Source organism: Podarcis liolepis (assembly GCF_965112155.1).
Source record: "Podarcis liolepis genome assembly, chromosome: 5".
Taxonomy (NCBI): Eukaryota; Metazoa; Chordata; class Lepidosauria; order Squamata; family Lacertidae; genus Podarcis; species Podarcis liolepis.
Window position 1 is genome coordinate 34,280,338 of NC_139556.1, and position 274,515 is coordinate 34,554,852.

Consider the following 274,515-nt stretch of genomic DNA (forward strand, 5'->3'; position numbering starts at 1 on the left):
AGACTGGCGGGGCGAGGTCCCCACCTGCCCGCCTGGGAGGTTTGAAGCTGCTGCCTTGGTCCAAGCCAAGCTGGTTGCAGCCCCTCAGAAATGGGATCGGTCACCGTTTTCATAAACGGGCAGGGCGTTCCAAGGTTTCTACCAGCCTGGGGATGCTAGGACTTCCTGCAAAAGTTCCCGAAGCCCTTTCAAGAGGGAGGGGTGTTACAGTCATTTACGTCTCTTGAGTTCCTTCAGTGCGTTTCTGTACATGTGCTATTCAGAAATAAGCACCGTTTGAGTCCCAGGAAAAGATTTGTTTATGGCAGTTTCTGCTTCTAAAAAATCCATCAGGTGGCTTAAAATATAACAAACCTTTGGTGTTGTTGTTGTTGTTTTTTAAAAAGCCAGTATGAGTCCACATAGGGTAGCGTCAGAAGTAATCGCTCCTCACAATTGTTGGATCACTGCAGTCTGCTCTCCCTCTAGGATGCAAAGTATTTGGTGTGAGAATTCTCCTTGGGCTCATCCTCATCATGGCTAAAGTGGTTGGTAGCCATCTCAAACTTAATGGCCTTTTGAGCAAAGTATATACAGTGGTACCTCAGGTTACATACGCTTCAGGTTACATACGCTTCGGGTTACAAACTCCGCTAACCCAGAAATATTACCTCAAGTTAAGAACTTTGCATTAGGATGAGAACAGAAATCATGCTCTGGCGGCGCAGCGGCAGCGGGAGGCCCCATTAGCTAAAGTGGTGCTTCAGGTTAAGAACAGTTCCAGGTTAAGAACGGACCTCCGGAACGAATTAAGTACTTAACCTGAGGTACCACTGTATGTCAGGGGTGTCAAGATCCGGCACATTGAGCGGACAAGACCAATAGCGGGTCTGGTTTTGGAATGGGGTGGGTTCGGTAACCCTGCTGGACGATCTTTGCTTAGAGATGGATGGATGGAATGTTATTTCTGCTGCTCTTACTGTACTTCTAACCAACTTCTGACACTGTGGATCACAAAACACTCTTAAACAGTGTACTCTATTACATCCAGTTGTTGGTGCTTGGATCACAGCATGCAACGAATCTTGGAAAGACCATCTAACCTAATTTGCTGCTGATGCAGAAAACCCAGCGCTCAAACGGAAGTGATTGAAGGGAAAGTGAAATTACTGAAGGCCGCATATAGCATACTATTAGAATGGGAGATGAAATATGAAGAGGTAAAATCAGTTATGATTAAATGGGCACAAGATGTAGGTCACAATATTATGATGGAGGATTGGGTTAAATTATGGAAAACTGACTTAAAATTTACAGATTGTTCAGTACTGAAGGAGAACTACATGAAGATGATGTACAGATGGTATACAACACCAGTGCAGCTAGGGAAAATGTACAAAACTAGCTCAAACATATGTTGGAAGTGTAAGGAAAAGGAGGGAACATTTTATCATATGTGGTGGGATTGTAAAGTAATTAAAAAAAATTGGGAAATGATATACAATGAACTGAAGAAAATGTTCCATTTAATATTTGTTAAAAAACCCGAGGCATTTTTATTGGGGATTGTAGGGAAAGACCTGCCAAAAAATTTGAAAAACATCTTCATGTATGCGACAACGGCCGCGAGAGTTCTGGTAGCACAAGGATGGAAGACTGAAGAAATCCCAACTAAAGAATCATGGCAAGAAAAATTGATGGATTATGCAGAACTGGCAAAATTGACACATAAGCTATGGGACAAGGATAACTGTGACTTTAAGGATGAATGGGAACCTTTCACAAAGTATTTGAAGATGCAACAAAGTGAACTAGACTCCTTGGCAGGTTTTGAATAAACATCCACAATTTTTTACTGATAATAAGTAGCTAAACAGTTGGAGGATCTGTACAACTCTGTAACATGCAGAAAATAGCATTATTGGAGAAACCAAAGACTGGAACTGAGGGAAGTCGGGGGTGGGGTGGGGGATGGGTTTTGTCGGGGGTGGGGAGAGGAAAAAATGGGGAATAAGGATATGTTTTTGGAAAATATGTTTTGTTATAACTTTGAATAAAAAAAATAGAAAAAAGAAAACCCAGCGCTAAAGCATCCCTAACATCCAGTCTTGCATGCCTCCTGCTGAAAACAGCAGCCATGCCTCTAGCTCTAACCCTTCTAATAGGTCTGTGCTGTGATATCAGGCACTCGGCATTGCACACACAGCAGCCTGCAGCAGCCACTGCCAATGGTGTGCACAGGCAGGAAAACGCATACCCATACGACATCAGAACAGATAGAATTACTACTAGACATTGCAGAAGGGAAGCTTAAAAGCACAGAGTTGCCATTTTCAGCAGCTTCTGGTCCAAATTGAGATTCTGAAAATGTATGCCGACTTCTGCTTCCCTGCCATTTATTTTCAGTTTGAAACATATAAGAACAAAGGGAGTGACAGCACCAAAAAAAGACCAGTGGCTTTTCGTTTGCAGGAAACTCACCCTTCCGAAGGCTGCACTGAACTTCCTATGACTTGGGAAAGAGGAATCAAAACACTTCTCTAAACTTGCCCTGGAGCAACATTGGCTTCCACAATGAACCCCGGATTTATTTATTTTTTTAAAAGAAACTTCCTCAAAATTGCTTTTAAACATCCTTTTTCTTTTATATGATGAAATCAATCTGCTGCCGATAAAAAAATAAACAAATGCATGCCCACACAAAATTCTGTATCCAATATGGAATGAGGCACTTTGTTGTACTTGTAAGTTACAGTGTATCTCAAGGTGCTAACCAGGCTTGCGAAACTATGGTAGTTAAGGTTGCAATCCTCTGCAAGCACATGAACCTGGGAATTTCAAGAGGGTGGGGTCCTAAGCATACTTACTAGGGAAAAAACCCCACCAAACTCAACAGGCAACTTAAGTGTTTCATGCAGGAATTTTTTTGTATTGAATCCTACCGGAATCTTTTGCATATGCCAATAAAGGTCTGAGAATCTGAAGTCAGCTTAGCATTATGCTGTAGTGCACATGCATGTTCGGTTGGGCTGCATCTTGGCTTCCTGCATTTTGCCCTCTCCCTGTGTGTTTGGATAGTTGCAAGGAAGGGAAATCCCCTCCCCTCTGCCTCAGTATGACAGAGATCTTCATTTTCATGTACAATACCGTGATGAGACTTTACAGCATCTGTTCTGCATGATAAGAATCACGAGCAGTAAAGCACAACCGCCATATGATCTTAAGTGCAAACAGCTGTCTGCACAGGAATCTCCAGGGGGGTCCCTGAAATCGCAGCAGGAATCTCACAGCGATTACTGAAACAAACACTAAAAAAAGGGGGTGGAGAGTGATATGGAACCCGGATGATCTGATATAAGGCTCATTGAGCACTCGAAATATCTGACCCACCCAGAGGGCATCTGTTCTTCAAAACTGAAGACTTTTAAGTGGCTGAGGTAGTTCCACAAGGCCTGGAGAGATGAAATTCTGTACACATCTTGTTCCAGACCACCTAGAAAGCTACAGAACAACAGTGTTACTAACCAACATGGTAACAACTGAATGCTGCCCAGTTGGCTTTGACCTGCAGCAGGGCCTTATTGGTGGTGTTTCCCTGTTTACAGAATGCCCTCCATGGTGAGGTGTGTGTGTCTTTCTCAGTACTAATGTTGAGGATGAAATTTTTAAACGTTCCTGTTCAGCCAGGCATTAGGTGGCTGAAAGATGCTGTTCCTGGCAAGCCTGAGATTGTTTCCTCTTGTGCCAGCAGAGAGGAAACAGAAACACACAGGGGCTGTGGAAGTCTTGTTGCCTTCCACACACTTGGATCAGTCTGGAGAGAATTTCCAGGCGTGTCCCGGAATGTGAATCTTTGTCTGCAGAACACAGACTTCCCCACACATATTTTGGTACACGCCCGTTTTAAGCACTGCTGCCATTCTCCAGGCTTACATATGCCTTTTGTCCTCAGCCCTTGACTCTGTTTATAGAAATATTGTTCTATAAATATTAAGCCCTTTCTCACCGAAATTTCTACAGATCACATGTTACGGCATTGCAGGAAGGTCTTGAAATTGGGACATCTGAACAAATGCATATCCCAAATGTCTGCTGTAATGCATTCTGCACATGCCACATTAAAAAACCTAAGACCTATTTCAGAAATGTTGGCGAGAGTTCTAAAATAATTTTAATTGGTGCTTTTTTCAGCACCCTCATCTGTAAAATCCATGAGCTTGAAGCTCTGCAAGACCAGCTGTGCACGCCTGAAAGAGCGAATTACAGAAGCCTTTCTAGCAAGGACAAAAATAGATTTTTGACCCGGAATCATCTCATGAATATGAGCCAATATATTGAGACCTCCAAGGTGAGAAATGGAAAGTCATGCTTCCATCTGGTGTGACCTGTGAATCTCTCATTGGTGAACATGATAAAATAATGGTGCCCAACTGCTGAAGCACAGCTGTGTGTCTCACAAAGTTATCTGTGTACTACAAAATGGATTAATTGTAGTTGATCAAATTCTGCTAACTGATATGTCACAATCAACACAGACCCAGGCAAGCTTTAAGTTCATTGGTTTCAGTGAACTTAAGCCTACCTAATTATGTCAGATTGTGCCCATTTCTCTACATTGGCCCCAACAGAAGTGGAAAATGGCAGACACTCTTCTCCCTTTTGCCTTGACAGCGTCTTTTCTACGCTGAACCCTCTCTAGTTAGCTGTTTGGTCCAATTTATATATTGAGCTTGTGGCAGCCAAGCATCTGATACTGTTTAACAAAGCTGGCGTGGCAGCAAAGGAAGCTCAGTTGTTGAGGGAAGTAAACTGGAGTCCAGCTTCTGAGAGGGAGGGGAAACATCAGTTTGGCTGGGATCAAAATCTCATACAGTGGCAGGTTGATGGTTGGGAAATGTTCTGGGACATAGGGAAGATACGAGGCAGGAATTCCAGTGGCAAGGAAGCTGAAAATAGTTATAACAGCCAATGGTCTGAGAAAGAGGAATCTGAAGGGTCCATGGAGGGCTTGGGGAAAAGGGAGAGATGTAAGACAAGAGGGGCAGCTACAGAGCAGTTAAGAAGTGTGGGGTTTAGGCAGAAAGCAAAGTGGCATAGGGAAGCTGATAGGGCGTCTAGAAAAAGTAGCCGGTGTCCTGGGACACTCTACAATCCAAAGAGTGCTCACTAGTGGTTCCTCAACATCCTGGGGGGAAAGGGGCAAGTGGGGTGCCACAGGGTTCTGTCCCATTGTTGTTCAATGTCGTTATAAATGACTTGGATGAATGAATTGGGGGGATGCTCATCAAATTTGCAGATGACACCAAACTGGGAGGGGTAGCCAATGCAGCCGAAAACATATTCAGGATTCAATATGATCTTAAAAGATTGGAGAACTGGGCCAAAACTAGCAAAACGAATTTCAACAGGGACAAATGTAAGATTCTACATTTAGGCAAGAAGAACCAGCTGCACCAGTATAAGATGGATTGCCAGTAGCACATGTGAAAAGGATCTAGTGGTTTTAGTAGACCACAAGCTGCACATGAGTCAGCAGTGTGATGCAGCAGCACAAAAAGCTAATGCTATTCTAGGCTGCATCAACAGAGGTATGTGTATTGCCCTGATCAACGGAAGAAAGAGTACTGCTTTATTCTGCCTTGGTTAGACCACACCTATGGTGTCCAGTTCTGGGCAACACAATTAAAGAAGGATATTGAAAAGCTGGAGTGTGTGCGGCTATCTTAAGGCTGGCTGAAGATTTAGGGTGGGGTGTCCACAGTACAGTACCAAAGGAAGTGTCCCAGCCCATCTGCAATGAAAAAAGTTTGGAGGCTATGGTTGCTGAAGGTAACACAACTATTGGATCTAAGACAGAGGAACATGTTCCAAAAAAGATCCAGCAGACAAGGACCATACTCTTCTACATCCTTATGAGGAACGGTTGAAGGAGTTGGGTAAGTTTAGTCTGGTACAGAGGAGACTGAGAGGAGGTATAAAAGCCATCTTCAAATATCCAATGGATTCAAGCTACAAGAAAGGAGATTCCTACTAAATAAACATCAGGAAGAACTTTCTGGCAGTAGGAGGTGTTCAGCAATGGAGCAGTCTCCCTCCGGAGGTTGTAGATTCTTGGATGGCCATCTGTCATGGATGCTTCAGTTGAGTTTCTTGCATTTCAGGGGCTTGGACTCGATGGCCCTCAGGGGGGACCCTTCCAAATCCACAGTTCTATGATGCTAAGAGGAGAGCATGATATTTTGGAGGTTGCTAGCAAGAAGCAGCCCTGTGGAGCCGCAAGTGTGTGCCTGTTTCTTTGGCAGGAACTGATAACTGCAAGACTTGTGTATCACTTATCCAGGTGCTTGCTTGCTTGCTTCCACCAGCTCAGCCTGTATGCCATTACAGACACATTACAGGTTCCCTCCTCTCAGTGAACTGGACCCCATAAAATGAGTGCAAAGCAAATAGGCGAGGCTTTAACACTAATGGGTAAGATTATCTTTGCTTGTCGAATTCTCTTGTGGAAATTATCCGCGTGGTAGCACCAGCTTGTTGGGGTTACGTTCAACTTCTCTGCCTCTTACTGATTTCTCTCTCCGGTGCTTGTGGTCCCTTGACAAGCCTAGTGCCGTGTCCCTCCCGAAGGGACTAAAGCGAAGCTGCCAGCAGTATCCCCGTGAATGGGGATGATCTCATCTCCCAGACGTGCAGAGCTAGGATTATATGAGAACAGAAAATATTTACTGCTGCACCAACTGGGTCCCATATAAAAAAATGTATGTGTGCAAAAAAAAGGGGGGGAAAGGAGGGGGAATTAAGTGCATGCTAGTCATTTAGGGTGGAATTTCCATGCATTGATCACTCACCTTTTAGGGATCCCACACATCAACCAACCATTGTCATCCTATTATTTTCCCTGCAGTCTTTGCATGGGCTCCTGTAGATTCCTTGTTTATTGAGCATTCATTCATTCATTCATTCATTCTGATTTGCTTGCAGGCAGGTTATACGACGATGACAAATCATATATAAATTGTAGATATCTTCCTCTTCACTGGTCATTTATCCCACACATTTTTACTGCATTTCCCCATCACGTCCCACAAAAGGTCTGGGTTTTTTCCCCTTTAAAAGTTGATTTGTTACAGCAAAGCAACAGAAGGCTCTAATCTGCTTTAATTGCACGAACCTAAATTTCCGGATGCAATTGAATCCCTCCAGCAAAATACTGACAGTCTGGAGATGGCAAAAAAAAAAGTCTGACTTTCCTCCTAGCACAATCTCCGCAGGTGTAGATATTATACTTCCATGTTTTTTAAAAAGGGCAGGGTTTGGACTTCCAGACTGCCAAACTTTTGCACGGATCTCTTGCCCAGTCAAGTCAGCGTATGACTGTTTACCTTCCTAACCCACCGCAAAGAATGTGATAAATAGCAATGGTGCCATAGCACTCTTGGGCAACAAAATAACTTAATTTTTAAAAAAAGTAAGGCCTTTTACTATAACAAGTGGCCGAAAACTAAAGAGGAAATCACAAGACAACAACTTTTACACAAATTCTGTGAAAATAAGCCAGGATGATTGCTCAATATCCACTTCATCAAAAAGCAGTTGCAGTCAGCGGCATAATGAGCAGATGAACCTATCACAGATCTTTATAACCTTAGCAGTGGGCACAGTTTTATTATCCAGGTTGCTTTCTTTTGATCAAACTTTTAATTGGTGCTGTGCTAAAACACTTTTCTGGCTTGCCTCATCCAGTTACGACCATCAACCAAGTTGCTGAAATGCTGCTGACCAGAGAAGACACCAAATACTTCTTTCTTTCATAAAGCTATTTTATAAAAAATAATCATACTGTGTTCATATGAGTTTTAACTGGCATTCAGCAGGGATTAAGCTGTTCCCTTGTTTTAAATGGCATTGGGTTGGGTTGATAATGTACCGCTGTGGTTGATATATTTTAGTGTTATGGTTGATATGATTTATTATGTAATGATGATTTTTTTGCAATATATTTTGCATGTCACTTGATTCACAGTTGTATTTTAATGTCTTACAAAAGCTGCCTTGTGAAGGGATTTACTCCAGAAAAGCATCCGATAAATATTGTAGGTCTTCATTTATATATTTTCTGTATTCAGGGTTGCTGTTCTCAACATATTGAAACAATCTGTGACATATAAGATGACAGAAACATAATCTAAAACACAATGCTGCATCTATAAAAAAGGGGAAAGTTACATCACCTTATCCACTATTTAGCAACAGCAACACGGTTTTATCCACAAGTTGTCACCTGAGCCTAAAAAAGTGCACCTAAATAAAGTTTATGTGTCTGTGGGCTTTACTTTTTTCCACCAATGTTGGATGTTATGCTGGGGCAGCTGATGGGCAGGAGGTGGAGACTGTGACCACAGTGGGAGGCCTGGGAAGTTGTGATGAGGCCATGGGTTGACTGTTCTGATCAGTCCATAAAAGATGCCAGCAAGGCAGCACCATGGAGAGCTCCTAGTGAGCCACTTACTCCAGGGTGGACTGGGGCCTTATGATCCCCTCTACTCTTCCCAAGCTCCTCCTTCCTGGCTGGAGAATATGAATTCTTAATGGACCATCCATCTGACCTGAAGCAAGCACTTTCCTACCTGTGGCCTCCCACCTGACATGTTCCTTGCAATGTTTGGGCAGGCATAGTAGTGCAAGAGATACCTGACCCCTGAAGGGAATCAGGTCTGGGAGGAAGGTGTCCACAAAGGTCCTGGCTCGGGTCCCACAAGTTCCTGAACCACCAGCCTGAAGTTCAGAATCAGGAACATCAGAAAGCCAGTATGGTGTAGCAGTTAGAGTGCTGGAGTAGGGACCTGGGAGACCAGGGTTCAAATCCCCCCTTCAGCCATGAAGCTGAAGGTGACCTTGGGCCAGTGGTGGACCTGAAGCTTGAACTGATATGGGGCCCCCTTTGCAACCAGCAATGAGGTCTGGGCAACCACTGTTGTCTTCTTCAGTGGGTTTGTTCCATGACAGATCACCATAATTATTATTTTTTAAAAATTAGCTACTGCATCTCAGATTTTGATTAAAATTGCTATACTCGATTATCTCACATGTCAAAGGTGCAGGTGTGAATTTAAAAAATCCTGTGCCTTATAGTTTGAGTTATAGCTCAGTTGGTAGAATATGAGACTCTTAATCTCAGGGTCAGGGATTCAAGCACCATGTGGGACGAAATATTGGACGAGGTGGTCCTTGTGGTTCCTTCTGACTATTCTATGGTTCTATGGGGGAATGGAAATTAGGGAAATGTTATATGCATGCACGGTGCTCTTTTTAAAGCTTCTGCTTCAAGATCTCCAGCAAGGGAGAACTCACCACCCCTCTGAGTGTCTGATTCCATTACCAGGTTCCTCTTCTCATCAAGAAGTTTCTCTGAATCTTCAGCCAAACTCTGGCCTCTTGTAACTTAAGCCTATTAGAGAAAGTCCTATTAGAGATAGTTCCCCTCCAGGGAAGTGGAAAACAAAGATTTGCCTTCTTCTGTGTGGCAACCCTCTGGGGACTTGAAGAGTCCTCTCATGCCCCTCTTCAGTCATCTCTCCTGCAGACTAAGCAAGCCCAGCTCCTTCCATTGTTCCTCAGAGGACTCAGAAGCTACGGTGACGCCTAAAATAACATTTGGCTTGTTTGCTGGGCAGCTTCTCCTGAAGAGCTTGCTACAGTGGTGCCTCGCAAGACGAAATTAATCCGTTCCACGAGTCTCTCCGTCTTGCGGTTTTTTCGTCTTGCGAAGCACGGCTATTAGCGGCTTAGCAGCTATTAACGGCTTAGCGGCTTTAAGAAAAAGGAAACAAACTCGCAAGAACTCGCAAGACGTTTCGTCTTGCAAAGCAAGCCCATAGGGAAATTCGTCTTGCGGAACGACTCAAAAAACGGAAAACTCTTTCGTCTTGCGCGTTTTTCGTCTTGCGAGGCATTCGTCTTGTGAGGTACCACTGTATTTCTTCCCAGCGAATCTGTTCCTAGAAGGAAAGTAAGTCTCCCTCTTCTCTGCACAACTCCTGGGCTCTCTCATTAGCTGTTTACAGTAGAGCTTGGAAAACGTCCCAGCTTATCAGTCTAATTCCCAGTGACCTCATTTCAGGATGCCTCCCTCTGCAACCAAGTTTCTGATTAGTTAGGGTTTGTTTCCACACTTCCTTGCATTACATGCCCCATGCCTCACATCACCAAGAAGACCTCCTGTCTTTTGTGCTCCAGTCCCTCTTCAAGTGTTTTTGTTCATGGCTATGTCCCTTGAACCCGGAAAGGCAAATTGAAATCATGGTTACCTGTTGATCAAGGGCTACCTCACAGAGATAAGTGGATTCAGAATCGTTAACCTCTCTGAATTGTTAGCGAGTTTGGCTGCTAAAGTCCACCTGAGCAAGGCCCTGACTCTTACCTGCTACGTGCATGTAGTTTGCTGGTTATATTTGTTTGCCCAGGACCCTTTGCAACATTCACCAAGGCAAGCATCTGCAAAAGACCGCACTTTGCTGTGAGCTGCTAGTTGCATGCCCTTTATAGAGGGAACAAAGCTGGGAATGAGTTAGGGTGGGAGTTGGGGAGTGGGGCTTGGCTGGAAATTAAAAACAGCAACGATGACAACAAAACGAACCAAGCCTCAACTCTCTAGTTAGCTCAAAACGAAGGAAGGACACCATTAAATTACGACGTGCAAGGCAACCTCAGGCTAACTAATAAATTCAGAGAGGTTTTATTGTAAGTTTTAATTCATGTTGCGTTAAACAAACCAGCAATGGTAGGTGAGCATTTCAAATTACAAAGAGAAAAAGGAATGGAGCCATGACAGATTTATCTAGTTTTCAGTCTCATCACTTGAGGCTAGGCATATTTATTCAGAAGTAAACCTCATTAAGTTCAATGGAGCATACTCCTAAATAAGTGTGCATTGAATGTCGCTGAAAAGATCTAGAAGACTTATTAAATATGGGACTTATGACTAAGCAAATGTGCTTAGGATTCTGCTGCTACAGAAATAACTTTGCTCATCCTGTGGCTCTTTTCTTTTGCTGAGAAATAAGTGATGGTCCAATTGCTTAAGGGTTATTGCATTCAATTTCCCCTCCTATTTTTGGTAAGAAATTCCAACTACCTTTTTAAACGGTCAAGCAAACCATTTTTCCGACAATATGGATTGAAAGATTCTTAGGTAGTCTCAAGATGAAGGATATATAGCTTATCTCAACAGAGCTCGGAGGAGAAGGGCGAGTTGACTCCCTGAATTACAAGCTCAAAAGGCATTTCCAGGCCAAACATTAATAAAGTTGTTGCAGATATAATACAGAATGTGAAATCCCTCTGAACCCATGCATGCATACACTGAAATAATGAAACTTCCAAGTAAGAGCGTTAGGATTGTAAGCAACTTGACTTGGCAGCAAAATTCCAATTTGGAGTCGCAGCTCCACAAATTCATTTCCTGGATCATGGCACCTGCGTTTGTGGTTTTGAGTCCATTTTGCTTTTCTGCTTCGGTGACCTCCTGGTTCTTGATTTCAATTGACGATGTCATCTGAGGAGTGTGAATGCTTGTAACCAATTTACCTTACTGTAAAAGAAGGAGGAGAACTATTCTGGTTGTGCTCTTTCTTTTTGTATTTGTAATACCATTAACCAGAACTAAGCAGGGCAGAATAATGATTTCACTGATTACATGCCTTGGTTTGTTTGTTTTTTGTAAATCCAGCGTTATGCCTGACCAGGGAGCATTTTGACTGTGGCCTCATAGCACTGATTCATGTCCAATGCATCCCCCATCATGAGCTAAAATTATTCTGTTGCCCTTCTCTCTTTGACTCTCCTGCCCCACTGCTGTGTTCCCCTCACCAATCCAGTATTTGTGCCCGTTGCTTGCAGTTCAGCCCCCATGCGAACCTCTTACATGAGTCGTGATTTATTTATATTGACCCACTTTTTCTCATTTATGAAAAGGTATTTATGCTAGGGGTTTTAATCCTGCTGTTATCTTCTCAAGAATCCAAGATCCCTCTTAGGTTTGTACCAGCCACAAATTTGATCAGCCCAATCTCCAGTCTACATTCCTTGACACTAATGAATAAGGATATTGAACAGCAGCGGACCAGTAAATGAACTTCTGCGGAGACCTGGTGCAGGAACCAACCTCCAGCTGGGCTCGTTTTGCTGTTGGTTGCTGAGGAGCAGGAGCAAAGCAGCAATGGGGATGCTGAGTCACCCTTGAGTCATCAGCTCCTAAAACCATAGGTCAACCAAGGGACAAAGACTTAACAGCACTGCAAAGTTGAGCAGAGTGTTTGGTACATTTCAACAGCTGGGGATTTTGTGCTATATACCAGCCCTATTCAAGTCTGTATTTCTTAGGGGAGAAATAAGGAATGTGCCTGTAGCAGCTAACATGGGAGCAATATGGAGCTGTTGCTAAAGGTAAAGTAAAGGTACCCCTGACCATTAGGTCCAGTTGTGGCCAACTCTGGGGTTGCGGCGCTCATCTCGCTTTACTGGCCGAGGGAGCCGGCGTACAGCTTCTGGGTCATGTGGCCAGCATGATTAAGCCGCATCTGGCGAGCCAGAGAAGCACACGGAAACGCCATTTACCTTCCCGCCGGAGTGGTACCTATTTATCTACTTGCACTTTGATGTGCTTTCCAACTGCTAGGTTGGCAGTAGCAGGGACCGAGCAACAGGAGCTCACCCCGTAGCGGGGATTCAAACCGCCGACCTTCTGATCGGCAAGCCCTAGGCTCTGTGGTTTAACCCACAGCGCCACCCGCTACCCATTTACAAATCAGTTCTATCATGCAGCACATAGTTAAGCCGTGGAAGTTACTCAGGTAGGAGGCAGTGATGACCACTCACTTGGATAGCTCAGTCAGTAGAACAGGAGACTCTTAATCTCAGAGTCATGTGTTCGAGCCCCATGTTGGGCAAAAGATTCCTGCAGGAGCTTCCCCCAGGGTCCTTTCCAACTCGACAGATCTATGAAGATTCCACAAATAAATCAGAACAAATGTTCAATAAGGACCAGGCATAGTCTTAGCTTCGAGCAAGCAGTTCAAGACAAATATCGCTCAATAGGTTGTCTGGAGAAGCCCACAGCAGCCTACACTCAATTTGTAACAATTATAACGATAATTGCAGGGAATTCCTTGCTTTGCCAAAATGGTGGGCTCAAAACAGGCCTCCTTATGAGACTCCAGCGGTGCTTTCCGGCATCTGTTTGAATACCTCCCAAAAAATGTTCTGGGTACAGATGGCCATCGACATCTTCCATTTGACAACGAACTTACCATGTGCATATAACCATCTGCTGATGTGGCGAAATCTTCTTTACCACTTGGCAGGATGAGAGAGATGACTCAGCGCCCCAGGGAGAGAGCAAACACCCCAAGGTCATTAGGTCACTTCAGCTCCGTCCTGCCAAATAGGAAAGCACAGCGCCAAACAGATGACCAAGCTGCTACCCCAAGGAGAGGGAGTTCCCTCTTGCATCTTTGCTGTGCTGCCTAGGTGGTGATGGGCTGGATATGGGCCAGTAAACTGGGGGGGGGGGGAGACCCTCATAAAATACAGAGGTTTTATGTGTCCCAGGTCCTCATGTCTGAGAGGTGGGGAGATGGCCTGCAATGGATAGGATTACTATCCCCTGGAAGCAGCAGGTCTGCAGTGTTGGAGTGCTCCTATCACTGACTGGAGGTTCAAGTGACTTGCAATGCCTTTTTCCCAGTTACAGCTGGTTCTCCAGCTACAGCCCCTGTTGGACGGAGGTGACTTGGCCCCTGTGCTCCATGCTCTGGCAACTTCCAGGTTAGGTTTTTATAATGTGTTCTACAGGAGGCTGTCCTTGAAGATGACTCACTTGGTCCAAAATGCAGCAGCTAGATTACTGGCTGGGGTTCTTTTCAGATCTCATGGAACTCCTGTTTTAAAGCAGCTGTACTGGTTGCCAGTTCGTTTCCCGGCCTAGTTCAAGGTTTAAAGCCCCAAACAACTCGGGTCTCAAATCCGGGAAAGGCCTTGCCCTCTCCTACAGACCCTCTCAGGTGCTATGATTGGTGGAGGGTGCCTACCTGGTTGCTCCACCACCCTCAGAAGCTCAGGTGGGAGTGGGCAAGAGAGGTCATTCTTGGTGTCACCCCCTAAGTTGTGAAACTTTCCACAGAGGTAGGCGTGTCTGTCCCCTTCATTATACAGCCTCCTACGGACTCAGCCCCTTGGCCCATCTAGCTCAATACTGTAGACACTGGCAGGCAGCTGCTCTCAAGGATTTTGGACAAGGAGTCTCTCCTAGCCCTAACCGGAGAGGCCAGGAATTGAGCCAGATTGGTTGCTCTTCCACTGAGCTATGACCCTTCCTGTAAAGAAGCTTGCACAAAGTAGCTCAGAGTTGTCCTCCCATTCTTGTCCTCCATTTTGGCCTCTCATGGCTGCTGCGCTGCTTACTGAAGTAGATGAGTTCTTTCACAGGGCAAGGCCCGGATACACTCATATTTTCCTTCCTTGAATGCATGGTAATCTGCTTTTTAAAAAATGCTTGGGGTACTGTCTAGATGTTGTAGAAACCTTGTGTTGATCACAACCACTATGGGATAGAGATATCATCTGAAAACATCCATCACTGAAACACTCTCTCTCTCTCTCTCTCTCTCTCTCTCTCTCTCTCTCTCTCTCTCTTTCTCAGTGAAGAAATGATTGAGGGCTCTGTGAATTGCAGATGTTGGGGCACTAACATAAATTTCCTCCGTTTGCTTGTCAAGCCTTTTGGTTAGCTCATTAGGTTGTCAGGACTCCGCATCTTTCCTGAGATATGAAAATAAAACAGACATTGGCATGCGAAAGCCTTTTTGGTGGTTGAGCTGACTCCAGCCTCCAGAGTTTGAGATGACTCAGAAGTTTGCGGGGGGGGCGGGGAGTGTGAGCACATTGTGGTTAAAAAACAAAGATCGGTCCAGACATAGACGTCTCCCCCCCCCACCAACCCCCCACAAAACCTAATGGCGTATTTGCAGATTGCTGTTTTCCCTTCTTGTGGTTATTGCTTATCAGAGAGGGATGCAGTGCACAGAGGGGTGACTAAGCTGAGAGCTGAGAGCAGCTTAGCATGGCTCCTGCCGGCTTGTGCAAGGCTTTCTTCTATCCATTTAGGATCTAGGTCTGGGAAGATATTTAACTGCATAGTAGACACATTGACTTTCAGAAAACTGTTGACAGAGAAACATGACTTGAAATGGCCATGAGATCACTAGAGAAATATGTCATATTTGGGAAGGTGGAGATTATTTTGACCGTATTGTTTGATCACAAGCCTTCACACACTATGGTATCAAAATCACCATAGTCATAACAAAGATTATCAATGCCCCACATCTGCCCGCCTGTTCCCTCCTTGCAAACTGCTTTGTCAGCAGGAGCAGAAGAGGAACCCAGCAGTTATCACAGAATAAGAGGAAGGTAATAGACTGCAGTTACAGATCATGCAACCCTCCATCTATGAAACAGCCCTCACCTTGTGGGTACAAATTACTGCTCCAAGAAGCCATCGGAACCTATGTGGTAGCTGCAGCCATTGTACCAATCCTCCCTCTCATCTCACACCTATTTGCATGTGTAGCAACCAAGACTACTGTGCCTGACAGATTCAGAAGCAGAATTCAGAATTCAGGTAGGAATATGGGCATGCAGAGGAGAGCCTCTCACTAGCCCTCTCATTCAACTCCAGCCTATGTCTGCTGCCAAATATCCATCTGTATCACTACCATTGTGTGGATATCTCATTAGAAATCATCATTATTCATTCACAGGCAAACTTTGGAGGAACTTCTGCAAGAGACGGTTCCTTCAGCCCACAGATCCTTGAGCAAATCTCAGCATGTATTCATCCAGAACTGAGGGTCACACTATTAGCTTGGATAATTACCCGGGAAAACCAGGGCCCTGCACCCCTCCTCCCCAAGATGATCAGCACCATCAACTGATGGGAAGGTGAGAAAGAAGCGCTTTGCCAACCCTATGCCCAGTTCTTCCTAAAGGACTGGGCATAGATCTGGCAACACCCACTTGTGCTGTGGTTCCGAAGTTCCAGCCAGCTGGTTTTCAGGCGCTTGGGAACCCCATGCACAGGATTTTGATGGGTCAAAGTCAATCCACAGGGTAGCCAAAAAAGGTACCCCAGCCGTGTTAAAAGCTGTGTGCTGCCCCCCATACCTGATCCAGCACAGCCCAGGCAGTGGCTGTTGGATTTCTTAAATTCTTGTGAGCTGTGTGTCTAAAAGCTAATCCAGAGGGCAATCTGAGGGGGTCTTCATTCCATTCATTGATCAGCCATGCCGGATAAGGGCAGAAGCTCTTGCATCTACCCCAGGGCTCCCTTTTGGCAAGGCCAAACATTAACATCTTTATTCTCCCAGCCATCGCATCTCTTCATTTTCTATTGCAGGAGAGGCCACGACTCTAGGAGGAGACTGCAAACGCTAAGCGCCTTAGACAGAAACAGACCGTCATCTTTTTCAGCTAAGTGGTGTTCCCGCACTCCCTGGGTCTGGTGAGCAGATAACATCTCAAGAGTGTCTGCTTTTCCATGCAGAGGCTCATCTGTGCAGGAGGCAAATTTCTTCAGCTGTCCCACTTTTTCTTTTTCATTTTCAGGGAGGAGAATCAAGCACATCGTACCCCTCTGGATAAGGCTGCCTATGCAAATCCCTCGGCTTGCATGTGATGTTATCTGCATGATGCAAGAAAGGAGCTCTCCGCTTTTGGCATCCATGAAAAACTCGAATACTCTGGGCCAGAAAACACTGAAGTTTTCAGGGTGGGTTCCAGGTTTCAGGGGCAAAGTGAGAGTCAGTGCAAGGACTCCTGGGTTTAACTAACCACTGGTGAAGTTTCCCACTGTGGTTTAACATCCAACCTCTCTTCCCAGGGAACCCTGGGAATTGTTAATCCGTGAGGGGAAGTGGGGGGGGGGGAGGTCTCCTATCAACTCCCAGCACCCTTAACAAACTACAGCTCCCAGCATTCTTTGGGGAAAAAGTCATGACTGGTTAAAGTGGTAGCGTAGCACTTCCAATGCATGGCGTGAATGTGGCCATTGTGTCTTTTTAAAAGCGTACCTGCTTTCTGACCCAGGGCAGTCTCCGGATTTTACTCCCCATACACTGTGAAATGGAAAAAAAATAAACTGTTTAATTTGGCAGAGATTAATTATTGTGGGAAGGGCATAAAGCAGGCTGTTGTGGGCGGGGGAGATGCTGGAGGGGGCACATGGCTGGCAAATTGGGGGCTGGGGGAGAGAAGTAGTGAATGAAGCTCGGAGGTACAATGTCTCATGCAGAAATTGGTTTTATTTTTAGCCTCCCAAGCCCTGGCTCCACCACGGTTTCTTAATTACCATATTATTTCGCTGCTCAATGAAACCCAGATGGCTGTTCTGTGCTGTGGGCCAAGAATTTAATAGGGCTTCGTGTATGGTGGTACATCACAGAAATAAAAACATGGAAATTATTTTTTAAAGAACAGCAGCCCTGCTGGAACGATACTGAGTGGCCCGGGGCCAATGGGTGCATTCTGGGCAATGATGGAACGTTTTCGCACTGAGCAGGCTTCTTAATGGCAGAGATGTACATTGGAGGAGCTGCTGGGAGCCTAAACATAATGTTTAGAGTCCCCCTTGGCGCTGTGACAGGCTCCTTGGCCAGGAGCCACCTCATCAAAGCTATCAAAAAGGGTGGGGGAGGAAGTTGGAAAGTCCCCAGGGAGACACCCAAAGCAGTTTCCAAAATGGCAGGGTGCTGGTTCGGGGACCTAAAGGTTGCCATGTGGTGCAGCAGTTAGAAAAGGTGTGAGGAACCTTTTGCCTTCCAGATGTTGCTGAACTACAACTTCCATCAACCCTCGACACGGGCTTACAGGGGCTGATAGGAGTTCAGTGGCATCCAGAGAATCACACTTTCCCCACTCTTGAACATTGGACTTGGCAGAACCTGGCTCAAATTCCCACTCAGTCATATGAAACCCACTTGATCTAGCATGTTCTGGGTGAGCAGACATAACCCACCTTCGAGTTAGTATGCTATAATGTTGTTATGGCAAAATAAGTTTCTGCTGGTTCTCACCCATTTTCTCAGATGCCCACAAACAGCTGAATTAGTCCGGGGGGGGGGGGGGCGGACAGACAGACAACTGAACTCTCTAGTAGAGCTGTCAGCCAATTGCAGCATTTTTGCCAATTAACTGCTTTCGAAGAGTTGCAATAAATGACTGTGGAAAACCTTAATTGGCGGGATTAATTTAAGCTAATTGCAGAGCGCAAGCGAGTGGGGCAGATGTCCCTGACAACAGGTTAGTGTGGAAAACATTGTTGTAAACAACAAAACAGAAACAGAGCCTGGGCCAGCTCAGTTCCACTTCCTCCCTGCCTCTGGAAAGCTCTGGGAAGGAATTCTAAGATGAATTCGACAACACCAGCAGGAATCCTGAGCAAGACCTTCACACCTGTAGAGTCACACCGTTGTCACTCTGCAGGTGGAGGCTGCCAGGAGACCAGCAGGGCTGGGCAGTGGAACACACATACGTACACACACCATCCCAGCACAAAAGGGGTTTTGTTATTCCCTAATGTGTCACAAGAATGTCGGTTCTTTTTGCTGAGATGGACAAACAAGGCCACCCCTTTGGAAACCCTTGCAAACAATTTAACCAAGAGCACCTCTTAATTTGGTCAATCGCCAACTAACCAGTAGGGACGGGGGGGGGGGGATGCAGGAGAAACAGGTGTCTGCAGTTATTTTCTTCTGCTCACCAGAGCTTTTATGTGTTCAGGGGTTTGGCAGCCATTACATACAACAACCCTGAGTGTGAAACCATACGTTCAATCCTTGGCTGCCTCCTGAGTTGTCCCTGCATGATGCATGTTTCCCCCCACAAGTTTTTGTCTCTTTCAGCCACATTTTTAAGCGTTTGCTTCAAGAATCTTAGAGGTGGTCCACCAGGTGTAATGGATGAAGATGTGAGAGAGAGCCAGTGTGGTGTAGTGGTACACTCATAATCTGGTGAACCGGGTTCGCATCTCTGCTCCTCCACATGCAGCTGCTGGGTGACCTTGGGCTAGGCACACTTCTTTGAAGTCTCTCAGCCCCACTCACCTCACAGAGTTTTTGTTGTGGGGAAGGAAGGGAAAGGAGAATGTGAGCTGCTTTGAGACTCCTTCAGGTAGTGATAAGGCGGGATATCAAATCCAAACTCCTCCTCCTCCTCCTCCTCCTCCTCCTTTGTATCCCCTAGCAATAGGGATTCCATGAGCAGGGAGGGACATCCTTCCTTCCTTCCTTCGCTTGAGAAAGATTTCCACCACCACCACCCTCCATCTAAGGTCCAACTCTACATGAGAGGTTTTGGAACTGGCAGGTAATGCATCCAAGGATCTCAAGGTAAAACATATCACTCCTCGTCATTTGCAGCTTGCTATTCGTAGTGATGCGGAATTGGATTTCCTTATTAAAGCTACTATTGCCGGGGGAGGTGTAATTCCTCACATTCACAAGTCTCTGATTGGAAAGAAGGGGCAGCAGAAAGCTGCACAGAGAGGAGTTCTAAACAGCCCTCTTCCTCCCTGTCATTGTACTGTAACTGGGACAGAAGAAATATGGGGATATGCCAATATTTATTTTTTTAAATAGTTAAATGGAAGAGCATAGACAAATGATTGTAGACTTAAAACATTTGTATGTTCTTTAGATTCAAAGTTTGACACAAAAGTACCTTGTTATGCGGCAGCAATTTATGTGTTGATTGGCTAGGTTTCTCACATGTGTTTTATATAAAAATGGAACTGATAAAACCAATTTTCTTTTTTTTACAAAAAGGGGAAAAAAGAAAAGTGAAAATGCAACCATCTATTCCTGTGCTGAAAATGCTTGACAACAATTCTAAATATAAAAGGGGAAACCAAACAAAAGGGTCTATTTCTCAAAGGAAAGCTGGTGACATCATGAAGGCACATAAAAGAACAAAAAGCAGTCCAGAAAATTACACATCACCCTTTCAGTCCCCCTCCCACAAGAGCTTAATTTAACCATTGTTATTATAATTCAAGCATGAGCTCAACTGCTGTCATTTTACGGTCGAGGCTCAAGCATCCACTGATGTTAAAGACAGGGAGGAAGAGCACAAATATCACAGCCGGTCAGAAACCAAGTAGAACTCATGAGTCTAGACAGACCACAAGCATCCCAAACAATGCACAGCAAGCGCACTGGACCCACCCCAGATCACCCGCCTGTCTTTGCTGTGCTCTATTTAGGCATGGCACCACCTAGATAACACATTTTAAAATAACGCTACATTTCAGAAAGCTCCTCCTCCCGTTCCGTAGACATGTGTATGATTTGTGTCGGTGTATAATTGTATGGGGTAGGATCCAAAGAACCACACAGCTGTGCTCCAAATGCTCAGGGGTGCTCTGGAGTCATGCACTGTGCATGCCACAGACACAGCCAACCATTTTGGAAAATGAACACATGGTACAAAGGAAGCTGCCTTACACCAAAATAGACTATTGGCCCATCAAGCTCAGGGGTGCCTAGGGTTTCAGGTAGGGATCTTTCCCAGCCCTTTCGGGAGATGCCAGGATCAAGCCTGCAAGCAAAGACCTTCCCGCCCTCCCACAGTGTACGTGGGAAGGCAAGAGACTGTTGCAGTCATAAAGAAAAGTCAGAGATTCCACCAGGTATGCAGAAATCCTTGGGCACACCAATGGTAGCCATTTGCCTCTTGGCTGTAATGGCTAAGTGGTGGAAGGAAAGAAGGAAGGAAGGAATCTATCCAAACATAGATCAATAAATTGCACCATATCAATGTGACAATACATTCAAGTAATCATGATAGGTAATAAATATATTCAGAATAAGTGTCCGATAGGACAAGTAGTTCCAAGGCCATTTTCCTGAAACACAAACCGGCCCATGAGCACAAAACCAACTGCTTGAACCAGACTGCTTCAAGCATCAGGATTTGTAGTATCCTTTGAGAATCAACTCTTATCTTCCCAGACCTGCTTGCAAACCCAACATGGAAGCACCTGTTTCAAAAGGGAAAGAATGGGGGACCATGGACCTCCATGTGATAAAAGGCCAGGTGTTGCACCTAGTTCCTGGTGGTTACGCTGATCACCTGGGTGAGTAGCTCCTGCCCTCAGGAAAATCCATGAACCAACCTTCTGCCCAAGATTCCATACTCTCTTGTAGATCCTTGGCTGAAGTGACAGCAGGCCTAGAAAGAGAACACCATAGAAGGCAAGGCTCCAGGGCAGAATGTGGACCTCTTGAAGACCTAGTCACATCCCACTGAGGAGAGGGGCTAGGAAAGCTAATCAGGGCCTTTTGCTCTCTGTGGCTCAGGGATTACCAAGCTTTTTGAGTCAGTGGCCATATTTGGAATTTTGAGAAGGTGCCAGGTGTGCCTGTCACAAAATGGCTGCCATGGAGCTGCGGCATAACACAAAATGGTAGCCACATCTGAAAGATCAGAGAAAGAGGCAAAATGACGGGGCATGCCTGCCGCCAGTGGGGGGGGGGGAGTCACATACATTAGCTACTACCACACTTGTTCTTTGAGAGAATCTTGCACACATTTCCTCTGTTCGGTCCTGGAATCCAGCAAAACATAGGCATGTTTAAGAGGGGTGTTCAATGTGGGAGAGATTGAGGCAGGGCAAACAGTAATTGAACAGGAAGAGGAAACTGATTTTTGAGGTAATGATTACAGAGACCTTCCATGGGCACTATAGGATGCACTCCCACAGGTGCCACATCGCCATGGCAGTTTGTGGGCAAGCAATTGTCTGCTGCCCCTTAGAGAGTTCAGGGTCTGACATATCCGACGTCTGACTTAAGTCTCTTCCCTCATTATCTACCTTCTTCCTGCTTCCTTTGCTGACCATTAGCAGCAACTGCTGTTAACTCCCAGCAGCCAAAATAGGCCTGGCAGCCTCCAGCCAGTACCTGCAGGTCCCAGTCAACCAAAACTTGGACCAGCTAAACAAATAAATCTCTCACATACATTGGAAGGAACAAATCATACCAAAATTAGACCAGTCTGCTGCTGAAAAGTAAATACAGTTATAGCACATTAAAATTATATAGAATATGGCTGTGCGTCTGTTTTTTAATGTCTTCTACTTTTTCTAGAAGTTGCCAAGGCAGCCCCTACAATTTTATCCCTTCGCAGTCATTTCTGTATTTAATATTCTTCAGATTCCTTCAAACACATGTGCCTGATTCTGTATTTATTAAATTCAGTGGTGATGGAGAGAGAAAGAGAGAGTCATAGGATCATAGACCTGTAGAGTTGGAAGGGTTCCCTAGGGTCATCTAGTCCAACCCCCTGAAATGAAGGAATATTTTTATTGCAATCAAGGTAATCTTCACACACACACACACACACCAGTTAATGCTATGACATAGAATATGGCTTTCTTTACAAACAGGGGAAGCCGTTTTCATTTCTTAGGGAACTGTGATGATTAGGTTCAGAGATCTGCTATGACCCAGTCCCCCATTACAATATGGTTCTCATTAGTTGACCTCCTGAGGAGAAGTGAGTGGAAATTACTGCTAAGAAAGTCAGTTAAATAGCAACCTGAACACACAGTGCAGCAATCAGATAACAGCTTTGTTTAGTGCTCATATTTCTTGCCTGTACGTTTCCTTTTACGTCTCCAAAGCCACACATTGGTTCTGTGAATGGCCAGGAGGAACTTTTGCAGATTTTGGTAGGACGCAAAAAGACTTCATCGGTGGTACAGGAGAAGATTATTGGTGAGATCTGAAGACCCACTTTTGCATATAAGTTTTAAACTGCAAGTGCATTGCAAGAACTTTCTTAATACCTTGAAATGATTATTGACCCAGTCACTCTTTTCAAAGCAAAGTTGGTTTTAAGGGAAAGTTTGTGCATCTGGAGATTACGCCAAGTATACAGGTCTGTATAATTGTTCCTAATTTCCAGATCCAGAAAGCTGTCCTGAAATGCAGGTGCTCCCGAATGTTGATCACATGAGGTCTGAATCACAGGAAGGGGTCAGTTTGGTGGGGAAGCTGACCTTATCATCTTTCTAGTATTCCAGCAAGTTAAGGTCAATTTCATTTGGTCCACCGCAAGCTGTGTCCCTGACTGGTGTGCAGGAATTGAATGTCTCCCTTCAAAGACCGAAATGCCATTTCACAGCGTTAAGTGCCAAGCTCTGCTTCGGCCTTAAACATGCCGTGCTGCATATTTCTGAAACAAGAGTTTCTGTCTCTTTGCTGTTAGGAAACCTCCTCTTCTCCCCCACCATGCTTCAACTGTTCCTTCTGGTAACAACCTCTCCTTGGCAAGGTCCCAAATGCCACGTCAAGGATTGAGAACTAAGACAGATGAACGGATGGAACTTCGAAAAGCCAGTTTACTAATGCTGCGACAATGAGAACTATTCCTTTTGCTCCAGGTCTCCTGTTCAGCTCCAAGGGCACACTTTGGATACAAGGCCTTCTCCATTCTACCTGAGCTAAGCACTGGAATATCCAAAACAAAGGAGGGAGCTATTTGGAGGCAAAGCTTTTTGTGGCACCACTGAGAAACCAGAACTAGTTTCGGCATACCTTTAATTAATCGTTTTTTTAAACCCACCTTCGAAGCTGTGGGTTGTTCATTAAATCTAAGAGCCAGTGAAAGGCAACATTACCTTGTAACAGAATTGAGTAAATCAACTTGCCCCTGTAATCTGAAATGGATTTGGGCATAGTTCTTTCTTTCCAGCATTTCTTGGGTCTGAAATGGCAGAAACTGACCTGGAAGGAAAATATGGAAGTCATTCATGCTGGATGAAAATTTTGACCTAGTGTGCAGCACCTGAAAAAAAGACAAATTGCACGCTAGGGAACATTAGAAGAGGGATTTAAAATAAAACTGCTGATACTATAATGCCTTCTACAAATCTATGGTGCGACCACACTTGGAATACAGTGGACAGCACTGGTCAACTCAGAAAGGGTATTGCAGAGCTGGAAAGGGTTCAGAAGAGGACAACCAAAACAATGAAGAGAGTGGAGCAACTGCTTATGAAAAATGGTTACGATGTTTGGATCTTTTTCGTTCAGGCCAAAGGACCGTAAGTGCTGGTGGTAGAGACATGATAGAGGCATATAAGATTATGCAATTCTGGAGAACATGGATGAATCAAAGTTCCTCTTTCATAATATTAGAACTTGGGGGACATCCAATGTTGGAAGGTTCAGGATAATCCTTCACACAGCCCATACTAAAACTCACGGTGGCAAAAACCATCCATGGCTACTAGTCACAATATGTTCTACTTCTTCCACTTTTGAAGGCCGTGTGTTTCTGGAAACCACAGGGGGAAGAAGAGTCCTCTTGCACTCAAGTCCTGCTTGTGTGCTTCTCAGAGGCATCTGGCTGGGCACTGCGAGAAGAGGATGGTGTAAGAACAGCATGGCCCCGATCCAGCAGGGCTCTTCTCAGGTTCTTATAGGGAAAGCCAACTGATCAAAACTGTTTTTCTTATAGGGAAAGTCAACGGATCAACTATATCAAAGTCAACTGATTAGGTACATACATATATACTTGATTATGAGCTCTTACCTACACTTATTGCCCTGCTACTTGCCCCCGGAAAAACTCAAATATTTATCGCTGAATTGGAACAAACGACAATCAGGTTTTCTCCAGATGGATGTTTGCTCCAATTTAGCACCAAAGAGTGGGTTTCCTGGGGAAATGAGGGTGCAAAGACAACACCATTCAGACGCTTGCCTCTCACACTCGTGCCATCTATGCATGGAACAAGCAGAAGTGTGGACGAGCCCTAAGTGTTTCTCCGCCAAGGGAACTTTCAACACGCATCCTGACCCTCCATTTCATCTGCATAGATGCAGATCTCTTCTCCATCTTCCACAGGGCTCTGTAGGTACACCACTTTCCCAGTCACTCTGGCAAAAGGCATTTTCCATTGTTAGCAGAGAAGCTGCTGGCACACACGAGATTGTCGTCCACCACCACCACAGAGGAGGGGATATTGCTGGAGCATTTTCACCCCAAGTTCCACTGCGGATGAAAAAGATTTGGTAAGAAGGGATCAGGGATGCCCTCCTCCCCCTCCCCCCCTGGAGTAATTGGAGCTTGCAGATTTTATGAGCTCTTGCCTGGGTGTGGGACATTTGGCAGGAGCGGAAGTTGCTTCCTGGCAGTTATTTGCGATGCAAGTGATAAGCAATTCCCCAAAGAACTTGGAGGCTGTCCGATAGGCAAGCTGCTAATCTAGTGAGTGAGATCACGTTATTCCACTTGGAGGTTATTTTTAAAATGGATTTCGTTCAGCCAACATGCGGCTATATATAAACATTTTGGTGTTACGGGGGGAAAGCAAGTGAGAAAGCTAGCGGCATTTTCACTTTACACAAACATTTCAGTGGAGTTTAGGTGCTCTCTCTCTCTCTCTCTCTTTACTCCATCCATTTACTTCCTAAAACTCCCTGTATCACTTCTCCTGAACTAACTGGTTTCACTTATACTCCTTTTCGCCCCAGATCCAAAGAATTGGCTGTTTGAAATTACAGTGGTACCTCGGGTTAAGTACTTAATTCATTCTGGAGGTCCGTTCTTAACCTGAAACTGTTCTTAACCTGAAGCACCACTTTAGCTAATGGGGCCTCCTCCTGCTGCCGAAGCACGATTTCTGTTCTCATACTGAAGCAAAGTTCTTAATCTGAAGCACTATTTCTGGGTTAGCAGAGTCTGTAACCTGAAGAGTCTGTAACCTGAAGCGTATGTAACCTGAGTTACCACTGTAGTAACATAGCAAGCTGCCTTCTCCAGAGTCGGAACATTGCTCCATTTAGCTCAATTCTGCCTACACTGGCTGGCAGCAGCTTTCCAGGGTTCCAGACCAGAGTCTGCCCTAGCCCGACTTGGAGATGTCATGGATTGAACTTGGGACCTTTTGCGAGCCAAACAGATTCTTTCCCACTGAGCTACAGCTCCTCCGCTTTGTCTCATTAAACTGCGTTTTAATGGTATAAATAAAGTACCCTGGAGGGAGAGGGAAGTTGAAAGCTCAAGAAAGGAGGCTTATCAAAGCCACCTAATGCTGTGGGTCTGGTGAATGAAGAGGAAGCCTCCAGGTGATGTCATCCCAGCTTTCCATTTACACCGATAAGATCAAAAGCGTGGACTTCCGAAGCAATTACGGCTTAATTAATTGCACAGGGAGGCTAGAGCAAGGCTTCCAAAGATCTCTGCTGAGTGACAGGGGCATGGCTGGAGGGGAAGTGGGTAGTTATTTCACAAAAGGCCCATTGTTGGAAAAGTTTATAATCTGCTCTTTTGTTTAATTCAATCCTCATGCATCATCGCCATCCTCCTTGGCCTCCTCCCCCCCCCCCCCCACGAAACAAAAGATCTCAAGGCAAGCTGCAGGCTTGGGAGGTTTTTATTCATATCCTTAACCTCACTATGGTCCGATTCTAGCATATGATCCGCGGCTGAGGCTGGGATTTTGCTGCTGTTTTTGCTTCACAAGTTATCACCATAGCACAGTGGCCCAGACGCAGCGAGGCCATTTTCGGGAAGTGATTGAGATGCCTTGACACAGGCTGACTGCAAAGTAGTAGTAGCATCTGCAGGAATGGGTCCAGACCACCCAGTGCTTGTGAGAGGGAAAACCTTTAAAGTAGGGGTGGCTGACAACCACAGTTCAGGAGTCTGATCTTGCCTCTTAAGCACTGTTTTCTGCTCCCCTCCCCTTCCGCTCCAAGGGCTCACTGACTTTGACAGTGGCAAGAAAAAATCATAGCACCTGAACTTGGAGACAGCCAATGAAGCTGAATGTGGTTGGAAGGTTCACAGCAAAAGAAAGTACAGTGGTACCTCAGGTTACATACACTTCAGGTTACAGACTCCGCTAACCCAGAAATAGTGCTTCAGGTTAAGAACTTTGCTTCAGGATGAAAACAGAAATTGTGCTCCGGCAGTGCGGCGACAGCAGGAGGCCCCATTAGCTAAAGTGGTGCTTCAGGTTAAGAACAGTTTCAAGTTAAGTACGGACCTCCGGAACGAATTAAGTACTTAACCTGAGGTAACACTGTACTTCTTCACATAAGGGAAAGTAAAAGGTAAAGGAACCCTGGATGGTTAAGTTCAGTCAAAGGCAACTATGGGGTTGCGGCACTCATCTCACTTTTCAGGCCAAGGGAGCCAGCATTTGTCCACAGAGTTTTCCAGGTCATGTGGCCAGCATGACTAAACCGCTACTGGTGCATGGAGGACTGTGATGAGTGCTAGAGCGCATGTTTACCTTCCCGCAGCTGCAGTACCTATTTATTTACTTGCACTGGTATGCTTTCAAACTGCTAAGCTGGGACAGAGCAACGGGAGCTCACCCCATCGCACGTATTCGAACCACCAACCTTCCGATCAGCAAGCCCAAGAGGCTCAGTGGTTTAGACCACAGCGCCACCTATGTCTTCACATAGCACGTAGTTAAAGTAATACAGTATATAACAGTTGCCTTGCAAAGAAATGCAGCCTCAGTACCACATTCCAGATGGTGACTGGAGAAGCAGGATAAGCGGATTTTGCAATACAAACCAGAACTGTGTGCACGCAAGCACACACATGTACAGTGCACCTCCGTAAATATGATACAGCAGCTTCCTTTTATTCCTGAATTACAATATATCTTCTGACAGTTCACAAGTGTCTACGGGAGTAAGATTCTAGCTTTTGGACAGTTGCATTAGAAACAGCTAATAGAAACGGTCTGCTACATATTGTACCAAGTCCATTATTCAGTGACATCACCTGTAAATTATTCAAATGCTAAAAAACAAATATTTAAAAATCCCACTGGAACAATAAAATTCTACATCAGATGTTTCACATTTGAGAAGGAGAGCCACGCTGCTTCCTTCCCAGAAGCAAGATACTTGGCACAAGGCTTTCAGAGTTTGTAGTTGTGGCAGAGCTTACTCCAAAGTGGGGCGGGAACCCCAATACGATTTACACCATTGGTTGTGGGTATGCTGATTGACATCCCTTCTGTTTCCCATTATTCTAACCCAAGCTTTTGATCCTTCCTTTCCATTCATGCATTGTTTGAAAAGTTGTATGCATTGTCTTTTTTCATTACCATCCTCATAAAATTGTAACCCTTTGGATTCATAAGGCAGGGTTGTTGTTGTTGTTTTGCAAGTACCTGGTTTCCTTTTTCTGATGGACCTCACCTAATTTCCAACACAGCTGGCACTACTTGTTTAGGTAAATGCTGTGGAGCCTGTGATCCTCCACATTTAAAGCTGCAACACCTTCAGCTTGAGCCAGCAAGTCTAAAGGACAGAGATGATGGGAGGTGCATTGAACCAACACCTGAAGAGTCACAGCTTTTCTGTGCCCGATACAGGCGTTAAAAAGCAAGAGGATTAAAAGAGAGAGAGAGAGCCACACATAAGCGATAAACACAGAACAGAATTCAGCTTCTTGGGAATCTCCGCTTTTTATTTTTTTTTAAGGCATCTTTCTAGTTCTCATGGGTGCAAAAGTATGCTTGGGAGCATCCTGCTGGGCTTCTAGCAAAGCCAAAATAAAGCATGCAAACACTGGAGAAATGATGCAAATCTGATCACCAAGTTGCACACGTCAGACTACCTGGGAAAAGAAATTTCTTTTCTTTTCTTTTCTTTTAAAAAAAACATGCTCTTTGCCATGCAATGGGTTTAAAGCTTTGAAAGAAGGGAGCTCTGTTACATTCTAAGGCAGGAATGGGAAACCTGTGGCTCAACAGATGTTGCTGAACCACAACTCCCATAATTCCTTTCCACTGGATAAGTTGGCAGGAGCTGGTGGGAGTTGGTGCCCATTGACATCTAGAGGACCAAAGCTTCACCCACTTCTCTGTTCTGTGAAGACCCCTGGTTTTAGGAAAGTGGGCGTTCTCTGCATCTCTCCATGAGGACCATTTGAGCATCACAGGAGCATCCTTGCAGACTCTGTGCTGCCACATCTGCAACAGCCCCTCAGTTCAACATGAGGCTCAGTCATTGAAACAGGAAATCTTTAGTGCACCAGAATGCACAGAAATGGGCCCAGCTGTGCACAGGGCTCTTTACATTTAGACCTTTCAGTTGCTGCAAATTTCTTCTCCCCGTATTTGAGAGACGCTCTTGCTTCTTCTTTTTATGTCAGATGGACTGTTGCTCAGTGGCAGAGCACTGGCTTCATATGCAAGAAGGTCCCAGGTCAACTGCAGCTGGGATGGAGAGAGCCTTCTGCCCAATACCTCATAGAGCCGCTGCCAATCAGTGTGGACAATATTGAGCTAGATGGACCAGTGACCTGCTTCATTATCTGTGTCTCCTACTACATTTCCTGAAATCGGATTCTTTATTTCCAGCCCCCCCCCATAAAACAATTTTTAATGGCCAAAAGGATGGAGTGTTTACAACAATTTGACACACTTATTCACTTCTGGCTGCTCAGACATGCCTTTCTGCAAATCAGGGTCTTTCTACTCACTGCCCCAACCAGTCCTCAACCAGGTTCACCAGGATGGTGTCACTTTACTTACCCTGGTCCTCAGAACCACAAGCAGAACCTGCACATACATTGTTCTTCCTTCCAACAGGGCAAGTGTGTCAAGAGTGCTTCTTCTGTTATGCAGAACAGTTCCCTCTCTCTAGTGCCCTGCATTTGCTTGTGAACAGAAAGATGTTCCCTTAATGGCCAGTCTAGTCTTTACTTAAACCAGGGTGGCCCTCCAGCTGTGGTTGGACTCCACCAGCTCCCATTGGGTCCAGCCAGCATGGCTTAATGGACAGGGATGGTGCGAGTTCTGTTCTGGCATTATATGGAGGGCCATAGGTTACCATAGCATGATCTAGACCGAGATTAGAAAGCATGTGTGCCCAGCAGCCTTCCGCTGCACTCAATGGCCAGATGAAGAAAGCACCACACATGCACAACCATCCTATGTTTTCTCCATCCTGTGTTCCATGGGAGAGATATGCAGAAGGACACCCCTGTGGACCTCTCCCATTCTTTGTCGAGCCAAACTCTCTAACAGCAGTAGCTTCTTGCACAATCAAAAAAGGGTACCATACAAATTAAAATCCTCATCATAAAAAATATCAGGAGATTCACGTGGAAGACAGAACGAAACGATCCCAAACTGTCCACTTCCAAACGCAGCAATGCCACGTATGTTTTTCCTGCACATGCATATTATTTAGCACATTAAGTATACAACAGACCTGTAGGGGATAAAAGTCTTTGGGGGTGGGGGTAAAAATAAGGCAGGACAGCTCCCATTTGGGAGGGACTTTGGGGGGAGGGAGAGGGAAGGACACACCACTTGCCTCGACACTCGTCTGCAGTTATCTTAATTTATTTTTATTGTGTCTGAACGAACCCTATGAAAACGTCTTCAAGGCAGTTTAATGTCTTCTTCAATTCACAGTCCTCCCTTAAGACGTATTTCTCCACATTATATTTATATATAAAAAAAAGTCTTTAAAAAAATCCACCTGGAAAAGCAAAGAGAGTGATGCGGCCGCGTGGGGAGAAGCGCTGCGATCCTCACTGTGCTTTGGAAAAGGCCAGGTCCTAAACAAACTCTCCCCGGAACGGCAGGGAACTTTGGCTCTGCTCCTGCCAGCGGTAGCGAAGCTGGGAGAGCGGCTTGTCCTCCAGCTTCTCAAATTCGGCAAAACCCAGCTGGTTCAGGATCTCATAGACGCCAGCCTTGGCCGCCACCTGGAAGCAGGGAGGGGAAAGAAAAGGAGGGAGGGAAATATACGCTTAAATTCCTCCATGTATACAGGTGAGCAAGTGTCCACATTGCAGAAGTGGCATGCCACATTATGTCCACGTTTTGCAGCGTGGGGGGGACGGGGGATGGGATGAGACGACATCCTAAATAAATGACCAGCATATGGGGGGTGGGGGGTGGCAAGGAACAGCAAGGCAACTCTGGTTCTCTGGGGAGCAACAGCAAAGTCATTTGCAGAGGGCAGGAAAGGAGGAATGGTCTAAAATGTCCTTTGCAGCTCTTGCAAGAACTGCTTGTATGCATCGTTAGCGGCATGTTGAGGAACACTGCCGTATTTTCCTTCCATTTCAGACGTGTCTGCAGACAGGTAAGTACTGATTGTGTGCACACCTAGACCCTGCTCCAATTCAACACGGCTAGTGTTCGCAGGCGCTTCCTGCAAGCATCACTTCTGCACTCTGCAGCACTTCATCTTGGGTTTTGTCCTAAAGAGGAGGGGCTCCCTAGCCTAGGGGGTGGGGCTTCATACAAAATGAGCAATTCATAGGTTATTCTGAAATCCTTTCCCTTCTGGCTATTAAGACTTCCCCCTGCACCTCTATGCTATCATTTATTCATTTAAAGTATTTCTATCTCCCTTCTGCCACATCACCTTTAAGCGCATATATATATATATATATATATATATATATATATATATATATATATATATATATAATCCATCCCATAGTGGCTTCTTGTCCCCACTTTTATGTCTTCTTGCTGTTGTTCCTTGTCCCCTTCCCACATCAAGCTTGGACAACCACCCTAATCGGTTCTATTTTTCTAGAAAAAAATGTGCTGGAACTAATGGCCAGAAAACCTCAAATTGGCTTTACACTTAGAGAGAAAACACGAATGCATCTGTTTCCTTTTCTTGTGTTCACATGAGATTCAGATTGTGGGAAATGTATGCTCTTGCCTTTATGAAGTTATTTCACAACAACAATGCATAGGAGTCAGTATTAAGGAGGCTGCAAGGAAGGGGGGACTGATGGGTTATAAAACCTAAGGAAATGCTGTTCCTGGAACATCTGGGATGTCTCCCTGACCCACTTCAGATACATGCAAGAGGAGAGCCCAGAGACTCGTTCAGAGTATGTTTCATCTACTTCTGCTGCAGCAGCGGATTAGGCAAACATCTGCTTTGTTTGTGTTCCTCTCCATGCTTGTTCTTAAGCCAGAACTTCCTACCCAAGCACTCCAGAAAGGCATAATCCACACTATTTCCCTGAAACTTTCATTCATAACCCCCACCCCAACTGCCCATCCATTCATAACCTTCAGTTGCCAGAGAATGACTCCAAGCAGTACAAAATGTATTAAAGAAATGCTATCTATCTCGGTGGTATGAAAATAGATTTAGTTAAAAAATAAAACCACACACACACACAGAGAGAGAGAGAGAGAGAGACAGAGAGAGAGAGAGAGAGAGAGAGAGACTATTCCATTATTTTCCTCCCTAAGAATTAACAAATTATACTGCACCTTTCAGATGACCAATCAACTGGGATTCACCGCAGAATCTATTTTCACCATTATCCATGCTTGGTAAAGGTAAAGGGACCCCTGACCATTAGGTCCAGTCATGGCCAACTCTGGGGTTGTGGCGCTCATCGCGCTCTATAAGCCGAGGGAGCCGGTGTACAGCTTCCGGGTCATGTGGCCAACATGACTAAGCTGCTTCTGGCAAACCAGAGCAGTGCATGGAAACGCCGTTTACCTTCCTGCCGGAGCAGTACCTAATTATCTACTTGCACTTTGACGTGCTTTCGAACTGCTAGGTTGGCAGGAGCAGGGACCGAGCAATGGGAGCTCACCCCGTCACGAAGATTCGAACCGCCGACCTTCTGATCGGCAAACCCTAGGTTTAGACCACAGCGCCACCCGTGTCCCTTATCCATGCTTACCTATTAGAATAGTTCATCTAAGGCTACAAATCTTGCTCCATTAGCGTTTGACTTTCCCATTTGCAAGCCTGTTTGCTTTCGAAATGTAAGAGATTACATACGAGACCTGGATACAGGATGGAGTCTTGGAAATACATTCCTCATGTTAATGCAACCTTAGTCAAAATGGGGAATAGGAATGTCGAAAGAAGGACAAGGCCTAGAGTCAAACAATGCATGCATGGCTGCTCGCTTTCTTTGGAGCAGCCTTTGCCAGCCAAGTGCTGTCCAGATGTTTTGAACTACAACTCCCATCAGCCCCAGGCAGCGCAGCCATGCCACAGCTGCCCCGATGGGAACTGTAGCTGAAAGTATCTGGAGGGTTGCAGCTTGGCAAAGGCTGCTTTTGGTGACGTCAACATGTTTGCTGCTGGGGTTAGCGGAAATTTCTAAGCATTATCAAATCAAATGTGGCTTAAATAACTTTTGGTCCATCTATTTGGGACCGTTTGCTCATAGCCAGAAGCTCTTCCTTCCTTCAGGAGGGCCTTCCTGTTAAGGTAGTGTGGTGAAAAAACTTTTAACCGTCTGGCCCACTAAGATTGACTCATAACCTCATGTTAACCCCTGTGTCTAGTGATAATGGAGAAATTGGCCAAGCAAATAACAAAGAGGCCGTGGTCCTAGAAAGGAAGGTGTATTTCATGAGAACTGGCTTTGCTTTATAAAATTTGCGGCTAACAAAGAACATGATTGGGCTTCTCCTTTGACTCATACCTCTCTGTGGAGAGATGTTTGGAGACGGTTTGTCATTCTTTCATTGTATAACAAATTTATAGAAAAACTATTTTTCAGCCTGACTACTATTAGATAAACATTGTGATGTAACACATATAGAAACATCTTTTTTAATCAATTTCTTTAGAAGCAGGACAACGTATGTATTTTATAGGGAACACTTACATAAATTTGCTCCATGTGCATTCATTTTTCCTGGATTTTTTTTGTTATGTAATGTGCATACATTATTAATTTTTAATAGAATATTTTTTATAAAACCCTCTGTATTAATTAGAACAAACGAATCCTTTTTCTTAAAAAAGAAATAAGTTTAACTTATCTTTTGATTTAATCGTTGAGAAGTTCTTAATTTAGCAGTCTGTAGGTTTCTTCATGCGGGTGTTCTTTATTTTACGGAAGAAACTGCAGCTTTTAGAAATTTGACTCTTGCAAACATCTAGTGACTGGTGTTTGAAATGATGGGCAAAGGCTTAAAAAACCAACCAACCAGGAATTGCATTTTGTAAGTCAACATGTTTGTTTCTTTTTTTAAAAAAAGTCACCTTTCCTAGGCTTCAAGGTGGACCATGTGGTGAGTTACTGATGAATCAGGAAGCACCAAGCAGGGCTTAGAACTCCCAGTGCTTATCATTGTTCTCAGTATTCCTAGAAGTCTAAACATTATTCGATCAGTTTCCTGGTGCAACAAACTCCCTTGGATGGTATGGGATCTACAAGATGGAGCAATGGAGCCTTCCTGATTCAAGGAAACTTGCTCAAGGCAGGAGTAAAGAGTGAAGCTGAGCCTTCTTCCCTAGGGGAATGAAATAAACAAGGGCCACCATCTTTGACTTATCTCAGTTCAGCAACAGAGCACATTCCAGCTCCATTCTGCTTTCTAACCAAGCACGAAGTGAACTCGTGCAGATAATATTCCTTCCTTCTCTCCTGCTCTGCTTCATGCTGTACATCGATGGGATGCCAGCAACGTCCCCCCCCTTTCATTTCCCCTCCAGCGCTTCCTCCCCACCCCCCGCCCCAGACATGCATGTGGGGTGAATGTCGTTTTCCAGCAAGTCCCTTCAACCAAGAATGGCCGGGGCTCTGATTGTAACCGCATTTGGCAGGTGCCCCTTTCATCTCTCACCAAAGAGATCAAACATGCCAATATGAATTAGCAAAGCTAATTGAGACGGAGAGGAGCCGAGGCTTTCCCATCACACACCAGTCAGCGACTCCCCACTTAGAGTTGACACAAACAGGAGAGGGAGAGAGGCTTGTCTCAAGGACACCGATAAAATGAGCCCGTTCCGACACCCACACCGCTTTCCTCCGTCTGCACAGTTTTCACCTTCTCCCGTCACCGAACGGTTATTTTGAATCGCGGCACTTATGTTGTGCAATTCCACTCATTTTTTAATTTTATTTTTTACCACTGGAGCTACATTTGCAGTGCAGTTGCCCATGCTAGGGGTGTTTCGAAACATGCAAACACCCTTTCTTTTGAAGTAGGAGGTGGCTCTTTGGGGACTATTCAGTGAATGACATATTGGTCTGAACACAGGCTACGCTCCTCTCCCCGACCCCCCCCCCAAAAAAATCTGGCTTGTAAAAGAACCCGAGTGTGGCCTATAACCACACTCCTCTAGGATAGAGAAGCTGTGATCTCATTTCAGAGGGTGGCCTATATTCCAAGCAATACAACATTTGAAATTCAATGGAAGGTTGCATTCTGCAACCGCAGCTTACCAAATCAACCTGCAGCTACTTTTTTTAAAAAATCAGACCTTCTACTCCATCTTCTGCACCTACCCTTTCTCCAAAAGGAGCCGGGGGGTGGGGAGTACATGCTTTGTATGCAAAATATATTTGGTTCAATTCCTGGGATCTCCAGTGACAATGATCTCAGGCAGGTGGCGATGGGAAAGACCCCACTACCTATTAGAAGACAATATTGGACTAGGTGCACTAATAATCTCGCAAAGTCTAAAGCAGCTTCTTAGTTTCTTTTTCACAAGGCTGCAGCCGCCGCCGCTCCTTCCACACACCCTTCTTTTACTTCTCGGAAACTGGCGTACAGGCCAGATTTGGCCTAGGAGCTGCCAATCATTGATCCAAAGATCAGCAGACTTGGTAACAGTAACTGGAATCCTCTTTTTTATTTTGACTTTGCCTCGCTTGAGTTTTAAAACATGCAGTCAAAGAGACAGGACACACGCCGGCTTTTCCAATAAGAAATTTGTATCTTTCTCCATACGCAGACAGATTTAGAGTTCCAGAATTATTCTTTTAACAAGCCTCCTGGCACCTGAAAAGGCTTAAGAAATGATTACAGCACAAGCCTTTGCAGAGCAGAGACCACTTCATCTGATGCAAGGTGTACTCCTAAACTGGCAAGCATATGTACACCTTCTGAAATCGCTTGGAGGTTCTCAGCTGTGATCCACAGACCCCTTCTGCTCCACAACCTCCCCTCATATAGGGCTCTTCTTAGTGGCCTGGCTTAGGACACCCATGATTTTCATAACATGCTGATGGTTTGATCACAATGCTGGCATGGAAGGCAAACAAGGGAAGACCCCCAACTATTTCAGAGTGGTTGGGGTGGAAGGGAAAACGTTTGAGAACTGCTGCCTGATCATGGTTTCCAACTGGTTTCCAGGTGCATGTTTATGGGTATCTGCAAACATGGGAGATGTCACCCACATTCTCCATACTGGTTTCAGGAAACTCTGGCGCTGCACCAGCACACCTGCATAATCATGCCTGTCACGTAAAACATGGAGCTGTCATTTGCGTCTCTTACCCAAGAGGCTAATTGGAGGGTTAATTTGTTGCAGAGGGATGCCTCGGAAGGTTCCTTTTTGCGGGAGCAAAAGAGAGAGATGGTGCTCTATCGGCCAACAGTTCTCCAGCCCTCTCCCATTCTCATGCACACAAAAAGCTCTCATTTCCAAACGGAGAGAGGGCGAGAGATGGATGAGGGGACCACCCTGGCTCAATCAACATTGCTGGCTGCCTCTACAAAGCCTTTCAAGTTGCAGTGCTGGGGCAACCACAGCACAGGCAGAGGTCTGATAAAAAAACGAGAGAGGGAAGGCCAAAGGTCCAATGAAATGAAAGGCCTCGAAAACCCTTTTGTGCCTGGGAATAATAGGGTGAAGGAGGGTGCTTTTCAAGGGACAGCTTTGATACCTTATGAATGAAAACAGGGGGACTCTGTGCCTTGGTGGCAAACACTGCAATGGATTGCAGTTGATCTCCCTCACTTCCTCAACATGACCTCATCCCCTGGGAAGAGCAACTCAGCCAAGCTTTGAATATAGTGACATGGCTCCCTATTCTGCTTCTTCGGAGATGTACAGAACCACCATGCCACCTCACACCAAAATAATTCAGTCTCTGGAGAAGAGTGGGCATGAGAAGGGGGTCAACTTTCTTTGCAATGGACTTGTTTTGTGGATAAGGAAGCAGCGTGGCTTCTTTGAAGTAGAACGATGTACCTGCAAAGATCCATTACCTAAGCAGAAGGCAGACACAAAGGAGGAGAAATATTCCCCTAGGTGGAAACCTACTTCTAAGACAAATGGCAAGACTACATCCTCTTGAGATGGAAGTCTGTATGCCATGCTTTAAACATGCATGAGTTTTTCAGATACATGTGGAATCTGGGGAGTGTTAATGGATATTTCTTGTTCTCTATTACTGTACCAGAGAAACACTCTGTTGTGCACAACTGTCCCATGCAAAAAGAAGTAAAATAGATTACAAAACCTGTCAAGAAAACAGTACTCTTCACAGTGCAATCTTGTACGTATTAATTCAAAAGCCAGTCCCCCCTGTGTACAGGGATGCAGCCTAGGAAAACTTGAAAGGTGTGTTCACACTTTGGTCTCTCGGCACAAGCTGCCAAAAAAAAAATGCAGGCATTACTGTAGGTAGGGGAGTCTGGGAGAGAGTTTAACGTCTCCTCTTGCAATCCTCACCAGCACCCCAGGTTTATCCAGCAACAACATTCCCCTCTTGCTGTCACTAAGCTCTCTTCAGCAAAGAGAGAAGAGCAAAATAGTGCATCGAAGTGGCGAGAGCTGATGAATCAGCTGTAATCTGTGAAGAATGCACATGAATTCCATTCCCTTCTGTGTATGTCCATCTGACCAAACCGCATGGAGATTAATTCGCCAAGCCACAGACACTACGAAACCTCACTTGTGGAAAGAGCAGAGCTGGAAACAATAGGGAGCCATGACATGCCAGTACATACATACATACACACATACATTCTTACAACAAGGGCAGAACAGCCTTTTCCTCTGTGTCTTCAGCCCTGACCCCTTCCCATGCACCACAAACAAAAAGTAGGACATGGTTGAAAGTTTGGTAGGAAGTGGCAAGGAAGAGGTAGAATGATGAAGAGGTAGGAAGATTCAAAGGGGGGCAAGAAGGAGAAAATATGGGAAAGGAAAGCAGACTGAGATCTAGTCCTGGGATATGGTACACAGGCTCTTAACTGAAACGGCAAATGCCCAAAAGTCAAAAGTGCCTATTTTCCCCCTTTTTGAGAGTCTCTCAGCAAGTGACAATGAAGCTGTATTATTTTGGAGAAGTGTAGAGGTAGATGCACACTTCTGTGCTAGAAAAGACGCAGTGCAGATTTCACTCCCCTTCCCCCATTCTTTCCATCCCTGCCCCCCCCCCATGCTGCAAGTGGACAATATTAATTTGACTTCTGCTATTCGAAGCAGGAGAAATTGACAAGGCTTTTTCACAGCATGACACATTTGCAGCACAAATTAAAGTAAGGATTAAAAGCTTCTAGAGCAGCCTTTCTCAACCTCAGGTCCCCAGATGTTGTTGGATTATGACTCCCATCATTCCTAGCTAGCAGGACAAGCGGTCAGGGATGATAGGAACTGTAGTCCAACAACATCTGGGAACCCAATGTTGAGAAAGTTTGTTCTAGAGGGCATCATAGCTGCATGCCAAGAATAGGGGGTCCAATCCTACAGACTGATTTTTTACAGAGGTCCAGACGATGTCCAGGAAATTAAACCATCCTAATTTCTGAAGTGTATTTTATGAGCCTTTTGTTGCTCTTGTTGATGTTCAGAAAGGGACTTCTGAAGATGCCTATGATTTGGAGTCCCTCCAGACATCCTTCTTATTATGCATTCATGATGATTTGTGCTCAGGAGGATACTGCAGAGGTTATATGTGATCCCACTTTTTACACTGTGTCTGCAAGTTTTGGCGCGGACAAACCATTTCATTTCCAGTCAGTGTATGTCCTCATAACTTCCTGACACCATAACACCATGAACGCTTCGGTTTATTTTTTGTTCCACCTTTGCTGCACTATAGCACAAGACTGCCCCTCCAGTAGGACCAAGGAAGCAACGCAGAACAACTAAGAAAGCAGAATGAGGTGTGGACGGTCCAGTATAAATCCACCACTAATACTCTCTAATTTCATCGATGAGATGTTGCAGAATACACTTGCAAGAAAACCAGCAGCCTGGAGGAGCAGAGAGAGAGACAGAGACGAACAAGAATCACTCAAAACACACCTATCTTCTTTAGCTGCTAAGTGTAGCAGGTTAGCCCTGACAGGTTAACACAACGATATTCCATCTTCTCTAAGCTGCTTGCGTGAAAGAGTGGGAGAGCAAAACAGAGAAATAGCAGGGAGTTCATCTACGGACAAACCACAATTCTTTCTCTCCAGGACAAAATTAGATCTTGGATGTGTGAAACTGAGGTGCCTCTCAAAGACTGGCAGGAGAAAAAACATAATAGTATTTGTGGGAGTTCTGGATAAACCAGGAAAGGACAACCATGTGGGAGGCACAAACACACAACACACTCACACACACAGAGAGAGAGAGAGAGCAACAGAGAACGGAACTGGGAGTGCAGTCAAGGAGGAAGCACTAAACAAGACCAATATTTGGAGGGGAGAACATGACAGGGTAGCAGCATGAGACAGAGAGGGCAAAATGCCTAGATGTATTTGCGTGGCTTCTTTCAACCCCAAATTTTTCTATTTAAGCACAAAATGGGTGGCTTTAAACATAACAAAAAGGTCAATGAGGCCCCTCAGTCTCCTGTCTGAATGACTCACTCTAAGGCAGCAGCACTATGGAGATTCTGGGAAGGTTTCTCCTAACATGCCTCATCCTGTGCAAGGACTTCCACCTGTGCACTGGGGCTTCCCTCCCCTCCCTTGTGTGCCCCCCACCATTGACCCTGTGGGGTCAGGAGGAGCCCAGAACAGCAAAAGGAGGGAAAGAAGGGCAATCATTCCACTTGGCAAGCAGCAATGCAGAATTCCACCCTCTGCCGCAATGCAACTTAAGAGCAACCATCTTGCAGCTATTCTGGATGGTGTCTGATATTCAGATCTCCTTTTTGTTCAGCTCCTCAAATATTTAATGCATTCTTCAACCTGCAGAGAAGAAATTCTTCTGGGTTGCCAGCTGTCCTGATAGTCACAGGACTATCTGATCTAATCCTGCCACCGTCCAGCACTCAAATACTAGGCTACTATTCTGTACTCTGTCCTCCCTAGAAAATCCCCAGTCCACTTTGTTTTGGAAAGCTGCCCCCACCAAAGCATGAGGCTACCAGTTCCCCTTTCCAGTGAACACTTAAGTATCAGTGGGGAAACCCAAAACTTTACTGCTTCCCAGATTCTAATGAGGTATGAGCATGTGATAATGCACTCCTCACCACTCAGCAGGATGATACAGACAAGCGGTTGCATGCAGTCCTCACTAAGCTGTTTGTTAATACCTGCTCATTTGTATTTACCGGTGGAATCAGTCGAACTGGAGAAAAAGAAATGTCCCCCCCCCCCCCGCTCCTCCACTGCATGCCAGGCAAAGTTCGCTGGATACAGTGGGGAATTTAGATGAGGCGGCTTAGTATGTGAACTGGCCCTTAGCTATTTTATTTCATTTGGGTCACACATGGCAGAGGCACAGCATCTAAATATCTGGAGGGTCGGGGAAAGCTCAGATGAAGCATTTCCACGGGTGATTTAAAAACTGGGTGCTTTCCGTGTCAGTACACTGATTGAAACATCCATATTGACCAGGACATATAGCTGCTTTTAAAACGCCTCCCTTCCACTTACTCCTCTGCACTGACAGCATTCCAAAATGACACACTGGGGACAGAAAGGCATACCTGTCATCATGTGGGGCAATATATTTGGCTTCTATTTTCCATGCAGTGCTTGGTGAAGCTAAACTGTTTGATCCGCTGATTAATCTATCTTCCCCTGCTTTCTGCACCTTCCTTTCCTGGCATTACAACACTCCCCGCTACCGCACTATAGGATTGCAGTATCCCTTTTTCATGTATTACCGTACTTTTCCATGTATAAGACTATGGTTTTTCCCCCCCTTCAAAAATCATGCTAAAAAGTGGGGGCATCTTATACATGGATAGTGCATAGGGTGGACGTTTGATTGGCTGCTGCCACAGCTGTCAGCAGCTATTGTGTGTGTTATTGGTTGCTGCATCAATGGCAGGTGTTGATTGTCTGACGCTGCAGCAGTTGGGCGGGAGATTGGCAGCTTCTGCCGGTGATGGTACAGACAGCAGACGGGAGGCAGATTTTGCGACACATGCGGGTGAGCAATTTTTGGCACCCCCCCCCCATTTTCTTAAATTTGAGTCCCACCAAATAGGGGGTGTCTTATACACAGAAAAGTATGGTATATTTTTTATGGTGAAGTTTTTTGATCTGATTCTTAACACATTTTTAAAATTTGTGTTGTGATGTTGTCTGACCACAACTCCCATCATCTCCACCAAGCTTAGTCAATGGTCAGGGAAGATGGGAGCTGCAGGACAACAACTTTTGAGGTTGAAGAACACTGGTCTTGAAGACTCGAAGACTAAGTTAGCAGGTAACTAAAGGTAAAGGTAAAGGGACCATTAGGTCCAGTCGCGGATGACTCTGCGGTTGCGGCACTCACCTTGCTTTATTGGCCGAGGGAGCCGGCGTACAGCTTCCAGGTCATGTGGCCAGCATGACTAAGCCGCTTCTGGCGAACCAGAGCAGCGCACGGAAATGCCATTTACCTTTCCGCTGGAGCGGTACCTATTTATCTACTTGCACTTTGACGTGCTTTCAAACTGCTAGGTTGGCAGGAGCAGGGACCGAGCAACGGGAGCTCACCCCATCGCGGGGATTCGAACCGCAGACCTTCTGATCGGCAAGTCCTAGGCTCTGTAGTTTAACCCACAGCGCCACCCGCGTCCCAGGTAACTAATGACATGTAAATAATAACCTATGTAATGGATGAAGTTGCCTCTTGGTTTCTGTTGGAATAGGTCTGGATAGCACACACCCTGATCTATGGAAACAGGAGCCAGGTGTGCATCCCTACCTACTGAAGTCAAGAACCCTGTTTATGCATCCATGAATAGCTTGCCTCCATCCTTTTAGCTGGAGCGGCCAAGAGCAGAACTGTGGCTGCTCCCAAGAGGGGCCCAAAGCATGTGGACTCCAGGGAGAGGAAGATGGGGCTGTAGGTTCCTTCAGCAACTCTCCCCTCAAAGTGGTGCTCTCACAGAGCTACTGGCCGACCAAGAGCTAGGTCCTGCTGAAGCTGTGAGCCTGCTGCCAGAGCATTTCGACGGCTCCTGGTCAACTGAAGAGACTTGCTCTCTGCCAAATATGCTTACTAAATAAAAAGATACTCCGAGGACAATGAACCAAAAATAATAATAAAATACAAAAACAGCTGTTTTCCATGGGAATCAATCCAGAAGGAATGCAACGGCAGCAGGCTGTGTTTGCTGTGCTTTTATTTTTTTTCCAGGGCATGGTGTGATGATGGGTGGGGTGGAAGGCTGAGAAAGCTCTCTGCGACAGCTGGGTGAACCGCTAGCAGCAGCTATGAGCAACTGGTGAAACTGAGAGGGCAGAAATGTGGGCTTGGGAAACAAAACCCAAAGACCCTAAAATGCTGTTCCCATATAGATCACCATCCACTGCACCATTACTGAACAGACATACAATGTAGACATTTAAGGTAATGGGTCTCCCGACAGCCTAATAACCATCTCATCATGCCGATCCTACAGCAGTCGAGATCACTGCAGTCAATCCAGCTGAGCAAAGATATTGCGCTTTGGACTTAAATAAGAGTGCGTGGGATATACAACAGAAACAATATTTCCACAGCACTTTCATGCAACTTATGATTTTGTTAGAATCTAGCTCTCTCCGGCGGTCATTTTTTTTACATACTGAAAAGCATGGCTGCAATTTTTTTTTTTTTAAATAAGGATGACAATTAAGCAGCAGGGGCTGGGAAAACACCCAGCAAGTTCAAAACGTAATAAAACAAATCAGCGACCTTTACAAATCTCAACATCTGTTAAATGGCTAGTGTTAGTGCTTAGCATTTGGAGTTAGCAACTCAGTGGTTTGTCTATAACAGAATAGATGACCAATGTCGCATCGCAGGCAAACGGCAGTATAATGACAATAATGACTTTGCAATTGTTTGAATGGCGAGCTGCTCACCAGACAAAAGCATACATGTCGGCATGCTTCCTTCCAAGTTAATATCTGGGCTTTTTCAGGGCATTGTTTGGCACAGCCAGAAGCGAATGGTGTTGGAAAAGGGCTTACCTCACGCATCCAAACACTGAAAGGCCTCTGCCAGGAGTCCTTTTTCCCCAAATGCAGGTATGCATTGAACAAGATGAGATAGATATAGCGTTCCAAGTACTGGAGGCTCCTCAGCTGCAATGTCCGCATCTCCTTCTCCTCCTTAGCTGTTTTCCCCTGAAAATAATAGTAATAATAATAATAAATAGTAATAATAATAATACAATTGCTTAAGGGCCAACACTAGACAGCAGAACTGCCCTGCAAGTCCCAAAACTAGGACAGGCCATCTTGCATTTTATCAAAGGAAATGCTGCTTCTGACATGACCGTGGTGGAATGAGAGCTGCAGTGGCATGGCTCCTCCTTCCTGTGCTAGGAGGTTGAGCTCTGAAGCTGCCCGTCGGATGGGAGGAGTGCCATAGAAAGGTTGCGAAGGGCTCTTTGGTGGAGCTCATGCTTTGCATTCAGGAGGTCGTAGACTGAATCCCAGGGCAGGGCTGGGAAAGACCCTAGGGCCTTAAATACTTTTGCACCTGAAGCCCAACTTCAACACCATAGACTGGGGAGCTTTGGTTTTCTTTGGGGGACGGGAGTGGACTTTGCTTTTGAAGACCACAAATGGAAGGAAATTAAGAGTCACCCACCCTAGGACCTGCCACCCAAAGCGGGGTACTTTGTGGCATTTCAATGAAAGGCTGGGCCTGCCGCTATGTAGTTGTTTTCAACCCTAGTTCCTCTTTGAGATTTAAGATCACCGTGGGATGCTTCAGTCACGGGAGCCCATCTATGGAAGCAGCTCACAAACTGATTCAGACAGCGGTGTGCCAAGCATGGAAAACAACCTTGCCAGCAGTGGCCTGATGGTCTGGAGAACCTCCGGGCCAGGGCTGCACATTATCCAAAGGCTACTAAAGGGACAATGGGGCTGGTGTGGGAAGAGACTTGCAAAACGTTACAAATCGATGCATACGCGTACCCAACACACACACACGGCAATTTCTGCAACCATGTGGTGTGGGGACTGTATTGTGGGAAACTTCCCTTGAAGACTCTGGCTGCGGTCAACTTAGAATGAACCTGCTTCTTATGCCAGTGTTTGGAAGGTGGCTAAAACAGGGTGGCATTTAAACTTGGCAGCCCAGGCTCTCATTAAGGCAAACGCTTTCCTCTTTTAAACACAAAGACCCCTCCGAAATAAGTGTGGTGTTTTTTTAAAGCAGTATTGTATGCATCTACTTTCACGTACACATGTGCATTAAAAAAAAAAAAATCAAACACACACCAAGCTATAAACGGTGCCATTATTTTATATAGTGCTTCTATTCCTGAAAGGCTGTGGTGACCAAGAATTAGTCCCCTCCTATCATCTGTCCCTGCCTTGACCTCAACTGAGTCATGACCACACAACAGCAGGCCGACCGAGGTAGAAGCCTGAGGTGTGTTAGGGGTTTTATTCATAGTTTCTGGCCAAACACGGAGACCAGCCATCTTCCAGTTCAAAACGACCTCTTAAGCAACTACTTTGCTATAAGTAGAAAACACCAATTAAAGCTTCATAGAATAGAAACACCACAAAACTGGAAAGGAAGAACCCGAGGCCTTGAGAAAACAGGGCCATTAACTAACACCCTATAGCTGCAATCCTACACATCTTTCTCAAGGATTAAGTCCCCACTGGGCTCAGTGGGGCATCCTTCTGTGTAGATGTGCATAGGACTGTCAGCTACAACAGTTTAGAAAAGTCAGCTACTCCTCTTTTAACACTTCGTTCATTCAGGGTTTAGACGCAACTTAACTTGCTTTTAACTGCATCCAAAGCATCCCAGTAAATAAACGACAGCAAACAGCGGCAAACGCTGCCGTTATTTCCTTGTTTTGATTTGGCAGAATTTCACAACACGCCACTATTTTCAGTTTTAAACATCGCTTTGTTTAGATTGCAAATATTAATTGGAGAGGCGAGCAGGCGGGAACGCAGCCGATGGAAGTTGCAGTATTCCAAATGCTAACAAACTGACCAAATTTTGGACTCAGACTCGGCACAGCTGGAAAGCAGGCTCCACTGACAGCTACCCAAACTGGCAATAACCCAGACACTCAAGAGACATTTCGTTCTAATTAAACACACGTGCAACATACATACATACACACACACACACACACACACATATATATATATATACACACACACACACACACACACACACACACACACACACACACATATATTCCAACTGCAGCACTGCAATGCAACAACTTTTAAGAATCCAAAACAGAACTGTTACTCTGTGATCTCTTGTCTTGAAAAATTAATGGACCCGCGGGATAGCTGCCAGAATATTATCATAAAGAATCAGAGAAAGAGGACATGAAGCTCATTATTAGTAGCAACCTGATCTTACTGTGACTTTCCCCGTTTCAAACGGCTGCCAGGTCCTTCTTCCACTACAGTGTCTATCTGCCCCGAGTTCTTCCTGGCTTTTAAATCATTATATTTCAGCAATCTTGTAAACAGCCACTCGTTTGTGGTGAGTAAGAATTGTATTCAGGCAACCAAGCAGAACATTTTTATAAAATAGTTCTTTTTCTTTCTTCCTGACTACAGATTGATTAACCTTTGTGTGAGAGAAGCGGAGCTGGTAATTATTTTATTTGGGCTGGTACTTTTGATCCATTTGGACTAATTCCTTGTGTTTCATCTGTCTCCAGCACAACATTATTCACTGGCTGCTATTCCTCATTTTCCACTTTTATTGCCAATTTCCTTTTTTGGTAAATTCATCTATTTATTACATACACATATATAGATGTATATCCTGGCAATATATAAATATATATCCTGGCTTTTCTCCGCAGAGCTGAAGGCGGGGTACATGATTCTCCACTCCCAATGCTTTTAACCTCACGACAAAACAAGCAGAAGCTGCCCTTGGAAAAAATGCAGGAAGTATGCAACCATTCCATTGCAGAATTTCAAATAAACTGCAGAAAGATGGTTCATGCCAGAGCTTCCTACACATATTGAGTGTGTTACAGATGGGTAGCCGTGTTGGTCTGCCATAGTCAAAATAAAAAATTCCTTCCAGTAGCACCTTAAAGACCAACTAAGTTAGTTCTTGGTATGAGCTTTCGTGTGCATGCACACTTCTTCAGATACACACTGTATCTGAAGAAGTGTGCATGCACACGAAAGCTCATACCAAGAACTAACTTAGTTGGTCTTTAAGGTGCTACTGGAAGGAATTTTTTATATTGAGTGTGAAATAGGTTCTGGTGAAAATTGGTGAGCTTCTGAAGTGGTTCATTCTTGGACTTACATCCCTTGAATCATCTGCAGCTGATTACCAGCAGCCAATCATGTGTGAATGCCATTGGGAAAAACATAAGCTTTGAGTACAAAAATCAGTGGTGGCCACTGCAAAATCTGTGAAGGCCATCTGCATGTGCATATTTAGTCTAGAGTTGAGGCATAAAGTGATCCCAGGTAAACCACCTGGGTCACCCAAAGGCACATGGGATGGCACTGGCAGAAGGCCTTTTTCAGTAGTAGTGCCCTCCTTGTGGGATACCCTCTCTTCAGATGTCAAGGAGATAAAGAACTACATAACTTTTAGAAGACATCTGAAGGTAGCCCTGTATCGGGAAGTTTTTTTTATCTCTGATGTTTTATTATGTTTCATATATGCTGTAAGCCACCCAGAGTGGCTGGGGAAACCCAGCCAGATGTGTGGGGTATAAATAAAAAATATTATTATTATTATTATTATTAACTGCCAATTTAGAATTCAAATTTGGCTTCGCTAACATCAAAGTGAAGATCTGCTTGCTCTTTCTCTGCCCTGTTCCTTACAGTTCACTGCCCCAATGACTCTGAAAAATGCACAGCTTTTATGATGAGCTAAATGATCTAAACAATCCATGAGACAAAACTAAATGATTAAGTAGAGTGATACTAAACTCTGTATTGTCATGAGATAAAATGTGCCAGTACCAAAAGGAGAAAACCATTAGATCAATTTTAAGGCAGAGTTAAGGGACTTTGGAAGGCAATTTATATGACAGTTCACAGCATTCCAAAGCTGCTCTAATTACACGTGGCGAGACCTCAGAAATGCGATCTGCCAAAGAGGTATCTCTAGAGAACATCCCAGTCAGGTTGGTGGTCTTAAAAGGCTGATGGTTTCTGGCATATGATGGGTTGGCATTTGGAATATGGTTTCTCACTATTGCTGCAAGTCCCTTCTTCCCAAAATAACCAGCACATAAAAATATTCCCATTTCCCTTCAGAAGTCACACTTACTTCATTTAATGTTATTCATTCTCAGCAAAGAGAAAAGCTTATCAACCGGAGTCCAAAAAGAAATCCAAAGTTCTCATCAAAAATACAAGGAATGTGTGGACAGTCCATTCAATTTTTTTCCTAGGCATAACATTTGTGAGCTGCTAATCACAGTGGTATACAGCCTAGAACATGTCACAATTAACTCATTTGATTTTGATTTCATCCTGCTTATGATTCGGACATTCTTCTTTGGCTATATCCAAGCAAAAAAAATAAAGTTGAAAATGTGCAGCCTCAAGTTCTCTTTTTTTATTAAACTTCATCATAAACCTTTAACATTAGCTGCTTCTCAGCACTTGAAAGAACGGAACAGTATGCGTTCAGATTTAAAGTATTTCCATGGACACAAAGATATGCTTTGCTTCCTTCCAAGCAATACTTACTACTCCTTATGTCTCTATGGTAGTATGCTCTGTGTAGCTGTGTAGGTAACCCATCTTCCCGCCCCCAAAAACCCAATTCCTGACCCAAATATCCTATCAGCTATGTATTTTAATATGCCCTTTGGGGATCTGCATGGTTAAACGCACACTATTGCTTCAAAAGGGTCTAGTGATAAAGGTTCGATTTCACACACACAAAAATGCCAAGAAGAAAATCCATTGAAAAAAATATGGTTTCTGTGCTAAGCAAAAGCACAGTTCTGACATGCAAAGCATCAGACTTTAGGGACACAGATGCAAGTATTAAATTTCCCTTCCATCTGTAACATCATTTAAAAAATAATAATAATGAAGGGATATTTCAAAAAGAGGGAATGGTTGAGGAAACCATCGTTCTTAAGTTTGTTTGTGGGTTTGTTCAGGATAGAAGGAAGGAACTTGCAAGGACACTCAGTATGCTTCACTGTTAAGAAGATTTGAACTTGAGAGTCCATATTCCATCCAAACCCAAAGGTTCCCCCTTCTGAAATTAACCAATATTCATTTAAATAGCCAGCCGCATTTAAACAGTGTGAAATGAAATTAACTTGGGGGACACAATTCCAATCTACAATGGGGGATTTACTTATGTGTATACTATTACTTTCCTTCTCTTCAACCAACCTTCCCTAAGTGGCGGGTGTAAAAACCAGAGAGACAATTTGCACCATAAAAGCAACAAATGAAAACAACAAACAATGAGAACAGAAGGACGAGGAAGCGAAATCCTGCATTGAAGTAATCTTCTCTATAAATAATAAACAGGGAACTGTGTGTGTGTGTGTGTGTGTGTGTGTAGCTGCATAGTTAAAACCAATCTTGATCCACAGTCATAAAACTACGGCATTTGAGCGTAAAACATGTTAATAGAACTTGGATCAAAGTAAACGGAAGTTCAGTTTGGTGTTGATTTTCTGTGCTTAGCTGATTTTTCTTGCCCAGGGGAAAAGATCTACCCAAAGAAGATTCTTACAACTTAATTATAAATAGAAAAGTTAGAGGATTTATTTAAAGAATCCAAAAAAGGGGGGCAAGTCAGACAGAGAAAATTTAGGGCCTGTACTTAGTGTCTTACTATTATTTCTGTCTGCTAAAGCCATTTGTTTCTCTTACCAGACAATCTGTCTGCTACATACTAAAGTTATATATCTCCCTCTCTCTACTCAAAAGGGCTGGAAGCCATTACAGTCCAGTAAGGGCCTTACTTCTCCCCCTACCAATGAGGCCCTCCAATCTATCACTCTAAAAGTACTTTAGGGAAAGTGTAGCTTTTTATGCCTTATCCACTAGCAAGATAAAGATGCTTGGTAAAAACTTCTCCAGGGAACAGTATATTTTCCATGTAAGCTTCACACTTGATGCTGCTGAAAGCTCCTACTTGAGTTAGAGCTTATTCAATACTTCGGCCTGTTTTCTCAAAAAGCACTCTCCCTGGCCCAGAAATATTAGGGGAGGGGAGGAGAGAACAAAGGAATAAAATGTGATGATCTCAGCCAAGCTGCGGTATGTGCCAGTAGCTCAGATGCAGCTAGACAGGCTCCAGATGCTGGTTGAAGATTAATGCCCAAGTTCTATTTGGGTTTCAGTGTAATCGAGGCAATAGGTTTCACCAGCAGTGTTTCTGCAGGGCAATGTGGTGTCTGTGGCTGGATTAGCTCTGGCGTGTTGATTTTGCACAAAATTCTCCGCTCTTCAAATAGGAATGCTTAGCTTTACATAACAGGGCTTATTCTCTTCACTCTGCAGGGCCAGAGGTGGTCACTCGCAGCCAAAGAAATCAGTGTGGAGTTAGCAGACAGCAGACCCCTAAAGAGACAACAGCCACCTTCATATTGCCAGCCTGGATAGCTCTGCTGGTTAGACTATGGTGCTGATAACACCAAGGTTGCAGGTTTGATTCCCATATAGGACATCTGTATATCCCTGCATTGCAGGGGGTTGGATCGAATGATCCTTAGGGTCCCCTTCCAACTCTGCAATTCTATTCTGTATGCCACATAAGCTGGACACCAAGGTTTGCATCCTCCATGGTACCTAGGGCCAATGAAGTCATCTAAACAACTGGCACCATCTGTCTTGCAGCAGCATCCTGTGTCACTCCCCAAAATGCTTACTGTCCTCTCATCTTAGATGGGCATTCTCAGAAACTTGCAGCAGGTCAATGATGAATGAAAGCCCTGAGTTGTTGGGATGTGCCAAGAAGTTCCAAGACCTTTGATTTGTGGAAGCTTCTCATTGGCTCTCTTCTTCCAATGGGTGATATCTGTCATGTAACTTGGTTTGCTATGCAGGTGTGTGTTTTTGGTGTGCTACATTCATTTTGATGTATCCTTATAGCACCAAAGAATTTATAAAACTCAAAGAGTTTTATCCGTCGACAGCTGGGCTGGGGGCTGCTCCATCTTCGGATGAAGTTTGGATTGGCTGGGGTTCTAACTTGATCCTCTGCTATTTCTTCCTCTCCCAGCAACCACCTTGCCTCATCCCTACACTGGTCAAGACTGCAGCCCCACCCACAAATGGGAGGCTTTTGGGGGGGCACTGATAAACACAGAGGGAAGGTCAGGACAGGAAAATTGACTCCCATGAGCTTCCTTCAGGTAACCTATATTCATATCCAAGCAAGGCATTTCCATCACTTTTGCAAGTTTGGCTTGCCTATAGCCATCAGATAGGAAGCAACCCCCAAGAAAAATGGCACACAGCCACCATCTGCTATGCTTTTAGCCAGTGCATTTTCAGCACTGCAATGGCTGGGGGTTCCTTGCCTGGCAGAAGGCCAATGCAGAGTTTACATTCGGGGATTAAAATTGGTATCGGTAAGACATTCCCCTGAGAAGCGCTTTAAAGTGAAAACAAAGCAAAAAGATGTACCTACAGCTGTATGAGGGGACTGTGTTTTCTACGACCTGGGGACCTAGTCTCAAAGTCCTGCTGGCGTTAGGGGCATGGCCATTTCCAGCTGCAGGTGCCACACAGTACAGGTGTATGGAAGCAGACAGCATGCACAGAATTTGGCTCAGATTTGCAAGTGGGGAAGGAGGATGCCACAGCGAAAGTGGGCCTGGCGGGTGTCCACAGCACCACGCTAGACGCCAAACTGTGCCAGGTTTCGCAGAACCATTACGAGGCACCTGGAGGTGGGAGTCACCTCTCATCGCTGGGTTGTAGATAGGGAGCCGAAGTGTGAATCCTGGGAGGATTAGAACTAGAGATGGCCACATTGTTGGGATAGATTCATAGTTAAGTCAGCTGCAGTCTAGGCTCCAAGTCAAGAATCTGCCGTGGCCTTGGCCTCAGAGGAGGAGGAAACAGCCACGTCTGGGTGGACTTGGACCACATTCCTGATGCTGGCGTTTCAGAGCCAAAGGTTGGTGCTCACAGAACCGAAGGCTGGTGGTCTGGAGCCTGCAGAGCCTGAGCCAGCACAGATGCTGTTCCATGATCTTGACTTATCGGAAGAATCAAGCACCTGATGAAAGTTGCAGGGAGCATGCCAGAAGGGAGGCCACAGAAGGTGCTTGTATGAAGACCAAGAGGTTGGGCTCTTTAACAGCCACCATCTCTTTAGGTTCAGGGGCTGGACCTCAGGAAACGGGGGCTGGAGGAAGTGACTTAACAAAGCCTCCATTCTCTTCTAGCCTTCACCAGGGCAAGTTGCTTGTTTGGAGCTATCCGTGGTGCTGCAACCAGTAAGTCTGCCTTGTTCTCATGAGTACCTGGTACATATAGACCGAAAGAGTGGGGCTGGAACATGACCACAGGTACCCAGGCAACAGCACAAGGAAGTGCCCTGATGCTGGCAGACCAGGAAAGCAGCAGGCAGGCAGGAGCAATACTACTGTGCTACCTGAACAAGGGCACAGTCAGTCTGTTGCCCACACAGTACCTCAGGTCTCATCTGGAAGTTCTCTCTCTCTCTCTCTCTCTCTCTCTCTCTCTCTCTCTCTCTCTAATTTAATTTATATCTCTCAGCTTCAAGGAGCCCAAGGTGACATACATAGTTCTCCTCATCCCCCTCTTTACCCTCACATCAACCCTTTGAGGGAGGTTGGGCTGAGAGTGAATGACCAGCCAAAGTGAGCTTCACTCCTGGTAGGAGGATTTGAACCCTGGCCTCCCATGTCTTAGCCCAACCCTATAACTACTATGCCACACTAGCTCTTTATAGGTCAGGTTAGAAATGTTGGGGTGCCTGGAGTGGTGAAGCTATGCTGGAACCTGGGAGAACATTAATGTGCCACTGGTCTGTTTGACTATGTATCTTTGACTATGTACCTGTATGCACAGGCCAAGGAGTCACGGGCACATGATGCGGCTACTGCAGTCTAAGAATATGGTCTAAAAGGCTCAGCAAACATATTTATTATGGAGCTCAGATGGACACAGCTGAGAAAGAGTTGCTTGCAAGGGGAAGAAACAAGGGCACCACCAAGCTTTCTGGATCTGAACAGCAGCTGGGGATAACTTAAGTCCAGCACAAGTGTGGGGAGACTTTAGGTCTGCACGATCTACTTTACGCTTACTACAAAAACCCTAAGGTCTATTAACCAGAGCCAAGTGGCAAGGGCTGCAGCCAAAACCCACCATGCCATGAGATGAGAGGAGCTGTAAATAAACATGTAGAAATCAGCACCTTAAGCTACATCAGGGAGTCTACAACTTAATTTGCGGGGCAGAAGGAAGACTGTTCATTTGCTGAGAATCATAAACTCTTGCAGATTAACTATAAATCTACCAGTACTTCCTGACCTGCCTTCATCTCACCATTAAACTAGTTTAAGCCTATCAAAAGCACAAGGTTTCACCAGCTAGCCTGCCAGTTCTCTTTTGAGCTTTACAATTCCAGAGCAGAGATTCTCGAAAGGATAAGGCAGCCCCCTGTGTAGACAATTCCTAGGTGAGGTGGGTATGAACAAACCCCCTCCACAGCCCAAATTTCGCCTGTGGCTTGACTGAAATGTGGGTGGTTACGTTAACCCAACCTTTCTTGCATCAAAATAGAACCAAATTAAATAAAAGCCACATGGGCTTTATATGTACTTCTCACTTATATCAGCTCCCCATTTTATAAAATGTGAGCGAATTTTAAAGAAGTTACATAAATAAAGCATATCCTGTATTCAAAGAGCTCATGTCCAATTTGTCATTTTTTTGAACGGAAAAGTCAGAGGACTACATATAAATTGAGATCCAAGCTGACAGGAAGCAGATGACATTAATGTACAAATTATGTTTCAGGTTCATCCTCCCAGAAAGTTATACACAGATGTCAATGAGAAACTCTCATTTAATTATGCCTGTCTGTCCTGGTGTGTGGCAGAAGGTTTTTTTTGGGGGGGAGGGTGGATGAATCCCTCCTAGTTAGAACTTAGGAAACTTGCCTGCTGTGGAAGTCCAACTCAGCAGGGATTAAAGGGGGGCACTGAAAAAATGACATTGCAACCTAATCTACAGGCATGCACAATAGGAGGCATTCAAAATATGATGCTGATCAATTGCTCAATCAAACCCGGCAGGAGGTTTGCCATCAATAGCAATTTAAGATCAGGATTGTGTTGCAGAGCACTGCCACAGACACCAGTTATTCAGCTCTGTCCTATGTAACTGAATAGAGCATGCAGAAAGCCGTTAGAGCTTTATTTTTAGGACACTACTTTTAAAAACCCCAAAGAAACCCACATCCTAAAAAAATATCCTAGAAGCCACCGCAAATCCACTTCTCTGTGTAAATCTACCACTTAAGTTATTATCCAGCTACACATTATAAGCTCTGTGACAGCCCAGTTTCCCTGCATAGTGCTCGGAATAAATACAACTGCTAAAATCCGTTGCCCGGTTCACAGAGGAATCCATGAATGAGCCCATGCACATTGAGAAGCCTCCAGGTGGCTGCAATAGCTACCAAATATGACAGCTGCCACAGTCAGTTGACGATGCCCCCTGCTAACTCTTTGCCAGTGCCACTGGTTGCTCAGCCTCCCCTCCAGCTTCTTGGATCGCAAAGAAGACAATAGCTGCAACATCCTTATTCTCCTCTGCTGATCCAAGTCAAAGAAACCACCAGGTGTTGACTCGGAAAGTGAATTGACAGATGGGTTACTGAGAAAACATTAGCCATCTGCACAGAGCTATGTGGCTTACAAGAGGCTTGAATGCTCATTTGTAGATTCTGTGTAAACTTGTCCTTAAGTTGAGTTTCTTCTCTTCACCTACTGTACCTGAGTATTCCAATACTATTACAACATTTTCTTGCTGGGGCAGTGGGATTAAAGAAAGAAAGAAATCTATTTAATATGTTTCTTTTAGAAACACATATGACACACTTTCCCTCCTCCAATACCCCCACTGGAGCCAGCATGGTGTAGTGGTTAAGAGCGGTGGACTTGTAATCTGGTGAACCGGGTTCGCTTCCCCGCTCCTCCACATGCAGCTGCTGGGTGACCTTGGGCTAGTCACACTTCTCTGAAGTCTCTCAGCCCCACTCACCTCACAGAGCGTTTGTTGTGGGGGAGGAAGCGAAAGGAGAATGTTAGCCACTTTGAGACTCCTTGGGGTAGTGATAAAGCGGGATATCAAATCCAAACTCTTCTTCCCATTGAGTCCCCTGGGTTTTAAAACACGTATAGGCACTACCAGTCAACCTTGAGGAAACTGCTCACAATGTGATGAACAAAAACAAAGAAAAAAACAAACTTGTTAACAGTAATATATAAAAACAAAAGAAGCAGTAGACACAAAATTACTGAGATTTAGCCTCTAGCGCAACAGTAGGAAACAAACCCACCAACTCAGCCCTCTCCTTCAAGAAAAAGCCTGTGCAGAAAGTTAAGACTTCCAGCTGTTTCCGGAAAGCCTGCAGGGTACAGCACTGGCAGGTAAGATGTGCCATTTAGGATCTGCAGGGAGGAACATGTCGTAACCCACCTGTGTGGGGTAACTTTTAATGCCTTCATTCAAATGCTAGGGATTGGAGTAAAGCTGCTGGACAAAAAGACAGCAGTTCCATTACCCTGGCAATAACAAAAACAATCCGGACAAGATGAAGTAAGCTAATCCAAATTCACACGCAACCTGGAAATCGTGCTCATCTGATGAGGAGCCTATTCAACAGCAAGCTGCTCTCCTGCCAAAGACACACCTAGTGCCTAACCAAACACCTCTTGCAACTCTGTGTGGCAAATATTGCTCTTGCCACACAAAAGCAGGCAATATGAACCTCATATGGGTGGAAGTAATAGCCTGCATTTTATTGCAAAGTTTCCTTACTAGCAGCTTCTTGGAAGGCTCGTTCCACAATAAAAACCCACCGTTCACATAGATGCAACAAGATGATCCGTGTGGCAATTTATTTCTCTCCCTCCCTTTGCAAGTTTTGATGGCGTGGGCAATGCCTGCAAAAAGTCACCCAACCGCCGTTTAGGCATCGTGGCATGTGAACCATGAGGTTTACTTGGAAGAAATGAACAAGCATGCATTAAAAGAAAGAAAGAAATGGACATGGAGACTTGCAAACAGGTTATGACGAACCGGGAATATTCTCCAAGGAAATCTGCAGCAGTTTACACGAGTCAAGAAAAGAGGAGGGGTAAAGCGTCATTGTTTCTAATGTGGCTGGCAAGGTTGAAGGGGCCACATCTGGCTGTGATCAGGTCGCTGGTACAAGGGGCAAAGAAAGCTGGGAGGACCTTGATGGAGACTGAACCTTTGAGCAAGAGCCGATTTTAGCAAGAGAATGGTAGAGATAACAACTGCACCCACCTATTACTGCTTTGGATGAATATTTGAAAGCAAGTTAGCGGCCAAAGGCCCATTTCCCTGCTGACCTTTTGCTGACCTCACTGGGCTGGAGAAAGGGAGCTTTGTGCCAATACCGTGGCAAGGCTCGAAGGCTGCCGTTTTGGAATTTTGGCACGTGGTTTTAAAAGGCACCTGAACTTGCGTTAAAAACAAAGTGGGGTGGGGAGACCTTTAAAATCCACCAGTGTTTTAGGAGACAGCCAGGGGCACGGCATTCTCCTCTGTCACCTGGAAACCATTTAGTACAGAAAAGAAAAACCACTGCTGTGCTAAAAAAACACACAACAACCCCACACATTCCAGGCCCCAGAGTCAGCTTTGCTTGATCCTTGGGGTGAAAACAGCAGCAGTTGAAGAGTGCAAAGACAACTGATTGGAGCAACGCCTCCCCTGATTTAGTACTGGGCAGATGTTAAACATTTCCACATTTGTACATAATAAACCACATTAAGTCTCAAAGGACCACATCGCTTCTTGTCATGTTAAGTATCGAACGGCGGCTTAAAATGCAGACAGAAACATACAAAGCAGGGCTGAACTGAGAGCACTTACTCTATTTCAGAAACCTTTTCCACCAAAAAGCACACAGCTCTCAACTATTTCCCAGCAACAGTTGTAAAAAAGGTTCACCTGGTTCATTTACATTGGGGAAGTCCAACTTCAGACCCAGGGGCCAAATGCGCCCCCCAAGCCTCTCCACCTGGCCCTTGGGACACTCCAAAAGCCACCCCCCCCTCCTGACCCTGCTTTGCATCGTCCTTGAGTGATTTTGTCTGGCTGGAATGTTATCTTTGAATCCTGCTTCCCGGGATGAAGGACGTGTGTAGAAACTACCCTTCTGTATAAACCTAAATTTTACATTCATTCCTTATGCCCACTTTTGCCTCTGGTAATTTCTACCGCTTGCATCTGGCCCCCAGAAGGTTACTCAGAAAGCAATGTGGCCCTCTGAAAGTAAAACCACCACTGATTTACACTGTCTTTTCTTCCTTGACTGGCTTTACTTCAGTGATATCATCAAAGTTAACTCCAATTGAGCAGTAACAGGTCTGTGATGCCCTCACATGTCACTCCATCGTGACATGGTCTCTTCTGTGTTAAACTCAGAAGGAGAAAGAATCAGTATCTAGAGAGAGAGAGAAAATGCTATAGCATCAGTGAACAGGATGAGAATAAATGGTGAATATTCTCTAATGCAAAAATTTGTTTTCCCTGGGAAATATTTCTGCACACAGTGCCACCCAGAAGCAGTATTTTTGGACTGAAAATGACAACAGGAGAATATTTAGAGCAGCCCTACATACAAGTCCCCCTCTACTAGAACAATTGCGGATTCACTGGGAGACCAATCTTGTCTATTACACATATGATGTGGAATTTAAAAATTCCCTGACCTTGGAATACTGTCATCACAGCTGTGGCCTAAAAATGGACTACTGGATGCAGCCAAGAGCAGCAATCTATAAATTTTGGGATGGAGGCTACACATGAGGTTGAATCCTTAGCGCTGGATTCATAACATCCCAGTTAATATTCATTTTGATTTCTAGCCCGTACTAATCTTAAGGTAACCAGTAAAAGTTGCCTTATTGCTTCCGTTCTTCACTCACCAGAAGGTGCATCAAGGGCTTTCCATGTGACAGAAGCAATTCCAAAAAGATACACCCCCCCCCAAGAAAATGAGCATTGGTGTAGCATATGAACTTCCAAGGGAGCCCTTGTTAAGTGACATTTCCCTTATACTTAGCCACACACCTCGGCTGTGAAGCAGTAAATTTAATTTTGATAACAAAACCATTTTATCCATAGAGTTCCTTCCTGAAAAGAAGAGTCAATTTTCTCCACTGTTTAATCAGAGTACCAAATTCCATATAAAGTGATTCATAATCATTTGCATATAGACTGTCCATTTTATTTGATATTTCAATTTCAAAATATCGTATTGGCCATGATTTCCAATTATAGCAGAAAATCAACTTTGTCTTTCTTTAATTTGTTGTTACACTAATGCCTTTTAAAAAATATAAAATTTTTGCTTCCTTATTCACTTTATAGCCTGCCAATAACCCTTATTCTACTAGCAGCAATTCTGCCGTTGCCAAGATAGTTCATGGCTCACTGGCCAAATTCCTGGTGAATTGCTTAGTGCCGGCTGGTTGCTGACCTAGATTGGCCTTGATCTGATCCAGCAAAGCAAAAAAAGTGCATACTCAGGATCACTTAGCGCAGATTAGCTATGCATTAAGAGAGTCCAAATACACACCCTTAATTTGTAAATTAAAAAACAAAGCAAAACATCAGCACATCTTGACATTTTAGTCCTAAGAAAAGCCTAAGAATAAAAATCTTTCTTCCCTATTATCAGGGGTGGGGAACCTACTGAGTCTCACTAGATGTTGCTTGAGACAACACACGCATCATCCCTGACCATTGGCATGCTGGCTGGGGCTGATGTTGGAGTCCAACAACATCTGGAGGGCCATAGATTCCCAACCCATATAAATAATGCTACCAGTACCTCTAACAGAACAGAAGTCAGGCCATGTCACAGCCACACTGGAAAATCTAGGAGAGACAAATTTCTGATAACACAGTCAGTAACTGAACAGTTACAGGAGCTGGGGAAGGAGATAATTTCCCGTTTCCCGTTGCAGGCTGCAACCGCTGCTGAAACTCTCAGCATGAGGTGTTCTCTGCAATCCTGACCAGGATTTCTTTAATTTTTAAGTACCGTATTTTTTGCACCATAACACTCACTTTTTTCCTCCTAGAAAGTAAGGGGAAATGTCTGTGCGTGTTATGGAGCGAATGCCTACAGATGGCGGGGGGATCTGCTGCAGTCGTGAGCAGAGGATCCATGGTTCCCCTTCCTTCCCTCCTCCGTGGCTTGCTTTGAAACAGCAAAGCGGGAGAAGAGCCGCTGAGTGGGGGGGGGGGAGGAGAGGGACAGAGAGCCTGCTTCTTTAAAGGAGCAAAGCGGGAGAGGAGAGGAGCCTTCTCCTCTTATACCCCTCTTCTGCATTATTAACAGCATCCTTCTCCACCCACCCTATGCGTGTTCCTTGTCCCTTGAGTGCTTTTCCTTCCCTCCCCACTTAAAACGTGGTTACAAAGCACAGATCCACATGGATCCTCAGGATTTTTGCACTGGGTCACCCCAAATTCATCATCAGATCACATAGCATGTCCATGGCTACAGCTTGCACCAAAAAAATCACGCACCCACTGTTGCCCGGGGCCACAGTGGTGCAAAAATGTGGTTACAAAGCATGGATCCACATGGATCCTCAGGATTTTTGCATTGGGCTACCCCAAACTCACTGTCAGATAACATGTCTGTGGCCACAGCATGAACCACAAAAAACATACATCCACTGTTTCGTTTAGAATATTTTTTTTTCTTGTTTTCCTCCTCTAAAAACTATATGCGTGTTATGGTCGGGTGCGTGTTATAGAGCGAAAAATACGGTAACTTCAAGGTGAAGTTTCCCTCCAGAACAACTCTTTTTATTTATTTATTGTTAGTCCATACCGACACCAATCCCGAATACTGAGCCCAGGCTGACATTTTCCCCCTTGCAAAGGCCCTGGGAGGTATATGCTTGTTATTTCTGAAATATTTCTGCTTTCCTTTTCTCCAAAAACACCACGTGGTGCAGGGTTGATTCGAGGTCACTGGAAAGAGGACTCTTTTCACGAGGCGCAGGAGAAGACTACCTGCTTATGTCCCACGGCTCTGTATTTATATTTTATACCGACCAGGAAAACCTGAAAAACTTAAAAGGCACCAGTGCTCCCAGCATCAGTGCAGCAGCAAAGAAGAAAAACCTGGGTCTAAAAAAGTGTGTATTGAAAGATATGCCCTCATGAAGATTATAAATCCGAGAGGGAGGAGGAAGGCTGTTTTAAAACAACTGTTAAGTGTTACTAACCATACTAGAGACGTTCATATCTAAAAAAAGACTCTGTCCTCCTGGTGCCCTGTTCCCTTTGTATTCTAGGGGATAATGCCTTAGCTGGATCCAGCCTATCTACTTCATCGGTAGGGGTAATTCTGGGAGCTCACAAACAGCACTGGAAGGTGACAGCCACCCCATTATTCTTCCTGCCCATCGGCTATTCATGAGTATGCCTTTTAACGTGAAGGTTTCTTTTCGTTGCCATGGCTGATTTATCTGTAAATCTGTGGAACTGCCCTTCCTACGATGGTGCTGACCTTTAAAGACCTAAACGGCCTCGGTCCTGTATACCTGAAGGAGCGTCTCCACCTCCATCAACCAGCCCGGACACTGAGGTCCAGCTCCGAGGGCCTTCTGGCAGTTCCCTCCCTGTGAGAAGCAAAGTTACAGGGAACCAGGCAGAGGGCCTTCTCGGCAGTGGCACCTGCCCTGTGGAACACCCTCCCAGCAGATGTCAAGGCAATAAACAACTATTTAACTTTTAAAAGACAACTGTTTAGGTAAGTTTTTAATGTCTGATGATGTACTGTTTTTAATATTCGGTTGGAAGCCGCCCAGAGTAGCTGGGGAAACCCAGCCAGATGGGCAGGGTATAAATAAATAAATGATGATGATGATTATGTGCATTCAGAGTGTCACACTGTAATGGCATTATTGCCAGGAATGGTTAACAGACATGGTGTTGTTGTTTTTTTCCTAGCAAAAAATAAAATAAAAAAATTTAAAGCTATTGTTGCATCTTTGTGGCCTTTCCACCTATTTCACATGTTAATTATGTGTTACAGACCTTTAGTGCTTTTGGCCACAGAGATCATTGATAAAATATTAGCCATGCATGAATTAAATTAGCCCCAATTCCACAAGCGCAATTCGGGAGTTGAGACACGACTACACGTATTGCCCTCCAAACCGGACTCTGTGCAAGTCAGAAAGTAGAGGCCATAGTTCGGGGAAAATCCTCTGCATACAGAGTCCTCTGCATAACCAGGACTGCCCAATACATATCCTAATTTAGGGGATGTGTGCTACCCACACATTAGTAGACTATTGGCTGCTGCTGCCAGCTCTGACAATACTAAATACTTGCTCAGGATTAGGCAACGAGAAGTCTATTTCAGCCACCTTTTCCCTGCTTTCCAACAGTTGATTAGAAATCAAAGTACAAACCATTTGCCAGGTGAGGAAATGCCTGCACACAGCCTAGCACATGCAAGGATCAGATTCCCTGCTAGTTTTAGTAAGTCTTGCATGGACTGTGCTACCAAATGGGGAAATCCTCCACCAGCTCTCTATGAACAAATGTGTTGTTGTTGGTTTTTTTAAAAAAATGTTCACAATCCAGAATATGGAGATATTAAAACAGTTCGTTTGCTTTTTAAAGAAAAGCACACACACACACAAGATTGACAGTGAGATTTTAAAACACACCTCGATAATGCGGTTTAAAAATTAAGGTTTTGTTGTTTTCACTATGTCATGCAATAATGCTGTGTTCTTAGCCTTTGAGAGTGCTTGGCTGTTGAAAACTGCCATCTAGTGGGATTTTCCACTCACTAAGAACACCCAAAAGCTTCACATGATGACAAAGGCCCACAGCTGTAAAAGGGAGAAGAGCTGTATTCAGGGATAAATATTAGTTAGGATGCTGGATTTCATTTTTATTAACTGAAGGAAAGAGAGAGGGTAAGTATCAAAGCAACAAGGTCTTCAACAGGACCAAGATCACACACCTCCACATTTAAGGCCCTTTCCATCCCCCCGCCAGGTATAGGCTCTTGCTTCTCATAAACCTTAGGCACACTAGCGGAGGTCAATGTGATCTCTAAACTAGCCCACATCTGTCAAGAACCACAGTTCCCCTAGAGCTTTGCGGCTGAGGCAGGAAAGCCAAATTTCATTCATCTTGAACTGCTGGGCTTTTGATAGCAGGGAAGTCAAACAGGTTTTTCCAGACAGGGTAATGGGGAAAAAGACAAGCCAGTGAAAAAGAAAAAAAAGACACACAGGCTGGCTCAGTTCTGTGTCTGCAATACTGCACAAGGTCTCTTTTAATGACTAGCAGAAACCACCCTATATGCAAACAGCTTGAAGCTGTGTGTTGGGTCTGGGCATTGAATGCTCTGAACATTGGCTTCCTAAGCTAGATCTTGGATCCGATTCCTATATGCATGTACGTTTATTTCACTACAGGAGGCAGAATAACCACGAAGCCTGTTGGGAAAAAAGGGCTGTGTTTGGGATTGCGTTCTGAGATGACATGAAATTTCCCTCTGCGGTGTTTACATATATGAAGTAAGTAATAATGGAGTAAAATAAAAATAATTTCATGCACGATGGGTCATTCACACATGCAGGGCATCAAGGAGCAAACACATAGATGTGAGCCATCTCTAAATTGGAAGGAAAATGACTGTCACACTGACTCAGTATCCTGAGCTTTCTAAAGTAGTATGCGATTCCTCCTATTATTTTTGTTTGGATTTTTGCAGATTTCAGAAAAGCATCTATACATATTATCAGAAAATCCAAAGGCACTCGGCTGCCCTCTGTTGGCTTTGGGTAAATAATGAACTCTGACCTGAAGGCTAGTTATTCGGCTAATATATACTACTGTTGCTCAGTATATCAACAATTGCAAACAGCTTCCATGCAGGTTAGGCTGTCATGGGACTGGTGTCATGTTTGCAGACAGTGACCCACATTGTTCAGCATTCTGTAACTGGTGTCAGAGTGCCTTAGGCTTCAATGACTCCAGGGAGGCAGTGGTGCTGGAATCAGTGATCTTTATACATTAGCACAGAATCACGATACAGTTACGTATGTGATAGCATGTTTTTGTTTTGTTTTTAAAGAAGCCCCTTTGCAATCCATGAAATATCATGCAAAGAAAGCCTCACAAAAACTTGTACGCAAGAAGTGCCTTTCCAGATATATTGTTGCAGAGGACGTGCAAATGTCTGTGGGTGGGTGGGTGTTTGATAGCAGTATAATGGTGAGCACTAACGCTGGTGCACAGGATTGCTGTAACCAACCAGCAGCTCTGGTAGAAACTGGCAGGCTTTGATGTCCTTTTTATAGACAGTGCAAATCAGGGCATGTATCTTACAAGGAAGGATAGCTTCTGGGTAGTTAAGAGAGCTCCTTGCCCCCTTTCCCATGACTACAAAAGCCAAGAGAGGCAAAGCAAAGCATCACTTGGAGAATATACTAAGCTAAATATGAGAAATTATGTAAGCTTGCTTAATGCTTATAACTGATAAAGGCCACATAATTTTGATTCTCTAGGTGTGGAATTTCTTACAGTCCCTGAACACAAGCCTGGCAGAAGGTTCTGCAGCAGGCGGCCAGACCCTCCCTGCCCCAGCTATAACAACATGTGGATCAGTCAAAGACGAGCTCCCTGAAACTGCAGGCAAACCATTTCCAGCCCGTTCTCCATTGACTTGTGCACTCAGCTCCTGAGATCAGCAGTTGATCTCTATCTAATCTGAACAGACAGCAAACACCCCTTGCTTCTTGATGTCTCTGTCCTCTCCCTGTTGAACTCCTCCCGCCATCTCATTTGCACATCCAGCCCTGCCCATTGAAACTAATCACCAAGTATAAACAGATCTATGTCTGTCTTAACAGCAGAGTGAAACGGCAAAGAACAGAGGGAGCCACCAAAGGCGTGGTACCAGTTTGCTAGGCTTACCTGTCTGTAGGTGCATATGATGATTTCCCTCAAGTGATAGTGCATGGGTGTCATCGTCTCACTCACGGTATCCAGTGCCATATCTACCTCCTTCTTCATTCGGTGTCCCTCCGGCAACATCTGAACCACCTTCATGACCACCTGGCAGACAAAAGCAAGGACCCAGCTTAACATGAAACCTTCCCACCTGGAATGTTCTCTTTCACAAAGAGCAAATGTTAAGCCGCTGAAATTTTCTTCTGGGGGAAGTAAAGAGGGAAATAGTTTGCCCCCCGTTTCTGGCATTCCGTTACCTACTAGTTTTGCAAAAACATCACATAAGGGACACAAAAGTACCTTCTGACAAGTGCAAATGCCAGTCTCAAGAATGTTCACAGGAATCAACACGTCACACTTAGTTCCGACTCTTTAGATCCCTTTAAAGCAGCCTTGTAAATAAGCCCACAAAAGTTACCAGCCTGCAAAAATATCTTACTGACCTGCTGGGTATGGTGGTACAAACCCACCCAACAGCATGGAAGATGTGGATCATGCCAGATTCACATCAGCACTGACAAAAGATTCTGTTCCTCAATATTTTGTTTTTGTCCCTTTCTTTTCTGAGCTGCAAACTAAGGCATCAGTGCCGAGTTGCACCCAATATTGGGGGGGGGGTGCACACATGCATAATGTCACGTGTGACGCCCCCCACCCAATCCAGCCAGGCCAACTTGGCCCACCATCCCATACCCATCTACTGCCAGCCACCTTACTTTTTTGAAAAGGATGTGCAGGCGAAGATGCTTTACCCTGCACGTCCCTGGCAAAGATCGCCTGCGCGCCTTCTGGGAAGGTGCTCTGGTGATCATCAAAAGGACACATGGGTTGAAGATGCTTCACATTGCCAGGTTCCTGGCAATACTCAAAAGGATATGGCAGGGCTAAACATCTTTGTCCTGCTGTGTCCTTTTGAGGTTCACCACATTTGGGAAACCCTTCTTGAAAACATGGGGGGAGGGGTCCCCAAAATTCAGTTACTGCAGAGGCAGCGGGAGAGATGTGGAAGAAACTGATGTCAGCAGCAACCAAGTAAGATGGAAGATCACCTGTGCACTCAGATGTGTTTGTGGTGATAGTACTAATTTATTTATTTGTGGTGGTTAAGGCTGCCCTTTCAGAAACATTACCTTAAGAATATTCTGTCACCTAATTTTAAAAGTGGAAGATACGCACCTCAAACTCTCCTTTGGTGTACTTGGCATCAGGCACGCTCACAATTTCATCTTCAACCATCTCAGGGATTCCCTGAAGCACCAAGAAGAGGAGTCTTAGGTTTGATTATTGAACAACACAGGAGATAAACAACAGTATCACAGAATTACTAACTGCAATATATGGCTGCTTATGAAGTTAGTAATATGCCATGTAAGACACAAGGAACTGTGAACATTGTAGAATTCTGGTACTTTTCACTTTCTGTGTTTTAGAAAAGGTATCATTCTTTTAAAAATGTATCCTTTATCCATTATTTCTATTTATGTATCTTGCCTAGGTTAAGAAAATTCCTTAAAATCCCAATCAAAAAATATTAAAGTGGTTTATGTATGTAACAGCAGCAGCTAGGATTCTTTATGCACAGAAGTGGAAGCAAGAAGTTCCCACGAAAGAAGAATGGATAAGCAAGATAATGGACTATGAAAAACTGGGGGAAATTAACAGCAAAATTAAGAGAATCTAATGATGAGTGTTTTATGGAAGAATGGATGCCTTTTTCGGACTACTTAAAGAAATATTATAGTATGATGAACTCATGAACAGGATTTGAGCTGTGAGCAACAGGTGTAATTAGATTATAAAATTGTAGTTTTGATTTAATAGTTAGAAAATAGGGTGCAGCGGAAGGGGAGAAACAACAACTCCATGAAAAACGGGGTGGGAAGTCAACAAAAATAAGAGAAAATATATTATTGTGTCTTGATTGTATATGTTAAAAAAGTTGAAACTTAAGACTAGTCCTTAAAATTGTTCTGCAGAAGCCAAGAGACTTTTAACACCAAGAAGATTTAAACCCTTGGCGCTGCACACATTTCAGGAAGGATTTTGCCCATAATATCAGGTACCCCTCCCTGCAGAATCCCAGACCCCTCACAAAGTGGGACACAGGTCTCCAAATTAATACATACGTTGAAATGCCAGAGGGTGAGGACAGCAATGACCATGGCTGTGGTGGTTCTTCCTCTGCCACTGTGGCAATTGAACACAAAGGCTGTGCGGGAGTCTTCAGCCAGAGCACCCTTCATGGCTTCCAGCAGCTGGTCAAAGTCCTAAAGGTGGCACACAAAGGGCATTTGTGAGCAGCCTAGTCTTTCTCAGGTGTATGTGTGTGTGTGTGTGTGTGTGTGTGTGTGATTTTCACACGTGCTCAGTACTGTACTCACGGCATGTGCCAACTGTATGTTCTGTCCCTCATAAGGCCTTTAGGTGGCAGCAATGCCCTGATGAGGCAAATCCACTACAAACAGACCAGATTTTAATCACACTAAGTTGCTGCAAAGGGATTTTAAATAGCACCTAACTAACAGTTCGAAAGTGCAAGTAGATAAATAGGTACCACTCTGGCAGGAAGGTAAATGGCGTTTCCGTGCGCTGCTCTGGTTCGCCAGAAGCAGCTTAGTCATGCTGGCCACATGACCTGGAAGCTGTACGCCGGCTCCCTCAGCCAATAAAGCGAGATAAGCACCCCAACCCCAGAGTCCACCACAACTGGACCTGATGGTCAGGGGTCCCTTTACCTTTTTTAATGCATATTCCAATGCCTCTTTTAAGGAAGCGTACACAGGGTTTATTGTGGGGGACAGGCTCGCCCCCATCCAGGGGCTGAGCAGCCTCAGACTTTAGCTGAGTCATGTGGACTGTGTCACATAATTTGGAGAAGTGCAAAAAAACCACAGGACAACTGCATTTGATGAAGCACAAATCAGGTCTGTTTACTTAAAAACACGAAGACTAGACAAAATCCCTGGGGGCATCCCTATTGCAAAATCAAGTGGATGGGGCAAAGGGGGGTGGGAAAAAATAATGGCTCCTGGTTTTTGTCTAGCTGAACAAATGGTTTTAGGATAAAACATTATGTGCAGCTGTGCAATTTTTTTCCCACAAGAGGCTTCACTTCCCTGCCCCCCATCCACCCACTCCAAAAAGAAAGGCACCCACAAAAGGCTGGACTACAGTGGTACCTCAGGTTACATACGCTTCAGGTTACAGACTCCGCTAACCCAGAAATAGTACCTTGGGTTAAGAACTTTGCTTCAGGATGAGAACAGAAATTGTGTTCCGGCGGCGCGGCAGTAGCGGGAGGCCCCTTAGCTAAAGTGGTACCTCAGGTTAATAATAGTTTCAGGTTAAGAACGGACCTCCGGAACTAACGAAGTACTTAACCCGAGGTACCACTGTATTCAGTAGAAGACTAGCAAGCGGAGAAAAGGGTTGCTTAAGTATCAGCCATCTTAAAATTCTCCATGTGGAAAAAGGTGGGGGGTAGATATGGGGTCCCTGTGTGGTGCTTACCTTTTCCTTAGGAGCACAGAAGTCTGGGATTGGAACCCGTTTATACACCAACCCCTGGCAGGTGCTTTTGTGCTGGTTGAAGACTTCCTGCACTGTCAGGCATGTCTTTAACATTTTCATCTGCTTCTCCTGTTCCAGATAGACCTCGAGCCATTTCTGGGATTTCAGCAAGTCATTCTTCACAACAGATTCGAGTTTCTGAAGGAGGGAAGCAATGAGGCCAAACCAACAAACAAAAAGGCTCATGAGGAATTACCACAGTTAACTATGTAATTATCACTTTTCGTTTCCCTCTGGCCTCACTTACTTACGATTCCCCTCCCCACAATCCTTGCGTGCCTACTTTTCGTAACTGCATGCATCTGACAAAAAGGAATGAGGTCTATGAAAGCAGGTGCCATTAATAATAATGGATTTTTAAAGTTGTTTAAATTGGTGCTCCCCCCCAAAAAAAACCCAAAGCCTTGTTGCTAGGGGTAATTGGGATGGAGGCTCTGAAGAAGCTGACTAATCTTTTTATGTATGCAACAACCGCAACCAGAATTCTATATGCGCAGAAATGGAAAAAAAGAAAGAGATTTCAACACAAGAAGAATGGCTTATAAAAGTAATAGATTATGCTGAAATGGCAAAACTGACTGCAAAACTAAGAGACCCAAATGATAAACTGTTTATGGAAAACTGGAGGTCTTTTTATACTGTTGAAGTTTTATATTAAATCGTGAGCAGGATTTGAGATATGAGTGGGGGGGGGGAAATATAAGATGGAGTTAGGGGGAGTTGATAATAAGCATAATGCAGCAACTAAGGACAAGAACAAAAACACCAGGGTGGGAAGTCAAAAAGAAATATATTGTATGCGAAGTAAATTTGTTTAAATCTTTGAGAAACAATAAAAATCAATTAGAAAAAAAGAAAGCTGATCAATTTAAGGCTTCAAGGTGCTCCAAAGTGGAATTAAAAAAATTAATGGTGTGAACCAATAATACTTTCAAACTTAGTTTGTCTGATAAATAATGCAAGGGGAGAACAAGAAAGGCTGGCATCTATTATTTCTAAGAAAGAGGATCGATCAGCTCCATATGGAGACGCAAAGGTTAAATCTGGAAAAGACAACAGGCTGAAAAATGTCCTTTCTGATGAGCACACATTATTTACTTGGATGCATCAAAATGTCACCATGGATGAGTCCCCCTTGTTCACTCCTGCATCACAACAGTTTAAAAACCAGGGCTTGGGGTGGGGTGGGGGGCGCAACAGTTAGCCTGTCACACCAATAAAACAACAGCCACAATGAAAGATGCAACGTGCCTTCCAGTGTAAACAGATAGTAAGAATCTCCTTGTTGGATACTTTTTAACTGCATAGCATCCTTAGAAGCCAGCCTAGAGGAACACTATCATTTTTCCCCAATTCCTGCAGAGTGGCTGCCTGTTGTGAAATGCTAACTGTCGCAGATCAAGCCAAAAGTTTCCCAATACTTGCCTGGCGAAGGAAAAAAGAGAAGTTAAAAGCGCCTGAGCTCTCACCTCCAGCTGTTCAGGTGACGTTGCAGGCACTGTAATCTGCTGCTCCAGGTTGCCAACCTCCCGGACGGTGTAGGTTTGCTCGTTCCCTTCTAGGACCACATCTTCGCGAAGATTGACCCACAAGATGTGGGAATACTTCCTCTTCGCATCTGTCAGGTAGCTCAAGACATTCCCGATAGCCTGAAGAAAATGAGTAATAGTGGTCTTGTAGTAAGGTTAACACTTACTGTGGTACCTCGGGTTACATACGCTTCAGGTTACAGACTCCGCTAACCCAGAAATAGTGCTTCAGGTTAAGAACTTTGCTTCAGGATGAGAACAGAAATCGTGCTCTGGCGGCACGGCAGCAGGAGGAGGCCCCATTAGCTAAAGTGGTGCTAAAGGTTAAGAACAGTTTCAGGTTAAGTACGGACCTCCGGAACAAATTAAGTATTTAACCCGAGGTACCACTGTACTGGGAAATGATATATAATGAATTGAAAAGGATGTTTAAAATAATGTTTGTAAAAATAAAAAAAACACCAGAAGCTTTTCTTTTGGGAATTATAGGGACAGAACTACCAAAACTGTATAGAAACTTATTCATGCTACTACAGCTGCAAGAATGCTACTACAGCTGCAAGAATGCTACTCGCTGAAAAATAAAAAGAAGCAGAAGTCCCAGCAAAGGAAGAATGGATACAAAAACTTATGGAATATGCAGAAACGGTGAAACTTACTGGAAGAATAAGAAAGCAAGATAACAAACTCTTTATAAAAGAATGGAAGTGGTTTATTGAATATTTACAGATAAATTGTAAGCAGGTAAGAACATTGGCAGGGTTGTTGTAATGACCTCCAGTTTTATAAGAGTATGCATTTAAAGTAAGATGAATAAATGAGCAAATTAAGTTAATTTGTATATGCACAAGATATTAAAAATAAGTTTAAGGTAATGCAGAAAGAAGGGGAAGGAAGTCAAGTTCTGAAATGTTAAAATGATTTCAAAATTAGTGAAATGTATAAACCTGAAAAGAAATCAATCAATCAATACAACCCTACAACTGGTTAGTTGTGTGACTTTCTCAAGGGCTCTCAGTCAGCTTCCTTTTGTTTCCACAACTTCACTGGGTTTCACAGGTGTGGGAAATCTGGAAACTCCACTGTCTTTTTATTTTATTCTTTTAAGGGTCAAATTCCTGTTTCGATTTTTATAAAAATAATAATAATAATAATAATAATAATAATAATAATAATAATAATGCCTGTTTTTAACCCGAGAGCTCTCTGGCCCTATCTCAGACTCTCTTCCCAGAAACTACACAGCATTGTTCGATTACCTTGGCGTTCGGCTGTGCCATCCCATACACAGGCATCTTGGGGACTCTCCGGAAGTTGGCCACGCTCATCTCCTTGACTGTGCTGAGCACATCTGGAGAAAACCTTTCATCCACCACCTATGGCAGAAGCAGAAGAACTCTGAAGGCCGCGGCAACCAACTAGGAAAAGCTGGACATTCATTTTGCTCATGCGGTTCCCAGAGACACTTCCTCAAGCACTTCCTGCCTCGGCAAGATCATACCGGGAAGGACAGCAGCTCTTACACCAACAACCTCCTTCCAAATCCCACTTAAACTAAAAACCTAATGTGGTGCCTTTCCAGATGAAGCCCGTCAGCCGCAGCCAATGTGGCCGGTGGTCAGGGATGAGAAGCACCGCAGCCCAACAGCATCTGGGGGTGGGCACCAGGTTGGGGAAGGGTGGCCTACAGAAAGAGCAACAATAGTCCCCAAATCACATGAATGCGATGCAGATCTGAAATCACCCAAAGCATACGCAGGTACAGAGGGTAATCCGCCCAATGGGTGGCATTCAACTATATCCCACCACTGAAATTAACGAACCTAACTTAGCCACGTCTACCAACTTAATGGGGCTACTCTGAGTAGGGCTAGCACTGAATGCCACCCAACGTCCGCTGGTGCTCAGGCATGCCTGCACACACTCAGTTTAACAGAATCCCTGGAAGAACGTGCTGCTACGTTTCAGAAAACCTGACTGCGTCCTCAGAAGAAGGCTGAGCATGTAGGGGTGGGGGAGAAAGGGGATAGAATATAGTCCAACCCTTTAACAAGGAGATCAATTACATCCACAAGTGGGCGCCAGTGTGGCACAGTGGTTAGAGTGTTGGACCTGGGAAACCAGGGTTCGAATCCCCACTCAGCCTCAGCCTACCCTACCTTACAGGGTTGTTGTGAGGCTAAAATGGGGAGGAGAACTGTGTACGACACCTTGAGCTCCTCGGAGGAAAAGTGGGATATAAATGTAGTTGTGATAGTAATAAATAATAATAATAATAATTCTTACAGAAATGTAATAAAATGCAGAGCTGCTGTCCAAGATGGCTCCAAAGAAGGGTGTTCAAGAGTCAGGCAGTGTAGGCAGGCTGATCAGAGTAAATATATTTAATAATAATAATAACAACAACTCAAAATAGTTGACTCACCAGCACCCGTGCCCCCTTAGTTATCTGCTCCCCTGTGACCACAAGCTCTGACAGGTTCATGCTGGCCTGAAGCCTGTATAGTTCAGAGTGCCTGCACATCCATCGGCTGAAATCTAGGGCAAAAGCAAGGGGGTACTTCCAGTCCAGGAAGGGAGACAAGACAGACAGGGACACTGTCAGAAGCAAATCAACATACTACACACATCACAAGTAATCATTAGAAAACATGGCATCCTGTTGGCACAAAAAAACGCTATCTTCTCCTTATGGAATAACACACATTGGCTGAAGGTGCTGCTAGTTGAGGCCATGATCTTAGCAGCAGAGAGAATTATGTAAACGTTTTGTTGGGAATGGAAGACACAAGGCATGGTGGCCAAATCTGCTGTCGCAGTACAGGATATAAGGTTGTCCTTTTCTCCCTTTCCTTTCCTGTAAACCAGTGTTTCTCAACCTGACCGCTGGTGTTGCTAACTAAGGATGATGGGATTTGTAGTCCAAAAACAGCTGGAGACCCAGGTTTGGGAAACACTTGCTGTACACCAACATCACAAATTATCAAGGGGTTTTTTGCTTGATTTGACTGAGCTGAAGGTTTCTTTTATTACAGGGCTCGTAATGTTTTCATCATAGTGGCCACTGAGTGAACGGTAAAGAGCAGTGGGAATGACAGTGATACTGACAACAGCCAACTGGATGCCATGGCCTTTGGCTAGCGCAATAAAAGTTTATCTAACACAAGCCATTTCCCTTTACAATTTGATCTGACCACAAACTCCCAAGAGCAGGCATAGGCAAACTCGGCCCTCCAGATGTTTTGGGACTACAGCTCCCATCATCCCTGACCACTGGTCCTGTTAGCTAGGGATGATGGGAGTTGTAGTCCCAAAACATCTGGAGGGCCGAGTTTGCCTATGCCTACCCAAGAGCTTGCCAGCAGAGAAACTTTCGATGACTGGTTGGGTTCAACATTCACTTCAGTCTCTCTGGGGTTCACGTTCAGTTTCCATTGTGTGCAAGTGAAATGTTTATAAGGGTGGAACTAAACAATGTGGATTCAGCATTTCGCATGGACCCCCACTTTCCATGTGGGTCTGCTCAGGCTTCCGCTACAGCTGTGGTGCCTAGGCTGTGGAACACCCTTCCCAACAGAGACCCTGTCTGCCTCATTACTTTTTGCTGTAAAGTGAAAATGGGGCTTTTTAAGAGAAGTTTTGGCCTGATTTAAAAGCTTTTTTGTTTTGTTTTTTGCCTCTTGCAGCTTTTAAGGATATTTTTGTTTCATTTTCAAGCTTGCCTTCCCCTCTTCCCTCCCATTTCATTTTCCTCCTGTGTTTAGACGGCAAGTCTTAGGGGGCAAGGGACCATATTGGAACTGGCTTTCGTAAGCTGCTCTGAGAGCCTTTTTTTGGCTCTGAAGAAAGAGGCTTGGTGTCCGGTTCCTACCCCCCCTTGGCATTGCAACATCTAGTTCCACTTTCCCTGACATATGTAAGATGTCTGCACCCCATCGCTGGGTACACCTGGCAAGGGTGGAAAAATGCACAGCATCATTTAGGAGCACAGGGAAGAATACTCACCTGTTCGTGAAGGTAATAGTTGAAAGCTATCAAGTAGAAGTAGCGCTCAAGGCTCTGCAACGTCCTCTGAAGGAAATACTCTTTGGTGCTGTTCCCCTACAATGCAAACACACAAATAGTAATATTAATAAGAGGCACTTGCCATTGTTGTAGTTGTAGTTGCTATTAAATTTGCATCTCACCCTTCCTCCCAAAGGAGCCCTGGGCAGCAAACACCAAGAGATAAAACAATAAAAACATCTTAAAAGCAATTCCAATACAGACACAGACTGGGACAGATCTCAGCTTAAAAGTTTTGTTGAAGTTGGACTGTATTTGGTAGGCACCAAGAAGACAGAAGCTGTGTTAACATTCATGGGGCAGGGATTCCAAAGCGTAGGTGCTACTGCACTAAAAGCCCGACGGTGCAGAATGAACATCCTAATAAGAGGGTATCTCCAGGAGGCCCTCAGCTGCAGAGTAGGGCTAGGCGATATCTGGTTTTCAACACTTTGAAATATCTCCCAGGGAGTTCCATGGTTGAGTGAGGATTTGACTGATTTCCCCTGTCCAACTACAAAACTAAACCATACTGGCTCTCCATATGGAAAATGTAGAACTTTAACATTTGACTCTATTTATAAAGGGACTACATTCTGTTTTGGGGAGGTGTGGCGGGGGGAGAGAAAGAATTTGGCAAGCGGTCCACTGGAAATCTGCGACATTACATAATTGTCTTTCGTTAATATTTACTTGTTATCCCCCCTTAAGAGAAATCCGGCCACAAGTCATTTATCAAAAAGATTAAGGAACATGCTTAGGACTGAACTGAACATTCTCCTGCATGGAAAATATGCAGCTATGTGTTAAAGGGGAAGAGAGAAGTCTTCTTAATTATCTGTGGGGTGAAGGTGAGGCAAGAGTTTAAAATTGTGACACACTTTATGGGTGCCCTCTAACATTCATTTGTCGAGTGAGCGATACCATGTTTTTTGTTAGCGTAAACTTATATACGAGCCTGTTAAACAAAACAGTCCCTTCTTGCCTTTTCTCAGTGAAAGAAGACTGAAAGGTGCAGATATCAGATTTATATGTGATTTATCAAGACAAATGTAGCCTGCCCACCCGCTGTGGCCTGCCAGGTACCCGTCAACCTCTCCCATTTTTGCAGTTCCAGATTGGGGATGAGGGGAGGTGAAGAGAGGGATATTTAGCCACTCTATAGCAGGCAGCCATTAGCGGCTTTTGAGATGGAATCAAGAGATTTACAAGCTGGAAAGGCATGGTATACACTATAAACATAGATTTACAGAGACACACATCGCTCTTCCTCCATGATGCATTTTGTCCAATGAGAACATAACCCTAGGAAATTTTTCCATTGTTTTAAGAAGAGCTGTTGCTGTGTTTGAACTTCAAATAAACAGTCCCTGTGTTTGAAATGTAGAGCGGGGTCCAAAGGCTTATTTCTCAGAGCCGCTGGAAACATACGCCAGCCGCATCCTGCAAAGGCCAAACTGAAATTCACCCTGACAGGAAATCCAGGGCTGCATTCACAAAATGGCTGCTCCAGAGCTCCATTCGCAAAATGGAGTGGTTCTTCCCCATCCTTTTTCCCCTTATGAGGTAGATAAGGTTGTGATGAGACAGCATCTGGCCCAAGGTCACCCAGTGATCTTCAAACCTGAGTTTCAGAGCCGGGCCCTATCAAGAGGCACAGTAAGGTAGCTGCCTCAAGCAGTGGGTCAGTGCTTGGCACACCAGCCAGCTTGCTCCTCTGCCACCTTTTCAAAGAATTCAAAGGACGTGCTTAAATCACACTCCTGATTCTTCCTTTAAAGTGGTATCACCTGACACCATAGGATGCCACATTCCTGACAGGTGGGTAGTCCTGCCTACCAGTCACAAGCAGTCTGCAGAGGGTGGATTAGAGCAGTGATGGAGAACTTCAGGCCTGAGAGGTGAACGTGGCCTCTCTGCCTGCTCCTTGGGATTCCCACCAGACCACATCCCCTTTCCCCACCGTGCCCCTCCTTTGCGTGTTTCTGATGGGCAAGAATGCATCTGTGAACTCCCATAATGCTTTGAAGCATTATGTCAGGTGACAGGATGTCAGGTGATTCAGTTGGATGGAGGACAGAGGGGGCTGTGTGAGTGTGGCCCCCAGAACGATGACTAGAAGGGAATTAAGACTTTCAGGCTATAAAAAAGGGGGTTCTCAACCCCTTGATTAAAGTACTAAGCAACAGTTTTTCAGTATGCACCAACAGAATGAACTTTGTATTTAACTGAATAATGTTCTAAAAATTCATTTATATGCTAACTAATTAATTGTATCGTGCCTACTAATGCACCTTCCTATAAAGGCAAATATCAAAGGAGTTGGGGCTTTGGAACGCTGCAGGAAGAAGACGACGAAGAGGAAGAGGAAGAAGATGTTATTTATATGCCTCCAGTCACTCTAGGCAGCTTCCAACAAATTAAAACATTAATAAGCACAGTAAACATTGATGAAACATTAAAAATTGAAGTGCTGTTACTTCAGTCTTCTTTTCCGAGGTGCAGCTGCCACATCTTCCTTGCACAAATTAAAAACCAAGAGTTGCTTACCCAGCCTTGCATACAGCGCTTTTTTCACAGGAGACTAACTGCAGCTAACAGAGCTGGATTAAGGCAGGGATGAGGAACCTCAGGGCGGGAGCCAAATGTGGCCCTCCAGACACTTGTATCTGGCCCTCAAGATTCTCCTCATTCCACACCCCTTCCCCAGCCAAGCCCCTTCCCCACCCCCCAGGCCACATCCTCACCAGCCCTGCCTTGCACCTTCCATGCCTGTTAAACCCAGCCCTTGCTAAAGAAGGAAGAGAAGGAAAAGAGACAAAGGCATTGAACAGCTGGCAAGAGAAAAAGACCCTCAGGTATGGGAGGGAAAGAGCTTTTATGAGAGTTCAGCCCTACCACCACACACACATTGCCCTAGCGGTGTAAGACAGTTTCCTTGCAAGTGCAGCTAAGTCTCCTTCAGCCAAGCAGGAGGTGGCGCAGAAGATAAATCCCTTCTGGTGTGAGCCCTGCCACCACCCAAAGCCTGGATCCTCCTTTACAAATGTGATGATAAAAAACAAATAATAGCAAGTGCTTTTATCTTCAATGGCAAGTGTTCTCTTGAAAAAACAATATATCCTTCCGGTTTCCTGAATAAACATTTGGAAACCTTTCTGGCTTTCAGTACAAACCGTCCTTGTTTATAGCCATAATTTACACCTGAAGAATTTTATAGTCTATCCTGTTTATATCTTTTAGGCACGGGGGGGGGGGGGGGGCAGGGAGGGCAGGGGAGAGAGGCACCCAAAAGGAAAATTGAAGCAGTGTGTCCCCTGTGCTCATATTTCCTTTTTCACATTTCTTGTCAACTTTTAGGAAAAAGCTGCATGTCAGGAACGGAGAGTGCATTTTCTGAAAAAGCGAAACAAAAAATCTAAGAAGCAGCAAGGACAGATGGAGCCGAGTCCCGGAACTATTAAGAACTGTACACACTAATTAACAACAGTGGGTCCAATAAGAGGCAACACATAACACTGACAATGATCTGGTATGCAAAAGGAGAAAATGTCTAATGAAGCTTGGGAGAACTAATGAGCAAGTACAATTTCTATAAAACGTGTTATGCTGAATGGGGCTACTGAATGCTACTCTATGGCCCTTGGAAGATTTTTAATGCACTACATAAAATGCTAAGTATAATATTTATTTTTAATGATTCTAGGGAAGCAAGATGCTAAGATATTCTGCAGAGGCAAGGTCACATGTTCATGTATACCAATGTATATTCCTAGCTAGAATGATTTGCAGCAACACAACCAAGCCAATGCCCCAAAGCTCCTGAAAGTTTTTAGGAGACCCCTAAAAAAAGTAAAGGTAAAGGACCCCTGGACGGTGAAGTCCAGTCAAAGGTGACTATGGGGTTGCGGCGCTCATCTTGCTTTCAGGACGAGGGAGCCGGCGTTTGTCCACAGACAGCTTTCTGGGTCATGTGGCCAGCATGACTAAACAGCTTCTGGCGCAACGGGACACCATGACGGAAATCAGAGCGCATGGAAATGCCATTTACCTTCCTGCCACAGTGGTGCCTATTTATCTACTTGCACTGGCATGCTTTCGAACTGCTAGGTTGGCAGGAGCTGGGACATAGCAATGAGAGCTCACCACTGTCGTGCAGATTCAAACCACCAACCTTCTGATCAGCAAGCCCAAGAGGCTCAGTGGTTTAGACCACAGTGCCACCTGCGTCCCTAGGAGACCCCTAGTCCCCTCACAGAGCTACAATCCCCAGAGTGGTTTAACAACCAATCCCTCTTCCCAGGAAACTCTGGGAACTATAGTGCTGTGAGAGGAATAGGGGTTTCCTAACAACTCTTGGCACTTTTAACAAACTACAGTTCCCAGGATTCTTTTGAGGGAGCCATGACTGTTTAAAGTGGTATGAGATGGCTTTAATGTATAACACACATGGAGCCCAAGTCAAATTTTAAAAGGTGGGCTTTCTTCCAAGGAAGCATCAATTGTGAGCTGAGGTAGACGTACATTAAATATCCCAATGTCCCGTAGAAAGGCATAATCATAACATGGGTCAAACCTAGCTGTGGACACCACTTTAGGAAACTTAATAATGCCATAAGCTTAGGTCAAGATTTTAAGTAGTAAACTAATTCAATCATTAAATTAAACACTTTAAAATTTAAGAAGGAGCCTCAGCCCGACCAATACCTGAATCCGATAATCTTCTCCAATCCCTTCCAGCTTCTTCTTATTCTCGTAGATGGCTTCCTTCATGTCATGCATTTCTGAACACAAGGAAATGGCGGAATCCACCTGAGAAAGCCAAAAGGCAAATGTCAATCTACGCAAGAGAGAGAGGATGCTGTACGTTTCAATCTCTTGCATGCTACATTTGCGCAGGCCCCCATTGATCTTATCGCCTGGAAAGGCACTCCCCAGTTTAATGGCACAGTTCAAAATTGCGACCACTTTCTGGACAACCTTCAAACTTATCAAGTTCACGGGTAATCAAAAAGTTTCCAGCATCGATGCATTCCCTTTCTTCATTGGGGGGTTGAGAACAACTGGGGAGAATAAACAGCTTTGGTTTTGACTGTGCTGTTCTCTTAACCAGGTTTTATTAAATTTGTTTCACTATTCCATGCATTTGTATAGAACCCCCCAAAACGGTGCTGGTAGGTACAACCTAATTAAAAGAAAGAAAGTCCATCATCAACCTCCAACATTAACCATTATGCAAATAATGCTAAAGGAGCACTGCAACCAGTGTGTGCTCCCCAAACATTTCATGTTGGTAACAGACTTTTTGGACATGCATCATTTTGCAGCACAATAATTCAGCTTTACTAGCAACCTGGAGGTTAAGCTAACCCCTTTCCAGTCCCAGGAGCTTGGGGAGTGTTCGCGCGACACACAGTTTGGAAAGCTCTGTTCTACACCCTTGACTAGCTGTTGTGAAGAGAGCTTTGACAATCACTTCTGAACAAGTGGTGCCCGATAACACCATCTTAGCCTTAAAGAGATATGGCGTGCTTGGTTCTACATCAGTAGCTGCCACGGGCAAGGACTTCAGACAGCAGAAATGGGGGGGGGGGGGAGAGAAAGGGAGTCAAGAGAAGGACAAGGGCAGCAGGGGATGGGTGTCGTGGACTTTATTGCCAAGGCTCCATCTGCAAATCAATGCAAATTTGCTTACCTCCTCAACTATCTGCTGGCCTTTCGGTACTATGTCAATAAAGGTCTGAATAATTCGAAATCGATCCCTTGGCAAAGACTTAGTGGGCTGTGGAAGGCTGTAATTGGAAAAGGTCAAAATATTATTTCTTTAATGTGAAGTGAACTCTCTCTCTCTCTCTCTCTCTCTCTCTCTCTCTCTCTCTCACACACACACACACACACACAGCTATGCCAACTTGAGAGCACAATTCCACCCATTCAAAAATATCCATCAGATGTAATCCCCTGCTTCATATACCAACACCCTCATATAGACACACACAAGCCATGGTGTTTATTACATCCACACTCAATGAAGTATCCTTCCGCTTCAAGAGCTGGCCACTTATATACTACAGTGGTGCCTCGCAAGACGAAAAGAATCCGTTCTGTGATTCTCTTCGTCTAGCGGTTTTTTCGTCTTGCGAAGCAAGCCCATTGACGGATTAGCGGATTAGCGCTATTAGCGCTATTAGCGGCTTTTAGCGGCTTATCGGATCAGCTGATAAGCGGCTTAGCGGCTTAGAAAAAGGGGGGGAAAGGGAAAAAACCCCACAGGAACTCGCAAGACATTTTCGTCTTGTGAAGCAAGCCCATAGGAGATTCGTTTTGCGAAGCACCTCCAAAACGGAAAACTCTTTCGTCTAGCGAGTTTCCCGTCTTGTGAGGCAAGGGAAGGGACCCAAATAGTCCTCTAGTCCAACTCCCTGCAATGTAGGAAGGTAAGCAGTGCATGCTTTGTTTTCCCAGGATAATAACCCTAGAGCAGCCTTTCTCAACCTTGGGTCCCCAGCTGTTGTTGGGCTACAATTCCCATCATCCCTGACCATTGGTCCTGATAGCTAGGGATGATGGAAGTTGTAGTCCAACAGCAGCTGGGGACCTAAGATTGAGAAAGGCTGCCCTAGAACGTCTAGGGTTCCCACAAATGCTTCCCCTGTAGTTTATGGCGTGGCTTAGTTACTTGAGACACAACTATTTGCACTGTCATACTTGCTCCCACCAATCCGAGTTATAGCAGCAATGGAAAGTGAGACACTGTGGACCAGGGTACAAAGACTGATCCGCAAGGGAGAGTGGTGTATGGAGGTGAAACCTAAAAGAGTCTTCTGTCCCCTTGAAACTATATAGTTCCAAATGGAGTGCAGCCCCAACATTTGGATGCAAGGGAAGCCAGAATCTCCAATGCCAGTCAAACCCACACTCCTCCCTCTCAGCTTCATTTCCATTATGCTAGCTCAGGATGAAAAGGCATACTTACTCTTGTTTCTGCAGCCCACCCTTGCGGTGATAAAGCACCAGAGTGCCCAAAACCATGGCTAGGTTGGTCCTTCCGACTCCTGTTTGGCAGCTGAAGAGCAGGGCGGGAGGAGGCCTGCTGGGGTCTTGGAGAAGGAGCACATTGGGACTTTCCTGCAGGACAAAAATACAGTGCAAGGACATTTCTTGGGCTGCCATTCCCTCAGATTGACAGCTGATGGGGCCAGAGGAGAGGCCTCTCTTATAATCTGGGAAATAACAGGCTTGTATTGCTGAAGCACAGGAGGGAGAGAAGGAAAAGGACATGGCAGAAAGAGGGAAGCGGCATTTCTCCCAAACTAGTCTGCCATCTTGTTCGTTCTGCTATCAGGGGTTGATAGTTATGTTGATAGTCATGTCACATATGTTTTAATTCAGGGATGCTGAACCTGTAGCGCTCCAAATGTTGCTGGGACTCCAATTCCCAGCATCCCTGACCTTTGGTTGTGCTCCCTGGGGCTGATGGGAATTGCAGTCCCATGCCATCTGGAAGGACATAGGGTTCTGTATCCCACCAAGCACACAGGACATGCAATTGATACCTCAGGCTAGATTGCAAGCTTTGGGGGGAAAGAAACTACTGATTTAAAACAGAGTCCAACCCGCAAACTTATTTGGGGCTTACATAAAACGTACAACTTCAGTCATCTAATCAATCTCTAAAGTGAATCTGGAAAACCAGAATGCCTCAACTCCCAACTTACACTGGAGTGGTATAGAGGATACAGTTGACCGGGTGCCTTAATAAATAAACAGAAGAGTTGGCAAGAAGACAAAAAGTGATTGATTTTTACATGCTGTTGCTGTTTCTTTTACTACTGTTTGATTTCTTTTTTATGATGTACCATTAGTTTGTTTTTAAAATGAGCTGCCTTGAGTGCTCTTTTATGGAGTATAGGATATAAAAATGAACAACAAAAAAGAGAAACACATTCCAAAATGGCTTACTGTCCCCAAAAGCCAGGAAGATCTTCTTATCCCCCCCCCAAAAAAAAACCTTTCTCAAATTAGTTTCATATATTGAACATGGTTGAAAACTCCTTGGGAGGCAGAAATATTGAAAAACACATTTCTATTTCTTGTTATCAACGGAACAATATCTCATTTCTAAAACAATCTTATGCTTGCAGTTTCAAGCCCCACTGATTTCAAATGAAATCAATGATACTTTTTGAAAAGTGTTTTAAACTTCTGGCTGGGTCACACACCTTTTTTTAAAAAAAACAAACCTGTGTGGGTAGACATTTGGGTTTTCACATCAGGCATCCAAACATGGTCGCGAAACTCCAGACGAGCTCCCAAAGCGAATATAGGTTTGCCAGTAAAAATGCATGTATTCAGCTACAAGCTCCAGGGTGCCAAAAAATAGCCACCGCTTTTAGCTTTATGTGCATGGCAGCAGCAGGCAAAAGGAAGGAAAGATAAATCTTTCACCAACCAATGGCATCCAGCTTGCGCTACCTTGAACAACAACAGCTTTGCATGTTGCCGCCTGTTTAAAACAGAGGGTGCTACAACTCAAGGTAGCTTGTAGACCTTAACATTCTTTGGCAGCCCTTACCCTGAGGAAACTGATGAAAGCATCAAGTTGCGCTTCCAAGGGGGCTCCATCCATAGGCAAAGGCAGCCGGTGGTACCTGCCAAGAAAGAAGGCCCACGCAGGGGGTGTTACTGGGAGCAGAGAGACAAAAGCAGCCAGGATCAAAACTGTAGGCGATTTAAAAATAAAATAAAATACTGCATTGTCAATTCCACGCACCCAGAAGTTAGGTTAATTCAATGTGCCAGCATGGAAAGAAGGAGGAACCCACATACGATGCCTGTGGCAACCTGCTATATTCACTCCACTTGTCCCCCAACTCTTTCTTTTGTCAGTTGTTCAGTTATAAGCCTCTGTAGTAGGACCGTGTTTGGTTCTTGCCATTGTTGTGTACCTCAGCAGTGTAACAGCCTGCTTGCTTTCTGAACTTACAGGCTGTGTGCAAGGCTTCCCCTCTCAACAAAAATACTTTTATTCTTTAAACACCACTACCATTATTATTACAGTGGTACCTTGGTTCTCAAACGACTTAGTTGTTGAACAAATCGGCTCCCAAACGCTGAAAACCCGAAAGTAAGTGTTCCAGTTCGTGAACATTTTTCGGAAGCTGAACATCTGGTGCGGCTTCCGCTTGAGTGCAGGAAGCTCCTGCAGCCAATCGGAAGCTGCGCCTTGGTTTTTGAATGGTTTCGGGAGTCAAACAGACTCCCGGAATGAATTAAGTTCGAGAACCAAGGTTCCACTGTATTATTGTTATTATTACCGGTCCTGACAACAATTTGAAATTTAGAATTAAAAACAGTTAAAACAAATTACAGTCCCAGGAATATGATGGATAGCCCCGAGAACACACATCTCAAGTGTCAAAGGCCAGGCTGTATCTAATACCAGACACACCTCTGTGGGGTGTTCCATAACTTAGGGCGGGGGGCTGCCACAGAAAAGGCCTCTTCCAGGCTGCCACCACTTCTGAAAGCAGAGGAATACCAAGGGGGACACTACTGCTAATCTAATCTATTTACAGGTAAAATGTTTGTCCTTGAGGAAAGTACAATATGTTTTTACAGTTCTATTACCTTACGGGGGTGGGGGGTGGGACAGAACCCTTAGTAATACAGTGGTACCTCGGGTTAAGTTTGTTCCGGAGGTCCGTTCTTAACCTGAAACTGTTCTTAACCTGAAGCACCACTTTAGCTAATGGGACCTCCTGCTGCTGCTGCGCCACCACTGCACGATTTCTGTTCTCATCCTGAAGCAAAGTTGTTAACCTGAGGTACTATTTCTGGGTTAGCAGAGTCTGTAAGCTGAAGCGTATGTAACCCGAGGTACCACTGAACACACACACACACACACACACTGCGGAAAAGGAAGATGAAGATGGGCAAAGAACATTTGAAAAGAAGAGATAGCCAAGTTAACACAAATGATATACTCAAGCAGGGACTATCTTCTTCTCTCATGGAAAAGTTACCTGTAAGATGGCAGCAGAAAGACAGGCCTCTTATACACTTCTTCTGTCACATGGATGTCTTCTTCATAGCGGATTCTCACTGAATGGGGCTCGTCTTTGAAATGCTCGATATCATTGTAGACGTAATACGTGTTCTCCTTCAGCTGGGCGAAGTCGTGTATCTTCAACAGATAAATCCAATAAACCAACCTGAGAAGAGCCTTGCTTTATAAAACACGCCTTCACAACTTCCCTACACACACACACACCTGTGCCACTGAACCGAGAGGCACCATGGCAGATATCTGTGTATCCCGCTGAAACCTTTGGCAGTGATGGCCAAACTTGGCCCTCCAGCTGTTTTGGGACTACAATTCCCATCATCCCTGACCACTGGTCCTGTTAGCTAGGGATGATGGGAGTTGTAGTGCCAAAACAGCTGGAGGGCCGAGTTTGGCCACGGATAGTGTTGGGATATTTCCGTTCCACCTTAAGAGGGAGCAGGCTTTGAGAGTCACAGAGTCTGCGCATGTCCTGTTCACAGGATGTTTATGTTCTGATGTTTCCTTTCGTTTTCTCAGTTGGCCAGAGATGCTGACACAGAACGGTCATGTTTTGTTTTGTTCTGTTCTACACTAAATAAAGTCTGTAAATTATGCTCTTCTGCTCTTCTGCGGTGCAAGCTTTTGGCTGTGTTTCTGCTGATAAACAGTGTGCACAAGCCTGGAATGTGGCTAGGAATTTCTAAGGCTTCGTGCCGCTAACTGCTGGATCTGCCTGTCTACGGGAGATCGATGGACGCCCAGAACTCCGGCTTGGGCCATGATGGACTATATCTCCCTGGCAGTTTCCCAACAGATAGGTCACCATGGCAACCTGGGAACCATTTCCTATCCCTAGTCCAGTCCTATCCAGTAAGGCAGATGCTACTGAAACAACACTGGACTACACTATGACAAAGGAGCTCACAGAATGCCATGCTAATTAATATACCCATTTGTCCTCTCAGCAGAATATGAAGTTGTCTAATATGGCTTCCCAGTTCTACAACACAGAATTATCAGTGAATGTACACACACATACTGACTTCCCATGAATAAACTACATGACCAGCTCAATAATTTAACTGCATACCTACCATCTAGCTATATTTTTAAAAAACACCCCCAAAATAAGCCAGAAGATCTGGAATAAAGGTCACACATTACGTGCAAGGGGACTCCAGTGCTGCCAGTCCTGAGCTAGATAGATCAGTGGTCTGACTTTAAGAAGATAAGGCCCAACTAGCCCAGCATCCTGTTCTCGCAGTTGCTAGCCAGATGCCTGTTGGAAGCTCTCAGAGCAAGATCCGAGCACCACAGACACTCTCCCCACTTCCAGTTCCAGGAACAGGTACATGGAACAGCTTCCTATGTCTGCTGTAGTGAAATTAAGTGGCAAGGCACTGAGACAAGGAATGAACGGACTATCCCATCTCTAGCAGGTCCCACCGTACCGTGCAACCTCCCTGGACACTCAAAAAAAATCACCTCTTTCCGAATAGAGAGCTCCAGGTTTTCGACTTTGACACCCTTGTGTAGGTTGTGCAGGTTTTCGTGCAGGTTCTCCTTTCCCCTGGGAGTGTAGGGCATGAAGTCATTGTCCACGTGCAGAAAAAGCACGGGTTCCTCGCGCACACAGAATACGATGCACTCCTGCTGCAACAGAGAGGAAAGTGTTGGCTAAACCGTGTCGGTAAGCTAAGCTGCAAGCCGATATCAGGTAAGAGCCCATTTGATGCATTGACACTTTCCTATGGGTCACCTCTTTTCTTTTTAACCTCTAGAATTTTTTTCTTGGCTCTAGTGACCCTGACTAACTATATGGACTATGTGCTACATGCACAACAGCTCAAGGCAAAGCTCCCAGGTGCTGTTCCGAGAAGAATAAAAGATTGTCGCTACATCACGGTCTTCATGTACATATTAAAGTGGAATCTTTTTGTTCTGTTCCCACTCAACAGCTATATTTGGATTCATCAAACACATGCACACATGGGGGAGTGGGAGTATAAGAACACCACGCACATATTCGTATAGTTATAGGGACACAGAAACATGAGGCTAACGGCACATCATAGCTGAAAGCAGATAGGAACTTATGACATAATCAGAAGCACACAAAGGCACACACAAAATGCTTTGCTAACATCTCAAATGTAGAAACGGATGGGCAACGAATTTCAGTAGCGCCTGTGCCCTCAATCTGATAAAACTGACAGGATTTACTTGGACTTTGTTATTTTGACTCCGGTGCAACTGCTCATCCTACTATTTCATAGTTTGTTCACCTTGTAATTTTTGTAGGTTGTTATAATTGCACTCCCTGTTTTATATGCATTACAAAATGAAATAATAATAAGTAAAAGTTTAGAAAAATGGGGGGGGGTCATCGTGCCTGTGCCCGATGATTTATTTATTCTTCGTTTCATTAACATGTATACACCCCATGGTTGTTAAAAACAACAACCTCAAAGCGAAAAGCAAATAGGATTTTTAAAAGTAAAATGGTCAGCAGGGGCTTCACATGAACCGCCCTTATGCGTTGAAAGAACGTGTGGAGGGTTGTGGGAGTAGTGAACTGTTGTTCCCGTTCGCATTCTGAGTTGTGCATTAGCTTGACTTCCATGCCCGCACAGACCTTGTGGCCGTCGCTTTGCAGTTTCTGCAGGACCTGCTTGAATCCGTTTAAGCTGGGCTGGCCCATCCCAAACACAGAATATCCCCCTTTTGCCTGCCGAAAGTTCGGAGCACCGCAGCTGCTGGCAGTGTTGAGGACATCTAGCTTGCTGTATACGTCACGGACCATAAAGTATTTCCCCTGTAATAGGGAAGGGGAAAAGAAAGTAGAAAAAGTATAATGCATATTTCAACATGGGAAAGAAGGCAGGATGCTATGGGCCAGATTCCGCTGATAAGTCCTGCTAGCAGAAGACAGTGCAAGGTTTTCTGCTAGTGCAATGAGCCCTTTTGCCCCTACTGGGCACCCAAACCCCACAAACTTGACTTTGGGAAGGTCAGGGGAACCTCCAAAACAGTGTCCAGGGGAAGGAAAGGGGAGATCATTCCAACCAAGAAGCCGAAACGCTCACACTGGTGGAACCATCTCCAACCAACTTTTTCATACAACACATAAATCGGTCACAGAATTTGCTGCCACAAGATGCAGTAACGGCCACTAGCTTAAATGACTTTAAAAGGGGATTGACACAGATTCATGGAAGATACGGCTATTTGCTGTATTGGCTGGAGGGAACCTCCTACTCAGAGGCCATTTGCCAGATGGGACAACAGCAGGAGGGGGCAACTAGCTTCATGCTCCGCTTTCTCCAGCAGCATCTGGCTGGTCACAGTAGGGGGGAGGGGGGAGGGGGATGAGCTCTTCTTACATCCTTATGCCTCAGTCCCTGCATGCTGGATGCCCCAAGCCAAGTCTACGGCGCTCACCTGTACAAGGTAATGCTCCGGAGTAGACTCTGTAATCCGCCCCACAGTATAGCTGGCCTTCAATAAGTCATCATGAATCTGAAACTCTTCTTTGCAATTGTAGCTGTAAGAAGCACATGGAAGAAATTCATAGCGGGGTTTTCTGCAATTAAATAGGGCTTTAAATATGTGCTTTTCTTTTTTTAGCAGTGTAACAAATACTGCAAATCACCCAAAGATCTGGCAGTAGATCCCAGTCTACTTTCTTTCCACCCCTAGTTAGTTTGGACCACTGAGAAGAGATGAAAAGAGGTGTTAAGATGTTAGAAGTCTGTGCAAACTGCCTCTTCTACCAAACTGCACAGGCAGAATTACAGAGGAGGCTGCCCTATACAGAGTTCAGATAGCTCAGAATTGTCCACACTGGTTGGCAGCAGCTCTCCAAGGTTCTGGGACGCTGGGAATTGAACCTGGCGCCCTCTGCCTGAAAGCAGATGCTCTACCACTGAGCGATGCCTCTTCTGCCAACAGTCTGGTCTGCATTCCTTTGACAGGGGGAAGCAGCCACATGCATTTCAGAAGAGCATGGTTAGAGAATGGTGCTGGTAATGCCAAGGTTGCAGGTTCGATCCCTGTATAGGACAGCTGCATATTGGAGGGGGCTGGACTTAGATGATCCTCAGGGTGGGTCCCTTCCCACTCTATGATTCCATGATCTGCGATTCTAAGACAACGGTTCTCTAAGCTACCAGCACAGAGGTTCAAGGAATTTCAGGAACATCACTGGTTGGGGGGCAACTCACGTGATGACTACAGGTGCCACCTTATTGGTAATAATCGACTTGGCCTTGTTGTTGTGGAGGCCGACCGTCTGGAAGGAGTGGATGCTGAGGGAATGGCGGTCTTCCATCGTTCCGCTGCTGCCGTGGATATTCTCAAATGTTGCCGTCGTCGTCTGCTGAGCTGTGCTGGCAGTTGTACCCATAATCCACAGGCAACTGTGCAAAATCAGAAGGTGAAGAAGAGATACACGGAAAGATCAAAAGACTGCTTTTTCTGGAGTGAGGAGGAAGGAATACAAATATATCCAGGAAGAGGAAATTTGGATTTGACACAAACATACATAATCCTTTTAGAACGGCAGTGTTTTCAGGGAAACCCTGGACCTCCACGTAAGTTTACCATTACCTCCTCAACAGAAAGGTAAGCAATGACTGACAAGCTTGTCCACCACCACTGATCTTCCTCTACGGTAGGTATGCAATTGTGATAGAGAATGTTGCATACTCGGTTCAGGAAAGGAAGATCAGACAGGCCTGGCCTGCGCCCTTCAGAAATGAGTGATTGTGCATCTCCCAAAAAAGCCACTCTGCAGTGCTGGAGTTCTGTGGCAAATGTGCCAAGCATCCTTAGCAGATGAGCTGGTGCTGAAAGCAGTAAGTCTGAAAGCCACCCATTTATAGTTCCACCAGTTATGCTTATCTTGACATTTATAGATGGGTTTTGTTGGCTTCTAAGCATTAGTGGAGTACAGGACTAGTTTGAGGAAGTGGCCATATCCTCCGAGGAATATGCAGGATATTTTTGCACCGCCTACTGCAGTGGCTGGATTCCACTACAGATTTCCCCCCTCCCCAAACTAATCCCAGATATATGGGCCTTCTTTCATTACTGGGAAAACACAGAGAGATACATCCTGAGTGCTACCTTCTAGGTTCCAAGGCTAAGCTGTGACTCAATAAATATTCGATTTCATTAAAACTCTTGGAAACTAAGTCAGGTTAAGCTGCAAAACACAGGACACACACCACACACAGACTCCAGCACCGAAGTACGAAGTTGAGCCCTGTTTCTTCCTAATCCTATTCATAAATAGCTTAAAAACATTCCAACTCTCACAGGAACTTGGACACCCTTTGTATCTAGAGAGCTTGTGACAAAGACAATATTTGAACTGGAAGCTTGTGGCTACAATAGTGTGAGCCAGTATCCCATTTTTAATTAACGGCCTGTTCTTCACCCTTTCCTCCCCACAGCATCAAATCCACATAGGCCTTGGAGGCTTCTCTTTATCTGTCACCGTAATCTATTTCCCCATCTTTCTCCAAGTTCACATACAGCTATACAGAGAGCATCAGGAGTGCCACTGCCTTCGTGTCTCATCCCATGCAGAACCACGTAAATATTTGGAACATGACACTCCTAACCGTGTCTCTAGCATGCCACAAAGGCAATACAGTGGTGCCCCGCAAGACGAAATTAATTCGTTCCGCAATTTTTGTCGTCTAGCGAATTTTTCATCTTGCGAATCACGAAATCCCATAGGAATGCATTGAAAATCAATTAATGCGTTCCTATGGTCAAAAAAAGTCCAAACAAAGCCAAATTTGGTACAACAACAGTTTATTAACTGCTCTTTAAAGTCACACATACTGTAAAGAGCAGTTCAAAAATTTAAGGGAAAATAAATTAACTTTATAAACAAAACATGTCTTTGTTTTTAGTCAAAGAAAAAAAAGTCGCGAGACGTTTTTGTCTTGCGAAGCAAGCCCATAGGGGAAATTCGTCTTGCGAGGCAAATCGAAAACGGAAAAACCTTTCGTCTAGCGAGTTTTTTGTCTTGCGAGGCATTCGTCTTGCGAGGTACCACTGTACTTGGAAGAGTCATATTTCTTGTCAGGAGTACGTGCAAGAGCCAGGCCCCGTGACCAATAGGACTTTGCAGGACTGGGGCCTTCCTAAGTGTGTTCTGAAGAGGCAAGGTGCGGCCCCAGAGGTGAGGCCGATTGGTAACTCACAGCACCTGGTGGCAAGAGCTGGGAAGGGATATAAGGTCAGCATTTCCCTTCAGCTTTTTGCCACAGCAACACGCTCCCTGCCTTGCAGCGTTTGGCTTCTTGCTTCCTGATCCTTGAACCTCGGCTTCTTGACTTCTTGCTTCCTGACCCTCGGACCCTTGGCTTTTGGACTCCCGGATCTTGGCCTCTGGACCCCCATTCCTGCTCCCACCCTGCCATCTTGCTCCCGGTCCTGAGGTCCCCCTGCCAGGACTTTGATCGCCTGTGAACTGGACCGTGACATTTATCCGGCAACCTCTGGGGATCACAGCACTCGCGGGCCTCCACATTTTGCACCCACCAATGTCATCTACCCCTTTCAACTTTTCAAATAAAATACTTTTGATGATCGTTTGGTTGGGGGGGGCTGTCTGTTCCTTTGGGGGGGTGACTTCCCCTTTGTTTTGAGAGTGGGAGGGGGGTTGTCTGTTGTTTTGGGGACCCAAACATTACCAGTTTTGTTTGAGTTGGTTTATTTATTTATTGTATTTTGAGGGGGCTGTGAGCATGTGCAAAATGTTCAGCGGCCCCCCCACCCCCGATACGCCCCACCTATTTTTTACTTGGGCAATTCCTAAGGCCACGCTCTCTTGCCACCTTGTAAAGGCAATTTAACAAACAGTTGTAGCTCACAGCAAGGGTATTGTGAAGCAGAAATGGAGCTTGCTGTATTGCTGCAGCCGAAAGGTGCACACCGCAAGCCACTTAAAGGGTAAAGGGACCCCTGACCATTAGTTCCAGTCGTGGCAGACTCTGGGGTTGCAGCGCTCATCTCGCTTTCTTGGCCGAGGGAGCCAGCGTACAGCTTCCGGGTCATGTGGCCAGCATGACTAAGCCGCTTCTGGTGAACCAGAGCAGCGCACGAAAACGCCGTTTATTTTCCCGCCAGAGTGGTACCTATTTGTCTACTTGCACTTTGACATGCTTTCGAACTGCTAGGATGGCAGGAGCAGGGACCAAGCAACGGGAGCTCACCCTGTCGCGGGGATTCGAACTGCCGACCTTCTGATCGGCAAGCCCTAGGCTCTGTGGTTTAACCCACAGCACCACCCACGTCCTGCAAACCACTTAACTATGTGTATATTCCTCTATGTAGTAAGACTTGTGGACTAGAAAGATGAAGAGGAATGACCGTTGCCTGAGAAAGCAGCTTATGCCACTATCAATGCCTTAAGTCTTTGAAATGTATCTGAAGAAGTGTGCATGCATACAAAAGCTTATACCAAGAACAAACTTAGTTGGTCTCTAAGGTGCTACTGGACAATATATAGAGAGAGGGGGGGGGAGCAAATTCAAGTTTCACAGTTAAATTGATTTGGAACCTTTGTGCCACAAACCTACTCTCCCCCCCCCCCCAAATATATATATATATATATATATATTGTGATAAGAAAAGTATTAGGAAAACTCACCAGAAAGCATAGAGTAACATTTGCTTGGGGTAGCATGTATACAGTACGTAATGAATTAAATTTGGAATTGAATTAAAAATCACCCAAGGAACTTAATTCATGTTCAGTTCACCTAGAAATTATATGAACTACTTTCAGGTGCAGTTCGGAGATTTTTTTAAAAAATTAATACAGTGAGTTGGTTAATCCGAATCAGGTCATTCCAAGCATTGCTCAAAACCCACCTCTTCAATGAAACTTTTAGTTTACCCCTACTCCCACCCTAAACAAAGCCCAAGCATGTGTAACTTCAATTGCCTATCTTCCTCTCCTGCAACCCTTGCCTCCAGTCCTGCCACTCATGGTTAAAATTTTGCAAGCACCTTGGGGCAGAGACCAGGCTTTTTTTTTTTTTTTTTTTTTTGCTAATAAGACCTGACTCCAGTCTTCCCCCATTTAAATAGAACTTAACCAGAAGCACCCACAACAACAGACCCACAGGTATTAAATTAATATTCAATTAGATATTCTATAGCAGACTATATTAACACCTGGCCCAGCACAACTGGTAATTAAGACTCGGGAGATGCTAGGCCTAGTAAGCGTTTTTGTGACTATATTCAGACGTTACTGAAACGTTTTAAACAAGACTTGGCCTCTGTTTGTATAGCTGGCAAAGTCTACTTTGTCAGACTAGTTTATAAAGAGTTGTTGCCTTCCGTAGGAATGTGCTGTCTGCAACATTGGGGGAAAGCCTCAATACATCCCTTATAAAGCACTATTACATGCATGCTCAATGACATTTCCTTCTTCCTTCAGGCTGTACACAGCGTGGCATCTTTGCCCAGTTGGGCTCTATAGCGCTCCTCCAACCTTGTGAACTGCAACAACAGACCTCTGAAAAGCCTGCTCATATTGTTCAGCACATTGTCCCCCTCGTGTGTAGCCCACAGGATTACTGTTCCTTAATCCCAGTAGCCCCTCCACATTATTGCAAGGCTGAGGAAATCAATGGTCTTCCAGATGCTAGACTCCAACCACCACCACCCCTGACTACTAGCCCCCAGGGGGAATCATGGGCTGCAAGTTCGCCATCCTTACCTGTGACAAAGCACTTGAAGGATTTAGACTGGAGGTAAAATGCTGGATTGAGTTCTGCACAGGTTCACACACCAGTTTGCTCCAGCTCAGATATAGCATGGGTGGGGTTCTCTCCCTGACTTCCTGTTTCCTTACTGGGTCCTGATTCTCTACCACTTAGGTCTATTGCTCATGATCAACCCTGTAACTAACCCAAGTGCATGCAATTGAAGCAATCCCGTTTTCTGCCCATGCTTCCATTTCCTCTCTTGTTCCCCTGTGCCTATTTCAGATTGTAAGCCTCTTGGGATAGGGACAAGCCCTACCTCTTTTTGACAAGTGCCACAAAACAGATGGTGTTATACGAATGGTCTATAATAAGACAGCTAGAGGGGGGGGGGGGAAGAACATCAGAGCTTCGTTTCCTTGCCTGCTTGGATCTTTCATTAACAAAATGCAAACCTGGCTGCATTCCCGTATCCCTAATTAGTCTGTGTTTAGCAGAGGAGCAGACCAAGAACTTCAATTAAGCCAAGAAAGCCTTTATCTTGATCAATAGCCTTACCTCCATTCCTACCCCACCCAAACTCTTAAAAAAACCATGGGTCAAAAGGTTATGAGTGGGTTACAACATGCTTCTGTTGTGTTCTAGAGGTTTTTTTAATGAGAATGTTAGGACGCAACATATCGAAGAAAGCCTTATCATGGGTTACCCAGCGGTAACTTGCACACAGCCATTTGATTTTGCAGCATCCTGCCAACTGGTAAAGAGAATTTTACTGTTTCCCCAGACTTCTAATCAGGTGGCTTCATTGTATGATGTAATTTTTCTTGCCATCAAGCAGGATGCTGCAGCCTAACCAAGTGGTCACATCCACACTGTATATTTATCCCGCAGTGGAGTGGTTCTTTGCATCATTAGAGCAATGGAGGGATGTGCTTTCGTTACCAAGAACAGCAAAAATGAAATTGCTGTCACACTGAAAACTGTGTGCCACCTTAGAGGAGGAAAATAATTCTAGGAATCAGAGAAGCAGAGACTCTGTTCCTGGAAATCAAGAATTCTGCTAGCAATTTCAGACACACCAAATATAGACCCACCCAGTCAACACATCCTGACTATATTAGCATGGGAGTGGGCACGGTTGAACCATGAAATGTTTTCCTGCTAAACAGCCTTGGCCACAAAATTACTTTTCCGAAGCTCACTTTTAGGTGAAAGTTTTAGCTGCTTTATTTGTTTATTCCCAGAACTGGTGACTTTTGAGTGAAGGAGGCAACATTTCCTTTGAGCTCTCTCAGTTCCCAAGAACAACACGCTCGTGGTGACGTGTTCCAGCTGCTCAAAGCAGCTGGCTGCCTTCTAAGCAGCAGAGACTGATGTTTACAGCTGAAAGTTCGGAAAGCCAGTCACACGAAACTCCAATGGTGAAGTCTCCAACCCCCTGGCTTACACTTGCTGCTGTAACTCAGCCAGTCGAGAACAACATACTTGGTAGAATCAATTTTCTTCCCTACCCTGTTCACTGTTCACTTTTGAGTTCTAGTGGAATGGTGTGCAAATGCTCCCATAAACAACAGCCCCATCTCTCATGCGCCTCTTTTGTTGGGTCACCCAAGACACACGACATACCGTCGTCATTATTCTGCAGGTTTCCCCAATTTGAATCTGCTTTGTTAGTTGCTTCTTGAGCGGGAGAGAGAAACACGCAGTAAAATGACACCACATGTTCCATATTGGTAGGAGTAATCAAGGAGGATGATACACATGTATTCCCGTGGCACCTTTACAACTGCCTTAATGTCTAACTCCAACCTGAACTTCCTTCACACCCCAGGATCAATTGCAGCAGAAGCTAATCTGGTCCAGGCCAATTGTGATGCACTGATTCACAAGGCTTCTGAAGCAAAACATGGCAATAAATATCACCCTGCTTTCCTATCTCTGTGTTGGCGGCAGCCAAAAGCATCTTGCAACATGTAGTTCATGAAGGACAATACACAGACTGTCAGCATCAGGGCGCTGCAAGCTCTCTTTCTCAGTGGGTTAAATTTTAAAGGCTATGAACTGATGAGAAAGGCATATAGGAAATACCATAGCAAGAAGCACAGTAGAGGAAGATTAAAGGCAAAGGCACTGAAATTAAAGAGGAATCCTAGAATGAATTGTTTAAAAGCAATGGTGGTGGTGGCTTTAAAAAAATTACATATAACTATAGAAATAACCGTCCTGCCCACCTAGCAGTTCAAAAGCACGTCAAAGTGCAAGTAGATAAATAGGTACCGCTCCGGCGGGAAGGTAAACAACGTTTCCGTGTGCTGCTCTGGTTCGCCAGGAGCGGCTTAGTCATGCTGGCCACATGACCCGGAAGCTGTCTGAGGACAAACGGCGGCTCCCTCAGCCTATAGAGTGAGATGAGCACGCAACCCCAGAGTTGGTCACAACTGGACCTAATGGTCAGGGGTCCCTTTACCTTTATAGAAATAACCGTATCACAAATATTAATATGAGAAGGTCCCAAAGTATTCGATCTTCCTAAATGATCATTTAGGACTTTACTGACCGGAGAGACAATCTACTTCAAAAGGCTGGTGCAAGATTTAACCATTCATATTGCACTGCACAGATGCGAATATGGTAAATGCAGAAGTAACTTGACCAGATTGTATCTCAGCAAATCAATCAAGGTGAATGAGTGGCATAAACTTTCTTGCTACTATGCAGGGTTATTGTGGAAATTAACCAAAGGACAAGCGTATAGCACTTTCAAACAGGACTGAACAGCAGGCTATAATAGTGAATTGCAAGTTGGTGTACTGTTGTGGCAGTAATTTCCCCAAGAGCAAACCGAAGTTCAACATCCGTACCGTAATCTTCTGAATGGCACCAATGTCTATGGGAAACTGTTACCATCTTAGACCCAGTATATTAAAAACAGCCCACAGGAGAAACTGGGCATACCATATTCATCATCCAGCCAGAAATTGCTATACACTTAAAGGAAAAAAGCCAGTGTGGGAGGATAACTTCCTACACAGCTAGGTTTCAATAAAGTTAATCTGTAAATCTTTGATCTTAAAAACGCTGCCATTTGTGATAGCATTTAGTCGTGTTTTAATATTCCTGGCCGCAACCACACAGAAGAAGAAATGCAGCACAAGGGCAATTGGCACATCATTAAAAAGAAATGGCTTTTTAGAAGGCAAAACAACCCTTCGGCCACAAAAACCTCAAATTCTCTCTTTTAAAAGGAGTTAACTCCAGATGTTGCAAGAAATGGAAGAGTTGTTGGCCTGTATGGGGCAGTTTCTCTCCATTCTTTTTAAACTGCATCCTATTTCTATGAAGAAGGGCATTATTTTCCTGTTGTTTGAACCAGGCAGAAGAGGCAGTTACTGGTCTCTAAAATGCTGTCGCACTAAGTAGCAAACAACATGCATTGAGATGCAGTTGCTAATCCCAACCTTTCTGTTATTTTGTTTAACAAGTTTTACAGACTGCTTAACCAGGGAAAAAAACATCTACAGAGTTTACATAAAATAGTAGCAAATATGTGTAAGAAAATGACGATATCAACAGACTTTAATCACAAGTCGACATAGCAGAATTATCAAAATATGGATAAAATCAACAGAGTTTAAGAATAAACGTAATAGAAGAACGCGTCTGGGTAGGATTCCAAAACCTGCTTCATCCTTTTCAATCTTCTTCTTCAATAGGTCTAAATACTTTTCGCTCCATTTCCGTTCAGAGGATCAAGCAGAAGGCGTGTTTCCGAGAAAACATACATCCCATTCTCTCTTGGTTGAGAGGGGCTTTGCAGGCACAGACATTTAGAGGTGCACAAACATTTGGATGGGATGTTCCTCGCTCCTAGCTGGGCAAGTCTCATACTACTGCCCCACCTATATGGTTGCTTTGTTCACATTCATGCTCACCACACTTCATGGGAATTTCACTACACGGAAGGAAGTCCCAAGCAGTTGCGGTGACATGGGAAGGGGGCAATTTGTGACCTAGTAATTGGAGTCGGAGTGCAATCTTTTTTTTTAAGTGCAAACAAGAGAAGAATCACACAGAAAGTGTATGGGCCAGTGAGCTCATTGGTTTCCCATTGCTGTTCTTCACATTTTGTTTTTTGCACATAGCTATGACCCCCTTTGAATACAGAACTGGGGCAAGGGGAGAGGAGGGTTGAAGGGGTTCTGGTCAAGGTGTATAGCAAGGTCGATGTATGTTCCACACCTGAGACAGGAAACCCCACAAGCGCCTCTTTCCTTCCTTCCCTCACACAGCCTCAGAAAGGGCAATTAAAGATATCAACAGGCCTCAAGCTGCATTAAGCCTGGCCCTCGGGCCTCACCAGCTCTATCCAGTTCACCATGTGCAGAAGCTATGCGTATTCAGATAACGGCCCTGTTCTTGCGAAGGAATAATGGCCAGACTAGTTGCTACTGGCTTGGCAGTCATAGCTTCATTATTTTCTATGTTCCGAAAGAAGAGCAGGACGGGGCAAGGGGGATGGGAAGCAGGGGTTCCAAGGGGCAAGTAAGCCCCTCCCCCACATAACTGATCGCAAGGTGTGGTGCCCACACACCATCGGCCCCTAGGAGTTGGCTCCTATGGTAGGAAGCATCACTCCTGACTGGCAAACGCTATGCAGTGCTTCAAGGGAAGACTCCATATCCAATCAGCAAATTTTGATAAAGCCTTTTTCCGCTGGGAAAGCAAGTGTCATCACTCCACTAATAGTCCTCCTCGGTTAGCCGCATTTACTTTCCAAAGAAGAAAATAAGATTTCTTTTCTGCTGCCAAACATTTCACCACAACAGTCTCAAAGAGACGTAGGAAAGCTTGGAGGAGACAGATGGAAACGGCGCTCTCAGAGACGGCAGCTATATTGTCAGGATCTGAAACATGAAGGAGTTTGTAAGGGCTCCTTCCCACAGAAACACAATGTCCTTAAAACGACAGCTGACACTTCAGAGAAAGCGGCAAAAAATGCTCTTCAGAGGCAGTTCTGCTTCTCCCTTCCCCTCATTTGTTACTATAATGGGAGTATTTTTATTTTTTAAAAAAGAAATGCTGATACACATGACAGAAGGAGAATGTTTATTTGAAAGATCTGGTTTAACTTTTCCTGTCAAATATGCTTTTGAGTCAGCACAGTGTTGTAAAACCTGGATTCAAACCCACACACAACCCTGAAGGAGATTTTCGTGGCTTATTTCTATTTCTCAGCCTAGTAGACCTCAAAAGTACTTGAAATGGGTTAATAGCCCCTTGTATGCCACCCCAGGGCCCTTGCAGATTTTTATCTCCAAACCAATAAATACAAACAGAAACCAGGAGTCATGAGGCTGTTCAGTGTTGGACTCCCAACTTTTCCCTCTACACCAGTGCTTGTCCAACTTGGGTCCATAGCTGTTGTTGGACTACAGCTCCCATCACCCCTGACCACTGACCCTGCTAACCAAGGGTGATAGGAGTTGTAGTCCAACAACAGCTGGGGACCCAAGTTGGAGAAACATTGGTGTAGAGGGAAAGTGGGACCACATTTCCAGGCCCTACCCCAACACTGCATACCCCATAGCCTCCGCCATACTCCCTGGCATCTGGTATCTGTGCACATACAGATGCACCCATGTTGGAGCTCCTTCACATGAACAGGAACCCCAGTTAATCACAATAGTCTCCTTTGTGGAGTCAGCCTTTCTGGCACTAATCTGCTGCCTACTCCTGGGCTGAGGAGTCCAGGGCAAAAGTCACTGCATATGTTCCATATGCTTCACAAAAGCAAGGCTGTCCCCTGTTTTGGCCTTGACTTCTGCCGCACATGCCAAAGAGCCTCACCAACCCTATCTGACTAAGTTAGCAATCTTGAAACACACACACACACACTTCCTAGAAAGCAAGCCTCTATCAAGTTCATTCGGAATTATTTCTAGGTAAACTTGCTTTGGGTTGTCTTGCAAGTTGTGTTTGGAATTGCAAAATTATATTGAATTCACAAGCTTTTTCATAATTCCCCTCAACAACGTTCCAGACCCTCTGTGTCTCTATTTTCCAGGGCATCCCTGACTTAGAGAAGCCGTCCCGGTTTCTGATTTGATCCTGGAATGTCCCACTTTTCCTTAGGATGTCCCTATTTTCATTGGAGAAATGTTGGAGGGTATGGAGTTATCTGACTCCCAAGATGTCTGAAGGCAAACCTGTACAGTGGTACCTCCGGTTGCGAATGGGATCCGTTCTGGAGTTCCGGCCGCATCCCGAGGAATTCGCAACTGGGGGTGCCGCTTCTGTGCACGGCGCATTTTAGCGCTTCTGCGCATGCGTGCACGGCATAACCCAGAAAGATACTTCTAGGTTTGCCGTGTACATATCCCAAAGGATACGTAACCAGAGGTGAACGCAACTAGAGGTACCACTGTATAAGGAAGTTTTTTTGAAAAATGTTTAATGTTTTTTATGTGTTGGAAGCTGCCCAGAGTGGCCGGGGCAACCAGGTAAGATGTGTGAGGTATAAATAGTAAAATTATCATTATGGAATGGGATGTCCCTAATTTCGTCGGAGAAATGTTGGAAAGTATGATGTTCTTTTATATAGGAAAACAGAAGCCAACATCAACCACCAATGCAATGCCCAAATAATGTACAAGAATGCTCTTCCAGTAATAAAATCTAGCATTCATCCATCTACAATTTTTCAGAAGCATGCAAAATTGAACACTAAGACATTAGTTTTTGCTAAGATTGACTGTGCATACATTTGCTGATAATGTGCATGAAATTACCTCCACACACACACAATAAACATCATGCTGTAATCATGCAAAACAACTGGGAGGGGTGCATGTAGAAAAACCAGCGGAGTTTTTGCACAATTCATCTGTGTCCACATCCACAGAAGGAAGATTAATAAGCATTTGAGCCAGCCAAACATACACCAGCCTCTCTCTCTCACGGCATCACCAGGAAATCAGCTGGTTTTAAGCATCAGTACTCTGGCCTGGAGAAAATGGACCTTTAGCCGGCCTCATTTGCTACAGAATGCTGTTTCATTCAGTGAAGCTCCCAAACAGCCAATCCAAACTGACAGGCTAGAATTATGCCGCAGTGCCTGGACCCAGTTCCAGTGAAGATGGCAAATTGGCACACAGAGCATGCCTCAAACAGTCCTCCAGTCAAGACAAGAGAATGAATGCATCCCATTTACATGTGTATAGGAGAAGGGACAGCTATTCCCCAAGCCTCTCTCTGTAAAGAAACAAGAGACATTCTCTTCCCAGCTCTCTGTCTCTGTCTCTTTTACTCTCACTCCTTCAGAGTATGCAGGAGTTTCACTGGAGGCAAAGGTAGTGGGATAATATTATAGAACAACATCTCAAGTGTGTGTGGTGATGGTGGGGTCAAGCAAAGAAATGGGGCAGGGGACAGCAAACTTTTTCAGCAGGGGGCCAGTCTACTGGCCCTCAGACCTTGTGGGGGGCCGGACTATATTTGGGGGGGGGGGGATTGAACGAATTCCTATGCCCCACAAATAACCCAGAGATGCATTTTAAATAAAAGCACACATTCTACTCATGTAAAAACATGCTGATTCCTGGACCGTCTGTGGGCTGGATTGAGAAGGTGATTGACCCCCAGGCCTTAGTTTGCCTACCCATGAAATGGGGGGGGGTGGGAGAAGAATTTCAGGCTGATTCTTACCTCTCAATGCTATATAACACCAGGCAGGCCTGCACAGCTTAGGGCCAAGGCTAAAAGTAGCTTGCTAGCCAAATGTCGGGAGCAGAACCAATAAAAAACAGTGACAACTCTAGTCTACCTGGAGGAAGTGATGGAAGGGGTAGGTCTTTTGGAGACCATATTATCAGTGCGGGGCAAGGCTAGAGACAAAAACGGGCAGTTCAATGGATGTGGCACTTACCTTTGTACATTACAAAGTGGCAGGGGTCTCCCAACAACTCTGCACCCTTAAACTACATTTCCCAGGATGCTTTGGGGGGAGGAAACCATGACTGAAGAGGCACGATACTGTTTCAAATGTATTGTGCTGACAGGGGTTAAATGTTTCTTTATTTCTTAAAAATAGAATTAGATGACGATGTGGAGGAAGGATGTAACTAAGAGCCATGGTAGTCACCTATGTAACCTCCACTTTTCTTTTAGAGATCTCCAGCTATCAGGTGCTGGGGGATTTACAACCAGAAATGGACATTTAACCAGGTGAACTATTGATCTACAATAACAAAGGAAATGTGCTAAGTACAAAAAACATTGTGTTTACAGCCTTTACAACTTTACTGTATGCTTATGAAACATGGACCACTTATAAATGCCATCTCCAACTCCTCGAAAGATCCCATCAACTGTGTTTCCAGAAATTTTTACACGTCACTTGGGAAGACAGGTGAACTAATGTCATTGTACTGGAAGAAGCAAAGATCACCAGTGTCAAAGCAATGATTCTTCAACATCAACTTCGTTGGACTGGTCATGTTGTGTGGATGCCTGATTATCGTCTTCCAAAGCAACTACTCTATGCTGAACTTAAAAATGGAAAGTGTAATGCTGGTAGTCAGCAAAAGAGGTTTAAAGACTCTCTCAAGGCAAATCTAAAAAAATGTAGTATAAACACCCACCCAGAAACCTATGCACCCACTGTGGAAGGATGTGTGGATCCAGAATTGGCCTCCACAGTCACCTACGGACTCACTGTTAACACCGTGTTTATGGAAGACAACCTTACTTGGCTACCAATGATTGCCAAAGATAGAAGAGCCTTCAGGAAAGTTAGTACATCGTCGCTTGTTGTCGGCTCGTTTCAGCAGAGGACCATAGTAAACTGTCAAATATAAAGAGTACTTTTAAAGGAGACCAAAAAAAATCTGTGTCTTAAAATCAAATTCTGCAGCCAAGGAAAAAAACTGAAACTCTGTGGACTGTACATTATTTTATTTATTTTTTAAAAAATTGTATTCTGCTAATCCTTAAGGAAACTATCAAAGTGGTTCACAACGGCTGTACATAAAACCATGCATTAAAAGCTATATAAAACAGTTAAAATCAGAAAACTGTTGTGGAAAGATGCAATTCTTAATATGCCAGATGGACTAGAGAAGTCTTCAGCAGGCATTTAAAAGTTGAAACAAACACACCTGATGAATTTCCATTGGCAGAGTATTCCACAGGACTGGGCCAATGACACTAATGGCTCGGTTCCTTGCTGTCGTCGAATACACCTCAACAATTTGGGCTCCCCAAATACTGATTTGCCTATGTGCTTAAATTTACCTGTTTGGCTAAACATACTTTTAAACTACCTCATCGGCAAGTTATTTCAAAGTTGGCCAAGCAAAGTCAGAAAGCTATGTAGGGAAATGAATCTTATGTATTGTAGAAATCTGAATCTAAAGCCTCTCTCTTAAAGGGTGGAAACTTGCTCAATTTTTTACAGAAAGAAATATCAGGGACTGTGCAGGATTCCTGATCAAACGCAGAGAGAACCTATGGCCATACAATCTGATGCAATTTTGTGACTGGTGCAATTCTGTGGAAAGTCGTTGGGGAGCGAAAATCACCCTGCTTGCTTTTCTATCTAATGCTTGAAATTCCTACATGTCTTGTACCTCGTTTCCACAGAAAGCAGCACCCCTCAAAACCAACAGAGTCTGGCAGAAGACCAAACCTTCAGCTCTTCCAGAAGAATGTTGGGGGCAGCAAATTAAAAAAAGGGGGGACAGAGGCAAAGGGGAATGAAAGGAGTTGAAACAAAGGGCAAAGAGAATAGGGACTTCACAACTGAGTGAACAAACACAGAGTTTCTTTCCAGAATGGCCAAACAACTATCCAAAGAAATAACCATCTGCCTTTTTCTCCCCAAATAAAAAAACAACACCTTTTTTTTAAAAAAAGGACTCATAGGCTTCCAAGTGGTTTTTTGTAATGGATTAAGTCTGCTTCCTCTCTGCGCCAAACATCTCAAGGAAAGTGCTCTCAGATTGCAAAGCAGCTGCAGCCTCAACTGCTGAGTCAGCGTTTGCTTTTCATTTTGTTCACTAGAAAGCTTACACGTTTGCCCGTCCCCTCAGTTGCATTAAACATGAAAACCCGCTTTCAAAATCCACAAAGGACACCAAATCTAGGCTAACCCCAATCACTACCAGATCAGGTGGCAAGGCTGCTGCAGGAACTTGTTGTCTCTCTCTTTACAATAGGTGACTCAGGAGTTAGTAACATGCAGGTACCTCACATGTACAGTGGTACCTCTGGTTAAGTACTTAATTCGTTCCGGAGGTCCATTCTTAACCTGAAACTGTTCTATAATTCCCAAAAGAAAAGCTTTTGGTGTGTTTTTTTATTTTTACAAACATTATTTTAAACATCCTTTTTAATTCATTATATATCATTTCCCAGTACAGTGGTACCTCGGGTTAAATACTTAATTCGTTCTGGAGGTCCGTACTTAACCTGAAACTGTTCTTAACCTTTAGCACCACTTTAGCTAATGGGGCCTCCTCCTGCTGCTGTGCCGCCAGAGCACGATTTCTGTTCTCATCCTGAAGCAAAGTTCTTAACCTGAAGCACTATTTCTGGGTTAGCGGAGTCTGTAACCTGAAGCATATGTAAACTGAGGTACCATTGTACTCCCAAGGAAGATAGCTCTCCAGGTTCATTGGAATTTACAGTATACATCTTTTCTTTGAGCTCTCATGGCTCCAGATTAAAGAGGTGTGCTTGAAAAACGCTGCAATGACCGAGCGCTGAAGACACCGGTTCTGTCAGGCAAGTGTTTCTTTTGAGCAGTGGTCCCCAATTAGGGGTCCAAGGACCCCAGAACGCACCCAGGGGGCCGCAGCCCCATCCGTGCCTCCCACCAACTACATTTTTTGTCATTTTTGTATGGTAATATCACAAATTTTATGGTCTGTTTTTGCACTGTGCGAATATTCGATATGTTGGCCAAAATCAGTTTTGAAATGGCACCGCGATAACGATTTTGACCCAGCAATACGCAGCAGCCGATTAGGGCAGCCGATTACAAGGAACTGCCAATATCGTGCCATGATCTCAGCCAATAACGCTGCTGATCTGAGCTGCCTTCCCACACGCTGAAGGAGACTAGGGTAGCCAATTATGAGGTGCTGCCTTCCCCTCACACTGAGGGAGAACAAGGCAGCTGATCGCCCTCACATCAAGGCACCGTGGAAAAACCTCCCCCTGGCACTGAGGCAGATCAGCTTTTCGAGGTCAGGAGGAAAGCAGCAGCAGCCACAGTGGATGTGCATCTTCGCTGGTTGCCACTGCTGGCTGCCCCATCCCCGCAAGCCACACGATCTCTGTGCTCCTTCCCTCATTCCCAAACCTGATCTGCACACACACACCCCACCTGCCAGATCTCCTTGACTGCTCCTTCCCTCACCCCCACACCTGATCTCCAATTTCAGACATTGCGATATATCGGAACACAGTGGTGCCTCGCAAGACGAAATTAATTCGTTCCGCAAGTTTTTTCTTCTTGCGAGTTTTCCGTTTTGCGAAGCACGGTTTCCCATAGGAATGCATTGAAAATCAATCAATGCGTTCCTATGGAGACCGTCCGGGGACAGAGGGGAAGCGCCACGGGCCTTCCCCTCTGTCCCCGGACCTGTTTTAAACCAAGGGAAGGGGCAGCGGGGAGAATCGCTTCTCCCCATTACCGCCCCTTGGTTCAAAAGGGGTCCGGGGAGAGAGGGGAAGGCACACGCGCCTTCCCCTCTGTCCCCTCTTTTGAAGCAAGGGGCAGAGGGGAGAAGATCGCTTCTCCCCGTTGCCGCCCCTTGATTCAAAAGGGGTCCGGGGAGAGATGGGGAGGCGCGCGCGCCTTCCCCTCTGTCCCCGGAGATTGCAGGGCTGGCAACAGGGAGAAGCGATCTTCTCCCCGCCGCCCCTTGCTTCAAAAGAGGTCCGGGGACAGCGGGGAAGAAGTGCTGCGCTTCCCCGCTATCCCCGGAACTTGCGGGGCAAGCTTCGTTTTGCGAAGCAAGCCCATAGGGAAATGCGTCTTGCGAAGCGGCTAAGAAAATGAAAAACTCCTTCGTCTAGCGAGTTTTTCGTCTTCCGAGGCGTTCGTCTTGCGGGGCACCACTGTATCCTGATATTTAGCTGCTGACATATCACAATGTTGAAAACCAGATATCGCTCAGCCCTAGTCTGGTTGTTGTTGTTTTTTAGTATATCTAAAAATCCTTTGCTTATTAGGGGCTGCTCCACATTTTGTTCAAAAATTTGCTTTGCAGAGTTAACTACCATAGAAATATCAAAATCCTGCACCAGCCCCTCGCATGGGAGCCTCGTTCCTTTCCCTGGGTTGTCCAGCGCCACAATTATTCACACATCTTGAATTTACATTCCACCAAAGCAGCGAGCTTGGCAAGGAATCAGAGAGACAAACATAACAATGGAACTAAATATAGACAGTGTGTCTATCGGGGAGGAGAAAAGAGGCCCACAGCTGCAGGATACATCTGTCCAGGACTGGGCTCATTCAATGGATGTATCTCTTTACATACCTTTCTTTCTTTCTCTTTCTTTCTTTCTTTCTTTCTCTCTCTCTCTCTCTCTTTCTTTCTTTCTTTCTTTCTGAGCAGAGAGAATCGATGCAAAGAAAAAGGGAGGGGGAAAGTCTGAAATTTACGGCGTGTAATGCCTTAAGAGAAAATATCATGAAAATGGCTTACAGGTGGTACATGACACCAGTCAAGCTTGCAAAAATCTATCATTTGCCTGATAATAAATGTTGGAAATGTAAAGAAACTGAAGGAACATTCTTTCACCTTTGGTGGACGTGCCCAAGGATTAAGGCGTTCTGGGAAATGATCTATAATGAACTGAAAAAGGTATTTAAGTATACTTTTTTGAAGAAACCAGAGGCCTTTCTCCTGGGCATAGTCGGCCAATTGGTGCCAAAGAAGGATAGAACTTTTTTCATGTATGCTACAGCAGCAGCAAGAATACTTATTGCAAAGCATTGGAAGACGCAAGATCTACCCACCTTGGAAGAGTGGCAGACACAAGTGATAGACTATATGGAACTGGCAGAGATGACCGGCAGAATCCGAGATCAAGGAGAGGAGCAGATGGAAGAGGACTGGAAGAAGTTTAAAGTCTATCTACAAAAATATTGTAAAATTTATGAATGTTGAAGGCTCTGAAAATGAAATGAAGGGGTTCTAGCGGCTAAGATAAATAAGATTGAAAAGGGAGGGATAAAGGTTTAAAACGAATAATGAACGATCTTGCTGATCAAACTTTTTAAAGTAGAATACAAGAAGGGAAGGCGGGTGGAAGTAAAGAGAATAAGGTTTTGAAAGTTATTAATATTAAAAAAGTGTTTTTTTATGCTCTTTTATCTTTGTTTTGTTGTTGTTGTTGTTGTTGTCGTTGTTGTTGTTCTTATTGCTTATTTGTTTGGATTTCTGTTTATTTTTGTTGATGTTAAATTTTTGAAAAATTCTAATAAAATATTATTATATATAAAAAAAAGAAAGAAAGTCTGGACTCACGACCTCAAATGCCCAAACATGCAGGCACTCATCTTTAACCCCAAAAGGCTCTGTCCAAGTCACAGCCAGTGTGGCACAATGGTTAGAGTGTTGGAGTATGGTCTGGGAGACCAGGGTGCGAATCCCCACGAAGTTCGCGCAATGACCTTGGGCCAGTCACTGTCTCTCAGCCTAACCTATCTCACAGGTTTGTTGCGGGGGTAAAATGGGGAAGGGAGAAACCATGTCAAACAACCTTGAGCTCCTTGGAGCCAATCAGCTCCTGCAGCCAATCAGAAGCCACACTTTGGTTTTTGAACGGTTCCGGGAGTCAAGCAGAACACATTCTGTTTGAAAACCAAGGTAGTAGTAGTAGTAGTAGTAATAATAATAATAATAATAATAATAATAATAATAATAATTTATTGTTTATACCCCGCCCATCTGGCTGAGTTTCCCCAGCCACTCTGGGCAGCTCCCAATCAAGTGTTAAAAACAGTACAGCATTAAATATTAAAAACTTCCCTAAACAGGGATGCCTTCAGATGTCTTTTAAAGATAGGTAAAGATAGCTGCTTATTTCCTTCACATCTGAAGGGAGGGCGTTCCACAGGGTTGGTGCCACTACCGAGAAGGCCCTCTGTCTGGTTCTCTGTAACCTCACTTCTCGCAATGAGGTTGTTGTTTAGTCATTCAGTCCGACTCTTCATGACCCCATGGACCACTGTGATAAATGTGATAAATAAAAAACCTTGAAAGGCCAGTGAGCTAGACAGCAGCGCCATGAAAATTCTTCTTTTTCCACCCATCCCTCATCCCATTGCATCCCAAATACTGGCACTTAAATGCCTTCTAGCACACCTAAGCAGAGAAGACACTCACAACACAAGTGGATTTCTACAGACTCATGACCTTCTTTGAAAGCCAGTGAAATATTGGTGGCTGGAGTGTTGGACTTGGTCAAATACTTCCATCAGCCTCAGAACCATAGTGGTCTCAGCAAATCACCGTTTTTTAACCTCTACTTTCTTGTTCAATAGACTACTGCTCAATAACAGAACTTAAAGCTAGATGCACATTAGCAGCTTAAAACACAGCAAGTTCCCTTCCACTCCAGCTGCATTTCAAGCTGCGTTCACACACTGTTGTACACAGAGGAGATGGGGATGCCTTAATGCTCATTACCTGCTTGGTTTCCCCACACTTACAACCCCCTTAGCTCTTGTTCATGAAGCTGTCATCTGCACATGCACAACAGCTAGTCTCAGATATGTACACCTCAGCTCAACTACGAAGTAAATGTGGCTTAAGCTTTCAATTTGGGTTGAAGGTGGTTTGAGAGAGGGAACGCATTGAACAGCACTATTTCTCAAGGAACAGCAGGGCAGCTCTGCATTGTGGGTAATGCAGTGTGTACATGGATTCAAAAGCCAGTTGAGGAAGCACCCTGGAACCACAGAAAACCATAATGCACACAAACAGCCCAAGAGTGTTGCAGACTTGCAAAGCAAGTTGAGCCACATGATCAGCTAAATTATTGCAATGAAGCTCTATTTCAGCCTGCAGGTAGGAAATGTGTAAATGTTGCAACAGCATTCGTTTTCAATATTTAGCCAGGCATCATTTCTTTGTTTGTTTTTGTTCCTTTTAAAATAATGTTGGTTTTAAGTTTCGTAAGCCCTGCTGGGAATTTACTGAAGGCTAAGGTATGACTCCGTCATGTAAACAAACAGTAAGCATACAAAACAACATCTGACGCCTAAAATAGTATATAGTCCAGAAAGAGCTGATCCTGTAGATTAGAAGGAGGGGTGGATGCATCTGTCGATTTCAGTTTCTCCTTTTTCGATATTAAGTTCAGTTCTCCACATCAGATTGCATTTTTTAAAAAAGAGTCCACATGAAAATGAATCAGCGATTTTCTTCAAATATACATGTCTGTATGTAATGTTTGAATCCCTGCGATGGGTTGAGCTTCCGTTGCTCGGTCCCTGCTCCTGCCAACCTAGCAGTTCGAAAGTACGTCAAAGTGCAAGTAGATAAATAGGTATCTCTCCAGCGGGAAGGTAAACGGTGTTTCCATGCGCTGCTCTGGTTCGCCAGAAGCAGCTTAGTCATGCTGGCTCCCTCCGCAGAGAGATGAGCGCCGCAACCCCAGAGTCGGTCACGACTGGACCTAAAACTCAGAGAAGTGTTGATTTTCATAGAATCATAGAGTTGGAAGAGACCACAAGGGCCATCGAGTCCAACCCCCTGCCAAGCAGGAAACACCATCAGAGCACTCCTGACATATGGTTGTCAAGCCTCTGCTTAAAGACCTCCAAAGAAGGAGACTCCACCACACTCCTTGGCAGCAAATTCCACTGTTGAACAGCTCTTACTGTCAGGAAGTTCTTCCTAATGTTTAGGTGGAAATTTTGAAGAATGGCTCTGTATCATTTCGTGTATAGTTTGGAAAGTGCACATCAGGTAGGTTTGCCGTTAAATGTCAACTGAACAGAATTGCTCCCCCATCCCTACCTAGCAGTCAAGCGTACATTCACCCAAACAGGGACAGAATGCAACACACTCAGAGCCACCTCTTTGTCAGAGGGGATGCCTACCAGGAGAACTAACCTTGGCCATCAGTAAGACATGGGCTATTGCTGAATAACCATGCATCATGCTGGTCCATGATTCTCTTCCACCCCTGTATGTACAGCAGGAACATGGGAGTTGGGAATAAAGGGATCTCAAGCAACTAGTTTTGCATGGCATCTCCCCATATCCTCCTTCCCCAGAAAGGAAGAGGATGCTGAAAAAGTCTATGTCATAACCTTTGGGAACCAGAGCTCAGAACATTAATAAAAGCCTACCTCCAGGAATAGAGGGCCCATCTAGACCATTGCTAGGTAAAGGTAAAGGGACCCCTGACCATTAGGTCCAGTCGTGGCCGACTCTGGGGTTGCAGCACTCATCTCACTTTACTGGCCGAGGGAGCCGGCGTGCAGCTTCCGGGTCATGTGGCCAGCATGACTAAGCTGCTTTTGGCAAACCAGAGCAGCACACGGAAACACCGTTTACCTTCCCGCCAGAGCTGTACCTATTTATCTACTTGCGCTTTGCCATGCTTTCAAACTGCTAGGTTGGCAGGAGCAGGGACCGAGCAACGGGAGCTCACACCGTCACGGGGATTCGAACCGCCGACCTTTTTATTGGCAAGTCCTAGGCTCTGTGGTTTAACCCACAGCGCCACCCGCATCCCTTAGACCATTGCTAACCCTTAGCAAAAGTAGCGTTCTAGTTTTATCTCCACTTTATTGGTGTTTCTTTTTAAAAAAAAAGAACTTGTTTTTTAAAAAGAATTGCACCTTTGCTGACACAGTCTGTTCTGAAAGGGCCTCATTTGACAGGAAAGAGAGATCATTCAAGGAAGACAAAGGTATTTCCGTTTCAAAGCTCAGCGTGCAAATTCAGAATCACATCTGCCGATGACCTGAACCACGGGAGGAAAATGGGACAACAGCAACAGGCAGTAAAAGTGGAAATGTTATTGTGGAAGAAAGCAGCAGCTAGCGCTCTGGAGAACAAGGAAGGAAATGACTTCATTGAGCAGGTTGTCTTCTGGCATTTCCCAGTGAACATTCGGCACATCCCATGTGTTTCTTTTCAAGTCCTCTGTCAAAAAGTTAACAGCATTTTTAAAGTCAATGGTGCGTCCTCTTTCCAACAGAGATGGTTTTGATGAGACCTTATCTCTGTAACTGCAGCCACCAGCTTGCACTCCTTGTTTTGAGCGACCTTAAAAGCAGCAAACAGTACTGGATAAGGCTTGTTGATGAAATTCAGACAGAACAAAGGGGTGGAGAGGCAAAGGGCATTTTAAAAGGATTATGTTTTGCTTGCAGAGGTGGACAGCACTGAGCAGAAATGGGAAATTTCTGGGAATTTTGAAGCCAGGGAGGGAGTGGGAAGAAGAAAGTAAATAGGCTCTCTAGGGTTGTCACTTTTTTATAAAAAGGGAAAAAAACAACCTCAAACTTTGTGGAGAATTGAACCACACCCGAAGGTATTCAAATGTCTTAGTTTTGGCCTTTGGGAAAATTTAGGGAGGGAAATACAGTGGTACCTCAGGTTACATACGCTTCAGGTTACATACGCTTCAGGTTACAGACTCCGCTAACCCAGAAATAGTGCTTCAGGTTAAGAACTTTGCTTCAGGATGAGAACAGAAATCGTGCTCTGGCAGCACAGCAGCAGCAGGAAGCCCCATTAGCTAAAGTGGTGCTTCAGGTTAAGAACAGTTTCAGGTTAAGAACAAACCTCCAGAACGAATTAAGTACTTAACCCGAGGTACCATTGTAGTTGAAAGCAATCAAGTTTATCGAAGCTCAGAAACTGTATACAGATAGCAGTGTCATAGTGAAGAAACGGAGCAAACTCATAGGTCTGGTTTACATATAATGCTAAGCCATGGTTTTTCGTAAGCCATGAGTTAACTATGAGTTGTCCTACAGACAATCAAACAGACCCTGTTTGTCCAACATTTGTCTTGTTCTCCAGCAGCTCTTCCCCCATGGTTTTGTAGTTTAGTGAGCATCTGGCGTGGGGTGGCCGAACACACTATGGTTAAGGAAGGGTGCTGGGTTCACACATAGCACCAAGCCATAGCTGAAACAAAGATTATTTAGCCAACAATCAACTGTGGCTTCAGTTCGTGGTTTGCTGGTAGCAATCAAACCACAGTTAGGTTTCTGGGCAGGGTTCACACATAACACTTAGTTATGGCTTAATAAATCTGGTGTGCGAACCAGGTCATACTTTTAGGAGGGAGGAGGCTATATAATGCAAAAAAACATTTTTTGCTATATAAAGTAGCAAAAAAACAGAACAAAAAAAATCAGTTAAACTTTAGAACGTTGAACTCTTCAGCAGCATGGAACCACTTTAAAACAGAAATCCTATGCACACTCAGCTGTGAATAAGTGCACTCATTGGATTTGGATCTGAGTGAACATGCATAGGATCTGGTGACATGTATCATAGTTGACTAGGTAAAATGAGTTATCCTGAATCCCTGTTTATTTATATCCTACTCAATCTAAGTAAATCTTGCTGAAACTAAGAAATTTGCAAAAAGTATGACATGGATGCTACAACATTTTAAAGCACTGCTCTGCCTGAAAGTAGAATTTTGTGCACATTCATTCCGATGGAAGGGATGTGTGCCCCTCCCAACCCCATTTTAAGGCCTCCTTTGGGTAAAAGAAAGGTGAGGAATAAAGTCCCATGGACCGCAATGGGACTTACTTCAAAGTAAGCATGCACAGAATTGGACTGCAAGTGGGTGGGGAGAGGGTCCCACTAAGTTTTATGTAAGTTCGTCTGCTTTTGCTTGTTATGGAGGAGAGCAAGGAGCACTGGAAACTTATTCAGCCCCAATCAATTTGCAAGTCTCCACCAGGGACTCAGCTACACTGGCAAAGAAAAAACGCTTTACATGCGCTGTTTATGCATTCTAACACTGTAACATCAGATGGCGCTGTGGAGTTTGGTTTTTGCTTACCCAAGTTTTCATACAAAGTATGCAACGCGTTCAACAGAAACGCTTCTTTGATGTGTCTAGATCCAGCCTAGATTTGTTACCTGCCATGCATTTGCAAGCCTCTTTCCTCCAGCCTTAAAGTCTATCTCTTTTTCCGTGCATGAGGAATAAATGGCAGGCATCTTTAGCTGAGAAGCTAACCCAGTTTGGTTGAAGCAGTCAGAAATAACACAAGCAGTGCTGTTTCTGAGACAACTTGGCATAGCTTCGCTGAATATATAAACAGAGGTAGTCCTGGTCAGCAGCCCCACCCCCAACCCATGACCATGTATGGTATTATATATTTCAGCAATGAGTAACAGCCAGTCATCTTCTGTTTGGCTTCAGATGTCAGCTTTTCTTTTCTTTTTTAAGGTTTTCGGCAGGTAGGTGCAATTTTATGTGCCAGCTTGTCTTATATGTTCTAAGTCTAAGATGATCCTGTATTCTTGTAGAAAGTTCTGTTTTACTTTTTAGATATTTTCTGCTATTGTTACAATAAATAAATAATAATAATAATAATAATAATAATAATAATAATAATAATAATAATACTTTATTTAAAAGACTCTGGGTTTTATTCAACAAAATGCACCACCAAAAAAAATAATTTTTGGGAGGCACACAAATGGAAGAGGAGGGGAATTTCTGTTGTACAAGCAGAAGTCCTTGTGAAAACAGGACATCTTTATTGGGCACAGCCTGTTTTATTTGCCCAGGCATTTAAAGCTGATTACAGTGGTACCTCGGAAGTTGAACAGAATCCGTTCTGGGAATCCGTTCAACTTCCAAAACGTTCGGAAACCAAGGGGCAGCTTCCGATTCTCCTGCAGCCAATTGGAAGCTACAGCAGCCAATCGGAAGCTGCGGAAGCCCCATCTGACGTCCAGGTTCCAAAGAACGTCCACAAACCGGAATACTCACTTCCGGATTTGCGCCGTTCAGGAGCCAAAACATTCGACTTGGAAGGCGTTTGGGATCCAAGGTACAACTGTATTGTTTAAGCTGCACTACTGTTTTCAGCTGCTGTATTTATTTGATTATATACAGTGGTGCCTCCGGTTGCAGACGGGATCTGTTGTTTCAGAGGTCCGGTCAGATCCCAAGTTTTCCACAACCTGAGGACCGCTTCTGCACATGCACAGACCACACGGAGAAACCCAGTAAAATGCTTCCGGGTTTGCCGCACGCGCATCCCAAAGTTTACGTAACCAGAGGGTTACATAAACGGAGGTTTGACTGCACTTTATTTAATACATATTGTTATTTAATACGTATTCTGCATCCCACCCCTAGCACCTGTACTGAAGAAAAGCTAGTAATGAATATATTCAACAAACAAAACAGTAAGGCTGTCCCAATGAATTACACAGGATCTCCTAATTACGCCGTGGTTTACAGCACCTTGCTTCTTCAAGGCTTCAAAACAGAGGTCAGTCAAAAGCCAAAGGGTCAACAGTGACAGAAGGAGAGATACGTGAATTGCAAAAAGTAGCCCACTTTTTGCAGAGGGGGCAAACTTCGCCAGGTTCCTTTCAGCACAAGGGGTTCCTTTGCAAACCAACTGAAACCAAAACCTCTTGGAAAAAGGAAGAAAGGGACTGGAAGCAAAAGCAGCCTGCCCCCTTATAATTGCCGGAAAGAACATTAGGCACGCAGTTCTAGGAGGGGAGGAAAAGGTTCCTGTTTTCCCCACTCAAGCCAGGGCAGCAGCTTTTGCGGGCTGTTTAATTAAGCTCAATCCAAGCCAAGAGACACTTCCTGTGCAGCAGGAGAGGCCTTTTTTATAATCGGCAACACCTCTTCATCTGATCTCACCCTGCTCCTAGAACATTTGTGGCCCTGTCGCTCCGTGGCACATCAACAAGCCCTGCGACCCGGGCTCCAGCATGGAGACAATTCAAATTCAGAGTTCCCTTGCAGGGCTTATTAAGAGTCTTCAAACCATTCATTTTCAAAGTGTGTTGCTAGTTTCAGTGGGACTGTAACCTAGAGTGATTGTGCTGAAGGCTGCAGCCATGAGGACCTATACAAAGCAGGCAAAAGCTGTCATCATCTTGCTAACAAACAGGCTATCCCCAAAAAAAGGCCTAGGAGTTTTAATTCTTTATACCTCTTTGCCAGCACAGTTAACACTGAGAGGAGCAACCTTGCCGAGTGGATATCGGCAGCCCTTGGCTCTGCGGGGCAGAGTTGCTCCATTTCATTCCCACATTAATCTGTAGGCCTGTCTGTTTTTTAAATCATCTCAAAATATTTACATGTGCACTTTCTGTCAACATACGCATTTAAACGCGTACTTGTAGAGCTCAGCTAACAAAAGCTATGGTGCCACAGCTGGAGAAATGGAAAATAAGCATGCTGCTGTTAGGAAATATCCTAACATTCTCCCCCTTTCCATGTAACCTGTAGTACCTGTGGTTCAACCCAATTGCAACCTCTGTACTTAAGTTGTTCTCTGTTAACAACCTTAGACAACAGATCAGCAGGAATTTCATTTCCTGGCATGTAGGACACCTGAATGAGTCCTTTTTGAATACACTCTCTTGCACAATGTAGCGTAATCTGCAAGTACTTGGTTCTTTGCTTGCAACTCTGAGTTCAACAAAGCCAAACAGGATCTATTGTCTTGATACACTTGTATAGGACATTTCACAGACACTCTGATGTCCTGAAACAGTTGCATCAACCATTCACAATCCATGAGTGAAAATGACAGAGCATTGAGTTCTGCTTCACAGGAACTTAGGCTTACTGTCGTCTGCTTCTTGCACAGCCAGTCAAACAGACAGTGGGTGTACATGTAGCATACGCCAGAAGCGCTTGTACCATCTGCGGTGTCACTTCCAAAATGAGCATCTGCAAAGATTTCAAGACCACCAGTCTTCTGACTGGTGAACCTCAGCCTGTAATGCAAAGTCCCTTTCAAATAGCGGGCTATGCGCTTCAGAGCTTTCCAATCCTGTAACAGCTGCTTCATTGCCTAGCTACACTTTAGAACATGGTCCCAACAGCTATGTTCCGACCCGTGTGTTATAGTCTGAGAAGAGCAGATCAGGTCTTTTTGCAAAGCAATTTGCAAAGACCAAATTCCTAGAGTCTCCCTAGAGCTCACAATTGAGCAGGTGCTGTTTTGCACATGAGGTGCTCTGTGACAAAGCAGGGTCTCCCACACAGAGGCCCTGCTCCATCCTACTACTGCACTACGCTTAAGTCATGAAACTCTCACATATAGCAGCTGCACCATAATCCAATCTTGCAAACAGAGAATAGAATAAGTGAAGAAGAAAGTAGTCAACAGCAGCCAAGACCTCAAACTGGGCACTAAGGGGCTTTCAGACTGTGCAGCACAGAAGCAGAGTCTGCCTGATAGATGAGCTGAGTGCTTTTGACAACAGCAAATCAGGCAGTAATGAGACTGAAATGCCTTACAATAATCCTTTGTCTTTGGTAAAGCAGTAACACATTAAGTATCCTCCTTGTACATAGGCTCGCAGCCCAGTAGGTCATACGTTAAACCTTAGAAAATTCATTTCACTGAGCCATAAATTAATTGAGAATTACCTTGACTGCACAGCAAAGGAAATTTTGCACGGCTGCAAGATAGTAGAGGTTTGTTTAGGTGTTACTCATTAGACCAATACAGTGGTACCTCAGGTTAAGTACTTAATTCGTTCCGGAGGTCTGTACTTAACCTGAAACTGTTCTTAACCTGAAGCACCATTTTAGCTAATGGGGTCTCCCACTGCTGCCGCGTCACCGGATCACAATTTCTGTTCTCATCCTGAAGCAAAGTTCTTAACCCGAGGTACTAGTTCTGGGTTAGCAGAGTCTGTAACCTGAAGCGTATGTAACCCGAGGTACCACTGTATTTATATCCCTGAAAACCCTCCAGCCTATATACAGGGCTGAATTCACCAAATAAAATCTGCAACGGAGGCTGTCAAGCAAAGCTCTGCAATTGCTGGGCTGAAATAAACAAAACACACCCCATGCTGTTTTAGTTGCCTTAAAGATAAACATTAGGGTAAAACTTGGGAGTTATTTTTTCATGTTTAAAATGACAATAGGGTGCATGCAGATATTTCATACTATGTATAATAATATGTCAATGGGAAGAGGGACTATCTTATGGGGCAAGTCTCTCTGGAGGTGTGGGTTTGAATCCCACCGCTGCCAAGTGTTCTTGTGGCTGGTATAGCTCGGCTGGTACAGAATGAGACTCTTAGTGTCAGGGTCGTGGATTCGAGCCCCAAGTTGGGCAAATGATACCTGCATTGCAGGGGGTTGGACTAGATTATCCTCATGGTGCCAGTGGTGGTCAACTTGGCCCTCCAGCTGTTTTTGGACTACAACTCCCATCACCCCTAGCTAATAGGGCCAGTGGTCAGGGATGATGGGAATTGTAGTCCCAAAACAGCTGGAGGGCCAAATTTGGCCACCACTGTTATCCCTTCCGACTCTACAAATTATGTGCTTCTAAATTACTCTAAACTAAACTATATCTACCAGTATAACTGTACTGGGCAACTTAACTGAAGCAGCTATTGCTTCAAGAAGATAGAAGGGATATCGTACAATGATAACTGGAATCGTGGTATGAAGAACAAGAACTAACTTAACAGAGGCATGCACTGCTGAGGAAATATTATTAACAACATCTGTTTTCAGTGTAAGGAGAAATGGTGGAAACCTAGACATAACAGATATAATTTTCATCAAATATGTGCAAAGGAAGAAGCTGCTTGCCAAAAACCAAGGAATCTAGATGGCTTATTAGAACCTCAGTGTGTTTACGTGAAGAGGGAGATTAAATTTCTTTTCCCCAAATTTATTACTGTTATGCACAGTGAAACGTGAGTACTTAAGCCAAATGGAGTTTTAAAGCCTCAATTTCCAGTAGCTTCTCCAAGCATCCCTTAAAATATTGTTCTGAAGCAGGCTATTGCCCACATTTTTAAAAGGAACTTATGGTCTATTCCTAAAACTTGCTTGGGGCCAATTTCAGGGGTTGCGATAGGGATCCTATAGCCCAGAATTCAGTTTTATCTGAGAAGCATCTGAAGCCATGCAATTAACAGCAAAATTTGAACAGAGTAGTGGGTAGGTGTGAACAGCTTGAATATTCTGCGATAAATTTAAAAATGGAGATTCCCCCCCCCCCCAAAGTGGAGACAGCCACTAGAGTTTTTGGACCATAAGTATCCTTTTAATAGCAGAGAAATACATGTTAAAAATTGACTTGGGCCCCTCTAGATAGGTGGGTTTTTTAAGGTAAATTCTGCAGCATGCCACTGATGCAACTGCAATAATTCGTGGTGGTTTCATACTGTATTATCCACACATCATTCCATTTCATTATTTGTTCTGCTATGCTCTCCCCCCAGTGTTATCACATTATTAAGGTCTGGAGGGGCACTCTTGTGCAAGAAAAGCAAGACAAAAAACAACAACCTGGGGACGTTTGCAGTATGAAAAATTACAGGATTTCAGCAGGAAGCCACAGGGCATGCACTGGTTAGAAATGAAGCAGAGCGTCTGCTCCCAAAGCTTTTGCAAAAGCAAACAATTTTGAAAGCAGGATCATGTATAACCTACCCAATACTATTACATGCACAAATCATCATGAATGCACAAATACAAGGAAAATCTGGAGAGGCCCCTAATTATGGTGTCATAACACAATAAATAGCGGGTTGCCATTTCTTTTGTATCTCACTGTTCCTCTAAAGAGCTATGGATGGCATGCATCTTATCGCCCCACAATCTTGTGATGTACTTTGGGTCAAGAAAGAAAGGGTGTATGTGAAACCACAAAACTGGGTTTGGTGTGTTCTTACTCATGTTGATTCTACAGGTACCACATCTATTGATGCCTCTGCATAAAAGAAGAATAAAGTGGTTATCTATATCTGCAAAGAACTGCTCTTCATGGTGACCAGAAATCTCTTCGTACAGAAGCCAAGAGAAGGAAAAGAACCTAAGGATCAGTATGAGGTTTTTGACCCAGTATAAGAGGAAACACCCAGGCAAAACCCAAATGCTACATAGCACTTAAGATAACAAGAAACACTCATGCGTAAGCTTTGGCCTGGGGAAGAGCACACAGCACACAAAAGGATGTATATTTGGAAACTCAAGACTATGATTTTGTTCTATTCGTAGCAAAAACCACCATTCCTCCTGCCAATTTAGAGAATCCTGAAAACAGCAACGACCATGTTTACAAGACACTCATAATATTTCTACACTGAAAGAATTAAGACACCTGAGAGCACAGTCTGTAAGTGGGGGGGGGGGGAGTGCCCTGCAAAGTATGTTTCTTAAAAGCAAAACAAAAACCATTGCCTCCACCAGCCTGCTCATTCCCCTGTATGGGATTCTTGATCGTCTATGGCGATGGGGCAAGTTATTAAATGCAGTACACGGCCATTCTAAATACATGAATACAATACTTTACAAAATAGAATTAAGCCCCTGATCCACCTCTGGTTGTGTTTTATCCTATGTGACTAGTAGCACTAGACCAGTTAATGGGGACCAGATGAACACCACAAAGCAGATCAGCAAAAATCTCCCTCCCTGTTTTAGGGCAGGGGACCCTGGCGCTCTCCAGCTTTGCTTGGAGCCGCTGCAGTGCAATCTGAGGTTAGCCCAGAAAGGCAATATGCTTATTATCGGAAGGCTCTCGTCAACTCATAGAAGTTGTTCTTACCCATGGCCAGATTATACACATGCAGCCTAGCAACCACCCAAATAAAACTTGCTTCGGAACCATCTACCTGCTAGTAACTGGAAAGGGAGCAGCACGGAGAGAAATTTGGGGGTGGGGAGCCTGACCAGTTCTATTGCAGTTCCACTGTATTTGGGAGGTGCGAAGAGACAAAGGGAGGGGGCTTCTGCCTTTCCTTGTGACACACAGCTTTTCTGTCACCTACAGCCAATCGTTCCTCCAGCAGCCGTAGGGGTACAGTTGCTCTCCAAATATGGTACACCACAGCCTCAATCTAGGTGTGTCACAGGCAGGAGGGGATGTGTTGATGGTCTGGCCTTAAAACAGAAGACGAGGCGATCTATGCCCCTTTCACTACAGTTTTTTTATTCCAATACCTAACTTTGGATTTACAGCTGTACCTTGGAAGCCGAAAGGAAGCCGTTCCGGAAGTCCCTTTGACTTCCAAAATGTTCAACTTCCAAGGCGCGGCTTCCGATCGGCCGCAGGAGCCCCGCCGGATGTTTGGTTTCCAAAAGAACGTTTACAAACCAGAACACTCACTTCTGGGTTTGCAGCTTTCAGGAGTCAAAACGTTCAACTGCTAAGGCATTCGTCAACCAAGGTACAACTGTATTTTTGTCAGATTAACAGCCTTTACAGGAGAGATGGGGAATCTGTGGTCCTCAAAATGTTGTTGGACTGCAACTCCCATCAGGACAGCCAATGTGGTATAGTGGTTAAAGTGTCAGGTTAGGACCCAAGAGGTCAAGAGTTCAAATCCCCATTCTGCTACAAAGCTGGCTGTGTGACTTTGGGACATTTGCCCAAAGTCTCTCAGCCTTTTGAGGACAAAATGGAGATACAAAGAACCATGCGTGTGTACCCCCTTGAAGTTCTTGGAGGAAAGTTAGAATATACCGTAAATGTCAATACGGTTTCTAGGAGCTATGAGCATGAAAGAAGGTGAGTGAGGTGGAAGAAGGCCAAGACTTGCAATGGAAAATACGAGCTGGCCAGCAGCATGTAACTGCAGGAGACAACAACTGAAGTCCTTGTGAGCTTCCCAAACACCACTTCTCATTATGCATCTCTCTGGGAGTTGCCAAAGCACAAGGGCTCTTTAACCCTGCACACCACCCTGCCCAGTGCAAACAAAGGTTTTAGCAGACGTCCCACTTTACACTCCACAACTGTTTATGCTCATCTCAAAAAGACAACAGAGATGTTTAGGTGCCACCACAGAAAATATACAATTCCTACCTTGCACAGAAGAGATATCCTAATGGGTATTACTGGCAGGAAGGAGGCCCTCCCTTGCAAAGCGCAGTGATCCGTTTGGTATACAAAACACTGAAATGGCATTTCCAACAATTGCTATCCAATTGCTTTTGGGAAGATGACAAGCAGGGTCCGCCTGTGATGATGGAGGCTTCTATTTAGCTATCAAGGCTAATAGCAGCCAATCCTCCATCATCTGCCTCATTATTATTATTATTATTATTATTATTTTAAACTATCTATCCTAGCAGACAATTCCACATTTTGCGACACTGAATGCCATAAAAATGTCAATCTCCTTAAGTTGAGCATGCATCTAATGCAATCCCATACATGTCTACTCAGAAGTAAGCTCCACTAATTTCAAGGGATCTTGAGGGAGGTTGCAATCCTGCACTGTGCTGTCTTATATGCAGGTAAGATTTCGTTGAATGCAACGGGGCACATATGCATAAGGTCGGGAATTTATGTAACTAGCATGATTTTACATGTATTGTTTTCATTGGGTTGTACCTATTCTGCGATTCTGGGAGACGAGGTTGCTTGAACCAGCAGGAGAACAAACAGAAGAGCAGAGATTATCTTAGCTGATCCATCCCCATCGCCACAGTCTCTGCCAAAGCAGAGCGGGAACTGGCAAAACAGAGAACCAAGTCGATTCCTCCCAATATTTATTTTTCCTGGTTAAATAACATTCAGGTCACATACCCGATTCAAAATCATGAATTACAAACACTTCTTTAACGTTACATAATAGATTGGAAACATCATGGTTTCCAAAGTCAAACATCCATTGAGATCATATTTGTAAATAAACTGGAGATCATATTGGTAAATAAAAGAGAAACACCATCAATTGTTTGCTTTAGGAGTCTTGTAAAGGCATATGCACAAAGGCTTCCTCTGATCCATAAGACTGGACCCTGTACTTCTGTTTTTCCTCTCAGCTTTTAATACATTGTTTTAGTGTTTTCGTTTTGCAAATGTTTAAAATGATATGAAGCTTAGAAATACATTTGTATGTAAACAAAGTCTGAATTTTTAAAAAATGCAACCTATGCCACAATCCTCAGTCTGCTTGTTTCAGTAATAGCAGTTTTCAAAATGACAGCAAAAGTAAATAAGTGGATTTGCCAGTCCCACCTTGTATTAATTTCTGTACAGTGGTACCTCGGGTTACAGACACTTCAGCTTACAGACTCCACTAACCCAGAAATAGTACCTCGGGTTAAGAACTTTGCTTCAGGATGAGAACAGAAATCGCACAGCAGTGGGAGGCCCCATTAGCTAAAGTGGTACCTCAGGTTAAGAACAGTTTCAGTTTAAGAATGGACCTCCAGAATGAATTAAGTTCTTAACCCGAGGTACCACTGTACAGTGAATTAGGGCTGTGGCTGAATGTTTGAACATTCTCAGGACAAAAAGAAAGTTGTGATTTTGGAGGGGGCAAATGATGCCCCCCCCCATCCTCTCTTTGCCCAGCTGTATACTCTGCAGTATACATTTCTCAACTTTGCTGCCATTCTATATACCTCCTTGAGTAATCCCACCCAATCCAGGATCAGGCAGGGAGCAAGATGAAGTCATGCTTGATATCATATTTGGCCATGTGGGGTAATACTGCCCCATACATTTTGTGAGAAAGTGATCTTTCACAGGACACTACAAAAAGGCCAGCAAGACATGACCCCACTCCTCCCCACTCCTTCAGCAAGAATATCTAGGTTCTTTTTAGCACATGTCCTAGATTTAGATAACAATCTTAATTTTTTAAAGGCCAATTACTTTTCTGGCGCATGCGAGCTTAAGATTGCTTCACTACTCTACCAAATTACTGAAAACAAGACAGAAAGACATCCCGAGGCAGACAGACAGACTGCCTTATAGCTCCTTATAAGGCCTCTTAACAATAGTTCTGTGACAAGGCATGGTTTAGAACAAAAAGGCTGATCCCGTCAGACAGCTGGCAGCACACCCTCCATAATAGACACGTCTCAGTGCCTGCAGAAGTGTAATTTTAGAGTCCAGGGCTTAATTTGAGCCAGACCTCAGTCCTGATACCCATTACCAACGTCAAGACTCAGCCGAGCCATGCATGAACCAACCTAAGGGTTTCTGAAGATGCAGGCTGCATTCCCACCTCACAAATCTAGGGCTTGCAGATCAGGCAGAGGGAGGGCCATAAAAGCCCAAATCCCAGCACTCCTCTTTTCAAAAATTAGACCTGCCAAACACAAACAAAAGAAAACAGCAGCCCCATAGACATCGTTCAGGAAACCTCAGTTCCCCAGTTACCTCATCCTTTTTTTCTACCAGATATTGCTGCACTCCAGCTCCCGTCAGTCCCATCCAGCATGGCCGACGGTCAGGGATGATAGAACTTGTAGTCCAGCAAGATCCTGAGGGCACCAGTTAGGGGAAGTCTGAGTTCCTAGGCACCATTCTTGGCTGCCTGGTTAAGGAAGCCAAAAAAACAACATAGGGACCAGAGCTTCCTCTTGTTAGCTGTGACTTCATTGTTACAGTTTGCCGACAGCAAGAGTAGGAAGAGTCTATTTGCTCAAGGTGAAAGCATCCCGTAACGGAACCCCAGTGTAAAAAGGTAAAAGGTAAAGGACTGCTGTATGGTTAAGTCCAGTCAGAGGTGACTACAGTGGTACCTCGGGTTACAGACTCTGCTAAACTAGAAATATTACCTTCAGGTTAAGAAATTTTCTTTAGGGCAAGTACAGAAATCACGCAGCAGCTGCACGGCGGCAGCGGGAGGCCCCATTAGCTAAGGTGGTGCTTCAGGTTAAGAACAGTTTCAGGTTAAGAACGGACCTCCAGAACGAATTAAGTTCTTAACCCGAGGTACCACAGTATAGGGTTGCAGCACTCATCTAGCTTTCAGGCCAAGGGAGCTGGCATTTGTCCACAGACAGTTTTCCAGGTCATGTGGCCAACATGACTAAACTGCTTCTGGTGCAACAGAACACCATGATGGAAGCCAGAGCGCATGGAAACTCAGTTTCCCTTCCCGCCATAGTGGTACCTATTTATCTACTTGCACTGGTGTGCTTTCAAACTGCTAGGTGGGCAGGAACTGGGACAGAGCAACAGGAGCTCACTCTGTTGCAGGGATTCAAACCGCCGACCTTCTGATCGGCAAGCCCAGGAGGCTCAGTGGTTTAGACCACAGTGAAACCCGCATACCAGTGTAAATGGCTTCCACAAGGAAGCCACAGAAAGAATGTAGCTTGTCAAGAAAGACGTGGACTCGAAAAGGATGAAAACCACTATCCTACTATATCACACACATCAAGAGTTTGCTGGGGTAGGTCCATTGTCCTACATACATAGTTGGTTTTTTTCTCCATACAAGAGGTAAGCCAATGGTTTGAGCAATACAAGAGAGAGTAGAAACAAAACTACTTCAAACATCTTTGATGAAGATGGGGCAAGTTTCTAGCCCACAAAAACCTTGGGGTCACATCCGTACCACACATGTGAAGCACGTTGCTTCCCCCAAAGAATCCTGGGATCTGTGGTTTACCCCCTCAGAGAACTACAATCCCCAGCACTCTTCATAAACTGCAGTTCCCAGGATTCCTTGGGGGAAGCCATGGTGTGGATATGATTTGTATATAACACAGTAGATCAGCTGCAGCTATAAGGTTGCTTTTGCTACAGCAGACCAATGAAGCCACTCCCAGGACACAAATCCGTTTCAAACCTTCCCGTACCCTCATTCTGAAGGTTTCAAACAGGCTCATGGGCAGCGCATGGCTGTGCAAAATGTTCTGATGCCCTCCGAGCTAACTAACAGCACAATCCTATAACAACATATTCAGGTATAAGCTCCATTGAGTTCAATGGGGGCTTACTCCTGGGATTGCAGCCTAATAATAATAATATTTTTTTATTTATACACCGCCCTTCCTGGTTCAGAAAACCAGGCTCAGGGTGGCTAACAACAAATTTAAAACACTTAATTGTAATACAACATAGAAGCAGCATAAAATACAGTATAAAAGCATGAATGGCAATCAAATTCAAAGTTCAAAAATCAATTTGGGGAAAATCCATCCAATAAACATTAGATAGTCACCAGGGCTAGCTGGCTGAATTAGTCCTACTTGGGCCAGCGAGGAGGCCAGGGGAGAATTAGCTGTGGGGTCCCAGAGTGGGAATCTTCATAAAAGGGGAGGAGGAGGGAAGAAAGGGGAAATAAAAGATCAGGCTGAATTCAAATTAAAGGCCAGGTGGAATAGCTCTGTCTTACAGGCCCGTAGGGCCCTAGTCTCATGGGACAGAGCATTCCACCAGGTTGGAGCCATTACTGAAAAGGCCCTGGCCCTAAGTCCATCTCTTAAAACATTTGGCATATAAAAGGGAGAAAACAGATTTATATATGTATGGAAATTATTGTTTCATGAGTAATATATTGAGGCAATAGGTTTATTAGAGTGGAAAAAATGGGAAAGGACAGGAAGTCAAACTTATGTACTAAATATATTTTAGGAGGACTTATATTCTTTTGTTGGGTTTTCATTTTGACAAAACTGACTTGTGTAAAATAAAGAAGAGATGTCTTTGATGTACAGATGCAAGTATGAACAATAAAGCATTTAAAAAACAAACAAACCATTCAGCATAACATCACACAAGGCCTTTCCTTCCCATTCCTTTCTCCACAAAGTGCCTTTTGCCTCTGCCGGGGAAACAATGGGTTCCCCACCCCCATGTGCTATAGTATACAGTCTTGAAAACCGTTAGGCTTACAAACAAGCCATGGGAGGCACAAATAGACTTGGGAGACTGCCAAAGAAACTTGCTGCATGGGAGTTTTCCAAATCTGGCACGAGAAGAAATCAAACTATGGCTTTAATTCTAAGCGCACTTGGAAATTCATTCCACTGTCAGCAGCATTCACTTCCAGATCAGCATGCTAGTCCTTAAGAAAAAAGAAAAGAAAAACAGAGATGCACCACATACTGCCCACCTAGGGTCTCACTGACATTTTTTTTATTGTCCACAGGTTCCAAATTAGAATTCTCAGAATCCTAGCTTTAAAAACAATAACGGAAAAGTGGGGGGGGGGAGAGTAGTCCCTCCTTGATTACAGAGAGAATAATTTTCCATTTCACAGATAAGCCCAACATTCATAACTTCCTGCCGGTCATATATCAAGGTTTTTATCTAGATAACACAATGAACGACCTAAAGCTGTATATAAACGTTACGCATTGATCTGCTTTCTTTCTTTCTTTTTTCAAAGTCAATCTCCAGTTTGTGAAAGATTACTTTTGTTTCATATAGCTAAAAAAAGGGCACTTGGTGCGGAAAGGTAGCAATGTGCTCCTCAATGCTCAAAGCAAATTACATTTCAACAGCATCAAGACAACATGCAACACCCAAGAATGTAAGGCACCTTCCACAAACCTGAGAATTAAAATAGAAGATCCAAGGGCTAAGCACCTGACATTTCTGATTTGCTTTTATAGATATATAAACAAACAAACCTACTAAATAGCCACAGAAATCAGTAAGTGAAGAGCTGAGATGAAGAGGGACCTGTTTAAACAAGGCAAGCAAAACAGGTATCAAAGATTTTACATGCAGGGAAGAACTGACCCTTTTTCCACGCCAGAGTGCGGGAGGAATGGGTTTCGAACCATAAGAGAACAGCAGCGAGGAGAAAATTCCGAAGGTACCTGACTTGAGGAATCAGGGGAGCGCATCCAGTATCCTTTTCCTGGTGCACTGAAGAACAACAATAAATAAATACATAAACTTCGGCGATTCAAACGATGCCACCCAACTTTCTCGGGAGCGATTTAAAAGGGAGCTTCTTCCCTCCTTTCTCTCTGCAAATTCTCAGGACGTTCCATCAAAGGCTTTGCTGCTGCTGCTGTCGCCGCTGCTACTTCGGTGGCTAGGCAGTTAAAACCATCTCTGGGGGTGGGGGGGGCAAAACAATTGCTGCCGCAGAGTCTTCTCAGCCGAAGCCGAGAGACTGTAGCACTTTTGTTTTCGAGAGATCAAAAATCCTATCCCGTTTGCCAATGAAAACAGGGGCCGGCAGAGCCCCGGGAATCTGCACACTCTGAGCAGAACAGCCTCGGCTGTCTGTGAGCTGGAGGGTGTGGGGGGGGGTGGGCTTTATATAAAAAGAGGGCCAGCTCAGTGGGCTTCTCTGCCAATGAAAAGCTTGGGATTCCTGGCAACCAAAGCCACAAGGCACTAGGAGACCACAGGCCATAGAGACTGCCAAGGCAGGACAAGGTTTCGTACAGACGATGAGGAAAGCGCAGATTTCTCGGCTCAGGAATCGAACCGCTGGACGGGCTTCTTCTGCACCTTTTGAGAAACATCACCATCTCTCCTGACAGGGATGCTTTTCTAGATGTAGCTTTCTGCCATCATTTGCTTTTCGCGTTTATTCTCCTTTTCAGGAGATGTCTCAGCAACCACCAATCCAGGAAGAAAAGCAGAATCCGTAAAACAAGGAAACGACTGCTGGTTGTTCTTTCCTTGAAATGCTCCAACACTTTCAAGGTAATTACTAAAATATTTTATTCCCACCCAACTATCAGTATGTAAAATTAAACAGGCAGGGACTGGTATACAATCACATAAGAATGTGTCATTATCTACTTCGACTGGCTGGCTTTACAGGGGCTGCGTACTGATGTCTATGGTTTTCATCGTGTTTTTCAAAAGCATAGGCAGCCTTGAGTATTTGGAGAAGTGAGGAGAATTAATAAAAGCTTCACTCTTTGAAAAGCGAGATGCTAATGGAAAATAGCCTACGTGCAACTGCACTTGATTGCATTCATTCTATTTCATCCTAGCTGATAACTTTTCTACATATCCCTTATCACTTCCGCTACTGTTTAAAAATCTAAATTATAATCTGCTTGGAGCAAAAACTCAAGACTCATTTCTTACTGTGTAGGTCGGTGGAAGCACCAGAAATTGCTCAATTTAGTATTAACCACTCTCCGGGCAGGTAATGTGAGGTCCATTAGTTTTAACATGCAACAATACTTCCAGTCAATTTTTTAAATGTATCCATCTTATTGCACTGAACTGCTAATCATTTCCGCAGTGAACCAGGTCCTGAGATGGCTGGCACAATGTTGACTCAGCAGTTTCATAAGGAACTGTTAGCTCCTCTCTGGCAAGATGTCAGTGTTCCAAATGTGCATCACTTTGCAGGAGAGATGCACCCATTCTCCTTTCGCGATACCTGGAAGCACAATTCAGTCGCGCATCCCTTTCCCACTATTTCGCCGAATGCACGGAGCAGCCCCAAGCTTATTTACTCCTCGTGTCTCATCCACCATCCATTTTCACCTGCAGTCTGCAGTTTTGCCCCGCCCCCAAAAAACTAAAACAGAGAGCAGCACCATAGCACAAGGGAAGAAAAGCAAAAGCTTCCAGGTCCAACTAATATAAATATATAAGTTCAGTTTCAGGTTTCTCTTCAGATTCAGCTGCAGACATCAGAACAGAGACAGAGAGAAGGTACACACACACACACACCAGACCCAGCAAAACAGATCTTGCCCTGCCTAAGGAGACCCACCACGCATCCAAATCCTCCCAATCTCAGCCTTTTGCTGTGATGTTTCTTTTACAGAGTCAGCCCAATACATTTTCCTACCTGAGGCAGAAATTCCTAGTGCCCTCCCCCAGTTAAGGTGTGCAGTACTCACATTCTGGCCCCCAAAATGTGGGGTGGACTCACAAGCATCTCACCTTGGGAGTGAAACTATAACAACAATCAAAACAGTAATTTGCTATTATTTCATGACACCCAAAATCAGCTTCACGAGGCAATGGCCTCACTCTGCCAGCTCTGCTAGTAAACGGTTGTGACCCTTTTCACCATTGGCTTCTAAAACTTTTCTGTAGAAAACTGTTTAACGTCTGCAGCTAGCACAGTTGTAGAGTTGATTATTTGTAAGCAGGTGATCGCAGGTTCAATCCCTGGCAACTCCAGGTACGGCTATGAAATATCTTCGCCCACCCTAACATTATCACATCCCTCACCTTTTGGAGTCTCTCTCTACAGTCAGTAAGTTTCATCTGAGAAAGCATTGGATTAAGTGGCAACCATGCATAAAGGAGACACGCTCTTTAAATATTATGCTTCCTCCTCCTACGAGGCTGCCAACCTGCACTGCAGCTGCCAAGCAGAAGCCAAATATTTATAGGAGGCCACGGAGCCAAAGGAAAAGTAGTGAAAAGGCCTTCAGCCCAATAAACATCAGGAGGAATGTAAAGGGAACCCAGGCAGTGCCCGAAAATGGTAACGCTTGAAGGCCTGGAAGGCTGTTAATACAATGCTCATGCTATGGGCTGTTAAGATACTAGCCAAACTACACTGGCTCCTTACAAGCTGGCATGAGGAATTCATTTTACTTTGGCTTGGCCCAGGAGCTCCTTGCTGGCCAGGCTGCTAAGGCTGCTGTGGCCTGGGTTTGCTTTCCATAGGCTTAAGCATATGTCAGTCTGAGCACCAAGATAAGAAAACTAAAAGGCATGGCATAAGAAATCAGAAAATTTCCCCTGTAAGGAATGTGCGGTGGAGATTTACAGTGGTCCTTTCAAACAGATAAAATGGGCAAGACACAGCAGGCCAAGAAAGGAAGAGAGCTAAAAGTTCACATGATATTGCCTTTTTTTTTTAAAGGCAAAATTCAAAGCTAAGCAGAATTTTGCAACAATCGGGGGGGTACTTTTCTGTTGTTGCTAATTGTTGCAAAGCTGCCCAGAGAATGGATTTACAGTATTTTCATTTTATTTTCTCTTCTCTCCCCCCCCCCCACTTCTTCAAATGAGGACTGTTGCCAAGCTGTTTCCAAGTGGTGGAGATTTCCTTTCACAGATCTTTGTTATTAACTCTTGCTGCCACAATGCTATTTGTGAAACCGGAGAGCTCAAGAGGAAAGGGGGAAACAGCTCAGCATTAACTTTCCTAAGGAAAGGAAGCTTGCAAGAGTTCTGTTCTGTGGTGAGAGAGACGCTTATGCTCTGAAAAACAATGTTTGTAGGGAAACCGTGCAAATTTGCTGTACAGGCACCAACAGCAACCCAATATGGGACAATCCTCTGCATTAGTAACCATTTTAACTTCAGTAAAGGTCAAGTAGCCCCAGGCCTCCATTAAGTCCCCCGAGTGAATGGGTTTTGGGATTTTAAAAAGCCTGCTTGTTTTAGAAGATGGTTGGAAAAGATAATGCAAATGGGGGAGTGGGGGTACTGCCAAAATCTCTGCCACCGGCCTTTCTCCTTCAAGCAGCGCAAGTTGTTTGATGTTGTCATAAATGTGCCATCTTCCAGAGAAGTAACTGTTGTTAGTTGTTTGCCACAAAAAATAAAACAACTTGTGGCACCTTAACACATTTATTGTAGCATATGCTTTCATGCACCAAGGGCCAAGTGCACCCTGATGCACAAATGCTTATGCCGTAATAAATCTGCTCCATCTTTAAGATGCCACAAGCCTCTTTGTTGACATAAATGTGGAAAGTTATGATCAGAAACACTATTTTTACTTTCAGGTGCCTCTGGCATGGCACATGCCATTAAGTTTTCTTTGAATTATTGGGATGCAAGCTGATATATGAATGAGCACATCTAAGAATGGTTGGTAGAGGGACGCGGGTGGCGCTGTGGGTTAAACCACAGAGCCTAGGGCTTGCCGATCAGAAGGTCGGCGGTTCGAATCCCCGCAACAGGGTGAGCTCCCGTTGTTCGGTCCCAGCTCCTGCCAACCTAGCAGTTTGAAAGCACATCAAAGTGCAAGGAGATAAATAGGTACTGCTCCGGCGGGAAGGTAAACGGCGTTTCCATGCCTTGCTCTGGTTCGCCAGAAGTGGCTTAGTCATGCTGGCCACATGACCCGGAAGCTGTACGCTGGCTCCCTCGGCCAGTAAAGCGAGATGAGTGCCACAACCCCAGAGTCGTCCTCGACTGGACCTAATGGTCAGGGGTCCCTTTACCTTTACCTAACAATGGTTGGTAGTTCTTAATGACTTTCAGATCTCTCCCAGCATTGAGATCCCAAAAAGAGACAGTTACATGGAAACACGATAGTACTACTTCCTTTATCCCACATGCGGGGAACCTTTGGCCCTTCAGGTGATGCTGAGTGACAATTTCCATCATCGCTTGCTACGGTGGCGTAGCATGTGCAGGGGGGGCCGGCCGCACCGGGAGCAACATCTGGGGGGGGCGCGCTCGCACTTGCAGCTCTCTGCCCCTACCTGGCTCACTCACTCTCTCTCACTGCAGTGCTGGCTGTGCGAATCCGATCCGAGCAGCTGGGTCGCTGCCCACTGTGGAGGGGGTGGGTGCCAGGCGTGCGGTGCGGAGAGAGAACGAGGGACTATCTGGGGGAGGGACAGTGCAGCGGCTGCCCAGCGCAGCGCTGAGCGCGGAAGAGAACCACACCAGACCAGACCAGGCAGCAGCAAGAAGAAGCTGGCAGCGGCGGCAGGTTAGGGGTTAGGGGGCGCAAATTACTTGCCTTGCCCCGGGTTAGGGGGCGCAAATTACTTGCCTTGCCCCGGGTGCTGACAACCCATGCTACGCTGCTGGCTTGCTATTGGCCATGCTTGCTGGGGCTGATGGGAGTTGTAGTTCAGCAACATCTAGAAGGTCAGTGGGTTCCCACCACTTTTCATCCACAATCAGTTGCTGTTTTCCTTCCACACCTAAAGCTCATTTCTAAACCACTTCATATTTTAAAAATCTCTAAATGGTGCACAGCAAAGCCATCAATATGAACCACAAAAGTCAACAGCTATTTTAATACTAGATCTATACCTTTTATTCATTGCTGTATTCTTTTATTCATTACCATCACATTTAACACGAGGACAGCTCGGTTCTATTTTTATTTATACCATATCAAAAACTTCAATAAGTTGTCAAATGGGGACCTCTTCTGGCAAAGTAAGGCATTCCCACACAAACTGCTTCCTTTAAACCAGAGCTTACCAAACCTCTCTCACTACCAAAGGAACACAAGCGAACAGCAAAGAACCTGCACAAGCAACGCTGACACCAAACCCTACATCATAGCTGTCAACTTACAGATTTGAAAATAAGGGACCAGCAGCCTTGAAAATAAGGGACCAGCAGCCAAAATAAGGGACCTGCAGCCTCACCTGTTCCAGGCACTCCAGTCTTCCTGTCCTCCTGCAGTCTGGTCAAACTCATGCTGGTAGCTTCGAGAACACTGTCCAACCAACTTTGTAACCAGAGGTTCAACTGAATAGAATCTGAATCACATGCACCACAAGGCCTATGCAGCCTCAGCTTAAGATGGCTCCCCGGCCTGGCTTTGCACTGCAAAGTTTGCAGCAGCACGTGCAACAAAATGACGTCCAGCATTCAAAAAACCCCTCAGCTTGCATTAACTAGCCACACACAAGGCATGCAAGCTCCACCCCCACTCATTCTTAGACTTCTTATTGGGTGAGCAACACAGCCAAGCAACACAGCTGGAGCCTCCCTCCTCCCTGGCTGGCAGGGAGAGAGGGAGAGGAGCTGCTTCCTTTGAAATTTAAGGGACATCATTTAAGGGACATATATCAATAAGGGACAGCAGCGGGACATGGTGCTGGAATAAGGGACTGTCCCTTCAAATAAGGGACACTTGACAGCTATGCCCTACATATAGTAAGTAAAATAGAAACATCGCCACCCGACCCCACCCCCAGTCATCTTTCCCCCCTTTCTTCCTAATGTCTCAACAAATGAAACTGATTTGTAAAAATGTTACATGGGAAGAAAAAACACGAGAGAGAAATATTGCACACTTTTGTAAATCAACAAAATCTTTAACGAAACAAAAAACCAGAGCTTGCTCCTACCAGGGCTGGAAAGGGTTAGTTTAGCCTCCTGTTTCCTAGGAAAACTTAATTACTGTTTCACAAAATGATGCAAGTTTTAAAAGAGTACTGTATCACCAACATGAAAAGTTCAGAAAGCTCTGTTTGAAACTACTGTACTGGGAAAGGTTTTACAGAAATTTTACCCATTTACACGTGGTGGACAGCTCAACAACTGAAGGCAAACTTACAAATGACATATTCCTAAGATCTGGAACGTGGAGCAGGGCTCAGGTACTACTTCACACCACTGACGCACATCAAACACTTTTCAAAACATGTGTAAGCACTACACGTTGTGGGGTGTTCCCCCCCTATCAGGCTATCAGCTGATTAACTACCTCCTCTTGCTTGGATACATCTGCATATTATTAAAACTACAGGAGAGGTGCCCTTTTGAGAATGTGAAGGAAGTGCAAGAAAGCTTTAGTTTATAAAATTGCAAGTTGCCATTCACAATCCTCCTCTTCTATAACCTAAATGCATGCAATTGCACTTGTTCATTTTCAGACTCTTTGAAACCCTTTGCCTCTGTCTCTACATTGCATGCAACCCCTCCCCCCCTTTTTGCTTAAGTTTATCTGTAAAGAATGTAATGTATGTACAGCAATTTTATATAAAGCAACTATAGTATGTCATTAGAGGGAAATGCTTATCATCAAATTCTTAATTTGTATCCCCATTGAAGTTGGTCCTCAGCAAACAGCTATAAAAGCTTTCAGCCTTAACAACACAGGTCTTGTGTTTGTTTACTGAGCCCTTTTGCAACGTGAGGTATGCAGCCTGGAAATTAATTCTCTTCTCTAGACTTTGAAACTATGTGCAAAATGCCTGCCACTAGACAATGCTCCGTGAAGATCATATATAGATATACCTGTTTCAGGCACCAGTCTTAATGCCTTGTGCATTTTAATTTGCTTCCAGGACATTTGCTTATGCTTTCAGATTTATACCTCAGATATGCATCCACAATGAATGGGAGGGAGAGCTGGACTCTCCCTACAGATGTGCCTGTCTAACCCCCTTCCTTGGATAAACCTTGCAGGTTGCAGACCCATCAGATGCCAGCGTGAATGACTGAAAGAACAAAATAATTGCAACCTATACTTTTCTACTAGAGAAAAAAAGGGTTCTGGTACTGCGTACTCTTGAGTACCCCCAGAGAGAGAGAGAAAAGCAGTGGTTGTAACTGTATAATAAGAACACAAGATTTTAAAAGATGCATGGATAAGAATTGTACATAACAATTGGTGACGGGGTTCTGTGGCTTTTTTTGTGAAAAAGCAACAAATAAAGGAAGTCTAATGATCCACTCTGGACCATTCTGGATTTGTTTGCAGAGCACAAACGCTCAAGAAGAAACCCTAGTGATTCTCTATCAACAAAAACAAATTTCTAGAACAAAACTGTCATCAACAGGGCAATCCTATACATGCCTATTCAAAAGTAAGCCTACACTGAAATTTAAGGAGAATTATTCTCTGGTAACTGTTATAGGTCTAAAGTCTAAGCAAGGGCAAGACATTAGTAGCTCCACATTTGGAGAGCCAAAACACCAGAAGCCCAGCTGCTCTCTAGGATACCTTTGCAAGCTTGTGACTGCTGTCTTTTATGCACAGGTGTAGCTAAGCACACAAGGATTTCTGCTTCAGAAAGCAATGAGTAGAACAAACAACAGACAGTTTGCCAGACCAGCCGAGAGCACCCACTTGATTATGCCACTGATGCACTATCCGCATGACAAGAGAGGCACTCTTAGGTGGGGATAATGCTGAATTTTAACACCCACAGATGCAAGGACAGTAAAATATAAGCTGTATGCTACAACAACAACAACAACAACAACAACAACAACAACAACAACAAGAAGACGACACATTCCAACCACAGCCCAAAAATAGGAGAAGCTTTGAGAGGATTGTGAAGGGGTGACATTACAGCCTCTTTAAGAAGAACGTAATAAGCAATCTTCTATCAAAGCCAGTGCAGTATTGTCTAATATTCTGATTGGCAGTGGCTCGCCAAGGACAGAAAAGGCCTCTTATCAAATGTCTTTCAAAGTATGTGTTCTGCCTGAGATCTAAGTCCTTCCCTTTCAACAGATAAAATTAACACAGAGGCATAGGTCACCGGGCACACAGCAGCAACAATGTGCGTTCATCAAAAATATGTTGTTGTTGTTTTAAAAAAGTCTATTATAATAAAAGACAAGTGTTTGCACATTACACTAAGCCATTCAGTATGGTTTAGTAAGCTAACCTGTGCACACAGTCCAAGCACCGCCGCTTTGCTCCTCCACCTTGCACAAGCAAGTAAACAAACCACAATGGAGATAGTTTAGCTGCACAGCCCGGTTTTCAAATCCAGAATCTTGGTTTGTTTCACCCTATTAAACCACAATCAAGCACAACCATGATCCTGGGCTTGGACATCATGCTAAGCCATAGGTAGGCAAACTAAGACCCAGGGGCCGGATCTGGCCCAATCACCTTCTAAATCAGGCCCGCGAACGGTCCGGGAATCAGCGTGCTTTTACATGAGTAGAATGTCTGCTTTTATTTAAAATGAATCTCTAGGTTATTTGTGGGGCATAGGAATTCGTTCATCCCCCCAAAAAAATATAGTCTGGCCCCCCACAAGGTCTGAGAGACAGTGGACCGGCCCCCTGCTGAAAAAGGTTGCTGATCCCTGTGGTAAGCTATCCCCATCATGGTTTGTATACGCATTTGTGCAAAGACAGGAGCAAAGCAGGAGTGCTCAGGACACAGCTCATGCACATTATGGCTTACTAAACCATATTTATGGGGTCCCCAACATGATGCCCTTGGGCACAATGGCACCCTTGAAGACTTTCCCTGGTGCACACAAAGCTACTGCACACACTCCAATGCTCGTCCTCCGCATTTCCTGGTGAAGGGGCAATGGTTACCTTTCTTCTTGTGAGATGAAGAGATGAAGGCAAGCATGGGAAGAGTGGCGCTCTTTCCCACTTCCTCTTTCAGCTCTATATGCTTCTCAAGGCCCAGAGCGGCACCTGAGCAGAAATTGGAGCAACTAAGAAGGGCAGGAGAGAAAGGGTTTGAGCGGCTGGGGGGGGGGAGGAAAACAGTAATCGGAGGGGAGGCAAAGAAGACAAAGCTGGGTGTTGCAGGAGTCAAGAGGGAGACAGTGCAGGGGGGGGGGAGAGGGAATGCCAGAGAACAAAGGCAGGTGCAATTTACACATGAATAATATTGAAATGGAATAATCTCCCCATGGATCCTGCCTCCCCTCCATCCCCACCAAACCATCCTGAAATCACATCTCCATGGAATGACCTGCAAAAACATGGCCCTGATACATGAATCCTTTTGATCCTCATAACTTTTTTTTTTAACAAGGGATCCACTCAAAACCTCTGTTAAATCATAGGTCTCTTCTATTGTTTACAGGTGACTTCTGTGATTTGTTGATGGTGTCGCTGCCATCTTATGTCATGAATATCCAGGAGGACCAATGTTTTTCCCCCTGTTAATAGCAGGCACAGGATCTACAACGCCTTACTACCTTTGTAAACTTTCATTTTGTAGTGTGCTTTTTGGAGTCTCCTTGTCAAGTTATGCGAATTCAAGTGGATTTGTTTTTAATTCCATGGGATCCTACTTTTACCTGGACCCCAGTTGTGCCCACACCTTCTCCTACCTATGCAAAGCCCATCACACTCTTTCAAAACTCCAAAGGTGCCCACAGGCTCCAAAAGGCTGGCGGATGCTGGCATTATGTGCAAATACTGCCAGTGGCTGGGAAGAGGGGAAGTGTTCAGAAAGACTGGTCCACAGCATTTGCAGTAGGAGATCTATAAGGAGAAGCAGGTGCTGTTGTGAGAAAATTCACTTGGAAAAGAGCAACAGTGACATGTCAAGGGATGGAGGGTGGGCAATACATCACAGGTCTGGATGCACCCATTTATACTGTATTTAAGTAAAAGCAGAAGCCATGCCATGGAAACCAACAGCAGCCTGTGCTGACTCAGTAAGGGTTTTCTGTTATGATTGTGTCCATTTGTATCTTGCAGCATAGCAAGTGAGGTGAAGCAAAGAAATTACAGTTGCATTTGGAGAAGACTCATGCAGTAAGCACACAATGTGGTTTGGTACATGGCCAAGTCTAGAAAGGAAAGCCTCGAAAATGCTAAATATCGCTCCCAGTCAGTGCAGGCCTTGTAACTCCCAAGGCAAAGCAAACCTATTTCCTTCCTAATGGAAGGAACTGCCTCCTCTGGTTGCAAGGCTTTTGTGCTAGACTACAGAGTACTGATTCCATCAGGGATCCCATGGGGAGATGTGGAATGTTTTCTTCTTTTTTCCCTGAGGGTATTTTTGGGAAGATATACTGTATATATTTTTAGGGTAAAGGCTGAAGAGTCAAAAGGAAAGCAGATGAAGCAGAGAAAGCTCAATTTCCTAGGAAGGTGGGTTCCCCGCCCCCCAATTAGCAACATTGTGGATTATCAGGCTATTGCAGAGAAATAAGACAGCCCCATTGACTATGTGAACAAAAAAGTGCTTAAAACAGTAGGCATGAGACAAGAGATCAGAACAGAACAGGGTGGCATTCCACTAAGTTTCACTAAGAGTAGACCCACTGAAATAAATGAACACGGCTAAGTTAGGCTGATTAATTTCAATAGGTCTACTCTGAGTAAAAACACCAACAATAATACACGTGTGAATTCTTTTAGCCACGCACTAACCACCACTTACCTCACTTTAAAACTGATCCTAAACACACATACAAAAAAACCCCAGATCCTACTGAGATTCACATTACCGGTGGTTATTTCTAGATGGCCACAAACTAACACAAGAGGGCTGTTTACCATTGTATGTAAGAGAGTGCCTAGGTTTTGAACACAGGACCTTTCGCTCTGTGTCTCTTCCAAAGTGAGGCTCATACCCTCTACAAAGCCTTTCTCAACCTGGTGCCCTCCAGATGTTCTGGACCAAAAGTCCCATCACCCCTGACCACTAGCCAGACTGGCTGTGGCTGATGGGAATTGGTACTCCAAGGTATCTGGAGAAGTCAGGATGGAGATGACTGCCTTAGAGACCCACACAGAGAATTGCACCCACATCTTCCCCTACCTATGCAAAGGATGCCTTTTAACAATGCCTTTTGGTCTCTGACCAGGAATGAGGTGTTTCTTTTTTTTCAAGGAAAAATGTTGGATCGCACACATGCTGCCCATTCAGAGTATGCATGCATGCAATAGGATACGAACCCAATTCAGTGCCACTGAATGAAACTTACTTCCGAGTAAACATGTATGGACCGGCCTGCTGTGAGGCTGCAACCCTAAGCACCCCTTCCTGGGAAGCCAGCTGCAATGAGCCCCGTGGGGTTTACTTACGAGTAGGCATGAAGCGCGCCGGGATGCCAACGCGAGGTTCCCTTGGCCAAGCCAGCGAGCGTCTCGCATCCAAGAAAGTCTGCAGGGGCGACGGCTGAGATCTTGCCCTTCAGCCTCGACAGCTGCCCTCGGCAGGGCAGGCCTCCGATCCCCGGCGGGCTGCGGGAGTCACGAGGGCTGGGGAACTCAAGGCGGCCCCTGATGCCTCTACTCCTTCCCGGTGGCTCTTAGCGGTAAACCGGTGCATGGAGACGAGACTCATGCGGCGGCGGCAGCAGCTGCAGCAGCACTTCCTGCCAGCTCGCCAGGAGACGCGGGGAGCGAGGGCGGCGGGACGGACCCAAAAGGCGGAGCACCAAAGGAGGGGACTCACTCACCGGAGGGACGGCATCCCCTGCCGGCTCTGGAGAGAGGAGCTGCGCAGAGGGGCGCCGCCTGGGCCAGCCTTTTGTTCCTCCTCCTCCTCCCCAGCGCCCGGGGCGCATCCACTGCCGCGCGCGCCTCTCGGGGCTGCCCGCCCTCCCCAAAACAAGGAGCCGGGCGGAGTTCCTGCCTCTTGCCGAAGCTCCAGGTTCCGATCGCCGCTTCTTCTCCAGCGGACGGAACCCCCTCAGTCTCACCGGCCGCCCTCGCTTGGCTACAAATGTGCGCACAAAAGCGCCGGCGGCGGAGGGAGGGACATGCGCAGCCGGCTGCGCTTTCCCAGCTGCTGCAGCTGTTTCCCGGCGCAGACAGATGGCTCTTTTCAGCTACTGCTCTTGCGCCCGTCCCAGGAAAAAGCAGCACTCGGCCCCGCCCCTCCTTTCCTCTTTTCTTTCTTTCTTTGCACACACCTCATTATGCAGAACTTAAACCTAAAGCTCAGTGCATGTTTTGAACCGCCGAAGGATGGGCGTGTGGCTTCAGAAACTTGGGTGTGCAGATTTACTCGTTTGCCAGAAAGCATGTTGTTGTTTGTTGTTGTTTAGTCGTGTCCGACTCTTCGTGACCCCATGGACCAGAGCACGCCAGGCACTCCTGTCTTCCACTGCCTCCCGCAGTTTGGTCAAACTCATGCTGGTAGCTTCGAGAACACTGTCCAACCATCTCGTCCTCTGTCGTCCCCTTCTCCTTGTGCCCTCCATCTTTCCCAACATCAGGGTCTTTTCCAGGGAGTCTTCTCTTCTCATGAGGTGGCCAAAGTATTGGAGCCTCTGCTTCAGGATCTGTCCTTCCAGTGAGCACTCAGGGCTGATTTCCTCAAGAATGGATAGGTTTGATCTTCTTGCAGTCCAAGGGACTCTCAAGAGTCTCCTCCAACACCATAATTCAAAAGCATCAGTTCTTCGGTGATCAGTCTTCTTTATAGTCCAGCTCTCACTTCCATACATCACTACTGGGAAAACCATGGCTTTAACTATACGGACCTTTGTTGGCAAGTTGATGTCTCTGCTTTTTAAGAAGCTGTCTAGGTTTGTCATTGCTTTCCTCCCAAGAAGCAGGCGTCTTTTAATTTCGTGACTGCTGTCACCATCTGCAGTGATCATGGAGCCCAAGAAAGTAAAATCTCTCACTGCCTCCATTTCTTCCCCTTCTATTTGCCAGGAGGTGATGGGACCAGTGGCCATGATCTTCGTTTTTTTGATGTTGAGCTTCAGACCATATTTTGCGCTCTCCTCTTTCACCCTCATTAAAAGGTTCTTTCATTCCTCCTCACTTTCTGCCATCAAGGTTGTGTCATCTGCATATCTGAGGTTGTTGATATTTCTTCCGGCGATCTTAATTCCAGCTTGGGATTCATTCAGCCCAGCCTTTCGCATGATGAATTCTCAATATAGGTTAAATAAGCAGGGAGACAATATACAGCCTTGCCGTACTCCTTTCCCAATTTTGAACCAATCACTTGTTCCATATCCAGTTCTAACTGTAGCTTCTTGTCCCACATAGAGATTGCTCAGGAGACAGATGAGGTGATCAGGCACTTAGCCTTAGTTTGCTGTGGTCAACACAGTCATGGAAACTGATAATTGTAACCATCAAGCAACATCTGGAGGGCCAGAGGTTCCGCACCTTGCTTCAAATGTTTTGATCTGGGCAGCTGAAGGATTGCCTACTGTCACGCCCCGCCTGCCTGTGAACTGAGGTCATCCTCAGAGATCCTCTTTGTGTGTCCCTGCCATCTAAAGTGAGGCAGGTGTCTGTTGAAGAGACATATCAGTGGTGAACCCCTGCATGTGGGACGCTTTCCCTAGGGCAGACATCCCACCCAATTTTCACTATTTCTGACACCCCAGCAAACCCCTTGTTATTTTCCCAGGCTTTGCTTTTTTAAAAATTCAGATTGCTTTAATTCTACAATTTTCTCTTTTTGTTATATCTGTTTGTTGTTTTATTGCTTTTATTAAGAAGTGTTTGAAGCCCCAGAAATACTTATATTAAAGGGTGTTATTATATAATAATTAATAATGTAAAGTTGCATCCTGAAAAAAAATGCAAAGCTACGGAGGGTGTGAGGGTATAAAGTGAATCAGAGAACCATGGAGGCTGCGAGGATGAGTCAGGAAGGTATTACGGAAGACAACACAGGGAGTTTATTGCTAAAAAGTTGAGAAATGTAGGCCTGTGGCACAATTGTGAAAGATCCAAGGTGAAGGGAGTTTTGAATCCGTAAGAGTGGATGAGGCAATTCTTGAACATAAAACTACATACAATGATTTTCACCTGGAGTTCAGGTGGGAAAGCAGCAATAGAAGTTTATGAGCTCAGGATTTATGAAGGTGCAATATTGTGAGGAGAGGGGTTATGGAGGAGGCATTCTGAGGGCATCGAAGGAGGGTGCTAGGGAACAGAGGATTTGTTGCAGGAGGAGACAGTGGTGATAAATCCAGGGATGCTGAAGAAGGAAAGTAGGGCCTAAATAAGGATCTCAGCCAAACTCCTTACTTCTCATTCCCTGCCCCCAGGTGGACTTTGGTAATATGGCACCCTGAGCAAAGACAAAATTTGGTACACCCTATAAATAGAGGAGGAGGAGGATGTGCCCCCTGGGCTTGTCCTGCACGGCCCTAAATCCAGCGCTATTCCTCAGTCAGCTCACATTAGCTCAGTCCTCATTGGGATGACTAAAAGGACTCTCTACATTTTTTGTCTTTACCAAATGGGTCCCGACAACTGTTTGGTTCCCTCAGACATGGTTGGTGCCATAGGTTTTTATAATGCATGTGCCTTTTCTTTGCTAAAATAAGGAATAATTACGCCGGGACTGAGGCAGCAAATGACGCGAGCGATATTCGCGAGGGAGGCGGGAGGGCTGTCTGCCTCTCCGCCTAGGAAGAAGTCGAAGAGTCCAAGAGCAAGTTGATGATATTTTCAGAAACTGATAGGTGGGACAAAAATGTACTAGTCGTCTCAGTTTTGCTCTCCCCCTTTCACTGTTTTGCTGCACCCCACCCTCCCCCCAAAGCCTGCAGACCTCCAATCCTCCCCGCTTTCCCCTGCGCGCGCGCTTTCTCCCTTTTCAGTTTTGGCATCTTTTCCCCGGAGCCCGCATGGCCGGCAAAACAGAAGCCGCAAGTCAGGGCAGGGGAGGCGCCGCCGCCGCTGGCCAGCACGACCCTGGCAATCCTTGCTGCTGCGGAGGAAGAGGAGGAGGAAGCGGTGGCGGCTGCACCTTCTTCTCGGCGGGACTGGCGCAAAACGTGGCCGGAGGAGGAGCCCTCAGAGCCCCGTGAGGCTGCCGGCCAAGCAGGGAAGGGAAGGGCGCTTCTCCTTTTCTTCCTCCTCAGCTGTGCCATCTTATAGGCGCCGAGGTTCCTTCAAATATTTGAGGGGGATAGAGCCCCCCAAAGTTGATGGGCATCGCCATTCAAATAGTGTGCATGCATCATGTAATCAATTACACAGGGCGGGGCTCACCTCCCCCCCACTTTATTCAAGTTGTGTCCCCCCCATGGTGAGCCTGTAGTGGGGCACCCTTCCCCAAAAGTGCCACCATATAGTAAGCAAATGCCATCATCTTGACTGGGCGTAAGTCCTTGGGAAGGAGTTGGACAAGGCAGGTGATGGTGCCCACCTGGCCAGGTGAAGGGCAGGGGTGAATTAAGGTGAGGATGGGTCTCTCTCTTTCACCTCTCCTTTTATCTCCCCCCCCCCACACTCCACAAGCACCTGTTCCTGTTGTATTTTACTTAAGAGAGTAAGCAGTATAACTAAAGCAGGAGCTGCTACACTGAGTTTGGCAAGGGCACGCTCAAGTTGAGACCACACAGGATGTGCTCTCAGTTCAGTGCAGTAGAAAACATGCCAAAGCACAGGAAGCATCATTTGAAGGGCTTTTTCTCCTCTGACAACATGCCAAATGTGGAAGTTCACTGTTAGCCACGCAGACACTTTCCTTGAAAGTTTCCTAGTTAATAGCTGGGGACTGAGGTGCAAAATCAGCATAGGTGATATCATCCTGCTGATGCCCACATCCAAGTCCCAAAATAAGCAGCGTTCCAACTTTCATCTGTCAACACAGGACATCAAGATTTCTCATATACTGTACATGGGTGGGGGTTTGAGCCAATTGCTGCTGCTCGCTGCATTTTGCCTTATTCCTTCGATTGTGATTCATGTGACCAAGAGCAGGCAAACCTTTCACCCATCCAGTCTATGGAACTGCCCACTAACAGTGGCTCAGTCTTTATCTGGTTTGAGCTTCAGTTTGTTGGATCTAATCCAGTCCCATTACCAAGGCAAGATAACGGCCCAGCATACCCACTGCCAATATGTTATGCAGGAGACCCCAAAAGTCACCAAGAGGCAAAGGCACAACAATAAACTCTGGAACTCTCGGTTACTGAACTTGAAATAACTGGAGTTCCATGAAAGAGTGGACTTCAATGTGAATTTTGAGATAGGCAGGAGCTCCTCAGTTGTATACCCCCAAGCAATACTATGCCTTCTACCATGAGGGCCTGTTCTCCCCCATTGAAAGAGGAATTCCAGCCAACAAAAAATACCGTACCTACATGCTGGCAAGTAAGTCAAAAGAAGCACCCACCGATTTTGGAAGAAACTGGATGAAGCTCAGTTTAATACAGTGGTACCTCGAGTTACATATGCTTCAGGTTACAGACTCCACTAACCCAGAAATAGTACCTCGGGTTAAGAACTTTGCTTCAGGATGAGAGCAGAAATCGTGCTCCGGCAGCATGGCGGCCGTGGGAGGCCCCGTTAGCTAAAGTGGTGCTTCAGGTTAAAAACAGAATGGACCTTCGGAACAAATTATGTACTTAACCTGAGGTACCACTGTACTTCACTGTGCTACATTTATACCTTCTCTAAGGAGTTCAGAGTAGCTTACATATCATTCCCATCAAGGGGAGGCCTGGAGGAAGCGAATGAAAAAGGACACAGTCCCTTTTTGCAGAAACCTCCCCACTATGCTCGCCACTATTTGGCAATAAGCAGCTTGGGCTCAGAGCTAGCAATATGTAGCACTACAGTGGAAGGTTTGCGCAGAGTAGGGAAGTGAAGAAAGGGAATACTGTCCTTATGCTTTCCAGAGAACTTTCTCACCACTTCTCAGAGCCCTCAGCTCAACATGACTATCAAGTTCTTGCTCCAGGGTGGTTAAAGCCCAAGAGAAAAGCCCACCTGCACTAGGTGGGGGATGCATTGCAACATTCTGTTGCAGGTGGAATGGAGCTAAACTGAAAACAAGTTCCCAAAACGTACATAAAGCAAACCACCCTGTGTCCTCTCTAGAAGACAGCTCTGTGAACCACACCCTTCTCCTCTTCCCAACCTGGACATCCCACCCCAGCACCACTGGTTTCCTTGCATCTCCTTCCCAATCCCAGTCAGGCAACAGCAGGACTTTTGCACTGCATTCCCCACTTCCTCAGAATCCCAGGGCTTCATGAAGCTAAATTTGAGGGTGTCAGTATTGAGAGGCAGCCAGCTGCTGTTCATTAGTCCGCTAGTTTTTGCAAGACTCATACTTTTGAGGCAGGTATCACACTTCTCTAATTGAAAGGCTGGCCCTGGGTAACACTTTTCATTGGAAAGTTTCTGCTTATGAATGGCTGTAGCCAAGTAAGAGCATCACTCCAATGCCATATGTTTAACATTCAGTAGACTGTAAATATTGTAACTGGGAGCTGGTGTATGGACTGTGGGTACCAGAAGTTATTACATTCTGAAGCTAATAGAGTGTGGGCCTGACCACTAATTTGAGAGACCACTGGGAACTCCATGTAAGAGCAGGGTGTCTTGTTCAATAAATCAGCATTAAAATTTATCTATATTGTTACTCTTGATAGGTAAAAATTATGCAGGAAATCACCCTCATGTTCCTGAAAGAAGAAACGGGAATAAAGGAGCAAACTTTTATGGCAACAATGATGGAGATGTCTTTGTTTTGGTGAATAGGGATGGACTTCCTCCTAAAACAAGATCTAAATGTTCTGATCCAGATGTAGGTTCACAAGAAAATACAAGCCATTGATTACTGGTATTCTTCTCCCATCAGTTGGGGAAAAAACAGGTTCTCAAAGTGAATGGCATATTTCATTATTCAGTACTACCAGTTGTAACACAATAGTTACAGGTAACGTCAGCCTATCTAGCGAGGTCTTTATGATGATCAACAAAATGATGGATGTTGAAGGTCTCTTGGTAATTATTATATGCTATATAATAATTCACTACAAATCCAGCTATTGTCCATTATTCTGTATTTCTATCGAGTTTTATTTCTTCAAGGAGAAATGTGCTCAGCTCTGGCTTTTGCTATCCTCAACCCCACGTTTTCTTACTGATTCAATATGGAAAAATACGCAACACTGCAGCTTGATATAATCAAGATCTTTATTGATCTCATGGTAACAGCAACCATTGGTGAGAGTGTTTTCCCTAAACACCTGTTTCAGTAAAAACCAGATTTGTACAGAAGTAGCCGAAAGATTGTTCAGACGACTTCTGTTTTCTTTTAAACCAGGATTACATTTAGACAAAGACAGAATATGGAGGGTGAGGAAGGACGTGTTCAGTAAACAGGAAGGAGATAGGTATAACCAATTTTTTTTTAAAAAAAAAATGTGTCAGAGACATTCAGTAATTTTATTGGCAGCAGCCTCCACACTTTTCCCGAGGAGGCCACAAAAACCCAGAAAACAAGCTGCCCCACAAATGTTAATAATTCTTCTCCTGTCCAAGGTGAAGAAAGGCACACTGGATTACCATCCTGCAGAGATGCAGATTGACATGAGAGAGGGAGATTGCAAGAGGAGGAAGGGAAGTCCTGTTGTGTTCTTGATGTAAACACAGACCAAGATGCTGATGAAATCTTTCACATCTTATTTGACTCGCACACATATTTTTATACCTGGTTCCTGCTGCATTTCCATTTTGGGATCAAGATAAATTATCCTTGGATGTTGTAAAGCTGGTTTTGTGAAATGTATGCTCTGCTAAACCAGATATTCCCTATGATCAGCCCTAAGTAAAATTTCTCCCTGCATTAAAAGCATCAACACAGTTCATTATTTCTCTAAAAATTCATATATATATCTATATATATATTTATATATATTTGTGTGTGTGTATAAGCATCCACCCACATACATATACATATTTATTTTTTGCACTCACCCTTTCTCCACACAATAGATTTATAATTTTCCACAGTTACCCAATTTTGCTGATGACTATCAAAAGCCAATCTTTCAACCTCTCAAGCTTTCTGTGCAGCATAACGTCAGGATGAAGGAGACAAAAAGAAAAGAAAAAGGCAAGCAGATCATTGCCACACAGAATGTGCATAAGGAGCAGCTAATTTCTGTAAATCCATTTTATGAACTGTTGCAATCAAGTTCAGTTCACAGAACGTCGCAGGGGCATAAACGAAGTTTACTTCTCAAAATGCTTATCAAGGTTTCCTATATGAACTCTTTTACCATTATGAACAATTACGGAAATGCAGAAGGGACTATTCTCCCAGCCCAAAGAGAGAAAGAAAAACTGAGTTAAAACTCATTGCTACATCAATCAGCCAAATACATTTAGAGAGAAATAAAATTAGCACAAATGAAAAAAAAAAGGAGTGAAACATCTCTTCATCTTTGACACCAAAATATCCCAACTAGAAAACTACTCCAGAATGCTTTAGCACAGTCCTGAGACCCAAAGTGAAATACTGAATATAATCAATGGCTAACTATACTAGTGGAAATAAAACAATCTATTGAAATTTCAAGGACAGTATCATCAATGGTTGAGAGGCACCAGAAATTGCAAAGAGAAGTATCAGAGCTACAATGGCAGCAGGAACCCAAGGCTGACATTAGAATGTCACTCCCCGGTGTGAAATTGGTGCTGGTTGCTTGAAGGGATCTAGGACAAGAAATGGCCTACTGATGTGAAATCTCAAACCTTCCATGGGTCTCTTAAGGAAACTAGCAGTGCCTTAGTTGATTTACAATGGCAAATCCCACCGGCAACTTACATCCTATGTACACAACCAAATACCATAGAATGTGACTCTTAAAGTAATAGTGACTGTGATTTTTAATTGGGGTCTGGAAACATTTTTCATTGGTGGAAATACTTGTACAACTTGATACAACGCTGTGCTAGTGATCTTTGGTGACAGTACGCAGAACTCCACCACCAATTTGGCCAACTTTTCCAAATGTGGTTTCTGTTCAAAGTCAATAAACGTGGTACTCCAGCATAACACAGAACAGATTCCAAGGCCACATTTAAGCCTCCATTATGTTGCTGTTAGTTCAGTACGCTAAAGGTGTTACTAATACAACAGAAGTAAGTCACAGTAGAAGTACTTGAGTATCTTCAATTCTAGTCTATGTCACAAAAACTGGTGATCTGTATGAGTCGGTGAGCTACCTATCAGGATACTTATCATGGGGGAAATTAAGCAAAAGTGTAACTACATATTCCTGATAAGACTCCTGATTCCAGACCATCACAATCATCCCCGTTTAAAATGAAATACTGACTCGGTTCCCAATCTTTCTACTCCACTCGACTCATCTGCACCAAACCCTTGGTTGCGAGAGCCAGCTATGGTTCCCAAATACAAAGGGGTAGGAACGAAAGGCTTACTAAAGTCACAATTCTTGAGGGCTGTAAGGGTTCTTACAGGTATCGCAAGCCCAAATGTCCAATTTTAGCTAAGGGCCAACAAAAGTGCTCTTTGAAAACCTGGGATCTGACTTGTTATTGCAACAAGAAACTCACGATGCAAGATTTAATGTAGAAACAAGGGCAGCCAGGTGTTGGAGCTTGAATACTCTTGTATAGGTAAGGAAGGGTATTGGAAACATAAGGCATAGTAGAGGCTCAGGCCTCCTGGCACGTTTTCCTTTCAGCGGCAGTTATGTCAGAAAGCTGGGAGTTTAGAAGCCAAGTTGAAGCAGAAAACTGCCTACTCCAACCACAGGTTTCAGCCAATGTATGCACTACATTTACCATATCTTTTTTTGCATGGTGTTTTGTACATGTTCTCGGTTATCTCAGAATGAAGGCACACCCAAAACGCATGTTATCTAGGTATTTCTGGCAACATGCCCCAAAATCATATACCACTGTGCCATGTCATTGGGTTTCTTTTTCAGTGGTGGTTCCCCCTGCCCCACATCAGATGTGCCTTCATAATGCCGCAATGTTTGAAGCCACAATTTGCTTCCTTACTACACTAGGCGATAAGGGCAGCTATATTCCTTCTTCCAGGGTAGCCTCATAATTCCCAATCTTCCAATACTGTATTAGCTAGTGGCCCTAATGTACTTTAATCAAAGGCATAGTAAAAAGTATCCTACAATTTCAGCACTAATGGGATGGGGGGGGGAATGTTTGCAAGTGGGGTAAGCAAGAGATACGGTTCATGCTACAACTCTCTTTGGCTCAAACACAACTGTGATGTCCCTTTGCTGCAAGATTGCACCATTTATTATGGAATCTGCCTGGCCATCCAGTTTGGGAGGCAAAACACATTTCTGGCCTCCAGAACAGCCACAGAATACAGACATTGGCCATCCCTGACTCATCACATACTAGTGTGCATAAAGACAAGCTAATATAGACTGATCAATAAGGCTGTCAAGTGATGAAATAAATCTTAGCTGATAGTTAAGTTTTAGTCAGGTAACTAATTAAAACTGCATGTATTTGCATATACAATAGCTTAAAAAAAAAAACCACCATGCCAAATAAAGGGTAACATTGCCCTAAAAGATATATTACCCATTTTCTCTCACAAATGGAGGGGCGGCTCTAAAATGGGTGTTTTCACTGCAATTTGTAGAAGTACTTGTATTAAAGTTTATTTTTTCAATCTACTGTTCATTTTTTCTGCTGACCAAAATGTTTGATAGACTAAATATTGCAGCCCTGTTAATCTAAAGATTGATAGACTAAATATTGCAGCCCTGGTAATCTAAAATGACTGGTATAGATCAGAGTTGTCACAGCAGCACTTGGGAGTCTCAGCCAGCCAAAGACGCTTTTAAAAAGCAAGATAAAATGAAATCCAAACACCCACCATATAGCTTTAGTGGTGACATTGTGAGGAAGACACAATATAAGAAATTGCAGTTTTGAGTTTGTGGGGGTAAAAATACTAACTTGCTGTCGGGTTCTTTTTTGTTAACTTTTTACTCACTCAGCCATCAAGTAGAAATCTTTCAAGTAACATCATTACAGCATAAAAGCCAGCAGCAAACATAATTTTAAGTGACTGCCGAGGGTTAAACACCATTCCTCAGGGCAGTTGCAGAAAACTGCACTGTTGTTGTTGTTTTTAAAAAAGTGCAACTTTCCATCTTAGTATCTTGGAATCAGGATTAATAGTAATGGGAAAGGGCATGTTCGGAGTGCCTGTGTGCTCTATCGTCTTAAAATGGCAAGCCACTGAATATGTATTTGTGATTGTTCAGTCAACACAACTTATAACCTGATGGGGAATCGGTTTGATCTCTTGCATAAACCGGAGAACCACTTGGAAGCACAGGATGCAGCAAGAAGACTGTACAGAGAACTGCAATTGCACAGGCGTTTAAAGGACTCTCCCTCCTCCTTCAAACTACACAGCCAGAACTATAAAGGCTGCTGTGTAGGCTTAGTGTTCAGTTGGCTCGGCTCAGCACTGCTGTATGCTAGAGAAGTGATGGGCGCAGCTGGCAGCCCAGGGCCCTTTCATATAGCTCCCCCAATCCTTATGCTGTGTTATCTCAGCCCTTTTCTTCAGCATGGAGCAGAGTCACAGGCAAAGGGCTTTCTGCCATCTCCCCAGAAAGAGTTCTCTCCTTGGGCAGCTTAGCTACTCACTCCCCTGGGCAGGCCAAGACACAGGCAAAAAGGGACTGGGCAACTGAAATGCACAAGGGGGATAAACCTCCGGCATAGCCTCTGCCGAGGAAAGGCACCAAGGAGCCCTTAGCCCATTCAAATCTCAGAGCAACTGTTGCTGGCCCTTCAACCATTGTTCCATCAAAATGATGCTCTCTTAAAAACTAAGTTGTTCGCCATAGAGAAATAATCCAGGAGATGCTATCAACCTTTCTTCTTTCATGGCCATGACTGAATCACCTGGCTGGGTATTAAAATAAATGTAAGATTTATTGGTTTCTTTGTGGCACTCATGCCCGGGGTTGGTTTTTTGGGGGGAGTGCCTTACAAATATCTACCAATTTATCCTCACAACAACACTGTGAGGTAGGAGTCTATTGTCCCCATCTTAACAAGTGGGGAATTGAGGCACAAAGAGACTTGCCTGGAGATCTGCTGGAAACTTGCTGCAGAACAAGAAAGAGAAATGTGATTACCTACACTGAACTATTCAAATAGCCTTTCTTTCCTTATATTTGTCCAAAAGATCACAGAGGCAACAGCAGCAGCAACAACAACTAAACTGATTGTGACACATAGAAAGCCCTGATGCATTTCATGCTAAGAGATATACTTTCTGTTATGAGGTGGAAGGAATGGTACTACCAAATGTCTTTCGTAATATGTAACCCCTTGGAGATTTGGGAGAGTGTGCAAGTTTGAAGCCATTCCTTTAGTCCAAGAGAGTTTCTGAAAAATACTATTAGAAAAGTGGCTGTCAGCAACACCTGAAGTACAGCCCTTCTCCTCCATCTCACCAATTAACAGCATATTCCTAACAATGTCAACCCTGAAGTTAAGTCCTACTGAATTCAACAGGGCTCACTCCCAGGTAAATGGGGTTACGACTGCAGCCTAAATTGGCTTAGGTCACAGACAAATCCGAGTTCCACTACTGTCAGCACTGCAGAGCAAACGGTCTCTGTTCTGCCTCATCAACAGAAAAGCCGACGAGGTTCCAGAAACAACTGCTGGCAATTATGCAAGAGGAAGGATGGAAATTCAACTGTGCCCTGACTCTGGGCTGGACTTAATAGTGCACTTCAGAACTACCCTGACCAAAAACAAAGCAAAATCAGGAAGTTTTGCAACGCGGCTAAAGAGCATCCCCTCTGCTTATCACAGCTTAGTTCACTTTTGCACCACCACCACTTTTAAGGGGCAGTGTTGCCTTCTCCAGAAACATTGCAAGCAGAGCCTATTCCTGAGAGATCAACAGTTACAAAGCAATTTTGCTCCTATATTCACATTTTAGTGCAGGCAAAAAAGAAAAAAAAAGTTACTAAACCCTCCCTTTTAAATCACAAGAAAAGATCTTTGCCAATTTATAGAAGAGATGTTGGGGCAGAATTCTATTCCAAGGGATGAGTTCATGTGTTGGAAGTTTTCTCTGTTACCAATGCCTATTCATTTGTGTTTAGCTTAACTCCCAGGACCGATTCAGAAGTTACAAGTATAGCGTGGCTGCCACTTTCCCTGAGGCTGGGGTACCGTGCTACAACTACCAAGCTACAACCGAATGAAATCCTTTGGGGGAAATTGCCACATCACACTGTGACATCCACTGTGGACCATACGATCCATTCATCCCATTTGCAAACACTACCAGAGCAGGATGAGATCCTGCCCCAGGAAAAAGAGGCCGCCACGGCATACTGATACCCAGTGTTTTTTTTTTCTTTAAAAAAATGTTTAGGGGTACTCTCATTTTCCTACTCATATTGAAATACTGCCCCTCAATGAGGCCAAACTTAGATTCACAAAATGTTTAGGGGTATGCGTTCACCTGCGTCGTCGTCCCCCCAGAAAAAAAGCACTGATGATACCATATGAACCGCTCCGACCATCAACCGCTTAGTACCTGGGAGAAGGCAGACATCTAAGCAAAGGAACTTTAGCAGCTGTCTTCTTGAACACGCTTTTTGTGTGTTCCAAGCCCGACTTACTTCCAAGTAAACATGCACAGGAATGTGATGTAAATCAACCTACCAGCTGTGCATATTAATAAAAATTGTTTGCAGGGAGGGAAACTTAACATACCTGGCATATGATGCACGCCATGTTTCATAAGCAGCATCATATTCAAAACATTCCTTCCTGTTATGTCTCTTTGGCTACCTGCATGTAGGTTCTGCTAGGTACTCACACTAAAAATAGTCAGATTAAAAAAGGTTTGTTTTACTCGAGAAAATTGGTTTTAATGGATCGATCTAGCCAATTAAACGTGACAAAATATTGCAGCCTTAGGGAGATGCATTTTTACACAGTTCAAGTTATCAGCTAGCACCACAACCAAGGCATGAACTCATCCACTCTCACAAAGTAGCCTGACTGCCTTATAATTCCCATGATGAGTGGGCTCTCTGCCTTTCAAGTCCAGGCAAGCAGTTCACCCATAAGAATCGAATGAAGTGAGGCCATCAGCAACTAAAGGGTACCTTGCTCACCCAGCTAATTTAGTAATGTGTGAATTCAGGAAATGTGCAAGAAGATGGGTGAACAGGATGACAGCTGGGTGGTTTTGCTCCAATAGGCTTACTAACTTTTTGATTGCCCGCCACCCCAAGTCACACATCATGAAATCAGAATGGCATATTTCAACAGCCCAGTAAGTAAATCTTAGGGTGTCCCAAGCTTATGCAAGAGCACTAGACTCTTGCGAAGCCTATTCTAGTCAAGCACAGCCAGGGTGTTTCAATGAATCCTTTTGGCACAATAGTAGACTTGGAAACATTCCGGCAGATGTTAACAGCAGCAAAAATGGGAAGTGTAGACTTGAAGACAAACAGTCCAGAGGACCATCAAGTATGGTATTAAGTCAGAACGAAATGTGGTTCTCCTTTAACACTGATGGGTTCAAATTAGGAAGCTGAAGAGAGAAGGGTTGTTTTTTTGAAATGGGGAGTTTCTAGCAGGCACTAGGAGGAAATAGGCATGATTTGAGTTGTGGCTCTTTCTAGGTTTCCCACCTGTTCTTCGGAACAGGATGGGAACTTATAATTTGGAAAGGCGTCACAGCAAAGCCCTTGTACAAGACAGAACCCCACCAAGTGCCGAGATATACTAATTAGTAAGGAGATGCGGAAGAATCCGAGTGAGTGCACTGCACACACCAATGAAAGATACACAGAAACAGGTTACCAAATGGGATTAAATTGACAGCAGTTAAGGGAGAGGAGAACAACGGCAGTGTTGTGTCCCTTCAAGCATATATCCACCCCTTCCGTGGCCCCTTTTTGTGGTGTTGTTGTGGTTTGCAATAATTATCCAAATGCTGATGGAAGCCAAGTTCTCGCGTGTGCATGATTTGAGAAGTTGTCTCTAAAGTGCGAGAAGCCAAGGGACACTCCTTAGCTCTATAAATTTATCATGGGTTTCCATTCAGTCACAAACCAGGGATATGAAAGGGTTAAAAACAAAAAGTGGGGGGGGGGAGAGCAAAGGAGGAGGGGTGAAGCATTGCATGGCTAATGGGAATCGAGGGGAGTGGGGTAAATAGTCCTCTTATCCTTTGGCACTTCAAAAGCTGAAGTGAAGATTCCAGTGGAAAACAGCTTCTTCTTCTTCCACCCTTCAGTTGTTGATCCTGTTGGCCAAATCAGATGTGCACAGGTGATCAGGAGTTGCTGTCTCCCCATGGTTGCCCCTCATGGAAGATCAGATGTCCATCTCAAACTGAGCATCATCACCTGGTTGAAGGACAAGAGGACGCAAGTCAGTATGGGGTGGGTTGAGGAAGCATCACACATGTACAGTTTTAGGTGTCCTCCTAAGAGGCACGGTGAGTTTCTCTGTCAGCCCTCCATGACATTTGAGGCAGGCCTCATTAATACATATAGGAGACAGGGGTGTGTGCTGTTCAGATTGTCGTTGTGGGGTGCACACGCGTGCATGAGTGCATTAAAAAATAAAACAAAATTCCTTCTAAGTAGGAAAACAGCACAGCAGAAAGGATTGGTCTGGAATCGTTTCCAGATAAGAGTATGCAGCTGCTGGTGTTTATATATGCATGTATAAAATTCATAATGTGGAGCAAAACTCCACATTTTGTCACTTTTATTTACACACACAGAGAGAAAGAGAGAGTATTTAAAAAATACAAAAAAAACCAACAATCCATACAAGTCTGTATATACTTTTTGTATACTGAAGTGGTACAATTTATTCTACATCCTCAAGATTGTGCTACTTCATTCTAATGAAGCGATGAGGAAAATGTGGCCCTGTGGACGTTTCTGGACCACAACTAACCACTGGCCATGCTGGCAGAGGCTGATGGGAGTTGTAGTCCATCAACGTATAGTAGGCCTAAAGTTGCCTTAACTTTACAAGGCTTTTCTCCCAGGGATGGGGAATACTATTTGTTTTAGTCCATTCATTGCAAAAAATAAAAAAGCGTATCACTTACATTCTTTTATCCCCCCCCCCCCCGGCTTGAAATAACGTGTGTTTCTCTTTTGTGATTGGTGGTCAAACCCTCCTTTTTAATTTTTATCTTGGCTCCAATTTCCATCCCATGAACCTTAGCTACCATAGCCAATGATCATGGATGATGAAAGTTGTAGTCCAACAACTTCAGGAGGGCTGCAGTTTGACAATCCCTTTTCCAGGCGCCAAGTGAAGACCTTTCTATTTCCCAAGACTAGTCAGCCAAGTTGCTTTTTATTCTTTGTTTCTGCTGTCCTATTTTTAGATGTCTGCTGTTTACCAGTTTGTTTGATCTGATTTTGTGTTAATTATTGTTATCATCACTGAAGCAGGGGGCATAACTTTAAGTATATACTGTACTTTTCCATGTATAAGACAACTTTTTTTTCATGTAAAAATCATGCTTGAAATGGGGGTCGTCTTATACATGGGTAGTGTATAGGGTGGGCATTAGATTGGTTGCTGCCGTGGCTGTCAGCAACTATTGTGCGTTTTTCTGGTTGCTATGTCAATGGGTGCTGTTGATTGACTGATGTTGCGGCAAGTGTGCAGACAATTGGTAGCGTCTGCCGGCGAGGGGACAGACAAGAGGTGGAAAAAAAGCTCAACAACTCTGTGCCATCTCCTCCCATTTTCTGAAACTGGGTCCCCCAAAATAGGGGGCGTCTCATACATGGGAAAATACAGTATACAGTACATACGTATAGCATGCTCTATATTTATGTTTCTGGAGTGAACTTGATCACTATCTTCCTGATGATCATAGGCCTGTACACCACAAAATCTACACATTTATTCCCCTATTTAAATACAAATACCAATAACTCATGTTTGGGACCAGTCAAATCATGTATTAAAATGCATGCCAGATGCCACTGGCATCATTTTCCCCACTATAGGTTTGCTGTCCAACTCCCATTTAGCCTAAATATATGCTTGCAGCCAATAGTCCTAATGGATGGCTTGAAATCTAGCTCTCCTAATGGATATTTCATGCTCCAGATAGTCTATGTGAGCAAGTTATGTTATCAAAACCACACGGGTGTGGGGAGGTAGAGATCGCGTCAGGAAGTGGGGATTGTGTGACCTACAACCTCATACATCTGGACTTGAATTTTCACCACACCATCCAAAATCCAAGACAACCTTCAGGTAATTCACCAGTGTTAAATAGTTATGACAGAACAGGAGGCAGTTTCCTGTTTGTCAATCAACTTACGCTTTTACAGAGTTTTTAATAGCCTAAGGGGGATAATTCAGCATACGAGCAACCCACACAGGATCAGTGCAACAGTTCACTGAGTCTGCGCTCCATATGCAGAGGCTCCTTAAAGACAAAGAAAAGCACTATATCCCACAACTTTGAAATAAAAAGATATATGCTGCACTGAGGAAAGAAGTGACATGATTTTGAAGCAAAACTTTACAAAACCCTAAAAGTCGATCATGGAAAAGTTATACAACAAAATGTGCCATGCTCTTACCAATTATAGGCTTCCCGTCATGATTGTTCAGATTGTTTACTTCCACTTTGGAATCCTCAGTCATTGTACCAGGGCTGGTAACTCCTGGGATATTTGGAAGGTGGCAAGGAGGAGTCTGAGCCATGGGAGAATTCCGGCGATCTAACAGAAACTTGCGGTCATAGATGATTCGGGTACCTGGGGGCGGAGGAAGAAGATAATTGGCCTATCAGAATCATTTTCCAATAGATGAGGTTACAAACAATACTCATATAATAACTCAAGTAAGGCCCAAGTCTTTATATACCATAGATTCCTGCATATTAGGCAACTGGGTGTATAAGACCCCCAAAATTGGCAGCTGCCAATTTGGGGGGTTGACTTATACGCCCAGTCTTATACGCGACAGCTTCGCTGGGCAGCGGGCTCCGCGCCGGGAGGAAGCTGCCCGGTGAAGCTGCCCAGCGATGCTAAGCCGGCTTGGCATTGCTGGGCAGCTTCCTCCTGGTGCGGAGCCTGCCGCCCACTGTCGCTGCCCAGCGAACCCATACCCGGCATATAAGATGACCCCCGACTTTTTAGAGGATTTTCCAGGGTTAAAAAGTCGTCTTATATGCCGGAATCTATAGTAAGCTCATCCGTTTGCTAATTAATTTGCTGCAAATAATAAACTTATTTACAAGGGAATAAATCCCAATGAATAGGGCTGCCATACATCCAGAATTGACGTCGGGGTGCGGGGATTTCTGAAAGGTAGTGCTTTGTTCTAGATCTTAGGCATTTCAATCGAAAAATCATGTTTATTGTAAAACAACTCGGGGGTTCATCTAAAGAAAGCTCAACAACTTTCGGGCTAGCCTAGTTTTTACTTTTTGAAATATGGGAACCCTACCATTGAACGAACTAGGGCTTAAATCTGAGTGGACAGACTCAGAACTGTACTGCAAGTAGAATCAATAGACTGCCATTTTCATGCTGAGTGGGTATGGCTCTTTATTTTCTTTTAAAAGAAACAGCATTCACTGACTATGATGCATGGGTGTCAATTTCCTAGGAGAGATGAAAACCAGTTTTCTCATCTATATATTCTAAAGATGACACATCTGACTACACGTGTAGCATGTAGATATAGATGGGGACTCTTCATGCTGCTTCCCTGCAGTCCTGTTAAAGGTGCATGTGGTTTTCACATCAGTTCAACAGGAAGGGATGCTGGGAGGCAATGCGCCTTGGAATACCAGGTGCCGAGGGCAACACAACAGGGGAAGAGACTTGCTTTAATGCCCTGCCTATGGTTTCTTGATAGTTTCAGACATCGACCACTGAGAGAAACAGCACGCTGGACTCCATAGACTTTGGTCTCAAATCCAGCAGGGTTCATGTTCTAATCTGAGATGCCTGGCTAGCTTAGTTGGTTAGAGCATGGTGCTGATAGCACAAAGGTCGCAGGTTTGATCCCCAAATAGGACAGCTGAATATTACTGCACTGCAGGCAGTTGGACTAGATGATCCTCAGGGTCCCTTCCAACTCTACAATTCTATGAATACAAGGAGAAAACAGAGACGTTTGTGTCTCTGACCAGGGTTTGAAATTAGCAGGGTGCCAGACGCATTTTGCTCCATTTGTGAGCAATTCAAAAAGTCTAGCTGCTATTTTTTGCATCTGGTTGACACTCAAAGATAGATAATATACTAAGGAGTTTAACAATAAAGAGTAGAGTGTTTTGAAAACCGAAGTATAGTACCAATATTTTCATTGTAAACACCAAATTAAACATGCATTAACCATGTCTGCTAAAAATGTGATAATAACAATGTGTCATGTGAATTACGTATTAATTCATGCTTATCAAAAGAATAAATAGCCCCTCCCCCAAAGTGGCGACCAAACATTCTGTTTTGGCGCCCACAACCCAGGTCCCGGAAGCCATTTGGCTCCTAGCTTTTCTATCCCAGTTTCTAACACTGTCTCTGACAACATGTCACATAACAACAAAACTCTGGTGACTGTATATTTACAGGAAATGCTCGTGGCCAACCAAACAAGCTGTTCTTCTCTGTCACCACAGAGCTCCTTTCGGAAGGCAATATTATGAACTCTGCTTCATTTCACAGTAAGAGCAGAGCTGTAATCTGAACAGCAGTACTGTATAGTTTAAACAGCAGTTATCTGGTTGTTTGGTTTGAATGAAACCCTAGAGGCACCAGTCTGGAATTAATTCCATCTCTGTATGCAAAAGGGAGAAAAGTGAGGCAAGGCTGAACACTTCAGAAACAGGAGGAGACTTTTAAAAACTTAACAGGGAGGCAGGGAAGCACATGGAACACACTTCTATTCCAACCCACCCACTCTCCATATCTGGTCACACTTCTTAAATCCCATCTTCATCATTTGGCTAAATTCCTGTGATCTGACCATCCCTCCCATTAGGGTTGCTTTGTTTTTGTGGAGCTATACACCTGAGCCTCCAGTTTCCTTTTGCAGTCAGTAAACAAAATGGCTTGAGTGGCTGCAGAAGTACTACAAACAACCAAACTGTGTCTTTTACTGTGGCTTGGGCCCAACACAGGTAAGCAACTGCTTCCTCCCTTACGATGAATCATGCTCCACTAAGATTAGGAGAGTGAAACCCTTATAACAGCACCGTTTGTGCACATTCCTAGGATGCAGAGGTAATACAGAAACTGAACAACCCAGGCTTGTAAACAACCACTCGGCCAAATCGGCTGTAAAAGGTAAGCAATATTTCTAAAGGAACAGCAAAGGAAACTTTTGTAAACCAGACAAGAATTGTTCCTCGCACTGCCAACCTTTCCTTCAGGTCACAAATGCTACAAAACTGACTAAAGGTGAGTATTTAAATATAGGACACAGGATCAAGGCTTGAGGGATAGCAACTTTTGCAGACCTATTTACAAGATTAAAATAACACACACAAAATCCTAACAGCTTTTTAAGAGGAGAAAATACTGGAAACGTGTAAGTCGTTTCAGTTTAAGAACCTAGAAAGAAGGCACTTGAGGTTTCCAGCAACCACCTGTTGCTGTCGACATTTAGCACATTCCCAGGAACCTATTCTCTCTGCTTGGTAGCCTTTTTTCTGCAGCTCTCCCATTTTTTTTACTCTGCAGTATTTATTCTAAAACCAGCTTACAATAAATCAGAACCCAAAACTCCCCATTTCTGCAAGAGGAAAAGCACAGCAAGTATAAAGAATTACAAGAAAAATTAGGCAATTTATACATTTTGTTCCAATTGCTGGACTTGAGCTCAGAGGTTTCTCTGCTGAAGAAGGAGTAAAGGTAAAGGTAAAGGGACCCCTGACCATTAGGTCCAGTCATGGCCGGCTCTGGGGTTGCGGCGCTCATCTCACTTTATTGGCTGAGGGAGCCGGCGTACAGCTTCCAGGTCGTGTGGCCAGCATGACTAAGCAGATTCTGACGAACCAGAGCAGTGCACGGAAATGTCGTTTACCTTCCCGCCGGAGCGGTACCTATTTATCTACTTGCACTTTGACGTGCTTTCGAACTGCTAGGTTTGCAGGAGCAGGGACCAAGCAACGGGAGCTCACCCCGTTGCGGGGATTCGAACAGCCAACCTTCTGACTGGCAAGTCCTAGGCTCTGTGGTTTAACCCACAGCGCCACCCGCGTCCCTTGAAGAAGTAGTAGGGGCAGGCAAAAGCATGGCCAGGAGATATACCGTATTTTTCGCCCTATAGGACACACTTTTTCCCCTCCAAAAATGAAGGGGAAATGTGTGTGCGTCCTACGGGGCGAATACAGGCTTTCGCTGAAGCTTGGAGAGTGAGAGGGGTTGGTGCGCACTGACCCCTCTCACTCTCCAGGCTTCAGGAAGCTATCAGCAAGCCTGGGGAGCCCGTGGGAGTTCCTGCAGGGCTTCCCACGCTGCGGATAGCAGCCTGCCGCCCGGCGCGCAAGATGCCCTGAAGCAGAGCGCCCCGCGCTTTGGGCAGACATCGGCCAGCCCCACAAGCTCGGGGGACAGCGGGGAGGCGCAGCACCGCCACCCCGCTGTTCCCCGACCTGGTTTGGGGGGGGAAATAAAGGGGGGAAATTTCCTTTACTTCCCCCCCCCCAAAAAAATTTAGGTGCGTCCTATGGGACGGAGCATCCTATGGGACGAAAAATACGGTATCAGCCTTCCAGTAACTTCCATGAAGATGTCTATTCTGTTGCCGAAAGGTATTCCCTTCCAAAGTTGCTAGCTGAGCCAGCTCAGTCTTGCAATCCAACACTTCAATCACATTTATCTTGGAAAAGGTACCACTGAGTTCAAGTAGTAGCTTAACATCTGCATAACAGTCATCATTATATGTGAAGGCACTGCAAGTGATGGAATTTAGAAGCATAACTTGTCCAAAAAGTCTACTGGAAGGAGAAGGGCCGGCTAATAGGCAGCTCTGTGGGTTCTGTTATGTTCTCTGCTGACAGCAATACAACCAACAGATGCTGCGGTTGACACTGAGGAAGAGGGCGAGTTTCACAGTCATTTTTCTGGTCATTAACCTCATTAAAATACAGATACAAAAAGGAAAGTAAGCAAAGGCATTTGAAACTAAGAGGTGCAAGCTGGGGGTTAGAAGCACGTATTAGAATAGCTGATCACTTGGAAATACTATTGAAAAAGAAGCTGTTAAATTCTACCCATAAATGAACTGAAGTTATACTCCATAAACTCCCCCCCCCCCAGTGTGGTGGCTTTATGAAACTCAAACTTGATATACACAGTATGTGTAAACTGTAGCTTTGAATAAGTAAAATAAAGTACAGGGGTAAAATACCCTACCCCACTATGGTCCAAGAAAAGCAATAATACTGTGAGAGAGATGAACAGCTCGTTTGCAATGTGGTATTGCAATGTAAGGGTTTTCCTAGCCAAATCTGCCAGCTCACTTATTCCACCATGCCAATCCGAGATCCCAAAAAAGCAGCATAATGCAATTTTGCCCCCGTTTTCATTGTTCATTTCAAATGTCTCACCCATGGGCGGGCTACTTGGCAACAAAAATACTTTGTATCCTGTACCAAAAGAAAAGCCCCTCTTCGTGTTTGAACAACAGAACAAACACAAGACTACAAGCTCAGGGGAACTGAGGTCAACAAGAACCATTCTGATACTGTAGCCTACCTCTCACCCCAAACATGCACACAAAGTTTATTTTTATGTGCTAGCTTATCAGTTTATCTCTGCGCCTGAACAGTCTCGGAACTCTGGGCCCTTGATCTTGACCGCCTCAAGCAACGCAGCAGTCTGAAACTAAGAAGTATTTGCACACATATCTTGTGTTTTGCAGCTTTAATCCAGAGGGAATAATGAGCCCGAAGACTACATTCTCCCTTGAACTTGAAAACAGGGTGGTGAGGCCTATTATCACTGAGCAAGGATTGCCTGTAGTGATTATAAATTAAAGGTCTTCTTAGCAGCTACATATGTGGGGGGGGGGGGGGAGAAAAAAACTACTGGCACAAGGAACAGTCATTGCCTCTCCAAAGCAGAAAGCTAGAAATGCTATTGGAAATGGTTTATATTGATTTTTATTACAATTGTGATTATCTAGTGGCAATATTATTCAGTTCTTGGAAAATAAGCAGGCGACTTGCCTGAATTGGGGGGACGGACGGACACATACACTGTGGTTTCAAAGTTTTCAGCCCACAAGGCTCCTAAGAGGCCTGCTGAGAGGTCGCTTTTCAAGGCAGGTTTCAGCAGAAGTGTTAATACTTGAACATTCATGTCTCTTTGCTCCTGGAACCCATCTAATCCTCACCCCACCCCCCGTTGTTGACCTGGGCAACGTTCCAGTGTCCATGGCAGGTAGCAAGGCACACTCAGTGCTTTCAAACGAAACAAAACAAAATCAGAATGAGCATGGAATTTGTCTTCTAACAAAACAGAAGAAACTCTGTATAAGCTGGGGAACCAATCCAAATGTTGCTAAATTTCTGTGTTTTTTGCCTCTTCTCAGTTCCTCAAGACTGCTGGCACTCCTAAGAAGCAAGCTGATACTTTGTCCTTCTAAGTTCCTTCTCCTTTACACATCTACAGCTACACTCAGGAGTAATATTCAGTTTCGGATGCTTGCTATTTTGCTCCAATTCCTGGAACAGTAGAAGTGGCCTAGCAAAACAAGGCCCCCGGGTTCCAAGAATGAAAATATGAATGTTTGGAGATCGTAGAATCATAGTATCATGCACCTAACATTGTTTTCAAAACCAAATTGCAGTCAGGCCAGCTTGATCTGCAGGCGCTGTCCTTTTTCATGATTATTTCAGTGTAGGAATGACCTAGGCAGATTCAGTAAGATGGGGGTAGGTCGACCAGTTTAGCATGGCTTACCTTAAAAAAAAAAGGACGGAAAGAACCCCCTTGTCCAGTAAAGAATTTTAAAATGACAAATATTGTATTTGTATGGATTTCTTACGTCTTTATAGACAAGTGACCCCAAGTATGCACTTTTACTCAAGAATGGAAGTTATCTTGCTGGAACAGAGCAAGGAAAACCTAGCCCAATTTTTCTTACAGAAATCCTCCAAACCAGCAGGCACTAGAATCTAGTGCAGCCTTACCCAACTCGGTACGCTCCAGATGTTTTGAACTACAACTCCCATCAACCCCAGCCAGCATGGCCAATGGCCAGGTATGATGGGAGTTGTGGTTCAGCAACATCTGGAGGGACAGAAGGTCCCCAAACCTGTTTTAGAGAACAGTAATGTTATATATGATCTCCCTTCATCTGCATGAGCTCTACGTGTGCACAAATAAAATCTTACCATTATAACTGAATTAATCACTGGAGGACATTTTGTTCCAAGTGTAGAATATTAAAGGCTATTTTAGGGAAGTGTATGAACGTGTCACTGATTTTAATTAGTTAAATCCCCAATCACAGCAAATTTGGATCAAAACAGAATAAAATAATTGAAATCTGAAACTTTCTATGCCAGGGATGGGAAACCTCAGGTCAGGAGCGCAGATGCAGCCCCCTACGCCTCTCTACTTAGCTTCTGGGGCTCTCCTCATAGCAACCCCCACTTGGCACCCTCATTTTTGCCTTGCAGGAATGTGCCCTTGAGTTCTGATAATGCTTCTTGCTTGCCTGGGGGGAGGATGAGTGCATGTTGAAACTAGTACAGTGGTAAAATTTACATTATTTGCTCCACACACTTTCACCTCTGGCCTTGCCAACCAGAGGAATGTGGCTTCTAGAAGGCTGCTGTGAAGGGGGTTGAGATGAGGTTCCCACCACTGTTATATGCATAACACCCCTTCTTATTACCTTCATTCAGCAGGCAGCCTTCGCAGACACACAGGACAGCAAATTACCATGTGTCAAAGAAACAGATGAGTACTGCCCAAAATCACGAGTAATTTGGAATGATTAGATTAAAAGAGGAAAAGCAGAATACACAGGAAGCAATGAGTTCATGAGGGAAATCTACTATTGAAAAAAGGAAAGCTGCAACTCCTTAAGAAGGCCTTCTGAAGGCTCACAGGTAGCCCCGTTCCAAAGAGGCACAATTTTAGCTGCATGCAAAGGTAAAATTAAGCACCTTTTTTAAACCTACAAGCCTGCCAGGACTCACCAAAGTGGGTAGCAGGAAAGGCTGCAATTCTGTGTTATAAAAGTTGGGTGCCTCCCCCTTTCTCTGCCAATTGGTGGCAAAAGCCCATGGGGTTCCAGGCACTCTCCCAGGGTCTGTGTTCCTTTGGAGAATTGAGACATAATGGACTGTTGTAGCTTTAAGAAAGATGGTTTATTCACCTTCATTCTGCATGGAGGGAGTACAGATCTCACTGCACAGTCATTTCAAGAGAGGCTTGTACACCAGAGAAGTGCAGTCCTGGAGTGCAAGACATCTCTCCCTGTCAGCTTTGCAGCCAGCCTGCCCAAAGATGGATTCCAATCTCTCTTCCTCCTCCTCCTTCCCAGAACCCCTTGCTACCAAGACTCCCTTTTCCTGACATCCCAAACACACAGTTACCCTGGCAACCTTCCAAACCCCTGTCTCTGTTCACACCTGAGGGCAAGGGGGAGAAGGACAGTTGTCTTGCATTGCTAATGGCCCTCAATGGTTTCTTAATAGCCCTAGATTGGCCAGGTAGTTTTGCATAGACTAGCCCAGGAATTCCTCTGCAGTTTCCGTTTCTCCCTTCACATCCCAAATCATCAAAATCCTACCATTTATCAATTTCTAGGGTTTAGGGGGCCCACAATCTATAATGCCTATGTATGCACAAATCAAAGTAGCATGTGTGCATGACATGAATAGCAGCCAAAGGCAGGCATGAAGGATAAATTGGGAAGAGAACAATGGTATGGATTTGGAACAGTGTCACCATTTAGTTTATGAAGAACATTTTGACACCTTAAACTTTAAGGCTTAAGGACTTGAAAGATTTATTGTGTCACCTGCTTTTGAGGTCCAGATCCAACTTTGTTAGCTGCAATGATTCTAATGCCATGAAAGCCACATGCCACCATAATTTGCAATTCAGCATTTCAAGCATAATGAAAAAAAGGTGGACAAAGCTGCTAATGCCTGCCTTTTTAAGTGGCTGGAAACTAAACTAAGCTTCAGGCCAAGTCCTAATGTCTAGGCTACAGAGAAGCAGCAGGTTCCAAGCCCTAGACATTGTTTTCGTCTTGTCTTTCAGAAAGAAACAGCTCAGAATGCAGGACCTACTTCCACATTTTTCAGCAATGAGCTTTGGGCTGTGAACCAGGAAAAGTGCAATGCCTACCCAGCTAGGGGTGGGGGGAGGGGAGTGAGAGAAACCCTGCTCTGTTCTGTACATAATCTCAAACCAGCTCTCAACCAGTAAAATGAGGAATCTTGCTTGCCTTGCCTTCATACCTTCGTTCTGCCAGTACAGTATTCAATGCATGTAAAACGCCACAGAATACAGCATTTGTAAATTATTCAGGGTGGAGCAAAGGAGTTTATTTTACTATAGGGCCACGCAGGAGTGGCAGAGACCCTTTATGCCTCTTAAAACATACAAGATCGCAAGGGGCTCTGGCGCCCGAGCCTTTTAAATTTTAAAACAAAGTCATTCAGGAAAGCAGCAGCAGGCTGAATTCCCAGGGACAGGCCTGAACAGAGGAGGCTTGTGCAAAACGTGGCTGGCACAATCCGTATCCCCGGTAGCTCTGCAAAAGGGTTATCCTTTCTTTTGGTCGGGATCCCTCGATCTCCCCCTGTCTTGGGAGGCTGGCCGACCCCTCGGCGGAGCCGGCGCTCCGTCTCCCTGCAGGGGCTGCAGCTGTCGGAGAAATCCCCCGCCCGCCTCGGGGCTCCTCCCCTGCTATTGTGCAACCGTCACGGGCTTTTTCCTCCAGGCTCCTGGGCCTTGTTTACAAATAACTCGCCGCCAGCAGCCCCGCGCACCGGGAGCGCGGCCTAGCTAGAACCGGGTCGGCCCAGAAAAGCGGCAAGGCAAACTAACGACGGGAAGAGGGGCGGGGAGACAGGGAGAGAGGGAAGAGCCTCCCCGTTAGCTCTGGGGGCAAACTCCCCCTTCCCCACCATGCTTTGTACACCAAAGCAGCTTCCCCTTTCGAGCAACGAGGGGGAAAGAGAACCACCTCGCCGCCATGCGTCGGGGCGCGCGCCAACACGCGTCTTTCTTGCGGGCGCCCTGCAGACCCGGGCAGAGCAAGGCCCACCGAAGGGGGCTTCCAGCATATGGCCTGGAGACTCAGCGACTTAGCTTCCCAACTTCCTCCTCAATCTTATTAAGGGTGGGGGGGAGAGAGAGAAAATTACACGCCCACCCCGCCGCTACATTTATGATTGACGGCCTCGCCTCTGGAGGCCTCGTCCCCCTTTTTAAAGCCTGGCTGGCCATGCTCGCTGGCGCCCCTGCGACGTCTCCCTTTCTTCCTCCCTCCACCCCGACCTACAGGGCGCCCGCGCCCCCTTTTGCAATGCCCGCGAGCAAATGCACAACGGACAGCTCTCGGCAAGGCCCGTGTGCATCAAGATGATGAGGCTGATTATTATTACTGCTCTGATGTTACCTCCGGGCGTGGTGGAGAACAGCGTCCCCCCGGGCGTGGTGCAATAGTCATGAGGTAGCTGCGAGGAGTCGTTGATGAGCACCGTCCGGGTGGGAATGGCGCGGCTCTGGCTGTGCTGGTGGCCGCCGCCGCCGCCGCCGCCGCCGGAGGAGGACATCTCCCTTGCTTCTATTGTCCCGGGCTGCGGGGAGGAAGAGACGCGAAGGGGCTGCAAAGGGAAGCGGAGGAGGAGGAAGGGGGCGGCGGTGGAGCAAATGCACACAAACACACACACACACACGGAAGGAAAGCGGGAGGAGGAGGTGGTGGGGGCGGCGGCGCTGCTGCGCTTCCTCCGCGGACGAGGCTCGCTCCGGCTGCGGGGCGCTTCTTGTCCTCCGTCCACCGCCTCCACCGCCACCTTCTCCCTCGGCCTCCGCCAGCAGCAGGAAACGAGGGGGCCGCCAGGGGAGGCGGGGACACGCGGCGGCAGAGGAGTGGCCGGGTGGGAGGGCCGCGCTGGCTGCTGCTTCAGGCAGGAGCGGCGTGTCAAGGGACGGAGAGGTTGCTTGGGCGTGCAAAAAAGCCTTAGCGGGCTTTCCTCCCGTGTAAACACAACGCCTGGCGTCGGAGCGAGAGGGCCGGGCTCCGCTCGGGCTGTTTTCTTCGCCTCCCAGGCCGCGCCGGGGGCAGGAAGGCGAAGCTGGCCTCGTGCTCTGGAGCCACGGGCAAGCCCTGCTGGAACGAGGATCTGCGATTGCTTCTGTTATATTTTCCCCTTTTTGGTTTTGTGATGGCTCTGTACTCCAACCTGTTGTTGATCGTATCTTTTCTCTCCGTGAATGTGTCAAATGCTTCTGTAACTGAAAATCAATAAACCAAAAAAGAAAACCGAAGATCTCGTTTACATTTTTTAATACTGCGCACAACTGCTGGATGAATTCAGGCATAAGAGCAAAGTCCTAGGGGCTGAGGGCCCTTCAGAGCCCCCCCCCAAATATTTGAGGGGGTCGAGTCGCCCCCCAAAAGTTGCTGGGCATTGCCATTCAAATGGTGTGCATATGCCACATCTTCTGCGTGATTATGTAGGGTGGGGCTTACCTAGCCCCCCCCCCCAATTTTACTCAAGTTGGCGCCTCTGAATGCTGGCATCCTTTGGTGGCTCAGTTTTGCACATATTGTAAACAACAGCCAGCTCCTGTGTGTCTGTCATATTTGTGTGTACTTGAGAAATGCAATTTAGGATTGTAGTCAGCCAAGTTTTTTCTCAGAACAGACCCACGGAGATTAATTTCTTTAGCAAGGTTCATTAATTTCAGTGGGTCTGCTCTTGAGTCAAACATGGTTAACCACCACCCTTCTGTGGGGCAGGGATAACAACCATGTGCGCGGGTCTTGGGCAGAAAGTCCCATTGAGCAAAGTGGGGATTTACTCAAAAGAAGTAGTCTTGGGCTCTATTGAATAACATCAGATTTTGAAAAGATCCTTAATAGAGCATGAATGCAGGCTGGTTTGTTTATTTTTCTCTATTATGTAATTCTTCATCACCACAGGTAAAAAAGAATGAATGTTTCTTTTGGCACACAGGGCAACATACTTAATCAAAAGGCGGAAAGTCAAATGTACCGGATAAACTTTATGCTCTTGACCTTGAACAAGGCAGTTCTAGAAAAGAAATCATATTTTGCTGGAGAGTAATAGAAACAAACCTGTATATCCTGTGTCACACCTGGACTCATTGGTGAGTTTAAGTGTACAGTGGTACCTCTGGTTAAGAACTAATTCGTTCTGGAGGTCCGTTCTTAACCTGAAACTGTTCTTAACCTGAGGTACCACTCTAGCTAATGGGACCTCACGCTGCTGCCACACGATTTCTGTTCTCATCCTGAAGCAAAGTTCTTAACCCGAGGTACTATTTCTGGGTTTGTGGAGTCTGTAACCTTAAGTGTCTGTAACCTGCAGCGTCTGTAAACCGAGGTACCACTGTACCTATGCATAGGATTAGCCTCTAACCGAGCACAGAAATCTGCATATCTGCTTCACACTAACAGTGCCTCAGTCTTATCTGGAATGAGCTCTTATCCAGTCCCAAGGTCCTGAGAAGTAGAGCTGTGTGTCATCAGCATATTGCTGACAACTTACTCCAAAACTCTAAAGGTGACATGATTTCTAGCTCCTGCTACCTCCAAGGAAACAAAGCAGCTTTTTGTAGCATGAAAAATCGCTGAAGGGAAAAGAGAATTGCCAACAAAATCAAAGTTTTCTACCAGAAAACAATTTAACTGTTCCCACGTTCCTTTCCCACAAGAGGACCTTGCAATGTAACCTTGCAATGACTTGTCAAGTATTTTTGACACTTGAAGCAGAACTTTTTATTTTACTGTTGTTGTTTTGTGACATTAAGAAAAGAGCCATTCTAGATAAGAGCCAAAGGCCCACGTAGCCCAGCATCCCATTCTCACAGTGGCCAACTGGATGCCTATGGGAAGTCTGCAAGCAGGATCTGGGTGCAACAGCACTCCCCCCATGCTATTTCCCAGCAAGTGTTATTCAGAAACACAGAGAGACGATGAAGGTAGAACATAAGCATCATAGCTAGTACGTTTCAAAATTATTATTATTATTATTTATTATATTTCTACACTGCCCTTCAGGACAGATTACAGTATAAACACAAAATAATACATAACATAGTAAACTAAGCGGTAACACCCACACCCAGTTCAAAAGGCCACCCGATTGTTTAATTAGGCAAAGGCCAGGGAGAAGAGGAATGTTTACGCCTGGGGCCTAAAGTATGAAGGCACTAGGTGAGTCTCCCTGGGGCGAGCATTCCACAACTGGGGAGCCACCACAGAAAAGGCCTGTTCTTGTTTTGCTGCTCTCTGGGCCTCTTGTGGAGGAGGCACATGAAGAAGGGCCTCAGATGATGATCACAGGGTCTGGGTGATGAGGCGGCCCTTGAGGTATTGCAGTCCTGAGCCGTTTTCTTTATAACTCTCCTATAAACTGCATTTGTTTTGCCTTTGTAACCCACCTGAGACCTGATAGTGAAGGGTGGGCTGGGCTATAAACACGAATAGTAAAACAAACCAACATGCAAGGTGGGCTACTGAGTTTGTTCTTCACGCACACTAAACCCCCAAACGCGCAAAGGAGTAACATTCAAGCCCTTTCTCTGATGGGATAGCTTTCTAACCGGAGGACTGAATCAAAATGCAAACACGGTATTCCGCGGTGGCAGTCTAAAGTTGGCCGGTCGCTCCCGGCACGAGGGTCCCTTCCTTGCAACAGGGGAGGGCGCTCTCTAACGGAGAGGGAATTGGGTGCCTGCTCCCTTTTCTCTTGCAGGCTCGCAGGCCTCCTTGCATGGGCTCCTGCACCGATTGGCTCTCCTTTGCTCTGCCGCCGCTTCCCCCTCCGGCTCCCTTGTGTTGGATTTCCTCCATCCCTCCTGGAAGGGGAGAGGCAGCTGTTGCTGCTCTTCACCATGGTCTGCCCCGCAGGTGCGTGGAGCTGCAGCGGCGGCGTGCAAAGGACCAGCTCGCCTTAGCTTTCCGGTAAGAGGCGCATCTGCCAACCAGCAAAGCGGAGCTTGGGGCGGCGGCGGCGGCGGCGAGGGAGCGCAGGAGGCTCCGCGGCTCGTGGGGAAGGAACCGAGCGCGGCGCACAGCTCCCACTTCCGGCTGCCATTCAGCTGCAGAGCGGAGGACGCGAAAGAGAGGGTCCCTGGTGCGACCCCGAACCACTGCTCCCATCGTCCCTGGCCATCCGCCGCGGCAGGGTGGGCTGATGGGAGTTGTAGTCCAAGGCCTCATTTCCTTTAACAGGCCTTGAGTGGAAACCCCTATTAAACACAACATGGGTGTGTGGTGGGATGCCTTTTCTGTCTCTGTTTTACAGCTGCCTCTGCTGTTCTTAGAATGAAGGGATATCTTTCCCCCGCCCAAGGAAATGAAGGGTTTTAAACAAACAAAAAAAACTGGTGGAGGGAATCTTCTCATGGAACAAGATCGAGGATCTGTTGTTGTTGTTTTTTTAATAAATATTTATTAGGAATTTTCCATTTTAAAAAGCCAAAAAACAAACAAACAATGAAAAACACAAACAATTTCCAATCCTTATTTTCTATAACATCTTTCCCTGACTTCCCCACACCTCCCCTTCTTATATTTCCATTCGAATTGTAAATTCAACAAGTTCTTATCCCCAATTTTTAACCTTTTTATATTTAATTCATTTAAAAAAACCAATTTTACCGTATAAACCTCAAAATTTATTGAGGTATAAGGTATAAAGATCGAGGTTCTGTTTTGCGTGTAGTCTCCAGTTTCAAGTTAGATTTATAGCTTGTTCCCTAGGCAGTGGCTCCAAAATGCCTTCTCGTTGAAGGCTCGACTGCAGGCACGATGCTATCTCTTTAAAGCATATTAATTTCCCCCAAAGAATCCTGGGAACTGTAGTTTCTTTGGTTTGGTTTTCTTGCCCATTCATTTTTATTGAACCCCCCCTCCCCAATTTTAAACAAATGGAGCAAATTTAATGGAACTGTAGTTGTGTGTGTGTGTGTGTGTTTGTGTTTCAAAGGCTTCTGGGAATTGTAGTTCTGTGAGGGGCAAACTACTGTTCTCCGCATTTGGGTTGTGTTTGGAAAAGGATGTGCTTTCAGTGCCTGATGTGCACACAGCCTCAGCTGAGTCCCCTCAACTTGATACATCTTGAGCAGGTCAGTTCTGTTTGGTTGTTGAAGTGCTTTTTTCTGGGGGGACACCGGGACGCATACCCCTAAACATTTTGTGAATCTTTCTACTTTTGTCCATTTACTGTATTTATTTTTCCTGATTTGAACTATAAAATGGTGATTTTCTTGAGTCAATGAGAGTAAACATTTTTTTAGAAAAACAACAACATTGGGTTGTTGGCCTGTGAAAGTAGCAGTTTGGGGGAAGTGCCTGTTTTGTGTGTTGGTGCGCAGAGCCTGTACTCGATAATCCTCACATAATTGTGGAGGGCAGTGTTATACCAGACTGGAAAATATTTAGTGGGGTGGGGAATGATTAAAAACAGCTACAAGCCTAGTGGTGGAGCGAGAGAGTAAGAGGCAGAAGTCCTTGCCCAGAAGCCAGGCTAAGTGTGAGAGAAATGTGACCTTGGAACATGAGAAGGGCAGGTTGCAAAGTACTGTATGTTAGGGCTGGGAGATATCTGGTTTTCAATATCCTGATATATCACCAGCTAAACATCACAATATACCGATATAGCACAATATCTGAAAGAAGATGGAGTTACGTAGAGGCGAACATGGTAATGTCCTGGCAACTGCTACTAAGTAGCAGGTCTAAATCACCACACACTGATGAAATCATCAGCAGGCGAGCCAAAATGCATCCAAGCAGGACTTTGGTTGGGGGCTTGGATACCAAATGGTGGTATTCAGGTCCAGGATAATCCAAAATACAGTGATGAGTCACAGTGAATGCAACTAATCAGGGAAAATGTTGAACAACAACAACAAAATCTAAATTTGATGCATATAATTATAGGAAAATTAAGGATAGCATGCTTCAACTGAAGATTTCTGGAGAATATATTAATGTTCTATGCAGTTTTAGGGGCAAATTTAAAATTCACAAAAATAGTAGATTTAGTAAAAAATAATAATTAAAATGGCAGTAAAGTCATTACAGGGGGAGAGGAAGACTTATCTCGTACACACACAGGTAGAAGGGGAGATGGGAGTAAAGAAAAAGAGTGGTAAATAACAGGGCAACGTTTTTTGTTCTTACTCTGAAGAAAACAACCTCAGTTTCTTCTTTCATGGGGGTAAGGAAGGGCTGCAGAATGAAAAGAAACAGAGGAAGCACTGGCTGGCTACACAGTTTTCTCAAAATCGCGATGTTTGCCAGATAACATTTTATGAAACTGTTGCCATGCTGTGGACTTCATAACTGATTTAGAACGGCATATTGAAAAATCGCCCTATATGTAGTCATCTTCAACCACAGAAAAATAATGCAGCACTCACAAATTGTAAGCTTTTTCAAATGTTGTGGATAACTTTAAAAGGCTGCTGTCCTAGGCGTGCTTGCCTAGAATTAAGTTCCCTTTGAAATCAACAAGATTTAACTACTATGCCAGCATGTAGAAGCTTGTGGCATACATGCTGGTTGAATGCAAACAATTACGGGCTGCAGTGCATGGTAGCGTTGAGCTTGTGTGTTCTCTGCTCCAACACAGTTGTGGTTGGCAGATGGAGGCTGTGTTATACTCCTAGCTTTGTACTCTGAGATTTGTTCAAGGCATAGATAACCCCCAGTCCCAGACAGGTTTAGTATTACTTGTTTGGCAGTGTCCCTCAGCTCAGCAGATTGGTTTTCCACCACTGGTCCAGCATTTTAATTTTGCTATTCTGTCAACTAAATATAGGACCAAGCTGCTGGGCTGCTTTTGTGGTGGCTAGAAAAACCTCTCAGTATTTCTTTGCATGTATCTTTACTAACTTAAAACGCCAGCAGAACGCACTAACAATTGTAGACTGGAATATGCTGAGCATTGGGCAGTAAACGTTGGACCAGACCACATAGACGGGCATTTTACCAGCATGTAAGTAATCAGATTGCTCCAGAAATTGCTGGTAATACATGTGTAATTTATTACTCGGACAGCTAATAGTGACTATATTCCTATTAGACTGAGAAAGGGCCTTCTCAACAGTGGCCCCTCCATTGTAGAACACCCACCCTAAAGAGGCCTGCCTGGTGCTTGTTTTAATGTCTCTTGTGCCTTTTTAGTCTTCCAATTTAATAATGCCTGTGGAAATAATAATAGGCAATATGCAACTTGGAGTTGGCCCATTGATAACAGTGGAAAAGTTGCTTTGCTTTGAGTTAGTCCTTTCCTAGGTAAATTGCCTCTGTAGCCTTGAATATTTTCTGATTTGGGTTCTCTCTTTAATGCCAAACTGCATGGGACCTTCTTCTAACTTTTCATATGTAAAGGGAGGTATTTCTCCTCTCTTCCTTATTTCATCTTATGTCATTTTAAATTCACCCACTGGGATTCACACAAATAGTTTTATATCGTTCAAAAGTGGGGAACCAGATGCAAGCCTATTGATTTCAGTTGGATTTCCTTCCCATATGTATGCTTCAGATTTCAGAAATACTGTTAGGGTAAACTTGTTTGTATCCCTGGCACTGAACAAATAATATCTGTAGTCTTATAGTTTAACCTGCCTTTTTGTTTGGGACCGATAGAGCCTTCCTTGTTATAAACTATCTAGTTTCTTTGATAGCTGGAAGTACATGAAAATAATTCACAATGATTTGGTAGTATTTCACTCCCCCTCTTACTCAGATGTTCGATGGTGAGATAAGCTGAAAGATAACAGAGATCCACTTTTAATATGTTACTTACAAAAGAAAGGAAAATGACTCCCAGCTTTTCTGCTGGCTGCTGACAAAGAACGGTAAATTCTACAAGCAGAGGCTTAGCCCTTTTATGTCCATGTGTATGTTTCCCACAGCATAAATTCACATCTACTGGCCAGCTTCTGCATTGCAAGATGTATTTGCCTCTTGAACTCATTGCATGTCTCAGGCAACACCAGTTGCAAAGAACGAAAGGGGACTAATGGACAATATTTTCTTAGAATTGTCCCAGTTCTGTTCTCTCTTGGTAAGGATTCTTGGGGGTGGGGGCATCCTGGCAGTTGTGGTCGATGCTGAATTTTAGCTGCATGTTGGTTTTAGAATAAGTGCTATTTGTCTGTCTTTAAAAAATGTTTTGAAAACCCTTATGAAGTACTAGTCCAATGGAATCTGTTGTTTGTTTGTTTTAGCAGCTCCCAAAGTGTTTTCTTGGTGGGACGTGACTGCATGGAGAAAAAGATGGGAGAAGCAGTTGCCAGAGTAGCCAGAAAAGTGAATGAAACGGTTGAAAACAAAGCAGATTCGCTTGGTGAGTGAAATAAATATTTCAGAGGCAAGCCAAAGTAATCCACTTATCAGCTGCCCATCAGTGCCAGTTCTCTAGGTGACACAGAAAATAAAATGAATTCAAATCCACAGTTCCTCTAAAACTAGAATTCGACAGAGCAGGAAGTGAAACGTGTATAAAAACAAGACAATTGTTTCAAAGCAGAGAGACTCACAGCAACAAGTTCTACTCTAAGCTGTTTTAACTACTCTAAGCCGTTTAAAACTATGTAAACAGTGAATATAAAAACAAACAGAATTTCTAAAGTGGTGCTTCAGGTTAAGAACAGTTTCAGGTTAAGAACAGACCTCTGGAACGAATTAAGTACTTAACCCGAGGTACCACTGTATATATTAAACATGCAGGCTGGGTATTAATTGCATTTGTTAAATCACGTTACTAAGGGATATAATAAGGGACACAGGTGGTGCTGTGGGTTAAACCACAGAGCCTAGGGCTTGCCGATCAGAAGGTCAGCGGTTCGAATCCCTGTGACAGGGTGAGCTCCCGTTGGTCAGCCCCTGCCAGTGTGGTGTAGTGGTTAAGAGCAGTAGTCACGTAATCTGGGTAACCGGGTTCGCGTCTCCGCTCCTCCACATGCAGCTGCTGGGTGACCTTGGGCCAGTCACACTTCTTTGAAGTCTCTCAGCCCCAATCACCTCACAGAGTGTTTGTTGTGGGGGAGGAAGGGAAAGGAGATTGTTAGCCGCTTTGAGACTCCTGAAGGGGAGTGAAAGGCGGGATATCAAATCCAAACTCTTCTTCTTCCTCTTCTTCCTGCCAACCTAGCAGCTTGAAAGCACGAAATGCAAGTAGATAAATAGGTACCGCTCCAGTGGGAAGGTAAACGGCATTTCCGTGCGCTGCTCTGGTTCGCCAGAAGTGGCTTAGTCATGCTGGCCACATGACCCAGAAGCTGTACGTCAGCTCCCTCGGCCAGTAAAGTGAGATGAGCATCGCAACCTCAGAGTCATCCGCGACTGGACCTAACGGTCAGGGGTCCCTTTACCTTTACCTTTAAGGGATATAATGGAGGATGAGACCAACTCTTGCAAATAATTATTTGTTACACCTGTAATCCTATCCAAGGAACTGATTTGCTTAGCGTCAGCAATGCTTTTGCATCAGTTGAGCCCAGATCATTAACTGGGCCTCATGAGATCAACACTCATAGTTATATCTATGATGTTGTGGTTTATGAACTCTTTATTCACTCTGGCTGGACATCCAGCAGGTGGAGTTGTTGCACTGCTAACCAAGAAGCAACTCTCTCAGCCCACTGATTTTTCAGCTCTAGGGGCAGTGAAAAAATGAAAGTGCGAGTCACACCATCTCTTTTTCGTGGGCATCTTCTGATGGCACATTCACTAGGTCACTTAGCAAAAACTTAGCAGCTCCTTTGGATTTTCATTAATTGTGCAAATATTGGTTTTAAAAAACCAAACCAACTTCAAGCAGTGTACAGTCATACCTCGGGTTACAGATGCTTCAGGTTGCGCGATTTCGGGTTGCGCACCGTGCTGAACCTGGAAGTAATGGAACGGGTTACTTCCGGGTTCCGGCACTTGCGCATGCACAAAAGCGCTGAATCGCACCATGCGCAGAAGTGCCAAATCATGACCCGTGCATACGCAGATGTGCGGGTTGTGGGTTGCAAACTTGCCTCCCTTACAGATCATGTTCGCAACACGAGCATCCATTGTACGTTCACTCGTTGGAGTGATGGTCAGTCTAAGAGAGCCAGTGTGGTGTAGCGGTTAAGAGCGGTAGATTCGTAATCTGGGGAACCAGGTTCGCGTCCCCACTACTCCACATGCAGCTGCTGGGTGACCTTGGGCTAGTCACACTTCTCTGAAGTCTCTCAGCCCCACTCACCTCACAGAGTGTTTGTTGTGGGGGAGGAAGGGAAAGGAGAATGTTAGCCGTTTTGAGACTCCTTAGGGTAGTGATAAAACGGGATATCAAATCCAAACTCCTCCTCTTCTTCTTCTTCTTCTTCGGTGGTCAGTCAGTCAGCTTTTTGCCATAGCTGCTCCCCTTCCAAAATGAAACCTCACTGCCACTTTTAATTTCTGGCAAATGTTTTCAGACAAAGGGCCCCTCAGGTAAGTTGACTGAGCTGAGAGATACCTGGTGCAAAGAAGGTGGGGGAAACACACAGATCAATCAGCCAATCAAGTATTTGCTATTATCAACTCAAGCATGAAAGAAAGTACAAAATATTTTAAAAAATAAAAAATCACAGCCTCTAAAGAAAAAGGCAGAAAGTTGGAAGCTAACAACATTAGCAGGCCAACATTCAAATATTCTGCCACCTGTTCAGAAAGGGATTTATTAGTTCCCTCAAGGAAGATCTTCAAAATGGTCAGCACCTGTTCTTGAAGTTAACTTTAGCAAATCTGCCATCTATAATCCTGGAGGGTGAAATGTTAAAATGTGCCAACAAAACTGCACTTGAGTTTTGTCAGAAAATAGCAATATGGCAGGTAAGGGAAGCATTTGGAAGATTATTGCTAGTGGCGCTCAAAGAGACAGCAAGACGTCCTTCCATATGCTGACTCACTGGTGTCAGTCCCCGTAGCAGGCAATTTGAATTTGATACGGTAACTTGCTTGTCATTAATACTAATTTAATTGATGGACACGGTACATATGGTTGTAGGAGTAGTGAATGGCTTTACAAGAAAGCAAAAAAGATAGAAGCGCCCATGCCTGTAGCTCCTTGTTATGACAATTTGGATCTGTGCTATAAAGTCATTATAGATTTAATTTAAAACTTAATGTGGTATCGATTTACACTCTTGACTATATAAAATAATGCAGTGGAGTAGAAAAACTTGTTGAGAATGAAGCTGATAAAAAAAACATTTTTTTATTTAAAATGTGAACTTTTTCGTTTAGTGAAATCCCGTGGGCTTGTGCTTAGAGAAATATCACTTGAAGAGTTAAAGGAAGAATATGTGAAGAATTAAATACACATAGGAATGACACGTGTAATCGAAAAGACCTGACCTAGCTTTCAGTAGAATCATTGGAAAGTTTTCTTTTGTTATTTAATTTATTAAATAATTTTATACCTCATTCTTCAAGAACAAGAAGCCTCGCAAGGAGGCTTCCAAAAATTACAAACAAGAACTGTAATTTTAAATACAATTAAAATCCACAAAAAAGCTGTATTAACAATAAACAACCAAAGGACATGGCAAAGAAGATGCCAAGTTGATTTTGAGGTGTTAAAATGTCTTACATATTTAAGTTTTTGTGTGTATGTGTGTGTATGACATTTTACACTTGCTTCTGAGCAATATGCTTAGAATTTAACATCCAATGGCATATGTTTAGGGTTCCAACTAAGGATATGTTCAGTACCTGCAAGAATGGGAGTTTAGTGGCAACTCCGGGTGTTTCAAAGGAAGAATTAGGTACCGTATTTTTCGCTCTATAGGACGCACTTTTTCCCCTTCAAAAATGAAGGGGAAATGTGTGTGCGTCCTATGGAGCGAAGACGCCATAGCCGCGCGTCACCTCTCCAGCTGGGAGAGCGCTAAAGAAACCATAGCCCCGCGACCCTCTCCCAGCTGGAGAGGTGACGCGCGGCTATGGCTGGAGCCTCTATAGCCGTGCGTCACCTCTCCAGCCGGGAGAGCACGTGCGGGGCTAAAGAAACCATAGCCCCGTGACCCTCTCCCAGCTGGAGAGGTGACGCGCGGCTATGGCAGGAGCTTCTATAGCCGCACGTCACCTCTCCAGCCGGGAGAGCACGTGCGGGGCAAAAGAAGCCCCCGTGACCCTCTCCCGGCTGGAGAGGTGACGTGTGGCTGTGGAAGGAGCCTCTATAGCCGTGCGTCACCTCTCCAGCCGGAAGAGCGCGCGCAGGGCTAAAGAAGCCCCGCCGACCCTCTCCCAGCTGGAGAGGTGACGCGCGACTATGGCAGCAGCCTCTCCGCTGTGCCTTTCTGCTGCTCCCTTACCTGCTCTTTGGGGCTGGTGGTGGGCTTCCCCCCGCCAGCCCCAAAGAGCAGGTCGAAAGGATCCTGAAGCCTGGAGAGCGATAGGGGTCGGTGCACACCGACCCCTCTCGCTCTCCAGGCTTCCAAGGTAGCTGCCTGAACGCACCCCAAACGGCACCTTGTTTTAGAGCGGGAAAAGAAGAGGGGGAAAATTCTCCCCCTCTCTGTGCAGCGCCTCCTGCCACTTCGCTAAAGGGGCGCTGGGCAGAGAGGGGGAGAATTTTTTCTTCTTGTTCTCCCCCCTCTAAAACAAGGTGCGTCCTATTGTCCTGTGCATCCTATGGTGCGAAAAATACGGTATATTAATAAAGTAACAAAAACCAATAAGAAAAAATGGAATTGATTATGTTTTTTTTGTTTTGTTTTATAAAGCAGAAGTACAACACGAGCAAATGGGAACGAAGTTGTATCTTTAGTGCAAAGTTTCAGCTCCATCTTGAATTGAAACCCACTCTATGCTAAGGCTCATTAATGAGAAAATGTTGATACGATCTGGCTTCTATCAGGGAACTTTGCAAGGCACATCCCAATGTGATTAAAATGCTAATTACTGAAAGTATTGATGCATGCAGGCCCAAAAATACAGCAAAAAGCAATATAAGTATTAGGTATTTCTTGAAGTGAATAAATTGCATCTCTGTGAGTGATCTAAATAACTATTCACAACTCTTCGTTGAGTAGGAAATGCTTTCTCACTGGTATATTGTAGTCAGTTCCTTGCTGGACATTTTGAGTCTTTTGGTTGTTGAGCCAAATGACCAACACAATAAAATTAGGTTCTGGTCCGATCTCCACAATGTTCAACAATTTTTGGTCTGCATGTCGCTGCTAAGGCAGATCGCACCTAGGCCTTGCGACATGATTCAAGATGGATGTTGAGGTGCTCTGCCAGTGGGAAAGACACTGGTTATGACAGCAGTTCATAGAGAGAGGTATGACCATAAAGCAGAGGGGGAGAACCAATGGCACTGCAGCTGTTGTTGGGTTCCGACACCCATCAGCCCCAACCAATGCAAACAATGGTGAGGGATGATGGGAGTTGTGGCCCAACAACAACATATGGAAGGCCACAGCTGCCCCACCCGTGTCATAAGGAATTTATCCACAAAGTATTTCCACAGGGCAGCCTTTCCCAACCTGGTGCTCCCCAGATGTTTTGAGTTCCTCTCCTGTCATCCCTCCATGCTGGCTGTAGCTGGCTGGAATTGGAATCCAAAACATCTAGAGGGCAACCAGGTTGAGGAAGGCGGTCATAAAGGATGGGAAATAATTGAAACATCCCGACTGGATACAAAGGTGGCTTTCTGCTGTATTGAGGAAGAGCTGGTTGGTTATGGAAGCCTGATGCACTCCTTGGAAGGAGGGATGTGTTGAGGATGTTTCTCATGGGGCACCTTCTCCCCAACACAGATAGTGTGTGTGTGTGTGTGTGTGTGTGTGTGTGTGTGTGAGAGAGAGAGAGAGAGAGAGAGAGAGAGAATAGCATCACGTGTGAAAAATTACACACACGGGTGGATTTAGTTGCAATTATCCTTGTATGAGCCACTGGGGTGCACAGCAGTAAGACAAGGATATTCATGAAATGAAGATTTAATGAAACGCAAAAACATTCCACTTGTAAGAGTAACTGCCCTGCAGTGATAATCCCACAAGGGAGATGGGAAAACTAGTCTTCTGCTCACAGGACATAAGATCATCCTGGGCAAAGCATTGGCAATCTATGGGGCTAACTGTTGCAGTTTCTTTGAGCACTCTCAAACGTTCTGAGATTGCACAGCATTGATCTGTGTCATAAATAATGCACGTACCAAAGCTTTGTTTGACGGGGGGAAATATGGGTGAGCCTAAATGAATGAGGCTAATTGGATGTGTGTGTGTGTGTGTGTGTGTGTGTGTGTGTAATGAGCATTACTATGTTGTGAACAGCTTTATTATTTTATGGTTTATTGCAGAGGTTTCCAACCTTTTTGAGTCCACAGCTCCCTTGAGCAACTACAGTCATACTTCAGGTGACAGATGCTTCAGGTTGTGCGTTTTCGGGTTGCGCACCACGCCAAACCCAGAAGTACCGGAATGGGTTACTTCAGGTTTCGGTGCTCGCGCATGCGCAGATGCACTAAATGGTGCTTTGCGCATGCAAAGAAGTGCTGAATCGCGACCCGCATGTGTGCAGACATGGCGCTGCGGGTTGCGAATGTGCCTCCCGCACGGATCATGTTCGCAACCCGAGTGTCCACTGTACATTCTTTCTGTGACACCCCTCACCCCTTTTCGAACACCCTCCCTTGTTCCTTCAGCCTCCTCTCCTCTCCCCTTGGGAGTCCTCTAGGCAGCTGCTGCTGCTGCCCCTAGTCTCTGTGCTCCCCCCCCAAAAGAGAGGTGCCTCCTCACACTGCCCCACAGGGGCCTAGCAAGCACTCCTGGCCAGCCCCAGAGGCACCATTCGCCTGAGGAGCTTGTAACCAGGGCTGCTGCAACAAACAGCTGTGCAAGCCTTGGGGAGGCAGAGATGCAAGAGGGCATCCCAGGAGGGATGGAAGGAAAGAGGGGTCGAGGCCAGTGTTGTCCGAAGCACCCCTGACCATCATTCAAGGCACCCCAGGGTGCCACAGCACACTGATTGAAAACTGCTGGTTTATTGGATTTTATGTTGTAATAATAACCTGCAGTTGGTCAAAGGCTTTTGTAAGCTGTGAGGATGGTTGCTGGTTTTCCCTTTGCCCTGTGTTCTCCTCTCACCCAAAACATCCATTGAGTTGTGTCCATAGGAACGCAGGAAGCTGCCTGATGCTGGGTCAGCACTGGCTTAGTACTGTCTATACTGTACCTGGGGCAGCCCACGTGGGGCCCTCTGCTTTACAGTTCCCATCATCACTGGCCATACAGGCTGAGGCTGATGCAGTTATAGTGCAATACCATTTGGAGGGCATCAGGTTGGCTAACTGGCACCTGATCTCCAGGGTTTCAGGCCAGGGACTGCTTGGAGGTGCTGAGGATCCAACCTGGGACCTTCTGCATGAAAACCATATGCTTTGCCACTGAGTTACAACTCTCGGCAATCCCCCCCAAAAAGCTTAAGAGCTCTGGGCAATCTTCCCCCATTTCCTTAATTTCGAGTCCCCCAAAATAGGGGTCGTCTTATACACAGGGGCGTGTTATACATGGAAAAATATGGCATTTGCATTTAGTTCCCATTGAAATTTAAGTGCCCTGAGGTCCCCATTAAATCACTAACTTAAGTCTGGACCTAACTGATTGACCTCACACTGCTTCCTGAGCTGGAGTCGCATAACCAAAAACAACAGCCCAACCCAATAAGTGCCCAGGTATAATTCAGCTGAAGGCTTTGAGAGGAGCAAGACATCCAGCAAGCAAGCTGTTTGTTGGCAAGAGAGAAGCTGTGCAGTGAGATGGTGATAAAATGTTTGGATAGGAATCACTGGGAAATGCAGGGCTGAAGGTGGTCACTATTTTGCAGAATGAGAATCTGACCCGTTTTTGATGTGGAGGCTGCAGAGGGGAGTAGCACCGAGCCAGAGATGAAGAGAGTACGTTCCATGGACCAGGGGGCTTGGAGGATGAGTTTTGTGCCTCATCATCCTGTTTTGATTTCCAGTGTATCTGCACTACAGTAATTGGTTGCAGATAAAGCAAGTTGGATACAAAGGTGATTCCAGAAGAGTAATATAGCATCCTTCAGTACATTTCAACAGTAGCATCCCAGCAAAGCATCCCAGCATTTTCTGGTGACTAATTCTAGGGTAGTCACTGTGTTCTTACAGCAAAGTCAAATAAGCATCTTACGGCATGTTAATGATAAACAGATTTGTTACCGTGTAAGTTTTTGTGATCCAGGTGCTTTTAATGAAGTTGAGCTCTTCTAATCTGCAAAAGTTTATGCCCCCCCCCATAAATTTATTCTTCTTCAAGGTACCACAGTGCTTTATAAGGCTGTGTCTGTGCTCGCTCAGTGAAGGAAGGAGATGATTAATCAGTGGCTAAGCAGCATGGATTTATGAATGCCTCTTCTGCAGCTTTGATGGTTGTAGAGTAAAATGCCTTTGTACTATTATTCCAAAATAGCAGCCTTTTGCTTCCTGGAATTTTAGTATGTCCAATTTTCATTTTGCATGAAAGAAAGAAAATCTTTCTGGGGCTGTTGTGTGTGTTCAGTATTTGGAAGAAGGTGCACAGGTGCTCTAAGATTTGCATGCACACACACACACACATACAAACACACACATACAAAACACCTCACCTTTATGTACATTATTTATTTTAAAAATTGGAATTAATAGCCTTGAGTTATAACTGCAGACCATAAGAACATATGACTGAATAGGGATTTTAATTCTGTGATTAATTAAACTAAAGCAAAGCGATTTCTCACTTGGAATTAAGTCAAGCAGGTATGTTTAAGCAGCCCTTGTCTGTCCCCATGCCAGCCTGTTGTGCTTTATTTTGATCAATGTGACATTCTGGCATCTGGAGTTCAGATCCAAGGTATTTCCGAAATGCAAATTTAGTTTAGAGAGAAATGCTAGAGGTGTTAGGCAGAGAAATCCAGTGTAGGAAAAAAAGACTTTCATGTTGACCAGTTTGCTATCATTCCTGCATTTTACAGTCGGGAAAAGAAATCACTCGTAAGGCTTGAGGTCCAAACTCCAGCAGTTCAGTTCAGAGGGACCACTAGGGGCGCATCAGAAGATGGCTGACAATAACATCTCTCCGACCCACACGAGGTAAATTGGAGGCCGTGATGGGAGTAAATAGCCTCCCTACCCCCCCAGGATTATGGTGGGGGACTGCCCTTGCCTGCTGTGCCCTATACCACCCTCGAATTTGTAGGGATGGGGGCACTAGGCACAATGCCCTCCTGTGGGATTTCGGCACTCCTGGACGCCGTCTCTGATCCGTGCCACTAGCTGCAAGAACTTCAAAAGAAATAATTTGGAAGAAGCTAATGCACATATTTCAAGGAAGAAGGGGGAGTAAAGACTGCTAACAGAAGAGATCTCTGATAAAACAAGACGAGTCGGAGGAACAAGTATAGATCATGAGAAGATACGCCAAGACTCGGTAGGGCAAAGGGACTGATGGGGGAGGGGGGAAAAAACCTTCCTTTCTTTCCTTTATGTGATTAAACAAGAATCCCCTCCACCCACAAGTCAGAAATGTCGTTTTAAGGACTTAAGCTGTGGATTTAAGGCTGTGTGGAGATAAACTTTTGAACCAGAGCATGTTTTAAGAAGAGCGTGGAATGTATAAGGGCTTTGGAATGACGCAGTTAAAAATACCGTCGCCATATTGGGAAGTTCTGTCGGAGGACTTAAGTCTGAGAGGAGAAATAGAGAAATAGAGCTGTTTTTATATTGTGGATGAAACTCCTCAGTGGGACTTAAGAACGACAGTTCTGTAATTAATGATGGAAAGAGCGCTGTTATCTGTGAAGGCGATGATATATGGAAACCATCTCGATTTGAGGACTGGAAGAACGGAAAAATTCACACAGGATTATTATTAGTGTTTATCAGCTTAAGGAGACTATCAGAAGAGATCATAAAGAAAAAGAGAAAATATATGAACAAGATGTGATGTGGAAACAGCAAGATAAGTCTGGATAGAATTATGAACTTTGTTTGGACTGATTTGGACATTAACGCAGTAGCAAGAAGATGATCAGAATCCCCCTTCAGATCTTGAAATATGGGTTCCCTCAACAAAATTTAAAATTCGGCTTTGTAATTCGGAATTTATGTGATGTGATTTGATTTGATGTGATTGGCCGGTTAATAAAAATTATTTTATAAATTAAAAAAAACAAAACAAAAAACCCCAGCAGTTCATTTAATGCTATCTAATTCACTTTTAATGGGGCAAAAGTGTGTGATTTGTTCATGGAATGTCTCTGATGATCAAAATGGCTTTGCTCAGGTTTTTCTGTCCTCCTTCACCCAGAGTGGCTGGGGAAACTCAGCTAGTTGGGCGGGGTATAAATAATAAATTATTATTATATAAATTATTATGTTAGGAATGTATTGTCATGCATGTTGAGTGGGGACCAGACACAACTGACAATCTGGTGGAGGGTCCCGGTGAGGTTGGACGGATCATGCCAGAGCCTCGGGGGAATTCACAGACGGCCAATTAAAATGAGATGTGTTGGAACACAATACATTTTGCCTGGAAAACTGAACTCACTCTCTCGCCCTCCTTTCCTCCCCTTGGTGTTTCGCTGTAGATTTGGCAGATTGCAAACTGATGACGTTCCCCATTGCCCTTTACAAAGTCATGAGGCACGTCTCGGAAGGAATCCATCTCATCACTCTGGCCAATAATGAGCTGAAGTCTGTGACCAGCAAATTTATCACCACCTTCAGCCAACTGAGAGGTAGGTGTTTATCTCTGAAGGAAACCATGGAATTGAAGGGGCAGTGGCATCTTGATCCTTCTTCCAAATGTTATCTTGTGTTTCAGACATCTCTTGTCATTTTTTAAAAAATACTGGTACTTATTTTATTTATTGCTTCTCCTCCAAGAACCAAGGCAGTGTATAGCCATACATAAAGTTACAAACCATTAATAATAATAAAAAATTATCAAAATAATATCGGCAAACCTGCACTGAAAATCAGCAGCAGCACTAGACTCTTAGGGCACCTTAGACACTCAAATGGTTTGTGAATAGGTGAGTAAAGGTCAGCAACAACAGACCTCTGTAGGGATAGCATTTTCAGACTTTTAACGAAGCTTTCTTGCTTCAGTGATGGTGTTGGTTATGTTTCAGTATTGGACCCAAGTGGAGATTTGCATTCCCCACAGTTCTGTATACAGTTCTACAATGCACGTTATCAGAGCACACATAAGCCTGCCCCATTGCACTTCACTCCGCCCCCCCCCATTCTTCTTATTAATTATTTATTGAATTTATATATTGCCCTATACCTGGAGGTCTCAGGGCGGTTCACGGAACAAAATCAGAATATAAAACAACAATATATATAATCAAAAGAAAAACAACAACCCAATAACGCCCCCACCAAACCCCACATTTTAAAAGGGCATAGGAGGTCAATCAAATCCACCAAAGGCCTGGTTAAAAAGGAACGTTTTTGCCTGGCGTCTAAAGGTGTATAATGAAGGCGCCAGACGAACTCCCCTGGGGAGAGCATTCCACAGACAGGGAGCCACTGCAGAGAAGGCCCATTCTCGTGTTGCCACCCTCCAGACCTACTGAAGAGGAGGCACACGAAGAAGTGCCTCAGAAGATGATCTCAGGGTCTGGGCAGGTTCATATGGAAAGAGACAGTCCTTGAGGTATTGCGGTCCTGCGCTGTTTAAGGCTTCTGCCTCTTCTGAGTCCAAAAGGACCCGCTCGTCCACAATCACACATCAGTTGGGCATGCCTAAAAATGGTCGACCTCACAGGCACACTGCTTTCTGCCTTACCCATATTTCACTTCAGTTTTGGAGCGTGATTAGTATACACCCACAAACAACAACAATGAAATAATTCCATCCCTTTTATCTAAGTGAAAGCAGAAGTTAGCTTTAGGGGCAGGAAGGTAGAGTTAAGTGTGCTTTATATTGATGTACATTACCAGTTCTTTATAGCATCACAGAACTGAGCTCAGGGAAGCAATGTCTTGGGAGGGACTCTGGCTCAGCGGTAGAGCACATCCTTTGCCTGCAAAAGATCCCTGGTTCATTCGCCAGCTTATCAAGTATGGTTGGGAGAAACCCCTGCCTAAATTCACAGAAAGCTGTTGCCCATCAAGAGTAGACAATAGTGAATTAGATGGAGCGATGATGCGCAAGGCAACTTCATACATTTCTTACTTGGGGGCGGGTGGGGAGAATATTGATTTCTCAAACTTCTGTCTGCTCCGGACTTGGAAAGGTAGAAAAGGTAAAGGATTAATAGAGAGCACACAGCGGAACTGATATCATATGCTGTAACGTGGATAAACGATCGCCTGGTAAAATTAATTTCCTCTCCAAAGTTGCGGTTCCTGGGAACAAAATGAATTTTGCGATCTGATCAAGTTGCTGACAGGCGTTGAAAGAGAGTTTGAAGGGTATACTGAACACTGAAGCATTAATAGAGAAATCTTATTCCCATTCAGTGGGCTGTAATCCAACGGCCGTGTATAAATAAAATAAGCATTAGTGAAAAATGACGCAACTAGATGGTGAAAGTAATGAAACTTGAAGTCCTTGATGTAATTTAATAGGGACATGAAAAAGCAAACAACCCACACATGTTGATAAATGGACCCTAACAGACACAGGGTGATTGAATGGCTGAGTTAATGATAGCTAGAGGCTTGAAATCAGTGGGGAGGTAATATATTTTAGCAGTTGTAGCAAAAGCTTTGTAAGGTTGGGTGAAAATTAGCTGTGGGAAATGCTAATGTCCCTCTACCTGGTGTAACCTAAGTGGTGACGTTCATCACTTGTTACCTAAATGGTACCCACATTGCGGTCTGTGGAGTTGTCTTAGAGATGTTGAAAGTAATGCTTGATGATGCTATTCTACAAATATTGGGTGAGGTCAAGAGCGAGCTTAGCCCAAGGAGGTCTCTGCTCACACCAGAAGGCTTCTCCCCTTCCATTTGAGCCCCTCAAGTCTGCTTTGAGGGTTAGGGGGCCCTCTGGAGAAGATTTGGGGTGCATAGGGCAGCGGGGCAAGGAGGAAAACCAGAAACCCTGTTGTGCAAGTGAGTTCCCATTGTGCTAGCAGCCAATCGCCGTTGGATGTTGCCAGTTGAGGTTTGGAGTAGTGTAATGGCCTAAGAGTGTGATCTGCAACACATGCAGGGAAAGATTTTAATGAAAAGCAACCTCATGAAGATGCAATGGTGAGTGCAGGGGCCGTAGAGATGCTTGCTTCTTTCTTCATCCACTCATATTTTCACCTTCCAATCTGCTTCCCCCACCCACCTGCAGGATTCTAAATGCATTTCCCCCTGGCAAACATTCTCTTCTCCCTCTTCTGATGCAGCTAGGTGTAATGGCTGCTGGTGGAGACTGCTCAGGGAGACATGGGAGTTGGAACTCGCAGTTTAAAATGCATAAACCTGGCTGGATAGCGAGTAGGACTCTCAATTGTCCTGAGCTTGCCACCAGTTCTTGTGGAACTTCTTCCTAAAGCATTTTGGGCTTTTAAGCCTTTTCAGAAAGCAGCGTGCTTTTAAACAAAATATTTTAGGAATTACAAACGCTCCGGCAGAGAGAATCATTTCAATAGCTCTGGAGTCAGAACAGAATGCATCATTTTATTGGAAACTAGACCTCTTATGCTTGAGAGAGCCAGGCAGGGTTTCCAAACAACAGGATACTTATTGGCACGGTGTTCTTTTTGCCTCTTTCTGCGGAGACTTACTATGCCTGTTGGTCGTGTGCTGTCGGGAACCTGCTGAGAGAGACTGATAGGCAAATAACTACTACCCATTCATTCGATGGAAAGGGGTGTATTTTCAGGGGCTGGGAAGGGCAGATAACTGTTCCAGTCTGTTTATGAAAGCATTGGTAATTCAATTAATGGAGAAGACTAATGAGTGTTAATCTGTAAGCAGGCTAACTCAAACTGGCCTATCATTTCCTGTTTACACAGTAGCTACCATTATTTATGTGCAGAGTGCTCTTTTGTGTATCAGTTTGGGAGAAGTGAAAGATGTTAGCAGCATGCTCTAATTCCTAGATGAGGCAGGAGGCGGAACAGGATAGTGTTAGGGGGTGATTATTTGGAGGTTGGAAGCCCTTTCCGTATCATTGGAATGGCCTAATCCCAGGGGTGGGTAAAGGGTAGAGCAGGATCTGCTGGTGGGTCTCTGGCTGGTTTGCAGCAGCTCAGCAAGGAATTCTGACACCCAATTAACAGCAACAGCAGCAGAACTACTTCCCCCACCTAGGCTGCTGAAATGCAGTGAGTGGGTAGGTGGACCTAACCAGGAATGGACTTCTGGGTGCAAGGGCTATGAGCTCACTCCAGTTCTGGTTCTGAAAACAAATTTCTGGGTTCAGAATGTGCTCAGAGGCCCCCAGTTATTTAATTCTAACTCTTATCTCATTTGCATTTGGTTCTGGTTGGTGGTTCTTGGGTTTCCAGTAAAAAAACACAAAGTAGATCTGGGAAGCCTGAAGTCTGCCCATCCCTGGCATAAACTCTCAAAAGTTGATGGCTTCCAGTGGCACATTGGGGCACTTGCCTTATTTCTGTGAATGTAAGTTGTTTTAAACTGTTTTCAATATTGTGTTCTAATTGTTGTAACCCGCCCTGGGGCCTTAGGGTGAGGGGCAGCTGAATATCGTCATCAAAATCATCATGGTAAATTCTTAGCAGATTTAGAACAGGAACTTACTTCATCTGTTGCATAAAGCGTCCTTGGCACGAAAGATGGGAAGTTATAAACAGTGGGACCAAATCATTAGACTGCAAAAAGTACGGCCTGTAACCATTCTTTGTAAAGTCTAAGATAAGCAGAGTGACCCCTTGTGACAGCAGTTATTGGTGATAGCACAACCAGCTTACCTTTGACCCTGTAGTGTGGAACAGGAAACCATTGTCTGAATTGAAGCCCAAAAGAATGCCACAAAATTTCTAGTGTGAGCCAGGTCTTTATCATTTGACAGAGGAGTTTAAATTCTCTTTTGGAAACAGCCCTGCACTGCTCTTTAAAGCACCTGTTGAAACAGGTAATGTCAGGGAACTGCCATCGGAAGGACGGGAGGTGGAAGGGCTCACACAGGTTGGGAGAGACTCAGCAGTGGAAGAGGGAACCAGCAGGGGGAGACGAGGTGATCCGAGGGAAAGTGAGCAGGAGGGATGGCTCAGGGACACTTCCAGCGAGGGTAGTGGGGAGGTTTCAGGACCTCCTGTAGGGACACCCACCCCTCGCCGGAAACTGTCACGCAGAGAGTTCAGAAGACGTGTTTCCGTTAAGGAGCTTTTATGTTGGAAGAGATTTCGAAAGCAACCACTTTCGGAATCTGCCAGCGACTGACGGAGCCATGCTTAAGGGGCTCCGTTACAGACAGAGGTTTGCGGACTTGAGCAAACTCTGAGGGACTTGGATTTTACGCACAAGCAGCTCATCATCCCATCACAGGTAATAATAAATAATAATAATAATAATAATAATAATAATAATAATAATAATAATAATTTATTTGTACCCTGCTCATCTGGCTGGGTTTCCCCAGCCACTCTGGGCAGCTTCCAACAAAGATTAAAAATACATTTAAAAGTTTCAATGAGCAAAGTGGGGCTGTTTGCAAAAGCACTTTCAAACAACCCTACAGTTCACTTTGAAGCAGCACCCTGCAGAACTGAAGTCTCCTCTCAACAGCTGTGAACGGAGACTTCAGTCCTGTTCCCAGTCTTTGAAACATTTTCTGACAACTGCACTGTTTCATCATACATGTATATATGATGCAGGAAATCTGCGATCAAATCTCTGTTGCTCATAAAGCCCAACGTCAAAGACCTGGTGAGGCTACTGAAGACTTCCCCCTCCCCTTACACCTCTCTCTCTCACACACTTTTTCTTCTGTGTAGGAACACCATGTTTGCCGGAGTTACCAACTCTTTGTGGCCCAGGCTGGAGAAACTATTGTGAGCAGCACACAAACGCAATGCAATCAAGCACACACCACAACCTACCTTATGGGCTATGACAGAATTCTTCGTCCAGTTCTAATCATAGCTGTCAACCTTCCCTTTTTTTTGCAGGAAATTCCTTTATTCCAGTGCCGTTTCCCACTGCTTCCCGCTGCTATCCCGGATTGTTAGATATCCTGTAGGCTGTCCCTGGGATAGGTGAGGCTGCTGCTCCCTTATTTTCAAATCTGCCTCTTCTAAATCCAGCTTGCACTTCTGGGAGTTCTTGATCCACATACTGCTTGAGCCTACCTTGTAGAATTTTAAGCATAAACTTGGATTACTGTGATGTTAAAAGGTCTGCCTTGGATTCGTATCGAGATCATTCTATCATTTTTGAGATTCCATCCCAGTACAGCTTTCGCCACTCTTTTGTTGAGTATGAGGGCCACTCCATTTCTTTTACGGGATTCTTGCCCACAGTAGTAGATATGATGGTCATCCGAACTGAATTCGCCCATTCCCGTCCATTTTAGTTCACTGATGCCCAGAATGTCAATATTTATTCTTGCCATCTCATTTTTTACCACATCCAACTTACCCAGGTTCATGGTTCTTACATTCCAGGTTCCTATGCAATATTTTTCTTTACAGCATTGGACTTTCCTTTCGCTTCCAGGCATATCCGCAACTGAGCGACCTTTCGGCTTTGGCCCAGCCGCTTCATCAGCTCTGGATCTACTTGTACTTGTCCTCCGCTCTTCCTCAGTAGCATGTTGGACGCCTTCCGACCTGAGGGGCTCATCTTCCAGCGTCATAACTTTTATATGCCTGTTGTCTTTGTCCATGGAATTTTCTTGGCAGGGATACTGGAGTGGCTTGCCAGTTCCTGCTCCAGGTGGATCACGTTTGGTCAAAACTCTCCACTATGACCTTTCCATCTTGGGTTCCCTGCTCGGCATAGTTCATAGCTTATCTGAGTTATTCAAGCCCCTTCGCCACGGCAAGGCAGTGATCCATGAAGGGCAATCTTTAGGCAATCTTTATTTCGCCTCTGAGTCTGCTGTTAGCCCTTTGGAGAAAAGACAGGCAGGACTAGTAGCAGACTTTGTGCATTAGACCAGGAAAAGTACATGGGGAGAAAGGGCAAAATTAGCAGTCCTCCACAACTGTTGTGAATTTAGGAAAAAGCTGCTGAGAGACCAAAGCACACACACCTCCCATGTAATGTTTAGCTTGGCCCTGAGGTTTGCTGCCCAAACCAAAGTTTGTAAAGTACAAAAGCAAAGTTAAAAACAACCCAGTTATATTCAGCTGTTAAGGCAAGGAGTCAATGAGGAAAGAGGTTGGATACCTACTTTCAACTTCTGTGATTAAGGGGAAGTCAGACAGTTTCCCTGCTGGGCCCCTGCAATTAACTGTAAGTACCTGAAACAAAGTACCTGGAGGCCAATGCAAGATGTTAATACACAAGCACTACTTTAATATCAGATATTTTCTTCCATAATTTAAAAGCTATCCAGGGTAGAACTCTGCATATGCTGGGGATTTGAAATGAGGATCTGTAAAGCTAATGCTGTCTTCAGTTTTTTTGCTCAGAATTTCCTCCACTTCTTTCGTTACTCTTTCTGTGCTTCTAAACTAAACAAGGTAGTGTTCCTTCCCAAAGGAGGTTTCCCCAACAGACCCAGAGCTGGATTTAGTTTGTCAACTTTCAAGATTTACCTTTTGCCATCAGGGTCTTACAACCACCCAGATGGCTGATTCATTCAGCCATTCTCACGACCATTTTATGGGAAACCTGTATTTTTAAATTTTATTTTATTTTATAAGCAATACTCTTCTTTTTCTTTCTCTGTATAAAACCATGCTGTTAAGTACCATATTCACTCTATAAGACGCACTTTTCACCCTCCAAAAATTAAGGAGAAATGTGTGTGCGTCTTATGGAGCGAATTCAGGCTCCATGGCTTCAACGATAGCACCACGATGCCTCTGAAGCGCAGTGGGAGTGCCCCCACCATGCTCCGGAGGCTTCGGGTTGCTTTCGCTGAAGCCTGGAGAGCAAGTGGGATCGGTGTGCACCGATCCCTCTTGCTCTCCTGGCTTCACTTTGCTAGAGAGGCGCTGCACAGCTTTCCCTCTCTGCGCAGCGCCCCTTCAGTGAAGCGGGAGGAGAAATGGAAGGGGCTCCATTTCTCCTGCCGCTTCGCTGAAGGGGCGCTGTACAGAGAGGAAGAGATTTTTTTTTCCTTGTTCTCCCTTTCTAAAACAAGGTGCGTCCTATGGTCGGGTGCGTCCTATAGAGCGAAAAATACAGTGATGTACTCTATGTTCTTCCCTATGTTCATTCCCCATCCCCATGGCTTCAGACTTTCTGGAGTTTTCTGATTCTGTCTACAATCTACCCTAGCATTACCTACCCTACCCAATCTACCCTACCCTACCCTACATTTCAGGTGTGACGCAGCCATTTTTGCTAAATGGTTTTCTGGTGGTTGAGATAGCAGTGGTGGCACACAGTCTGTGGTCTTCCCACACCTAGCAAGGCTCCCAATTCCTCCTTCTGCTGAGAAGGTTGCTCCGAGTTTGTCATTTGATTTTACCTAAGTTTACTTCACAATGAAATTAAATGTTGCTTCTGTATTGCCTTTTCAACAAATGTGAGCCGTGTGGGAAGCCGCTCCAAGGTACATCAGATATTGGAGAAGAAAGAAAAAACTAGACTTGATTTGCGATGGTGATAAATCCTGTATAAATGTGGATTCTATTTGTGGTGGAGAAACGTCAGCCTTAATAACCATTTCCAAACAATTTCAGTGTAATGGGATCCGATGACATGATGTGTGAGATGGATGTTCCTAGTCGCTGTTTTTGCGAGACACTTGTTGCGTGTTGTTGCTTGCTGTGCTACTTGCTCTGCTTGAGAGAGCACATCATTTATATGGATACCATTCACTCCTGCTTAAGTTAATTACCAAGACCATGCTGGACAAAGAATGGATGTGTCAATCCATGGCTGCTTTGTTATTTATGCCTGGGTGCTTTCCCATCAGTGGGTTTTAATGCACATTAATGCAGGATTGGGTTGGACAATAACATATTAAAAGAAGTGAAAATGTGGTTTATGAAAGAAAGGGGAGTTTAAGGTAGAGGTCCATTTTGTCGCTAGGGTAGATTGTATCTTAAAAACTATGGGAGTCTGATGACAATCAATACAGCTCCTTGGAGTTTCTCACAGTTAAATAGATGTCTTGGGGCTGCTTCACACACTTTTCCTACACAGGAATGCATGGAGGTGATTGGTGTATGCTATCATTTGTGAAACTATTCTGTCTTGTGCTCTGCAGCTTTTAAATTGGTGCATGCCGCAAAGTGTACTTTGCACAACTGTTAAATAGCCCACAGTACAGTCCTCACCCCAATGCCCTGTATGCTGGCTCTGTGTGAAGCGTCCTTAAAAGCAATGCCTTTGAGTGCAGTCCACAAGAGGGCAATATTGGTGTCTCCAGTACAAGCGATGAAAGAAACAGAAGCAGCTGTGAAGCTCGAAGGATTTTGGTGGCACTCCTTGAAAGATTTATCAAATCATCACCTCTGAATACCACTTGTTGGGAATTGTAGGTGGCGAGAGCTGTGGTGCTGAAGTTCAGCTTGCGAGCGCCCCATAGCCGCTGTGGGAAAAGGATGCTGGACAAAATGGGCCTTTGGCCTGATCCAGCAAGATCTTCTTCTGTTCTCATCTGCTCTGGGATGTTTTTCCTCTGAAGACGAGAAGATTCGAAGCATGCCACATAAAATGCAGACGGTAACTGCATTTCCCAGTTCTCAAAAGCAACGAACGGTGAGGTCAACCTGCGTCTTGATTATGCCACTTCCAATTAAAGATGGGGAGTTCACATGAAGATAAATTCCACCATTAAAAACAAAAGAACATCCTTACAAAATGGAAATATAACATGTAGGGGAGAAGGCTAGCTTAGAACCCACCTCCTTTATATCTTATTATTTACGTGCACATTGTTGGTGGGGTAGCGGTGGAAGGAGGGGCCACCCCATCATGTGAGTGAGTCCCCTTTTAGGAGTCTGAAGTTTAACAGTCTACTAGGCACAAGGTTATCTCCCTAGCCACTTCGTGAGCACCAGGGCTATCAACAGCCTTCTTGAGGTTGCTTTTTTGTTTTTGTTTGGTGTATTCCATCTGTTAACATTTTCCAGTAGATTCTTTTCAATCCATCAAGGTTAACAATGCATACAGTCCTCTGAGTTTGTATAGGACTAATTTCACTCCGGATTCTCCCACCACAAGCCCATGCAAGGGAATTATTTGGCTTGTGTTGTGAGGTAATGGAGAGTGATCTAGAATTTTGCTCCCAGTGGCAGCTCAGCTGAAGTGGGTACCACTTCATTTTCTGTTGAATTGCTGTGTAGGAGTAACTCTATTTCTGTAAGCCACTCGGAGCACTTGGCTTGGGCAGAAGAGGCAGGAGATGAATGGTGATATATTTATAAAGAAATACATTTAAAACCACAGACACGTGCTGGAACATAATGTGTTCATAATCTCTCTGCTGATTAAGGACAATGGATTTTTAAAAAAATCTATTATTTATACAGAAGGAAAAACCAGAACCTAGATATGTTGTGTGCTGGGCTTTTATTTTAACATGTCTGTCTCTCTGATTGAACTCTAGATCAGCCTTCCTCAACCTGGTCCCTCCAGATGTCTTGCATTGCAACTTGGATCATCCCTGACTGTTGGCCATGCTGGCTGGCACTCTTGGGAGATGTGGTCCAAAATGTGTGGAGGACACCAGGTTGGGGAAGGGTGCTGTAGATGTTCCTTAGAAATCAGATTGCCCTGGGAGGAGGAGCTTCATTTGATTCTAGAACCACTTTGTAACATCAAATTCTATATCCAGGATCATGCTGATGTAATTCTACTGCAAGCATTCATCATCATGAGAGACAAGATGGTGTTATAATCTCTGGTGTGGTTAAATTTTCATGCTCCGTGCCAGAACATGAAAGGTACCCACATAGATTATGGAACACAGGTTCAGTAAATAGCATTCTTCTTCATTCCGATCAACAAAGACTTAATCTTTGATCCACTTCCTTGTCACAGTAAAATTGTTCCAGCACGGGGAGATAAATTCATTAGCAAATTGGTGGATTTGCTGGTGATATCTCGTTTAGCCTTTATCTTTGGCAACAAATATATTCGCCTTGACATCAAAGGCATCCAGTCTGTCCAAAACTTTCTTACATAAAAGAAAAATTGCAAAGGAATGGGGAAGCTGATCCTCTGTCAAACTGTGCAGAACTTCTTTAATTTCTTACCTTTTCAAAGCCCAAGAGTGTACTTCTGCTTGTGAATTTTGATCATCACAGAGACTCTAGGCTTTTTACTGTCTGCTTTTTGTTCTCGCCCAATACCTTGAAAGTGGAATTGAGTGTAAGAGTGTGTAGCGAATTGGCAAACAGCAAAAAGGCCAGCCTATACAAACTACTGAGCTGCTCCAAACTTGGGGCTCTGCATCCTCAATTCCCAGTACAGTCAGTGTTGTCTTCAATGGCATTTATCACCATATGGCAATCGGTTCCCTGGAGGTGATAGAAACTCAGCATGCTTCTGTTCAAATATCATACTGACAGTCAAATATTATGTTAGTTAGGGCATTTTTTATTTTTTTTTAAGATACACAGAACTGTTCCTCAGTATGCATGCTCTCCTGATTAGCTAGTATTTAATCCACTGGGAAAAGTAAGAAATCAAGTCATCGTCATCGTCATCATCATCTTTGTACTCCATCCATCTGGGCGGCTTCTAACAAATATAAAAGCCTAATAAAACATCAAACATTAAAAATTTCCCTTTACAGGACAGGGCTACCTTCAGATGTCTTCTAGAAGTTGCATAGTTATGCTTTCTGCAGGGCGGGTGCCACTACTGAGAAGGCCCTTCTGCCTGGATCCCTGTAAAAGGCAGGTTCAGGGGCAGTGCCCCACTTCCCTGAATGGAGCAGCCTCCACTGGGTTCCAGCAATCTTTGGAGGAAGCCATGGCTGTTTAATGTGGTATGATCCTGCTCTAACTGTACAGTACAGATGGGCCTAAGTGGTTTATGGCTTCACATATTGGATAGCGCACCACTTTGGGGTCATTTGGATATGAAGTATGCAGATTTTGAAGCACTCACATTTTGCTTGCAGGCTTGACCCTTGGTCTCATCCAGTATCCTTTTTCCCTTGCACACTGTTGACAATAACAGTGCAGCCGTCTCTCATAAGTCCTAAAATTTTGGTGCAGACAAAAGGAAATATATTGGCAAATTGTAATGGTATAGGTGCCTTAAGTGCTGAAACTTATTTCATGAGTTCATAGTTTTAAAACCAATGTAGTGTGCGCACACACAGAGGATGACCTCCAAACCATCCTAAATATCTTCACAGAAGCTTACGAAAAGCTTGGCCTATCGCTAAACACCCAAAAAACCAAAGTGCTGCACCAACAAGTACAAAACAACCCCTCTGCAGCGCCACAAATCCAACTGAACTGTGTAACGCTGGAAAATGCCAACCACTTTTCCTATCTGGGCAGTTATCTTTCCACAAGGGCCGACATTGATGCCGAAATCCAGCATTGCCTGAGCTCTGCAAGTGCAGCTTTCTCCTGATAGAAGTGCAGAGCGTTTGAGGACCGGGACATTCGCAGGCAAACCAAAATGCTTGTTTACAATGCTGTTATACTACCATCCTTACGGTATGCTTGTGAAACATGGACCACTTATAAACACCATCAGCTCCTCGAAAGATTCCATCAACAGTGTCTCTGAAAAATTTTACACATCACTTGGGAAGACAGGCAAACTAATGCCAGTGTACTGGAAGAAGCAAAGATCACCAGTGTCAAAGCAATGATTCTTCAACATCAACTTCACTGGACTTCTCATGTTGTTTGAATGCCTGATGATCGTCTTCCAAAGCAACTACTCTATTCTGAACTTAAAAATGGAAAGCGTAATGCTGGTGGTCAATAAAAGAGGTTTAAAGACTCTCTCAAGGCAAATCTTTATAAATGTAGTATAAACACTGACAACTGGGAAACACTGGCCTGTGAACGCTCCAATTGGAGAACAGTCTTTACCAAAGGTGTCATAGGCTTTGAAGACACTTGAACTCAGGACAAAAGGGAGAAATGTGCTAAGAGGAAGGCACGTTTGGCAAACCCTCACTGTGATCAACTTCCGCTGGGAAACCTATGTCCCCACTGTGGAAGGACGTGTGGATCCTGAATTGGCCTCCACAGTCACCTAGGGACTCACTGTTAACACCGTGTTTGTGGAAGACAATCTTACTTGGCTATGAATGATCGCCAAAGATGAAAACAGTCCTCCCTTACAAGATTGCACTCCTCACATTGATAATAATAATAATAATAATAATAATAATAATAATAATAATAATAGTGCTGCTTCATTTAAGAAAGGCATCATTTTTAAAAAAAAACAAACATTAAGTTATAAAGCATGGGATTAGAACTACTTCCTTGGAGAGAGACTGTTCCTTCAGCCTTCTGCTTGCTGAATAGCAGGTGGTGCAATTCATTATGGAAATGGACCCCAAAAGGCAATCATTATTTTTCATATTACCTCCGACAAGATCCCTGGCAGACAGGTTAACAGGTGGGGAGTGAAATAATTCAGAACTAAGCAAGGTAGGCTCAAATATGGGACATGTATAAAATATGTATGAAATGATTTTTTATTTTTTTTCGTTTGCAGGTGAAAAACCGCTGACATTTCCCCTGTAATTTGAATAATGTGTACTGTATGCACTTTTGCTTTCCTCACTCCTGTTCATACATTTTTAACTCCCGCTGCACAAAGGAAAACTTTTGCTGTCTGGCCCTGCCAGCTGAACCTAAGAGTTCTGCTAACTATTCACACACAGTCATAGCAGCATCTTGGTGTAAGATGGGCCAAGGGGATTCCAGGGGCAAGATAAATGCCATAGCCAGAAAAACTACAGTGAACTTTTTGTGTCCAGCCCAACTGGTAACACTTTCTGTCGTGCAAACAAAATTGATCTGGTTCAGGGGTCAACAACCTTTTTCAGCAGGGGTGCACTGTACCTCAGACCTTGTGGGGGGCCAGACTATATTTTGGGGAAGGGGGGAATGAACGAATTCCTATGCCCCACAAATAACCCAGAGATGCATTTTAAATAAAAGCACACATTCTACTCATGTAAAAACACGCTGATTCCTGGACCATCTGCGGGCCGGATTTAGAAGGTGATTGGGCCTGATCCAGCCCCTGGGCCTTAGTTTGCCTACCCATGATCTGGTTGCTCATGTAAAAAGCATCATTCACCTCGATGTATGATTTGTGGGGGGTTTGTTTTTCCATTGCTTATACTAATTCGTTGTACAGTACAGTGGTGCCCCGCAAGACGAATGCCTCGCAAGACGGAAAACTCACTAGACGAAAGAGTTTTCCGTTTTGGAGGTGCTTCGCAAAACAAATTTCCTATGGGCTTGCTTCGCAATACGACAATGTCTTGCGTGTTCCTGCTGGTTTTTTTCCCTCCCCCCCCCCTTTTTCTAAGCCGCTAAGCTGCTTATCAGCTGATCCGATCAGCAGATAAGCCGCTAAAAGCCGCTAATAGTGCTAATAGCGCTAATCCGCTAATCCGTCAATGGGCTTGCTTCGCAAGACGAAAACACCGCTAGACGAAGAGAATCACAGAACAGATTCTTTTCGTCTTGCAAGGCACCACTGTATTAGCAATCTTGCTCTGTGATGTGACGAAACCTTTCCAAGCGCCCACCAGACTGCAAAGGCTTATTGCCTGACTGCCTATCCTTGTCATTTATTGAGTGTCATGCACATTACAGCAGCTGGAGAGCTCTCAAAAGCAGACACCTCGCCTTGTGCTCCCAGCAAGGCGTCCATCTGCACCACAGGCAACATTGAGGGGGTAGTGTTTTCCTTGCTGGAGAGACAAGCAAATTGCTGCTCCTGCTCCTTCCTTTTTCGTTTGGCAGCGGCTTCCTCTTTCCACTTGCTGCTCACATAAGAAGGTGGCAGAGAATAGGCTGGGAAATGAATTGTAATTAGGTGTTCACAGCATCTCAAAAAGGCTATTGTGGAACTGGAAAAGCCCAATCAAAATGATCAAAAGCTGCAGCAGCTCTGTAATGAAGAAAGGTTGCAACATTTGGGGCTTTAAAAAAAGCTAATGGGGGGGGGGGATAAATTTCCATGGTGTGAAAAAGTAGAAAGTGTTTTTCTCCCTAATCCTAGAACCCGGGGTCATCCAATGAACTGGAGTAGTTAGCAATCCGGGATAGACAGAATTGTTTCACACAGCATGTAGCTGAACAGCGGAATTGGCTGCCCTAAATTGTGGTCACGGCAGCCGACTTAGCGTGAAAGGGGATTAGAGAGATTCCTAGAGACTAAGACTGTCCCCGTGGCTACAGAACCCAGACATAGGCAAACTTGGCCCTCCAGATGTTTTGGGACTACAAGTCCCATCATCCCTGACCACTGGTCCCGTTAGCTAGGGATCATGGGAGTTGTAGTCCCAAAACATCTGGAGGGCCGAGTTTGCGTATGCCTGACATAGCCTCTAGGGCAGAGTTTCTCAGACTTGGGTCCCCAGCTGTTGTTGGACTACAACTCCCATCATCCCTGACCACTGGTCCTGCTAGCTAGGGATGATGGGAGTTGTAGTCCAGCAACAGCTGGGGACCCAAGTTTGCAACCAACTGCTCTAGGGTCGAGAGGCAATACTCTGTTTGATACCATTTGCTGAAGGACATCTGCAGAAGGTTGTTGTCCTCATGTCCTCCTTTTGGGGTTCTCCTTAGGCACCTGACTGGGGATGCTAGACTAGATAGGCCTTTGCTCTGATTCAGCAGAACTGTTATGCTGTTGTTTGACTTTAAAGAAGTTGTGATCCTAGTTGGCACATTGAAGGATGTCTCGTATAGGACAAGTAGCACCTGTCTTCAGGACAGGAGGTTGGCCCTGTTAAGAATTCCATTCTTCAGACAAGGAGCTTGGCAGAGGCTGATAGGGCTTTATTCAACTTCAGCCGTCTCTGGAGCAAGTTGCTTACAAGGAGTTGTGATAATACAGTGCCTGCCCAATTTGTTGGGTTCAGTTTGTGCATTTTACAGTGGTACCTCGGGTTACATATGCTTCAGGTTACAGATGCTTCAGGTTACATACTCCACTAACCCAGAATTAGTACCTTGGGTTAAGAACTTTGCTTCAGGATGAGAACAGAAATTGGGCAGCAGCGGCGCGGCGGCAGCAGGAGGCCCCATTAGCTAAAGTGGTACCTCAGGTTAAGAACAGTTTCAGGTTAAGAACGGACCTCCGGAACGAATTAAGTTCTTAACCCGAGGTACCACTGTATTGGTTTTTAGTTCTTACTGCTACGTAAACTGCTTTAATGCTAAGAAAAGCATGATGAAAATACCTTTTAAATATATGGCACAACGTCACACAGCAAGGAACACTTGCTTTGTTTCTGTTTTTGAGTGTAAAGTTTGCCTCTTGCCCTAAAATGGGACAATGTGGATTTCTTCATATTATTAAAGTGTTAAGAACAGCTGAAGCAGGTTCTCCATGATATGTTGCCTCAAAATCTACCGCTTTCTAACTGTGGGATAGAAAGGGCCCCCTTCTCTGCTTTCGTCCTCTTTCTTTTTAGTTAATTGTTCACAGGAAAAAAATTTCAGCAGTCCCACACAGTGGGCAGGGATGGTACTGGCTGGTGAACTGTCTTCAAAGCCATGCTTAATAATGAATGTTTTTTGCATTGTATCAAAAGCACCGTATCTCTTCAAATTGGCCTGTAGAGATTTCTGTAGATTTCTCATTAGAGAGAATATTGAATGAAGGCTCAAGTTATCTATCTAAAAAGTCAAGGTTTTGCTCAAGAAATTAGGAGTCTTGGAAATAGGCCAAAATCCTGAAACTTTCCAACTACATATTGGACCCAAGTGAACCTTAGATTAATTAAAACCCAAATTTTAGCGTGTCTCTTTCTTCTTTGCCACCCCCCCCCAATAACCTAAAGTGAAGGGGGAAAATGGAATTCTATAGGGAGAAATAAATTCTGATCTCTTACAACATAAACCAGACATACACTGAGAGCTCTTGCTCTGGAGATCTGTTCTGAGAGGAGTGGTTATTAGCATGCTTTGTAGTCTCATCCCGTTGTTTATATGGGAGTTGGAACTTAAGAGGTTAAGTTGTTCCCATGATGCCTCAGCATTCTGACGTCAGTTTTAGAAGCTGGGAGGAGCTTTCCTGTCTGTTCCTCTCCGGTCGTTGAGAGAGAGAGAGAGGCAGTTCATAATGGCTGCGAGGAGTCCTGGAAATATCTGAGAAAATGATGAAATAAAAGAGCTGTAAATGGACATTACTGTGCTCTGTGTGTTTGTGGGAAACTAAGTGACAGTTTACTGCTGTGTTTTACTCTGCTGGGCGTGACGGAGAAGAAGGAGCAGATCGTGCAGAGGAAGTGTGCCGGACCTGCCGAAGCTGCCATAAAGAGCTAATTGCGGATAATAAATCAATTAGCACGTCACGGACTAATCAAAACACCTACAGGTTATGGACCCTAAATTACCGCTTGTAAACTTGTCACTAGAGGCTGCTGGAATGCTTTGAAGTTGCGTTCGGATGGCAGTGGAGTTGGCGAAAGCGGAGGTCTGTATGTGAGGCAAGCAGCTAGCTGAAAGACGCAAAGGTTTGCCTGTGCTGTGGAGCCAAGAGCTGAGAACAGCGGAAATCGTTTCTCCACGCAGCAGGAGCCGGAAGAGCTGGTGTTTTTGTGAGTACAGCTTGGGGCCCCTGGGGAGAACGGGAAACCATGGCAGATGGCCAGGAGGTGTTTCAAGCTCCGTTTGAACAGCTTGAAGAACTCACCACCCAGTCGTGGGAAATCTGGGTCAGAAGGGTGAGAGCCTGGTTTTGGGCAACTGGCTTGTGGGACGTAAGCAAGAAAGAGCCGTCCACAAGCGAAGCGGCTGCTGCTGAAAGTGCAGGGCTGGTGGACAGAGATGCAGGAAAGCTGCAATCTGTTTCTCTGGAGGAGAAGATGCAGAGAGAGAAAGCTGAGAGAGCTGAGATCTGCATGTTGCGGGCAGGTGTGCATGCAAAATTGCAACATCACCTGGGAAGCGTTGAATCTGCGTGTGAGGCTTGGCGTGTGCTGAAACGTCTGTGTGAAGGCTCAGCAGGAGGCCAAGGGCAGATCAAAGTTGAGAGCCTAGAGATGGCTGGAGCCCCTGTTCCTGGTGATTTAGCCTCAAGGAGTGCTAGTGAGCAAGTCGGGGGGGCGGAAAGTTCCAAAGGCAAGTTTGAAAAGTTTTCCACTGTGCCTGCTGGAGTGGAGTTCAGAGGGGGCGGATCTGGCAAGGAGTGCTTTTCCGGAAGAAGGAGGGCCAGGCCAGCTGATAGGAGCCCCAGGCAGTATTTTTCCACTGAAGTTCGTCGTTGCTACATTTGCAAGTCAGCTGAACACGTACGTCGAAACTGCCCCCACCGGAGCAGAGAGGCAAGGCAGGATGTTTTCAAGGACAACTCCCATGGGAATCAGTCGGGTTTCCATGGCAACCAGTCTGGGAAAACAACCAGGCGTGGGACTGAGGCTGGTGGACGTGCCAGGTGCCAGGAAGAGACGTATCAGATCACGGCTAGTCTGGCGTTGTTTGAAAACAGCTGTGAGAAAGGCTCAGAGTTTCGTTTCGTTATTGACTCTGCAGCTAATCGCAACTTGATTCCAGAGACCCCTGCTGTCGAGGGGTGGAATTGCAAGGCAATTCCGGCCGGGAAAACTGTGCTGTTTGCAAATGGACAGAAAAAATGTGTGACTAACGTTACAAATCTCTTTATGTCTATTTTACAGGAAACGTTGGAGTGTTGTACCGTTCCTGGGATGAACCACTGTCTTTTATCTGTGCCTTATCTACTGAAAATGGGATTTACGGTTTGTTTTCAGGGTGATGTGTGCACAATCTCCAAAGGAGGGAGGATGCTTGCCAAGGTTAAAAAGGGGCAGAATGATCTTTTCATTCTTGAAACGTCTCTGGAGGGTGAGGGGAAGGTTGAGAAAGCACAAGCACTGCGTGCTACAATTCCCAATCATGATGCATGTGTACACGCTTGGCATGCTAGGACAGCTCATGGCTCTGTAGAAGAACTACAGACGCTACCCGAGGTCGCTAACGGTTGCCACATTGTAGAATGTGGATGTGCGATGGATTGTGAAGCATGCAGACATGCAAAGGTAAAAGGGTGCAGTTACCCAAAGGTGGATAGGGTAACCGAAAAACCTTTTGAGCTAGTTCACATAGATCTGTTGGGTCCTGTGAAGGAATCAAGTCTGGGAGGGTCAAGGTTTCTGCTCTCGATGCAGGATAATTTTACGCAGAATTCCTGGACCCATGGTCTCAAATCCAGGGATGATGCAGCACAGCTGATCAAAAGGTGGATTGAGGAGGTGGAACAAAGGTTTGCCACCAAAGTGCAATCTGTCACAAGTGACAGAGGAGCTCAATTTACAGGTTCTGCTTTGCAGAAGTTCTTTCGCAAGAAAGGGATACGTCACACAGTGACTTCACCCAATCAGAGGGGGGAGGCAGAGCTCCGATGTGAGGCTCTGGTCCAGACTGCAAAGGTGTTGCTGAAGGATTCTGGGTTGCCACCAAAGTTTTGGCTGGAGGCAATCAGGTATGTGAGCTTCACCTGGAATCGGACCTACAATTCAGTGGTAGGTGACACACCGTTTAGCTTGTTGCATGGCAGGAAACCCCAGATTCATTTTTTTGCGCAGGTTTGGATCGCGTGCATCTGTGCCAGTGCCTAAAGTTTTACAGGGGCCAGATGGATCCAAGTTCCGGAAAATGATCTTCTGTGGGTATGAGCCAGCAGCACATGCATGGAGGTTTGCGTTCCCATCAGGTGATCAGAGTAAACTGCTGATCAGCAAACACGCTGAGTTCTATGAGCAGGATGAAAGGTCAAAGGCTGCTGTCAAGCGTGATGTTCTCTCAGAGTGTCTTTCTGATTCAGAACAGGAAGATTCTGAGGGGGAGGAAGAAGAGGCTGAGTCTGCTGATGACGATCAGGTCACTGACCAAGGTCTGGAGCAGGGTGGGGCATCTCCACAAGTTGTTAAAAGGGAGGCCAAGAGTGAGCCCAGTTCTCCTGTGAGTGTAATGGAGAGGATTCGAAAACGCTTTAAGTCAGAGGGGGAATCCCATGATGCTGAGGACACAGTTCCTGGTGGCAGTGAGTCAGAGGTAACATCTGAGTTTGTGCCCAGGCGATCCAGTCGCACAACGAAGGGTGTTCCACCGGAAAGATACCAAGCCACAGGTGCGTTGGTAAGTTTCGCACAGTGTGAACCTGATAGTTACGTGGATGTTCCACAGGTATTGTCAGAATGTGTGGCAGAGGGGGTATGGGAGTTGGAACTTAAGAGGTTAAGTTGTTCCCATGATGCCTCAGCATTCTGACGTCAGTTTTAGAAGCTGGGAGGAGCTTTCCTGTCTGTTCCTCTCCGGTCGTTGAGAGAGAGAGAGAGGCAGTTCATAATGGCTGCGAGGAGTCCTGGAAATATCTGAGAAAATGATGAAATAAAAGAGCTGTAAATGGACATTACTGTGCTCTGTGTGTTTGTGGGAAACTAAGTGACAGTTTACTGCTGTGTTTTACTCTGCTGGGCGTGACGGAGAAGAAGGAGCAGATCGTGCAGAGGAAGTGTGCCGGACCTGCCGAAGCTGCCATAAAGAGCTAATTGCGGATAATAAATCAATTAGCACGTCACGGACTAATCAAAACACCTACAGTTTATGCAGTGGTTTGTTCAGGTGTTAAACCAGGCTGCCAGGCTGCCTTTTGAAGACCTCATGAAGACTCAGTTTGTGCAAAATAAAGCTGCCAGATTTTGACTGGACCAGCTTTCGACAACTGAGATGTGTGTGTTTTAGGACCCACCATATTCATCTGAATAAAATCAGTTTAAATAAATTACAAGCCTGTTATATATATTGTTGTAACCTGTCCTGGGACCTTATGGTGAAAGGCAGGCAAGAAATCCAATTAGTGATGATGATGATGATGACGACGAAATAGTTTCACTGGATACCTGTTTTCTTATGAGCTCATTTCGAAATTCTGGCACTTACTTGAATCTCATGAACTGCCTTTTTGCATGCCCTTCTGCTTGAGCTCTAAGATAATTCCTGAGGCCCCCCCAGCCCCATCCATGGTGAGGCTCAGTCACCTTGATACAGAGGGGTTGTTTGTTCACTTGTTTGTTTGTAGCATTGTGGAATACCCTCTGTGAGAAGACTCTCCCTATACCATCTTGTTGACTTTTTAGGTACCAGGGTAAAACTTTTTCTTTGTCCTCTCAGTCATTTTAAGTATCAGTGTCTTGTCTTTCTTCTTCTGCTTGCTATTAATGTTCTGCATTTTAATCCCCTAGCTATAATTTTAGTTTGTATAAACCAACCTTTAATTTATTCCGATGAATGGAAGTCTATTAAAAATATCTTAAATCAGAGACAGGGAACCTGTGGCCCTCAGGATGTTGTTGGGCAGCAACTCTCAGCTTCCTTCACCGTTGGCCATGCTTGCAAGGGCTGATGGGAGTTTGAGTCCAAAAACATCTGGGAGGCCACAGCTGTTCCATCTGTGTCAGTCTGCAAAAAGAGGCATCTAGAATTCTGCAGAACAGCTGCATCCTCCCCACCCCCACCCCACCACAAAAGAAACCCAGCTTCAACCTTTACTTGAGAGTTTTAGATAGGCAGAAACGTCTTCTCCACTGGCACATTCTCACAAATGTGTGAGAAATAAGCTTTCCACGTGTGAGTTAGATCACAGAAGCTGGCTTCTGCTGTCAGGCCTGTTTTGTTAGCAGGAGGCCAGCAAGCATTGACAACTCTCCTTCAATCTCTGTTTTGTTTTTTATTACTTGTCTTTATTTCACTGCCTGAAATAAAGGACGGTTTGGCCGAATGTCTTTCTGAATTGGCCGGGTTTTCATGATTTCTCTCCCTGTCCAATTGCAGAACTTAATCTGGAAGGGAATTGTATCCACCGCCTGCCAGAAGAGGTCCGAACCCTGCTGCACCTGAGAGTCATCAACCTGTCCAGGAACAAATTTATTCACTTTCCAGAACAGCTGACCTCTTTGCCAGCTCTTGAAACCATCAACCTAGAAGAGAATGAGATTGCAGGTAAGAGACTGCACTGTATCTGGGCATCCAAGGACTTCTCTGTTGCAACTATGGAGTAGCGAAGATCTTGCGTTAAAACTTATTCGGATGTTCAGTGCAACCTTGTGTTTAAGCACTAGCCTGGTAGCCAGCTGTGAAGAGGAATTGCCTGCAAGCAATAGTATTACTGTTGCTATTATTGGGCTCCATATCTTCCAAACTCTGCCATGAGCAACTTTTCATAATTAAGCAATTGTGTGAGTTTCATAGGACGTCTCATCACTTAAGAGAATGCTTTGCATTGAACTTCGCCTGCGATTGAAGGGTCTGTCCTTGCTAAGGAAACGGCACTTTTGCTCAGCAATAATATTCTCAGTAGTAGATAGGTAGCCGTGTTGGTCTGCCATAGTCAAAATAAAAAAATTCCTTCCAGTAACACCTTAAAGACCAACTAAGTTAGTTCTTGGTATGAGCTTTCGTGTGCATGCACACTTCTTCAGATACCTGAAGGTATCTGAAGAAGTGTGCATGCACACGAAAGCTCATACCAAGAACTAACTTAGTTGGTCTTTAAGGTGCTACTGGAAGGAATTTTTTTATTTTAATAATATTCTCATCACTGTTTTTTTTCTAACCTGAAAGCATTAGAGCTACACTTTCAAAAAAGAAGTTATGCTATTTGCATTCATTAATACTGTATAAGTATTTCTCCTTTTACTTTTCTATGCTGTTTCAGCTCCCCCCCCCTTTTTAAAAAAACGATTCATAATCATTCTTTAAAATGAAAATTCTTTTGAAGAGCAAACTAAGTCTAAGAAATTGGACCCCCTCAGGTCACATGCTCCCCTTTGGAATTGAATAATGAGCAGAAGATGCGGCTCGTTTTTATTTTTTTGGAAGCGAGTCATCTTTTAGAAGACTTTTTTCCCCATTGTCAGCCAGGTGTAAAAACTGTTCATTGCACCTGTATGTTTTCTACTGTAGAACTAATAGGAGCTTCAGGATAGGTATAATGGGTGCATTTATGTAAGAGAAACGAACAGCTGCTCAGTTAAATTTGGAGACCCTTGTGACTGCTCTCAGATAATAATAATAATAATAATAATAATAATAATAATAATAATAATAATAATAATAATTTATTATTTATACCCCACCTATCTGGCTAGGCTTCCCCAGCCACTCTGGGCGGCTTCCAAAAGAATATTAAAATGCTGTAATACATCAAACATTAAAAGCTTCCCTAAACAGGGCTGCCTTCAGATGTCTTCTAAAAGTCTGGTAGTTGTTTTTCTCTTTGACATCTGGTGGGAGGGCGTTCCACAGGGAGGGCGCCACTACCGAGAAGGCCCTCTGCCTGGTTCCCTGTAACTTGGCTTCTCACAGTGAGGGAACCGCCAGAAGGCCCTCGGTGCTGGACCTCAGTGTCCGGGTAGAACGATGGGGGTGGAGATGCTCCTTCAGATAAAACTTAAAGAGATCTCCTACAGGTTGTTTGGTTAGTTCCTGAGAAGATTTAGTGGAATACTAGAACTGGTAAGTCTAAACTGAGGCTATAATAATAATAATAAAGAAGAAACAGAAAACTTAGATGATGTGATTGTTGCTTGCTGCCATACCAACTTTTCATGCTTTCTGCACATAATCTTTGGATGCGTTGTAGGCGGGGGGGGGGAGGAGGTTTTAGTTGTGTTCATCATATTAATTACTTATAAGCTTATGTCTAAGTATAAGGCTCTTATAAACTTGGGCTGCAGATCATAGCACTCCCAGGAGCTTCTGTTGCAAGCCATCATTCAGCTGTGCCCTGCAGGGATGTTTATCCTTAGTACCAAATTCAAGGATCTTGGATTTGGGTCCAGGGTGGGGAGCCTGTCCTGTGCATCCTTTAAAAAAAATTCTGTCCATTCCAGGTAAAGCTTGCAACAGCGACCTGACTACTAAGACAAGTAGTGCAATACAAACACTTAGAAATATACACAGACTGCCCCCCCCCCCCAATTTCCTCCATGGTCAAAGGAGCAGAAAAGATGAGGAGTCAGGCAGGAGCATCAGAGCTGCTGCTGTAGTGCCCATCTTTGCTGCATGTTGAGGCCACATGGTGGGAGGAGGAAATGCATAGAAACCTCTGCTAACTGAGAGGCAGGAAGGGGTTAAAGCTCCAAGCTGTTATATATGCTCCCCATCAGAGCTTCTTCATTACTGAAGCACCCACTCTTATTCTAGCTTCAAGCTCCAGGGCAAGGGAAACATTAGACATTTGCTGAGTGGGGTGTTTTCCCGCCCCCCTCTCCCCCAAGTACTTGCAAACACCCTCGAGCATTTGTGAGTACTGGAAATAAACGCTTGCATGGTTCTTGAACCAAACGCAAAGATGTCATTTGCATTCCTAGCTGTGATCTAGGATAGCTCACTGTGCCGTGCTATCACTGCAGAGATAGACTTCGATTGATATACAAAAGCCCCTGGATATTGGAATAGATAAACTGGAGATTTCAGATGAATAACTTTACTGCACATAAATTTTGTGCCAGTGGTGATCTACTCCTTCGGGTGTGGGCGGGCAGTGAAGCTTGACTTCCCCGTTCTCAGTTTGCCGAATGTTTTTGTTTTATTTTGGAAGTATAAATTAATGAACTAATTAAATCTGAGTTGTTGTTTTTTTTTTTTAAAAAAAAGGGGAGAATGGGGGAAAAATCATCTTTATTGAGCTCAACTCGCTGCTTGAGGTACACTTAGTTTTTTCTGTGTTTTTTCACTCTTTTTTTTTTAAGTTTCTAAACACGGACACATCTTTAATATCACAAAACGAAATCAGCTGGCATCTCAAAATGCCAGAGAGAAGTGACAGGCAATTAATTCATAGATTAAAGGGAACAGGGACTTGTCAGTGTGAATTTGAAAATAAATTGGTCTCAGATGTAGCATAGGGAGCCTCATGGATGATCAATACCAAAATGTTTTGTCTCCTGTTTTACTGATAACAGAAAAATATATATTGGCAAAGCTGTCTGTCAGGCCCGTATTGATAAAAATGGTCAGGAGGGAGTAAGAAACAATAAAATTGTGTGTGTGTGTGTGTGTGTGTGTGTGTGTACACGCACAATAAAGCATCATTTTCAAGTCGTTTTTTGGTTGTGCAACATGGCAATTTTAAGCATGAGGTATGAATTGGTCTGCCCTACTTCAAATCTCAGTTCATGCATGAATTCACTGGGCAGCCTTTAGGCAAACCACTATTTTTTCGACTTCCCATATGGCATGTTTGTGGATTAACACTGGCCTAACTCGAGCTTGCCTTACAGGCATCTGGTGACTTTTTAAGTCAGTGGGTATGTGGATCATGTCCTTATACACCAGGAATGGGGAACTGGACCCAAGTCCCACAGTGACCTGCCCTGCCCTTCAGCTGGCAACCTGTATGATGCCAGGTGCGGGACAGGTGGATGTGGCTTGGCCAAAGCCCACTTAGGTGTCCAGGTTAGAGGTTTCCAACCCCATAATATAATGTAGTCACTGGTTAGCCCTTGTAGCTGCATGAAGTTGGGGGCTGGGGTTCTGTTCCTGTTCCCTTCCTGCTGGAGAAAGTCTAGCTTCCTGACTGGCACGTCCTCTAAGCTCCCAGAGCAGCCGCTGCCTAGTCCTTGGGAAGGTTAGGAAGGCTGCAGGGCAGGGCTCAGTGATCTGTGCAATTGAAGGAAGCAAGAGCTGGGCAATCCTGTCCTGTCCAATACCACTCCACAGCAAGACTTGAGTGCGTCAGCAAGGTAAGCTGCCTTCTCTGCGGAGGGGAGGAAGGGCAGGCTTGCTCTTTGCATGTGGGACAAACTCGCGGCCCCTTCTACCAGGGCGGCTGTCACTTGGGCACTCCTGGCAAAGTCCGTCTCTCTCTGCCTGGCTGCTACAGCTGCCATGAAATAAACCCAGTGGCTTCTGTTCGCAAATTAGGAAGTGGCAAACTCCACACTTTCCCCACTCCAAAGAAGAAGAGGAAGGAACATTTGGGGCACACAGCAGAGGAGGAAGAGGTGGCAGTGCGCTGCGGCAGGCGCATAGGGGCAGGCAGCAAGTGCGCAGTGGTGGTGGAGGAGGAGGAGGCGGCTGACAAGGAGGCAGCAAGTGGCACACTTCTTGGAGGCCAGATCTGCTGCCTCTCCCAGCTTTCCGGAACCTGCCGTCCTGAGGCCACTGCCTCGCCTTGCCTCATGGTTGAGCCAAGGGTTTCCATTCTGTGGTCCATGGCTCTATATTTTCCCTTTGGCCTCTTTTTATTGGTCCATCTCCGCAGGCGATCCTGACATGGGAAGCTGGTTTGACCTGTATATGAACAGGCCAAATGCAGCCTCTGGCAGCCCACCGTTAATATTCCAAGCATTGATTCAATTCTAATACTTAATAAAATCCAGGAATTGTGGGTGTCTTGCGCCCACAAACTCTGGCTCCCACAAACTCATAACAACAAGATAAAAAGCCCCACTTGACAGTGTTCATGGTCACATTTCCCCAGTGAAACAACAAGATAAAAAGCCCCACTTGACAGTGTTCATGGTCACATTTCCCCAGTGAACAGCTCACATTTGGAAGACAGCAGTTATAATGTAGACCCGGTTGCTTTCCTGAAGAACAAGGACAGCCACGTCTCATTGTGATGAGAATATTTTTGACTACATTATCTGGCAGTGACTAATTGATGACCTTTTCCCTCCCACCACTTCAGCTTAATAATTAAACAGCAGATAACCTGCTGGGCTGACAGTGGCCTTAAAAATATTTATTAAAAAGTTTTTATTTTTAAAGAGACATTTTTAAGGTTCCTGCCAACCTATCAGGCTATCTGCTGTTTAATCATTGATATGGCTTATTAATCTAAGCTTCCTAGAACCCAGTTTAAATTTAGTTCAGTCCTGGGGAGAGAGGTCTGGGATCAATATTTGGAACCCCTAAGGTTGAAACTTTGCCCAGTTCAGCAGGAACTACTTGTTGTAGGATTTTTACATAGGAATGCAAACAAGGACCTTCGGGAGCTCTGGAAATGCTCAAGATAGCAATACCCTTGATTACAATTAATAAATGCTGTTGTTGCTGGTGTTTGTTACATCGGTGTGCACAACACTTTCCAGAGTACATGAATATAGGACCCTCCATATACAGTCTCAAGTTCAACACAGGGAAGACAACAGATGGAAGAGAGTTGGGTTTTGCTTATTTCACATGATTAAACAAGCATGCTTCACTAGACCATTTTTTTTTGAGGAAAAGCTCCCATCCACTGAAAACTGGTGCAGGTTCTTGCTTCAGACCAGGGTTGTTCTGGATTGGGGGCCCTGCAACTGCGTCCTCTCCAAAATAAAAATAGGCTAAGCATATCTGTTTATACACGTAACTGAATGCACATGTGTTTCGGCTCTCAATGACACTTGCACTTATTTGGGTTTAGTTCAGTGAGGCAGGCAAAGCCAATGTAATGCCCACCTCAGGTTGTTGGACTACAGCTCCCATCATCCCTGACCTTTTGCCAGGTTGGCTGTGGCTGATGGGAATTGCAGTCCAAAAACAGCTGAAAGGCTCCACATTGACCACCCAAGGGATGTCGTTTTGGCAGGGGGACATTCCAAAAGCTTCACAGAAAAGGTGACTTTGGAAGAACTGAGAGAGGCAGCGTCGCACAGGTGTTCTGAGAGGCAGCTGCAGACTTAAAAGGCAGCAAGAGCAAGGGGCAAAGTCCTTCGAAGGAACAGTCTGCTAAGGTGGATGAACAATTGTCACAGGCAGGGAATATGTCAAGATATGAGCAGAAGGAAAATGGAAGGCACTTGGGTGGTGAACGCAAGGAGTTCGTTCTTGAGATGCGGCACATGAAAAGCCAGTGTAGGGATTTCAGGAGAGGCAGCGATGGGAGGGTTGAATAACATGGGCAGTATTGTTGTGGACAATGGACCAAAGTGAGACTATAGAAGACCAAACACTACAGGATTGCAGGAGTCAAGGCAAGCAGTGATCAAAGCGTGAACCAGCAATTGTGCCAAGGAAGAGGCTTGTATTTTTGCAGTGTTGTAATGGGAGAAGTGGCACGACACTGAAGGACTACGAGAAGCACCTACAAATATCCTTCTTGCGTATGGCAGACTTTCTTAGAAGTATGATGAATACCCAATTTGCTGCCTCAAAGAGAGAGGATTGGACATGGTAGTCTTTTGTTTTGTTTTGTTTTTTAGTTCATTGTATACAGTAATTTTCCACTGGGCCTCCAGTGCTCTGAGGCACAAAATACTGGATGCGATTGAAGAAGACAAATCAAAGTATGGTATCATTTTGGGACAGCAATTTTTCTGTCTGTATAACTCCTTTCAGAATGTGTCCATTGCTATTTTAGGCTACTTCCTGCTTTTATGTAGTTTGATATCTCAGAGGTAGTCATTTAGAGAGACTTTACTATACATTAGATTTCATAACTGAGTATCTCAGTCTGATACCTTAATAGTAAGCTAGATTTAAAAAGCTTGAGGATAGGATTAATGTCTCCCCTCCCCTTCCTTTTTGCATGAATCAATTCATATAGATGTGCTAGGAGGGCGGGTGTATTGAAAAGCTTTAAGATATCTTCCTGCAGCAGATATAAATAATGTCGCAGATAGAACAATAGGCCTAGAAAGGGTTCCTGGAATTGTGTGATAATAGTGTTTTATTCCAGGCCCAAATCACAGTTATTTTCTGTATTATCTGCAAAACAACGTAGCAAAAAACAACATGGGAGGCAGCAGCTACGAGTTACTGTTCTCTGCAGCTACAGCAGGCACTGTGATTCTCATGGTTTGACTTCACCCCCAGAAGCGCGCTCCATTCTGCACCAATGTCAAATAACCAGGCACCACCAAGTTGTTTCAGAACTATGAAGTGCTGTTGGTACAGCAAATCAAAAATATGATCTATAACAAGGAACAATTTTGATAACACGTTGAGGTTTTGAGGCTGGGAGGTGCAATCGCCAATCCATGGGGATGCAGGAGGTACAGTGTTACCTCGGGTTACAGACGCTTCAGGTTATAGACTCCGCCAACCCAGAAATAGTACCTCGGGTTAAGAACTTTGCTTCAGGATGAGAACAGAAATCGCGTGGCAGCGGGAGGCCCCATTAGCTAAAGTGGTACCTCAGGTTAATAATGGACCTCCAGAATGAATTAAGTTCTTAACCCGAGGTAGCACTGTACTCTGAATGAAAGCAGGACTAGAAGTTGAGCATAGTGGCAGTTGCGCATACATTTAACTGCAGCATTTGGCTGCACATTCTACAGTGGCCCCTAGAGTAGTAGAACACAAAGCTCTGGGCAGTAGTGGAGGCCAATAACAGGTTTCATCATAATCAATTAGGAAGTCAGTTCTCTGAGCATGCAAAATAAGTAAGTAAATAGCCAGTTGGTGCCTATTATCTGTTGATCTGATTGAGCATTTATGGGACTTCAATTGCATTTGGTTTGATGTTCCTTCTTTTGATGCTTAATCACCTTATCGACTCTCAACACATTCATTGATTCATGCTGTTAAACTCTTCCATCCGGTTACACAAGACCATCAAGGAAAAAGCTACTGTGAACAAGGCTATATATTTTGGGGACTGCCTCGCAACCGTCTCCGTGATCACGATGCATTGCACCATTTCCAACCACTAGGATCAATGAGATTTTTGCCAACTTCAATGTGCCTTGCTTGATTGACACCAGGTTTCTCACGACACTGTGCATTTGGCAGTGCAAGCTAGTAGTTAAATGTAATTGTGAAGCCCTGGTTCAGCTTAGCTCCTTCGATTAATAACATGTTACTTGGACTTGTTGGCATAAAAAGGACATCTGCGATGTTAGATTGATATGTAAGGTTTGCACACAGCCTGGAAGCTTTCATCTTGCGAATCCTTGGTAGGAGAATAGGCTGACCTTAATCCGTGCACATACACACACAGGAAAAATAGCAAAGATGTTTATTCTTGGAAATACATACAGTGGTACTTCGGAAGTCAAACGGAATCTGTTCTGTAAGTCTGTTTGACTTCCAAAACGTTTGGAAACCGAGGCGCGGCTTCTGATTGGCTGCAGGAAGCTCCTGCAGCCAATCGGGAGCCGCAGAAGCTACGTCAATTCCAGTTTTTAAAGAATGTTCACCAACCGGAACACTCGCTTTCGGGTTTGCAGCGTTTGGGAGCCAAAATGTTCGACTCGCAAGGCGTTCGGGATCCAAGGTGCGACTGTACTTGGATAGGAAAGTTTCTCTCGTTCTGAGTTGGGAGTGCAAGGGAGCTATGCTTGCTCCTTTGTTCTCAGAGATCATTCCAAGATGACTTCTCCACAGAGGGTCCGAAGAAGTAGAGAGGAAGAGGGGGTTGCAACCTAAGAATATCAGTCTTAAGATCAAAGGGAAAGAGGAGTGAGACGATGCAATAATTGAGGGTTCCCATCTCTGTCCTCTTCAACCCATGCAAACCTCTCTCACCGAGCTGAGTTGCACTCACACTTCCAACATGTGCCAGGGGTGCATTTATTGAATTCCCCCCTTCTCCCCTTTTAGAGGAATAATAGTGGAGAATCCCTCACTTTCCTTTTACCTGCAGAAGCTCCAGCATCCCATCCCATCCAGGCCCATATTGGGATAGTGACCAACAAAGACGCTATAGCAGAAGTGCAGCTGTTGGCTTGGCACCCAAATGTGGCTGGGAGGAACTTAAGAACTGCACGTGTATGAACTGCACGTGAACGGGATGAACTTGCTGTGTAACTTCCAACGGGATCTGCGGCATTAATTTATACCTGCGGATGAGGCCTTAGGTACCAGGCTGGGTGTTTAGCAAATGATACCAGCATGCTAGAATTGCTTAAGCCCAAGGAAGTTTCCTCCTATTCAGACTGGCCTGTGGTGAGCACAGACTTTGTAAGCAAAAGGACCAAGGCTCAGTACCTCTGGGTAGGGCTGGGAGAAACCCTTGTTGGAATTGCTGGAGAACTGCTGCCCGTCAGGATAGACAGATGGGCAAACCTCATGGGAATTTTTTATTTTTTTGCTGCTTGCCTAGGACCACAAAAATGGGAATAATAAAAAACCTGGTAGACTGCAATGCATTGCTGCTGGATTAAGTTTGGCTTAGTGTGTCAAAATGGTTTTTAACCAGGCGTAGGTTTTTAAGCAGCTGCACTGTAGGAACATTGGGTGTCTTTTTTTCTTAATTGAGAGGTGCTTCAGTTGGTTTGGAGAGTGATGGTTGTGCAATTGCCTGTGCATTGCTGCCATATATGCCACCCCCAAAGGAACTTAACAACCATCTGCTCCATATTTATTCAAATGGTGCCAGGTGACACAAAGTCCATTCAGAACAGCTCGTCTTGTCCTGCCTTTTATTTTATTTTTCATGAGCAGCTTAGGCCAATTATGTGATGCGTGAGAGTGCTTTAACAGTGTTATTAAACAGCAGGGAACTGCGAGGCTGTGCTTGTAAACATCACTTAATTCTTTCAGGAAGCTATTCAAGCCTAGCAAAAATAACTTTCCACTCCACTCTACCTAAATGCAGGCGTCTGTTTAGTTCTGCTCCATGTAGCTCAACTTTCTCTTGGGTCTTGTCTAGGCTATACAGCAACAAGTGGGACCTGCAGCGAAATGTTGTAGAGATTAGTCCTCCTGGCCAGGATTCCCAGCAGTCAGCCATGACCTTTTCTAGGTTACACCATTCCACCATACCTGGTTTCCCAATGTCCTCCCCCAGGAGAAGCTGGTGAAGATCTGTGGACCCTCCCCTGACCAGAGAAACAAGACAGAACTGCAGCACCCTTCCCCTTCTCTTAGTTGTGTCCTTGATTTCCTTTCCAGACATGGGCAGTACAGGTCAAAGAATCATCTATGCATGCTTCTTTCCCCAGAAAGAAGAGGACATTTTGAGATTAGTGGCCTTCTTCTCATTTACTCACATCTCCAGTTATAGGCGTGGGGAGTAGACTACTTGGGCCAGATTTAGGCAAGGCAGGTTTGCTGCAAAAATGGGCCTCCAGACATCCTTTGTGCTCATGATGGCATTTGGGGAGGGGGTGATATGTGCTCCCACATCCAACACTCTTTGCACCCACAAAAGTTCCAGCTCAATCATACTGCTTCATAATCAGCTGGTGCATGAGCCATACCTTCCTTTCTGACACCCCAAAACTTTTTACATCACAAACGTTCCCATTTTATTTTATTGTTTTCGCCCCACTTTTGTTGTACTGTAGCACTTGTGCCTTAAGGCGTCCTGGCAACATTCGTGAATTAGGTTTGGTTCGCCACAGTGGCTGTAGAAGATGCCAGCATTCCTGCGGGGTTTTGTGCTGAAAGGAGTGGAGATTTTAGTGCAGCAGCCGCAACGTGAACATAAAAAACTTCAAAAGTGTGCAAATGGAAGAATGGTGGCATAGCAGTGTAGCACAAGTTACATGTGCTTGGGGCGGACAGGGGGGACATTGAGGATAGCATGAACATGGACAGTAGAATGAGTGGAGTTAGAATGTGAATGCAGTATTGTAGGAACACTGGGGAAGCATCGGAAGATAACCGATATGGGTGTGTGGACAGTTCATTGTAAATCCACTTCTAACGCACTATTAATGTATCAACAACATGTTGCTGTACGTATGCACAATAAAACAGCAATCTGAATGGCTCCTTGGGGAAGACATTGATTCCTGCTATTGCAAAGGTCCCAGAGGGCCTTTGGTTACCTTGCCATTTTGCAGCTGTTCTAACAATGCTTGATAATGACTTCTTTTTTCCTTTAATCTGGTGGGTGGGCGGACCATGCCATTCTTTTCCATGCATTTCCAGCCTACCTTTGTTTTTTGTTTGTGCCGCAGCTCCCCTCACTTCTTCTCCTTGCCATGTCTAAGCCACTTCATCTGAGCCTCTGTAAAAATTAGATTAAAGGTAGTTTTGGGAAGACGAGGAAGGTAAATAATCAATTGTAAAGTATTTTGCATACTATAAAAGCATTACATGATAAAACAAACAAGGACTGGCTCTCTGAGATGGAAGAGTATTTTGGGGCCGAGAGAGAGAGAGAGAGAGAGAGAGAGAGAGAGAGAGAGAGAGAGACATCTTGCATCATCCCTAAGGAGTCCTAAGACAAGTAAACTACAGACTAGCGGTACTTTGTTTTATTTGTACCAAAGCTCAGCAACACACTGAGATATTGTGATGTAATATGGATCTAACTTAGAGAACTTGGAGAGCGAATACAGATTTTTTTCTCCTGTTAATTGTGCATATGAATAAACTGTGTACATGTCTTGGATAATGAATTAAAATATGGATAGGCAAACTAAGGCTTTGGGGGCCAGATCTGGCCCAATCGCCTTCTAAATCTGGCCCACAGACGGTCCGGGATTCAGCATGTTTTTACATGAGAAGAATGTGTCCTTTTATTTAAAATGAATCTCTGGGTTATTTGTGGAGCATAGGAATTCGTTCATTCCCCCCCCCCCCTTTCAAAATATAGTCCGGCCCCCCACAAGATCTGAGGGACAGTGGACCGGCCGCCTGCTGAAAAAGTTTGCTGACCCCTGAATTTAACTGTAGAGATCAGGTGATTCTTTTCTGCAGATTGCCTAGGCATCAGTCTATTGTTTCACAACTGTGCCGTATAATAGTTTAGAGGCAGAAAATAAATCTGAATAAATTTGTTCATGTCCCCAAACACAGCACAATCTCATCTCACAACGAGTTGCAAATTACCAGTTTCATCACAACGGTGTGTGATAGAGTATTTCAGTGTTTACACTGGTAATGCTCTGTTGATTTGATACATAGGGAAATTTGTGTGTTGTGTATTTCAAGAACTCCAGCAGCCCCTGGTTACCAATCTCAATCAGCTGCTAAAACATTCCAGTCTTAAATTTAGCAGTAGGTTGGTAAGCACCAACAAACAGGTACACCTTAGGATGAATGGAATGTAAGTGACTATTGTTAACAAAGAATCTTGTAATGGAAATTGCTTAGCCTCGGTATATAAGACCCCACTATTTAAAAAGCAATTTTTCCAAAATTACTGCAGAATCAGTGGCATTTCCCAATAGTGGTGGAAGCAGAATTTGAAGTGAGACAAGGTCCTGAGTTACCTTTTCTATCTTGTAATATTCCCCCCCCCCAAAAAAAAGGCATGGAATGAGGCCACCACTCTTGTAAATAACCTGTTAGTGTCTCACCCAAAGGCATTGATGAATTTAGAGGTTCCTTGCCCGTTTTTCACAAAATGCCATCCATCCTTCATTCTTACCTGGGCTCTATCAGGATGTCTCTGTATGATTTATTGCACTGTGAATCAAGTTAAGCAGTTTGTCGTACAGCAGGTCTTGTTTCAGATTACATCATATGTTGCCTACTACGTGGCACCAGAGCTATTGCTCCTAATCAGGACGAGGAGGAAAAGCATGAATGCTGTTGCGATCCATACTGAAGAGACCACCTTCTGTCTAAGCTACTGTGCAACTCCGTAGCTAAAAGTGGCCAGTTAATGTTCCCATGACCCAGAATGCAGGCCTGCTGTTGCCAAACAAGCAAAGGCTCATTTAACGTCCCTGTAGTTAAAACACTATGTGATGCTGGGCAGACTGCTGGTATATGACAGTGGCAAAAGAATGAACTGTATCTGAGGAGGTTTCAGTTCCAATCTTACCACTGTTATAAGATCACTGGTTCACTTTTCTCTTTCTCCTCTTGCCACTGAGCTCTTGGAATCTGTGTGTCCAAATTTATTACACAGTAGGCAGGAAAGATCCTAGCTATATCTAACTAGGGTCGAGATGCAAGGAGCCATGCCTGCTCTTTGTTCTCAAAGATGAAGAGGAAGAAAGAGGGGGAAAGTAGTGAAGACACCAACCCTGAAGATAAACCTTGAGGACGGCCTCTCCCCATATAAACAGACCTGGACCCTGAGATCATCCTCTGAGGAGCTTCTTCGTGTGCCTCCTCCATGTGAGGTCCAGAGGATGGCAACACGAGAACGGGCCTTTTCTGCAGTGGCCTCTTGTTTGTGGAATCCCATCTGAGGTTCATCTGGTGCCTTCATTATATAACTTTAGATGCCAGGCAAAAACATTCCTCTTCAAGCAAGCCTTTGGCTGATTAATATTCTACGAACAGGCTTTTTAATGTGTTTGTGATAGGGAGTGGGTGTTATTATTTTGTTGTTTCTGTTTTAACTATTTATTTGTACTTCTGTCTTGTGTTTTTATCTTGTGAACCTGTCCTGAGATCTTTTGTTGATGGGCAGTACATAAATCTAAGGAATAAGATATCAGTCCAGCACCTGAGGGAGGGTCAGCACAGGGCAGTTTTGGAGGTTTTTCTCTGTCTGCTTTCTCCCGTGAAGTCCAGCCTTTGATACAAGCTGACTTGCATCCCAACACTTCCAACACCAGCTGCATCAACAACTCACTTTTCCTTCAGCTTGTGCAGATGGCCAGGGCTAGCTTTGTAGGTGCTTTTGTAAGGCTCTGTCTTCTCTTCCCTGGGTGGGGGCCAGACACAGAAGGAGCAAAGTTCAAGGCCCAGCAGTGGAGCAAGGAAACAAAAGTGTCTCATTATTCCAGTACTGGAAGGGTTGTACACCAATACCATCCTAAATGCCATTGTTTAATTCTTATACAGTGGTACCTCTAGTAGTAGAAGAAGAGGAGTTTGGATTTGATATCCCGCTTTATCACTACCCGAAGGAGTCTCAAAGCGGCTAACATTCTCCTTTCCCTTCCTCCCCAACAACAAACACTCTGTGAGGTGAGTGAGGCTGAGAGACTTCAGAGAAGTGTGACTAGCCCAAGGTCACCCAGCAGCTGCATGTGGAGGAGCAGGGAAGCGAACCCAGTTCCCCAGATTACGAGTCTACCGCTCTTAACCACTACACCACACTGGCTTCAAACTTAATTAACTGGTTACAAACTTAATTCATTCCAGAGGCCCGTTCTTAACCTGAGGTACCACTTTAGCTAATGAGGCCTCCTGCTGCTGCTGCCGTGCCACTATCGCACGATTTCTGTTCTCATCTTGGGGTAAAGTTCTTAACCCGAGGTACTACTTCCGGGTTAGCAGAGTCTGTAACCCAAAGTGTTTGTAACCCGAGGTACCACTGTACTTAACATTGGCTCTGTTGAATGTAAATGTAAAAGGATCAGTTTCTGACAGTGATAACAATCCCCAGTGCTCAGAGCTGTGCATCGTGCAAGAATGGTGCTGACTGAACTAGCTCATCCCTCTCTGGCTCTTGTATTGCCAATGGCGACATTGATTCCCACCAAGTAGATGCCAATTATGTTGCAGCACGCTGCTGGGTCACAACAAAGCTATTGAGAAGCAACACCCCAGCTTCTTCCAAGAACTCAGCAGCAATTAGAATATTTGCTTGTTTAAATTGTTTTCATGCTGTAATACATGAGAGCAGAAAAGATCAATAGAACTGCATGAAGAGCAGAGAAGAAGGGATCGATTCTGTTGCAAGCTGATCTCTCTCTCTGTGTTTTTATATTCCTCTCAGTGGCAAAGATAAAAAAATTCAGCACACGCAAGAAGAAAGTCTGTTTATTACATATAATCATTCCAGTGGTTGGCTGGTGTTAAAACTAGATTGCAAAACTGATAACAGTTGGGATTTTGGTCCTGTTGACTTGTATTTGTCAAGTTTGTTTCCAGAGAACAAGACTGAGCCTGTAGCTCTTATTTTCGACAGGGTGCCACCTAAAGACTGCTGAAATCCCTAGGTCAGGGGTGCCTAGGTTTCTGATCCTTGGTCCTACTTAGCTTGGTGACGGGAGTGTCCCAACCTTACTGATTTTGGTAAAAGATGGAATGCATCCGTTTCTTAAGTAGATAAACCATGCTTAAACAAGGTCATTACTTCTGTGTCTCATTGATTTAAGATTCTGCCTCATTCTGACCACTTCAAGAACGTTTTGCCTCCTTCACTCGTTCTCTGGTTCACCTGGCAGTTCTTGAGGAACACCCATAACTCAATAGTAGAGGATATGCAGAAGGGGAAGGGCAGGTGCTTTTCATGAAAAAGGTCCCATGTTCAATCTCCAGGATCTCAAAGTAGGGTTAGGAGAGACCCCGGCTTGAAGCCCTGGGAGCTGCTGCCTGCTAGCTAGCTGGATCAGCGGTCTGGTTCAGTAGAAGTCAGCTTTCTATGTTCCTTGGCCCCATTTTCAGTCCCCAGAAACACTTAATAAAGGGTCTTGAAAAGTAGTGCTGGGAAAAGGCCCTTGGAGAGCTACCAGTAATGCCATTCAAATTACAGTGGTGCCTCAAGTTAAGAACTTAATTCGTTCTGGAGGTCCATTCTTAACCTGAAACTGTTCTTAACCTGAAGCAGCACTTTAGCTAATGGGGCCTCCTGCTGCCGCTGCACCACTGCTGTGCGATTTCTGTTCTGATCCTGAAGCAAAGTTCTTAACCCGAGGTACTATTTCTGGGTTAGCAGAGTCTGTAACCTGAAGCATCTGTAACCCGAGGTACCACTGTATACAATTCTGGGCTCCATGGTCTGATGGTACAAAGCTTCACGTACTTGCAAGATGCCTTCTGATTGCTGTTGTGCCTTGTCCTGCAACTCTGCCTGCCCAGGACTTTTGCTGTCTATTTTTCCATTGTGCTGCCTGCTACCAGGGATCTTTATGGGGCTTTCTGCTGCCAGGATCCTCAGGGGTCAAGGATTGCCACGGGCTTGATGCGTCCCTAAAGCTGAAGTGGAACAGCAGCCTTAACGGATGAGACTCAGGGACCATTCAGGACCATTTTGGCTCGAATGGTGTTGTTTTGCTCCTTGATGTCTCTGTTAGCTCTGCATAATGAGTGCTTCTAAAAGAAGATGGGCAGCAGTGCATTGCCGATAAAACTGTTTACAAGGCTTCTGTGCAATTAGTCTGTTAACCTTCGCTGTAAAATTGCAAGCAGGTCCCGGAGAGAACGCTTTTGAAGGCAAGAACATAAGCAGGAACATAAACAGTTGTGGAGTTTGTCTTGCAGGAACACGTTTGGCTATTTAAAAAAGATCATTGAAAAAAGCTGAGATGGGATTGATTCTCAGTACCTCAGGTGGGGTGGGCGATGCTCTTTCTAGGAAGCTCGTAAACACAACATTTGCCTCCAGAGTCCTCAGCAGTTTGGTATGACTAGATGCCTATTTATGTAGCACTTTTTAAACCTGCAAAGCACATTGAAAGCTTTTTTAACGTGCTCAGCCTCCCATCAACTGTGTGAGGTAGGAATATTTATTTCCACACGATAGATAGGGAATTGAATCTACAAGAGCCCATGAATTGCTGAAGTCCGCACAGTCAGGCCATCACAGAAATGCGGCTTGATCCTTGCTCTCCACATTCTCACTGTCACGGTCCGGTTCACTGGCGGTCAAAGTCCCGGGCTGGGGATGTTGGGACCGAGGACAAGATGGCGGGGTGGGAGCAGGAACGGGAGTCCAGGAGTCAGGAAGCCAAGAGTCCGAGGGTCAGAGAACCAGGAGTCAAGAAGTCAAAGGTCCAAGGATCAAGAAGCGAGGAGTCACAAAGTCAATGGTTCAAGGATCAAGAAGCAAGGAGTCACAAAGTCAAGGGTCTGAGGATCAAGCAGCAGGGAGCCAAATGCAACCAGGCAAGAAACGTGTTGCTGTGGCAAAGAGTCAAAGGGAAACGCTGACCTTATATCCCTTCCTTGCTCTTGCTACCAGGTGCTTGAGTTACCAATCAGCCTGTGCGGCCGCGCCTTACCTCTTCAGAACAAACTTAGGAAGGCCCCAGTCCTGCAAAGTCCTACTGGTCACAGGGCCTGGCTCCTGCACGCACTCCTGACACTCACATTCTTCTCTTGGCCACTGGAGCACCCTGCAAAGAGCCAAAAATAGGAAAGCCTAATGAGGATTCAGCTTTGCTTGTTTTTCCTCTTTAGAATTCGAGTGACACCGATGATTTCACAACTTATAGAGCTGCTCTCTTTGCTTTGGCAACTAGGAAAATCAGGGCAAATAATTTTGATAATAATTGTAAAGGGGACTCAAGAGGTCTAATTTGCACAATCCATATATGTCTCTCTTCTGTTTTACCTGTCCTTGCAAGAAAGGTTTCTGTTAGATTTGGTTGTGGTTTTATTGTCTGTCTAGTGTTAGTCAATTTTTATTTATTTATTTATTTATTTATGATTTTCAGTTATATGAATTTCAATAGTTTTACAGTCATTTTAACATTTGCCGACATCTACTTTTAACTATGGATCGCTATGACGACTCTCATTTTAGAAAAGAGGACGTGTCCTGAAAAAAGAGGACGTGTGGCAACCCAGAGACCTATAAATTCACGCAAAGCCATAATGTGGAATATGCTGTGGTTTTCATGCATCAAGGGTGAGGGGGCTCAGGTCCAGGAGACAATTGAGGTCCTTCAGACCTTTCTGCCTGGCCTTGGGGCTCTTCCCCAGACCACATCCCTCACTAGCCAGGCAGTGGGTCGTACTCTTGAATGCTTTTGCTTGGCTGGCATTTAGAATCATAGAATCATAGAGTTGGAAGAGACCACAAGGGCCATCGAGTCCAACCCCCTGCCAAGCAGGAAACACCATCAGAGCACTCCTGACATATGGTTGTCAAGCCTCTGCTTAAAGACCTCCAAAGAAGGAGATTCCACCACACTCCTTGGCAGCAAATTCCACTGTCGAACAGCTCTTACTGTCAGGAAGTTCTTTCTAATGTTTAGGTGGAATCTTCTTTCTTGTAGTTTGGATCCATTGCTCCGTGTCCGCTTCTCTGGAGCAGCAGAAAACAACCTTTCTCCCTCCTCTATGTGACATCCTTTTATATTTTATTTGTCCTTGAACTCTGGTAAACTTTTGCTTGCGGGGGATAGAGAGAAGTGTGTGCATGTGTGTAGAAATCAGCCCAGTGTGCAGAAGTAAAATTTCAATTCATTGTTCCACCGGCTTTTGATTCTGGCACCGCCCACCACTGGTATTTGCCCTGTTCAGAGGGACTGTGGCTCTCGGGCTGCAAAATGTTCCCCACTCCACCCTTCTGTTTTATTGTTTGCTTCAGTGTTTGACAGTGGAACGTGCTCCCTCAGAAGGTTGTGGACTCTCCTTCCTTGGAGGTTTTTAAGCAGAGGTTCGATGGCCATCTGTCAGGGATGCTTTAGTTGAGATTCTTGCTGGATGACCCTTCCAACTTGGCAATTCTGTGATGCTGTGACTCTATGACAGCTCAAGGCGTTTTTTCAAAACAGTGTCTCATTTATTCCCTGACCAGACTTGAATCTTGTTGAACAGTATTACGCACTCTCAAACCATTTTCTGGGTGCCGGGTGCCACAATCACATAAACTGTCACCTGTTTATTTCAGGCTTGGAACTCTTTCATGTAGGAAGAAATAATGTATTTTGTGTGCTTTGAAGTCTGGTGCAAAAGTTCTATTTTTTTGCCCTGTGTACTCTTGGTAAAAAAAAATAGCAGTTGTGTATACCTTTTCAAAGGGACGCGGGTGGCGCTGCGGGTTAAACCACAGAGCCTAGGACTTGCCGATCAGGAGGTCAGCAGTTCGAATCCCTGCAACGGGGTGAGCTCCTGTTGCTCGGTCCCAGCTCCTGCCAACCTAGCAGTTCGAAAGCACGTCAAAGTGCAAGTAGATAAATAGGTACCGCTCTGGTGGGAAGTTAAACGGCGTTTCCGTGCGCTGCTCTGGTTTGCCAGAAGCGGCTTAGTCATGCTGGCCACATGACCCGGAAGCTGTACACCGGCTCCCTCAGCCAATAAAGCGAGATGAGCGCCACAACCCCAGAGTCGGCCACGACTGAACCTAATGGTCAGGGGTCCCTTTACCTTTTATACCTTTTCAAACTATAGATTTTGTTTTCCTACGTGGAGAAATGCTTTCTGTGTTTGAAGTTGTGAAGCTTGGCTCCAGGATAACCTGTATTTGTTCAATAAGCCTCACAGAGGAATATTATATTTCCCAAAGTGTATTTCTGCAACTATCAATACAGTTGTACCTTGGATCCCGAACACCTGGCTCCCAAACAATCAAAACTCGGAAGTGAGTGTTCCAGTTTTTGAACATTCTTTTGGAAACCAAACACCTGATGGGGCTTCCGTGGCTTCTGATTGGCTGCAGGAGCTTCCTGCAGCCAATCAGAAGCCACACTTTGGTTTCCGAACATTTTGGAAGTTGAACAGACTTCCAGAATGGATTCTGTTCGACTTTCAGGGTACGACTGTAGTTTATTTGCAAATAACACTTAAAAATGGTTTCTACTGATGAAGAACATTTATTCTGCATAGAATGTTTTCAGATTAGGGGGGTTCTTATGTGAACAAAGAATTGGCATCCAGAATTCATTCTTTGTGTTCCATTAGAGTTCTGTAAACATCAGGAACCCACTGAGTTTAAAAGATCAGGTTTTCCATGCAAGAGAAGTTATTCTGCATCCTATGAATGAAACTAATTGGCTTAATTATGAAACAGTTGTGTTCTTTTTTTTGGATGACGTCTGTTAAATGGCTCCCCACTGTATACGTTAGGTGACTAATCATAATCTATTTGACGGATCAAAACTTTACAAAAAGGGACATTTATTTCTGTTTCCATACATAACATGCATGAGTCCACACAACTGTAGGAGGAAGTATTATATTGTGAACGGCAATTTCATAATGCTAATTCGATTTTAAGACATTTTCAGGAACAAAGCTCCACTTAAGTTGTTGTTTGTGGAGGCAGGAGTTAAACATAAGCCATGGTGGCATTCCACTTTTCAGTAGAAACTGAGGGCAGGGACCTTTCATTTATATACTAATGAAACTGTCATAGAATCATAGAATTGTAGAGTTGGAAGGGACCCCAAGGGTCATCCAAACCAACCCCCTGCAATGCAGGAATCCTGCCTATAGTCATCTGCAGGTGGGCTTGAACCACCAACCTTCTGGTTAACAGCCAGACACACTTAACCCATTGTGCCGTCTGCCTGTCAGGAGCCACTGACACTGATGACTTTGTGTCAATAACAATAATACAGAGCCCCAGCAGAAATGAGGCAGTTGCAAGATTCTTGACCAAGCATGCCCCTCTCTTTGTGCTTTCTACTTGCTTCTAGCCATGCACACATAATGATCATTGATTGATGGATGGATTGCACCTATATCCCACCTTTCCTCCAAGGAGCTCTGAGTAGTGTACATGGTTATCACAACAACCCTGTGAAGTAGGTCAGGCTGAGAGGCAGTGACTGGCCTAAGGTCACCCAGTGAGCTTCAGGGCTGGGTGGGGATTTGAACCCTGGTCTCCCAGGTGCTAGTCCAACACTCACAAGCACTACACCACACTGACTTTATTTTATTTTTTTATAATATTTTATTAGGTTTTATCAATAGAAAAGTTTAAAAGGATACATAAAACAAAAAAATACAAAATTACAAAATACAGACATTAAACACAAAAATAGAAAGGAAAAAACACATATACAAAATAGAAAAAACCAAAAATCCCTCTTTCTTAGTTTCTCATCTTTAGTTAACTTATTTTCCTTACTTCCTCGCGTCTCCCATTTTTGTATCCCTTTTAAAAATTGGTTCAGCAAATTCATGTCCTGTCAGTTTATCTATTTATTAATCCCATCTTACTTTTTACCTTGTTGCTAAAACCCCTTCAATTCATTCCAATGTCATCAGCATTCAAAAATTTTACAATATTTCTGCAAATAAGTTTTAAACTTCCTCCAATCTTCTTCCACCAACTCTTCTCCCTGGTCTCGGATTCTGCCAGTCATTTCCGCCATCTCCATATAGTCTATTAGTTGCATCTGCCATTCTTCCAAGGTGGGTAGGTCTTGTGTCTTCCAATGCTTTGCGATGAGAATTCTTGCTGCCGCTGTAGCATACATAAAAAAAGTTCTATCCTTCTTTAACACCGATTGGCCAACTATGCCCAGGAGAAAGGCCTCTGGTTTCTTCGGGAAAGTATATTTAAATACCTTTTTCAGTTCATTATATATCATTTCCTAGAAGGCCTTAATCCTTGGGCACGTCCACCAAAGGTGAAAGAATGTACCTTCAATTTCTTTACATTTCCAACATTTGTTATCGAGCAAGTGATACATTTTTGCAAGCTTGACTGGAGTCATGTACCACCTGTACATACACCACACTGACTTTAATCATCAAATTCAGATTGCAAGTTCCACTGAGAAACAAGAAGGAGGTGTCAGCATTCTCAGAGTCAATCCTCAGCTTTGCAGAGTTTTGGTTCCCCCTCCCAGCAAAAAACCCCTTAAAAACTTCCTAGCGGGGCATATTTGGTAGTCATGGAATATTGGCAATTGAAAAACAAAAATGGGAAATTAATGGGGGTGGGATATGATGTCCCTGAGGAAGGGGAACAGCGCTTTCCCTGCTTTGGGAAGGAGGTGGGAGGGCACAAGGACCCTGCCAGAGCCTTGCACCTCCTTCCCAAAGCCCAGTGCCGAAGGCTGGGGTGGGGGGCATCAAATTTTGGGCTTGCTGCTCGCCCCCATGCAACAAGTCCGGTGGGTTCTGTGTCAAAGTACTCTTGTGGCCCATTTTATATGAAAAGCTGGACTGCCCTGGTAGGTGGATAACACCTAAAACCAGTGTCCCACTTAAAACAAACGAATAACCAATGCTGGGAGTAAATGTCAAGTACTGAATCCCCTGTGCATAAACAAACAGAAGCCAGGTAATTTCCTGTACATGATGGCATTGATCCCATTAGGAATGCTACATGCTTGGCATATTTCTGCATCAGTTTCAATTTGCTTAAGGCGTGATTTGTTGTGAAGAGTGCTCAGCTCTCAGTGGAATGTTGATTTAAAGGAGGAGGGGGGGAAGAAAGGAAGGAAGGAAGGAAGGAAGGAAGGAAGAAAGAAAGAAAGAAATCAGCACAAAGAGTTTTTCCTGCAGCAGTGATTCAACTTCTTTGAGTCACAAATGTGCCCAGTTTTCAAGGGTGCGTCACGCACGGTCAAACTCTGCATGCTGTCTCATAGACACACATGGCACATCATCCAGGGAATGGGGAACCTGGTGGGGCCTTCTTGATGATGCTGAACTCCCAGCTTCCATCAGCCCCAGCCAGCATGCCCAGTGGTCAGGCATGAGAGGAGTTGGAAGTCAGCAACACCTGAACCTCTGCACTCCTGCAGATTCCTGCAGATTCTATCTTTTCAGGAGCTCCATTACCCACAACATAGGAATCGGGCCTTTAGTGTGGTGGCACCTACCTTTCGGATTTCCCTCCCCTTGAATATTAGGTGGGTGCCACCCCTGCTGTCTTTTCGGCACCCAGTGAAGACCTCTCTCTTTTGACAAGCCTTTTGAGTTCTTCCCCACTTCTGCATCTGTACTGGAATTGCTCTTAAGCGGCTTTCAATTTATTTTATGTATTTCTATTCCACTTTTCTCCAGGGAGCTCAAGATGGCTGACATGCTTGTCCCTCTTTCCATTTTACCCTCACAACCACCCTGTGAGGTAAGCTAGGCTGGGAGATGGCGGCCGGCCCAAAGTCACCCAGTGATTTGAACCCCGGTCTCCCAGGTCCTAGCTCAGCACTCTTACCACTGCAACACACTGACTCTCTCTTTATTTATTATTGTTTTATCACTGGTTTGCCATTCTGGGCTCCTTTCGTATGTCATGGGATGCAGATGGCGCTGTGGTCTAAACCACAGAGCCTATTGGGTTTGCCGATCAGAAGGTTGGCGGTTCGAATCCCTGCGATGGGGTGAGCTCCCGTTGCTCCGTCCCAGCTCCTGCCAACCTAGCAGTTTGAAAGCACGCCAGTGCAAGTAGATAAAAAGGTACCGCTGTGGCGGGGAAGTAAACGGCATGTCCATGCGCTCTGGTCAGTGTTCTGTTGTGCCAGAAGCCGTTAAGTCATGCTGGCCACATGACCCAGATATTTGTGGACAAACGCCGACTCCCTCGGCCTGAAAGCGAGATGAGCGCCGCAATCCCACAGTTGCCTTTCACTGGACTTAACTGTCCAGGGGTCTTTAACCTTTATTTATTTATTTATTTATTTATTTATTTATTTACCTACCTACCTACCTACCTACCTACCTACCTACCTAACCTACCTAACCTTTCGTAGGAAGGGAACAAACTAATACAGTGGTACCTCGGGTTAAGAACTTAATTTGTTCTGGAGGTCCGTTCTTAACCTGAAACTGAGGTACCACTTTAGCTAATGGGGCCTCCCGCTGCCGCCACGCCGCCGCCACACAATTTCTGTTCTCATCCTGAAGCAAAGTTCTTAACCCGAGGTACTATTTCTGGGTTAGCGGAGTCTGTAACCTGAAGCGTCTGGAACCTGAGGTACCACTGTATCTGACGGGCCACAGGTTCCCAAATCCTGACATAGACAATTTAGTGTGTACTTCAATTTTGCATGTGTGTGTGTGTGTGTGTGCAATCAGACTGAGGGAGTAAGGCTGTCACACATCTCTGTATGTACATATGCTCCTACTCACACAGATTGTCTCTGCACCCTGGAGGAGGTGGGTGAAAGCCCAGTTCCCACACCCGCACTGCATGGGCACACGGCAGCATAGGAAGAGGCCTTTGGGTCAAAAACCATTCGTGCCCACGAGATATGAAATTGCGACCTCCAACGCCTGCACCAGATTTCACGAGGATACCTCGGTGTCCGACAGCGGTAGTTTGATCTAGCTCTAATGTTGCAAGCTGCCTTGAAAGGGCACCTATGCATCTGACCCCCACTCGCCACTGACATGCACGCCCCCCCCCCCAGAAGGTTGCCCACAAGGGAACGAGACCCAGGTAGCAGAAAGTTCCCCACTCCTGGATTAAACCTACACGTCCCTCCATCTGACTAGTGAGCATGGTTTGGATGTTGTTCAAATGATGTATACTTTGCCAAAGGGGAGAAAACAATCTTGGTCTCAAGTCCTGTGAAGGCGATGCGGGGAGGGCCTTTCAAGGAGAATTGTTGATCACAATGGCCTTAAGGAATATGTACTTAGAAGTTCCAGTATTCTTCCAAGAGCAACGGGCTAGTGCAGCAATATTTTGTAGCGCCGATTTTAGTAATGAAAGGCAGGCGCCTCTAATGATTGTTCAAGGCAGGCAACCTCTGCGCTGCTGCTGCCCACTAGACAGGGACAAAGGAGACAGCAATTACCTTAATTTCATCCCAGGCATACAGTTCTAAAAGACCTCTGCATCTGCTGCACGTTCCACCCAATCTCTCCTGTATAACAAGTCTGTGTCACCGTTGCGAGAGCACAGGCATTGATCTGCTCCCTAATTGTACATATTCTGACTTCTGTTGCGACGCTGTCATAACCTGAACACCAACGGAGCCCATTAAACAAGAAAAGAAAAATGTCAAAAGAGCTAATGTCTTCCATGCATCAAAGGCAGAAAACTGAGACAGAAACACAATGAAGCTCTGATAAACAAACGCAAGATAAGAAAGCAGTTGTGAAAATTCGATAGAAAGACTGTATTCAAAGCCCAGAATATATCCTCTGTATCAGTGGGGGGGGACACATGTGGGGGCTCCCCTAGAGTGTTTCCTAACCTTGGGCCTCCAGCTGTTTTTGGACTACAACTCCCATCATCCCTAGCTAGCAAGACCAGTGGTCAGGGATGATGGGAATTGTAGTTCAAAAACAGCTGGAGGCCCAAGGTTGGGAAACACTGCCCTAGACGTTGTGGACGGACTGCAGCTCCCATCTCCCTGACCATTGAGCATGCTAGCAGGAGTAGAGACGATGGGGACATCTGGGGAGCTACAGGTTCCATATTTCAGCTATAGAAGCATAGAATTATAGAGGTGGAAGTGACCCCAAGGTTCATCTAGTCCAGCCACCCTGTAATGATTGATTGCATTTTTACTTGTTTTTTCTACATGATTTTGCTTCTAAGATTTAGAATTGGGGGATGCTGGGATAGATGTGGGGGACGGGAGGGAAAGAGCAAAGGAAGGGATGATTAGTATGTCTATAGGCATTGAGGGCAAAGAAGAACAGCAGTCAAAGAAACACTTCAGGGCACCACAGCCGAGATTCTAAAATTGCCAAGTTCTGTACTGATGCCATGTTCCATGACAGAACAGCAGATCCATGGCTATGTAAAATGCACGCCGCCTTGGGATTCCTATAGAAGATTACTATTTGGGGGAACCTAAATTGACTTTTAAAAAGCAGAGACATCACCTTGCCAACAAAGGTCCATATAGTTAAAGCTATGGTTTTCCCAGTAGTGATGTATGGAAGTGAGAGCTGGACCATAAAGAAGGCTGATCGCTGAAGAATTGATGCTTTTGAATTATGGTGTTGGAGGAGACTCTTGAGAGTCCCATGGACTGCAAGAAGATCAAACCTCTCCCATTCTGAAGGAAATCAGCCCTGAGTGCTCACTGGAAGGACAGATTGTGAAGCTGAGACTCCAATACTTTGGCCACCTCATGAGAAGAGAAGACTACCTGGAAAAGACCCTGATGTTGGGAAAGATGGAGGGCACAAGGCGAAGGGGACGACAGAGGACGAGATGGTTGGACAGTGTTCTCGAAGCTACCAGCATGAGTTTGACCAAACTGCGGGAGGCAGTGGAAGACAGGAGAGCCTGGCGTGCTCTGGTCCATGGGGTCACGAAGAGTCGGGCACGACTAAACAACAACAACAACAAATTGACTTTTGGAGTTTCTGCATTCTTCTTATTTTGTAATTGGCCAAAGTTTTTACCATCTGCTTCCAGTAAGTAGTACCCAGTGCCTACCTGTTCTCCAGAGTAATTGGAGTACTTAGGTCACAAGTCTACTAACCAAGATGTTTGACATAGCCCATTTACAGTGACTCAGCAAAGTAAACTACTAGGGACAATTCTTCCCAGAGAATAGTATGGACTATATATCGGCTATTGTTATTTAAATTATGAGGGCATCCTTTTAATTAAAAGATTTTCTTTCCAATCCTCTGAAACATTCTTGCCAAAGAAGAATACCTTTTGTACTTAGTCAGAACAGATCAAGGCCAACCATTCATGTGCTCTAAAGATAATACCCGCATTTGGACAAGGAAGCTATGGGCTTGTACATGGCCACAAGAAGATCAGAAGTTTTTGTTTCTGATTTCAGTTAAGCACTGTTTAGTGTTATTTCCAAACCCTAAATTGCGCTTAATCTTAGCTGTAGTGTTTTTGAAACAGGCCAGCTTCATTATCCATGGTTTGAAGCTGGCTTGTTTCGAAACCACAGTTAAGATTAGCCACAGTTTGTTGGGTTTTGATGACATGACAAACTGTGGTTAATTAGAAATGGAAGCAAAAGCTTCCAAACTCCTTTTCATGACTGTGCTAGTAGAAGGGAGGGAGGAGGGGCTTGTCTAAGCTTGTGTCCATCATGATAAACCATGACATCTGAACACAGGCATGGAGGACGTCTTATTGCAGCTTGTAAACTGGCCAGTATGTTATTTACTGGGTTCTCGGATAAGTGTGGCATTCCTGCTAAGTAAAAGTCGCTTTGTAAGTTTTTCAGTGGTACCTGCTGTGAATTGTGTTACAAAAGAGAATTTCTCCTTTCCACTCAGAGGCTGAACTAAAATGCAATTGCTGTTTAGCTGTAAAAATCTATCAATGTCTTGCTGGGGAGCCATTCATGGGTCCTTTCATCCTTGGAGCTTCCCCCACTTGCCATTGCTTCATATTACTATTGCTGGTAATTGAAGACCTGTCTATAAAGTGATACAGAAGCTTCCAGTGAGGATCTTACCACTGTTAAATAATAAAATAAGCCATTGAAATGACTTACTGGCTGATAATGGAAGGAAATCACTATTCAGTTCGTTGTGATTTATGAAGGCAAACATCTCCTGAAACTTTTGCCAAAAAGCAAGAAGGAAAAACTTGCTTTTATGCTACCTGATTACTAAGACTTTGAATGGCACAGATTGATTTTATTCCCGCTTCTGCATCCCCGTGCTAGAACTTACTCTGTGCTAGCAAATGGAAGAGAGATGGGGAGCAGAGAGGGAAGTCGCTTAAATTCATAGTCCTCATTTCATCAGGGCACCTGGTCCTTGTACAACTGAAGTCCAGTTTGGCTACAATGCTGGTTGCATGGACTGCTACCAGAATCCCTTACCTGTGTTAGAGCTCTATGCCACAGGTGTCATGCTTTTAAAAAGTCCTACTGTCCTGGCCCTCACCAGATGAAGAACTCAAACTCTCAGTTCTGTTTCTGCCCAAGTCTTTAATGAGTAAATCAGATCGGTATGTAGGAAATAAACTAGTTGTAAGGTGTAGCAGGTACAAGAAAGGCATAGTTGCATGGTGAAGATGTGAAGAGATTGGTGAGTGACGTGCCCCTTCCTTCCTTCCACCTCCTTTTAGAAGAGTAGGGCAGGCTCAGCAGCTGGAGTCTTGGGACTGGGCAAGCAAATGGGCCCTCATAGGGTTGAGCCTATGGGGTTTGTTAGCACTAACCCTGGTGCCTCTGTGTCCTAGCCTATGGAGGTGGCGTCAGTGCCAGCGCAGTATCTGGCTTACTCCCAGTTGACAGCCAGTAGTGGCAGCAACTGTACTCTAGGAGGTGCCTGACTAGGAGTGCCTGCTAACATGGGCCAAACACCTCTCTGCCAGCCAACCCACTTGGTCCCTCCCCTGAGTCCAACTCCTGACTCCCTTGATCACTGTCTCCCCCCACTCCTTCCAGCTCAGTTTTCAAAATCCTTACTTACTTCCTGCAGGAGCCTTTATGTGCTGCTTTGAAGTTTATCCTTGATTGCCTAGAAGAGCAGGTCCCTGCTGGACTTCACATGTATATTCTTTCTCGGCACTTTGAACTGCTGCCATTAAGCAAGACCCTTTCAAATGTTTTTTTTAAAAAAAATAAATATAATAATAATAGCATTTGGGGGCAAAAGAAGTACGCGTACCAGCAGGCTCCATAAGGGTCCTTTCAAATGTTTGTTGTTGTTGTTTGAAAGAGGCTATGCACTTCTTCTGCATTTTGCTCCCACTTGCAGGAATCTGGCATCAGAAACATTATATTCAATCCCCAGATAATAAAGGGTTACTGTTGCTGAGAAAGTGGGGTGCAAATAGCCTTGTCATTGTGCAGCAGCTCATCATTGCTGCTTAAAAGAAAATTGATGGCCTACTCTAGTGAGGCTGGAAAGAAATAACCACTCCTATATATAATTGCAATTCCAGTTCTCTGAATGCTTGTCCAAAATAATAATAATAAAAATAAAAGTAATTTATACCCCACTCTCCCCAGCCGAAGCCGGGCTCAGAGAGGCTAACAAATTGGCACTACCTCTGCAAAAGAGGGATGTATCAGCCAGCTTGTAGGAACCAAGGGTTTACCCCCCCCCAAAAAAAAACCCTTTAGAAAAAACACCTGGGAGGATGGGGCTCTCAACACTTCCCATTGAAGACTGGTGGCCACTGATGGTTGACTCACTGTTGGGGCGGGGAGGTAGGAAACCAGATGGGATAGGAAATGATAATGGAGTATCATGAACAGCAACATGACACGCTGCAACATTTTGCTGCCGATCCCACTGGTTCCCTCTATTTCCAGTGTTCAGACTGTGAGTGCCATTGCCTATGTGGCCAAAATAGGACTGCTCTGTGTTCAAGAGAGAGGTATCAACAGCCCTTCCCGCCACCAGGGTTTGCAGAAGGACAAAAACGATTTGTGGGGGCTGAGGAACCATATGGGAGGGAACCAAAAAGCAGCTGAACAAGGACTGAGCATGCTCAGTGGCCATGGAATGCAGGCTGATGGGTATAAAGGGAGAGAAAAGGGAGAGAGAGGGAGAGAGAGAGAGAGAGAGAGAGAGAGATGGATGGATGGAATGGAGTGACCAGAATCTCAAACGGCTTCATTCCACAGTGCAGCCCTTTCCGTCGCATGTACTTTTTAAATGAAAGGACTTTCACATGGATGGATATTGTCAAAGGTGGACCAACAATAGCCTTTTACTGTATTTTCCTAATGCTTGGACTGCAGGCTCCCATGCACAGCCCAGAATCCTCTATATTCTCCAGTGGTGGATCAGAGCCATACTTGGACATGTGTAATTTGGTGTGTGCAAAAAAAGAGGGGCTTGTTTGAAACTTAAAATACTTACGTTTGGAATCACTAACTCTTGTCGAAACATTAGGTTTTCAAATGCTACCAGCACGGCAACATTACATGCCATAAAAAGCTGGTACTCGGGGAACAAGTTGGCTGTGTTGCCTGTGATCCTGGCATCCCTAAAACTGTCTAAAGTTTTGTTGTGGTTGAGTCTCTCCCAAGAGTTTCAGAAACTTGCCTCTGGAATCCTTACCAACTGGCAGACACTGAAAGTAGCTGAACTTCCTGACTTTGGGCAGCTCAGTTTTTTTTCTGCTCGTTAGCATCATGAAGCTGGTAGCCTCAGGCCCTTGTTGCAATGTAGGTATGTGATTCAAATTCCCTTCATTAGGTAGGATTCAATTCTTTCAAACCCCACCACCACCCCTCCAAAAAAGGTTTGTTGGCCTCAGGCAAGCCTGTCAGTCATTCTGCCATAGCTTAGAGGATGTAAGTGCAATATTTTGCAAAGGGCTGAAAAGGATTGCAAGGCAAATATCATTCGGGAAGTCAGAATCTATTGCAGTGTCTCAAAACCCATCAGAATTCATTTATGTCCTCTTGTGTGTGACCCTGCCATTTAAGGGCCTTTAGTGGAGGATGAAAGGACGCGGGTGGCGCTGTGGATTAAACCACAGAGCCTAGGACTTGCCAATCAGAAGGTCTGTGGTTCGAATCCCCGCGATGGGGTGAGCTCCCATTGCTCGGTCCCTGCTCCTGCCAACCTAGCAGTTTGAAAGCACGTCAAAGTGCAAGTAGATAAATAGGTACCGCTCCAGCAGGAAGTTAAACGGCGTTTCCGTGCGCTGCTCTGGTTTCGCCAGAAGCTGCTTAGTCATGCTGGCCACATGACTCGGAAGCTGTACACCGGCTCCCTCAGCCAATAAAGCAAGATGAACACCGCAACCCCAGAGTCGGTCGTGACTGGACCTAATGGACAGGGGTCCCTTTACCTTTACCTTTAGTGGAGGATGAACAGGCACAGAGAGACAGACCGATGAGTGCCACAGGATGAATAAATAGTACATATCTGGGTTCAGTGCAGAAGGGATAATTGTATTATGTGCAAACACACTTAAAGGCACCATGGCTTATTTAATTTTAAAAGAAAAACAGCCTTGGGAAGGGCAGTTTTTAGAAGAGAAGATGCCAGTGGGGGCAGGTACTTAGCCACTTACCGTATTTTTTGCTCTATAAGACTCACTTTTTCCCTCCTAAAAAGTAAGGGGAAATGTGCGTGCGTCTTATGGAGCGAATGCAGGCTGCGCAGCTATCCCAGAAGCCAGAACAGCAAGAGGGATTGCTGCTTTCACTGCGCAGCGATCCCTCTTGCTGTTCTGGCTTCTGAGATTCAGAATTTTTTTTTTCTTGTTTTCCTCCTCCAAAAATTAGGTGCGTCTTGTGGTCTGGTGCGTCTTATAGAGCGAAAAATACATAATCGTTTTTCCCTTGTTGCCCTTTTTCCATTCCAGATTCCTTGCATCCCAAAGTTTTCTGTGCTACATTTTGAACCAAGGGTGGTTGGGGAGGCAATTTTGAACAAAGAAAAAGTGATAAGCGCCTTCTTCCCTGCACTGCTTCTTTGCGCAAAATTGTCCCCTTCCAAAACTGTTTTTCTTTCCAAAAGGATGGCATTGAATCTCAGTTAAATGTATTTAAATCTTGTAAACAGCTTAGAGGTTTTGTTACAATCAAGTTGTGCCAATTAACATTTCAAATGAATAATCCAGACTGACCAAAGTGGGGTGATCACCAGTGCTTATTTTTCTGGGAGGACTCAGGGGTATGCATACCCCTAAACATTTTGTGAATATAAGTTTGGCTTGATTGAGGGGCAGTACTTAAATATGAGTAGGAAAATGAGAGTACCCCTAAACATTTATTTAAGGAAAAAAGAACTGGTGATCTCCAAACATTATCAGGTGTCTTGACAAACAAGGGACAAGCCACACTCTCAAATTTCTGTTGTAGACAGCCTCTGTCTGTGATGCATGTGTGATGTTTTGGGGTTGTCTTTAGCCAAGGGGCTGGGCAATTTCTAAAGTCTTTAAAAGTTATTGCACACCTTTGTTCTGGGTCATCACCTCCTTGTAAGGGGAGAGGGGAGGTAACTCTGTTGCAACAGGAAAATAAAGATCTTCATTGCTTTCCTTCTACTGGTTCCTGCCTCCATCCATTTTTCTCTGACTGATCATGGACTTAAGGGACTTCTTGGGGAGTTGGGCCGCAAAAGCAAACTCCAATTTTTTCTACAACAAATCTAAAACCAGCAATCCGGTATCTGTTTATTTTCTAATTCGTTTTTGTAGTATTTTAAGTAAGAAAAACATGAGGGGGAAGGATAGTTGAAAGCACTTGGTTTTATCAAAGCGATGGTTGGGTCGCATGTGTTTGTTGTCCGAAAGCCCATGCCAAACTAACATACGAAGTAATTAACATAATTTACTACAAGGAAAATTACTGTTTATGCCACGTAGCCTATCTAGAGTGATTTTCTACAGTGCCTGCGGGTGCAGTCAAACTGACATTACCAGAATGAGACAAAAACTTTGAGAGAGCATTTATGGATTTCTTCCTATACAAACAACCAGAAACACTTCCCAGCCCTCTCTGCCTTATTTTCCATTGTGGCACTGAAGAAACAACAAACCATCACCTGAGCTCTGTGCCTTAATGTGCAAATTTGTCCTTTGAAGGAGCAATGAAAGGCCTGTGAAGCCAGTCATCTGTCCCCTCACATACCTTTGGGTGCCTTCAAATTCTTTATTTTATTTTGCACTTGAAGACAAAGGCGAAGGCAAAGAAGAAGAAGAAGAAGAAGAAGAAGAAGAAGAAGAAGAAGAAGAAGAAGAAGAAGAAGGGCTCCAAGGTGCATTTCATTGTGTCAGCTTAATTGTGTCAAGGTCAATGAGATGATAAAAGCGTGTTTCAAAAGTTAGCCTTTGGACCTTACAGAACTGGCTCTTCTGAGAAGAGGGAGCAGGGATACTGGCTTCTTCCTTCAACCTCCCTCTCATTGGAGTTTGGGGAGGGCTGTGGGCAGCCAAGGGGGGAGGCATCAGAGGAGGCAGCAGGGACTGAGCAGAGCCTGAACGAAAGGGTACAGTGTTGTCATCTAGAAGCAAGCACTGCCTCCACAGATGGGAGCCAAACCACCACCACCACCTCAGAGGAGCACACGGTTATAATTACACTATTCCTACAAAGCAAGCAAGTCTCATGAGCGAAGCATCTTCTCTTTAGAAACTGGGTATGGAAACTGTTGGGACATCTTGGTTGCTTCCATCCAGATCTGAACACCTTGTATGCTTTCTGAACTCTTGAATCGTGACTCCTGAACTCCATGTCTGCTGCCAAGTCTGTAGCACTACTTTCCTGAATAAATATCTCTTTCTTCATTACAAGTGAGCTCCTCTGCCTGTGTGTGTTGAGCATGAGGCAAGAGAGTTGGAGGAGTATCCATGTGATGGACCGCCAACTTCTCAGCAGACGGCCTTGTTTACACTTAGTAACTGTGCAATCCTACTCACGTCTATTCTTTGCTGCCAAAGAGGCTTACTTCCAGGTGCATAGACCCAATGGTATTTCCCCATGAGCCTTAACTGTGTTTAAATTCAGATCTCATTGTTAGAATACTGGGAGATAGCAGAAGCAGTAAGAAATTAGCAAGTCTAAATAGATATCTGAGTACAGCAAGAGGCTATATCCTCCTATATACATAAAAATGTAAGGCTGTTATCACACAGCCCCCCGCCCCTGGAGGCAAACCTGTGCAGAGTGCCCTGGGCGTCAGAGGCACACTTAGGGATCCGCAGAGTCTTCGCAGCTTGCATAACAGACCTCAGCAACTCAGCATTTTGGCTAATCTACTTTATTTACATTATAAACACACACGGAGCACTGCAACATGGCTCCCTCTCTCTCTAGCATCAGACAGCAAAGAGAAAAAAACAAAGGACAATAGTCCCACGTCACGGAGCACAGTAACACAAACATCCTGTCGCCATCACTTCCCACTCTGTGGAGTCAAAATATACACCGTCATGTGAAAGACAACAATCCCATGACTGCAATCATGGAGCAGGAATTCTAACAGTGATGGACCACCAACTTCTCAGCAGATGGCCTTGTTTACGCTTAGTAATTCTGCAATCCTACTCATGTCTATTCTTTGCTGCCAAAGAGGCTTACTTCCAGGTAGGTGCATAGAGAACTGTAGCTTGCATCAGCCAATGGTCTTTCCCCTAGTGCCTTAACTGTGTTTAAATTCAGATCTCATTGTTAGAATACTGGGAGATAGCAGAAGCGGTAAGAAATTAGCAAGTCTAAATAGATATCTGAGTACAGCAAGAAGCTATATCTTCCTATATACATAAAAATGTAAGGCTGTTATCACACAGCCCCCCGCCCCTGGAGGCAAACCTGTGCAGAATGCCCTGGGCATCAGAGGACTAAGCAAGCCAGGAATACCTGCTAGGGACCAGTTGCTTTTTTTCTTTCAGACAAGCTCTGCATGGGTCTGTCTGGAGGATTTGTAGTGCCTCATCACAATCCTGGATTTATGCATGAAGTTTTGGGGGGGAGAGAGCAAAAGAGAAGGCAGCTTTTAAAATGGCGGCTTTACCCAGCTAAAGAGGATTGGCAATTTAAGTTGACAGAATATGCACAACTTGCAGATTTCGCATATAGAATAAGAGAGCAAGAAGAACATACGTTTAAAGAAGATTGGAAAGCATTTATTGAGTATATGGAAAATAACTGTGTGCAGCTGAAAACGCTGACAGCATTAAGATAAATTCAACAGAGCAAATAATTCTTGGCGGATGCAATAGTGGAAAACCGATTGGAATGGTTATTGTAAAATATGCAGGGATGTAAGATATGCAAAATGAACCATGGAAATAGAAGAAGGGAAGTCACTGGATATTTTAAAGTATGTAAAATGTTTATTTGAAATTGCAAAACAGAAAATTTAATAAAAATTATAAAAAATAAAATAAAATGGCGGTTTTAAACAACAACAGAGGTTTGGATAAAGGAAGATGAAAGCGAAAGGGTGGGGCCATTTTAAACAATGGCAGAGTTGTGAGTAGAATGAGCACGGGGTGACATTGAGAAGGTGTGAGTGACAGCTTGAAACAAAGTTTGAGTACCGTGAGAAGTGAGCTGGGAAAAACTTCAAATATCCCATAGTGCCTTCCCACAATCATGCATTTCACTCCTGATACCATGTGTTGCCTTCATCATGACGTTCTAGGTTCTATGTTGTATTTTAGAAGTGATGCTTTATTAAGGAGCAAACACCTGTGTACATATAGCATCCTCCACCAGCTGAACCAAACCTTCTCTAACTGGGCAAGCTACACCTGACAGGTTCACTCTTAAGAGATCCGCAGTCACCTTACAGATACAGGAGGGTATATCAACATGGGGAGTGTGCGCGCAAAGGGGGCTGCAGAATAGGAGAGAGGATCAGGCATGGAAGTAAGGGTGGTCTCTGTACAAGAGTTGAGAAAAGAGAGGAGGTGGGTGGAGAGGGGGCAGGGGTGCCGGGGGTGCAGAAGGATGGGAGTTGAAGATGAAAGCAGGGGCACGGGGAGGATCTGGAGAAGACGGGGGGATGCCAGCTACATAGCTGAATGGAAGGTGACAAGGGTGCTTAGTAGTTGTGAGAGGAGGAAGATGCAGGAAGTTACCATGGGGACAATTTGTGTGCAAGGTCGGGGTGTTGCACAAAAGGAGGGGGAGAAGCATGGGCAGTGCCGGATTTACGTATAAGCTAAACAAGCTGTAGCTTGGGGCTCCACTCTCTTGGGGGCCCCCCAAAAAAAATTTCAAGGAAAAAAACTGGATGTACATTTCCAAAATATAAGATAAAAAACAAATAAAATGAAACCTACATACAGCAACAGTGGCAAATGGCTTTAGGTCCATAAATTACCATATAGCATATATTCAACACGAAAAACAGCAACAATTGGTTGTTGACAAAGGACAGCTAGACATATAAAGGGCCCCATTACCTTCAGTAGCTCAGGGCTTCATCAAACCTAAATCTGGTCCTGGGCATGGGCATAGGGATGATGGTGAAAAATGGCTGCAAAGCAGGGCTGCAGAATAAAAGAGAAGCGGCTGCAGATATGGGGGTGGGAAAGCGAAACCAGAACTTAGCAGTTGCACTAAAGGGGAAACTCTAATGACCAGGAGTTGGTGAGTGGAGCAAGCAGGGGCACAGCCCCGTGAATGTGGGTGGGTGTATCTGATAGCATTTTGAGCGAAAATGTGGGGGAGAAGCTTTAAACATGCATATGGGGGGTTATTAAATGTAAAATGAAAAGCAGTCCTCTGGATGTTTTTCATTGGAGGCAGGTAGGTATTTGCAGGAAGCTGACAGCAACCCACTCATTATAGCACGTATTTTTCTCTCTCAGTGATGTGAACTATTTCCTTCACTTGCCAGACTGAGTCTGCTTTCCAGCAGCAGATTTATTTCACAGCAGAGGGCTTTGCATCCCACGGTGCTGGAGTCACATTAGCCAGTTTACTTGGTTAGTTACTTTTATTTGTTTACTTCTTACCGGGCTGTCAATGCAAGTACAGACAGCAGGCTCTTTCCTTTAAATATGGACACTGCAGAAATTGTATAGTAGCAAAAACTGGCTAGATGAGCTTCAGGTAGAGACGCCTTGATTTATTTAATAAGATTTATACATGAGCTTCAAGTGGACATACTGATTGCAAAAGGCTTACAGAATACTGGAATCAGTAATATACTGGATGAGGACCAATAAACTGAAGCTGAATTTATTTATTTAATCAGATTTATACATGGCTTGATTGTAACAACCACCACCACCACCCTTAAAGTGGTTTACTAAATCTTCACAAGGCAGGTGCTGTGGGCTGGTGGTTCTCAGGTCTGGGAATTGGATAGATGCCCTGTTCTGGATGGGGCTGCATTTTTCTCGAATGAACAGGTACATAGCATGGAGGTACTTTTTTTTTAATTCTAATTTTTATTGGAAATTTTATTTACAACATAACATTAACACCCCCCCACTCCCCCAATACAGAAATACAGTAAGCATAACATACAGTAAGCATAACATACAGTTCGAAAGCACCCTTAAGTGCAAGTAGATAAATAGGGACCACTTACTAGCAGGAAGGTAAACAGTGTTTCCGTGTGCTGCGCTGGCTCCCCAGATGCAGCTTGTCACGCTGGCCACGTGGCCTGGAAGTGTCTTCGGACAGCGCTGGCTCCCGGCCTATAGAGCGAGATGAGCGCACAACCCTAGAGTCAGACACAACTGGCCCGTACGGGCAGGGGTACCTTTATCTTTACAACAATACAAACAACCAAATAAAAGACTTCCTTTATCCTGTATCTGGCCTCCTTATTTACTTCTTATAAGCTGTTTTATTTATGAATAATTATTAAGATTTTTCTAATTATAACTTAAATATCCACAAAGACAGACATCCTGCAGACATTAATCGAAACAAGTACAGATATGTATTTTAGGGCACTGTTTTGTGAAGTATTCTCTGCATTTCCCTCATGATTTTTGAAACTCTTGTCTAGTGTGATCTCTAATTGCCTCTGTTAATCTAACCAGTTCAATATACTCTTAACAGTTTGTCTTGCCATTCCTTTTTTGTTGGCACAATTTCTTTTTTCCAGTTTTTAGCAATTAGGACCCTTGCCACTCCTGTGGCATAGAGGAATATTTTCTGATCTGCTCTTGCTATACCTGTGTCCGTTATCCCTAGTAGAAAAGCTTCTGTATTTTTCATAAAGTTATACTTAAACATTTTTTAATGCTGATCATATACTATATTCCAGAAGCTTTTGATTTTTTCACAGGTCCACCAAACATGTATAAGTGTCCCCTCTGTTTTACCACACCTAGCATGGAGGTACTTCTTGATCTGCCTTTGTCACTAAAGGCCCAAGTGGCATCGGTGGTAGAGAACGCTTATTTCCAGCTCCAGCTGGCACACCAGCTACAGTCATTTGTGAAGGAAGAGATAGAGCCTTGTCACAGTACAGGTCTGGGCTAAAGGTGGATCCCAGATTTGAAAACCTTGAAGACTACAGGTGATTCTTTAGTGTTTCAGACAGACGCCTTTGTTAGTCCTGGTTGGAGGCACTGGGGAACGAACTTGCAAATCCTGTGTTGTACCACCAAGCTGTAGCCCTTTTTGCCAATTAGTACATCTCTCTGCTGGGACGCAGGTGGCTCTGTGGGTTAAACCACAGAGCCTAGGACTTGCTGATCAGAAGGTCGGCGGTTCGAATCCCTGCGACGGGGTGAGCTCCTGTTGCTCGGTCCCTGCTTCTGCCAACCTAGCAGTTCGAAAGCACGTCAAAGTGCAAGTAGATAAATAGGTACCGCTCTGGCGGGAAGGTAAACGGCGTTTCTGTGCGCTGCTCTGGTTTGCCAGAAGCGGCTTAGTCATGCTGGCCACATGACCCGGAAGCTGTACGCTGGCTCCCTCAGCCAATAAAGCGAGATGAGTGCCACAACCCCAAAGTCAGCCATGACTGGACCTAATGGTCAGGGGTCCCTTTACCTTTACCTTACATCTCTCTGCTCCGTTTAAATATATCAATATTGTGAATACATGCCTCATTTTCGCAGCATTTGGCTGACCTAGTGTCCAATCGTATTTGTTTTTCTTTTATGGTGATTTAATGGAGGACATCCGCTATTCATGTCTAACATGCTGGTGGCTGGCATTCAGGCTCGGGTGTTACTGATTCCATCCCTCTTTTTCCTTGCTGCAGATGTGCCTGTCGAGAAGCTGGCCACCATGGAGTCTCTGCAGAGTGTGAACCTCAAGTCAAACCCTGTCAATGACGAGATCCGAGTGATCGCCAGGCCTCTGATCAAGTTTGACCTCCTGACATCTCCAGCTGCCCCCAGAGTCTGACACGCGGTGGACTTTTGGGCATGTAGTCGTAATCAGGCATGGCTGTAAAGGAAAAGAGAAGGCAGTGTTTGCTGAGCTAGGATGCTTTCCTAAGGCTGCGCTGCTCCTGCATGTGTTAGGTTTCTTGGGCTTCCAGAGGAGCAGGAAGCATGATGTTCCTTCCAAATCACAGTGGTCCTTGCTGAACCAAAACTCTGCTAAACTGTGAATAGACTGAAAGCACATCGTGCCTGCAAAGAAAAATGGCTCTCTTTCTCAGCTTCCCTAGGACATACAACAGTCTCTCCAGTCCTGGACTGACAAAGGTGTGAACAGAATACCTTAAGGGTGGAGAACGTGTGGTCCTCTAGATATTGCTAGACTACAAGTCCCATTGTCCCTGACCATTGGATAAGGTTGATGGCAATTGCAGCCCAACCTGTTTTTAAAAACAGTTTCACAGCATTTTTTATACGAGTCTAGAGTCCACCTTGCTGACCTGTGCAATGTGAAAGCAGATTCCAAAAACTCTTGAGTGCTGTATTCCTTCTGCATCCCATTCTCTCTCTCTCTCTCTCTCTCTCTCTCTCTCTCTCTCTCTCTCTTTCTCTCATACACACAGTATGCTGAAGGGGTTTAATGTTGAGCTGTGAGTGGCTGAGTACCCCCTTGCTTATATCCTAAGCATGGGGAAAGGCTTGCTATGTGCTTGTCAGTGGAAAACTACCAGATTCATCCTTCCTCTACTTTTTGTTTGTTTGGTTTTGAAAGAGCCCTTTAAAATGCTGCATGTGCTCAGTTTCTGGTTTTCATTAGTTGGAGCATAGTGGCTTGACCTTAGGTTGCAGCTTGGGATTCCTTTGTTTTCTTTCTCAGCACTATAGCCAGGGGATTTTCTTGGAAATTATTTTCCCCTACTGCAACCCCACCCCCACCCCTGCAGGCTATTGTTCCCCTCTCCCTTTCAGCGTGTGATTGACAGACTTCCTGCTTTGGCAAATAAACGGCCTGACCCTCTGAAATCCAATGCACTACACAATACAAGCTTCATAGCAACAGATGAAGAAGTACTTTGCAGCACTGGGATGGCTTTGGGATTTGAAAGGCGGGAGAAACGGCTGCATCTCGACCCTGAGTACCGTAGTTTTCTCTAAGTCCATACATGTGCCCACCTGTTTACTGAGATGATGGCTGGGGATGGAAGGCTTAAACCTCCCCTCCCTTCATGGTACAGTGCCAGGCAGTAACAATCAGTCCACCCTCCTCGCTGCACCTGTTTGCAATCTCAAAAAACATGATTCACAGCTGCATGGTTAACATAATGTGCTGTTAACTTTCCCCTGAGTTAGCTTCGGAGCAATGTCATATTAGGTAAAGGTAAAGGGACCCCTGACCATTAGGTCCAGTCGTGACCGACTCTGGGGTTGCGGCGCTCATCTCGCTTTACTGGCCGAGGGAGCCGGCGTACAGCTTCTGGGTCATGTGGCCAGCATGACTAAGCTGCTTCTGGCGAACCAGAGCAGCGCACGGAAACACCATTTACCTTCCCGCTGGAGTGGTACCTATTTATCTACTTGCACTTTGACGTGCTTTTGAACTGCTAGGTTGGCAGGAGCAGGGACCGAGCAATGGGAGCTCACCCCGTCGCGGGGATTCAAACTGCTGACCTTCTGATCGGCAAGTGCTAGGCTCTGTGGTTTAACCCACAGCGCCACCCGCGTCCCTTTTAATGTCATATTACAAATGGCCAACTGGACAAGGATGGGGGAGGCATTCGCACCGTTTGCATTTTCATGCAGCCCTATCCAATCCATACTTTCTGAAAATGAGAAAGCAGGAGAAACTGACAGATCAGTCCATCCCTAAAATGGGGGTAGTAGTAGTATTTATTTATTATACCTTGGCCATCCAACTGGGTTGCCCCAGCCATTTTGGGAGGCTTCCAAGTAAAACACAGCATCAAACATTAAGAGCTTCCCGAAACAGGACTGCATAGCTGTCAACTTTTCCCTTTTCTTGCGAGGAATCCTATTCAGAATAAGGGAATTTCCCTTTAAAAAAGGGAAACATTGACAGCTATGGGACTGCCTTCAGATTTCTATGAAGTTGCTTAACTCTTTGACATCTGTTGGGAGGGCATTCAACAGGGCAGGTGTGACTACCGAAAAGGACTTCTGCCTGGTCCCCTGTTATTTCACTTCGCGCAGTGAGGAAACCGCAAGAAAGCCCTCAGAGCTGGACCTCATTGTCCAGGCTAAACGATGGGGGTGGAGACGCTCCTTCAGGTATATAGGGCTGAAGGAGTGCCCCTCACAGTGCTCCTTAACCCTGCATGCTTTCCTACCACCCCCCTCCAACTTTCCCAATACTCCTTAATTGAAACAATACTATATACTACTAAAATAATAGTGATAATGCTGATAGATAAAGAGCTGATCTGGGTGGAGGCATCAGAGAAGGAAAAGCTTCAGCAGAGGTTGGGACACAGCCAAAAGGAGAAGTGCAAAAACTCTAATCTTTCATCAGATAAACAGCTTCTCTTTTTGCAGTTGGGGGGTGTACATAATTTATCTCTCAGTGCTTTATCCATTATCTTGGCTTCATGGAGGCTGATTGCCGCTTTGCTTGCTTTCCAGATCAGATACCAAGACTGTTTTGACTGTGCCATGTTAGAGATGATAGAGGAAGCATTAACGTTACATTAGTTCAGTTCTGGGAAAGAACGGCATGCTTTAGAGAGGAGCTCACGGCTACTGCTCCACTTCCCTGTTTTGCAGGGGGGTTCTTCATGTTTACCTTTGCTTCCTCAGGGACAGTGGGGAGGACTCTCAGGTCTGGAGGGCCAAATCTATCCAGCGCTCAGGAAGCTCCCCAAGCTACAACATTTCTCCCCCTGATTTTTACTGACTCTGCTCCATACTCTCCTCGAGTTCTTTTGCCTGGCTCGACGCACAGCTTACATGCTGGAGTGACAGCAATTGGGCATCTCTTGGGGACAGGAAGTCTGTGTCTGGGCTGGTGGTAAAGTTCGGGGAATCCCTGGTTGGGTGGAAGTCCCGGAAGCAAAGTCTTATTGCACTTTCTTCCACTGAGGCTGAGTTCAGTGCGTTGTCGGATTTGTGCAGGGAGTCGGACTTCTACCAGTGCTTGATCCAAGAGATCTGTGGGGATTGTTGCTTGCCCATAACTGTTTGGGGAGACAATCAACCTTGTCTTAGGTTGGCAGAATCTGGACAGTTCAAGTCCAGAACCAAGCATTTGGACATACATTTCCAGAATGTATGTCAGAGTGTCCAAGCAGGTTGGATACAGCTCAAGTATTGTTCGAGCCGGGAGAACCTAGCTGATGGGTTTACTAAACCCTTGACCTTCCAGCGACATGGGGAGTTCTGTGAAGGGTTGTGTTTGGGGTGAGTTATACTCACACTTTCCCTCAGGGTGTGAGATGAGAGGGGGTGTGAGGAGAATCAGAACTTACAGGGTTAAACAGTTCTGTGTGACGTCTCACATTCTGAGGCGTGGTTTGGTTCACATACGGGAATCTTTCTTTGTGTGTGAGTTTCCTTTCGTTTTTGGCTGAGAGAGGAAAGAATGTCCGCTCTCTCGCCGGGACTGATTTATGATGTTTTTCTTCTCATTAAAGGCTGTTAGAGATTAGCAAGAAGCCTGCGTTCAGTCTGATTTGTTATCCACACACAAGGCATCATTTTCTGCCGCTGCAGAACTCTGCTAAGAGCTCAAGCTTTTTCTATCGGCACAGAACCCTCCATCGGCACAGGGGAAGTGTGCCGGGCGCCATCTTATCTCAGCAGTCCTTGAACTGCAGCAATTTTGCCTGCCTGGAGGTATAGAGAGAAACCTCTGGCTTTTGCAAGGTTGGAATGTAGCCTACTGTACAAAGGAAAGAATCACATCTGTGGCTCTGCCCACATCTGGCTCTGAGCTTCACACACAGGCCTGTGGTCCCTACAGGGTTGCCCTCAAGGCAATGCAACCCTTGGGCTGACAAAGGTTACCCATCCCTGTTGAAGATCCTTCATCAGTTATGTTGCTGCCAGAGAGGAAAGGTTAATTGTCTATTGTTTTTTCTGGTTGTTTCCTATTTGGGAGGTTTTTCTCTAGGACAATAACAAACAAATTGGGATCAGGGGGCCAAATGAAGTAATGTAAACACTGAGGTGATAAGGAAGATTTATTAAAGGTAAAGGACCCCTGGACGGTTAAGTCCAGTCAAAGGCAACTATGGGGTTGCAGCGCTCATTTCACTTGCAGGCCGAGGGAGCCAGCGTTTGTCCACAGACAGTTTTCCAGGTCATGTGGTCAGCATGACCAAACCGCTTCTGGTGCAAGGGGACACCGTGAGGGAAACCAGAGCGCACGGAAATGCCGTTTATCTTCCCGCCACAGTGGTACCTATTTATCTACTTGCACTGGCATGCTTTCGAACGCACACAAACGTATAAAAATAGGATTACTGAAAGCACACAGATATTCTCATGAACAAGAAAGTGCCGTGCAGCACCTGACTAGCAATTTTCATCTCAGCATAAGCTTTTGTGGGCAGAAGTCCACTTAATCAGCCGCATCAAGGGTGATCCTCAATTGTCACATTTATCTTTGTGTGAAGTATCCCACTGCCACCCCCTGAATTTGTTCTTGGAGGCTCCCCCAACCTTCTTGAGCAGATTTGGGGACAGCGATGGGGGGAAGAGGGGTCCTCTTGCCCTTAGTACCATCCTTGCTCTAGCGCAAAAGTTTGTTGAATATTGCCCATTATCTGTGACAGTTCAGTTAATGTTTAAATATATGCCCTTTACGGCAGTGGTAATTTGCGACTACTCATAATGCTGAGGTTCTTGTGTTATTTAATGCCTGCGGTGGAAAAGGAAAACCATTGTCCCCATTCAGACACAAATGAACAGAATTGAACTTCAAAAAATGCATATATTCTCTGGAGTGACTTTTCAGAGACAGTGCAGTATGCTAGCCCTATACAGACGTTCAGGCTCTTACAGCACAGTGCAGAATTGGGATCTCACTGGGCCACCTCAGATTTGTGTGCTGAAGGTACTACATTTGCACTGGGCCCTGTCTTCAAGGGTGCCTAATGAGCAAATGCCTCATTCCTACCATTTGTAGAACTTGATTTTGCATAAGACCCTTTGTCCAAGTGGAGTCTATGAATGTTTCGTCCTATACGTGCAACCCCTGGGCAAAAGGTTTGCTGCAACATGCAAATAACCCCAGTCTTCCACAGCACACTCAGTTTAAACATCTGCAGGAAACAACTGGTTTTCCACTTCCCACCATCAATAGTCTTTAGTTTATTGACGGTTTTTTTAAAAAAAAGATTTACGCCAAGAGTTTTAACAGTGTGCCATTGATTTTGTCAGCTTTCTGTAATTGTTATTTATTGTTTGCAAAAGAAACTGCGTAAACTAGGCACTGTACATAAACCGAAATAAAGCCACAAAACCAGAAACAAATGCCAGTGTCATTTCCTGTTTGGTTAGCATTCATCCCGATTGGCTAGCACAAAGTTTGCAGGGAGATTATTCAAGGTCCATAGTTTACTGAGCATTTATTTGGCTTTATTTGCAGAGAGGTTTACACTGTCAGGTCAAGCAATTGTTACCCCACCCTTTGGTTCTGAATTTCCACCCATTAAAATTTGACAGTAAGGAGTTTTGCTCTTGAGTGCTTTTGTGCTTTAGAAAATGAGTATGTTGGAGATGCACTTCAAGTTTAAATTGCACCCTCTACAATTATGGGGTGGCATCTGGAATGAATGAACCACTATTAACTCCCATATCTACTGGAAAGGTCAGTTTTACAGGGTGAAGAACAGCTAAGGGGCAGCAGTGTAATAATAAACATTTTTTAGGTTAGTTTTCCACCATCCTTGCATTTTCAGAATCACCGCTCACTTCTCAGCCATTCTACCGCTTGTAATGTGTGGCCAATGCAAAAAAAATATGTATTAAGAACACGGCAAGTAAGGCCAGGCCAAATTATATTCTTCAGTAAGTATATTTGGTGTGGAAATATATTGGAAGTATATTTGGTATTGGGTGTGCAAACTCCCCAAATCCCTGCTCCCAAAATGTTTTTAACTTTTCCATGACTGGTCCTGAGGATTAACAGCTGCTCTCCAATTGCTGACCGTGCTTCATTTCCCCTCCTTCACTGTGTCTCAGAAACTGCGAATTCAACCATTTGGTGAATGAGATGGCATGCTGCACTATGCGGACAACACAAGTGGGCTCTGAGACAGTGTCAGAGCTTCGTTCTCTCGCTCTGAATTGGCTGTGGTGATGTCACAAAGCTCATTCAGAGTGAGGGAGCTGAGCATTGCCGTCACTCAGAGTGGGTGAGGGATCTGTGCTGCAAGCACTGCTTCCCTTTCTGCAGACCCTTCCCACTGAGAAATTGGCAAAAAGGGAGGAGGTCCCTTTCTTGGCAGGCGGTGGGCTCAGGCCTCCCTAAGTTAACCCCCAATTGGATGCAGAGTCCTCAGACAGCAGGTTCCGTCCCTGAGCCAGCAGCACCAGCCTTTCCTCATCTCCCGCGCTCCTGTCCGTATGGAGGCAACAACTTTTACCCCAAAAAACTACTCTTATCACAGAGGGAACTTAACTCTGCAGAAATACTGGAAGTTCTTGGGGAAATTATTCTTCCTAGGCCGGACAAAGCCCTGCAAAAGGTCATTAATCAGCAGTCGTACTAGGCTGCTCACAACTGGCATTTCAAAAGCAAACTAGTTAAATGTCAAGTTAACCAGCAGGAAATCCATTATAGAATTTCCCATAGTGCGTGTTTTTTTGTTTTTTGTACTGGGAAAAACACAGCTACATGCCTGATGGACGTACAGTATTCCTCTGCATTTCAGCTGCCTAGTACACCTCTTGGTCTTTCAACTGATGACTTGCAGTTCACAAGCTTACCTAAGGTGGGTCACACCTGTGGTGAAATGGCCATCTTTTGGAGAAGGGGTGGGGCTGAGACTGGAGAGTTAGGACCAAAGTAGTTGTGACATTGGTCATGTTGCTTGTCCTTCATGCCCATGGAAGCCGCCTTCTCATTGCAAGAATGAGGTGGGTGGAGGGTGGGATTCTGATCAAAACTGAAGCAGCAAGAACAAAGGATTAACTAAGCTATCCTGCATTTGCAGGAGGGCATCTGAACATTCATCTGCAAGCCGCTCAAGAGACAAGACGACTCTCATCATCATCATCATCATCATCATTGACCACCACAATAAGGGCCTAGGCCAGTTACAGCATAAAATCATAGAACTAGAATTAGAAGGGGATACAAGGGTCATCTTTTGCCCAACATGGTTCTCAAAGCCATGACCTTGAGATTAAGAGCCTCGTGCACTACCAACTGAGCTTTCCTTGGGGTTAAGAGTCTCATGCCCTGCCAACGCAATATAACTTTAAAAACCAGTGGAAACCATTTACTATCAGAAGAAGAACAGGGTGGCCCCTAGAAATAAGTACAGTGGTACCTGAGGTTACAGACTCCGCTAACCCAGAAATAGTACCTCAGGTTAAGAACTTTGCTTCAGGATGAGAACAGAAATCATGCAGTGGCGGCGCAGCAGCAGAAGGAGGCCCCATTAGCTAAAGTGGTGCTTCAGGTTAAGAACAGTTTCAGGTTAAGAACGGACCTCTGGAACGAATTAAGTTCTTAACCTGAGGTACCACTGTACCTGAGTTATCAAAGGCTTGGGTAAAGGGTGTGTCTTCAGCCGATGTCAAAAGCTATATTATTATTAATTATTATTTCATTTTCAGTGAAGATGCCAGGCGCACTTCTCTGGGGAGAGAAAACCACCATTCAGGGGCTGCCACAAGGAACACCCTCTTCTGGGATGCCCCCTGTCAACCTTACTGAAAGCAGAGTGACGTTTGCCTTTAGCAGACCCTAGGCTAGAACAAGAAGGGATGGCATTCTGCACTAACATTCCACAGAAAAGTGCATCATGTATGTTTATGGGTCTCTGGTGGAATGGAAGCCATCTTTGGGGCTGACGGATGTTAGGACTCAATATTAAACTGATCTCTTTTAACATACCCACAAATAATACCCTTTCATGCTTGCTCCACCCCACCCCACAACACGGCAGACATTTGGATATTTTGCTTTGTTTTTAAAGTTGCTGGAGCCCTTGCTTGGTTCAGCAAGATCAGCAACAGCTCCACAGATGGCAAATTATAGCTTTCACTCTGCTCCTCCCTCAGAAATCTGAGTTTCATGCTAATGAACCCTTGGGCAAAACATACAGTGCTCACATCTGAGTAAATTTGCACATGGAGTTTGCCTGCTTTGAATGGCATATTTAGCATCTTTCCGCCAGGTTTAGCAAAAGAGAAGTTGTGTTTGTTCATGGGAAACTGGGGACAGAGGTGGTGAATAATGGAGGAGAGAATAAAGCGCAGAAGTTTCACCCTCTAGTCCCTGCAAGGTATTGCCCACTCTGAGCCTTTCAATTGCTGAGCCTTTCGACAGATGCTACATGCATATGCTAGGCCGACATTACGGGTAGACATTGTTGGGCACTTGCAAAATCCCACACACCACTTCAGGGTCCTCACATCCGCTCTCTGAAGACTCCTAGTCCTGCTGCACATCCTCTTTACCATCCTTGCTGGTCTTCACCTGCTGGCTGTGAGCATGCATGCAGTGGCAAGTGTGCGGAAATGCATTTCTATGGTTTGGGCCCAGAAGGAGAAGGAAAAGAAGCGGGCAACAGTGTCTTGGAAATGCCCATTGGTGGGGAGGGGAGGGGCTTTGCTCATAGGCCTCACGAAACCTGGAGCCAGCACTGTGTTCTAATTATTTACCACAGCCATGAGGGCCAGAAACATGAGCTGGCTTTGTTTTTTCAAAGGGACATGTATCCCCAGCCCTAGGAAATCCTGATTTCGTTGTAACCATTTTGGAGTGTGAGAGAAAATAATACACAGCAGACCCCTTAATTAAGCCTTGAGATGATAGATAGATAGATAGATAGATAGATAGATAGATGATAGATGATAGAGATAGGTAGGTAGGTAGGTAGGTAGATGATAGATAGGTGATAGATAGATGATAGATAGATAGATGATAGATAGATAGATAGATAGATAGATAGATAGATAGATAGATAGATAGATAGACAGATAGATAGATAGAGATGATAGATAGATAGATAGATAGATAGATAGATAGATAGATAGATAGATAGATAGATAGATAGATAGATAGATATAGATAGATGATAGATGATAGAGATAGATAGATGATGACAGATGATAGATGATAGATGATAGATAGATAGATAGATAGATAGATAGATAGATAGATAGATGATAGATATAGATATAGATATAGATATAGATATAGATATAGATATAGATATAGATATAGATATAGATATAGATATAGATAGATAGATAGATATAGATATAGATGATAGATAGATGATGACAGATGATGATAGATAGAGATAGATAGATAGATGATAGATATAGATAGATAGATAGATAGATAGATAGATAGATAGATAGATGATAGATAGATAGAGATAGATAGATAGATAGATAGATAGATAGATAGATAGATGATAGGTACATGATGATAGATGATAGATAGAGATAGATAGATAGATAGATAGATAGATAGATGATAGAAAGATGATATAGATAGATAGATGGATGATAGATATTTTCATTTGGCATGTAAAGTTGCTGTGATATTCATCCAGCCACTTATCTGATGGGCTTGGCTGCTTTACAGCATAAACATTGGGCTGGCAGTGCAGTGGGCCAAAACGTACCTTTAAGGCAAATCATCTGAGTGCTCTTATTCAGCAGCAGCAAAACAAGCCAGATGCAATTAATCGGTTCCCTTTGCCTTCAGGTGCAGAGCTGCGACTGGCTGCCACAAATATTGGTTTTGCCTTGAATGCAATGTCCGAGAACAGAAGGAAAGGGAGGCCAGTAGGAGCTCTGGTGATGGATGTCATGTGTTACGTACCTGGCCCAAGTGCCATGTCAGTAATTGCAAGTCATTAAAAGATTTATAGCCAGGCTGGGTGATCGGGACTCTGGCTGGGAGAGGTGCCATTGCAATCAAACTTGGGGCCAGTGTTTATCCTCTGAGCAGTTATGGGAGCCTCCAGTCAACTAAATCTGCCATATCTTATTTTATTGTGAGATTTCTACCCCCATCCCTGAGTTTAAAATATACTTTTAATGGAAGGGACCAGGGATGATGGGAGCTGCTTCCCAAGAACATCTGGAAGGTCTGGGATGATGGGAGATGGAGCCCAACCACATCTGGATGGCCATGGGTTCCTCATTTGTGCCCAGGCTGATCTTCGAATCCCTTCTTACCACAAACTGTGTGGTTGTATTTCACCTACCCGTATAAGTAAAGGCTTTTAGTTGGTGCCTTTTAATGTGTGGCTGTTCCAGATTTCTTTGAATTTGTCAGTTGTTATTCCCAAGTGCACAACTTGGGATCAACATATGAATTTGTGAGTTGGTGTCAAAGAATGAATCGGGAGAATTTAAAATTCGTTCTCATCTCCAGCACACAAAGGAGCGTAGGGAATACAGTTTTAATAATTAGGAAGAAAAGAAAGAAATAGAGACGTTCTGCCTTACCCTGAACGGGAGGCCTAGCAGAGATGGCACACAGTTATTTATCATCATGACATTAATAGCATCAAGAGAAGACGACCCACCCTGCCAGGAGGAACCTGCTATGTAGACACAAGCTGGAGCTGACCCCTCTTCCTGGAGGTCTGTATAACACTGCAGGTCCTGTTTCTATTTCTTTGTGTGACTTTCTACATCCAAAATAATTTCAAGGACCTTTGGAAGTGCAAACAGCAGAGATGCAAAACTACTAGAGATGATGGGCAGACTCTGCCAGATCTGCTTTGCATTGTTTTGACTGACCCTAAAACATGTTTAGTTCAGGGCCAGCTCCTTAAAAAAAATATACAAAATCTGATCCAAGTTCCTGTAGCCCGGAATAGGGTCTATGTCTATAGCAGCAACAGGGAACCTCTGGTGGGCTTTGCAAACCCTGCCTCTCAGCCAGTGGCGTAGCATGGGGGGTGCCAGGGGGGCCGGCCGCACCGGGCGGGCGCAACATCTGGGGGGGGGCGCGCTCGCTGCCTCCGGAGTCGCCGAAGAGCCTCGGGCGCAGGCTGTAGCGGAGCCGCATGTCTCGCGGAACCGACGAGCTGTGCGCGCGTCCGGGCTGAAGGCGCCCGGCAGGCAGCGGCTCTCAGCGCTCGCCGCGGAGGACGCGCCAGGCAGCCCCTCCTCACAGCCCCGCCTCCGCCGGTGCTGCTGCAGCTGCTGGGCCGTTGCATTTTCCTCGCCTCTCTGCCCCCCTCCTCCTCCGGGCAAGCGGCGTCGTTTGGGCAGCAGCGCCAGCGGCAACTCGCAGGTTAAGGGTTGGGGGGGCGCAAATTACTTGCCTTGCCCCGGGTTAGGGGGCACAAATTACTTGCGTTGCCCCGGGTGCTGACAACTCACGCTACGCCGCTGCTCTCAGCAGCACCTGAAAAGCCCTGTGCCTTTACCCATGTGGTTTGATATCAAGCACACGGACAAAAGAAAATGGGTCACCTGACATCACTGTGATGCTAGATGATTGACAGGTGGTGGTGCCACCCACCTCTCATTCAAACCTTGCTGGCTGTGGGGCATGGGGAGAGACAACGACCCTGCCCCACTGACCAGATCATGTGCAGAGTGTCCTAGCAAGCCCACCAAAGGTAGCTAGACCTCTCTGCAAATGTTTGAGTTCTCTAGTGTGGCATGGAGTCCTATGACATCATGACCCCATGTAGGGACAGAGGACTCAGAGCATGCAAAACAAGGCTCAATCGTGGCAGGAAAAACACCCAAATTTGCACTAGCAGATCTCAGGTCTGTGGACTGAGCAGACAAGCGGAGGGGGGAAGAGTTGAGCAGCTACACACATTCTTCTGCTCCTTATCATAGCCTCCAAGCTGCTTTTCAATGCAGTAATCGAATCCAAACAGAGAGAGAGAGAGAAACACAAAACTTCCCCAAATGAAAGCTGTGGTGCCTCTTCTGCTGCTTTCCAAGGTGCTGAAACAACCGCTCTATATACTGTACAACTAAAAGGAAATTGGTATCCTTATCCTCCATCGCAATCTGAATAAAATGCCTCAGTAGCACTGAGGCTTTCCAAAGTGTGTGCATACTTCAAACATGATAGCTGCAGGCTTCAAAACACTAGCTCAAGAGCAAGGCAGATATCAATCCATACCCATCTGCAGATATGGATTGCAGCTGAACAAGAACAGGGCAGGCTGTTGGAATGCACAGTCTCAACCCACATCCCATGGATTTTATAGAACTGCTTTGTTGTTATTAGGCTTTTACAATACCTGTGAGCTTTTGACAGTCATAACTTCAGGGTATTTCCTCTGTCGTTTTCCAATTGAAAACGCAACGCAGCCGGAAAAGTCACTAGCCCATCTTCCCAAGCACCCCTGTCTTAGCCATCTGTGGCATAGAATCGTAGAATTGTAGAGTTGGAAGGGACTATGAGGGTCATCTAGTCCAAACCCCTTTAATGCAAGAAACTTTTTGCCCGACGTGGGGCTCAAGATTCAGTCTCATGCACTACTGGCAGAGCTATCCAACGTAAACTTATCCCAGCTTTGCCCTCCAGGTTTCCTGGTTCAGCAGCAGGCTAAACCCCTTTGGTGGGAAGGCAATGTCACAGTGGTCTATGAGTCAACCGTCTTTCCAGGTGCCAGGTTCAACAGTCACCTAATTTCAAAACTCCAGAATTCACAGTCGGGCATTAGTTTTTTGGGACCAACCAAAGGTCTTCACTTAGATTCAGTCCCAAGATGGAGACTGAAGGTGAATCAGTCCCTACTAGATGCTGCAGGTGTTAAGTTGTACATCTGGTTCTGTGACAAGCAATGACTGCTCTCAGTGTATTAAAACACACTAAGCCCCAGTTGGGAGTAAAGCAACAACACTTGCAATAAACATCGTTCAGGCAGCAATACGCAGAAAGATTTAGTAACTACTTGTTGGTAGTGTAGATAACTTCCTTACAGGCTTCACTTCCTTCCTGCTTTTTCTCCAAATGTGGTCAGAATGGGTCGGCATGTGCTAGTGTTAGCTTCTTGCCTCCATCTCAGCCACATGTAAAACCTATAGTTTTGTTTGCCATGGGTAATAGCCCTTTTGCTGGTCAATGGCATTCATCTCAATATGAATCAGTTTTGGGGGTTTTAACATGATCATCATAATTCAGGGAATCCATTTTTGGTGGTATTTTTTTTCATCCCAAAATGGACAATCCTCGTTTTCTCTCTCTCATGTGATCATCATAATTCAGGACACTGGATTATCTTGCGATTGTGGCAGCGCTAGCATGCGCACAATAAATTTCTGACCATTCTCTGGTTCCTCTGGTAATTAACCCAGACACAAATCAAAACACACACACACACACACACACACACACACGGCATCTCAGAAACTAAATGCATCGCTTCTCTGTGGCAACTGTTCTGTGCAGCTAATCAATGACTTTTTTACAGTCTCTGTGGTCTCCTGACGGCTTATGCCTTCTGCAAGAAGAGCCAACAGAATAAAGAGCTGGATCAATGTGAAGCTCAACACAAGAAAGCACAAACATCAGTGCACCTCTCTTACCTCCTGAGAATTATGACAAACACAGACACTAATATGAAGGCAACAAATTACTTTCTTCGCCTTATGAAGGTCACTTCAATCCTCATCAAACAGAATAACAGGGAATTTGCAAAGGGGGGGAAAGGTCTGGTGATTGGTTGGTGTTTAGTTTTCATTATGCGGAAATGGCTATATTGTGGCAATTGACAACAGAGTCACAGTACTCAGAGAGTGACTCATGATCAATTTAAGCCATTCTCTTTGGATCTTTTCTGCCAAAAATGCTCAAACTTTGGGGTCAAAGTGGTTCTTTAGATTTATCAGCAAAAAGAAGTTTTGGATATCTCAGTACCTGTGTCCCATCAGCCATTTATACCCCCGCCCTGTAGCCAAAAGGCTCTTGGAGCACTTAGAAGAATCCTAAGACAGTCCCTGCCCTCAAGCTTGCAATCTAAAGAGACATGGCACACACAGAAAAAGGAACGGGAGGGGGGAAGGGCAAAGCAAGCTCAAGAAGAAGTTCTTAAAGTTACACAGTTCATATATCACAAGTGCATTTGTAGTTGTATGGCACCCTCATACATGGAAACAGGGAGTCACAGATTTATGAACTAGACTTCAGGTTAAGCTGCTTCTTCATCTCTCTCCTGAGGTGAAATTTATTATCAGCATCATTCTTTTATTATTTATATGCCACCTATCTGACTGGGTTGCCCCAGCCACTCTGAACAGCTCCCAACAAAATAATAAAAATACACTAAAACATCAACCATTAAAAACTTCCCTAAACAGGGCTGCCTTCAGATGTCTTCTAAAAGTTTGGTAGTTATTTTTTCTCTTTGACATCTGGTGGGAGGGCGTTCCAAGGGCGGGTGCCACTACCAAGAAGGCCCTCTGCCTGGTTCCCTGTAACTTGGCTTCCCGTAGCGAGGGAACCTCCAGAAGGCCCTCGGAGCTGGACCTCAGTGTCCAAGCAGAATGATGGAGGTGGAAACGCTCCTTCAGGTATACTGGGCTGAGACCGTTTAGGGCTTTAAAGGTCAGCACCAACACTTTGAATTGCGCTTTGAAATGTAGCTTGAAGAGATCATTTACTTCACCGTGTTGCACTTTAAAACACACATACCCTTTTACATGAAAAGTCAAGACATTAAGGCTGGAGCTGATGGGATTTAGTCTCTGATAGCTGGGGGGTACCTGCTTGGCAAATGCTGTTATATCCCTTGAAAGGCCTAGGGTAACATTTTCAAAGGTCTAACAGAGTTTCAAACTGGTGTTCCTCCTTTTACCATTAATTCCTGAAAAGCACACTCTCTGGGTGTCTAGAGCACCAGCTGAAGCTGCTGGAAATATAATCAATCTGGTCAAAACTGCAGTTGCCCCTGGCGTAGTGGTTGACCTCAGCTGGCTAAAATGAATTTAGATGTCTTGGCTAGGACATGAACTCATTTTGAGATGGGCACAAAATTCATTCTGTTCTAATGGAAGAGCAGATCGCCTCCCAGCATCTTTCTTAAGTAAGTGGAATGTTATAAGTAATTGATATGGTGCAAGATTGGGTCTGCAGCACCAGGCAAATGCAGCTGAGCATCAATAGAAGTCCTCCCCTTCAGCTCCTTCAATCTGTAGAAATAGCTCTTCTCGTCTTTCAAAAAAGATAAAATTCAGAGTGCACAAGACCAGCATCGGATGTGTACAATAATGTGTTCTCAACCAACAGACAGCTCTGCCACAACTTTATCAGCTAACAGATTAGAAACTCAACAGAGAAAACCGTATAGAAAGAAAGAAAGAAAGAAAGAAAGAAAGAAAGAAAGAAAGAAAGAAAGAAAGAAAGATATAACCTAGTGAGTTAAGGGATGCACAGCAATGCCAGGACGGATGGGTAACAATAGTAACCTGGAAATGTATTATGGAAATGTCCACACAGCAGTCTCTCCATTTCCTCCATAGTTGTCAAGGAACACATTTTCACAAGTTGCCAGGGTGACAGCGTAGCAGTGCATCCAGAATTAAAGTCGTTGCCATCCTAGCATCTCTCTCATTATTTCGGATCACTGTGAAGAAGCTAATTGCATTTTGTCGTTACATAAAAACCACGGCCTGAACGACTCAAAGAATGGACTCCCTCCCCCACTCCCACCCCTTTTTGACCAATGTCAGAATTTGCAATTCAAGCTGAACAAAGGTATGAATCTATGCTTCCCACTGCTCTTCCTTTCCCACCCCAACACTTGCCCTGTTAGGAAGAGGCTGCCGCTCTGCAACCATCAGCTCTGCCAACAACATCCCATTTTCAAAAAATCCACGCAGGGAACTATTATGTTACAAGGTGACAGGGTAGCAACCAAAAATGAAATGTCAGTGTCCGGTTCCCCCTCCCCCTCTGTAATATCCAGTTCCATTTACCCATGTCCAAATGTTGTGATGTGGGTTTTCCTGACCCAGTGGCGTAGCGTGGGTTGTCAGCACCCGGGGCAAGGCAAGTAATTTGCGCCCCCTAACCCGTGGATTTGCGCCCCCTAACCCGTGGATTTGCGCCCCCTAACCCGTGGATTTGTGCCCCCTAACTCTAACCCCCAGATGTTGCGCCCGGTGCGGCTGGGCCCCCCTGCACCCCCCACGCTACGCCACTGTCCTGACCACACCTCACTTTGCTGGCAGCAGAGATTTGAAGCATAACCAAGGCTCATTTGAAGCTCAAGGTTCCCCACACCCAAATAATCCTGGGAACTGAACTTTGTTAAGGATGCTGGGAATTGGAGCTCTGTGAGGAGGAAGCTACAGGCCCCAGGATTGTTTGGGGGGAGTCATGTGTCTTAGATGTGCTTCCATCAGCCCCGGCCAGCATCCTCCAAAGCAGCTGGTCAGGGAAGACTGCAGCAGGGGATCAACAGGGGCCTTTCTCCAGGTGCCCCTGCTCCCCAAGATTGTTGTTAAGTTATTTAGTTGTGTCCGACTCGTCGTGACCCCAGGTGGAAATGCCAATGTAGCACCCTGCAGGTGTTATCAAACCGAGGCTCCCATCAGTCTCAGCTGGCATGGTCAATAATCAGGGATGATGGGAGTTGTAGTCCAACAACATCTGGAGTACCCTGTGTTGACTACAGAGTGCAGTACAGTGGTACCTCGGGTTAAGTACTTAATTCGTTTCAGAGATCCATTCTTATCCTGAAACTGTTCTCAACCTGAAGCACCACTTTAGCTAATGGGGCCTCCCACTGCTGCCGTGTGATTTCTGTTCTCATCCTGAAGCAAAGTTCTTAACCTGAGGTACTATTTCTGGGTTAGCGGAGTCTGCAACCTGAAGCGTCTGTAAGCCGAGGTACCACTGTATGTTGCTCTTCCCTCCACCCCATTGATGATGCACATAGCTTTATCTTTGACGCCTCACTCTCTTTTGATCCCCCATATCTGGCCCATAATCAAACAATGCACTTTACATTGCATGAGTGGGATCCATCCTTTCTGTCTCTTGAGAAAAAGCTCTGCTTCCATGCTATAGTCACCTCTCACTTGGGCTACTGCAGCGCAGCCTCCTCCCCTCTGGTCTCAGCTTGGCCCCCTGATGTCTACCCAGCATTCCACTCTCTTGTTTCATTGCTCAGGTCCAATTAAGTTCCTCCTTAGAAACTGGCACCCTCTTCCAGTCTGCTCCTGGAACCAGCACAAACTCTTTGCCACACCTTTGAAACCCTCTACAATCCCACTGACATCACTCAATGGTTAGAAGGTGTAAGATTCTGCTGCGGCCGCTACCTGTTCCTTTTATTTCCTGTCATTTTCAATCAGCCTGGCTGTTTTAGCAATGCTTTGTATTTTGAAAATTGCTGTAGGTTTTCAAAAAAAAGGAGAAAAAGTTAATTGTAAGCCACCTTGCAGATTGGTCTGTAAATTGAAGAGCAGCTTCGAAAGAGTTCCAATAAATATATAGCCGTCTTAATGAAAGATTCTGTTCTTTTCAGTATCCATCTCAAACCTTATAGGACTTTCACACAACAACCACCAGCTAAAGAGCAGTTGTTTGCCTCTATACAGGTCCCTTTCTCTGAAAAATTGTTCACTTGAGACATGGAGAGTTTTCATCCAAAACTGTAGCAATGAGCCATCTGCTGGCAGGCATCAGTTCAATGAGCCAGCAACTAATGTTATTGCAACAAGATTGACTAGCATTTCCCCCGACTTTTTAAACAAACAGCTGCATAGAGAAGAAAATGTTCAACAAGGCTATGAATTCCACTTGGTTCACTTTCTGGGAAACGCTGGTCAGGAATTACTGCCGTATAATGGTACCAAGATACGCCACGTACATTTACAAAACACTTGATGCAGGATTAAATTAGCCTAAACTCGGATCCAATTCACACAGGCAGGAGATTCCAGAGCAGCCTTTGAGTGGCTACACATATTACTTACTGGCTTGTCTTCAGGTGTGATGCCTCTATTGCGTGAGGGGAAATGAGGGGGCGCGCTCTCTGGCTTCCCCTCTGCTGCATCCCTGCTATCCAGTCCAGCCACCTATAGCTCAGTTGGTTAGAGCGTGGTGCTGATATCGCCAAGGCTGCAGGTTCGATCCCCATATAGGACGACTGCATAGTCCTGCACTGCAGGGGGTTGGACTAGACGATCCTCAGGGTCCCTTCCAACTCTATGAGAGGGAATTCACTGGAGAGGGAAACCCTGGAGCCTATCCCAGCTCCTTGCACAATCTGCAACCCTGGGGAGATCCCTGAGGGTTGTAAAACATGAGTCACAACTCATGTGAGAGCACTTCTGAACACATGGGAAACTGAGGGGGTCTGGTGACCCCACACTTCCCCTCACACAAGAGAGGCCATGCTCTCCACACGGCAGATGGGTAGACTTCAGGTTGGCCAGATGCACTTGGTTGTTGTTGTTTTAAAACTAAAACTCCAAGATCTATCAAGCAGATTCAAGCTCAAAAGAGACACGGTTATAATTCATGAGTGCCCAGGTGCCTCTCTGAGCCCATCCTGAGTTGCAGAGTTTGATTCCCGAACTGAACTGTCTGAGCTCTCCGTTCTTGCACTCAAAAGCATCCCAGGAGGATAGCTTTTATAATGTTTTAATTTCAGCTTAATTTAGATGGTGATGATAGCTGAGTTGCTGCTAACGGAGAGTCAGAAACTCTTGCTGTTCTACTGCTAAGTAGCTAGGTATCTGCAGCTTTCCCAATCTGCTTTCGGCCTATCCCTGCATTGCAGTGTGCCAACCACCGCTGAAATCAGCCAGAGATGCCTGGTTAAAGAGTCTCTCATACATAGGACTGAGGAAGAGGAGGAGGACTTTTCAGTAGAAACTTCCCTGAACAACAAACCTGGGAACAGTCCCAGATCTTCATAAGCCAAGCCAGTTTCTGATTTGATCCCAGAATGTCCTGCTTTCCTTGGGACGTATCTAGTTTCATTGGAGAAATGTTGGAGGGTATGGAGTTATGCAACCCCGAGTCAAGAAAGCAAGCAACTTATTCAACCTTTAGAAGACATCTGAAGGGAGCTCTGTACAGTAAAGGGAAGATTTTTTAAAAAAGTTTTATTATGTTTTTATAAATGATAGAAGCTGCCCAGAGTGGCTGGGGCAACCCAATCAAATAGGTGGAGTATAAATCATCATCATCATCTTACTATGGAATAGGACATCCTTATTTTCACTGGAGAAATGTTGGAGGGTATGCAAACCTGCTGCAAACCAGAAATGTAACTGGGGAATGCACCGGGAAATGTGGGATGACATCTGCTTGATGTAATATTGCATAATCTCTCCACAAACAAATCAAAATGAATGCTGGATCAACATGCCATCTGGAGCCACATTAAGGTAGAGGAAGCTGACAGGTGGTGCCTGTTATATGTAGGAAGGCAGGCCTGTAGCAGGTTGGCTGCGGTCAGAGTGAGGTTGGTGGGGCCAAAGGAACAGCGATGTTGAGTTCTGGAATTCGCTGCTACAAGATGTAGTGATGGTCGCCAGCTTGGATGGCTCTGAATGAGATTTAGGCAAACTCCTAGAGCGGCATTTCCCAAACTTGGGTCTCCAGCTGTTTTTTCAGACTACAATACCCACCATCCCTGACCACTGGTCTTGCCTGCTAGTGATGATGGGAGCTTTTTTCTTTTCTTTCTTTATCATTAAGCACTTTATTGAATAGTCACCATACTTTTAGGTTGAATACTGTATACAGGTTCTTTGGAACGGTTCTATCAATAACATACCAGTTCTTTGGAGAAAGCAACTGCCTTGTGGGGCTCTGCATCCCGAACCAGCTAACTCTCCTGTTTCTGTGTCCCACTAACCACACAGGGGAAGGAGTCTATCTTCATGCTTTCTCATACACTCTGGTGCAGATAACGTTGTTCATTTCACACTCCACAACCAGCTTTCCATCTTCTATTTTTCTTTTTATTGTGGTCTCTTTGCCATCCTATTTCTGCAACTGATTGAGTGACCCATTGTTACAACACTCTTTACTTTCCTGTCATCTGCTGTGGTCTCATCAAACTGTTCCCCCAGTTTGAAGGAAATCTCGGTGTTCTTTAAACTGCTCTCTGTTTTGATGGTTATAACATCTCAGTTGCAGCTCATGATCACATTGGGCTTGGCAACACCAGCCACCTTGCTGGTGGCAAAGCCACACACACCAAGTTCTTTCATATAGTCATCAAATTTTTCAGTGGAAACAAGCTTCCAAGTTCCCAAAAATTGTTCACACATGGTATAGGATTAACTAGGTCTCCTGAGGAACTTCTTACAAGTTTAACTAAGCACCACAAAGAGCACAGCCAGTGATGATGGGAGTTGTAGTGCAAAACCAGCTGGAGACCTATGTTCGGGAAACACTGTCTTAGAGTTTGGGTGCTACTTCTAGAAATATGACAACCTTATCGTAAAGGATAGGGCTGTCGGTGGCTACTAGCATGATGGCTATTTACTCCCTCCAGTGTAGGAGGTGCTGTGCCATTTAAGAACCAGTTCCTGGGAATCACAAGTGGGAAAGAGAGCTGTTGATTTCAGGTCCTGCTTATGAGCTTCCCATAGGCATCTGGTTGGCCACTGTGAGAAGAGGATACTGGAAAACGTGGGCCTGTGGTCTAATTCTTATTCTGCATTATGATGTCATTCAGCGGTATTTGGGCAGGGAGGAGGAGGGCAGGGAAATGCCAGCCCCACCCCCATCAACATGCCAATGACTTAATCATTTGATTGCAAGAATCATTTGGCTGAGAAAATAATCATACTAGCATGCTGATTAAATAGCAACCTCAGAGATTCACTAGTACTAATTTGTGATTATAGCTGCCTGGTTTTGATGTATTACAGAGACATTCTGCTTTGTAAACATTCTGCTTACAGTGCAATGCTATGCGTTTCCACTCCGTTTTAAGCCCCATTTAGTTCAATGGGACGCACCCAAGTAAGTGTATATAGGACTGCAGCTGCAGGCTGGAATTCTATGCACACTTAGCAAGGGAGTTGGAGAGACCAAGCACTGTGTAACGCAACTCATTGTTCACATCGGATGTTTTAGACTACAGCTCACATCAGCCATAGCCAGAACAAACATGATGGCTGTGCTGTACCCATCATGGGAGTTGTAGTCCAAAAAGCTGGAAGGCACTACATTGGCCAAGACTTTATGGTTTGTGCCATACACAATTTGCTTGTCTTCACAGTGCTATAAGACTCTTTGCTGCTTTGGGTACTACAGACTAACAGGGCTACCCCTCCAGCAGAGTTCAGATTGTCTTCTAGTGAACTCTTCTTGGAAGATTATCAAGGAGCTTAATGGTGTGTGTGTGTGTGTGTGTGTGTGTGTGTGAGAGAGAGAGAGAGAGAGAGAGAGAGAGAGAAAGATCTCACCCTTACTGATATTCCCTTGCAATCCAGGGTTGCAGAGGTACCGTACACTGGGTGTGTTCTGGGTTGCATTCTCTGTTTATGTGGAGCAATGATCAGGCCCCCAGAGGCCAGGTCTGGACTCTGTGTGAGCTTTCAGAAATGCAAAAAATGGTGTGGAAATGGTTCCCTAAAGGCAGAAATCTTGAAAGCCTTCAAGATTTAGAGTTTGGAGAGTTAGAACACTGTTTGTCCTGGAATAGCAGGAAAAAAAACTCCAGTCACAATGATAGTCAAAGCAGGCAATTTAAGAGCAGCCCATAAGGTGAAAATTGTTATGTTTCTCCGTCTGGCACGGACTGACACACAAAGGAAGTGAGAGCAGAAATTGGGGCTGAATGTGAAGAAACAACAGTGTAAGATTGACAGGACAGAAATCAAGAGGTGTGAGTTATAGCCCCCCCCCCTCCACCGCATTGAGAATAATTCTAGGATGAATGTAAAACCAATTATGAAAAATGACAGTGTCAGTCAACACATTTGTTCTTGCGCAGCTATAAATAATTTAAGACCTATGGCGTGAGCATTGTCTTGGCCAGAAAAAAACTGTGAGGGAACTTTCAGGAATGTCATGCCATGGGCAGACCTTCCTAGACTGCCCCAGTTCTGCTGGTGGGTAGGAGAATCATAGGTTTGGTTTATTTAAGTGTTTGTTTGCGCACTGATGGTGCCAAAAGAAGTAAACAGAGTGTAAGGGGACACATCTGTCAAAAACAGATGAGGAGCCTGTTGCTCTCTGGGTATCTGGGCTCTAATTCCTATCAGCCTTGACCAACAAGGCCAGCAGTCAGGGATGATGGAAGCTGAAAATCAATGACATCTGGCTCCCCATACTTAGCCTAAAATTTGACACAAGAGAAACGAAAGTCTGGCGGGGGTGGAGGCCTGGGGTGTAGTGTCAGGGGGCCACAGGGGTGGTTGCCCCAGGCACAAAATTGTTAGGGGGGCAAAATTTCAACACCCAGTGCTGCCTCAGTACAGCTGCATGCTTCCGTCTCTGGTCTCCACTGAAAATGGCTTCTCCATGCAAACCAGGAAGTTGCCTTTCCGGACAATGGAATGACTTTTTCTTTTCTTATTTCTTTGGCTATGATCTCCTGGGTGACATGGACACCATTCGGCAGTTGAGTGCGCATGCATACCTCATCCGTTTCCCTCCCACCCACCTCTCCATGCAGTCCCGGGTTCTGGCAACCCACGCTACGCCACTGGTGGAGGCCATGGTAAGCAAGGAAATAATATCCCATTGTTTCCATTGCTGGTGCTCAGACTCAATAGCAGGCTTAGGCTATATACACATTCCCCTTTGCTCCAGTGAATCCCCATTGCTGGTGCTTGAAACTGAGCGCATATGGCACTAGCCAGAATACATATGCACCCTGCAGTTTCTTGAGAAATACTCCTCTTGGATGCGTTTCCCGTCAAAGTATGCTTGCATCCAGTTTGAAAGCATAAGCAGCAGTTAAGCTGACGTGCGTACCTTCTGGGCATTCTTTGCACGTGTGCAGGTGACTGCTTTGTGGAATAGGGGATGGGGGTTGCAGGTGTGGGGAAACAAATCAGGTAATGTGTCTCGGGTGATGCGCATCCCCACCACCTTTCAGGGGTGCACAGCGCTGCAAAGATGTGGCTTGAAATGCAGTGAGGTGGAAAAAGAAATTGAAGTGTTTTAAGCTACGAATGTGTACATAGCCTTGGATACAGCAGAGCATGGGAACAAGCAGCTGTGCCAAAGGCCTCAGAGAAAATGTGGGTCTTGAAGAGGACTCTTAAGGAAGTAAGAGAGGTGCCATCACAAAAGCTCTCCTGAGAGGCAGAAGGAGAGGGAAAGGGAAGGTTGAATTCCGTCTTGTAGTGACGTTGCTGCTGCTGCTGCTGCTGCTGTTTACGTTCTCCTGAGGCGCAGGTAAGCTTTCTCTCTTGGCAGGCTGATTGTGAATCACGCCTCCCTTCAGATTCACGTAGCAGGACTGCTTAGAACAATGACGCACAGCTCTATGTTCTGAATGGGGAAACCCATCAGAAACTAGGAAAGGTGACTCATTCTGCCCAACAACCCCCTCCTTTCCCCTTCAGCCGAGGACTGGTCTTCAGGTACGTGTGAGAGTGCACAACAAAAGCATTTTGGGAACAGAGAAAAGGAGCAGGTTTGGGGGGCAGTGAGAAAGGTGCTTCAGTTTGAAATACACACACACACACACAGAGAGAGAGAGAGAGAGAGAGAGAGAGAGAGAGAAATAATGGTGCTTCTGTAGGGAATCCAATGTGGTCAGTGGATTTTCTGCTTGCAGGAATGCTATTCCCCTTGTCTCCGCCTGTACTTTAGGACAGTGACAGTATTGCTACTTATTTCACATTGGGAACGATGATAGCATCTCCTGGGGTGCTTTTTGCCATTCCCTTGCATGCCAAATGAGGTTGTTTTCCCCCACCCCACCCCCAGACAATAAGCTAAGCAGAGAAAGAGGCAGGTTACATTAGCATGCACAGCTATGGTTTAAACTGCCACTTTGGTTTTGAGGAATTCCGAAATCCTTTTATTGTGACCAAGCAGAATGTTGCAAATCAGCGAGCGAGCTTTTGAGTCCTCCAGAAGTCGACAGCCGCATACACACAACGCCTTCAAAGGACGTCATTTCCCTCAAAAAAAAATATGGGTCCTGCAGTTTGCCCTTCACAGAGTTCCCATTCCCAACAACACCTAAGAAACTGCGGATCCCGGAAATCCTTGAGGAAAGGGATGTGTTCCAAATGCACTTTAAAGGTTCATAGTTTATGCACAGCCTTCATCAGGTTGGATGTTAAACAAAGCAGGAGGCGGAAGCTGGGCTGATATGAGAGCCATAAGGTCTGCATTGGTCAACAGTTCACTTCTGCTGTGTTGTCTTCTGTCAGATTCACACCACACATTGAGAACACTTGTTGGTATCCATCTGTCTCGAGAGACAATGGAGTGTGCCATTGGGGGTGAAGTCAAATCGCTGCATTTGCAGCACTGAAGTGACCTCCCCAGGGTGCAAGCCTGAGCAATGTGTATGGAGGTCCTTGGCTGCCCAGATGACAAGACCCCCCTCTTGACCTCACTGACGAGGCCCAAAGGAAAGCAGAGCAATATGTTTGGCAGCAGCTTGGCTGCAGGAGTTGCCGGAAGGAGGCCTACAAGGCGCCATCCAACCGTCTTCAGGACTCCACTCTGGATCTGTGTAGGGTTTCACTCCTTAACCTTCTCTCCTCCCGAAGATATCCCACAACGAAGCAGAGGTTTAGGATCAGAGCTCTCCTTCTCCTAGATGGGCTACCATCCCATGTGGTGGAGCCCCATCTGCCCATCAACTTTCCTCTACAGCACATGCAGAAACCGCCTTCTTGAAGGTTGGAGTCACTAATGGTCTTGTCCACTCAATCCACCAGAGCCTGTTTTTCCATGCAGGGGAAGTCTCTAACTCATTGAGGGTTTGAGACCCCTGGCTACCCCTCACCTGGTTTAGCCAGCTACTTAAAGCCATTTCCCAGAGTGTGGCCGCTGTCGCATGCTGACAGTTTCTAGGAGTTGCAGGTGGGATATGAGTATGGGGGGGGGACCAAAGGTGGACAAACTACCCCCAAAAGAGCATCGTACCCCTTCACTAACACCCTATACAGTGGTACCTCGGGTTAAGAACTTAATTCGTTCTGGAGGTCTGTTCTTAACCTGAAACTGTTCTTAACCTGAGGTACCACTTTAGCTAATGGGGCCTTCCGCTGCTGCCACGCCGCCAGAGAACAATTTCTGTTCTCATCCTGAAGCAAAGTTCTTAACCCAAGGTACTATTTCTGGGTTAGTGGAGTCTGTAACCTGAAGCGTCTGTAACCCGAGGTACCACTGTACACCCCATTTCAACCACCTTAAACAGTCCTGGCTTCCCCCAAAGAGTTCTGGGAGTTGTAGTTTAAGGGTGCTGAGACTTGTTATGACAACCTCTATTTCTCTCACAGAGCTACAATTTGAGTGATTTAACAATCAAGCCTTCTTCAAAGGGAGCTCTTGGCATTGTAGAGGAATGGGAATGTGGCCATCTAAGGGTTGTGTCTATGTTGGGGGCTGTTATGAAGAGAACTTCACTGTTTACCACCACAGCACGGATTGGGCCCATGCAGTTGGTATGCCCCAGAAGCAAGCCCCCATAGTTAGATTAACCTGCAAGCAATGAGGCAAAGAGGCCGAGAAAGTTACCTGCCTCTGTTTGAGGTCATCTCCCAAATATGAGGCACTTATGGCAAGACTTGGACCCTCCGCTGGAATGGAAAAGCCCATCTGGGACCAGAGAAGGTGATGTGTGCCTGTCCCCACCTCACGGAAAGGTGTGCTTTTGGAACTGAGGTATAAAGCAGATTTGGAGGCAGTGAGAGAAAGAAATTACATTGCTTGGGGCACAGAGAGAAGGACAGGGAAAGGCAGAGGAAAAACTGGCTGGTGGTTCTAAGCTGAAAGCATCTGGGGATCTTTCTGTGGGATCTGATGCAGGGCAATAGATTTGCTCTCGAGGGGAAAGGCTGCAGCTCAGTGGCTGAGCATCGCTTTCTGTGCAGAAGGTCCCAGCTTCAATCCCTGGCATCTTCAAGCAGGGCTGGGAATGTCCCTCGTCTGAAACTCTTGAGAGCTTCTGCCAGTCAGTGTTGGTTGTATTGAGCCAGATAGACCAATGCTCTGAGTTGGTATAAGACAGCTCTTTCTGTTCCTAGGATATTATAATGCTGCTTGCCTCCCTAATGTTCTTCCTTGGCTTGTCCACTTATTCTTGCCCATGCAAGTCGGCAGGTAAAACAAATGTGACCAAAAATGCCCTACACCTCCAGAGGGATCTCTGCTGCAAAAGGGAAGTCCATTCCAGCCAATTGCCACCATTCGGGAGCCCTGAGAGGGTGTGGCCCTTGAGCTGGGAATGGTTCTTCTGGATCCCAGGAGAGAAAGCTGCAAATATGACTCAGGTCTACCTGAATAGGGCTAACAGTGAAATGGGCAAGGGAAACTGGCAGACGATGTCCATTTTGCAGCAAGAGGAACCTGATTGGAGAGTGGGCTTGTTTTGATTTCCCTCGTTGCTCGGTGTGCATGGCCTCTAACCTCTCTTCCACTCTCTGCCAGTCTGTTCCTGCCAGTCCAGTAATTACTGGGCCAGGTGTTTGCCTGTGTGCCTCTGCCAGGTGTTGTAACCATGGCACTGGGGAGAGGCACAACTTCCCCCCCTCCACTGATAAGAGCAGCTTCCAGTTTTTCCTCTCAGTGAAGTCAGTTGGTGGGAAAAGATTCCAAGGAGCAGAGGCTGAAGGGAGGGGGAAGGAGAGAGAGAGAGAGAGCACAAATTCAGGCACCGAGCAAAGCCAGTTAGCAGCATCTGCTTCGGTCACCAGCTGGATTGCAAACAGCCCTCCAATTTCCACCTGCTGCAGAGCAGATAATTCTGGAGCTGTTCATCAGAAGGAGCTGGGATAACTAGAGAGGACCTACACCCAAACCATTGCAAAAGAAACTTGACGCCAACAAGTCTTTTGGTACATTTTCCAAAAAGGCATCTTTGAAGTGTATGTGTGATCTCAAGGAGGAAAAAACCAAATAAGGGCAAACTGAATATTTGCAAAGTCTCTGCGCGTTTCCTTCACTGAAAATCCTGCAGTGAGATCTTGAACCAACGACTGTTTGCAGAGTGCCTGATCTTGAAAACTGCTTCCATCGTACTGGAACAGAAGCAGAGAGGCAGACCTGGAGAAACAGGGGCATTATAGAAAGAAGCAGCATCTTTGACAAAGCAACGTAAGCTCTCCAAACTGCAGGGCCACTGATTTAAGTGCAAGCAGCCGACTCTCAGGCCAGAATACTCTTCCCTTGAAATAGCATGACTGACTTATTACTGTGTGTGAGAGAGAAAGACTAAGCCTAGAGCAAGGAACGTCGCAGAGCGGGACTGATTTGAATACTCTGGTCCACTGTCAAAAACTCAACCCCCCACAGATATAGTTGGAGAATAAGCTGGAGACCCACGGCATCATGGAAGATGAGGAAGGTAAGGACCTTAGATTCTTTATTTGGAAGAAAAATAAAATAAAACTTGGTTTGCTTAAGACCTGCTCTCCAAAGTTGATTTTTTAAAACAATTAAGTAGATTTTTCTCATGCTGCTAATCCAGTCTCTGTGTAATTAAGTAGTTACGTGTGATCACCTAGCAATCAAGAAGAACTTTTTGATTTGATTGTTTGTTGCTGTTTCCCCTGTGCCAAACATGCTTTATTTTGAATGACCTAAACAGCTAGTGAAGGGATGTGTAAGGGGGGGTGAGGCACCTGTTGTTTCTGTAACCAGTGCTTTGTAAATGCTGTTTTACATATCAAAGCAACTGTACAATGCCCCCTGTAGCTAAGTGCTGATTTGAACACCTCATTTCTTAGTTGGCTCTGATCCATGCTTCCAGGGAGTCTCCAAGAGCTTTTTTTGTTTTATAAGCCCCAGAATCAAGGAGTCCCATCTCAGTATTTGCTGTAACCCATGCAAGCTACGTAGGTCAGATTTGTGAAGTGCTTTAGACCACCCTAAAATCTCCTGGGTTCACACAGCTGATGGGGACCAGTGGAGTCCATGTGGCTGCCGGCATTCACCACGGAGAAGTCCTGGGAGGAAAAGAGCCTGCTCGTATGAAACCCTTCTTCCATGGTGCAAGGTTGCATGCCAAACCAGGAACAGGGGGGAACCTGTTGTCTGCACAAGGATGGATGTCATGGGATGGATGCAATGGCTGCTTCCAGACCCCATAACTGGATTGATTAGCCATTGTTGATCTGGCCAGCAGGCTCTGCTTGCGCCAGGGAGCAATGTGTCTCAGCCTATTCATTTTCTCTTTGGGGAGGAAAATGTCCTCTCTTTTCCCCCTCACTCTTCCCTCAGAACACCCTGCTGTTGCGTCCATCCGCTAGTACCAAAATGGCTTCCGATTTCCCCAGATCTTGGCACACAAAGTACCTTCGCAATTCTTCAAGGATGGGGACACCTGCTGCCCTCCGCCTGTTGCTGGACTCCAGCTTCCCTCAGCCCCAGTCAGCACGGTGAAGCAGTCAATCTTCTATGCTGACAGAGCAGAAGATTTTCAAATTACGTAATGGGGCTGTAGTTCAGGAGATGGCTTCCTAACTTTGAATGGGAAGGGACATGATGTAGGTGTTATACGGCCAGCAAGACTGACCTAAGACATTTTGCTGCTTCAGGTGGAACAATAAATAGCTCCCATATCCCCTCAAGTCATGATGCACAGCAGCACCCAAGATTAGCCAAGTCCTTTTTGCACCTGAAGCAGAAGATTCTCCCCAGGAAGAAGCTGGCCAGGTGTCAGAAACTAAGGAGACCCTCACTGACAGCAACCACAGGAGTCTACCTTGGGCACCTTAAATGCTCACAAATTGTTTGTGGCATATGCTTTCATGCCCTAGAGGCTACTTCACTGTGACTTTTAAATAGGAGGTCAACTAGAAATAAACAGCCAAAGACAAGTTGTTATTGTTATTCTCTTGTAAATGCAGCCACTTCTTACTTCACTGAGGGCCTTTCGAAATAATAAAAAGATGTGTTTATTTCATATACATGAATAGCTTTGCTGGTCAATGTTTGCCTGCTGAAGAGGCACTTCTGTCACCAGGCCTTTATCACCTGAGTTGCATGTTTTTTGGATCTACCCTATTCTTGTGGATATGGTTTGTTTCAGACTGTTTTAATATTGCATTAGAAATTGTTGTAACCCTCTCTCAGAACATTTGATGCAGGGCAGATAATAACAGTAGTCATAATAATAATAATAATAATAATAATAATAATAATAATAATAATAATAATAATAATAGCAATGACAAGTTTTCTGTCTAAAAACAAAAGCAAAACAAAGCTAAGATATGTGCTTTGGACCTAGAGAGGGTTAGCAGAGCTGTCATTATTGCCACATGAGGTTGTTGCACTGCACATTCCTGCCACATTCACACCATACATTTAAAGCACTATAAACAGTTGTTGTGTGCCCCCCCCAAGTATTCTGGGAGCTGTAGTTTGTTAAGGGTGCTGAGAGTTGTTAGGAGATTTACCTATTCCCTTCACAGATCTACAATTTGCAGACTGGTTAAACAATCTCTCTTCACAGGGAACTCCAGGAATTGTAGTTCTCGGCATCCTAACAAACTACAGCTCCCAGAATTCCTTGGGGGGGTAGCCACGACTTTTTAAAGTGGCATCATAGTACTTTATGGTGTGAAGATGATCTTGGAGTTAGTTGCCTTCTTTGGAGTTTTTTTAGGTTGGAGCCCATTCCCCTTTGGACTATGGTTGTTGGTTCTATTTTCACATGCCTCCCAAAAACAGAAGATCCTTTGGGGGAAAGGCTGTAGCTCAGAAGTAGAGCATCAGCAGAAGGTCTTAGGTTCAATCCCCAACATCTGCAGATAGGGCTGAGGACCCAGCCTGAAACCCTGAGGAACCATTGCCATTCAATGGTGACCATAGAGGGATCAGTAGTGGATTCTCATGTTCCATTTGAGTTCCAAAACCTTTGTGTCGAGATCGCTTATTGCCTTGAAGTGAAGAGGAGCTAAAATAACTGAACTAATTTGCAGGGAAGCAAGATGAAGGGAGAACAACACCTCAGTAGGTGCAGGGGGAGAACTATATTATTTCAGTTATTCCAAACAGCTAAGCTCCCTGTAAACCTCAATAGGTATGTGGTTGGTGTACCACCACAAGCATAGCTTTGTTTTCAGTTGCTGTTTTTAACGTTTAATGGTGTTGTTGTGATTTAAGCATATTTTTATAACTAGATTTGAAGTAGTTTTCTGTAGGTTTAATGCAGGCCACTTCAAGTGCACTTGTGAAAGTGTTTAGATATACGTGAATACTTACAAGAGCATATTTTGACAAACCAATGAATTGCAAGTTTATCTTTCATTTCTTTGGCTTTTCCCCACCCATCCACCCAGGTGACACATCCTGCCCTACCAACAGCAGCCCATCCTTCACCAGGAATGAAAGCCGCAGCCAGATCTATAGGGGGAACTATACCTTCTCCTCCTACTATCAGCACTCCTCTCCAGTGGCCGCCATGTTTATTGTTGCCTACGTCTGTATCTTCTTCGTGTGCATGGTCGGCAACATGCTGGTGTGCTTCATAGTGCTGAAGAACCGGCAGATGAGAACAGTCACCAACATATTCATCCTCAACCTGGCTATCAGTGATGTCTTGGTGGGGATCTTCTGCATGCCGACCACCCTGGTGGACAACCTGATTACAGGTGAGTGAAAGAACAAAGTGCAAACACATCGGAACATAAGAAGAGAGCCCTGTTGGATCAGTCTAAAGGCCTATGCTGACCTGCATCCCTTTCCCACAGTGGTCAGCCAGATGCGTATGAGAAGCATTTGGGTGTTTAGAGGCATATGGTCTCTGATACAGAAGGTAATACTAACAAATGAAATGCTAACAAGTCTCCATTGCCATTAGGACTGTTTGATAAACTTACAATGGTACCTCAGGTTAAGAGCTTAATTCATTCTGGAAATCCGTTCTTAACCTGAAACTGTTCTTAACCGGAGGTACCTGTCAGGGAACTGACATCAGAGGCACGGGAGAAGGAGAGGGTCTCTGATTCTGCAGGAGAAGGTCCCAGCGCTAGGGGGAGACTCAGCTGGGAAGAAGGGGAAGGGAATAAGTGTAACACCAGGGATCCAGGAGAGCAACGGGACCAGGAGGTGCAGGGGCTCCAGGACTCTTCACTGGAAGTTAGTGAGGAGAGCCCAGGCACCCCGCTACCCACGCCCACCCTGCGCAGGAGACTCCCGCGCAGTGAGAGGTGGAGATGCTTGGGCGTCAAACAGCTCTTATGTTGGCAGCGCTTTAAGAAACGCCCACAGACAGATTCTACGAGTGACTAAGGGCAGCCACGCTGAGATGGGCTGTGCAGTCCGAAGGGTTTAACCAGGCAATCTAATGCCCAAACGGGGCAGGATTACGCACGAGTAACTCCCAACCACTACAATACCACTTTAGCTAATGGGGCATCCCGCTGCCGCCACACAATTTCTGTTCTCATCCTGAGGTAAAGTTCTTAACCCGAGATACTATTTCTGGGTTAGCAGAGTCTGTAACCTGAAGCATCTGTAACCTGAAGCGTCTGTAACCTGAGGTACCACAATATTTATAAATGCTGGGCCTTGCTGGTTTTGGAACCCATTTAGTGTCTCCAATAGGACTACCTTAAAATGACAGAATATGCAATTGTGCAGATATTTCCTAGAATGCAATTATTTTCTTCAGGCAGACTTTCCTCATTTTGAAGTCTATCTTTTTTCTTTTGTGAGCTAAGGCAGCTGGTGTTCCTGTGACAAATACTGGTGGCAGAGTGACAGATATTGTATTCATAGATTAACTTCATTGGGAGACAGAATGAGAAGTATTGAGATTTATGAGGTTTGTTTTTTTCCATTCACGCAGAGAACAACTTGGTTTTGTTATTGGAAAAAAGGGCAACAGTCTCCAATAATAATTTCTGCTATGATTCTCCCCAAGGAGGGATTATCCTCTTCAGTTCTTTAACATGTGCAACATGTTTGCACAACCAAATGTGGTACTTATGCCCTGCAAATTGAGTTGAGGTTAAGGATGCTGAAAAATCCCAATTGCAGAAACTGCTGGTGTTTGCTTATTTGTACCATGTCCAGAATGAAATCAATCAAGTGAATATGGTCAGTATTCACTGTTGTTGTTTGCAGTCAACAAATAATATATGATCGATGAGACACACACACTTTGGAATTTGCACTTCATTTCCTTTGCATTAAAATAAATGGTGTGGAGTAACATAATGATAACATAATTCATTACACATAATTTCACCATAGTAGACGGGAAGGAGGATAACTTAATATTAGTCAGAAGCCAAACTGCAGTGGAATGGAAACAGCGCTGCAGCAACAAATTCAAGGCAGAACATAAATCAATACCTTTTTACACCCATAACTGAAGCACCTAGTTTTGGGACTTCACAGATTTCATGACATTCCTAATCCTGACTGTTTTATGTGTTTGTGCTCTCTGTAGTCAGAGGGGAAGATAGTGGAAATAGTGGAGCAAAGAGCTGGGAAAATACTACTTAACTAGCAAAGGTGGCTGACAGAGGGTCTCTGAACAAGAATGGCTTGCAACCGTTGGCTCTTGCAAAATAAGGAGAGTATCAGCAACTCTATTATTTAATTGTGTTTTATGAAAGCACAATTTCCAGTTTTGTTCTGTCCCATCTCTGGCCAAGGCTTTCTCTGTTCGCTGAATGGTAGGCATGCCCAGTCCAAGAATTCTGCAAATTTTCTCCAGTGTTCCTCAAGACCATAATTCGTGAGAAAATATAATGCTTCTCAGTGCTTATCCAAGTGATTCAGATGCCTGAATGATGAGTTCCAGTCAAATGCCATATAGACACCCAAAGACTGCAGCATGAGCTATGCCCCCAAAGTCCTTTCTCTTTCCAGAGCCACTTTTCCTAATTCACACCAAAGGTGTTGGCCTTTGGCAGAGCAGCAACTAGTTCATTTGGAGCCAGAGATTTGGCAACCATAATGGCACCCTGAACTACACCACCACAACCACTCTATTTCTCTTCCTGACTTGTTGACCCATTGTATCCCTTCCAACCCTCCAACTCTATGATTCTATGATCCCCAGACCTATGGATTATAGCATTACCCCAACAGAGTCTCTTCTGCCTGCTATCCAACAATTATGGGAGTGAAATTCCTGTACTTGAAAGCATCTCTCAGGGTTGGCTAACCTATGAAGCCAGGTGAGGCATCTGCCTCAGGCGGCAAGATCCCCAGGGGCAGCAAATCCCAACACTGATTGTTCTTCCCCACTTGTTCCTCGTGTTGATCTCTCTTCACCCCTTCTTCCCTGGTGGGAGGACTCCCACCATTTGGGGATTTGCCTCAGGTGCCCAAATACCTTGGGCCAGCCCTAGCATCTCTAAACAGTAAATCTGGTTTTCTGGG

At 44.8% G+C, this 274,515-nt stretch overlaps 4 protein-coding genes and 1 pseudogene across 14 annotated transcripts in view; 2 read left to right on the forward strand and 3 right to left on the reverse strand.

Annotated features, from left to right (window-relative positions):
* Window positions 1–30,408: 30,408 nt before the first annotated feature.
* On the reverse strand, window positions 30,409–136,431 carry PALD1 (phosphatase domain containing paladin 1). 5 transcript variants are annotated; one of them, XM_083503057.1, is made up of 20 exons: window positions 135,686–136,431; window positions 86,818–87,012; window positions 86,036–86,138; window positions 85,230–85,409; window positions 84,080–84,244; window positions 82,572–82,732; window positions 81,122–81,197; window positions 79,523–79,674; window positions 78,242–78,338; window positions 77,254–77,358; window positions 72,508–72,603; window positions 70,928–71,062; window positions 69,762–69,878; window positions 68,443–68,622; window positions 66,914–67,111; window positions 65,530–65,670; window positions 64,580–64,651; window positions 63,368–63,508; window positions 43,169–43,324; window positions 30,409–30,792 (listed from the first exon to the last, which is right to left on the reverse strand). In XM_083503057.1, the coding sequence occupies exons 2-20, from the start codon at window positions 86,997–86,999 to the stop codon at window positions 30,643–30,645; spliced, it is 2,607 nt and encodes an 868-aa protein (XP_083359183.1). In that variant the 5' UTR covers window positions 87,000–87,012; window positions 135,686–136,431; the 3' UTR covers window positions 30,409–30,642. The 5 variants fall into 5 exon arrangements, with proteins under 5 accessions (XP_083359183.1, XP_083359184.1, XP_083359182.1 ...); XM_083503058.1 differs by lacking the exon at window positions 135,686–136,431 and adding an exon at window positions 126,446–126,612; XM_083503056.1 differs by lacking the exon at window positions 135,686–136,431 and adding an exon at window positions 124,102–124,761.
* Window positions 136,432–142,501: 6,070 nt separating this feature from the next.
* Window positions 142,502–163,594, reverse strand: EIF4EBP2 (eukaryotic translation initiation factor 4E binding protein 2). The gene is made up of 3 exons (XM_083503275.1): window positions 162,995–163,594; window positions 152,971–153,147; window positions 142,502–150,747 (listed from the first exon to the last, which is right to left on the reverse strand). The coding sequence occupies exons 1-3, from the start codon at window positions 163,149–163,151 to the stop codon at window positions 150,716–150,718; spliced, it is 366 nt and encodes a 121-aa protein (XP_083359401.1). The 5' UTR covers window positions 163,152–163,594; the 3' UTR covers window positions 142,502–150,715.
* Window positions 163,595–165,635: 2,041 nt separating this feature from the next.
* On the forward strand, window positions 165,636–246,356 carry LRRC20 (leucine rich repeat containing 20). Of its 5 annotated transcripts, none has more exons than XR_014526188.1 (6): window positions 165,646–166,534; window positions 170,818–170,933; window positions 181,202–181,351; window positions 202,673–202,840; window positions 240,746–243,819; window positions 244,680–246,356. XR_014526188.1 is itself a non-coding variant. In XM_083503239.1 (5 exons), exons 1-5 carry the CDS (start codon window positions 166,344–166,346, stop codon window positions 211,381–211,383), a joined length of 636 nt encoding a protein of 211 aa, XP_083359365.1. In that variant the 5' UTR covers window positions 165,636–166,343; the 3' UTR covers window positions 211,384–213,490. The 5 variants fall into 5 exon arrangements, 2 of the variants coding, with proteins under 2 accessions (XP_083359365.1, XP_083359364.1); XR_014526189.1 differs by having other exon boundaries at window positions 165,647–166,534; window positions 170,815–170,933; XR_014526190.1 differs by lacking the exon at window positions 165,646–166,534 and adding an exon at window positions 167,283–167,700 and having other exon boundaries at window positions 170,815–170,933.
* A 14,331-nt stretch (window positions 246,357–260,687) lies between these two features.
* Window positions 260,688–261,379, reverse strand: LOC310707604 (fatty acid-binding protein, adipocyte-like; annotated as a pseudogene). Its single transcript has one exon. The product of its transcript is annotated as a fatty acid-binding protein, adipocyte-like (transcript).
* A 4,133-nt stretch (window positions 261,380–265,512) lies between these two features.
* LOC310707583 (neuropeptide FF receptor 1-like) overlaps window positions 265,513–274,515 on the forward strand; it is a 20,512-nt gene continuing 11,509 nt past the window's right edge. The window contains exons 1-2 of one of the 2 annotated variants that reach the window (XM_083504684.1): window positions 265,513–268,516; window positions 271,458–271,769. In XM_083504684.1, coding sequence (XP_083360810.1) covers window positions 268,501–268,516; window positions 271,458–271,769 — 328 coding nt within the window. In that variant the 5' untranslated portion in view covers window positions 265,513–268,500. The remainder of the gene's footprint in view (window positions 268,517–271,457; window positions 271,770–274,515) is intronic. The other variant, XR_014526600.1, reaches the window with a different exon arrangement.

Bases quoted from the DNA above. Each gene is read 5' to 3' on its own strand.
- LRRC20 (XM_083503238.1), top strand. From the start codon at position 166,344: ATGGGCTCCTGCACCGATTGGCTCTCCTTTGCTCTGCCGCCGCTTCCC. The intron at 166,535-170,814 runs GTAAGAGGCGCA...TGTTTGTTTTAG, and splicing joins CAGCTCGCCTTAGCTTTCCG to CAGCTCCCAAAGTGTTTTCT. The intron at 170,934-181,201 runs GTGAGTGAAATA...GTTTCGCTGTAG, and splicing joins AAACAAAGCAGATTCGCTTG to ATTTGGCAGATTGCAAACTG.
- PALD1 (XM_083503055.1), bottom strand. The intron at 81,198-82,571 runs GTAACTTTTCCA...CTTTCTTGGCAG, and splicing joins TTTCTGCTGCCATCTTACAG to GTACCACCGGCTGCCTTTGC. The intron at 77,359-78,241 runs GTAAGCAAATTT...TGGCTTTCTCAG, and splicing joins GCCAGCAGATAGTTGAGGAG to GTGGATTCCGCCATTTCCTT.
- EIF4EBP2 (XM_083503275.1), bottom strand. From the start codon at position 163,151: ATGTCCTCCTCCGGCGGCGGCGGCGGCGGCGGCGGCCACCAGCACAGC. The intron at 153,148-162,994 runs GTAACATCAGAG...CTCCGCCCCCAG, and splicing joins GTTCTCCACCACGCCCGGAG to GTACCCGAATCATCTATGAC. The intron at 150,748-152,970 runs GTAAGAGCATGG...TCCTTCAACCAG, and splicing joins TGACGGGAAGCCTATAATTG to GTGATGATGCTCAGTTTGAG.